Here is a 211,452-nt window from a genome sequence, read left to right as displayed (position 1 = left end):
GGGGAAAAACAGAAAAGAAAACCAAATTCATTATGACAAATATGCATAGTCAAGCAAAACAAATCCTGTCATTGATTACATAAAAATTATAGACAGACAGATAGATAAATATATGGGTGTAGGTATATATGTGTGTGTGTGTGTGTGTGTATATATATATATATATATATATATATATATATATATATATACACACACACACATATCTACATACACATATATACAGTACTATTATATATATATATATATATATATAAATGTATATTGCTCTGTATGTGTATATGAGAGCTATATAATAGCAATCCTGAATTTATATATAACTTACGTTGAAAATTAAGGTATATATATATACCTTATATAAATGTATATTTCTCTATGTGTGTGTATGAGAGAGAGCTATATAATAGCAATCCTGGAATTTATATATAACTTACGTTGAAAATTAAGGTATATATATACCTTATATAAATGTATATTGCTCTGTATGTGTGTGTGTGTATGAGAGAGAGCTATATAATAGCAATCCTGGAATTTATATATAACTTACATTGAAAATTAAGGTAAAATGAGAAATAACAGTCTGAGCATAACCAATTTAGTAGCTCAGTTAGCAATAACCAATAAATTGCATCTATGATCTCTCAATAAGCAAAAACCCCAAGGTAACACCAGCTTTCATATAATTCTGGAAAGTACAGAGTTGAGTAGATGGAAAAGACAATGCAAGTGGTTACAGGGCAGACAGTTACATGATTGGTTACATCAAGAAAAGTAGGTTAGTACCAATATGGGGTTAAGAATATATTACAGAATCAATATAGTAGAAATCAATATGTAGAAACTCAAGATACTATTAATTTTTATCTTTCTAAACTATTCTAGAATATACATATAATAGATATTCTATAATACATATATATTATAGAATTTTATACATATAAATTCTGTATCCTGAAATCTATTACTTCTTTCTCAGAACAAATGTTTGTTTTTACAATGTTGTTATATAAAACAATCCCCTGCCTATGCCCTTTTAATTCATCAGTTTATATAAAATCTTCAAATTTATTCATGTGTACAATTTATGTAGTATAATTGTTCTGTTTCTGCTTATTTTATTCTGTATCATATCATTTAAGTTTAAAGTCTATTTGAAATCATCTTATTTCCTCAGTTCTTTTAGCAGCATAGCATGCTGTTTATAGAGTATGATTTATGCAACTATTTCTCAATTGACAATCATTTCTTTAATTTTCAGTCTTTTGCCAACAACAATAACAAAAAAGATGCTCTAAGTATTTTTCTACATATAAGACCATTTCCTATTTTTAAAAATCTCCTTTGGCTAGAGGCTTAGTATTAGACTATTTTTTTCTTTTTTTTTTCAAATAATAACTTTCTCCCCCCAAGATATATGCAAAGACAGTATTCAACATTCACCTTTGCAAAACCTTGTGTTCCAAAATTTTCTCCATTCTTCCCCTTCCCCTCCCCTAAAAAGCAAGTAATCCAATAAATATTAATCATATACAATTTTTCTATACGTATTTCCACATTTATAAGCATTAGAATGTTTTAATAACTTTTTTTTCAAATTAGAATTATTCTACCTATTCACAACTCCACCAATAGTTGCCATTTTTTTATGTCATCTTTGTCCAACTAATAGATGTGAGGTGAAGTCCAAAAGGCTTTAATATGGACTTCTCTAATAAGTAATTTTTTGGAGAATTTTTTCATGTGGTTATAGGTAAGCTACTTTTCTTCACTGATTATTTCCTTAGATATAGATAATAGCTCATATTTTTATATATTTGAATCAGTTCCTTGTATATCTTGGAAAAGAGACCTTTATCAGAGAAAGTCGCTGCTACAATTTTCTTCCAGATAATTTTTTCCCTTTTAATATGGGATTTGTTTATGGAAAAAAAAACTTTAATTTTTTTGTAATCAAAATTATTCATTTTATCTTTTATGATTTTCTTTACAGCTTTGTTTGAAAGTCCTGTACTTTTCTACACTTTGTTGGTCTAATATGTAATTGTCCCATGTTTTTCTCACTTGTTTATAAGATTACCTTTTATATCTAGGTCACTTACGCATTTACAGTTTATCTTGGTATGTGATATCAGGCATTGATCTTAATCTAATTACTTCCATACCGATGTCTAATTTTCCCAGCAGTTTTCATAAAATAACTTGTTGAATCCTAGCACATTAGATATATTTACTTATCCATTTCTGTTTTTTTTTTTTTTTTTTGGTCTGGCACCAATTTGTTTTGAGAATCACTACTTTATTGTATAGTTTAAGAACTGGAACTGCTAGACTTTCTTGTTTCCATTTTTTTTTTCATTATTTCCTAAGAGATTTTTTACCTTTTTCCCTTCATATGAATTTGCCATTTTTTTGAGTTCTAAAAAGTTTGGTTGTTTTATTGGGATGACATTGAGTTAATTAAAGTCATATTACCATTTTATTATTTATATGGTCTATCCAAGAGCCATTAATATCCATTAATATTTTCCCAATTATTTAGTACTATTTTTATAAATCTAAGTAACAGAGATTTATAATTTTATTTATCTAGTTTTGTTTGTATATCAAGTATATCAAGATAGGTAAACTCTGGAGAATTTTATGCATTTTATAATTATTGTTTATGTGTATATATATATATATATATATATATATATATATAATGGAATTTCTCTTTATATCTCTCTTACTAAATTTTATTGATATTTTATAAAATGCTAATAATTTTGTGGATTTGTTTTATATCCCTAAAGTTTACTGAAATTATTGTTTTAATTTTTCATTGATTCTAGGGTTCTTTAAATATACCATATGTACAAAAAGTAATAGTTTTATTTGTTCTTAATCTATGCCTGTTCCCTCAATTTCTTTTTCTTGTCATTGCAGTAGCCTAAATTCTAATATTATGCAAATTAAAAGTGATAACATATTTGTTTTATTCCTGATTTTTTGGAAAGGATTTTAGTTTATCTTCATTACAAGATAGTAGCTTTTAATGAATGTTTGTACATGTGTGTATGTTACACACACACATGAAATAAACAACATATATAAATATTAAGTATACTTTTGTTATTTTAAGTAAAGATCAATCATTTCTAGTTTTTTAAAATATAAATAAATGTTCTATTTTGTCAAAAAGTCTTTTCTATATCCATAGATATAATCAGATTATTATTATTTCTATTTTGTTATTAATCTGGTTAAATTTATTAATTTTAAGTATTAAATCAACCTTGTATTCTTGCATAAATTTATTATGTTCCTAATATTTAATTTTTGTGATATGTTGTTTTTGCTTCTTTGTTAATATTTTTTTTTTATTTGTGGCCCCAGTTGGATAATATGAGATAAAATAACAAAACATCCTCCTTAATGAATACATCATGCTTTAAATATCTGTAAGGCAGCCTAAGGCGTTTCATATAAACATTCTACAGCAAAATGTTTAATGTTTTTTGCCAGGATATTCTAATTTTGTGGTTCTCAAAGTGCTCCAAATAGATTTCTCATTTTTTTAAGATAAATCTTAACACATTTCTACAGGATGATTAATGTTAGCAGGTCCCAACTCAACCACAGCTAACCCTCAGTGAGGGGCTGGAAGAATTTTAAAGTTTCCTGCTGTCTTACAAGTGCAAATATAGCTCAGACAAAGCATAATTAAAAGTCATATCTTTTTGGTATTTCAGCAACTTTATCATGAAATATTCATCTCAGTAACATTTTGTGCCAACATATCTGCGTACCACTGATATATAACAATATATTATTATCTCAGGAGAAGTAAATGATTATAAACCATGGTAATAAGGCCTCATTAGAGAAATTACAATAACAATAATCTATTTCTATAATTTATGGAAAATTATCCCCTAAAAGTCTCAAAACTTCAGGTTAATAAAAGTCAAGGGGTAAGCCAAAGATTTTCCTATATCGATTGTTTCACTGCTGCCTACAATGCCTGTGACACCCTTTATTTTTATAAGAAGTTCAGACACCATCTTTTGCATGATGACATTTTTGATTCCTCTAACTGCTAATGTCCACCCTCTCAAATAACATTTTTAACTATGTTTTATCTATTTGTATTTATTAACTTTATATTTATTGCTTTATGTATTGAAATAGATATAGATATTTGTTCTCTTTTCCATTAGAATGTAAATTCATTGAGAGTAAGGATCATTTCATTGTTTCATTCTTTGACTTTTATCCTCAGTTCCTAGCAGAGTGACAGGCATATATTAGGTAATTCAAAAACGATTAATTACAAACAAGTCTAACAGTATTTAGCAGTGTTCATTTAGTGAGACTGAAACTGCACCAAAGTAATCAGACTTTGCTGCTGATTTGAAAATAAAAATAAAAATATGTGGATGGAGAATAGTATTGACCTACTCAGATCATAATTTATTTTTTTAATCTTCTTTCTTAGTGATAGCTTTTATTTTCAAAATACATGCAAAGATAGCTTATGATAGTCATCCTTGCAAAACCTTGTGTTCCACATTTTTCTCCCTCTCTTCTCCCCTCTTCCCTCCCCTAGACAGCAAGTAATTCATTAACGGGTTAAACATGTGCAATTCTTCTATACATATTTCCACATTTATCATGCTGCACACACACACACACACACACACACACACACACACACAAAATCAGATTAAAAAAAAAAAAACCAAACAGCAAAAAAGGTGAAAATACTATCTTGTGATTCATATTCAGGACCCATAAACTTCTTTTTGGATGCAGATGGCTCTCTCCATCACAAGTCTATTAGAATTGGCCTGAATCACTTCGTTGTTGAAAAGAGCCACATCCATCACAATTGATCATCATATAATCTCATTATTTCTGTATACAATGTTCTCCTGCTTCTACTCATTTCACTTAGCATCAGTTCATGTAAGCATTTACAAGCCTTTCTGAAATCATCCTGATGATTGTTTCTTATAGAACAATAATATTCTGTATCATTCATATACCATAACTTATTCAGCCATTCCCCAACTGATGGGCATCCATTCAGTTTCCAGTTCCTTGCCACTACAAAAAGGGCTGCTACAAACGTTTTTGTACATGTAGGTACTTTTTCTGTGTCTTTGGAATATAGCCCCAATAGAGACATTGCTGGATCAAAAGATATGCACAGTTTGATAACCCTTTTGGGCATAGTTCCAAATTTCATCTCACAATTTATTCTGGTCCAAATTCATTCACAACTAAGCCTGAGAAGATTCTGGTAATGTTATCCTGGTTAAACCCTAAATCAAAGAATTATTTGTTAGAAAAGACTACTTTCTGCTTTCATATGAGTCAATAAGGAAAGACCTAAATTTACTTTGGGGAGTTCTGCCTGGCTTTTATTAGCTAGTTCTGGTGTTTACAACTAATGAATTTTTAGTCTACTCTTATCAGGGACAAAGCTTAATGGCTATCCCCTAGCAACCTGAAACTAAAATAGCTTACTTGACCCAGAAGAGACGATCTCAGAAAACAGGAGCAGTGAATATGTAATACAAAGCAGAATGCTTTTAAAACTGAATGAAATAGGGAGAGTTTATTAGATAAAGGTCCCATATCTAAAATATATAAAGAACTTTTTCAAATCTACCAGAATTCAAGTAATTTCCCCAAATGATAGTCAAAGGATAGGAACACACAGTTTTCCAATTAAGAAATCAAAACAATTTATAGTCACATAAAAATGCTCCAAATCATTATTGAGCTAAAGAAATTCAAATTAAAACAAACTTGAAATATCTCTTACACCTACCAAACTGGCTGAAATCATTGAAGGGGAAAGTTACAAATGTTGAAGAAGATGTGGAAAAACTGAGACACTAATTCATTGTTGGTAGAATTGTGAAATGATTTAATGATTTTGGAAAACAATTTGTAATTATACCTAAAGAGTTATAAAAACTACCTATACCCTTTGACATAACACTACCACTACTAGGTATATTTCCAAAGATGATTAGGGGAAAAGGAAAAGAAGCTATGTATTCTAAAACATTTATAGCTCTTCTCTTTGTGGTGGCAAAGAACTGGAAATTGCAAGGATGCCCATCATTTGGAGAATGGGTGAACAAGTTGTAGCATATGATTGTTTCCAGAATACCATAAGAAATGATGAACTCATTGATCTCAGAAAAAAATGGAAAGATTTTCATGAAATAATGAAAAGCAAAAGTGAGTAGAAGTAAGAGAACATTGTATATAGTAACATCATTATCCTTTTAAGAACAACTTTGAATAAATACCTAAATTACATATAAGGGACATATGAAAAAAAGATGCTATATGCATCCAGAGAAACAATTCACAAACAGAAATGTATATGAAATAACTTTATATTAATATACCTATTTTTGTCCAATGGCAGCCATCTCTAGGATAAGGGGTGGGGTAGGGAAGAAGAAAAAGAAAAGGAATTTACATGATTATTTTGTATATTTGAAAGGAATAGCAAGTTGTATGTAGTAGATTTGCAATTTAATGTGTAATCATCTTTTTCATTGTTATGATAATATTTTGTTATGGATAATATTTATTTTATACCATAAATTAAAAATAAAATAAATTATTTTATTAAAAGCACTGAATGAGATAAATGAAAAGTCCCTCACAAATTCCAAAGTATTATTAAAGTATAAGGTTCTAAAATATTTTTATACAACATTACCAAGTTGGGCAATTTCTGTTTTTTCAGAAAGCAAATGAGATTCACCCAAGAAGATATGTGAGAGTACATTGCCACCATTCTGAAATATTATAGAAGAGAGGCAGAAGAATATAGGACTAGAACTGAATTCCTCTGACTTCCAATAATCTAATAATCTCTGCAAGTTTATGGAGGAAGGGAGGAAAAGAGGGGTTTACCCAATTTGGAATGGTGATGATGATGATGATGACCACAATGATGATAACAGTTTATTCCCTTTCCTTCCCACTTCCTGATGCAAGATTTGATATTAGAATTAAGCTCAGCACAATCTGGAGGGAAACTCTGGACTAGGTTTATTGCTTTCTTAAGGTAGTGACTGTTTCATTATTTCAGAATTTCAGAGATAGACTGAGGACCTATAATCTTGCAGGATTCCCAAAGTGGTATCATTCAGTGCAAAGTCTAATTGTTGCATCCCTGGTCTAAGCAAAAGTAAAATACTGCTGAGAAAAAGAGTGTTGGTTCAAAATGAAAGAATTATAGGTTCAATCTTTGGCCTGGAATATTCAGACCTGAGGAATTCTCTGCAGGTTTTAGTCAAGGCTAGAAGTTGGAACTGAGACCCATCTCTACTTCTGGGGTCTGAACGTTATCATTACTACTTTCATCTGAACTTGGTTCTTTCTCAGTATACTGCCCTATGTTTTTAAGAATGAGGTCACTTTGAGCATGGGTCAACTTTTTATTCCTCCTAAGCTCTGTCTTGAGAGCAGATATCTTTGGTGAGCCTGCTTCTGAAAATGTCTCTATTTTTAGTAACTTTAATATACCCTTAAAGAATTGAAGCATTGTAGAGTTATAATTACAGAATACTTCTTAAAGAAATAAAGAATAATTAAGTAGTTGAAAAGATATTAAGTAGTCATATCTAGGTCATATCAATATAATATAAATGAAACTACTACCTAAATTAATTTATATTTTAGTGAAATACCAGATTATCAAGAGGACGTATTATAGGGCTTGAAAAAGTCATAACATAATTATGTGAAAGGACAAAAAATATATAGAATCTCAAGAAAAATAATCCCCAAAAAGTAGGAATAAAGAGGGAATAGCACTTCCAGACCTCAGTTTTTACTATCAAGTATTAATCATCAAAATTAGTTGTTATTTGTTTTTTTAAAAAGTGATCATTGCAACAAATAAGGATCCTAGAATTAGAAACAAAAATAGTCAATAAGCCATTATTTGAAAAAGAACTTAAAAGAGTAACACTTTTCAAAACAATTACTGCAAAAATTAGAAAGCAACTTGACAGAAATTAGATACCTCTTCTTTGCCACCTTAAAAAAAAATAAACAAATAAAAAATAACCTGCTATAAATATTTTTGTTTGTCTTTAATTAAAATCTGTTTTGCTTAGGACTGATCTCTCCCTTAGATCTAAACTCTGTATTCCCCTTCATCTGTTCTCCTTTTCTCTTCTTTAACCTGTTAAATGAAATACATTTCTATACCTGACTATATACATATATATGTTTTCTCCCTCCCTTTGACAAATTCAGATAAGAAAGATCAAATGTTACCTTCACACACACCTTCTTTCCTGCTCCTTTGTATATTCTGGTTAAACTTCACAAAGCGAGATAATTTGCCTCATCCTTCCTTTCCCTTCGTCTCTTATATTGTCTCTGTCTCTTTTTGTTGTTGGTTATTTGTTGAAAACAATCTCTCTAGAGTTCTCTGATTAATTTGACTTGCTACATGACTCCATGCCTTCTGGAATTTTGTGTTGGAATACTGTAATCATCTATTTCTTTTTAGAGATGACTGCTAAATCACCTCTTTGAAACAGATTGTAGTGCCTTATGCTTAATTCATTCTTGATGACTGCTCTCAGTGTTGTTTCTTTGACTCAAAATTTAGATTTTTCTTATAATATTCCTAGAAATATTCATTTTGGATTCCTTTCAGGAGGTGATCAGTGGAATCTTTGTATTTCCAATGTGGCTAATGATTCTAAGAAATTCCACAAAGTTTTCTTCTATGATTTCTTGAAATATGATGTATGTTTTGTTTTGTTTTGTTTTGTTGTGCGGGGGGGCGGGGGGGGGGTATTGTTTGTTTTCTATTTTGTTTTGATCCAGGTCCAGTAATGTTAGAATCCTTACAAAGTGTTAACTCACTAGGGTTGATGAAAGCAATGCTTGGGTGCTTGGGTTTGCACCTGTAAGAATTCATACATTAGCTCACATATTGGAGTTCACAAGTATGGGAGGCATTACACATAATTACATAAGCACATAGCAACATAACACAGGCTAGTAGTAATGTAACAAATAAAATGAATCAACATGAGAATTTATACATGTCCATAAGTTCTAGAAATAGTCCAGAAAGAATCCATTGTCCATTAGTTCATGTGCCAGGAATCCAATAATTCCTGTAAGCTTTGAAGTACTGCAATAGTCTCATTAACAATTTTTCATCTTAAGGAATCCAATGATTCCTGAAGATTTTAAAGTTCTTTTAACAGTCTCATTATCAGCCATGCTCTTTCAGTGTCAGATGTTTCTTTTATATATAGATAGATATAGATATAGATATAGAGCTTATTTATTTATTTTTTTTAATTTTTAAATAACTTTTTATTGACAGAACCCATGCCAGGGTAATTTTTTACAACATTATCCTTTGCACTCACTTCTGTTCCAATTTTCCCTCTCCCTCCCTCCACCCTCTCCCACAGATGGCAAGCAGTCCTATACATGTTAAATAGATTACACTAGATCTTGGATACAATATATGTGTGCAGAACCGAACAGTTTTCTTGTTGCTCAGGGAAAATTGGATTTAGAAGGTATAAATAACCTGGGAAGAAGAACCAAAAATGCAAGCAGTTTACATTCATTTCCTAGTGTTCTTTCTTTGGGTGTAGCTGCTTCTGTCCATCCTTGATCAATTGAAACTAAGTTAGATCTTGTCTTTGTTGAAGAAATCCACTTCCATCAGAATACATCCTCGTACAGTATCGTTGTTGAGGTATGTAATGATTTCCTGGTTCTGCTCATTTTGCTCAGCATCAGTTCATGTAAGTCTCGCCAATCCTCTCTGTATTCGTCCTGCTGTATTCGTCATTTCTTACAGAACAATAATATTCCATAACATTCATATACCACAATTGACTCATCAACCATTCTCCAATTGATGGGCATCCATTCATTTTCCAGCTTCTGGCCACTACAAACAGGGTTGCCTCAAACATTTTGGCACATACAGGTCCCTTTCCCTTTTTTAGTATCTCTTTGGAGTATAAGCCCAATAGAGACACTGCTGGATCAAAGGCTATGCACAGTTTGATAACTTTTAGGGCATAGTTCCAAATTGCTCTCCAGAATGGCTGGATGTGTTCACAATTCCACCAACAATGTATCAGTGTCCCTGTTTTCCCACATCCCCTCAACATTCTGCATTATCTTTCCCTGTCATTCTGGCCAATCTGACAGGTGTGTAGTAGTATCTCAGAGTTGTCTTAATTTGCATTTCTCTGATCAATAGTGATTTGGAACACTCTTTCATATGAGTAGTAATAGTTTAATTTCATCATCTAGAAAATTGTCTGTTCATATCCTTTGACCATTTATCAATTGGAGAATGAAAGATTTCTTATAAATTAGAGTCAATTCTCTATATATTTTGGAAATGAGTCCTTTATCAGAACCTTTGACTGTAAAAACCTTTTCCCAGTTTATTGTTTCCCTTATAATTTTGCCTGCATTAGTTTTGTTTGTACAAAAACTTTTCAATTTGATATAATCAAAATTTTCAATTTTGTAGTCAATAGTGATCTCTAGTTCTTCTTTGGTCATAAATTCCTTCCTCTTCCACAGGTCTGAGAGGTAAACTATCCTATGCTCTTCCAATTTATTTATGATCTCATTCTTTATGCCTAGATCATGAACCCATTTTGACCTTATCTTGGTGTACAGTGTTAAGTGTGGGTCAATGCCTAGTTTCTACATACTAATTTCCAATTTTCCCAGCAATTTTGTCAAATAATGCATTCTTATCCCAAAACTGGGGTTTTTGGGTTTGTCAAACACTAGAAAATTAAAGTTATTGGCTGTTTTGTCCTTTGAACCTAACCTATTCCATTGATCAAATAGTCTATTTCTTAGCCAATACCAGATAGTTTTAGTAACTGCTGCCTTATAATATAATTTTAGATCTGGTACAGCTAGGCCACCTTCATTTGATTTTTTTTTTCATTAATTCCCGACCTTTTGTTTTTCCATATGAACTTTGTTGTTATTTTTCTAGGTCATCAAAATAGTTTTTGGGAAGTCTGATTGGTATAGCACTAAATAAATAGATTAGTTTAGGTAGTATTGTCATCTTTATTATATTTGCTCGCCCAATCCAAGAGCATTTAATATTTTTCCAGTTAGTTAGATCAGACTTAATTTGTGTGGAAAGTGTTTTGTAGTTTTGGCTCATAAACTTTCTGATTTTCCCTTGGCAGATAGATTCCTAAATATTTTATACTATCAGTAGTTACTTTTAAATGGGATTTCTCTTTGTAACTCTGACTGTTGGATTTTGTTAGTGATATATAAGAATGCTGATGACTTATGTGGGTTTATTTTATAACCAGCAACTTTGCTAAAATTGTGGATTATTTCTAATAACTTTTTAGTAGAATCTCTGGGGTTCTCTAAGTATACCATCATATCATCAGCAAAGAGTGATAATTTGGTTTCCTCATTGCCTATTCTTATTCCTTTAATATCTTTCTCAGCTCTTATTGCCAAAGCTAGCATTTCTAATACAATATTAAATAGTAACGGTGATAGTGGGCAATCTTGTTTCACTCCTGATCTTATTGGGAATGGTTGCAGTTTGTCCCCATTACATATGATGCCAACTGCTGGTTTTAAATAGATGCTACTGATTATTTTAAGGAAAAGTCCATTTATTCCTATACTCTCAAGTGTTTTTATTAGGAATGGATGTTGGATTTTATCAAATGCTTTTTCTGCATCTATTGAGATGATCATATGGTTTTTGTTAGTTTTCTTATTGATATAGTCAATTATGCTAATAGTTTTCCTACTATTGAACCAGCCCTGTATTCCTGGTATAAATCCTACTTGATCATGGTGAATTATCCTGGGGATGATTTTCTGTAGTCTTTTTGCTAATATTTTATTTAAGATTTTAGCATCAATATCTTAGGGAGATTGGTCTATAGTTTTCTTTCTCTGTTTTCAACCTACGTGGTTTGGTATCAGTCCATATCTGGCATAAAGGAATTTGGTAGTACTCCTTCATTCCCTACTTTTCAAATAGTTTATAAAGCATTGGAACTAATTGTTCTTTGAATGTTTGGTAGGATTCACATGTAAATCCATCTGGTCCTGGGGATTTCTTTTTAGGGAGCTGATTAATAGCTTGTTCTATTTCTTTTTCTGAAATGGGACTATTTAACAATTTACTTCCTCCTCTGATAATCTGGGAAGCCTATATTTATGGAGGTAGTCATCCATTTTGTTTAGGTTATCAAATTTATTGGCATAAAGTTGGGCAAAGTAACCCCTCATTTTTTTAATTTCCTCTTCATTGGTGGAAAGTTCTCCCTTTTCATTTTTAAGACTACTAATTTGATTTTCCTCTCTCCTTTTTCTAATCAGATTTACCAAAGTTTTATCAATTTTATTGGTTTTTTCATAAAACCAGCTCTTGGTTTTTTTATTAGTTCAATAGTTTTTTTAGTTTCAATATTATTAATTTCTCCTTTTAATTTTAGAATTTCAAGTTTAGTAATTGATTGGGGTTTTAATTTGGTCTTTTTAGCTTTTTTAAGTTGCAATTAATTCATTGACCTTCTCTTTCTCTATTTTGTTCAAGTAAGCCTCTAAGGATATAAAGTTTCCCCTTATTCCGCTTTGGCTGCATCCCACAAATTTTGGTATGATGTCTCCGTTGTCATTATTTTAGTGAAGTTATTAATTGTGTCTATAATTTGCTGTTTCAACCAAACATTCTTTAAGATGAGATTATTTAGTTTCCAATTACTTTTGGATTTATTTACACCTAACTTTTTGTGGAATGTAGTTTTATTGCATTGTGATCTGAAAAAAAGCATTTACTATTTCTGCCTTCCTGCATTTAATTTTGAGGTCTTTGTGTCTAATATATGGTCAATTTTGTGTAGGTTCCATGAGCTGCTGAGAAAAGATACTCCTTTCTATCACCATTCATTTTTCTCCAGAGATCTATCATATCTAGTCTTTCTAATATTCTATTTATCTCTTTAATGTCTTTTTTTGTTTTGTGATTTGATTTATCTAAATCTGAGGTGAGATTGAGTCTCCCCTATTATAGTTTTGCTGTCTATTTCTTCTCGTAACTCTTAACTTCTCTTTAGGAAGTTAGACGTTATACCACTTGGTCATATATGTTTTAATACTGATATTGCTTCATTGTCTATAGTACCTTTTAGCAAGATAAGTTTCCTTCCTTATCTCTTAATTAGATCAATTTTTGCTTTTACTTGATCTGAGATAAGGATGATACCTCTTTTTACTTCACCTGAAGCATAATAAGATTCTGCTCCAGCCTTTTACCTTTACTGTGTGTAGTTCTCCCTGTTTTAAATGTGTTCTTGTAAACAACATATTGTGGGGTTCTGACTTTTGATCCAGTCTGCTATCCACCTCCTCTTGATGGGAGGTTCCCCATTCACATTTACGTTAAGATTACTAATTCTGTATTTCCTGCCATCCTAATATCCCCAGATTATGGTTTTCTTTTCTTGCCCTCCTTCCCCACTTCCTTAGTATTAAACTTATTGGTCCCACTTGCATCCCAGTTCTCCCTCTTTATATTCCTCCCTCCTCCCTTTGAATCCCTTCCCTTTCTTGTACCCTTCCCTTATTATTCTTTTCCTTTTCCCTTTCCTCCACTTTTTAATGAGGTGAAGAAGACTCTCTGTAAAACAAATGTGTCAATTATTTCCTCTTTTGAGCCAACTCTGATGAGAAGATTCCACAATGTTCCTCCCCTCTCTAGTTCCCTCAGATATGATAGGGTTCCTTTGCCTCATCGATGCATGAAGTTTCCCTCTTTACTCCCTTTTCCCTTTTCTGACACTATCCTTTCCATTTCTACTTCCCTTTTTATGCTATATCAGTAAAATCAAATTATACACGATTTTCATGTATATCCACAACGAAATACAGTTCTCAAGAGTTCCTTTTGCCTTTTCTACTTGTCTTGATCCTGTTGTTGGAGATCAAATTTTTGTTTAAGTCTGTTTTTCTTTGGAAACAGATGGAATTGCTCTTTTCCATTAAATGTCCATCTTCTTCCATGGAAAAAAATGTTCAAGTTAGCTGGGTAGTTTTCTTGCTGCATTCCAAGTTCTTTTGCCTTTCTGAATATCAAATTCCAGGCCCTTGATCCTTTAATGTTGAGGCAGCCAGATCTTGTGTGACCCTTATTGTGGCACCTTGGTATTTGAACTGTTTTTTCCTGGATGCTTGTAGAATTTTTTCTTTAATCTGAAAATTCTGAAGTTTGGCCACAATATTCCTCAGAGTCTTTATTTTAAGGTCTTTTTCCAAAGGTGTTCAATGGATTCTTTCCACGCCTATTTTACCTTCCGGTTCTATTACTTCTGGGCAGTTCTCTTTAATAATTTCCTGTAAAATAGTATCTAGGCTCTTTTTTTCGTCATAATTTTCGAGTAGTCCGATGATCCTTAGGTTTTCTCTCCTTGATCTATTTTCCAGGTCCATTGTTTTTTCAAGTAAATATTTGACATTTTTTTCCAATCTTTCATTTTTTTAGTTTTGCTTGACTGATTCTTCCTGTCTCAATGAGTCAGTCATTTCTATTTGTTCCATTCTGATTTTTAGCGTGTTATTTTCTTCATTAGCTTTTTTACTTCTTTTTGTATATGTCCGATTGAGTTTTTAAAAGTCATTTTGCTCTATGGAATTTTTTTCCATTTCACTAATTTTTTTTTTTTTTAAGTGAGTTATTTTCTTTCTCCAATTCACAAATTCTGTTTCCCTGCACTTCTTGGGAGGTCTTTACCTTTTCCAGTTCACATTTCAGAGAGTTGTTTTCTTTTTCCACTTTGTCAAATTTTTCTTTTAGTGAGTTATATGTCTTTTCTGTACTCTCTTGCATAGCTTCTCTTTCCTTTCCCCATTTTTCTTCTAGTTCTCTTTTAAGGTTTTTAATAGTCTCTTCTAGGAGAGCCTTTTGTATTGGGGACCAACAATTGTCTGGAGACTGTATGCTATTCAGCGTTGAAAAGCTGTTCTCTTTCTGAGTAGAAACTATCAATTGTCCCTTTGATTTTCTTACTCATTTTGTTAAAGCCTTTAGGGTCTGCATTCAGGGCCAGGAGGTTACCAGCTTCCTCTGCAGGGCAGTATGGATGGGTAGCTGTCCTGCTAGCCAGCTGCAAAAAGCAGTGAGGTACTGGGGTACTCTGGGAAAGAGTTCCCCACCTGGAAGTAACTCAGGCCTGCAGGGCAGAGCTGGGAAAGTGCCCTGCAAAGAACCCCAGCTGTGTGAGATAACGACTGCCCTGGGGCTAGACACTGAACAGTGAGAGTTTCACTATCCCAAGCCAAATCCTGCCCTGGAGCTGTGGGTTAATGCAGTTGAGCAGTGAATGGATTTGCAGGGACCAGAACTATCTCTGCTCCCAGAAGCACAGTCCTGTTGGGGAAGTTCTATTGCCCCAGGCCCAGCCCCGCACTGTGCTGATTAGAGGCTGCCCAGGCTGTACACCCCTGCCGCGTGGGTTTGTAACTGCCCCCGCAAAAGCCCTGAACTGCCGGATATAGCCGCAGGGCTGTGTTTCAGTCTCCTGAGTCACTTCCGGGTTTGAGTAGCTATAGCCAGTGTTAGGTTCTGGCGTTTTTTAGAGTACCCTCTGTTTTAGGCTTTAATTTCTCTGCCAGTTTACTGCTTTGTAATCAAGGCAGAGCAGTTAGCCTAAAGCACAGTGGTCTCTATAACTTCTCTAGCCACAGAGATCACCCCCTCCCCCCCCACCGCCCCTGGTCTGCTCAGGGCTAGCCTCTCCTGCCTGTTGCTAGTCTGTTCCTGGCCCCTCAGGACAAACCTTTCCTGGCGATCTTCCAGATTGACTTCAACAGGTAAGTTGTATGTTTCTGATCTTCATGAATTTAAGCAGTGAAGAGCTATTTCTGAGGCTGGATAAAATAGCTGGTTATGAGGAGAATGAGAGGAGCTTAGAAAATCGCATGTGCCTTCTCTGCCATCTTGGCTCCTCAGATGTTTCTTAACAGTAATTCTTAAATTATGTTTTTGCCATATGTTTTTCAGATTAGTGGAATAGTATATATACTATGATTATATATATATATATATATATATATATATATATATGTATATACCATAATAATATAGTATATAACCGATAAGATATATTATATTTTCTTTGTGGGGGGTTTTCTTTTAGCCTTTTGACTTTATTTTAATATTTCTTGTCTCATAGATTCAGTGTCTTGTTTGGTATATTCTATTTTTCAAGGATTTTATTACTTAGGTAAGGTTTTTGTATCTCTTGTGAGATGTTAATTCTCTTTTCAAATCATTCTATAGCTCTCCTTTCATTTCCAAGTTTCCTCTAGTGCTTATATTTCAATTATTAAATTTAAAAAAAAACTTTTTTTAAAAAAACTCTTGTATCATCTCTTACAGGAATTTTAGTTGGACTTGTGCCCAAACTATGTTTTTCTTTGAAGATTTGTTTGTACATGTCATTTTCTTCTTCTAGATTTGAATTTTGCCACCATTTCATAATGGAATTAATTTTTGTTTGCTTATTTCTCCAGCCTACTTTCTGACTTTGGACTATGTTTATGCAGGGCTCTTCACACTTCTATTGGAGATATGTAGGTTGAGTACTCTAAGGTCCATTTTGTTTAGGTTTCTGAGTGTTTTCATTATAGAACTTTAGGTACAAGTTTACCCCTGGAATTCTTATAAACTGTGGTTCAACTCAGCCACTAGCAGTTAACTGGAAGGAGGAAAATAAACATGTAGTAAGTGCTTACTATGTACCAGATACACAATAATAGTAAATATTACTCTCTTTCCTACAATTCAATTTCTATTGTTAGTTTTTTTATTATGCTTTTTTCCAAAAAGATTTATTTTCCTTCTCTCCATTATTTCTCTTTACTTTCTACCTAGAAAAATTCTGGATATTTATTCTTAGAGCTATTTATTCCTTCACTAATCTCTATATTCCTTATATATTTAATGTTTCTATTCTGAGTTCCCTCTTCCAAACAGTTTCTATGTATTGCTTTGTAGATAATTTTTCCTCTATACCACACACACACACACACACACACACAAATACATAAACACACCTTTTTTAATATTATACCTCAAAAATATCAACCCCTGCAAAAGTTAACAATTAAAGAATAAAATATTGCTCTAAGATAGATAATTTTTTTGTGTTATTGATTGTCCAGTTTATTACACTCTTCTGTTCTCACTATAATTTTTTTTCTGTTTGCTATGAAATTTCTCCCTTGAATCTATTCCTTTCCATCACTAGCTCTGATGCTGCATATGGAAGTTCAACATTCTCATATATAGTTTCTTTTTATACCAAATCCCTATAGCAATTTTATTTTAATTTTTAATTCTCATTTAATTCCCATTTTAAATTCTTTGTCTCCCATTTTAGAATATATTTTTCTCCTTATGGAAGTATGCTTCAATGGAAACCCTTCAAATCATTAAATCAAGATTTCCCCTTTTCACCCTATATTTCACTCATATATTATTTGTGTTTAGTGATTCATTGCTTTCTTCATTAAAATATGAATCCTCCAGGGAGAAACCATTCTTGCCTTGCTATCTCCAGAACTTAGTATAGACTTTGCATAGTCCTTAATAAATTCTTTTTGACCTGACTTGATTATTAGTATAGATTTACAATTATGATCAAATTTATTCTTGTCTGTTCATTTTGATTAACTTTTGTTCATATCCTCTAATAAGTTTACCAGAGGACATCCTTCCATTGAGCTGGGGGCCATCATTATATTCCCTTAAAATCTTGAACACATTAATAGAGTATCAAGATATGAATGGAGAGTATTCATCCAAATTAACAGTAGAGAGGTAGTAACATGACCTCAAATCCCTATATATAAAATATTTGTAGTAAAGATCATAATACATTATATATAATATAATTCATTAACTATTCACCTATTTCAATGCAGGATTACACTCATTTTGCTCATTAAATTACAAATCAAGCTCCTTTGCTTTTCAGAATATAGTGTTCCATATTTTTCAGCCTTTTAATGAAGGAGCTACTAAATCTTATGTAATACTGACTAAAGCTCCACAGTAAATTGTGCTTTTTTCCCTAGTTAGGAATTTCTCCTTCATATTTTCTCCTTCATAAATTTAAATAAATTTAAATATCCTAATATTTAAAACATGTTTATAATGTTCCTGTAAGTTTTCATCTTGGAATCTTTTTCAAGTAGTGATCAATGGATTTTTTTTTCCCATTTCTATGCTACATCCTCATTCTAAAACTTCAGGACAATTTCTAGATTATCTCTCCTCATTCTATTCTCTAGATGAGCTCATTTTCTGATTAGATGTTTCACATTCTCTTCTGCTTTTTCATTCTTTTTATTGTGCTTATTTCTTGGTTCATTGTAACAGTGTTAGTTTCCCCCATTTCCTTGTTTTCTTCTGTAAGTATTTTTATCTCTTTTTCCAATTGTTGGCTTTTTTAATAAATTTCTAGATTTTTTTTCCATTTTAGTTTTTTCCTAATTCTTCCTCAACTTGTCTTATTTTATTTTTAAAGTTCCTTTTTAAGTTCTTCCAAGAACTCTTTGGGTACTTATTCCAATTTGATATTTATTTTTGAAGTAGGATTAGATTTTTAAATTTAACTATCTTCTTATGAATTTGAACCAAGATCTTCTCTATTCTCACAGAAGCTATCTATGGTAAGGTTCTTTCTCTTTTGCTTACTAATTTTTAAGTGGCTTATTTCTTGGCTAGTCAGTTACTAGTCCCCAGATGTGGGGGATAATGTCTCAGAATTCAGGTTTTTTATGCTTTGTTTTCTGAGCTTTAACAAGGGATTTCATTTCAAGGACTCTTCTCTGCTCCATAGCCACTGTCATATAACCCCAGCCATATAGTCACTGAAATCCCTCTTGTTCTGTGTGGTCCCTCCCACAATTGCAAGCTTACTCTTATGCCCTGGAACCAAAACCATGAGCTCTGTTCTGTAAGTGACTACAGCTAGCTGGACTTCCTTCCCTATGCACCAGTGTGTGCTTGCCCGTACCCCATAGCAACACCTTGGTACCACATCTGATCAGTACACCTGGACCTAGCACCCTTCAATCTTTCTCTGATCTATCTTTCACTTTGACTGTGAGGAAAAGTTTTCTGAAACTGAGGTTACCATTCAATACAGCTGCCCTCAGGGCTAGTTGTTTGTTGATTCAGCACTATTTCAGGTTGGGCATTCCCTAAGATCCTCCTAAATTCCCTTAGGAGGACAACTGTTTTGCCACAACTTTTAATTATTTCTGTCATGTAAAGTTCACTTTGAGAAATTATTTAAATTATTTGTGGAGGAAGTTGTGAAAGCTAAGTACTTTCCTGCCTTATTGTGTATTCTTTCCAGAATTCTCTAATATTTGATAATTGAAAAAAAAAAATTAAGAGACAATACTCCCAGCCAAGTAGTAATTTTTTTTTTTTTTTTTTTTTGTGTGTGAAATGAAAAGAATAATCTATTTGATGTTAACTGAAATCAGAGACTTGGAAAAGTTAATAAAAAGATTCGAGTGAGTTTTAAAGAGAAATAACTGATTAATGGTATTAAAACAGAATATAGAAGCAATGGTGAAGAAGTAAAGCACATATCTAAACTGCCATTATTTCTCTATGAATCTTCCTTCCATTGTCTTTCTCTCAATTATGCCTAGAGGGGAGAATTCTTAATCAAAAAGGACAAAGGAGATGACAAAGGATGAAATACATAAAAATTAGAGCTTTTGAAGGACTTAAAGTCCCTTATTTTTATTAGACTTCATTTCCTTTTTCAATAGTTCCTAGAATGTTAGTATATTTCTTTTTAATTTATAGAATAAAAAAGATTTTTCATAACAGTACAATAAAAAGACGATTGTACATAAAAATGCACATTTGATATGCACAACTTGCTATTCCTTTCAAATATACAACAAAATTATGATATAAATCTGTTTTTTTTTTTCCTTCCCTACTCCCCAAACCTCGATAGCTCTCATTAGAAATGAAAAGGTATGTGTAAATGTGTGTGTGTGAAGTTATTCTAAATGTATTTCTATTTATCAGTTTTTTCTCTGAATGCAGATAGCATCTTTCATCTTCTGTCCTTTTTTACTTAATTTAGGAATTTATAATAGATTAACATTCACTCAAAATCATTCTTAAAATAATATTGCTGTTGTATATAATGATCTTTTGGTTCTACTCATTTCACTCTTCATTGTTTCAATTAAGTCTTTCCATTTTTTTTTCAAAAATTATTGATTTCATCATTTCTTAAAACACAATTGTATTCCATCACAGCTATATAAAGAACAGTTCAGCCATTCCCCAATCAATGGACATCCCTTCCATTTCTAGTTCTTTGCCTACAAAAAAAGAACTAAAATAAACATTCTAGAATGGATGAGTTCTTTTCCTTTTTCTCTAATCATCTTTGGAAATAGATCAAGCACTGCTTTTGCTGGGTTAAAGGCAATAAGAGTTCAATAACTCTCTAAGCACTATTCTGCCAATAATAAATTGGTGTCTTAATTTTTCCAAGTGCTCTCCAACATTTGTCACTTTCCCATTCATTCATTTTAACCAGTCTTATAGTTGTAAAATGATATCTCAATGTTTTAATCTTCTTTGTCTAATCAATGATTTAAAGAGTTTTATATGATTATAAATTGATTTAATTTGAAGCCTATTCATATCCCTAGACCATTTATCAACTGGAGAATGACTCATTCTTAAGATTTGACAAAGTTCTTTATATATTTGAGATAAATGAAATTAAAGAATTTTCTATATAAATTTTCTCCCTTTTTTGCTTTCCTTCTAATCTTGATTATATTTGGTTTATTTTTGGAAAAACATTTTAATTTTATGTAATCAAAATTATCTATTTCACACTTCACATAGCTCTCTATCTCTTGCTTATTCATTATCCATAAGTCTGCTAAGTAACATGGTCCCTGTTCTAGTTTCCTTGTAAAATCTCTCTTTATATCTAGGACATGTATATATTTTGACCTTATCTTGCTAAATGTTGTGAGATATTGGTCTATATGCGGTTTCTATCATACTACTTTCCAATTTTCCCCAACAATTTTTGCCAAATAAAGAATTCTTATTCCCCAACCTTGGACCTTACATTTGTCAAGTATAAGGTTATTATATATATTTTCTTCTTTAAATTGTACGTCTACTTTATTCCAGCATTTACCTTTCCATGTCTTAGCCAGTGGTAGATAGCTTTGAAAATTACTGCCTTATAACACAATTTAATGCTGGCATATTTATAATTCAGTAAAGCATATAAGAATACCCCATCCACATGAACAAGATGTAGTAATGTTGGCTAGATGTTCTTATGGTTGACAGAAATGTAGCTAGACAAAAGTTTTTGTGAAAAAGATTTAAGGAGTTATGGATCTACAAACTCAGAAAAAAACATTTGGCAGCCAAAAAACTATGCTAAGTGGGTAATAAAAGTACACTGTCCTGGTCATGCCTAAAGAATTGCTTAAATTTAGGATGCCAATATTTTAGGAAAGATAAAAAAGTAGACAATGTCCAAATGAGAAAAGAAAAAGAAAACCGAAAATCATGTCTTACAAGGATAACTGAAGGAATACAGGAAAATTATCCTGGAGGATAATTGGGATATTGGATATAATAATATTTAAAAGGTATTTTTTAAAGAGGTATTAACTATTTTCTTCTTGGCTCTAGAAGGTAGAATTAAGAACAGTGGAATGGGAGAAGAGTTGAGGGAACAGAGTGGGTGAAAGACAGAAACAAAATTTATCTTTCATATAAGGAAAAACTAAAAATCAGAATCTGCTTTGGGAGGTAGTTCAAGTGGAGACTAAATAACTATTTATTGGATTTTCTAATAAAAGATACCTCTTTAAGGGTGGGTTATACTAAATGTTGTCTGGTGTCCCTTATAATTTGGATGCTATGTTCTCTAATAATAGTTTGCACATGTATAGTACTTTTCAATTCATAAAGCACTTTTCCATAACAAACCTGTGAAGTAAATATTGTACATTATGCTTATTTTATGGATGTTAATTGATATCTGAAATGTTACTTTTAAGATACTGCTAGATTCTGAATCATTGAACAGGTTCATTTTTTAGAACAGAAAATTATACTTCAATTGCTTTAATTATTATATGTTACAGGTTTGGTTTGAAATTGATCATATTCACTAAACATGTTTTAGAGAGTACCCAATTTGAGGTGTCTTCTTTGTCCATTGAAATTATTATTTAGTGATATTTATCACTAGGTTAGTTAATTGACTTATTATAGAGTATTATTATTTATAGAATAATTTTTGAGCTTTTGAGCTGAAAACAAACTTGTTCCAGATTCTACTATAATTAAACACTATTCCTATTACTAGACTTTCAGAGACATAATTTCTGTCAAGACATTTCTAACAATATATAGGTGCTAAAGTCAGAACCACCTTTATTTTTAAAACTTTATTTGACTAGCAATATGACAAAAAAGGCTGGTTTTTTATTGTGGTTCAAGATCATCTTTTGTGTACTTTACTCCAATCTATAATAGTCACTGGTTCAGAATGAGTAATAGTGATATAGTGTAGATGTAGAACAGAATACTTAGACTCCTGCCCATGTTAAGTAATTAGCCTACCTATCATTCTTTCTACAGTTTACTAGGGAGTATTTTGTCCTACTTATCTATAGAAATTGTAAGCTCTATGTAATATAATGCATTTAATGATAGTCAAAAAATTTCATGGAGCAACATGTGCTATAGTGATTTGACTGGTTTTGTTGTAAATAGTTTGTTCAACTGGCATGAAGTAATATAGATGAGAAAATTTTTTCTTGTTTTTTATTAAGAAAAAAGCCAAATGCATATTTGCCTTTTTACTTTTTGTGGCCTTCAGTTATTTGAAAGGAAGCAGTGAAGTGTGGGAAGTAGCTAATCTCAAAATCAGTAAGATGTGACTTCAAGTATCATTTCTGACACATATTAATCATTTGAGTATGGGCAAGTTACTTAGGTTCTCAGTACTATGGAAAACTCTCTATAAGACTATAAATAGAAAAAATCCCATTTTGCAATGATAGAGAGTGAATTTCCTCATCAGAGAGTTAATTACCTAAGCCAATGAAATCTCCAGGTAAGTTTCTATCCTAATTCTACATACCTTAGAATTGATGGACTGGAATTACAGAAAAGAGATTTTTTTTTTTTTTGATATTGAGAAATTACTATCAATTAGATTTTTCTAAAATTTGAAAATTACCTTTTGAGATAGTTACCATTAATGTAAATGTTCAAACAGAAGCTGTTGCAATTATTTCATTGTGTACAGTATTGAATTAAACATCTGAGGTCATTTTAACTTGATTCTATATTTCCATACCATTTCAAATTACAAATAAAAATGGACAATATTGATTTTGTTATTGCTAATGAGTAAGTTAAGTCCTATGTGTTTTTAATACAGAGGCTATATTTATACAGTATTGATTACTCTGTAACTTTGAAGTAGGCCTGAGACAAAAAATTTAGAAAAACATGCATTTAAGTTTTTCCTTGATAAGAAAATAAAAAAAAAAAAATTCTCAATAATATTACTTCATGTTATGTATATAAACTATCTACAACAAAGCCAGTCAAATCATAAAGTTTCTTTTGGTCCAGGAAATTTTCAAAATATCCTTAGAAACCTTTTATTAGTGAGAGTTAATGATTTCCCATAGAAAAGTAATAAAAAAAAATAAAAAAAAAATTTCCCATAGGAAAGATGATGTATAAGTTAATTACCTCATGAATCTTACTTATCATGAATTTTTATAGTAAAAACTTATTGTTTGTTCCTAGATTACATGAAGGGACTACTACTTATTTTTGCCTCCCTATGTTCTTGGTATTCTAGATACCTACTTGCAGAGTCTATACTTGATGGATCTCTATCTAATGCTTTCCATACCATTCTGAATGTTAAAGATAAATCTGCCATCAAAAGTAGGTACTGAAACAATTCTTCTCCATATATTATGTCACTTTTTCCCCTCCCCTGAAGTATCTTTAGAAAGTTTAATGGGTTTGTATACTTTCTTTATCTTGATAAAAACATCAAAAACAAAATGCATTAAAATGCATTTTAGGTTACATAGATTAAAGAGAGGGAGGGAGAGATGTGCTTCCTAGAATTACATACTGAATCCAACTTACTATAGAAAGATCCACATTTTGTTAACCTTAATTTTGAATGTTTCTTCAAAATTTGTTTAAAAGTTTTCTTAATAGCCAAGGAAATTTCTTTTTTTCCCTTTTTCATGGGGATCTAAAGAAGTCAAATTCTTTGTATCATTGCTTCTATAATTCATGTCCAATCTTCACCCATATCTTTTAAGATGCTGACTCATGTCTGTTCCTCTTTATAAATAAAAAAGGTGATATCATACTCATCACACAATTCATTGTACTTACTGAACAACTCTTTTTTTTTTCATAACATAGTATTTTGTCAGCCCCTCAATTTTGGTTCGATCTCACAAGGATTCTACTTCTAATTATAAATGAAAAAAATGGAAATGAATTTCCTTTGTAGGAAAACTCTGGGAATGTTTCATATAAAACCTAATGACCAACATTTTAGTCTCCAACAATAGAAAAACAGTTTTGACTACTAAAATAAAATCTATAGTCCCCATTTCTTTTTTTAAAAAATAAAAGATAAGGCTGCCGATTTTATCTAATTTTTGCTGCAAAAAAAATTTCATTTCTGTTCAAGTGTTTGGTGTATAATTAAATAATTATCAAAAATGTTTTCTTCACATAATTAAGCAGATATTTTCTTTGAACATATTTTCTTTCATAAATACCAGGTCCCTTGTCATCCTTCTTTTTATTTCTTATAACACAATAGTATTCCATCACAATCATATACCGCAACTTGTTCAACCATTTCCCCAATTCTTTTTTCTTTCTTTCTTTTTTTTTTTTTTTTTTTTTTTTTTTTTTTTTTGAGGAGGTAATTGACTTACCCAGAGTCACACAAATTAGGAAGTGTTAAGTGTCTGAGGCTGGATTTGAACTTGGGTGCTCTTGATTTCAGGAGTAGTTCTCTATCCACTGCACTATCTAGCTGCCCTCTACCACATCATCTAGCTGTTTAACCATTACCAATTGAAAGATAACCCCTCCGTTACCAATTCCTTGCTATTACAAAAAGAGCTGATATCATTATTTTTGTACAAGTGGTAATTATCTTTTTTGTTTTTATAATCTCTTTGGGATATAGATCTAATAGTGGCATTATAAGCTCAAAAGATATACATTTTGTAGTTTTTTGGGCAGAGTTTCAAATTGCTCTCCAGAATGGTTGGAATAGTTAAAAATTCTAAATCCCTTCCAATATTTGCCATTTTTCTTTTCTACCATATTAGCCAACCCAATAGGTGCAAGGTGGTATCTCAGAATTGTTTGAATTTGAATTTCATTCATCAATAGTGATTTAAAGCATTTTTCATAGATCTATAAAAACCTTTGATTTTTTCATTTGAAAACTGCCTGTGCATATCCTTTGATCATTTATCAATTGGAAATGTATTACATTCTTACAAATTTGACTAAGTTCTCTATATATTTGAAAAACCAGGCCCTTATCAAAAAAATTTATTGCAAAAAACCCCAAAAAAACAAAAAATCTTTTCCAAGTTTTCTGTTTTTCTTCTCATTTTGGATGCATTGGTTTTGGTGGTACAATACTTTGTTAATTTAATGTAATCAAAAGCATCCATTTTATATCCCCTAATGCTCTCTATCTCTTGTCTGGTACATAGTCTTCACTTATCCTTAAATGTAATTGGCAAACTATTCCATGAGTCTGTAATTTGCTTTTACTATTCACATGTTGATTTTATGATATATTGTGAGATGGTTTCTGCCTCATTTCTGTCACAATGCTTTTAAGTTTTTCCTACAATTTTTGTTGAATGTTGAGTTCTTATCCCAAAACTTTAAATCTTTGCATTTGTCAAGATTAAAAAAAGTTTTCCTATATGTCTTATGTACCTAATCTATTTCACTGATCTACAAATTTGTCTCTTTGCTAGGATCAGATTGTGCTGCTGATTACTACTTTATAATGCAGTTTCAGTTCTATTTTGGCTACACCACCTTCCTTCACTTTTTCCCCCATTATTTCTCTTGACATTCTTTACTTTTTGTCCATTCAGATGAATTTTGTTATTACTTTTCCAGTTCTATAAAATAATTTTTGGTAGTTTGAGTGATATGATACTGAATGAGTATATTAACTTAGGTAGAATTATCATTTTTATTATGTTGGCTTTGTATACTCTTGAGAAATTAATATTTTACCAATTGTTCAAATCTAATTTTATTAATGTGAAAAACATTTTACATTTGTGTATTTTTATTTTTAATGTTCTTAATTCCTCATTTGATTTTTAAGATTTCTATTTTGTGCTTTAGAATTTTTAATGTTTTTTTCTAGGGTTTTTTTTTTTAAGTATTCTCAGTTCATTGATTTTTTTCTTTTTCCCTTTTACTGACATGTATTATTTTCCCAAGAACCATTTTATTCTTGGAACAATTCATTTTTTCATATTAGGTTATTTTTTTTCCAAATACTTTTTTTTAACTTGGCAAGTTTTCATTCATTTTTATTTAATATCTTATTTTCCCAAAATACATATAAAAATAATTTTAATATTCTTGTTTTCAAATTTTGAGTCCCAAATCATTCCTTCTCGTCCTTCTTCCCCTCAGTGAGAAGGTAAGAATTTGATGCAAGTTATCGTCATGCAAAATACATTTCCATGCTGTGAAACCTAACACAGAAAAAAAAATTAAATATGAAGTAAAGAAAATGTAACTTCAAATATTTGAATAAATACATATTTGTATACATATTTAAATGGATATTCACTAAATATGATTTTTCTTTCACCTGAAAGATTATATTCAGTACTAGATAAATAATTCTTGGTTATGATCCTAATTCTTTTGCCTCTTGAGATAGCATGTTCAAGTCCTCTGATTCTTTAATGTAAAAAATGCTAAATCTTGTATGATGCTGACTATGCCTCCACAATAGTTGAATTCCCTTTGACTGCTTAAATATTTTCTTCTTAGTCTGGGAGTTCTGAAATTTAGCTTTAATATTCCTGAGAGGTTTTCATGTTGGAATTTCTTCCAAGAGATAGTGAATTCTTTCCATTTCTATTTTATACTCTGTTTCTAGAACATCAGGTCAGCTTTCTTTGATAATTTTTTAAAGATAATATTTAAACTCTTTTTTTTGATCATGGCTTTCAGGTAGTTCAATAATTCTTGAAATATTTTTTGTAGAGCTGTTTTCAAGGTCATTTGTTTTTCTAATGAGATAGTTCACATTTTCTTCTATTTTTTCATTCTTTTGGTTTTGTTTTATTGTTTATTAATATCTCATAAAATCATGAGCTTCTAATTTCCAATTCTAATTTTTAAGGAATCATCTTATTCCGTAAGCTTTTTAACCTCTATTTCCAAGGTATCAATTCTATTTTAGGGGAGGGAAGAGGAGGAAGCAGTTGAGGTTAAGTGATCTGCTTAGAGTCACACAGTAAATAAATATTAAATGTCTGAGGCTAGATTTGCACTCAGATCCTCCTGACTCCTTAAAAAGTAAAATTGGTGGGCAACTAGATGGTGTAGTAGTCTACTTTTTTAGGAGTTATTTTCTTCAGTGAATTTTTTCATATCTTTTTCCATATGACCAATTCTGCTTTTCAAGACATTGTTCCTGGGAAAACATTTTTACAGTCAAAGGTTCTCATAATGGACTCATTTCCAAAATATATAGAGAATTGACTTTAATTTATCAGAAATCAAGCCATTCTCCAATTGATAAATGGTCAAAGGATATGAACAGACAATTCTCAGACGAAGAAATTGAAACTATTTCTAGCCATATGAAAATATGCTCCAAGTCATTATTAATCAGAGAAATGTAAATTAAGATAACTCTGAGATACCACTACACACCTGTCAGATTGGCTAGAATGACAGGGAAAGATAATGTAGAATGTTGGAGGGGGTGTGGGAAAACAGGGACACTGATACATTGTTGGTGGAATTGTGAACACATCTAGCCATTCTGGAGAGCAGTTTGGAACTATGCCCAAAAAATTATCAAACTGTGCATACCCTTTGATCCAGCAGTGTTTCTACTGGACTTATACCCCAAAGAGATACTAAAGAAGGGAAAGGGACCTGTATGTGCCAAAATGTTTGTGGCAGCCCTGTTTGTAGTGGCTAGAAACTGGAAAATGAATAGATGCCCATCAATTGGGGAATGGCTGATTAAATTGTGGTATATGAATGTTATGGAATATTATTGTTCTGTAAGAAATGACCAGCAGGATGAATACAGAGAGGATTGGCGAGACTTACATGAACTGATGCTAAGTGAAATGAGCAGAACCAGGAAATCATTATATACCTCCACAACGATACCGTATGAGGATGTATTCTGATGGAAGTGGATTTCTTTGACAAAGAGATCTAACTCAGTTTCAGTTGATCAAGGATGGACAGAAGCAGCTACACCCAAAGAAAGAATACTGGGAAATGAATGTAAACTGCTTGCATTTTTGTTTTTCTTCCTTATTTTTACCTTCTGAATCCAATTCTTCCTGTGCAACAAGAGAACTATTCAGTTCTGCACACATATATTGTATCTAGGATACACTGTGACATATTTAACTTGTATAGGATTGCTTGCCATCTGGGGGAGGGGGTGAAGAGAGGTAGGGGAAAAGTCGGAACAGAAGCGAGTGCAAGGGATAATGTTGTAAAAAAAATTATCCAAGCATGGGCTCTGTCAATAAAAAGTTATAATTAAAAAAAAAGTACCTAATCACCTCCACATCCAAAAAATAAAAAGACATTGTTCCATTTGCTAGATTTTTGTGCCTGTTTTGCCATTTGGCCTATTATGTTTTTTTAATTGTTTTCTTCAGATTTTTTTTTTGCCTCCTTCACCAAGCTGTTGTCTCTTTTTAAAATGATTTTTTCCCATCAATTTCATTTCTCTTTCCAATTTTTCTTCTACCTCTCTTAATTGATTTTTAAAATTTGTTTTGAGCACTTCTAGGGCCTAGGATCAATTCATGTTTTTCATTTGAGACTTTGAATATAAAAATTTAATTTTATTGTCTTTGAGTTTGTATTTTGATCTTCTCTATCACCATAATACCTTTCTGTAGTCACCTTCTTTGCTTATTTCCAAGCCAAATTTCTTTTTTTTAAATAGTATTTCATTTTTTTCAATTTTATGTAAAGACAATTTTAGCATTCATGTTAACAAGATTTTGAATTCCAAATTTTTCTCGTTCCCTCCTTCTCTTTTTTTCTTCCTATTATGGTAAGTAATGTGATATGTTATATATGTGCATTCATATTTTCAAATTAGCCACAATTATGAAAGAATAAACAATAACAACAACAAAAAAAAGAAAAAACAAAAAACAGAAGGTGAAGACGCCTCCATCTGCATTCAGAGTCTATTAGTTCTATCTCTGGATGTGGATAGCATTTTTCATGATGTGTCATTTATAATTTTTTTGGATTATTGTATTGCTAAGAAAAGCTGTCATTCATTGTTGATCATCACACAAAATATTGCAATTATTTTATACAATGTTTTCCTGGTTCTGCTAATTTCACTTTGCCTCAGTTCATACAAGTCTTTCCAAGTTTTATGGAATATGTATGCTTATCATTTTTATTACTTAGTTGTAACATTTCATTACATTCAAATGCTACAACTTTTTCAGTCATTCTCAATTAATGGGCATCCTCTCAAATGTCCAATTCTTTCCCACCACAAAAAGAGTTGCCACAAACATTTTTGCAAATGTAGGTTTTTCCTCCATTTTTTTTTTTTTTTGGCATATAGACCTAATAATAATAATAATATTAGCTAGCGAAGCATATGCATAATTTGGTTGCTCTTTGGACATAGTTTCAAATTGCTCTCAGAATGACTGGATCAGTGCACACCACCAGTACATTAATGTCCCAGTTTCTCCACATTATCTCCATTTACCATTTTCTGATTTTGTCTTATTAGTCAATCTGATAGTTCTGAGGTGGTACCTTAGAGTTGGTTCAATTTTCATTTCTCTAATCAAAAATAATTTAGAGCACTTCTTCCTATACTTATAGATAGTTTTGATTTCTTCATCTAACAACTGCCTATTTATAACCTTTGACAATTCATTAATTAAGGGATGGCAAGTATTATTATAAATTTAACTCAGTTCTCTATATAATTAAGAAATGAGGCTTTCATCAGAAACATGTAAAGATTGTTTCCTAGCCTCCTACTTTACTTATATATAATCTTGATTACATTTTTTTGTTCAAAATCTGTTTAAATCAATTTTATATTTCATGTGTTCTTTTTCTCTTGGGGTCATAAGTTCTTCCCACCTCCATATATCTGAAAAGTAGACTATTCCTTGCTCTCCTAATTTGCTTACGGTATCACTCTTTTTTTATTAAAGCATTTTAATTTTTAATACATATGCATAGAAATTTTTCAATATTCACTCTTACAAAATCTTGTGTTCCAAAATTTTTTCCCATCCTTCCCCCCACCAACCTCTCCCTTAGATAAGTAATCCAATATGTTAAACATGTACAGTTCTTCTATACATATTTCCACAATTATTATGCTGCACAATAAAAATCAGATCAAAAAGAGAAAAAATAAGAAAAAAATGCAAGCAAACAATAAAAATGTGAAAATACTGTGTTGTGATACACACTCAGTCCCCATAGTTCTCTCTCTGGGTGTGGATGGCTCTCTTCAATACAAGACCATTGAAACTTATATAGTATCACTCTTAATGTCTAAGTCACATACTCATTTTGATCCTATCTTCATATACAATGTTAAATGTTGATTTTTACCTAGTTTGTGTCACACTCATTTTTTCCCCAATTTTTTCTTCTGCCTGTCTTATTTGATTTTTAAACTCTTTTTTTGAGCTCTTCTATGAGTTCTTTCTGAGCTAGAGATCAATTCTCATTTTTCTTTGTGGCTTTGTCCATAGGAGTTTTGAGATCATTGTCCTGTTCTGAATTTGTGTCTTTATTGTCCCTGTCATCATAATAATTTTCTATGTTTGGATTCTTTTTTTGTTGTTGTTTATTGTTTTTTGCTCAGCTTTTTTCCTTTAAAATTGAGCTCTGCTCCTGGGATGGAAGGAGCATTGTCCTAAACTTCTTGTGCCAATAGCTATAGGGCCCTGGCTTTTTATCTGGTGCTGAACTGGTGTTGCCCTAAAACACATGAAGACCCTCATGTCTGGTACTGTGCTGAGAGGTTTGGATTGGGGGTGGTTGATTCTGCTGGAGATTATGTGGTTTTGGCAGCATACCTGGTACTGAGCCAAGACATATGAGAGGAAGTCGTACTGCTGGTGTATGCCCATGTGCTGAGACCCCTGAGGGAGTCTCAGGATTCATATCTACCCATGAGCTGAAGCTTGTGGAGGGTCCCATCATTGATGTCTTCCTGTTTATCCAGGATTATACTGAAATATATAAAGGGTTCTGGCACTGGTTCTTTCTGTTCACCTGACTATGCTATACTACATTGGTGGGAGGGAATAAAGAGATGAAGTGTTGTAGATGAAGTGTTGTGTCTGCCTGTTTGCTTAGACATGTGGAGGATCTAGGGGTGCTGAGGTGTGTATGGGAGTTCCATGCTAGTATCTGCCTGCTTGCCTAGTTCTATGCTGAAGTACTGGCAAGTCCCATCACTGGCATCTGTCCCTTCTCCTGTCTATAATAAAACATGTGGGGTGGTCCTGCTTTGCGTGCTTTGGTATTGTTTTGTCTGCTCAACTACACTGGGACTCAAGACTTATGGTTTGCTGAGCTGGTCTGGCTTACTGGGATACTTCCTATCCTTAAGTGTGCTCTTCTTTACCCATGTGATATTATACATATTCTATTTATCAGTTTTTCTCTGGAAGCAAATTGCATCTTCCTTCATAAGTCTTTTGTAGTTGAGTTGAGTATTTAAAACACCGAAAATGACTTAGTCACTTAACATTGTTCTTAAAATTGCTTTTACTATATACAGCTTTCTCTTGATTCTGTTCATTTTACTCTTCGTTATTTTATGTGTCTTTCATGTTTTTTCCCCAAAATCAGTGAGCTCATCATTTCTTATAGCACAGTTATAATCCATTACCATCATATACCACAACTTGTTCAATCATTCTCCAATTGATGGACATCCACCAACGGCAAATTGGGTTCCCCATATGTCTACATCTCCTCCAACATTATTCTCTTTCTCCTACTATCATTTTCAATCTGATATAGCTAATATCTCAAAGTTATTTTAATTTGCATTTCTCTAATAAATAATGATTTGGAGCATTTTTTTCAAATGAATATAAATTGTTTTATTTCTTTTTCAAAAACTGCCTGTTCATTTCTTTTAGCAAGGAAAGTATTTATAAAATAGTTTTTGAATTCACTCTAAAAGAATGCTAAATTATCCTCTCACATGTTTCATTAGGGTACAGAACTTAGGATGTCAGAGTACCCAATCCTAAACTTTCTTGTCCAGCTTCTAAAAGAGCTGGGTCTAACAATCTCAGATAGAAGTTCAAAACTTGGCCCATTGGCTGAAGACTCACCTTGAGGCATGTGCTTTCTCTGGAAAACTGTGCAACCAAGAGAAAAAAAGGAGATTAAAGATGGCAAGTTCCCTGTTTCCTTTTTTTCCCCCTAAAGGTCCTTCTGACATCATTGCTCCTGCTCCTCTTCTTCCATCTGCCCTCTCCTCTCTCCTTTATTTTATGGATTTTTTTCCCTGTGGCTATTATGTTATTTTAAAAAATTGTTTATTATCACAATTACTGTTTTGTTATAAAGAACTATATGCAGAAAAAAATTATTTTTAGCAATCTCTAGCAAAAGATTACAGTTGTAATTTTGAGGGGTAGGAACCTAACCCATTATTCCTTATACATCTAATGTATCAACATTTGTGATTTTTACTTTTGTGCTATTTTCTAGGAATGTTACCCCCACTAAAGTTCAGAAAAAGATAAGGACTAATTATATTCTTCTTTCTTTTAGCCAGTTCAAATGCAGGTAAGGTTCAAGTCCACCTCTCCACCACCACAATTTTTACTTCCACTATAAAATGTAATCTCTTACCTAGAGATTACTGGTTATCAGTCATGCCTAACTCTAGGCCTTCAGAAAATCCCTGGCCACTGTCTCATACAGTGGTTCTTTACCAATCTTACTCCAATCAGAGGTCTTCAGAGATCTCTGGTCACTGAATCTCCCAACGGTGGTTCTTACATCCAAAAGAGCACCAAAGACAGCAGTTTGAAAGCACAAGATCTTTATTCTATGTGTTCACATCCTCCCCCTGCCTTATTTCTTTGTCCCCACTCCTTATATTGGATCTATGAGGTCACACATACAGCTAATAAGAGAAGGAGATGTCTCCCATTGATGATGTTATCTCAGTGCAATCAGAGCTTCCACTCACCAGGCAGTCCACACTGTTCACAGAGGCCACATCCGGGTGTCTCAGACATTAAGGTCTCTTTACTTCCTGATTGCACTGTGAGAGTTTCCTCTCCAGACCCTTACAATAAAAGTTCTTTTTTATATATCTCTTTTATGTGACATAATTTTCCCATTCTTCTTCTCCTTTAAATTATACTAGTATATCCTTTTTTCTCATATTTTTTTTAGATTATTCCAATACCATCAGTTCATTCCCTTGTCCTTTGTTTGTGAAGAGACCTTCTAGATGCCCTAATTAAGATAAAGTTCTTAGAAATTATATATATAGATATATATATTCTCTTTCCATATAGGAATTTAAACAGTTTAATCTTACTTAATCCTTTTTCATGTTTCACTTCAGTCTTGTAAAGTTTGAAAGTTAAATTTTCTATTCAGCCCTGGTCTTTTCATCAGGAATGCTTGAAAGTTTCCTGTTTTGTTAATTGGCCTCTAAGATTAGACCCATTTTTGTTGAATGGGTTATTCTTGATTGTAATCTTAGCTCTTTTGCCCTTCAGAATATCATATTGCAAGTCCCACCACTCTTTATTAGTTGTAGCTGTAAAATATTTTGTAATGCTTCCATGGTATTTTAATTGTTTCTTTCTGGCTGCTTGAAGTATTTTCTCTTTGACATGGGAACTCTGGAATTTTGCTAGATTCTATTTTAGAATCTCTTTTATATGATGATAAGAGGATGCTTTCAATTTCTAATTTGCCCTTTGGTTCTAGAATATTGAGGAAATTTTCTTTTATAATTTCTTGAAATATGATGTCTAAACTTTCTGTCATCGTAACTTTCAGGAATGTTAGTTGGATTTCACATTTTCTAATATTTATATTTATTTTAGCTTTTTTGCTATTGTTTTTTGATGTCTCATGAAGTCATTAAATTCTGTTTGCCAAATTCTGATTTTTAAGGAATTAGTTTTTCAATTTTTTAAACATTTTTTCCATTTCAGCAATTCTGTTTTTTAAGGAGTTATTTTTGTTAGTGAAGTTTTGTGCTTCTTTTCCAATATGGTCAGTTCTGTTTTTAAGGTATTATTTTCTTGTGTTTGTATTTGTGCTTCTTTTCTCATGTTATTTATCTTTTCATGATTTTCTTTTGCTGCTTTTATTTTTTTAACCAATGTTTTCTCTACTACTCATATGATTTTAAAAATCATTTCAAGTTCTTCCAAGAATTCTTGGACTTCTGGCTAATTCACTCTTTTTTTCCTTTTGATGCTTTCTTTGTCTCTATCTTGGACATCACTGTCTTCTTTAAATCTTGGTCTTTTCTGCTGCTGTAGCCACTTTTTTATGGTCAGGTTCTTGTTTGCTCATTTTCCCAGGCTTTTTCTTAATTTTGAACTTTGTGTTAAAATCAGGCTCTAAGCTTGGTGTTGGGTGTGGAGGATTCTTCCAAGCTTTTGGCTATTTTGCACTGCTATTTTTAAAATTCTTTCTAGGAGTTTACAAGTTTAATAGTTCAAAGGTGCTCTGATTAGGGAGCAGTGTGGTCTATGTTCACTTGGTCTACATTTTAGAGCTAACCCAGGAAGGACCTCAGATCCCTTGTAGTCCCAAGGATATTGGTTTTCAAAGATCCTCCTCCCTTGGGACCAAAAGTGATATTCTTAATAGATCCTTGTTGATTTGACTTGATTTGAGTTGACTGATATGTCACAATAAATTAGCTTAAGTAGCATTGACATTTTTAATATGCTAGCTTACTCTATCCATGAGCAATTAATTTGTTATCCCAAAAAGAGCTGCTACAAATATTTTTGTACATAAAAGTCCTTTTCCTTTTTTGAAATCTCTTTGGGACATAGATCTATTAGTGGTATGCAGTCAAAAAGTATGCAATTCGATAGCCCTTTGGGCATAATTCCCAATTGTTCTCTAGAATGATTGGTTTATTTCACAACTCTACCAACTCCTCCATTAGTGTCCCAATTTTTCCATATTCTCTCCAACATTTGTCATTTTTCCTTTTCTGTCATATTTGCCAATCTTAAAGGGATGACATGGTACTTCAGAGTTGTTTTAATTTTCATTAATTTAATCAATTGTGATTTAGAGCACATTTTCATATGATGATAGCTTTGATTTCTTTGTCAGAAAACTGCCTGTTCCTATAGGTTGATCATTTGTTAACTAGGGAATGACTCTTTTTCCTATAAATTTGACGCATTCAAATATTTGACAAATAAGGCCTTTTTCATTGAAACATGCTATAAAAATTTTTACAAAAAGGAATAACAGAAAAAATTTTACATCACATTTCTATTATTCCTTTTTAAAATAAAGTTTCTCTGCACAGCTAAGCAGTATGTACTTTTTTCTATTTCCATTCAAGTAATTGTCAGAGATTTAAATTTAACTTTCCTAGAATCCTATTTTTGTTTATCTATTAATTATGTTTATCTAAGATTGAAAAGGTACAAAGAAGGCCCCAATTATTGTAGTTTTATTGATTTATTGAATGAATATTATTCATTCCCCTCCTAGCCTTTCTTTACTTCAAAAAAAAAAAATGGCTGTGCTATAATTACATGGACATTCTTATAGCTTCTGCATTCTCCCCACTCTAAAACTGAAACATCCAAAGATATATGTCACTTTTCCAAAATGAAATATCCTTCTGTAAGACTTACTCTGTCTTCCACTGGTGAATATTTCTTGATATCTCTTTTTATGGAGGGGCCAAAACCAGATTTCATTCCCTTCTCAGCTCTGCTTCTGACTTTTGGCTCTTAAACCTATATCTGTGAAGTGGGAATCTTCAGCACTTTGTACCTTTATATTTTTTTCTTCTTTCATTAAAATGAAATTTCCTTGAAGGCAGAGATTTTCTATATTTTTACTTGTATTTGTATCCCCAGCTCTTAGCATGGTATCTGAAAAAAAATTAGAATTTATTAAATGCTTCTTTCTTTCTTCATTGTAATACAATTAACATTGCTTTAAATCTTTGAATGCTCTACCCACATAATAGTACATTAAATATTGATATTGATGCTTATTCCATGTTTTCCACGGTGTTTTTAAATGTAATATAGTATGATCTTTTTATCCTTAATCTGTTTTTACTTTTGTGTTATCTGAAATCATTACTACTATACTTGATGTTTTTAGTATAATCAAATCATAATAATTTTTTCCCAGCTTCTTATTTTAACTGTGTGGATATTTCTGTTGCAACCTTATTTACTGGAAACAGTATACTGAGAGGATTCTGTGAAGATGGTAGAATAGCTCAGAAAATTCTAGGTTGCTTAGATTTCTTCCACAAGCAAGACAAAACTGTGCCTCAGGGCAAACAAAGCAACTAAAAACAAAGAGAAATTGGGGAAGAACTATGGTTCTCCTGTGTGGTGTTTTTCTTCTTTAAATATAATATGGTTCTCTCTGGGAGCAGGTTTCTTGGGGAGGTTTTCTGGAGGCAGCCTCAGTTACAAGTAAATAATCACCCAAATGCAGCCAGGTATTAAAAGTTCAGATCTTTTATTGTCTCCAATATAGTCCGGTTAGTTTTCTTAGAGGCCTCTCTCTCTCCTTGGTTCTAAGAGCTCTTGCAGCTTTGTCCCTTGCTTCTGCCTCTGCTTTCTTCAGCCTCCAGCCAGCACCAACGTGAATCTGTCTTGCCTCCAAAAGAGGGCTTCTGACTCTCAATCTCCCAGAGTGCTCTGTGTCTGTCCCAGAGTGCTCCTCTCCAACCCCTGGGAATGTTCTGAAGTAACTCCTTTGAAGCTCTAAGAGCTTCTTCTATATATATGATCTCTCAAAGGTTGACTCCTCCTGAGGGAGGGATTAAGGGAGGTGTGAATTTGGATATCTCATACTAAACCCTGAAATCTTCCAAATGTGTGAACTCCAATGAGTACTTAAATACTACTTGCTTATATGAGCTCTCTAAAGGTGTGAACACAAGCATTGTTTCTATCAGTTGTACTTAGCACCTTGTTTCAAGGTCTGGCCCATAACATCTCCTCATAGGATCAGATCAATCATACTGAACCTAAATTAGATAATTATTGTCTCTATCAACTCGAATGACTTAACAATTTGTAAAGATTCCGACGCTCCTGGAACAAATGAAGGGATCCAAGAAAGATATCAGAACAGAGGATTGATCCATGTGAAATATATGCACCTCTAAGCTCTTTCCATGAAACGACAAGTGATGAGCCTTGGGAATAGCTGGGTTGAGAGATAGCCTCAGCGCTAGCTCCAAAAACTTTTACCTCCTAGACAGTATCTAGCGTGTGAGTCAGGGAAGATTAAGGGAATCTTTGCTGACAAGGGACACCAAACCCGAAATGTACTGTTACCCTGGGTGAGAAGAAATCAGAACACATCCAGTGGGTATAAAATCAGAATAGCAGGGAAGCTGCTTTTGCAGGCACTAATACAAGTAGAGCTGTCAGTTTTGGGTTCCAAGTCAGAGGGGAGAACTGAAGAAGGACTTGATGCCAAAAGCATCTTCCCTACCACCACCATCACCAAAGTAAAAAGAGATTATTACACTAGCAAGTTCTTATTAAGAAAAAAAAAATAGGTACAAGAGAAAGAACCCAACAATGGAAAGGGATTATAGTAATTAGGAAGACGAGGAATGATCTTCAGAAGATGCTGAAGTAAGAAAAGCCTGTCCTATCCCAAAGAATAATGTTAAATGGTTATCTGCCCAAAAAGAATTCAAAGAATTCAAAAATATTTTAAAAATCAAATGAGATTGAGGAAAAATAGTTGGGGGCACAGCCAAGATAGTGGAGAGGAGACACATCTTTTTCTGAGCTCTCCACATGTCCCTCAAATTAACAGCAAATCAAGCTTCTAAACTGGTTTTAGAGTGACAGAACCCACAAATATTTGGATTGTAATAAACTTCCAGCAGAAGATAATTTGGAAGATCTTCAGAAAAGATCTTTTACAATCAGAGACAGAGGGAAGCAGGCCAGTCACAAGCAGCCAAGCTGAAGCAGTGCAGAGATGCAGAATGGTGTATCATCCTGACTACTGGAGAATCTTCCAGGAGGAATCTACAGCAGTATTGGCTATTCTGCCCTGGTTGCAAGCCAGTAGATCAGCAGATTGGCTGTAAAATACCCAACACAAATGCAAAAGACAAATATTAAGCCCCTAAACCACAGATTATCACTGGACCTAGCCACGCCCATCCAGCACCAGAAGTTACTCAGCACTGATCCAGTGCAGCTATTGCTACCTGTAGAGGAAGCTTGAACAAACAGATCTCAACTTTTAAAAAAATGAACAAAAAACCAAAAAGAACTCTGATCATAGGTAGTTTTTATGGAGAAAGAGAAAAACATTTCAAACCCTGAAGACAAAAAAAGCAGAATTTTCCAGATAAATCCCCAAACAGTTGTATGAATTGATCCCCATCTCACAAGGCTCTATTGGAAGAATTCAAAAGATTCTTAAAAGAGAGTTAGAAGAAAAAATGGGGGAAGGAAATGAGAACTTTTTCAAGGGGGTTTGGAGAAAGAAACAGAAATTATCTGAAGAAAATTCCTTACAAAATAGACTTAGTGAAATAGAAGAAATATATAACTCCTTACAAAATAGATTTGATAAAAATGGACAAAGAAAATAGCTCCTTGAAAAAACAGAATTTGTGAAATGGAAAAATATTCATAGAACAAAACAACTCGTGTAAAAATTCAATTGGCCAAATTCAAAAGGAACTAAAAAAAAAAAAGTAACTGAAGAAAATAATTTACTAAAAATTAGAACTGAACAAATGGAAATAATGACTCAAAGAGACATCTGTGGTTCAGTCAAACAAAACCAAAAAACATAAATAAATAAATAAAAGATGTAAAATACCTCATTGAAAAAAACTGACCTGGAAAATAAATCTAGGAGAGACAATCTAAGGATTATTTAACTTTATGAAAAGTATGATGAAAAACAGAGTCTAAAGATTATCTTTCAGAAAATCAAGGAAAACTGTCCTGAAGCCTTAGGATCAGAAGGAAAGATAGTCATTGAAAGAATTCAATAATCATCTCCTGAAAGAGACTCCAAAATGAAAACTCCAAGGAATATTGTAGCTGAATTTCAGAATTATCACCCCCCCCCAAAAAAAAAAAAATATTGCAAGCAGCCAGAAAGAAACAATTCAAATATTGAAGAGCCAAAATCAGGATTACCCAGGACCTAGCAGCATCCACCTTAAAGAATCAAAGGGCCTGAAATCTGATACTCTAAAAAGGAAAGAAACTTGGACTGCAGCCAAGAATCAACTACCCAGCTAAATTGAGCATTATCTTTCAGGGAAGAAAATGGACATTCAATGACACAGGTGAATTTCATTTATTTCTGATGAAAAGACCAGAGCTGAACAAAAAATTTGATCTCCAAATACAGAACTCAAGAGAAGCATAAAAAAGGTAAAAAGGAAAGAATTCTTGAGAACTATATCTCTGTTATGGGAATACTTAGAGAGTGCAGGTATAATTTGATTATACTGTGATAAAATAAAAAAGAAACTAGAGATGGGAAGAGGATTGTACTGGAAAAACAGGGAAATGGAGGTAAAATAAGGGAAATTACATCTCATGAAGAATCAAAGAAGATTTATTAAAATTTAGGGATAGAAGAGAAGGGGATGAACATTGTGTGAATCTTACTCTCATCATATTTGGCTTAAAGAGAGAATATTAAACATATTTTGTTTCACAGAGAAACTTGTCTCCCCTTCTAGGAAAATTGGAGGGAAAGGGGGAAAGAAAAGAGGGAGCCTAATAGAAGAGAAAACAGAAATTTTAGGAGAAAGGAGAGGAGCTGTAAAGGGGAAGGTCTATTTGATGGAGATGTTGGTCAGAAGCAAAATATTGGGGAACAAGGAAAAGGGAAAAGAAAAGAGAAAAGCATAACTTGGGGTAAATAAAATGGCAGGAAATACAGAATTAGTCATTTTTACTGTGGATGTGAATGGGATGAACTCTCCCATAAAACGAAAGTGGATAGCAGACTGGCTTAAAAGCCAGAATCCTACAATATGTTGTTTACAAGAAACTTCTAAAGCAGAGTGATATATTTAAAGGTAAAAGGCTGGAGCAAAATCTATTATACTTCAGGTGAAGTAACAAAAGCAGGAGTAGTGATTCCAATCTCAGATTAAACAAAAGCAAAAATAGATCTGATTAAAAGAGATAAAAAAGGAAACTATATTTTGCTAAAGGGAAAGGGTACCATAGATAATAAAGTAATAACAATATTAAACATATATACAACATATATGGCATTCAAATTCCTAGAGGAGAAATTAAGAGAGCTACAAGAAGAAATAGACAGAAAAATTGTTATAGTGGGATATCTCAAACTTGCTGTCTCAGAACTAGATAAACCAAACCACAAAATAAATAATAAAGAAGCTAAGGAGGCAAATAGAATTCTCTGTCTTATTTAATAGCCTTTTTGAGTCACCATGACATTAAGGTTTTAAAAAGACACTTTTCTCCTCCTGTTAAAATGTAAATAACTCCATGGACATATAATCCCCTCCCAATGATTAAATGTATTTACCTTTTAATGTTGTTCTGTATTCCTATAGTTATACTTCATTATTTCTATTTAGCATTTGTCTGGATATCAATAATACAAGTTTTAAAAATATCCAAATTTTAAATTAAATGTCCATACCCCGCATCCAAAAGATTGTATTTAGTTTTTTCATGTAAATTATTCTTGTTTTAAGCCTTTACCTTTGGCTTAATATATTCTAAACTTTCATTTCCTTTAGAATGATGGCTGTCAAGTTTTGTGTGATTCTGACTCCAATTCCTTGGTACATAAATTTTATATTGGATATGGATATATATCTACTCTGTGAGTGTATTTGTGTGTGTGTATATGTGTATACATATATAAAACCTCCACATATATAGTGGATAGAACATTGGTCCTGAAGTCAGGAATATATATATATATTATATACACCTATAAACATACATACATACACAGATATGTGTGTGCATATATATACATATACATCTATATTTATTTATATACACACACATGCATGTAGATATATTGATACATTACCAGTTAGCAATATTTTTTTTTTTTGCTCTGGATATTCTGGGTTTTGATTATGACCTTCCTGGAAGTTTTTGTTTTGCAAATATTATAAGAGATTCTTTCCATTTTTTCTGTCTTCTCATTCTAATTAGTCTGGACAGTTTTATGTAACAGGCTGAGGCTCGAGTTAATGCACTGAGGTCCCAAGCACATGAGGCTAAATAGTAATTGGACCATACTCTATTAATATATATGCTTGGAGAAAAAATGGCCCCCTCCCACTCTTTGTGCAAGTCCTGATGTGTTGTATAGGAAATGACGATTTTGGTGGGTGGAGGCAGAGGGGCAGGAAGACAGGTGGGGAGAGACTGCTGGCTGGCTTCTTGTCACAGCTGCTCACATTGCTATCGTGATCCCCCTTCACCTCCGATCCCCCTTCACCTCCACAGAGAATAAAGATTGAAAATTTTCCCTTAACCTGAATTCCTGACTCCGGCTAATTTTAAAATATGTGGTCATCACAGTTTTAATTTATGATTTCTTTTAAAATCCAGGGGTTTTGTTTTTGTCCTTCATTTCAGGTATGATTCTTGTATTTTACGTCCTTGACAAAAGCATCATTCTATATATCTCAAGTTATTACCTCTTCTGGCTTCCTATCATTGTAGAACCCTCAGGTTTTTTTTTTTATTTGTTTTGTTTTGTTTTTACTTTCTCCTCACTTCCTTCCTTTATCTCTATTGACTGACTAGTTACTAGGGATTATCATAGGGTCAATTATTTTGTGGAAGTATATGTGCTGGAATAAATCATCATTGGAAGGTGAAATGTGATGAGAGAACTTTGGGTAAAGACTAGACCTCTCTCTTTCTAGAGCACTCATTTCATTATTGGTATCACTTTTTAACTCTTCATTTATCATTGGAATTCTAATTGACCTTGCAATCATATTGTATTTTTGTTTGATGCTCTTTTTGTAAAAGTCATAGAGATATTCTTTCTCTGCCTTTATGTCTTAGGTGTGTCATTTTTATAGCATTCATTAATTGGGACTTTGTACTAAAGCCAGGTTTACTAAACTTCTAGAGAGAATTATGGAATGTTGTTTCATTATGATGTATATTATCTGAGACGCTTTTAGTGATTTCTCTGGATACTGAATCCTATGTTCTTTAAAGACTTCAGAGACAGCTTAGAACATTGAGCTGCATAATTTTGGCACCCTAAGTGGTCTACTTTAGTGCATGTAATGACTGCAAATTCTAAGTCTGAATGACATAGATTCATGCATGGTTGAAACATCAGAAGACATCTTGCTAACTCCAGACCCTATTAGCATGCTGAAATTCCCTGTGAGATCTGACCTTCTTAATGTTTGATATACAACTATAAGGTCGAGTCCTGGTCTAGACGCAGGGAAGCTTTTCTGTGAGCTTTCATGACTGGACCCCAGTCCTTAGTTTTTAAAGATTTCTGGTTATTGCCTGATGATCCTATGATGCAAATAGGTACCTATATTTGATACTATTTTTTGATCTTTGCTAGAGAAGTTGTGTGAAGAAGCTAGGCTATTCTTCTCCCTTCTACATATTTTCCCCCTATTTTCCCAACTTGACAGACTGTACCTCTTTTAAAATACTTTGTGTAGTATTTCCCTCTTTTGCTAAAATTATTTGTTCTGCATGATTTGGCATTTAAGTTCACAAGATTGTTTGATTGAGCTACACTTTTATTATATTTGATATTGATTTGATTAAAAATCCTTTTCAAATCTAGCATTTATTATAACCCATAGATTTTCAATGGGATTTTAAATTAGTCTGTTGAAACATGTTGAACGAGATGAGTTGAGATATCTCAAGACAGTTGTGAAAATTGAGTAAGGCTTCATCTACTTCAGAGTTGGAGTAGGCCTGAAGGTCTTTGAGCATTGACTCAAGGACATACTTAAGTCCCCTCCCTGCTATACTCTCATGACATCATTTTCTCCCTACTTCAATCAAATATGGGCAACTATGTACTTATTGGCCAAGTTCAATTTCTTGGGTAGTTCCCCCGTTTAGAAAGTAAAACTCTCAGTCAATGAGGATGATGGTCAATGGTGGGAGGGGTATTTGCAATAAGGACTATTTAAAGTGTCAAACCTGCCCTAAAAGGTGCTTCCTCCCTTAAGCAATAAGCTTATTCGACTAGAGGGATGCCCAATTCTCATGAGAACGTACAATAAACTTTTGCTTTGCTCCTAGAGATCTCTCCAGCTTTTTATTAAATGGTGACTCTTCACCATTCTGAGCCACACAATGTTTATCTTTATTCCTTGTATAAATTTCTTAAGTTTTTATTTTATGTAGTATAGTGCTAGGCCACACTGTGGTATTCCATATTCATTTGGGAATCTCTTTAATCCTGTAACTTTTCTTCCTTTTCATATATTGATATATTATTATCAATCCCTCAATGGAAAGCAGGACTTCCAGACATGCTAGAAAATTTTTAAATTCTCTAAAAAATTTTTGGTGAATGTTTCAAACTGATAAAAAATACTTAGACCTTATAAGTTCAATTAATCTTCCAACATATGTTTTTATATTACCTTGAATAAAAAGGTGCATTTCATCAATAAATATTACTTTTCCCCGCAAATTTCAGCACTCCACTCTATGCCTATGATAAGCATTTTTTTCATAACATTTGATAATAGTTCCTTTTTTGTTTTCTTTTGTTTTTATTGATCTTCTCACTGTCCTTCCAACTTCAAGAAGCCCTAGTGTCCCCTGCAGTTGAAAGTTTCTTCTAATTTATCAGTTTGGGAAATTTTAATTTTTGCTTCAGTTTAACTGATATTTTTTTATTATGGAGTTTAATGATCCTTGAAATACTTTTCTTTCTCACACCAACAGTCACTGCATTATTGAACAAGACTATCTCTATTATATCTTTCAAAAAATCTTTTATAAATTGGCAACTTGCATAGGAAGCTCTCTATTGAAAGATTGGCTTTTATGTGATATTGTGTTCTACTGAATTAAAAATTTTTAAATGATCAACAAATAGTAGTAGTATAGAGGAATCTTGCATTCTCTGTATTTTTTATTAAGTTACATGATGACTGATATTTTGTCAACTTTAAAATACCTTTTGTAAAAGCTTCCTTGTTTCTTTCTGTAATCAAAAGTATCATTAAGACTTAAAACTTTTTCCGTGCTTTTCCCCCCATCCTTCAAATACCTTTAAAACGGATTCCTCAGTTCCTTCACAGTTATAACACCTCTAGCATAGATCATGTCTTTGTATAATTGGTTTAGTTCTGTAATGCCAGAGAAACTGAGGTAAGATAGAGATTAGAAAAGTTTTTAATATTTTATTTGAAAGGGAGAGATTTACTGGGACCAAATGGATCCATAGTTTAGTCCTAGGGCTGAATGAGACTATGGTCTCTAAGAATCCAGCAAAAAATGTGAGTTCTCAATGACATATATACACATGACTCAGATACAGGGGGTAGACAGAGGCAAGGGTGGAGTCAGAGTGCTGAGAGCAGGAACAGGACTATCATCAATACAATTCTGACAGAGCTGGGGGGGGAAGCACAGGAGACATCTGATAAGTTGGGATTACAGAATGGGAAGAGGCACCCACCATTCTGATGATGTCTAAGATATAATGTCTTTCTCCTTATCTGGATCATCATGATTAAGAGGGAGGTGTGGTGTTACAGGATTTAGCAGAACAATTAGGAACTGAGGCAAAACAATTCAGGGAAACCAAGACAGGACAATTTAGGGAAACTGAGTCAGGACAATAAAAGAGAACTGTGGCACAACAGTTCAACTGCTTTATTTTTTTAAATGTTTTCTTTTTTATTATTATGAACTTGACAGGCATGGACATCTCATATAAAAACTATATGAAATGAGGATAGTATATTAATTCTTATGTGATTTTTTTCAGTATATAAGCTTAACATAGTTGTTCTGAGAATGTCCTACATGTCTTTATCTTTTTTCTGAACTTCCTCCTGCCAGTTGAAGTGTAATTTTTTGCTTTTTCTCTCTCCTTCTCTTTCTTTTTCTCCTTCATCAGCATCACAGTCACTCAAACACCTTTTTTTTCTAATGGAAAAAAAAAACCTGAAATTTAGATATCATTGAAATGGAATGTCATTTGTAACTGAAAGCCCTTTGTATTTTGTTAATCTTTGAAACAATTTTGAATTATGGCCAAATTTACTTAATGGACTTCCTTGTGGATAGAAAGGTTACTGAATGTACTCAGTGACGGAAGTTGAATAGGAAAGCTATATGCATTTTTCTTCAGATTCAAAGGTAAGTGACAAATGATTCATATTTGCCCGCATAGGTGTGGCTAAAGTGGCTGATATATGACCAATCAGTCTTTTTCTACAGTGTTAACACATAAAATTTGTTTTGAGTTTGTTCTAGTCTTTGGAGAATAATAAAAGTGAGAGCATCTTTTATCTTTATTATATTTGCTCACCCAATCCAAGAGCATTTAATATTTTTCCAGTTAATTAGATCAGACTTAATTTGTGTGGAAAGTGTTTTGTAGTTTTGCTCATAAAGTTTCTGATTTTCCCTTGGCAGATAGATTCCTAAATATTTTATACTATCAGTAGTTACTTTAAATGGGATTTCTCTTTGTAACTCTGACTGTTGGATTTTGTTAGTGATATATAAGAATGCTGATGACTTATGTGGGTTTATTTTATAACCAGCAACTTTGCTAAAATTGTGGATTATTTCTAATAACTTTTTAGTAGAATCTCTGGGGTTCTCTAAGTATACCATCATATCATCGGCAAAGAGTGATAATTTGTTTCTCATTGCCTATTCTTATTCCTTTAATATCTTTCTCAGCTCTTATTGCCATAGCTAGCATTTCTAATACAATATTAAATAGTAACGGTGATAGTGGGCAACCTTGTTTCACTCCTGATCTTATTGGGAATGGTTGCAGTTTGTCCCCATTACATATGATGCTTACTGCTGGTTTTAAATAGATGCTACTGATTATTTTAAGGAAAAGTCCATTTATTCCTATACTCTCAAGTGTTTTTAATAGGAATGGATGTTGGATTTTATCAAATGCTTTTTCTGCATCTATTGAGATGATCATATGGTTTTTGTTAATTTGGTTATTAATATGGCCAATTATGCTGATAGTTTTCCTAATATTGAACCAGCCCTGCATTCCTGGTATAAATCCTACTTGATCATGGTGAATTATCCTGGGGATGATTTTCTGTAGTCTTTTTGCTAATATTTTATTTAAGATTTTAGCATCAATATTCATTAGGGAGATTGGTCTATAATTTTCTTTCTCTGTTTTCAACCTACCTGGTTTAGGTATCAGTACCATGTCTGTGTCATAGAAGGAATTTGGTAGGACTCCTTCATTCCCTATTTTATCAAATAATTTATATAGCATTGGGGCCAATTGTTCTTTAAATGTTTGGTAGAATTCACATGTAAATCCATCTGGTCCTGGGGATTTTTTCTTAGGGAGTTGTTTAATTGCCTGTTCTATTTCTTTTTCTGAAATGGGACTATTCAAGCAATTTACTTCCTCCTCTGTTAGTCTGGGAAGTCTATATTTTTGGAGGTAGTCATCCATTTCACTTAGGTTATCAAATTTATTGGCATAAAGTTGAGCAAAATAACTCCTTATTATTTCTCTAATTTCCTCTTCATTGGTGGAAAGTTCTCCCTTTTCATTTTTAAGACTACTAATTTCATTTTCCTCCCTCCTTTTTCTAATCAGATTTACCAAAGGTTTATCAATTTTATTGGTTTTTTCATAAAACCAACTCTTAGTTTTATTTATTAGTTCAATAGTTTTTTTAGTTTCAATATTATTAATTTCTCCTTTTAATTTTAGAATTTCAAGTTTAGTAATTAATTGGGGGTTTTTAATTTGGTCTTTTTCTAGCTTTTTAAGTTGCAAGCCCAATTCATTGACTTTCTCTTTCTCTATTTTGTTCAAGTAAGTGAGAGCATCTTTTAAAGTAGAGTTCTCTAGAGAAGTTTCATATTTTGGAACTGGTATTAAATCTGAAAACCTAGAAAGTAGTCCACATGTTACCAGAATCAAGAAGGTTTTTTACAGTAATTTCTCTGAGTGGAGAATGTAGTCTCACCTAACTGCACTCAGGGACAGGGAATTCATTACTTCATAAAGCATCTGAGTATACTTTTGCACGAGTCTAATTGTTACATAGTTTTTCCTTTAATTCAATTGATATCTGCCTTTCTGAACTGTTCTTTCATTTTTCTACTCAGCCAAATTCCTAATCCATTTTAAACATCATGGTTCTTCAGATGTTTGAAAATGAGCATGCTATTTCCCCTTAAATCTTCATTAATACCTAAATTTCTCTTTTGGAAAAAAAAAACTATTTTTGTTGATGAGATTTTTTTTAATATCACATTTATTTCTGAATATATTTCCTCCTTATTCTGAGAGCCATACCTCATAATAAAGATTTAAAGAGAAGGGAAAAAAAAGTCATTTTACTCAAACCAACCAATTACGTCAACTACATCTGACATGTTAGATGATATGAACTTTTCTCCATGGCAAACCTTAATCATCATGACTATAGAATGCTCAGTTTCAATTTGTTGGAGTCATTGTGAATATTGAATTTCTTGTTCTTGTTTCTTTCTAGATAAGTTCATATATTTTCCCATAAAAACAACACTCATAAGTTCTACTCCCCAATATACCAGGTTAGTTTTTTCCCTAAAAGAATGGTTTTATATATTTAAATTTTGATTAGCTGAAAGAACTCAGACTTGTAATGATTGATTTGGCTTCCTGATGACTAAGTATAAAAAAGCCAGAACATAAGCTGTTATACCTGTTCTTCCTTCAGGCTTCTGGGTGACAGAGCAGAATGACTAAAACAGGGATAGGGAAGTTAATTTAATTGAATCAATATTGTATTCTAAATTAACATGATTGCAAAGTGTCACTATGCCTTCATTTTAAAAAATCATGTAGAGGCAGAGCCAAGAAGTCAGAGAATAGAGAGGACATTGCCTGACCTTTCCCTAGCTTCCCTCAGAATCAATGCTAGATCAGGCCTCTCAACAGATTTTAGAATTACAGAACCCACAGACATTTGGAGTGTAATAATTTTCCAGCTTAAGATAACATGGAAGGACTTCAGGAAAGCTCTGTCTTAATTGGAGAGGGGAAAACATGGTCCAGCTCAGACTCAGGGAGGTGCTGTACAGGAAATTTATTGGGATCCTTTTAGCCAAAATACAGCAGTCCTGGTTCAGAAGGCAGTGAAGCAGCCGAATCCCATCTGTGAGATCTCCAATGCAACTACAGAAGGCAAATTGTGAATCCCCAAACCAGCACAAAAGACGGGACTTGACCAGACTCACCTAGTACAGTGGGAAGTCCTGAAGCACAACCATCACTACCACAATCTATAGGATACTCTTGTTCCCCTATAAAAGAACCTTGGTACAATCTTCCCTATGGCCTAGAGCTTAACTTTTTAAAATGAGCAAAAAAGCAAAAGGAGTTCTGACTATAGAAAGCTAGTATGGAGAAAGGGAAGATCAGAATACTAATCCAGAAGAGGACAGCAAAACAAAAATGCCTTCAGATGAAACTTCAAAGAGATATGAACAGATCTTCAGTTCAAAACACTCTCCTGGAAGATCTTAAAAAGAATCTTTAAAAAAAAGATAGAAGAAAAATGAGGGGGAAAATGAGAGCTATATAAGAGAATTATGAAAGGAGGCTAGGGAAGAGCTAACAGCTTGGTAAAGGAAGCACAAAGATTGAAAAAAACAACTCCTTAAAAATAAATTTGGTGAAATAGGGAAAATATACTGAAGAAAACAACTTCTTAAAAAAATAAATATAGGAAAATGGAAAAAGAAAACAATTCCTTAAAAATAGAATTGGTGAAATGGAAAAAGGAAACAATTTAAAAAGCAGAAATGGCAAAATGGCAGGAAAAATCAACTGAAAAAACAGCTCTTTTTTAAAATTAAAGCTTTTTTATTTTCAAAGCATATATCTGGTTAATTTTTCAACATTGACACCTGCAAAACTGTTCCAAATTTTTCCCACCTTCCTCCGATCTTCTCCCCTAGATGGAAAGTAATCTAATATATGTTAAACATGTTAAAAATATATGTTAAATCCAATATATGTATTTATACAGTTATCTTGCTGCACAAGAAAAATCAGATCAAAAAGGAAAAAAATGAGAAAAAAACCAAAATGCAAGCAAATAACAACAAAAAGAGTGAAAAAGCTATGTTGTGATCCACACTCCATTCCCTCAGTCTTCTCTGGGTGTAGATGACTCTTTTCATCATAATTGATAATTCCATCTAAGAGAATAACAAAAATGAGAAAACATGCCAAATTTTATGGGATCTAATCAAAGCAATTTTAGGGAAAATTTTATATGTCTAGATGTTTACTTGAATAAAATAGAGAAAAAGAAGATCAATAAAAGTGAACAAATTTAAAATCCCCAATTAAATGCCAAATTTGAAGTTCTGAAAATAAAAGGGAACATTAATATAACTGAAAGTAAGAAAACTATTGAACTAATAAACAAAGCTGAGTTGATTTTATGAAAAAAAAATACAACAAAATAGGTAAAAATCTTTGGTTAATTTGATTAGAAAAGGGAAAGAAGAAAATCAAAACTAGTATCAAATGGGAAAAGCAAATAAAAAGCTAATATCAAAAATGAAAACCTAGGGGGCAGCTAGGTGGCACAGTGGATAGAGCACCAGCCCTGAAGTCAGGAAGACCTGAATTCAAATCTGGTCTCAGATACTTAATACTTCCTAGCTTTTTGACCCTGGGCAAATTGCCTCAGCAAAAAGAAAGAAAGAACACCTAGTATCAAAAATGAAAAATGAAAAAAAAAAATTAGAGCAATAATTAAATTATTTTGCTCAACTGTATACCAATAAATCTGATAATCTAAGTGAAATGGATGAATACTTACAAAAATATAGATTTCCCAGATTAACAAAGGAGGATGTAAATTACTTAAATATTCCCATTTTAGAAAAAGAAATTGAACACATTATCAAATCAAATCCCTAATAAAAAAAATCTCTAGGGTCAGGATTTACAAGTGAATTCAACCAAACATTTGAAGGACAATTATTTCCAATACTATGCAAACTGTTTAGAAAAATAGTCCTCCAAATTCCTTTTATAATATAAATATGGTGCTGATACCTAAATCAGGTAGGGTAAAAACAGAAAAACAAAATTATAGACCAATTTCCCTAATAAATATTGATGCAAAAATCTTAAATAAAATATTAACAAAGAGGTAGAACAAGTTATCACCAGACTAATACAGCATGACCAAGTAGGATTTATACCAGGAATGCAAGGCTGAGTCAATATTAGGAAAACTATTAACATAATTGACTATATCAATAACCAAACTAACAAAAACCATATGATTATCTCAATAGATGTAGAAAAAGCATTTGACAAAATCCAACACCCATTTCTATTAAAAACACTAAGTATAGAAATAAATGGAGCTTTCCTTAAAATGATCAGTAGCATCTATTTAAAACTGTCAGCAATCATTATATGTAATGGGGACAAACTAGAATCATTCCCAATAAGATCAGAGGCAAAACATGGTTGCATTTTTCTCTATTAATTCCCTTGAAATTCTTGATCTTTTTGTTCTTCCAGATGAATTTTATTATTATTTTTTCAAGCTCTGTAATTTCTTGGCAGTTTGATTGGTATGGCACTGAATAAGCAGATTAATTTATGTAGAATTGTTATTTTTATTATATTAGCTTGTCCTACCCATAAGCACTTGATATTCTCCCAATTGTTTAGATCTGATTTTATTTGTTTAGAAAGTGTTTGTGGAATATTATTGTTTTATTAGAAACAATCAGCAGGATGATTTCAGAAAGGCCTGGAATGATACATGAAATGATGCTAAGTGAGATGAGAAGGTCCAAGAGATCATTGTACAGGACAATAAGATTATACGATGATCAATTTTGATGGACATGGCATTTCCCAACAATGAGGCAAATCAGACTAGTTCCAATGACCTTGTGATGAAAAGAGCCATCTACACTCAGAGAGAAGACTGTGGGAACTGAGTGTGGATCACAATATGGCATTCTCACTCTTTTTGCTGTTTTATGCTTCCTCATTTTTCCTTAAAATTGTTTTCTTTGTCATTTTTTTTCCTTTTTGATTTGATTTAACTTGTGCAGTAAGATAATTATATAAATATGTATGCATATATTAGACTTAATGTATATTTTTACCATATTTAACATATATTGGATTACTTGCTATCTAAGGAGGAGGGTGGGGATAAAGAGGAGATTAGACAGAATTTTGTAACAGTTAATGTTGAAAAATTATCCATGCATATCTTTGAAAATTAAAAAACTTTAATTTAAAAAAAAAGTGTTTTGTAATTGTGTTCATGTAGTTCCTGATTTTGTTATCTCTTGCTGCTGGACTTTGTTGGTAACATATAGGAATGCCAATTATTTATGTGGATTTCTTTTTTATCCTACAACTTTGCTGAAGCTGTTAATTGTTTCTAGTAATTTTTTAGTTGATTTTGTAGGATTTCTAAGTATACCATTATATCATCTGCAAAGAATGATAATTTGGTTTCTTCGTTACCTACTCTAATTCCTTTAATTTCTTTTTCTTCTCTTATTGCTAAAACTAGCATTTCTAATACAATATTGAACAATAATGGTGATAATGGGCAACTTTGTTTCACCTCTATTCTTATTGGAAATCATTCCAATTTATCCCCATTACATATGATGCTTACTGATAGTTTTAGATAGATATTCCTGATCATTTTGAAAGGAAAACTCCATTTATTCCTATGCTCTTTAGTGTTTTTAATAGAAATGGGTGTTGGATTTTGTCAAATGCTTTTTTGGCATCTATTGAGACAATCATATGATTTCTATTAGTTTGGTTATTGATATAGTCAATTATGCTAATAGTTTTCCTAATATTGAACTAGTTCTACATTCCTGGTATAAATTCTACTTGGTCATGCTGAATTAGTCTGATGATAACTTGCTGCAATCTCTTTGCTAATATTTTATTTAAGATATTTATGTCGATATTCATTAAGGAAATTGGTCTATAATTTTGTTTTTCTGTTTTGACCCTATTTGATTTAAGTACTAGCACCATATTTATGTCTTAGGAATTTGGTAGGACTCCTTTTTTCCCCCGATTCTACTCTACTACCAGCTTCATCAGTTCATAACTGTATTACTTAAGAGACTGCTGGTGCATTTCTTCCTGTTCTCAAGTCACTTCCTATAATTATCTATCCTCCATTTTGCCATTATGGTGATTTTCCTAAAGTGCATATCCATATTACCCCTCTGCTCAATAAACTCTAATGGTTTCCTTTTGCTTCTAAGATCAAATACAAAATATTCCTTTGAGTTTTCAAAAACCATCATAACTTATTCCTTTTCTATCTTTCCAGTCTTCTTTCACCTTACTACTTGCTATGTACTCTTTGGCATATTTCTCAAACAAGATATTCTAACTCTCAGCTCTGGGCATTATCCCTGAAATGTTCTTCTTTCACTAATCTAATTAATGACTTCCATGACTCCCTCTAAATCCTACCTAAAATAACCATGTTCAAGAATCCTAACCCAAACTCTCTTAATTCTAGGGTTTTCCCTTTTTTACTTTTCTCAAACTTATCTTCTATATATCCTGCCTTGTATGTATTTGTTTGCATGTTGTCCTTCCTGTTAGATTGTGAGATGCTTGAGAACAGGCACTACCTTTTGAATTTTTTTTGTGTCCCCAATGCTTTATACAGTGCCTGATTGATTATAATTAGCTCTGAGTCTCTGATTATAATTCTATAAAATGGGAGTAATTTATAGCATTTATTTTAAATCTCTACTATGAGTATAAAATGAGAAAATATATGTGAAATGATTTGCACAGCTGAAAGAGCTGTGAAGAGGCCAGATTTTATTTTTGTTACCATAGCATTTTGGTAGAGATAAAATAATCCATTTGTTTAGTTATTGTAAATTTTATTTGGCATTTACTTGGAATTTATGATAATTCTTGCATAGTACTCATCCTTATTTTACAAATAGTTCAAAACAAGATATGTAACTCAGGAATTGTATGTTTGAGATTTGTTATATAATAGAAATCTAACTGATAATAGAAGGATAAAATACTGTATCTATAATTTCAGTGATTTCTGGAACTTTTGAATGAGAAACTCTATCAATACTTTTGTCAGATCATCCATCACCATCTCTGCAATTCAGTCTTTATTGCTTAAAATATGGAGAAGTAAAAAGACTTTTCTAGAGCCACTCAGCCAGTATGTGTCAAAAGATAAGAATCATGTCAGTGTCAAATGTAATCTCCATGAAGCTTTCCCTGATCTCTCTGGTTAGAAGTAGACTTCTTACCTGGACCTCATTCAGTACCTTATTATCCTCTCCTGTGATGCATGTGTTCATGTATTATTGCCTATTACAGTTATCTCTGTTTTCAATACCTCTGTTTGACTATAAACTCCATGGTTGTAGGAATTATGTCTTAAGGTATTACATCTTTCTGAATATGATCTGCATAAGTAATTACTTAATAAATGCTATTAAGTAAAATAAAAAAGAGATAGAGATATAATTTTTAGCAATAAAAAGATCACAATGCCACCATATTCTGCCTTTATCAAAACTTCATCTAGAGTTTTATTCTGTGCATCAAAGTTTAAGAAGGACATTAAATGAGGAGGAATTACAATTGTCTTGTTGAAAAGGGCAAACAATATAGTGAAAGACCTTGAGTCTATATCATATAAAGATCAGTTAAAGGAAAATGAGCATGTTTAGCCATGAAAGAAAAGACTCAGAGGGAATGATGAGGTTAGTGACAGGTTCGGGGTTCAGGGAACCAAATGAAGAAGTTTGGTGCAGGCTTCCCTTGATTACCCTAGGATTCGGCGCAGGGCAGGGACTTGTGGGAACCCCTTTTGGCAGGTCAGAAGTCCTTCGTAAAGGAATTTATGAACCCGAAAAGCTAGACTTTTCGGCAAAAAGAAGTTTATTATTGGCATTAGAAAGTCAGCCTTTGTTATGCATGAATAGAAAGACTGAATTCCTTGGTGGCAAGGTCCTGACAGAGAAGTAAAGTTTCTAGTGAAGAAATCCCCACAGAAAGGTATAAATAAACTCTTCTTAGGGAAATAGGTGAGAAAGAGATAAAGAGGGAGTAACACTGAAAAGAATTTCAGCGGGAAGAGGGTTGCAGCTTATGACAAGGAAAGAGAGGTTTCTTGGCACAGCGTGGCATGAAATGGCATGTTGAGTCCTTTTTATAATAGTTGGCTCTTTTTATAATAGAAGCCTAGGCTAGCAGCTCTTGATGGGGTCTGGGTGCAGTTTGAGCTAGAATCAGAATAAAGAATCTTGGAACTGAATGAGTGTCTCTGAGCTAATCTTCATCTCAATAGGGAGCTTAATCAGTAGTGAGTGTTATCAATAGGGGTGGTGCCCATCTCTCAGAAAAACAGAATGAAGCTATTTATCCTGTTTCCCTCTGGCAGGGTGTTTTATAGAGGATCATGATTCAAGGAGACTTTCTCCTTGAAGGAGTTTCAAAGAGAGAGTTTCGGGATCCCCCCTTTAGTTTCAGGCTCCCCTCAGGAATGCAATAAATTGTCTTCAAGTATTTGAAAGGCTGTTGTGTGGAAAAGGGATTTGAATCGTTTCATTTTGTTTCAAAGGTCAGCAACAAGAAAGAATGAAATTTAGGCCTGATATTAGGAAAGACTTCTTAGCAATTTGAGCTGTTCAGAAATTGAATGGGATGCCTTGAGAAGTGCTGGATATCCTCTCCTTGGAGGTATTTAAGCAGAAGTTGGATGAGCAGATAAGATATGTCATACTGTGACATATCCCATATCCCACCATATTTGCAGATATGGTGGACTAGATTACTCAGAGACTCCTTCATACTCTCGACTCTGCTTCTGTAATTTGTAGCAATACTTCATATGTTTAACCTCAGGAAATAGAAATTAGTAAATGAAGAGTAAGGAAAAAAACAATGTTATTGACCCACCCAAAAATGTAGTAGAGATAGAATCTGAACCTGGTCCAAAGCCCAAAATCAGAAAATAATTTCGAGAAGTAAATTAAAGAAGAAATTAGTATTTAAAAATTAATATAGACCTAAAAACCCTAAAAAAAATAGAGAGTAATTCTACAATAACTACAAGCAGACAAGCAAAGGAAAACTGGGTTTTCCACAAGAACTACATAAATGTCTAGAAAAAAATAAAGTAAGAGATGAAAATTAAGTAAAAGTTCTGGAAGAATGAATTTGAAGCAACTTAGAAGAGAAAATGGTAAACCTTATCTAAGAGGATTCCCTGAAAACTAGAAGATGCAAAAAAGTACTAAATGATTTCATGAGACATTAAGAAACATTAGAAGATCAAAGTATTAAAATGTAAGATATCTGATACTTTTAAGATATTCTTTAAAAACTGACCTGGAAAAAAAAGTCAAGTATGGATAATTTAAAACTTCTTAGATTCCATAAAAAATATCATTTTGAAAAATAGCCTAGGTACTGTATTTCAAGAAATTATAAATTAAAACTGGAGAGCAAAATGAAGTTAAGGAGAATCCACTGGTCACTTTATGAAAGAAATTTCAAAAGGAAAAGTCCTAGTGTAATGCTGGAGAAACTGAGCAAGACAGAGATTAGAGATCAATTCAATAGTTTATTAAATGGAGAGAGATGCTGGGACCAATGGATCCATGTTTAGTCTCAGGGCTGGACGAGATTATCATCTCAAAGAGTCCAGCAATTAAGTATCAGAGGGCAAGCTTTTTATAGGATAAGAAGAACAATGACATAATGAGGGGGGTACCTGGATGGGGGTAATCTAATGGGGGGAGGCACCTAGAATGACACAATGGAGGGAGATTACTGATATTCTAATGACATCTAAAATGGATAAATCTTTATCCTGTCAAACCTTAAGAAGGAATGTCTATAACCTAAAGTTATAAAACCTTTATCTCATCAACCATTTAAGAGGTAATGATTATAGCCTGGGATTTTGGGGCAGAGCAACTGAGGTAGACCTTTATCTCATCAAACATTAAGAGAGAAAGATTATAACCTGAGGCCTGAATCCCTTATTCTATTGGAATTGCCCTGGCAGACTCAGTTTTGGGGGTTATTTTATAGGGGAAATATAGCCTTGGGGTTTTTTTTTCTCAGGGAAACCATAGAAGTAAAGGCAAGAACTCAAGAGGGAGAAATTAGGAGCCAAATGGTGACCAGACCTTGCAGACCAGGTCCCAGACTTCCCTAAAGATAAACTAATCAATAACTCAAAAGATTGTTTGAAGATAGTCAATTCTGATGGACATGGCTCTCTTCAACGATGAGATGATTCAAACCAGTTCCAATTGTTCAGTGATGAAAAAAGCCATATACACTCAGAAAGAGACCTGTTGGAAGTGATTGTGGACTACAACATAGCCTTTTCACAATTTCTGTTGATGTTTGCTTGCATTTTGTTTTCCTTGTCAGGTTTTTCTTTCTTTCTAGATAACTATAAATATGTATACATATATTGGGTTTAAGATATGTTTTAACATATTCAGCATGTATTGGACTACCTGCCATCTAGGGGAGGGGGAAGGGAGAAAGGAGGAAAAAATTGGAAGAGAAAGTTTTGCAAGCGTCAAGGTTGAAAAATTACCCGTTCATATGTTTTGTAAATAAAAACCCTTAAAATATATATATATTTATACGAAAGGAAAGAAAAGAAAATTAAGAGGCAGCTAGATATAAACTTGTCTAAAAAGGCATGGATTTGTGGCTCAGTTGGGGAGAGATTACCATCCCTTCAAAGCTCAGAAAGTCATCCTTACATCTCAAGGCCAGCTGAGGGAAGAAACCTGAGGGGTAAAGGTTGTTTTTTTAGTATATCCATGGAGTTCTGGCTTCACAGTCAAAAAAAATGTCATAATGTCTGATAGGAAGCATTCAAAGTGGGAGGAAGCAAAGAGGATCTCTAAATCATCCATGTCTTAAAGGAATACTATTCTTATCTGTGTGACTTATGATTTCACACTTTAACTGTGATTTGTCTTTTTTGTGTTTATACATTTATAAAAGAGATAATTAGGTTATCCAACTCCTTGAGAACTGCACTACATTTTTTTTTTCATTCTTAGCACCAACTACAGTACTGTACATATAGTAAGCATTTGATGACTGCTTGCTGATAGTGTTACAATTTATTTAGAGTGAAGAAGAGAAAACTGTATACATATATACTACAGAAAAATAAGTAATGCAATTTTCATCCCTCTCTAGACTGCACCATTGACTCATCTCTACAGAATTTGGTCTACTATGCCACCTCTTGACCATGGAAGCTCACTCCACCCTGGATGACTTCTTCCCTTTCTGATTGGCTGGTTCTCCCAATAGCCTCTAGTTTAAGGAGAAGGCCCAGGCCAAAGATAACTTCTGCCTTCTTCAGGATGCATTGCTGACTCATCTTCATGAAATTTTTCTGTCTTGTACCTGAGTCAGGTACTTTCCTCTGCCTCTCTGCACTGGCTCATTTCAACTCCCTTCTATGTATTTCTTTACTCCATTGGAATATCAGGTCCGGGGAGGATTCTGAGAAGATGGCAGAGTAGGTTGGTAAATTTCAAACTCTCCAGATTTCCTCCACAGGTAGATCAGGTTTGTACCTTAGTGCAAACATGGACTAGTGAGGAATCAAAAAAAAAAAAAAAACAAAAAAAAAAACTGGGGTGGAGTGGGGTTCTTCCTCATGCAGCCTAAGAGGATCTGAAGAAAGACCCCAGGATGAGGATTAACCTATCTGAAGTGCAAACATCTCCAGGCTAGCTCCTCAGAAAGATCAAGTGGGGATTCTTCCTACTAGCTAAATGTGGCTGAAGCCTCAACAGGAATCACAGAGACTTTCACCTCTGAAACTGTTTGTCTATTTTGAGTTTGGGTCTAGGAGGATTGAGTGAGCCTCAGCTGATTAAGAACACTGGTCCATCTGAGCTGTGGAGCTACAGCACTGGGTGAGAAGGAATTAATGCAGAGGCAGTAGGGCGGGATGCTGCTGGCCGTGAGTATTTGCAGGAAGGTAGAGCTCTTGGTTTGGGGATTCTGGTCAGAGTGGAAAGCTGGGGGGAAGTTTGAGGCATTTATCTCTCCATCCCAAGATTAGAAGTACTTGCCCTAATGCCTCTTACTGAGGAAAGGATGAATTTGCAAGGAAGAGAGAATCCCACCATTGAAATCTTAAGATTATGGGAGATGGGAAGATCAGGGTTCAAGCTCAAGAAGGAACATTTTAGTGAAGGGGGCTTCTATCCCAAAGTGATGTGAGGTGGCTCCTTGCCCAGAGAGAATTTGTAGGGGTACTCAGAAAAGAATTTGGGAGTATGTGGAACAGTATGATCCCTGACCAAAAATGACTACTTAGAGATCTCTCAAAATGAAGATTAGAAGTTTTATTAGAATCTCGGGAGAAAAATTGATAAATAGTCAAAGGATGTGAACAGACAATTTTCAGATGAAGAAATTGAAACTATTTCTAGTCATATAAAAAGATGCTCCAAATCATTGTTGGTCAGAGAAATGGAAATTAAGACAACTCTGAGATACCACTACACACTTTTCAGATTGGCTAGGATGACAGGAAAAGATAATGACGAATGTTGGAGGGGATGTGGGAAAACTAGGGCACTGATGCATTGTTGGTGGAACTGTGAACAGATCCAATCATTCTGGAGAACAATATGGAACTATACTCAAAAAGTTATCAAACTGTGCATACCCTTTGTTCCAGCAGTGTTACTACTGGGCTTATATCCCAAAGAGATCTTAAAGAAGGAAAAGGGACCTGTATGTACAAAAATGTTTGTGGCAGCCCTTTTCATAGTGGCTAGAAACTGGAAATTGAAGGGATGCCCATCAATTGGAGAATGGCTGAATAAATTATGGTATATGAATGTTATGGAATATTATTGTTCTGTAAGCAATGACCAGCAGAATGAATACAGAGAGGCTTGGAGAGATATACATGAACTGATGCTAAGTGAAATGAGCAGAACTAGGAGATCATTATACACTTCAACAACAATACTACATGATGATCAATTCTGATGAACGTGGATCTCTTCAACAATGAGAGAATCCAAATCAGTTCCAATTGATCTGTAATGAACAGAACCAGCTATACCCAGAGAAAGAACACTGGGAAATGAGTATGGACCACAACAAAACATTTCCACTCTTTCTGTTATTGTTTGCTTGCATTTTTGTTTTTTTCTTCTCAGGTTATTTTTACCTTCTTTCTAAATCCGATCTTTCTTGTGCAACAAGATAACTGTATAAATATATATACATATATTGTATTTAACGTATACTTTAACATATTTAACATGTATGGGACTACCTGCTATCTAGGTGAGGGGGTGGAGGGCAAGAGGGGAAAAGTTGAAACAGAAGTTTTTGCAAGGATCAATGTTGAAAAATTACCCATGCATATGTTTTTTATATAAAAGGCTATAATTAAAAAAATAAATAGAGAATCTCTGGAGAAGTGGGCAGTCTGTTCCCTGAGAGCTCAGAGAAAGGAGGCCGATTTTCAGAGGCTAAGAGGTAGTTTAAATGGTTAAGAAAAGAAAAAAGATTACAGAAACTATTCACCCACCCATCTCCTGTTATCCTCCTAAAATCATTGGCAAACTCAACCTTTATTCCTTTATTTATCTTTGGAATATTGATGGGTTTTTGTGGTATTAGTGTCTTGGTTAAGCAAGAAATGTTTCAAAAGGGGTCTATTCTGCTTCAAAGGTTAATAATCAATTAATCCAGAAGGGTTAAATGTTTCTAAAATAACTAAGGAGACTTGGTTTACCTGAGGCTTTTCTCAATCAACAAATAGAGATGGTCAGTTTGGAGACTTCTGGAATATCTTCAGGCCATTAAATAATTAGTCAGGTTCTTCTCTAAGCAATTGAGTAAAGGTCAAGGGGGTTATCTCTTAAATGTTTTTTGCTGGAAGAATAAGTCTTTGCTCTTCTTCCCAGAGCCCAATGATTAAAAAGATCCTTGGTGCTGAGTCTTGAATTACCCAACATTATTATTCTGAGAATCCTCAGTTTACCATTTCACTCAGGGGTTAGGTGAGAGACATTGAGGAAAAACTAAAGTGACAAGTGGAAACCATCCAAGAAAAACAGATGTTTGAGGAGTAAGTTGGCCAATTGGAAGGGGAAGTACGGGATCTCAAGAATGAAGGTAATTTTTTTGGAAATTGGAATTGGTCAAGGAGAAGCCTGTGAGGCTGTGAGAGACCAGAAGATAACAAAACAGATTGTAAAGAATGAGAAAGTGGAATAGAGTTTGAAACATCTTATAGAAGGAATAGAGAATCTGGACAACAGATTAAGAGGAGAAAAAGTAGGAATAGTTGGACTGCCAGAGAGTTGTGACCAAGAGGAGAAACTTGACACAATAATACACAATCCAGAGGAATTGTCCTGGAGTGGTGGAACATGGGGGGAAAGTAGAAATAGAAAAAATCCACCAATCACCACTTGAAAGAGATCCTTTATGGAAAAACACAGGAATATTATTAAATATTGTATACTAAATATTATATTAAATATTGCATGTTAAATTTACTAATTTTTAAACCTCCAGTTCAAAGAGAAAATTTTGTAAGAAGCAAGGAAAAAATAATTCAATGTTGATGTTACAATTAGAATTGTATAAGACTTAGCAGCAGCTACAATAAAAAAAAAAAAAAATTGCAGGTCCTGGAATCATATCTACTGACAATCAAAAGAACTAGGCCTTGTTGTGCCACAGTTGTCTTTTATTGTCCTGACTCCATTTCCCTAATTGTCCTGACTCAATTTTCCTAAATTGTCCTGCCTTTGTTTTCCTGAATTGTTCTGCCTCAATTCCTAATTGTTCTGGTCAATACTGCAACACTACCCCTCCCTCCTAATCATGATGATCCAGATAAGAAGAAAGACCTTCTATCTTAGACATCATCAGAATGTTAAGTGCCTCTCCCCATTCTGTAATCCCAATTTATCAGACTGTCCCCCATGCCTCCCCCCATCCTGTCAGAACTAGAAGAGATTAGAGACCTTAGTTTCTCTACCTTGGGACTCTGGGTAGCTGGAGATCTGGGTCCTTGGCCTGGAGAGGTTGGCCCTCTGGATTTTTTTTCAGTCTCCAGAAAAGAGAGCAGTTTTCAGGCACAGCCATGCCCCAATGGTAGACACCTCCAATTCGCCAGGGGAGAGTAAGTCTGGATGTCTTAGGACATAATCTGATCTGTTTACCTGTTCTGTCTGTCTGATAGCATCTGGATTCTCAGAATAATAAAATGCTGCTGAGCATTAAATTCTGAAAAGGATATCATTCCAGGATGCTGGATGATCCCTCTGTTTTGGATGTCTTCTAAGACACATCTGATCTGATCTGACTCTGAGCCCCTTTTTTGGGCACTCTCTGGTTATATATGTTAAATGTTTTTTTTAATGTTGTAACCATGCAATCTATGTCTGTATGATTTGTGTTCTATATTCTGTGAGATTTGTCTGTTTTGTTGGTTAAAGAACTCTGCTAAAGGTTTAAGAACAATGATTAAGAATTGGTTATTTCAATGTTGCAACTGTGCTCAGCATAAAATTTGCTTGTGATTTTAAACTTTTTAATTTGTAAAGACTGGCAGAAGCAGTATTCAAAGCTGGCTAGGAGGATTTCTAAGGGAAAGAGCAATAAAACCTTACCGCATTCAAATTCAAGCCTGGCCTAGACTGGGCTGGACAGATGAGGCCTCTGGAGGACAAAGGAGTTTATGCTAATTGGAACTATGCTCAAAAAGTTATCAAACTGTACATACCCTTTGATCCAGCAGTGTTTCTACTGGGCTTATACCCCAAAGAGATACTAAAAAAGGGAAAGGGACCTGTATGTGCCAAAATGTTTGTGGCAGCCCTGTTTGTAGTGCTAGAAACTGGAAAATGAATGGATGCCATCAATTGGAGAATGGTTGAGTAAATTGTGGTATATGAATGTTATGGAATATTATTGTTCTGTAGAAATGACCAGCAGAATGAATACAGAGGCTTGGAGACTTCATGAACTGATGCTAAGTGAAATGAGCAGAACCAAGAGATTGTTATATACTCTCACAACGATACTGTATGAGGAGGTATTCTGATGGAAGTAGTTTTCTTTGACAAAGAAGATCTAACTCGTTTCAATTGATCAAGGATGGATAGAAGCAGCTACACCCAAAGAAAGAACATTAGGAAATGAATGTAAACTCTTGCATTTTGTTTCTCTTCCCGGTTATTTATACCTTCTGAATCAATTCTCCCTGAGCAACAAGAGAACTGTTTGTTCTACACATATATTGTATCTAAGATCTACGAACCTATTTAATATGTATAGGACTGCTTGCCATCTGGGGAGGGGAGAGAGGAAGGGAAAAATTGGAACAGAAGTGAGTGCAAGGGATAATGTTGTAAAAAAATTACCCTGGCATGGGTTCTGTCAATAAAAACTTATTAAAATAAAATAAAGAAACTTGGGGAAAGGTTTTTGGAGAACTAGTAAAAAACAAAAAACAAAAAAAAACATTCTTTTGGGCAGTTTTAAAATTGTGGGAAATAATTTTACTGTTGCCTATCAGGCTAGATTTGGTTATCTTTAAGTATAAGAACAAGAACAATGGCTTAGTTAGAGAAGTTCTTTCTTTTTTTTTTTTTTTTTTTTTGGAAAGTATAACTGTATTTTTATTTATTTATTTATTTATTTTATTTTATTTATTTATTTTATTATAGTAACTTTTTATTGACAGAATCCATGCCAGTGTAATTTTACAACATATCCCTTGACCCTCTGTTCATTCTCTCCATCACCCCTCCCTGAGTGCAAGCAATCTATATGTTGAATATGTCTAGTATATCCTGGATACAATGTGTGTTGCAGATCAAACGTTTTCTTCATTGCACGAAATGGATTCAGAAGGTTACGCGAAAACAAAATGCACATTACATTTATTCCAGTGTTTTCTTTGGGTGTCGCTACTTCCATCATTGATCATGGCGAAAGTTAGGTCTCTTTGTCAAGAATCCACTTCCATCGACCCATCTTCATACGTTGTTGACGGCTATCGATCTGTTCTGCTCATTCAGCCAGTTCATGTCTCCAGGCTTCTGTTCATTCTGCTGTCATTCGCGAACAATTTCCATCGCATATCCCAACCTGCTCAGATGGCATCACTGATTTTCTAGACTACGAACACTGCCTACCCAAACTGCTCTATCCTTCCTTCTTTAGTCTCCTTGGGTAAGCCCATGCACTGCTGAATCAAGAGTCTCTTTGATAACTTTTGCAAAATTCAGATGCTCTCAAATGGTTGGATTCGTTCACAGCTCTACCAACAATGTATCAGTATCCAGTTTTCCCATCCTCAACACTCATCATTATTTTTTCCTGTCATCTTAGTCAATCTGACAGGTGTGTAGTGGTATCTCAGAGTTGTCTTAATTTGCATTTCTCTAATTAATAATGATTTGGAACACTCTTTCATATGAGTGACAATGATTTCAATTTCATCATCTGAAAATTGTCTGTTCATATCTTTTGACCATTTATCAATTGGAGAATGGCTTGGTTTCTTATAAATTAGAGTCAGCTCTCTATATATTTTGGAAATGAGGCCTTTATCAGAACCTTTAACTGTGAAGATGTTTTCCCAGTTTGTTGCTTCCCTTCTAATCTTGTTGACATTAGTTTTGTTTATACAGAAGCTTTTTAATTTGATGTAATCAAAATTTTCTATTTTGTGATCAATAATGGTCTCTAGTTCATCTTTAGTCACAAATTTCTTCCTCTTCCACAAGTCTGAGAGATAAACTATCCTATGTTCCTCCAATTTGTTTATAATCTCGTTCTTTATGTCTAAATCATGGACCCATTTTGATCTTATCTTGGTATACGGTGTTAAGTGTGGGTCCATGTCTAAGTTCTGCCATACTAATTTTCAGTTATCCCAACAGTTTTTGTCAAATAATGAGTTCTTATCCCAAAAGTGAGGATCTTTGGGTTTGCCAAACACTAAATTGCTATAGTTGACTATATATATATATATATATATATATATATATATATATATATATATATATATATCTTGTGAACCTAACCTGTTTCAGTGATCAACTAATCTATTTCTTAGCCAATACCAAATGGTTTTGGTGACTGCTGCTTTATAATATAATTTTAGATCAGGTACAGCTAGGCCACCTTCATTTGATTTTTTTTTCATTAATTCTTTTGAGATTCTTGACCTTTTATTATTCCATATGAATTTTGTTGTTATTTTTCTAGATCATTAAAATATTTTCTTGGAAGTCTGATTGGTACAGCACTAAATAAATAGATTAGTTTAGGGAGTATTGTCATCTTTATTATATTCACTCAACCTATCCAGGAGCACTTGATATTTTTCCAATTGTTTAAGTCTGACTTTATTTGTGTGGAACGTTTTTTGTAATTTAGCTCATATAATTCCTGACTTTCCTTTGGTAGATAGATTCCCAAATATTTTATGCTGTCGACAGTTATTCTGAATGGAATTTCTCTTTGTATCTCTTGCTGTTGGATTTTGTTGGTGATGTATAGAAATGCTGCGGATTTATTTTATAACCTGCAACTTTGCTAAAGTTATGGATTATTTTTAATAGCTTTTTCGTAGAATCTCTAGGGTTCTCTAAGTATACCATCATATCATCTGCAAAGAGTGATAGTTTGGTTTCCTCACTGCCTGTTCTGATTCCTTTAATCTCTTTCTCGACTCTTATTGCCGAGGCTAGTGTTTCTAATACAATATTGAATAATAATGGTGACAGTGGGCAGCCTTGCTTCACTCCAGATCTTACTGGGAAAGATTCCAGTTTTTCCCCATTGCATATGATGCTTACTGATGGTTTAAATATATCTCTGACTATTTTAAGAAAAAGTCCATTTATTCCTATACTCTCAAGTGTTTTTATTAGGAATGGATGTTGGATTTTATCAAATGCTTTCTGCATCTATTGAGATGATCATATGGTTTTGTTAGTTTTCTTATTGATATAGTCAATTATGCTAATAGTTTTCTAATATTAGACAACCTGCATTCCTGGTATAAATCCTGCTTGGTCATAGTGTATTATCCTTGGAATGATTTTCTGTATCTTTTGCTAATATTTTATTTAAGATTTTAGCATCGATATTCATTAGAGAGATTGGTCTATAATTTTCTTTCTCTGTTTTCAGCCTACCTGGTTTAGGTATCAGTATCATGTCTGTGTCGTAAAAGGGTTTGGTAGGACTCCTTCAGTCCCTATTTTTTCAAATAGTTTATATAGCATTGGGGTTAATTGTTCTTTAACTGTCTGGTAGAATTCACATGTAAATCCATCTGGGCCTGGGGATTTTTTCTTAGGGAGTTGGTTAATAGCTTGTTCTATTTCTTTTTCTAAGATGGGACTGTTTGGGATATTTACTTCTTCCTCTGTTAATCTGAGCAAGCTATATTTTTGAAGGTATTCTTCCATTTCATTTAAGTTGTCGAATTTTGCCATAAAGTTGGGCAAAATAATTCCTAATTATTGCTCTAATTTCCTCTTCATTGTGGCAGAGTTCTCCTTTTCATTTTTAAAACTAACAATTTGATTTTCCTCTTTCTTTTTTAATCAGATTTACTAAGGGTTTTGTCTATTTTGTTGGTTTTCATAGAACCAACTCTTAGTTTATTAATTAATTCAATAGTTTTTTCCTTTTCAATTTTATTGATCTCTCCTTTTATTTTGATTTCAAGTTTAGTGTTTGGCTGGGGGTTTTAATTTGTTCCTTTTCTAGCATTTTAGTTGTAAGCCCAATTCATTGACCTTCTCTTTCTCTACTTTATGCAAGTAAGCCTCTAGAGATATGAAATTTCCCTTATTACCGCTTTGGCTGCATCCCACATTTGATATGATGTCTCATTATGTCATTTTTCTTGGGTGAAGTTATTAATTATGTCTATGATTTGCTGTTTCACCAATCATTCTTTAATGTAGGATTATTTAGTTTCCAATTCTTTTTGGTCTACTTTCCCTGGCTTTTTGTTGAGTGTAATTTTATTGCATCGTGGTCTGAAAAGGATGCATTTACTATTTCTGCCTTACTGCATTTGAGTTTGAGGTTTTATGTCTAATATATGGTCTATTTTTGTATAGGTTCATAACTGCTGAAAGAAAGTGTACTCCTTTCTGTCTCTATTTCATTTTCTCAGAGAGTCTATCATATCTAACTTTTCTAGTATTCTATTTACCTCTTTGACTTCTTTCTTATTTTGTGATTTGATTTATCTAATTCTGAGGTGCTAAGGTTGAGATCTCCCACTATTATAGTTTTGTATCTCTATCTTCTTGCAGTCTCTTAATTTCTCTTTTAAATTTAGATGCTACACCACTTGGTGCATATATGTTTAATATTGATATTGCTTCATTATTTATGCTACCCTTTGAGATATCGTCCCTTCCTTATCTCTTTTAATTAGATCAATTTTGCTTTTGCTTGATCTGAGATCAGGATAGCTACCTACTTTGACTTCACCTGAAGCTAGTAGATTTTGCTCCATCCTTTTACCTTTATTCTGCATGTATCTCCTGCTTCAGGTGTGTTTCCTGTAAACAACATATTGTCAGGATTCTGGCTTTTAATCCATTCTGCTAATCACTTACCTCTTTATGGGGAGTTACCCCATTCCATTTATGGTTAAAATTACCAATTCTGTATTACTTGCCATCTTGTTAACCCCTATTTATCTTTTCTCCTTCTTTCCCCTTAACCTTCCCAGTATTAAACTTGTGAGCACCACTTGCTTCTCCACAGCCCTCCCTTTTAGTATCCCTCCTCCCCACTATAGAGTTCCTCCCTATCTTACTCCTTTTTCCTCACAGTTTCTGTATTCCCTTCTGCTTAGCTTATTCCTTCCCTTTTCCTTTTCCCTTCTCACTTTTCAATGAGATGGGAAGTTTCACCATACATTGAATATGTCTAAAATTTTTTCTCTTAAACCATTCTTATGGCAGCAAAATACTCATATACCATCCCCTCATTCTTTCTCTCAGATATAATAGGTTTCCTTTGCCTCTTTGTGAGATATGGTATCTCCACTTTACCCTTTCTGATACAATGTCTTTTCCACCTCTAATTTCTAGAACAAAGGAAAACATGTATGTTTTATACATCTTTATAGCAAATATAGTTCCCAAGATTTCTTTTTACCTTTTAGGTTTTCTTGAGTTCTATATTTGCAGATCAAACTTCTTGTTAAGTTCTGTTTTCACCAAAAAATAGGTGAAATTCACTTATTTCGTTGAATGACCATCTTCTTCCCTGGAAAAAGATGCTCATTCTGGCTGGGTAAGTTATTTTTGGTTGCATACTGAGTAGTTAGAGAAGTTCTGTTAACTTGCCTGAAAGGGGTCACATGTCTCTAATTAGATAAAGCATATTACCTTCTGAAATACATTGGGGAATTTGTTAACGTTAGAAGTTATGTTTTAAATCCACCTCTGCTGGACATGTGGACTTTATGGAATCATTTAGCTATCCACTGTATTGTGAATCTTAATAGTTTTGAAGGCAATTTAGGAGAAACTAGAAGGAAAATGTGCATGTGGAGAAAAAAAAGGTTGGTTGGGTGGGATAGGAGAAATGGGATCTTTGTCTTCAAAGTGAGAGCTAAACTCACTCCCCCGCTCCCCACTGTCTGCTACTTTAAAAGTTGTAAGGTTGAGAATTGGGTTAAAGTATGTAGCAAGAGGGAAAGAGGAAGTTGAGTAGAGGGTCGGGAAGCATGGTGGAATTAGGAGAAATGCCACATAGAATAGGGGAAGGGCGGAAGAGAGGCCATGTGAAATCCCCTTCCCCTAATTAATCCTGATATGGAAGGGCAGTCACATAGAATCCTCTCCTTCCTCCCCCCCCTACTAAGTGTGTTCCAGCTTGGCTTTGACAAGAGATAGGCCCATTTTAAGTTAATTGACTAAATATTTGTTTCTTTTGATACATAATGATTTCCTTGGTTAAGGAATATGGTCATAAATGTGATCCATAATTTGGTAGGGTTATTTCTAAAAGCTTAGTATTTTTAAGAACTTCTTGGATTCTTTTATGTGGTATTGGAATATTCTGTATAGGATATTCTATCTAAGTTTTAATTGATTGTATTGGGTCCTCTTGAGGTCATTTATTTCTGAAAATAATAGTTTTTTTTTTTCTTTGTCCTTTTGAAAAGGTTTCAGTTATGGACAATATGCAATAGACAAATGTGGAATATTTGTCTATATGTTGGGTATTTTAAAAGCAAACTGAATTGTATGTATAATGTTCACTTATGAAACTATCCACTTAGATATGAAAGAAGTGAACTTACTGGGACAACTTCTTACTGTTATAAATATAAGGTTATGGTAAATACCTATTTGGGATTTATCTGAAACTTTGGTTAATGGGATTTGTTATTGGAGGTAAAATTTCTTGGGCTTATAGTTAATCCTATTTGGGAGTTTTAAAGCACCCTCTGACAGTTAGTGAGATAGTAAACTGGAATAAAACTGGGTTAAGGCTATTTTATCCTGTATGTGCTGAAGGTTAAGTTTTAACTGCTTATGTTATATTATGTCCCTGCACTTTTTCCTCCTGTAACTGATCAGAGACAATGGTCAATAAGAATTGTTAATGCAATTCAATTATGTTATGCCTTGCTATTTTCAGTCTGATTGTGTGTAATCATTATATCTTAAATACTTAGGCAAATGAATCATCTATCTGTTACTGAATATTTGTGTCTGTGCTTATTCAGGTTTTTAAAGGTTTCTAAGTAATGAGAGGACAATTAGCACAGTGAGACCTAATTGCTATTTATTTGGGACTATAGCTGACAGCCATTTGCCTGTCCTGTGAAGCAAACTCATCTTCTCACATAGGAATCTGCTGGCTCTTCACATTTTGCAACAGTCTTATGAACCAAGTTTTTCTTTCTCAGACTGTTCTAACCTTTATTTGTTAGATTTGTGGGGTTTTTGTTTGTTTTAGATTTTGGTCAAATTACAGATATTGACTTGCTTCTGGGACCTAGATCAGCCTTGATTGTCAGCACACCACACTATACCCATCCCTCTTCATGGACTGAGAATCTCTGCTTTCACTCAGTTTTGAATGAGGCTTCGTTCCTTACCTCTGATGGACTGATATGGGGGAGTGGGAAAGTGGTTGATGAATTATTGTTAAAATTTTAATTGTATTACTGTGTGTTTAAGATTTGAGATGGAAATTGTTAAAACTGTGTAACTATTGCTGTTATGTTTGAGGAATTTTTAGGAAAACCTACTGTACTAATCTGTTATATATAGACATTTTGATTCACTCTTGGGATTTATATATGTGGGATATTTATTTGATAATTCCTTTTTGTGAGAAAAAAACAGGGAGGAAGAGGTAGAAAATTGGGGAAACTGGTGTTTTTTTCTTCTGCCCCACCTCCTATCTCACTAGTTCAGAATGAATTGAAAGTCCTTAAATTTACTGGACTATGATTGCTGGTTATGTTTTAACTCTGAAATCCCTTATTCTGCTGGAATTGTCCTGGCAGACTCAGTTTGGGGGATTATTTTTTAAAAACAACCAGAAATCAGTCATTTGTCTTGGGACTGACAGTTTCTCTGATCTGTTTCTCCACTCCTGTAACCCCAGTTCCTTAATTAGTATTTCAGCATTCTCAAAGGACCTTACAGGCAGAGATTCCAAACATGCTAGCCATGTGAGGACCCTCTGTCCACTGGACCCTCTGTCCATTGCCCTCCTTATCTCTATCTTCACCTATCTCCTACTTCTAAACTCAATAATAAACCTCTTTTACCATCTAGCTCTCGAGCTAATAAATGCTTTTATTGGGGGGGGGGGGGAGGACCTTACAGTTTGGTATCAGGCCTCTAAAAGTTCAGGGTTCCCTTCCTTGGTTTAACTGTGCATAATCTGCTCAGAAATCTGATTCTTTTTGCAGCCCTATCTGTTCCTTTGAATGGGCCTTGCACCGTTGAGCCCTGCTGCTCTATAAGCAGAGGCTGAGTTAAATGCACAAATATCCACAGACCTAACTCACAGTGAACTGTCCATCTCAAACTGGATTCTCTGGCTGAGATGCTCTGGAACTGCAGAGGACTTGACATGCTAGCAACAGGGAGCCTTTGTATTACTGATTAACTCTGGGGTTATCAGGGAGAGACTTGTTCTTGCCATAAGTCCTTGCATTTTTCTAGTTTTTTGTTTGTTTGTTTGTTTTTTGTTGTTGTTTTTGGGTTTTTTTGGTTTATTTGCTTCACATAGGGTTGGTCAAAATTATAGTGCTAAGACCTTCCAGATATCTGGAGGAAGGTAATTCAATGACTTGAAATATTCAGAAGAGGGAATGTGGAATGTTGTACCACAGTTCTCTTTTATTGTCCTGACTCAATTTCCCCAATTGTCCTGACTCAGTTTCCCTCAATTCTCCTGCCTTGCTTTCCCCAAATTGTCCCACCTCCATTTCCCTGAATTGTTCTGCCTCAGTTCCCAATTGTTCTGCTCAATACTGTAACACTACCCCTCCCTCCCAATCATGATGATTCAGATAAGGAGAAAGATCTTTTATCTTAAACATCATCAGAAGGTTGGGTGCCTCTCCCCATTCCAACTTAGCAGAATGTTGGGTGCCTCTTCCCATTCTCTAATCCCAATTAATCAGAATGTCCCATGCCTGCCCCTATCCTGTCAGAACCGAATTGATAGACCCGTTCCTGCTCTCAGCGCTCTGACTCCACCCTTGCTTTGGTCGATCCCTGTAGCTGAGCCACCTGCATATATATGTCATTAAGAACTCACATTGTTGGCTGGATTCTTGGAGAAAATAGTCTCATTCAGCCCTGGGACCAAACCATGGATCCATTTGGTCCCAGTTAATCTCTCCCTTTCAAATAAAATATTATAACTCTCTAATCTCTATCTTGCTTCAGTTTCTCCAGCATTACAGCCTGCAGCCAAAAATATCTTACTCAGCAAAATTATTTATAATTTTGAATGAGAAAAAAATGAATATTCAATGAACTTGCAGATTTTCAGGACTTTCTATTAACCAAACCTAAACTTAACAAAACAATTAACATATAAGAGTCAATATAAAAGATCAGTTTTAAGGAACTTAAACATGGACAAATTGTTTATTTTTTTTTAACATGGAAAAAATGTATGCTTTTTTTAAAAGATTCACAAGAATATAATAGGTCAAAAGAAAAATTGGCAGAGTTAAGATAAAAATAGTAACCATGCTATACAAATGAGGCGCAAAGAAAGAATAGACACAGAACCATTAGAGGGAGGAGGAGGGCTAGTAGATCTGAAAACCTACTCACATTGATAATGGGTTCAACAGGCAACACTACATATATATCATGAAGGGCATAGCACCCTCCAAAATCTATAAAGAAATAATGTAAGAAGAAAGCAAAAGGTAAAGAAAGAAGACAAGGGAGGGATCTTGGAAGCAGGGAGGTTGAAAAATAGCAAGACAAGTTGTAGAGCAGAATTTCATTAGAGGCAGCACAAATAGGAAAGATAGGTTTGTGGAGGGTTGTGGGACTGTTAGTGTATGTATATATCTACATATGTATACATAAATATATCTTTTCTTAATTGTAGCTTGCTTGGGGTTAGTGGGGAGAATGAAAGGTGTAAAAAAGAATAAAGTAAATGAGGTACACAGGAGTGAACTAAAGAACAATTTACAAGGAAGTAATTAAAAGATGAATATTCATCAATAAAATTTCTTCGACTAATACATATACTTTTTTGATCTGGCAATTTGTTGTTAAATATTTTGAATCCTCTCTGATGTTCTGCTAGGCACATGAAAATATTCTCTTGTTTTGCTTTATTTTATTTTGTGTATCCTGTTTTTCTTTTTTTCTTACTCTTTTTTCAAATAAAATAAATTTTTAAAAAGCGAAACAAAATAAAATTGTTGCTTGTCTAGATCTTTGTGGATATTGATCATAGATTCATTAAAACACATAAATATTGAAGCATTAAAAAAAAAAAAAGAATATAAGCTCCTTGAAGACAGGGGCTTATCTTTCTGTTTATACTTACATTACAAAGTACTTGACACATAGTAAGAACTTAATAAATGCTTGTTGAAAAACTGCCAGTAGATTGAGTATTGGACCTAGAATTAGGAAACTGAATTCAATCTTGCATCAGATAATTTACTGTGTGACTCTGAAGATATGACTTTGCTCTGACTTTGTTTCCTCACCTATAAAATGAGGATAATGATATCGACTTCAATGTTGTTGTGAAGATAAAAAAAGAGATAATACTATATAAACATCAGCTATTATATGCTTATATGCCAAGTTCCATACTTATATGGATAGGGATTTACCCTGGAGGAGTCTGACCTAATGAGAGAAGGAATCTAGGTCTTTTTTATTGTCTCCTGTCACCACTCCAGAGCCTTAGGGAAAATCACTTAAAGTTTATGTTTGACTCTTTTCTAGAGTCTCCTCAAAGGATATTAATACAATCTCTTTTAAAAATATGCTTGGTATACATATTAGATCAAATATATGATAGCTATTTTCTCTTTATGAAAAAAAAATGCTTTCAAATGCAGCAGATGGGTTGAAAAGGAGGGTTGGAGAAGACCATCAGATTTGGTCATTGAGAGATCACTGTTAAGTTAGAAACACTAGTTTCATTTGAATGATACGGTGAAAACATTTTCTCTGATAAAGTGATGTATTTCCCAGAGTTACAGCTCATCCTAGGGGAAATGCAGTAATAATGGAAAATAGAAACAAAGGGAATGTAAACTGACCTTAGGCATGCTCAGTATTTCCTAGCAAGGGGGAGGGTATACCTTTGGTCCTCATAATTTAGGATAGAGTGACTCCTACCACAAGACACTGTTTCCATTTAGTATTATTTTATCATGAAAAAAAAAGATTCTGATCTTGGGGAATATTGGTGGGAAAAAGGAAAGAGGTGTCAGATGATAAGATGGAGAGACAATGTCATGGACACAACAAATAAGAAATTGAACATACTTTGAGAGATTGAAAAAGATAAAAGAACCTAAAATGCTATGATCACAAAGGCAGACACAAAAGAACCACTGAAAAACAAGATTATTATATGGGTAATTTGGAGCATGATCAAGAAATTATTGCTTATGAAGGGACCCCAAAACTCTAAAACTCCTTGAAGGAGAAAATCTTCAACTCTGCCTCAGTGAGGAACCCAGCCAGAGGGAAACAAAATAAACAGCTTCATTCTGTTATCTAGGTGGACCCCACCTGGGTTCAGTCCTGAGCAAAAGAATTCCAATCCTATTCAATTAAAGAAACTCATTCAATTCTACTCAAATTCCAGCTCAAACTGAAACCCAGTTTATAGATGAGCCAACTTGGGACTCCACCCACTAGCCCCCTTCAGCTTGTAGCCAAAGCTCCTATTATAAAAGAGCCAATCTAAAATCCTCTCTTTGCAGAGGTTCTAAATATGCCATGCTAGGCCATGCTAGTCTATGCCATGCTATGCCCAGGAAGCCTCTGCCCACTGGAATAATATTCCTTTCCAGTGTTATTCTCTCTTTATCCTCACCTATTTCCCTAACGAGACCTTATGCCTCTCTGTCAGGATTTCTAACTTTACTTCCCAATCCCTATAATAAATCTCTTTTATCAAACTAAGTTTTCAGGTTTGTAAATTCTTTTACAGAGAATCTCTGTGCTGCCAGAAGGGGGTTCCCCAAAACTTCCTACCCTTGTGCCAAATCCCAAGGGAGTGCAAGCAAGGGAGTCAAACCTCTCCATTTGGTTCCCTGAACTCCAAACTTGCCACTAGACCTTATCATTTAACTCCCTGACCACCAGAAATTCTAATCTCATTTTGGTTCCCTAAATCTAGACCTTTTTATTTGGTTCCCTACTAAAGGGAACCCCAAACCTAAACCTCATCATATTTTTGGTTCCCATACTGGGAGCCCCAAAAACTAGACTTTACCTCATCACTTATAGAGGAAGCTATGTAGCACAGTGGATAAAAGACTGCACCTGAGTTCAAATCTGACCTCAGATATTTATTAGTTGTATGACCTTGGGCAAGTAACTTAACCTTCATTTCCTCCCCAAAAACAAACAAAAAAAGAAATTATTGCTTATCAGAAATTCATTTTTGAGTGCCAATAATTGTTCTGCACAATATTCAATCTAAAAGAAGAAAATAAAATTTCTGTCATAATTTATTGTCTATTTAATATTATGGTCCATTTAATTTATTGTCTACTTAATATACAGATCATAGTATAATCAACTTTTTCCAGAGAGATCTATTATCTCTCCTAGGATTTTTTTTTTATTTTTCTCTATATTATCCATATTTTTCTATGTAGGGAGCTTTCAAAGTTGTATTTTTAAAAATAATATTGTTGTTATCTAAACTCTTAATCTGGACCTGCTCATTTCATTCTTCATATTTATTTATATGTCTTCAAAATTATTTAGGTGGTTTTTTTTTTAAACATTGCTATTACAAATTGTTCTTTTCATTCTGCTTACTTCATTCTGCTTTTATTTATACAAATCTTTCCATGTCTTGGAGGAAGTAAACATTCTTCCTTCTCATTTCCATTTTCTAGCTTTCCCAGTTTCCTTCAAGACACAGCTAAAGTTCTGCCTTCTGAAAGGCACTTTTCCTAGTCCTCCTTTTCATCTGAAATTATCTGAAATGTACTCTGAATGCATCCTATATACGTAGCTGTTTACATATTGTCTCCCCCATTAGATTAGGAAGTCTTTAAGAACAGGAACTTTTCTTTTACCCTTCTCTGTATTCCCAGTGATTTGCACAATGTTGGGCATACAGTAAGTATATAAATATTTATTGATCTATATTTCTTACCTCCCAATAGTATATAATATTTATATGCCAGAATTTGCTTAACCCTTCCCATTGACAGATATCCTTGCAGTTTCCAGTCTTCTCTGATATTTTATGGATATAGGACTAGTAGTATATCTGGGTCAATTTGTATAATAGTATAATTCATAAAATAGTAATTTTAAATTTATTTTCCAGAATGGTTATACCCATTTATGTTCTACCAACAGTGCATCAGTGTGCCCATTACCTACAGCCCCTCTAACATGTAATTTTATTACTTTGAAATCTTTGACAATCTGACAAGTATGAGATAGAATCTCAGAAATTTTAATTTTTTTCCATATAGGTTATTTTGAACATTTTAAAAAATATATCTGTAGATAGTCTTGCTTTTTTACCTTGAAATATTCCTATTCTTATCCTTAAATAACTCATTAATTGGAGAATGATTCTTGTTCCCAATAAATTTTAATTAGTCCCTTATGTATCTGGAAAATAAGATCTTTGTTGGAAAATTTTGCTATAAATATTGTTTCTAATTAAGATTGAAATTTTAAAGATTTTCTAAACTATTTAATTTTACATAATCAAAAATATCCATTTTAGCCTATCTGGTCTTCTATATCCCTGATTATAAACTTTTCTTCTATCCATAGATATGATAGTTAATTTCTCAATCTTACTTCTTTAATTTTTTAACGTGACCCATTTCTGTTACATATACATCAGAGTTTATTTTCATATATGTTGTGAGGTATTAGTCTAAATCTAATTTCTACTATTGTTCAATTTTCCCAGCAGTTTTTTAAAAATATATTATGAATTTTAACTCAGTAGCTGAGATCATTGCATATACTGAATGCTAAGCCACTAAATATTACTAGCTTTTGTATATTTGCACTGTATTTGATTTATTGATCAATCTCTATTTTGTAACCAATGCCAAAATTTTCTATTGTTTAACCATTACCAGATTATTTTGAGAATTACTACTTTAATATAGTTTAAAATCTGGTACTATGTCATGGTCATATTAATTTTCTATTAGTAAGCCTTGCTTCTCTCTTCTATATATTTATTTTTGTGTGTGAATTCTTGGCAAGTTTCTTCCATTTTTTCCCTTTACTCATTGAAGGTTTATCCATTTGTGTCTTCAGAATTTCCTACTTGCAATTATGGCACTTCATCATTTCCTCAGAGATTATTGACCGTTTTCCTTCCTTAGGAATTATTTTTTATAGCTCTATGAAATAAATCTTTAGGAAGTTTGATTAATATGACATTAATTAAATTAATTTAGGTAGTATCATCATTTCTATTATTTATTGATTCATCCTACTCACAATCAATAGTTCTCTAGTTATCTTAGTGTTTATTTCTGAAAACAGTATTTCTATATTTCTTTATTTCTACAAACATCTACACAAATACATCTATTTATATTGATTTTGTGTATATGTTGGTAGGCACACTCCCAAGTATTTTATGCCTTCTATAGTTATTTTAAATGAAATTTGTCTTTCTATGTCTTCCTGCTATTTTTTTGTACAGAAATGCTGATGATGTGTGTGGATTTATTATAGATCCTTGTGAAAATTATAAGCCTTATATTGTTTGATTATATAACTTTATTGATATTATGTTTGTAATGATAAGATTCCAATGAAAAGTCATTTAGGCTAAGTGTTCCTAATGCTCATAGAAGCAAAACAGTTTACTTTTTTTCACTATTAGCTCTGTATAAATTGATGAGGTTTGCAGTTTTCTGATTGGATGAACAACTGCAGAAGCCCTGAGTCATTCTCCTGCTGCTTAGATCTTTCAGCCAGGTTGTAATCCCAATTAGGATACCCCCTTCCCATCTGATATTCATTCAAGCCTGTTATCAATAAGTGACCCAAGGACTTTCCCAACACATCTGGGTCTGATTAAGAATGCTTTCTCCTACATTTGGCACCAATTACCTAAAGTCTTAACTAAACTCATTCTTAGGTTTGCCTCCTAATCTCAAACCTTGAGGTTATTCTCTTCCTGACACATCTCCCTCACTCTCACACTGGGTAAGTTTTTTACAGTCATGGGAACCAATATTTGTTTACATTGCCAAAAAGTGTGAATATGGTGTATGTGTATGTGTTTTATTTCCCTGCTTACTTTATTGAATAATAATACAGATTGTATTTTCCTGACAAATGTCATTTTCCTGAATATCAGTTTTCTAAAACTCGTGAATTCCAGGTTTAAGCCAAAATCTGAGACAAATAAAGTAATCCTATAAGTTTACTAAAGTTAATGTTTCAATTTTTAGTTGAGTCTTTAGTGTTCTATAAGTAAATCATCATTTCATCTACAAGAAGTAACGATTTATGTCATCTTTACTTATTCTCTCAATTTCTTTTTCTTGTCTTATTGTCATAGCCAATGTTTTTTAGCATTATGTCAAGTAGAAGTGATGACAATGGATACCACTTATTTCATCCTTGATTTTATTGGAAAACATTTTATTTTATCATCGCATATTATTGTAGTTATTGGTTTTTAGAAATATATTGTTTAGCCCTTTAAGGAAAAGTCTTTTTAGCCTTTTATTTCAAGTGTTTTAAATGTTTGTTGTAGTTTGTTAAAAGCACCTTCTATATCTATTGATATCATATTATTTTGTTGTTTTTGTTATTAGTGGTACTAAAATTATCCATATCATTAATGAGTTTTTCTAGAATTTTCTCAGGAATTTAAATGAAGATTTCTGGCATTTTTTTTTTTAATTAGAATACTCACTTTTCTCCAGTCTTGTTGTACCATATCTTTTACATATAACTACCAGCAGCTCAGCAATTACATTTGCCAATTCTCTCATTACTAAAGAATGTAGTTCACTTAAACCAGATGACTTAAATTATCAGGAAGAAATAATAGGTGTTCTTTTACTATCTTGGATATCACCTCTGATATTTATCTTTTTAATTGACCTTAGCTTTCCTCACTAGCCTAAGCTCAATTTTTTTCATTTCCACTGCTATTTTATAGCATTTATGTTCTTTTATTCACTTCCTATTACCTCCCCTTGTTTCTATCTCCTACGTATCTTTTTTTTTTTTAATAGCCTTTTATTTACAGGTTATATGTATGGGTAACTTTACAGCATTAACAATTGCCAAACCTCTTGTTCCAATTTTTCACCTCTTACCCCCCCACCCCCTCCCCTAGATGGCAGGATTAAATTAGATACACAATAAGTATACATGACCAAAACGTTATTTTGCTGTAGAAAAAGAATCAGACTTTGAAATATTGTACAATTAGCTTGTGAAGGAAATCAAAAATGCAGGTGGGCATAAATATGGGGATTGGGAATTCAATGTAATGGTTTTTAGTCATCTCCCAGAGTTCTTTCTCTGGGCATAGCTGGTTCAGTTCATTACTGCTCCATTGGAAATAATTTGGTTGATCTCGTTGCTGAGGATGGCCAGGTCCATCAGAACTGGTCATCATATAATATTGTTGTTGAAGTATATAATGATCTCCTGGTTCTGCTCATTTCACTCAACATCAGTTCGTGTAAGTCTCTCCAGGCCTTTCTGAAATCATCCTGTTGGTCATTTCTTACAGAACAATAATATTCCATAGTATTCATATACCACAATTTATTCAGCCATTCTCCAACTGATGGACATCCATTCAGTTTCCAATTTCTAGCCACTACAAAAAGGGCTGCCACAAACATTCGCGCACATACAGGTCCCTTTCCCTTCTTTATAATCTCTTTGGGATATAAGCCCAATAGTAACACTGCTGGATCAAAGGGTTCTACATATCTTTTTTTAAAAAATCTGGAAAGACATATATTAAATGATGCAAAGTGAAGTGAGTAGATAATAATATTGTACACACTAATATCAATATTATAAGACAAACGACTATGAACAAAATAACTATTCTCAGCATTATAATCATCCAAGACAGTTCCAAATAACTCATGATGAAAAAATATTATCCATTTTGAGAAAGAACTAATGGAATCTGACTATAGATCAAAGATTACTATTTTTCTCTTTCTTTTTTTTCATAGTTGGGATTTTTTTTTTTGGCCTCTTCTTTCACAACATGATTAATGTGGAAATATGTTGTATAGAATTGCACATGTATAACCTATATCAATTTGTTTCTTGCCTCAGAATGATGGAAAAGGAAGAAGAAAAAGAATTCATAACTCAAATTTAAAAAATGAATGTCCAATATTTGTCATTTCTGTATATTATGCCATAGTCCAGAAAACCTAGGCTCATTATCAGATAATTTTGTACAGAATGTTTAATTTTACACATTCTAAGCATTCTAAATGGAGGCATGGTATGTTGTCTCGGTCATTATCTTTAAAGGAATAATTTCTATTTTTTTTTTTTTTATCTCACCCATCCATTCTTTTGTGGTATGGGATAAAATGTTCATGGTAAAGGGTTGGTCTTGGCAAGATTACATTTTTGTCAGGTAGAAGAGAGAGGAAATGTGAGAGGATTGTGAGATGAAGAAACTATGAAAAGTAATGTTAAATCAAATCAAATGGCCTCGAATTGTAAAAGGGAAAATTCTTGCTTTTGGGACTGGAGACATTTATTAGGGGGAGTTATGGGAATTTTGAGGAATTTCTTTGAGAAAAGAAAGATGGAATCAGTTATGAAATAATAAAAGCACTGTCTTGCTGCAATGAGGGCTCAGCTGAGATTAGATAATAGGAATTTGTAATGTATCCAGTCAACATGGTTACAAGACTTCCTCTAGTTATGTTTAGCAATTCCTGAGTAGGTTCAAAGGAGGATTGACCCAGTACTAGAGTTTGGCAGGAAATAAAGGGCAATAAGACATATGTATAAGAGATTGAAGCAGGAAAAAACAAAATCAGAGAAAGTACTGAGGGATGTAGAAATTGGAGATCTTAATGAGAGTGAAGTATAGGTTTATGTGTTAGAAGTTAGTTATGCGTTAGAAGTAGGTAGTTGAATGATAAGTAATTATTTTTAGATAGGGAAATGTCAGAATAACAAATGTAAATAACATTTATATCCATATTAAAGTTTCCTAATATAAAGGCAAGAGGTGAGGATGAGAGAATGATGGTGAGCAATGTAAATTTCTTGAGAAAGAAGCAAGAATGATTTTAAGATTGATACAGGCAATAGTATAGTAGAGTACTGGGACTGGAGTCAGGAAGACTTATCTTTGCGAGTTAAAACTGACCTCAGATATTTACTGACTGTGAGATCCTAGGCAAGAACCTTAAACTTGTTTGCCTCAGTCTCCTCATCTGTAAAATGAATTAGAGAAGAAAATAGCAAATCATTACACTCTCTTTGTCAAGAAAACCCTGTATGTGGCCACAAGAATTGGATGTGACTGAAAACAACTACATATCAGCAATATAATGCGATATAATTTGGTCATGAAAAAATTTTTATTTATTAAGTTTCCAAAAAAAGTCTACTAAATGACTGAAGTAAAATTGGAATTTTGAAGCAACAATGGAGGGCAAAGAATATTCTGATTCTCCCTCCAAGATGAAAAAGAGAAAAGGGAAGAGACAGGGAGAGAGAGGAAGGGAGAAATGTAGAGATAGTGAAAGATGATGGTACAGCCAGGGCAAGAAAGGGTAGCTGGGAATGCAGACTCATTACAGGTGAGCTAAGTCTCAGTGAGATGGATAAAGCATGAGAAAAAGTAATTCAGGCTGAAAGGAAGTTTATTCATGAAATGGGAAATCCACAAGACAGTGAAAAGAGTGGGACAAGGTTGGAATGTGGGACATGTGTTGAATAGAATTGTAGGTGAAAGATTTGGAGGTGGGGGCAGGGATAATTTTCCTAAATGAAAAGTGATTTATTAGTACAGGAAAAGAAAAACAATGGAAGGCATTGGAGTAATTAATGTCTGATGAAATTCAGTCTTCAAAACTATTACAGATGGTTGTATGTAAGGTCTGAGGTTGTGTGCAATTCTGGCCTTAAGTACCATTCCTCTTTCTCTTCTTGGGGACAGCAGGGACAGACTTATAAGGGGATGGAGGGCAGAAAATGGTCCCTTTAGTAGGCAGAAGATATTGGTCAAAGGTCATAAGCCTGGGTGCAATTCTAGTATTTGGATAGTTACTTCTCCTACTTTCCTAAAATTTGGGATAATGAAAATTACTGAATAAGTTAGTAATTGTACTTTTAAAATTCTTTACTCAATATTTGATAAAGGTTATTAAAAAAAAAAAAAAAAAAACTTTTCCCATCATCACATTGGAGGTTTCTCCATGATAATTTTAACACAGTTGGGGGGAAAGTAACATTGGCCTAGACCCTAGATGAATGGTTGCATCTACACATCTCTTCTTTTCCTGATTTAATCACAGAATGTGCATTTAAGAAAGGTAGTAAATAAAAAAGCACATTAGTTACCACATAAAGACTACATAGATATTTAGGAGGGAAAAGTAGAATTTATTTGCAAGATCTTATGCAATCTAACTTTACAGCTGTTTAAAATAATATAAAATGCAACACAACTATCAGTGACATATAAATAAAAATAAGCCTCAGGAAAAAAATTTGTTACAGATATCTGTCCTTTAGAAATTGGGCTCAATTGGCTGATATCTTGTGTTACCAGATGCTGCTTGGAAATTCCCAAAGAGTGTTTGCTGAAAATAATTACAAAGACACAGTAAATTTTAACATGAAACAAACATAATATTCATGACTTGATTCCATGTTGTACAACAGACTCAAAATCATTCAGAAGTCTTAGAATCAGGGCATTCAGGAAGGAGATGAACAAAAAAAAGGTCAAATTTATATACAAGTATTTTAATTGTATACATTTGGTTTAAAACAATTAACTTTCCTCTTTCACAAATTCAGCACCATTTAAAATATAAATTTTGTTATTTTGAACTTGGCAAACACCAGGAAATGAGGATTCCATATACAAAGGGGAGGGGGCGGAGAGAAGTGGGCTATACATGAAACCATGAATCTCTGTTAAAACAATTTGTTTTTCATATATAAAATACATTCAGCATGTTAGTACCAAAGTTGTCCTGCTTACTTGTGTTTCTCTGAGAACTTCCACTTTTAAAAATACTTCATCAGTGTTCCCCATCTCAGGTTTTTTTTTTTTTTTTTTTTTTAATTTCCTTTTATCCAGTGACATGGTCAAGAAAAACACACATGATCATTTCTAAAAACATATGTCTAATCGTCACCATAGCTCATCAACTCTATGAAAGCAAGTTTCATCATCTATCTTCTGAGATCATGGCTGATCATTGCAATGACCAATCTTTCAAAGTAGTTTTTCTTCCTAATTTTTAGTTTTTGTATAAATCATTCTACTGATTCTCTCATCTCACTCTGCAACAGTTCATAAAAGTGAATCTCCCCCTTTTTTCTGAATCAGTTTCATAACTTATAATATTCTGATACATTATTTTTTAAATCATAGTTTATTTAGTCATTAATCATCTGATAGTTACCTATAGTTTTCAGCTCTTTCTTAAAACAAAAAGTGCTGTTATGAACTCCTTTGCACTATAGATTCCTTCCTTCTTTGGTGTATAAGCCTACCTAGTAGTGTTATTGCTGGAAAAACAAAATGCATACTTTAAAGGTTTGGGGATTTAATTCTAAATTACTTTCAAAAATACCTGTAAAGATTCACAACTCTATCAATATTGTTTTAGTATGACTCTTCTCCTCAATCCCTCCAATTATTTTTTTTGTCATCTTAAAAGCAGTACAATTTATTTGGAAAACCCCAGAAGATATTGATGTCACATATTCTACCAACATAAATCAATCAAATCTAGAGTATTTCAGATATATGGTCATCAAATTTCATCAACATAGTATTTCCAAATAGCCAAATATTGATGTAATAGTTTAAAGCTTCAAAAGTAAAATCATATTAACAGAGAGGTATACATGGAAAACAAAACAAAAACACTATAATTAAAATAAAATATCCCTGATTTTCCCCCAGGTGTCTCAATTAAGTTAATCATTCACTTCTAGCCACTGTACAATGCTACTAAAAAAAAAGAAAACTGCAAATTAACAAATACCTCTGAGAAAGTTATCAGGCTTTCATATGAATGTACTGCTGGGGTACTCTCACATTCTCACTGGAGAAGGCTTATCTGCTTCCCCTGAATCATGTTCAATTTCAAGTCAATTAGCAGCCAAGAAGTTCTAATCAATATCTTTAGTTAAACAGTCACTGTTGTTGTGTCATATAAAATCTTGATTATTAGAGAACATTACTGTGCAATCAGTGAGTTTATCAATTATGAACATAAGTCATAAGCTAATGAACCATTCTGGTTTGATTTACAAATCTCCACACTCTAAGAAATATTTGGCATTCATTTCAGACACATAAGTAACACTTAAAGTTCAGGTACATTATGTTTAGAGTGAGAAATCAGAAAAAAAAAAATGACTGTAGCCACCACAGAACTGTGAAGAATAAAAAGGACAACTGAATCAACTATTTAATAAAAAACAAAGAACCTGTGCATAACTCTAATGTACAGAAAATCCACTCCTTGGTTAACTTGTTGATCATTTTCAAAGATGGAAGACATACAGATCACCTGTTTGCCTATAAGAAACAGAAAAAGAGACAACATCAGTACAAAATTTAAAAAAAAAAAATCAATATATCTTCTGCTTGGCTTTGATAATTGAAACTTTTTGTCAGCTGGTGAAAGTGATCCAGAACTATGTTTTCAAGTGATTCAGTGACTTTCCAATGAAGAACCTCCTTCTGCCAATATAGAGCCATCAAATAAAATTAATAAGCATTTATTAAGCTAATATTACTTAAAGCATTGTGCTAAGTACTGAAGGTAGAAAGAAAAGCAAACAAAATCCTACCTCTCAAAGAACTCGAGTCTAATGGAAGAGATATAAACAAATATTTACAAAGCAGATATATACAAGTTAAATAGGCAATAACCAACTGAGAGGAGATGTTAGCATTAAGGTTAATTAGGGAAGCCTTCTTGGAGAAGACAGAATTGAAGTCAGGTCAAAAAGTAGGGATGAGAAGAAAGAGAATCCTAGGCATGAATGACAGGCATGTTCAGCATGGTTTATATGAAGAATAGGAAAAGAAACAGTGTCACTGAAGTATAGCCTGTATGAGTGGGGCTAAGGGGAAAATAAGGTGTAAGAGGACAGGTTATGAATTCCCTTAACCACCAAAAGACTTTACATTTGATTCTGGAAGCTATTGAAATTTATTGAATGGGATGAGAGAGGACAACCTATGTTTAGGAAAATAATTTGATAGCTAAATTGAGAATATACAAGAAGAAGAAAAGACTTTAAGGCAAAGAGAACAACTAAAAGCCAACTCCAGACATGGTGATTAGGGCTGATACCAGGATTTTATGAAAAGAGAATCAATAGGTTTTGGGGGAGTGGGAAATGAGAAAATATAGAGAATCAAGGATGATTTCACCTTGCTAAACTGATTGTGATTGACTTCTTAAAAGTTATAAAAAGAGAATTAGTTGGAAATGTCAGGAATTTTGTTTTAGACATGAGCTTAAAATATAAGCTGTTAAAAGTTCTGAGTCTGGCAGTTTTGAGAGAGGTTAGGGCTGGATAAATAGATCTGAGAAAAATCTTTGTCATTATTTTCACCATCATTATCCCTAATTGCTTACTATGTGCAAGATACTACATAAAGACTTTACAATTATCTTATTTGATTCTCAAAATAGCCCTGGAATGTAGTAGGTTCTTTGATTATTCCAATTTTTCAGATGAAGAACTGAATTAAATCGAAATTAAAGGAATTGTGCAGGGTCACACAGCTAGTAAAGGTCTGAAACCAGATTTGAACTCAGATTTTCTTGACTCTAGGAACAGCACTCTATCATATCACCTAGCTACCCAGAATCATCTTAGCAAAATTGATAATTGAGCCAATGAAATCATCAATTGAAACAGTTTAGAGGAAAATGAGAAAGAAAGTCAACCCAATTAATGGGTCAGAGATATAATCTGATCTTAAATTTTTATTACTTTTAGGATGACTCTTTACCACATAAAAACAATTAGAATGAAATATTGAAATCACTGAAAAAATCAATAGAACTTTAATTATAGTTTATTTTATTCTCCACACCAATCCAAGTCTGGCATCATTTCTTGGTTTTCTGTTAGATCAAAATATCCACAGTTGAAAATGGAAAAAGATAATCTTTTCATTAATAATCTTAAGGATCCTTTACTTATTGAAATGGACACTTGGATCCCAATAAATTTGAATCCAGCAATATGGCATAATTAACCACTGATAAGCAGTAATAACAAGCCCTTGACCAGAAACTTCTCCTATCCTTAGAACCAGAAAGTAGTCAAATATACTAAGATTCTGCCTCAAGTGAGTTGATATCAAATAGTCCTGAAGTTAAGGAAGGCAAAGTATTAAGTATACCAGATTATACCAAAACCCATAGAAGGATCCCAACTGGCACCAAGAACATAGTTAGCTGAATGTTATTGGCTTGTCTCATCCTACTAGATGGCACTTTGGCCAACCTCATTCACCATCACCATGATTTTCACCATATTCTACATCACTATCATCATCAAAACTATCATTTACCAGTCATATTTAGTGTTACTCTGGAATAAATGAAAGATAATGGCATAGACATATAAGCCTGCGTAATGACTATGGATTTTGACTTACAAACTTTCAATAATAGCCTAGCAATCAGGGCAGCTTTTACAAAAGAATTATCAAGTAGTTAATTTTATTGTTTTTTGTCACAAGTTATTTCATGAATTAATTTACCACAAGACTCACCTAAGTTATAGGCAGTGTTCAATTTCACTAGACATCTGATGAGTACCAGTTGAGCATTTCAGCTATGTCACATGAGTATCTTTTCATCTTAGTTGTCCTTATTTTGTAACTTTTACCAACACCTCTTTTCCTTTCTCAAATTTATTCAAAACTTTAAAAGTATATTTTCTAGAACTAGGAGGGATCTGAGACATAATCTAATCCAAATGATCCTCTCTTTACATTTCATTGTGTGTTACTAATCAGCTCACTTTTTAAAATAAATAAAATTTGAATAATAAAAAAATGCCATAAAGAAACTGATTTCAGGGCTGGTGCTCTATCCACTGCGCCACCTAGCTGCCCCACAACTATGTTTGAAATAGAAAAAAGAAGACGGGGAGGAGGAAGGGGAAGAAGAGAAGGGGGAGAAGGGGAGAAGAAGGAAAGGAGGAGTGGGGGGAGGATTTCTGTAGAAATCAGGAAAATGGTAGAGGTTGGAGGAGGCGAAGAAAATTTAATGGAGAAAGATAATGAGTTCTATTTTGGACAGATTGAGTTTAAGATATCTTCTGCATATCCAATTCTGGATAACTAGGCAGATTAAAATATGATTGGAGGTCTGCATAGAGGATAGGGCAGGAAAGGTCCACTTGAGCATCTTCTGCATAGAGATGGTAATTAAATTGATGGGAGTTGATGCAATCAAGTGAAATAAGATAGAAAGAGAAGAGGACCCAAGATGGAACTTTAGATGGCACCTTTAGTTTCAGGGCATAATCTAGAGGAAATTTTTTTTTTTTTTTTTTTGCTAGAGTAAAGAAAACAAAGGAATGATCAAATAAGGAGGAGGGAAACCTGGAGAGAATGGTGTCCTGAAAATCTAGAGCAAAGAGAATATCAAGGAGGAGACTGGGTCTAAGGGCAAAACACTTGAGATAAGTCAAAAACAAAATGAAACTTAATCCTTGAGGAACATCTATTCTGCTAAGGGAATATAACTCATATGCAGAAAATAAAATCAAAGTATATTAAAAAGTAATATAATTTAATATCAAGATGGACAAAACACTACCTAGAGTTGTTTCAAAAAAGGCTTCCAGGAGATGATAAAGGAATTGTATTTTGAAAGAAGCTAGGGGCAGGAATGAGAAAGTGCATACCAAATATAAGGAGGGGAAGAAGGGCCACCAATGTAAAGGTAGAAGATAAAAAAAGTTACAAATCAAGAAAAATCAGGAGAAATATTTGACTTGACCAAATAGTCAATGGAGGCAAATAACATAAAATAAGAAAAAGATATATAGAAGACATATTATAAAGGACTTTGCATTCCAGTATAAGGATTTTGTATGTATCCTAGAAGTAACAGGTAGCCACTAAACATTTCTAAATAGGGTAATCATATAGTAAAGTGTTTCATGAAAGTCAGTTTGACAAATTGACTAGAGAAAGGAGAAACAGCATAGATAAATTAGAAAACTATTATAATAGTTGAGAATGAGGATCAACAAACTACAGTTTTAAGGCCAAATCTAACCCAATGTCTAAATTTTTATGATTTGTGAACCAAGAAAATTTTTTTTTTAATTTTAAGTACAATTTATGTAAATACAATTCAAAAAAGACATTTCAAAATGCTATTTATTTTAAGCTACATTAAACCATTCCTGGTCCATGGGCTGTTTTTAAAAAAACAGGTGGCAGGCAGATTTGACACCCATAGCTTCCAGCCCCCAAGGGTTTTACAGGTCCCTGGCCTAGAGAAGAGATAAAGAGTTTAAAAAGGAAAGAGTCTGTGGTAGTGTATGAAGAAATAACAAAGATATCATGAAAGTATGATCAACAACTGATTAGATATCAGAGTTAAGGGAGATTTATGAGTGAAGGGTGGCTCTCAGATTATGAAATGTTAGGCTAGATTGTTAGAATAATAGTGTCCTCACCTATCAGATTAACTAATATGACCAAAAAAAAAGATGGATCTCAGAGGAGATATGGGAAAATTGAGACACTAATACACTGTGCTGTGAATTAACTTGACCATTCTGGAGAACAATGCCTAAAGGGCTTTAAAACTATACATACTCTTTGATTTAGCAATACCACTGGTAGGTCTATATCCCAAAGATAGCCAAAAAAAAAAAAAAAAAAAAAAAAAAAAGGGAGAAAGACCTATTTGTACAAAAATATTAATAACAGCTCTTTTTGTGAAGGCTAAGAATTGGAAAACAAAGGGGTGCTAAATGGGAGATGGCTAAACAAGCCGTGGTATATAATTGTGATGGAATAATATTTTGCTATGAGAAATGATAAACAGTATGATTTCAGAAAAATCTGGAAAGATTTATAAGAAGTGATGCATTGTAAAGGGAACAGAACCAAAAGAACATTGTATATATCAACAACATTACTCTATAATGAACTGTGAATGACTTAGCTATTTTAAGCAAGACAATGATGTAAAACAATCCCAGTGGAATAATGATAAAGCATACTAAACGCCTCCCGAGAAAGAACTGATACTGTTTGAATACAGACTGAAGTATGCTACTTTTCACTTTCTCTTTTGAATATTTTTGTACATATTGACTAACACTGAAATGTTTTACATGATTGCACATGTATAACATATCTTCTTATGGAGGGGACAAGTGCTAGAAGGTGGGAGGAAATAGGGGAAAGGAATAGAAGTTGGAACTCAAAACTTTCTAAAAAATGTTAAACATTTGTTTTTAACATGTTTTTAACATGTAATATATATTATATATATTATTATTACACACACACACACACACACACACACACACTTAAAAGAATAATAGTGTCCTTCACATCAGTCAAATAGTTTACAAAAGAGGCAGGTTTGGGGGAGATTTTGTTTTAACTATATTTAATTTTAAATGCTTAAGGAGGGCCATGCAATAAATTCCTAACTACTGAATCTCTGAAAAAAAAAAAATTTAAGTTTAATCTGTATTAACATTCTCTCCATTATTTTCTTAAGTGGAGATAATCAAAAATCCCTGATTTTGTGGTGTCTGCCAATTTTTAAGGAGTAAATGTTCATACTGAAAATGTAAAGTTGCCAATTAGAGCCATCGTTAGCACATTCCTGCTTATGGGACAGTCAGGGATGTCCATAAACTCCATCTATCATAGATCTTCATTTCATTCATATAGCATCTTCCCTTAGTTCAAATTTCTTTTTCTGTAATAGGCTGAAATAACATCCAAGCTGTTGAACTTTTGAAGACTAGGACATTATTGAATAACTCAACAACAAAAATAATTTTTTTCTGGAGATTAGATACTAACCAGAGAGCCTTCAGTAACCAAAAAGAGCGACAAAAAATAGCAAATTATTAAGTTGTGACTTGAATAAGAACTCACTACTTGACAAAAATTGCAGGGAAAATTGAAAACTGTCTGAAACTTGGCATAGACCTACATCTTACACCCCCTATCAAAATAAGATCAAAATGGATACATGATTTGAACATGAAGGGTAGATGTTCATAAGCAAATTAGGAGAGCAAGGAATAATTTACCTATCAGATCTTTGGAGAAAGGAGGAATTTATGATCAAATTACATTAAATCAGAAAGGTTTTGCACAAAAAAACCCAATAGAAACAAGATTAAAACAGAAGTACAAACAACCAGTGTTTCTGAATGGTCCAACCATTGTGGAGAGCAATTTGAACAATGCCCAAAGGACTATCAAACTGTGCATACTCTTTGATCCAACAGTGCCACTACAGAATCTGTATCCCAAAGAAATTATTAAGGAGGGGAAAAGATCCACATGTGCAAACATGGTTGTAAGTGTTCTTTTTGTGGCAGCAAAGAACTGGAAAAAGAGTACATACACATCAATTGGAGAATGGCTGAATAAGTTGTGGTATATGAAGGTAATGGAATATTATTATTCTATAAAAAGTGACGAAGAAGTTGATTTTAGAAAGTCCTGGAAAGATTTACATGAACTGGTGCTGAGCAAAACAAACAGAACCAGGAATCCATTGTGCACAATAACAACAAAAATGTGTGATGATCCATTATGAAAGACTTAGTTCTTGGTGATCCAAGGCAATCCCAACAGACTTTGTTTAGAAAATGTCATCTGCATCCAGAAAAAAGAATTGTGGAAAATGAATGTAAATCAACACATGCTATGTTCACTTCTTTTTTTGTCTTTTTCTTCTTTCCAAATATGATTTATAAAGTAATGTGTATTAAAACAAATAATTAAATTAAATTTAAATTTAAAATTACAAATACATTGTAATTTGAAGGAAAAAAGAAGAATCACATAATCAACTTTTTTCCTGCAAATTGTTTGGAAGAACTGCAACTGATTTAAAAAAGTTATATTAAGGAATCATCTTAGTATTTCTTCCTTTTTCTAACATAGCCTTCACAAGTGCAAAGAAACTTTTCTCTAGACTCCGAACAGTCTGATGTAGGTTTCATATAACCAGATCTTATCCTCTTCCTTCATCTGACTTTACCTGAAGAAGTAAAATGTGAACACTTTGGAAAAATGTAATATGAAAGCAATACTTTCCAGAAGAGTACTCTATTATCTCTACTAACAAATGAAAGATATAATCTTACACTAGAAAACTTTTGATGTCTTCAAGACCAGAGAGAACATATGCAAATAGATTTATTTCTTCTATGTACAAACAATTCAAATGACCAAAGAGATGTTCAAAGGAGAGTTATGGAAATAAAACCATACGTGTGGCCCTTTGCATTTATTAGTGGAAATACCTTAGGATAACCTACCCTAATAAGTAGGTTACTTATGAAAGACTACATTCTTATATGTAGAGGTCCAGGAGTTAAGAATCCATTCCAGGTCTTGAATCTTTCAGTAACTTGGCTCACCAACCTCCCTTTTCTTATTGAATAGCAAATAAATATTTATTAATGATTAGGAACCTAGAGACTGAAGCAAAATGCAAAAACTACTACACAATGGATCAAAGACTTACCTTTAATCTTAGGACAGGAAAAACAACCCACAATGAAGACTAAAGGCATTTGGGAGAAAGAAGACATTGGTATGGTAAATTTACTCTTATGTGCATCTCAACTATTTACATCTCTAAGTAACCAAGACCTGGGCTTATCATTTACATCTCAGTCGATTGTGTTTGTGAGATTTTGTATCAGGTCTGTGAGCATTAGGGGTGTGTGTATGTGTGTGTGTATGCAATAAAATTTGAAGAGTTCATATTGAACTTTTCTCTATCTGGTCTCTGCATTTCCCACCCTTAAATTCACTACTGGAGCTGGACTTCAATTCTTATATACTAAAACTTAAAGAGTTAAATAATATTCTTCTAGTTTAGAGATCACATTGCTTTATTACCATGATATATCTAAATCTAAAGTAGAACTTATATTAAGTTATGAGATCATAATTATATTTGCATCTTCAGTGAGAATCTGAATAAAACATAAAATAATGAGCCATGAAAAAATGTTCTAAATCAGTATTGATAAAAGGAATGCAAATTAAAAGAACTCTGAGATACCACTTAAAACTATCAAACTGGCTAATAAGACAAAAAAAAAGAAGAAAATGATAAATGTTGAAGAAAATGTGTGAAATCGGGAACACTAATGCTTTGCTGGAGTTGTGAACTGATCCAACCATTCTGGAGAGCAATTTGGAACTATACCCAAAGGGCTATAATACCCTAAGTATTACCATTACTAGGTCTGGATCACAAAGACATAATAAAATGGGCTTTCAAAAGGACCCACATGTACAAATATAATTATAGTGCTTCTATTTCTGGTGGAAAGAAGTGAAAATTGAGGGGATATTCATCAGCTGGGGAATGGCTGAAGAAATTGTGATATATGCTATAAGAAATGATGAGCAGGATGATTTCAGGGGTAACAAACTGCTAATACTGAATGAAGTGAGCAGAATCAGAAGAATGTTGTAAATAGTAACATCAACATTATGCAAAGAGCAACTATGATGTATTTAGCTCTTTTCAGCAATACAATGATCCAAGACAATTCCAAAAGACTTATCATGGGAAATGTTGTTTACATTCAGAGAAAGAACTGTGGAGTCTAAATGCAGATTGAAGCATACCGTTTTCACTAAATGGGTTTTTTTTTTCTCTCTTTTGGTTTTTCTCTTTTGTTGGTTCTCCTTTCACAACATCACTTATAAGGAAATATGTTTAGCATAATTTTACATGTATAATCTATAGCAAATTTATTGCTGTGTTGGGGAGGAGCAAAGTAGGAGGGATCAAAATTGCCTTTCAGGATAGTAGAGGAAATAACAGCGATGATTTTATTTGCTAAGCAAGAAGAATGATTTAAGATTTTCTCCTTACTCTGTGAGTAAAGAAAGTTAAATTTCCTTGTCTGGTTTAATACTATTCAATGTTTTTCTTCAGTCTTCTATCTTTTCTTGAATTATGTAAATAAGAATAAAACAAATAAATTGTTTCAGCTTTTCACTAAAATAAAATACTCCAAGTTGGTTTCCACTATTTTAGAACTGGTACTAAATTTTAATTTTAATAATACTAAAAGATCTAAGGTAAATTAAGCTCAAAACTTAGCCTAAAAGGTATAATGGTACTATATTTTTAAAATTCCAATATTTTACCCTTCCATCCTGATATTCTTCAGTAAAATTCCAGACAAACTTTAGGATGTATAAAAATAGGAGGGATGCTGAAAACTACTTTGATATAAATATTTCTTTAATGGAAAATTTTTTTTCATTTGGGAAAATAGCTGGGGAAAGCTTATTTTAATGTTTACTGCCTCATTTATTCAAATTCAAAGTGTGGAATCCTAACTAAATTGTAAATATGACTTAGAATTCAATCACTTGAATACCACCGCTAGATATTTGTCATGTTTATCCAAAAAGTAAACTCCTACTTTCAGTATTCTCTCATGAGGGATATGTCATCAATAATTTATCAACTGAGTTAGCTTTCACAATTATCAATAAATTTAAAATACAGTGACTTGAAAAATACTTGAAATAGGAGACCTGGGTTCTATTTAGAAGCTGTATGACCAAGAACAAATATGGCTTGGTTTCTACATCTGAAAAATGAAGATAATATCTGAAATACTTACCTCACAGGATTGTTTTGTGGGCTATAAACTTTAAAGTGTAAAAGAAATTACAGTTTCTATTACAAATATTTCCATTTTTATTATTTAAGTTATTTACTCCACGATTCCAAATTTCTCAGATTTAAAACTTTTTCTAAGTCACCATAAAATATATGCTCATTTAAATAATTTATTTTGATGAATATAGGGTCTTGCAACTGAGATGAGAAAATCTAACTCATTAGTACAAGACATGTGCAAGAAGAGCTAGACAAAAGAAATGTAACATAAAATATCTGAGGAAAAGAGGTCTGAAGAAAGGTCTAAAAGGTACCAAAATATACAGAAGCATTATTTGTAAAAGCAAAGAATGGGAATAGCTAAACAAGTTACAGTAAGAAAATGTAATGGAACTTCACTGTGTAACAGAAACTTTGTAACAGGAACTTTATAGCAGGAAAAATGGGATAATAATAATTGTGTGTGTGTGTGTGTATGTATATATATGTGTGTGTATATATATATATGTATATAAGAACTAATTTGGAATGAAGTAGAACAAAATGAATATTATACATATGTGAAGGCAAAAAGACAACAACCATCTATCTCTTTTGGCATGGGGGAGTATAATAATAATGAAGATAATGAAGATAAAAATTGATTGCTAGAATTTCTATAACAATTATTATGTGAGGGTCATTGTGCTAAGCACTTTAAATTGTCTCATTTGATAATTTGAAGCATGGGAGGTAGGTGCTGTGATTAATTCCATTTTACAGATGAGGAAACTAAATCAAATAAAGATTAAAAGTTTAACTTGCCCTGAATCAGGTAGTTAATAAGTGTCTGAGAGTTGAATTTGAATTTATATTGTCTTAATTCAAGACATAGTTCTATTGTGTGCCAAACAAAGATAATGTTCTATATCAAGCCTAAAATGCAGATAACTGCTAAATAAATTAATCTAGACAGAAATAAACTGCTTTTCTGCAGGTATAAGACCTCTTCAAGTTCTGTTCAAAGATATTTTCTTTCTTAAACAATCTACCTGTGACTATGTTTATTGATGTTTCTGTATTCTAAGAGGACAAGTTGTGTTCTGTGTCACAATACTTGATAAATAAAATAATGAAAATGGGAGAGAAAAATTAATAAAAGGAAACCAGATTTTGACTATCTGTAACTATAATCTTGGTCTTGAAGAACTGATAAAGAAGCATATCTCCCTTTTCTTGATAAAGAAGAGGGAATAATGTTATATCAGATGTGGCTACTATGTCAATTCTATTTCATGGACTGGTTTTTTGTTACAAAAGAAAGTACTCTGAGTACTGTACTGAATACAGAAATGACTTTTGTCAAATGAAATGTGTTTTTCTCAAAAAAAAAAAAAACTTTTTTTAAAAGTGCTCTTACAATTTTTAGTGAACTTCAAAATCAATAGGAGTCATTTGCATCCAAAAATACTCATGCAATCCCAGGTTGCACAGACAAAAACAGTGTGCAAAAAAGGAAATGCTAGTCATGCTGTATTTCACCCAGGTCAGAGCATATCTGTCTTCAAGTATTTGAAGGGTTTTCATATATAAATAGGATTAGACTTTTTCTGCTTGAGCTGAAATGACATAGCTAGGATCAAGCAGTACTAGAAAAAAACACTCAATCACTTGAGTTACCCAAAATAAATTGTTTCAAGAAGTAGTGATTGTTTTTTTCTCCCATGGGTCTTAGAGAAAAGGCTTTTCAAGTACATTAAAGATGACATAATCAATCTGATTTATCTCCCAATTTCCAAAACCTGTGCAGAGACTAGAAAAATGGATTCCAACTAATATCACTATTACTAGGGGAAAAAAATACCAAATACATTTCCTAATTGGCCATTTGGGTCTGTGTTAATGTAAATTATGTTTGTCCTTCATTTTGTAAGAGAACCAAAATGACAGCACTATGTTAGAGTCGAATTATAGTATTCCCAACTGTGGCTGATCAAACCAATATGATTTTGCAATGATCTGCCATAGGTCAGTTACAAATAGTTCATATGAACATTTGGGGTAGCTTTCCTAATTTTGCATATTTCACATTTCCTTTGGGCTAATTCAATTCTGCTTCAGATATAGAGCATAGCACCTTCTGTGATGAGAACACAGAATTCCAAATACATTTCCTAATTGGCCATTTGGGTCTGTTAATCTCCCAATTTCCAAACCTGGGCAGAGACTTGAGAAATGGATTCCAACCAACACACCATGCTTGGGTGGTCCTGTGCCAGTCCCATGTCATGCAATCAATTCTAATGTTCTTAAGAGAAACCTTGAGATTGTCTTTGTATCACTTTTTCTGACTACCTTGTAAACACTTGGCATTTGAACAGTGTGGCCAGTCCAATGGAATTGTGCTCTCTTCAGTAGAGTTAGAATGGTTGGCAGTTTATTTTGAGAAAGGACCTCAGTGTTCAAATACATTTCCTACTACTAATAATTTGCCATTTAGATTGTGTTGATGTATATTACATATGTATGAGCTTTAAAAATTAAGGAGGAAGGAATGATATATTTAATGAATGGAAGACAAAACAGAAATTTTACCTGCATTTGTTGGTAAATCCAGTCTGTAAATACTGTCAGGTTTCCGTAAACTCCAGGTCTGTTTGCCTTGGCACATCCAGATCCCCAGCTTGTATCACCAACCAACCACCACACTGAATTTTTCTCAGTGACTAAAGGACCCCCACTGTCACCCTAAAAACAACCAAAAAAGTTATAGAAAAGGACAAAATCCAAAGAAAAAATAATGATGAAATATAATGGGGGGGAGGGGGAAGGAAGGAGGATAGGTTTTAGAATAGGGAGGATAATGCAAGGCAAAGAATGTTAAATTGGGAGTAAAAAAACTCAAATTGAAATCCTTGCTTTAGAAGACTTTCTACTTACCTCTTTTTCTCCCTTCTTATAGCTCTCCTCTCTTTTACAGTTAAACTTCTGGGAAAAGTTGTATGTATTAATTTCCTTCATTTTTTTTTACCTGCCTTTCATCTCAAATTGATTAGCTAAAATTGCCTTCAGTGTCAGCAATGAACTCTCCTTCATCACTTTTATAGCATTTGATACTGCTCTCCACTTGCTCCCGGATTTTCCTTCCTCCTAGTATTTTCAATGACACTGTTCTGTTATGTCTTTCTCTGTTCCAGCAGAATGAATCATTTTTTATTTCTACTGCTGGATCATCATCCATGTCCTACCATGTGTGCATCCTCTAGGATTCTATAGTAATCCTTTTTCTACATAATTACTTGATAATGTTTGAATGATTTCATTTACTGTACAGGGCCAGAACTTTGGAGAAGTATACTTGAAACAAGGCATTAACTCAGTAGAAGTGATGAGATAATGGTTCTATAGTTCACATATATCTAGTTAATGATATAATCACTTTAGTTTGATATAATGATATAATCACTCTAGATTGGCTTATATTCAGTATACTGTAATGATATAATGGTAATAAGGTATTTAAGGACTGAGAGCACTGGGGACAAAATCAGACCTCTCAGTCTGAGACTGGTTGAGACTGGCAGATTGCTGGAGGAGACTAGGTCAGACTATGACAGAAAGCTAGCCCAAACATTACAATTGACTATTCTATACCGATGGTTCTGAAATCAGCAATAACTTTATTCCTAATCTCTCTCCAGAATTCTGCTTCTGCCTCTCCAGAGTGTTAGGGACAGTGAAGTATTCCTAAGGAAAACAAGAGAGGCTTCAAGGGAGAGGGAATGGAAGATTAGTTGATGGAAGTGGGAAAACATAACGCAACCTTGCTCTGCTTGGACTCAGAAGGAAGGGGTAGAAATTGCAAAGAGACAAATTTAGGATTAATATCAGGAAAAACTTTAATTAGATCATTCCAAAATGGAAATGGACATCCTTGAGAAATAATGGGTCTTCTATGCCCTTCACTGCAATACACACAGACACAGATGCAGACAAAGACACACACACGCACTCATGAAAGTCTTTAAGCAAAGACTGAATGAAAAATTATTCTGAATATGATTATGGAAGTTCTTTTTGGTTATGAGCTGAACTAAATCTTCACCTAGATGCTTCAAAGGACTCTTTTAAAACTCAACATTTCTAAAATAAAACTCACTAACTTTCTGCTTAAAATCATTACCCATTTTCTAATATCCCTACTTCTAACCATGCTAGTACCATCATCCATCTATTCAACTAGTTTTATAAATTAGGAATCATTACTCACTCTTCATTCTCATTCATCACCATCACCATTCCCATCCAGTCAGCTGCCAAGACTGAAGGATTCTACTACATTAACATCTCTGGTATCAGTCCCCTTCTTTTTATTTCACCTAAATAATCTGGACCAGACTCTCATTCCTCCTTAAATTATTGAAAAAACTCCTAATTAGTCTCCCTCTATCTAATCTCTTCCTCTAAATAGTTGCAAACTTGATATTCTTTCCATGTGTTCTACTGTAGTTTCATTTATTTTCTTAAAAATTTCTCAATTATATTTCAAACTTTTTATTCATTTTAACTTAAATACAAAAAGAAAAAAATTCCATATACATAGGAAAACATAAAGACAGGATTCAATATAAAACCATAAATTTCCACTTTAGACTGTTTATTTTAAAATATATAAATATATAAAATAAATACCAGATAGAATGAAGCACAGAAAAACAAGGCAATTTTAAAAACTAAGTTTTCTTTTGTTCTCAATAGCACACTATTTTTTTTTTCTTTCTTTCCCCACCCATTCCTAGAGAAGGTAACAATAACACAACACACACAATCTCTGGAGCTAGATAACGCCTTCTTTCAAAACTCCTTTGTAGTTGAGTTGAGTATTTATGACATTCAAGATGACTTAATCATTTATTTCTAAGACAATTTTTTTTTGTTGTTGTGTGCTACATTCTCTTGGTATTGCTCATTTCATTTTTCATTATTTCATGCAAGTGTATTTATGGTTTCTAAAATCAACCAGCTCATTGTAACTCATAGCACATCAATATTTCAGCATAATTATATACCACAACTCCTTCAATTATTTTCTAAAGAGTATGTGTCAATTTAGATAATCTCACTATATCAAATGGTATATCAAAATTTTTTCATTTATATTTCTCTAATAGATGATGATTTTAAGCTCTTTTTCATGACTCTATGTGGTTTTGATGTCTTCAATGAAAAGCTATCTGTTCTTATTTTTGACCATTGATCAATCGGGAATAATATATTTCTAATAAATTTGATGAAGTTCTTTACATGTTTGAGAAAAAGACTATTAGTTTTATTTGCATATTTTTTTATTTGATGTAATCAAATTATTTATTTTGAATCTTACAATGCTATCAATTTTTATTTATTCATAAATTGTTCCATCTATAATTCTGATAGGTAATATATTCCATGTTCTAATTTTCTTCTGATATCTTCCTTTATATTTAGATCATGTATCTATTTTGATCTTGATAAATATCATTTATCAGTATTAATCTATGCCCAATTTCTGCCAGACTGCTTTTCAGTTTTCCCAATAATTTTTAGCAAATAATAAATTCTTATCCCTAAAATTTAAATCTTCACATTTGTCAAACACAGGGCTACTCTAATCATTTGCAACAATGTATTGTATGTCTCATTCATTGATCTGTCTTTCTATTTTAGAGCTAGTGCTAGATAATTTTGGTAATTACTGGCTTATAGATTAAGATCTGATACTGCTAAACCTTGTGTTTACATTTTTATTAGTTTCTTAGAAGTTCTTGACTTTTTATTCTTCAAAATGAATTTCATTTTATTTAACTCAGTAATTTTTTTTTAATTCAGTTGGGATGGCATTGAATAAATTATATAAAATATAATGTCATTTTATAACATTCGTTTTACCCACCCACATACAACTATTATTTCTCCAATCATTTAAATCTCATTTATTTTTATAAACTATTTTATATTTATGTTCATGAAGTTCTTGGGTGAATTTTAGAAGATATATATTGTCTATAGTTATTTTAAGTGGAATATCTCTTATCTCTTCTTGAAGGGTTTTGTTAGTGACATAAAAATGCTGATGATTTATCTAAGTTTATTTTATATCCCACTATTTTACTAAAATTATTATTTCAACTAATGTTTTAATTGAATCTTTAGGATTTTCCAAATTTATAATATCATCTGAGGGGAAAAGTTTATTACCACATTTCACTTTCTTATTCTTTCAAATTATTTTTCCTCTTTTAAAGCCACTATCCCTAGCATTTCTAAAAACAATATTGAATCATACTGGTGAGAGGTCATGTAATTTCCCCTGATTGTTTATCTCTTTTAATTAAATCTATTTTTAGCTTTAACTCTGTCTGAAACCATGATTACTACCCTGTTTTTTGTTGTTGTTGTTGTTGTTTTACACTGCTGAAGCAAAATAAATTCCACTTTGGTCCTTTATTTTAATTCTTCTCCCTCCCTCTCCCTCTTTTTCTCTCCCTGTTCACTTAATGTTTGTTTGATGGAATGCTATGTTTTTTAATAGACCATTCCCCAGGTCTGGAATATAATTGCTCCACACTTCTACCTTTCTGATTTCCTCTTTTTGTTTGTTTGTTTTTCCACTTAAATATATTTTTTTCCAATTCCATATAAAGATAATTTTCAACATTCATTTTTATAAGATTTTTGAGTTCCAAGCTTTTTCTCCCTCTCTACTTTGCTCCCTAAAACAGTAAATAATCTGATATAGGTTATACATGTACAATCATATTAGATATTAATTATTTTGTGAAAGAAAAAGCAGAACAAGATGGAAAACCATAAGAAAGGAAAAAAAAAAAAAGAGATGAAAACAACGTTCTCAATCTGCATTTAGACTCCATAGTTCTTTTTCTGACTGTGGATAGTATTCTCCCTCATTAGTCTTTAGAGCTGTATATCAAAATTCATCATATCCACAATGTTGCTATTATGATTTACTAGATTCTCCTGGTTCTGCTCACCTCACTTAGTATCAGTTCATGTAAGTCTTATCAAGTTTTTTCTGAAATCTGCCTACTCATCATTTCTTAAAGAACAATATCATTTCATTACAATCATGTCACAATTTGTTGCACCATTCCCCAACCGAGGGGCATCTCCTCAATTTTTTTGCAACCACAAAAAGAACATCTATAAATATTTTGTACATATAGATCCTTTTCCATTTTTAATGATCTCTTTGACACACAGATCTAGTTATCTTTCACTTTTAATTGTTTCTTATAAACAACATTTTGTGGTATTCTGATTATTAATCAACTCTACTATCATTTTCCTTTTATAGGTGCAGGTCATCCCTTTCATATCTAGTTATACTTACCAGTTATGTATTTCCCTTCTTTCTGTTTTTCTTCACTCTTTACCCTTCTTGCCCTACTTATCTCATCCCTTGTCATGCATGGAATTTACTTCTAACCACTACTTTGCCTCCTATTCCTTAATCTATTCAGTCATCTAAAATCCCTCTATTCCTAACTTCAAAGAAAAATGTCAAATATGGTCATAATCCTAAAATGAATTCTTGCATAAGCTTAAAAAGGACTTTAGAAACCAAATAAAGGAGGTTGGGAAAAACTAGGGGGGAAGTGAACAATCCAAGAAAATTATGATAGGAAATTCAACCAACTTTAAAATGCAAAAAATGGACATATTAAATGCATTTTATTTAGATAAATATGCAATAGAAAATTTTAAAAGGAGCTATAGAAACAAAGAGTAAAAAATAACTGGGGACTAAATAACTTAATTTTAAAAAAATAAAGAACAAATCATAGAAACAATTTCATTAAAGAGAATGACAATACTGAACCAGCATATCTAAACCTGTAGATGCAGCAAAAATATTGATCAGAGGAAATTTATATCTAAATGCATACAGAAGAGAATTAAAAGAATTGGGTATCTGAGAGAAATGATTATATAACCAATAATTTGGGGAGATTCAGAACTCTCTCCCTCTTCAAAGTCCCAATTTTAAAAGTTCAGTATCTTAAGAGGACATTGATAATAATAAAGCTGGACTAACTTTCCTGTTCCAGAGCTAGCACAAGCTATTTTCTGTTCAGGCGTGGGTGGAATATACATTCTTTGAATTTAGATAGTCCAAAGCTGTGCATGGTCTGATATAGAAATAGCTTCTCTCCAAAGGTCATGTCACTTTCAGCTCTTTATTTTGATGTAGCTCACCTTCCATTTTGGGGTTTTGTTTTTTTTTTTTTTACTTTTTTTATTAAAGCTTTTTATTTACAAAACATATTCATGGGTAATTTTTTCAACATTTACCCTGGCAAAACCTTTTGCTCCAAATTTTCTACTCCTTGCCCCTACCTCCTCCCCTAGCTGGCAGAAAGTCTAATACATGTTAATTATGTTTAAATAGATGTTAAATTCAATATATGTATACATATTTATACAGTTATCTTGCTGCACAAGAAAAATCAGATCAAGAAGGAAGAAAAAGAAAAACTGAGAAAGAAAACAAAATGCAAGCAAATAACAGAGTGAGAATGCTATTTGTGGTCTACACTCTGTTCCCATGGTTCTTTCTTTGTCACCTTCCATTTTGTTATCCTAAAAAAAATTGCTTGCTACCCCTCAGGAACAACTGCTTTTTGAAGGACATATAAACTGTGAGCCCAGGGGCATCATTATCTTTGCTCTAACAGAGAGGACCAAATGACCATCATTTTATTAATAGAATACTGACCATATTATTAATAAAATGGTTAAATGATCCAGAATTATTTGAACCTTTTTTAATTACTAGAGGATACAATTTTTTAAAAAACTAGAAAAGGAACAAATTTTGAATCTCCAATTAAACACCAAATTGGAAATCTTAAAAATTAAAAGTGAGATTAATAATACTGGGTATAAAAATAATTCTCAAAACTATTTGGTACTGGGGCTTATATCCCAAAGAGATTTTAAAGAAGGGAAAGGGACCTGTATGTGCAAGAATATTTGTGGCAGCCCTTTTTGTAATGGCCAGAAACTGAGAATGGCTGAATAAATTGTAGTATATGAATATTATGGAATATTATTGTTCTGTAAGAAATGACCAGCAGGATGATTTCAGAAAGGCCTGGAGAGACTTACATGAACTGATGCTGAGTGAAATGAGCAGGACCAGGAGATAGTTTTATACTTCATCAACAATATTATATGATGATCAATTCTGATGGATGTGGCCCTCTTCAACAATGAGATGAACCAAATCAGTTCCAATAGAGCAATAATGAACTGAACCAGCTATACCCAGCGAAAGAACCCTGAGAGATGACTATGAACCACTACATAGAATTCCCAGTCCCTCTATTTTTGTCCGCCTACACCTTTGATTTCCTTCACAGGCTAATTGTATTTCAAAGTCTGATTCTTTTTGTACAACAAAATAACTGTATGGACATGTATACATATATTGTATTTAACTTATACTTCAGCATATTTAACATGTATTTGTCAACCTGCCATCTGGGGGAGAGAGTGGAGGGAAGGAGGGGAAAAGTTGGAACAAAAGGTCTTACAATTGTCAGTGCTGAAAATTTACCTATGCATATATCTTGTAAATAAAAAGCTTAATTAAAAAAAGAAAGAAAGAGCAAAAGGAACAGAACCAAGAGGACATTGTACATAGTAGTAACGATATTATTTTAAGAACAATTTTCAATGACCAAGTCATTTTGAATACTCAGCTCAACTACAAATAAAAAGAAATTATGAAAGAAATGCTATCTACATATAGAAAAAGAACTGATAAATAGAAATACATCGAGCAGTTTTATATACCTACCTACATACATACACATTTGTGTCTAATTGTAGCTTTGTCTAGGACTGAGTGAGGAGAAAAGAAGAAAAAATTAAAAGTGCACAGCAGAGAACAAAAGAAAACTTAGAAGGAAGTACAGAAAAGCAAGGTAGTTTTGGAAACAATATGTACTATTTATATCATAATGGGTTTTTTTTTTTTAAGTAAACAGTGTGATATGGAAATTCATTGATGTTTAAATATTTTTTGTATTGTGCTGTGTACATGGAAATATTTTCTTGTCCTCTTGTATTTAATTTCAAAATGAATAAAAATTAAATTTAAAAATATAATGATTAGGAAATTCATACAGTATCTAACATGGAAATATGTTTTACATAATTTCACATATATGATGGGTATCATTGCTTGCCTTCACAAGGAGTGATGAAAGAGCTAAAAGGCAGGAGAGAATTAGAACTCAAATTTTTTTAAAGAATGTTAAATTGAAAAAATGAAAATACACATAGCCAAAATAATGTTTCCCCCAATTAAACATAAAATAGAAATTACCTGACAGGAATCAATTTTCCCTTTGAGATAACCAGCACAAATCATGGCAGGGGTGATCATGTTATTGTAGACATATCGGCTATTACATCTCCAAGATTCTATTATGGGTACCATAACTGCATTCAAGATGTCTGAAGTTTTACCTAAGGATCAAAGTTTAAGACAAGGATGGATCAGTTCACCTGGGAAAGTTAATAGGTATTCTATTAAACTACTTTCAAAGCAATTATATTCGTATTTATTTCTTTTAAATTATCCCTTTCTATTCTTTCCTTATTCTTCATTGCAGAGTCAGTCTTCTAAGAAGCCTGAATCATCTTTCCAATAGAAACAGGCCTCACCTGATATGTGTTAAAAAGCTTCTGACAGTCAATAAGTGCTAAATAACAACAGGAGGCATTACGTCTTCTGTTAAAAATTATTCTGGATGAGTATTCCAGATTTACATAGCCAATTTTAATTAAAGCCAAGCAACTTACAGAAAGGATATTCAGAAAGAACCTAAAAAGGTTGGATCATGCTTTTTTCTTTCTCTTCCAAAAAAAAAAAAAATCATAAAGATCTTTATTTCCAGAGGGTAATAGATTCTTATTCAGTACAATTCAAGCATCATGAATGTTGCATGTGCAAATTCTTGGAATACTAAAATTCCTTTGAAAGTAATTTTCTGTCTTTCCACTTCTCTGACTGCCTTATCTGTTTAGACTCAACATAATCATGTAAGTTTTAATTTTTAGTTTCTAAATATAACAACTCTGGTCTTGCTTCACTTTCCCCTTTGGCCATGAAAATATTGTCAGCCATTTCAATAATGTCTTCTCTTCCACAATCCACTCTCTTGACCTTCTGCTGTTTTAACCCTACAAAAACCTCAGTCTTAGATAATTCACTCCCAGTTTACCAAATGCTGCTGAAGGAAACCACAAAATTATTTCATCTATTACAAATTTATGTTATTCAGCTTCAAGTGGGCCTTCACTTTTGCAAGGTAATTTTAAAAATCATCTCTTTATTGAATCACATTTCTAACAATGGTTATTCCAAATTTTCTTTCTTCCAAGCCAAATTTGACCTCACCTATTTTACAAAGTAGATGTCTTTACATCCTATGCAAACTCACTCAATCCCTAACTCTTCAATATCCACATATTTCTTTTCCTTTCCAACAATAACTTACAAATACCCATTTCCTTTTGCTAATGGTACCACTAACTTCAGTATCATTCTCCCCTTCCCATTCTTCTTTGGCTTTCATCCATTAACCCTCCTCTCTAAAGACAGACTTTTTCTACATTAAGTATTCCTATTTTTACCCTAAGTATCTTCAGTTTCTTCTTCTTTAATGTCTCTCTTCCTTCACCTTAAAAGTATGCATAACTATCTTTTATCACTTAAAAAAAGAAAAGGATTCTTTCAAAAGAACCTGCTACCTACTCAAATAATGATTCTTCGTTGAAAATTTCTAGAAAGAGCTGTCTATATTAGCTATATCTCTTTATTTTACTACATATTCAACCTTTTGCAATTTGGTTTACATCTTCACCATTCTATTAAAACAATTTGCTTCAAATTCACTAATTCCCTTACTTATGCCCTTTCCCTCTTTTGCCTTCTATAAATTACATTCTCATTCTCATTCTCTTTCTTTAACATATCTTCTAACTATTCCTCCTCTGTCTCATTGGCTGATTTTCACCATTCTCACCTACCCTTAAAAACAGATATTCCTCCAAATTGCCCTTTAGACATTCTTTTAAGCTCTAAAACTTTCAATTATAAACTTTATCAAATAACTCTTAAATCTATATCTCCAACCTATCTTCTTTTTGGTTTCACCTGTAAGCTGGATGGTCCTACCTAGATAGATCCTTAAACTCAATATATGTTCAAAATGAAACTTTCTATCTCTTTCCCCTAACATTATCTTTTTTTTTCCTTTTTTTTTTTTATTAAATAACTTTTTTATTGACAGAACCCATGCCAGGGTAATTTTTTACAACATTATCCTTTGCACTCACTTCTGTTCCAATTTTTCCCCTCCCTCCCTCCACCCTCTCCCCAAGATGGCAAGGAGTCCTATACATGTTAAATAGATTACAGTAGATCTTGGATACAATACATGTGTGCAGAACCAAACAGTTTTCTTTTGCTCAGGGAGAATTGGATTTAGAAGGTATAAATAACCTGGGAAGAAGAACCAAAAATGCAAGCAGTTTACATTCATTTCCTAGTGTTCTTTCTTTGGGTGTAGCTGCTTCTGTCCATCCTTGATCAATTAAAACTAAGTTAGATCTTGTCTTTGTTGAAGAAATCCACTTCCATCAGAATACATCCTCATACAGTATCATTGTTGAGGTATATAATGATTTCATGGTTCTGCTCATTTCGCTCAGCATCAGTTCATGTAAGTCTCGCCAATCCTCTCTGTATTCGTCCTGCTGTATTCGTCATTTCTTACAGAACAATAATATTCCATAACATTCATATACCACAATTGACTCAACCATTCTCCAATTGATGGGCATCCATTCATTTTCCAGCTTCTGGCCACTACAAATAGGGCTGCCACAAACATTTTGGCACATACAGGTCCCTTTCCCTTTTTTAGTATCTCTTTGAGGTATAATCCGAGTAGAGACACTGCTGGATCAAAGGGTATGCACAGTTTGATAACTTTTTGGGCATAGTTCCAAATTGCTCTCCAGAATGGCTGGATGTATCCACAATTCCACCAACAATGTATCAGTGTCCCTGTTTTCCCACATCCCCTCCAACATTCTGCATTATCTTTCCCTGTCATTCTGGCCAATCTGACAGGTGTATAGTGGTATCTCAGAGTTGTCTTAATTTGCATTTCTCTGATCAATAGTGATTTGGAATACTCTTTCATATGAGTAGTAATAGTTTTAGTTTCATCATCTGAAAATTGTCTGTTCATATCCTTTGACCATTTATCAATTGGAGAATGGCTTGATTTCTTATAAATTAGAGTCAATTCTCTATATATTTTGGAAATAAGTCCTTTATCAGAACCTTTGACTGTAAAAATGTTTTCCCCATTTATTGTTTCCCTTCTAATCTTGCCTGCATTAGTTTTGTTTGTACAAAAACTTGATTTTGATATAATCAAAATTTTCAATTTTGTAGTCAATAGTGATCTCTAGTTCTTCTTTGGTCATAAATTCCTTCTTCTTCCACAGGTCTGAGAGGTAAACTATCCTATGCTCTTCCAATTTATTTATGATCTCATTCTTTATGCCTAGATCCTGAACCCATTTTGACCTTATCTTGGTATCGATTGTTAAGTGTGGGTCAATGCCTAGTTTCTGCCATACTAATTTCCAATTTTCCCAGCAATTTTTGTCAAATAATGCATTCTTATCCCAAAAACTGGGGTTTTGGGTTTGTCAAACACTAGAAAATTAAAGTTATTGGCTGTTTTGTCCTTTGAACCTAACCTATTCCATTGATCAACTAGTCTATTTCTTAGCCAATACCAGATAGTTTTAGTAACTGCTGCCTTATAATATAATTTTAGATCCGGTACAGCTAGGCCACCTTCATTTGATTTTTTTTTTTTCATTAATTCCCGACCTTTTGTTTTTCCATATGAACTTTGTTGTTATTTTTTCTAGGTCATCAAAATAGTTTTTGGGAAGTCTGATTGGTATAGCACTAAATAGATAGATTAGTTTAGGTAGTATTGTCATCTTTATTATATTTGCTCGCCCAATCCAAGAGCATTTAATATTTTTCCAGTTAGATCAGATTTAATTTGTGTGGAAAGTGTTTTGTAGTTTTGCTCATAAAGTTTCTGATTTTCCCTTGGCAGATAGATTCCTAAATATTTTATACTATCAGTAGTTACTTTAAATGGGATTTCTCTTTGTAACTCTGACTGTTGGATTTTGTTAGTGATATATAAGAATGCTAATGACTTATGTGGGTTTATTTTATAACCAGCAACTTTGCTAAAATTGTGGATTATTTCTTATAACTTTTTAGTAGAATCTCTGGGGTTCTCTAAGTATACCATCATATCATCAGCAAAGAGTGATAATTTGGTTTCCTCATTGCCTATTCTTATTCCTTTAATATCTTTCTCAGCTCTTATTGCCATAGCTAGCATTTCTAATACAATATTAAATAGTAACGGTGATAGTGGGCAACCTTGTTTCACTCCAGATCTTATTGGGAATGGTTGCAGTTTGTCACCATTACATATGATGCTTACTGATGGTTTTAAATAGATGCTGCTGATTATTTTAAGGAAAAGTCCATTTATTCCTATACTCTCAAGTGTTTTTAATAGGAATGGATGTTGGATTTTATCAAATTCTTTTCTGCATCTATTGAGATGATCATATGGTTTTTGTTAGTTTGGTTATTAATATGGCCAATTATGCTGATAGTTTTCCTAATATTAGAACCAAGCCCTGCATTTCTGGTATAAATCCTACTTGATCATGGTGAATTATCCTGGGGATGATTTTCTGTAGTCTTTTTGCTAATATTTTATTTAAGATTTTAGCATCAATATTCATTAGGGAGATTGGTCTATAGTTTTCTTTTTTTTTTTTTTTTAATTTAATAGCCTTTTATTTACAGGATATATACATGGGTAACTTTACAGCATTAACAATTGCCAAACCTCTTGTTCCATTTTTCAGCTCTTACCCCCCACCCCTCCCTAGATGGCAGGATGACAGTAGATGTTAAATATATTAAAATATAAATTAGATACACAATAAGTATACCTGACCAAAACGTTATTTTGCTGTAGAAAAAGAATCAGACTCTGAAATATTGTACAATTAGCTTGTGGAGGAAATCAAAAATGCAGGTGTGCATAAATATAGGATTAGGAATTCAATGTAATGGTTTTAGTCATCTCCAGAGTTCTTTTCTGGGCATAGCTAGTTCAGTTCATTACTGCTCCATTAGAAATGATTTGGTTGATCTCGTTGCTGAGAAGGGCCTGATCCATCAGAACTGGTCATCATATAGTATTGTTGTTTAAGTATATAATGATCTCCTGGTCCTGCTCATTTCACTCAGCATCAGTTCATGTAAGTCTCTCCAGGCCTTTCTGAAATTATCCTGTTGGTCATTTCTTACAGAACAGTAATATTCCATAATTTTCATATACCACAATTTATTCAACCATTCTCCAACTGATGGACATCCATTCAGTTTCAGTTTTAGCCACTACAAAAGGGCTGCCACAAACATTCATGCACATACAGGTCCTTTCCTTCTTTATAATCTCTTTGGGATATAATCCCAGTAGTAACACTGCTGGATCAAAGGGTATGCACAGTTTGATAACTTTTTGAGCATAGTTCACAACTACTCTCCAAAATGGTTGGATTCGTTCACAACTCCACCAACAATGCATCAATGTCCCAGTTTTCCGCATCCCCTCAACAATCATCATTATTTTTCCTGTCATCTTAGCCAATCTGACAGGTGTGTAGTGAGTATCTTAGAGTTGTCTTAATTTGCATTTCTCTGATTAATAATGACTTGGAGCATCTTTTCATATGACTAGAAATAGGTTTCAATTTTTTCATCTGAGAATTGTCTGTTCATATCACTTTGACCATTTTTCAATTGGAGAATGGCTGATTTTTTATAAATTAGAGTTAATTCTCTATATATTTTGGAAATGAGGCCTTTATCAGAACCTTTGACTGTAAAATATTTTCCCAGTTTATTGCTTCCCTTCTAATCTTGTCTGCATTAGTTTGTTTGTACAAAAACTTTTCAGTTTGGTATAATTGAAATTTTCTATTTTGTGATCAGTAATGATCTCTAGTTCTGCTTTGGTCATAAAGACCTTCCCCTTCCACAGGTCTGAGAGGTAAACTATCCTATGTTCCTCTAATTTATTAATAATTTCATTCTTAATGCCTAGGTCATGAACCCATTTTGACCTTATCTTGGTGTCTGGCGTTAAGTATGGATCAATACCTAGTTTCTGCCATATTAGTTTCCAATTTTTCCCAGCAATTTTTATCAAACAGTAAGTTCTTATCCCAAAAGCTGGGATCTTTGGGTTTGTCAAAGACTAGGTTGCTATATTTGATGACTGTTTTATCCCTTGAACCTAATCTATTCCACTGATCAACTAATCTATTCCTTAGCCAATACCAAATAGTTTTGGTAACTGCTGCTCTATAATATAATTTTAGATCTGGTACAGCTAAGCCACCATCATTTGATTTTTTTCATTAATTCCCTTGAAATTCTTGACCTTTTTTTTCCACATGAACTTTGTTTGTTATTTTTCTAGGTCATCAAAATAGTTTTTGGGAGTCTGATTGGTATAGGCTAAATAAATAGATTAGTTTAGGTAATATTGTCATCTTTATTATATTTGCTCGCCTATCCAAGAGCATTTAATATTTTCAATTGGTTAGATCAGACTTAATTTGTGTGAAAAGTGGTCTGTAATTTTGCTCATAAAGTTTCTGATTTTCCCTTGGCAGATAGATTCTAAATATTTTATATTATCAGTAGTTACTTTAAATGGAATTTCTCTTTGTAACTCTGACTGTTGGATTTTGTTAGTGATATATAAGAATGCTGATGACTTATGTGGGTTTATTTTATAACCAGCAACTTTGCTAAAGTTGTGGATTATTTCTAATAACTTTTTAGCAGAATCTCTGGGGTTCTCTAAGTATACCATCATGTCATCGGCAAAGAGTGATAATTTGGCTTCCTCATTGCCTATTCTTATTCCTTTAATCTCTTTCTCAGCTCTTATTGCTATAGCTAGCGTTTCTAATACAATATTAAGTAGTAACGGTGATAGTGGGCAACCTTGTTTCACTCCAGATCTTATTGGGAATGGTTGCAGTTTGTCTCCATTACACATGATGCTTACTGATGGTTTTAAATAGATGCTGCTGATTATTTTAAGGAAAAGTCCATTTGTTCCTATACTCTCAAGTGTTTTTAATAGGAATGGATGTTGGATTTTATCAAATGCTTTTTCTGCATCTATTGAGATGATCATATGGTTTTTGTTAATTTGGTTATTAACATGGCCAATTATATTGATAGTTTTCCTAATATTGAACCAGCCCTGCATTCCTGGTATAAATCCTACTTGGTCATAGTGTATTATCTTGGAGATGATTTTCTGTAGTCTTTTTGCTAATATCTTATTTAAGATTTTAGCATCAATATTCATTAGGGAGATTGGTCTATAATTTTCTTTCTCTGTTTTCAGCCTACCTGGTTTAGGTATCAGTACCATGTCTGTGTCATAGAAGGAATTTGGTAGGACTCCTTCATTCCCTATTTTATCAAATAATTTATATCGCATTGGGGCCAATTGTTCTTTAAATGTTTGGTAGAATTCACATGTAAATCCATCTGCTCCTGGGGATTTTTTCTTAGGGAGTTGTTTAATTGCCTGTTTTATTTCTTTTTCTGAAATGGGACTATTCAAGCAATTTACTTCCTCCTCTGCCTAACATTATCTTCTATATTCATCCTTCCAAACAAGAAATTTCAACCTCTTCAAGCTATTCTTCTCACACCTCATATATTCAATTAATTGTTAAGTCCAGCTGATTTTACTTCAACAAAATCCTTACAGATAAATACTTCTCTTCATTCCTATTTCATCCTCCCTCCACCAGACCCTTGTGTTTCCTTGCATATACTACTATGGTATCCCACAATTGTTCTTTAAAGTCTTTATTCATATGCTCTCTAATTTATCCTTCACACCTGACTCAATACTTTTCCTTATCATACCTTTCATTATCACACTTCACTCTAGAAACCAAAGTAATTCCCTGTTACATTTTAGCTGGGAGGCAAACTTCCTCCATTATTTGGCTCCAATCTGTTTTTTCAGATTCTTCTATGATTAGTCATCTTCACATATATATTTCATCCCCACATTTTCTATTTTTGTCCTTTCCAACTTTGTTTTTCATATCCACTGGCAGGCTGGTAAGTGTTTAACAACAATTTTCCCCAGAGGGTAAAAAGATATATGCACAGCATAGTTACAATTCAATCTGCATTATTAATAATTTTCCCAATACTTTCTTTAAAAATAAATCAAACACTGATTTATAGCATTTGATGATTTCTAGGGAATGAATGCTTACACCAAAAATTTATCAATTCATTTATAAAAATTTGTCAGGCTAGTTTGAGCTAGCCACAGCATATAACTGCTTGTGCCTTTCCTCCCGTTATTTTCTGTTCCTTAAATGTATCCTTCTTCATTTTTGCATTTCAAAGTTCATCCTTTATTTCCAGGCCTATATAAGATATCACTTTGTTAAACTTTCCTCTGCAAATGAAAGTGATCTCTTCATTCTAAAATTTCCCATAACACTTTGTATCTTTCCTTTGTACTTTTTTGTGTTATTGCCTTATATTATGTTTGCTAAAATAAATGTCTTTCTCTCCACAGAATGTTTTAAATAATACTATAACTAATAACATTTTGTGTTTTTAAATAAAATTTTGTTTCTTCAATAAATGAAATTCTGCTCTCTTACTTTCTCCCTTCTCCCCACATCACTAAAAAAGAAAAACAAATACCCATTATAAACAAAAATGCTATGTGAATAAATATACACACGTATGCACACACAAATACCATATATATTCATGTTTGCATATATATATACACACATACACACATATGAAGGACTTTTCCAAGAAATACTTGTATGGACTAAATTTACTTGTATGAAGTGATGCATCATGAAATGAGCACAACCAAAACAATGAAAACAATAAAAACAACATTGTTAAGATAAATAGCTTTGAAATACTTAGGAACACTGATCAAAATATACTACCTGAATATCACGCCAGATGAGATTCAGAATACACTATACACTAAAGACGTTCTCTAGATATTTATTTCTGGGTCCCTATTCCACTTCCATGATTCCAATAATTTCTGTCAGACCATTATAAAAAGAAGAGTGAAATAGGAATGGAAAACAAGCTTAAGAAAAAAAGAAAACAAAACTGATGCAGAAGAGGTACATTTCATATAGAATAGGGAACACAGAGTTTGTTCCTAATAACAAAATGAATAATAGTTGCTTAACTACTTTGCATTTTCTCCAAAAGTTACAGTTAGATTCAGGTAAATTTGACTTTGCCACTTCCTCCCATGCTGTTCTACCCTAATGTCAGATATATAAGACATAAGGAGCCTGGCCTTAGAACATTAATTAACAGAAATACTGATAACATTTATTTGAACTGATTAGAAGTCATTCTTAATTGTTTATGTCAGAAACAACCAATCACAATCTCAACTCCCAATCTCAAATATCTTCCTAGCAAACTCTACTCTAACCTTCCCAATCATGATAAAGGCCAGTCCTTTGGAATCTTGACTTTAACTCTGTTTCACTTTCCTTACCATTGTGTCTTTTCTGGTAGATTCTTACCAGCTCTATAGGTTTGGCAACAGTCTACATTAACTGTATAATTATGAAAATTACTATAAAGCTAAAACATTTTGAGTGTTTTCCCTGCTAAACCATACGTTAAATGAAATGTGATCTGCAAATCATTACTTCTTGGAAACAGCCATCTCACCTTTTTCATAAGTTGCACCCCATCCTGATATCCAGCATAACTGAGTAGGTTCAAACATCATTCCTGGGTTAGGCAAACATACTGGTCTTATTTTTTCTGTTTTAGAATAAGAACATAAAATATAACAGTTCATTCTTGTACTTATGAAATAATCTGAAAATACCATTTCTTTCACTGTTTTTTCTATGAAATACAACTGGACACCCACAAGAGTTACCATACTCTAAAATGACCAGATTTTACTAGAATATAAAAGACTATAGGTTCCATAAGGAAAGGTACCATATCTTATCTAAACTTTTTATTTCTCCCAGTACCTAATATAAGCTCAAAACATAGTAAGCACTTACTATATCTGTTGAATGACTAATAAAACAAAATCCCAAGTTCATAAAAGCCTATTGTCACATCCTTACTTCCAGTGGGAAACAACTGCCACATAAATAGCAATTATGCAAAATATATGAGGATTGGGGATATTTTTCCCTAGTTACAAATGCTAATATATATTAGAACTAAAGGCATACAATAAAAAGTCCAAGTAGCCTCAAATTAGCTTCAAAATATCATTTCTTACACTCTAGCTTTATGATTTCAGTTGAAAGTATGGTTTATATGGAGTTAGAGAACCTGGTTTTAAATTCCCATTTTACCATTGCACCTGTGACTTAACCTTCTTGGACTTCAGTTTCTTCATCTAAAATGAAGGGGATTGAATTAGATGAACTGTCAGGTCCCTGCTCCAAATCTGTGATTCTGTGATCCTGCTGCCTGCTTTATATTTTTGTGAAAATACAGGAGTGTTATGGGACAGAACTCTGAACTTGAAATAAAGGATTCTTACAAGGTACTAAGTCAGTGGAACTGATAGAGACAATAGTTATCTAATTTAGCATGTTGCTTAACATTTCTCTAGTTCAGTACATGTACTTAGTACTTACTATAGTTCTACAAGATTCACACCTTTGATAAGACAGCATATATAAGCTAGGAGCCTCAGCCAGAATTCAGTTGGGGAGATTCAGAAGCCAGAGAAGGCAGGGAGGAGCTCAAGCTCTTGGAACCAAGGCCAGACTGAAAGGGTCTCCAGAAAGCTGCCCAGCTCCAGGAAGGAGATAATAAAGGATCTGGACTATAAGAAAGCTAGCCAGGCTCCAGGAAAGGAGACAAGACTTGGAAAGAGACAATAAAGGTTTTGGACTTTACCCCTGGCTACTCGTGTAGTGATTACTGAACCAAAAGGAAGGCTGCCTCCAGAGACCCCAAGAAAACCCCAATAAGAGAACATTACATTTTAGAGAGAATGTTACACATGAGTTAGATGAAATATAACATCCATGTCCCATGTGCCTGGAATATTCTTCTTTATAAACCATACCTTAATTTCTAGCTTCCATTAAGACAAGTTTACTCCTTTCTGGATCTCCCTACATGTGAGTTCTCCCCTAGGGTTATTTTCCATTTATTCTGCATGAACTGTATGTGTCCCAATTAATGGGTAGACTGTCTCCTCCATTAGATTATAAGCTCCTTAAGAACAGTGAATATTATTGTTTCTTTCTTTGTATCCTCAGCACTTAGCATAGGGCCTGGCACATAGTAATGAATTGAGCAAAAAACCTTATAACCATAGCAATTATTAAGGGCATTCTTTAAGGTGATGCCAGACAAACAACTGAAATTATCAACTGCAATATTTGGGGGAGTTTGGGGTGTGGTGGGTTGGATTATCCTTGCAAAATCCATCTTAAGTTTTTTCTATTAACATATTTTTTCACATTTTTTGAAGTTTGCTCAAAATATTCTTCCCATTAAATTATTATACACCATAAACTGGACACAAGTAAATACATACCGTTAAATATTAGTGGTGTTTGCAACTTCATAAGAGCAACATCATTGTTCTTGGTTTTAGAATCATAATTTGGATGAGAAATTATTTTTTGCACTTTATATCCACTTCCATAGAACATCACAGACTGCCTCAAAAGTCCTGCAAATGCTGTCCAATACCGGGGACTAGAAAGAGGTCTGGAAAAAAAAAAAATTCAGATAATCTCAAGAATAATGAATCTATAAACACTAATCTGAATCTTTTTTTTAAAGATCCATATATACAAGAACCAAATGAGTTCTAACTATAATGAACCATTATAGGTCACTGGAGACTACTATTACCTAGGCAACAATAGAAACAATGTATAGACAAGAAGAATGTACAAAATGTGCAATGAGGTCAAAAATTAAAAACAAAAACAAAAAACCTTGACTATTATAATTATAACTTACATCTTATTATAAACTTTCATAAATTTAGGGCAATTAAACCTATAATCTTACCAATAACCTACTTAGGCATTATTCTCCTCTCTTAGTTTTGTTGTATTAGGCATTTTTATTATTGTTTATTTCTGAGGGATTCTTGAGATCATCAAATCTTTGTATGAATCTTTGTATGAGATATCAGATATAAAACTTATTTTACTTGATGCCAGTTTTGCAGTTTACGCCTGCCCACAAGAAGCTCACATTCTAATGTGGGAGACAACTTGCAAAAAATGGCACAATTTATAAGATTAAGTGGTTTTACTAAAGTATTAAGCAAAACATTTTTAAAAGGCAGGTGGAGATTTTAGTAATTTTAGCAATAATTAGATTTGGTACTAAAAAGGAAAGAGTACATAGACCTCTTTTCAGGGTACTGTGGGTCTAGAAACAATCTAACTTTATTAGGGTAAGTAACACAATTAGAAAAGGAGATTTTAAAAATAATTCCATTAAAAATTATTGTTATGTTTTATACATGTTGTTATGTTTTATACATATATAAAACATTGGAGAGAATATAATCCAATATATAGACAAGATATATAATGCAGCTATAAACATATTTATAAAAATAAAGACAGGCCTAAATAATTACTAAAATATTAAGTACGAAAGGATAGGATAAGTTAATAAAAAGTAATATAATAAACAATATTGTGCCATACCAATCAACTGATAACAGCTACCAAAGGACTACTTTATAGAATTGGGAGGGTAGAATGATAAGATTCATATGGATGAAAAAAAAAAGGGTCAAGAAACTCAAAATAAATTAATATATAGAAATAAAGAGAACCTAACAGTGCCAGATCACAAATTATACTACACAGTCATTAAAACCATGTAGCCTGATTTAAAAAAAAAAAAAAAAAACAATCAATAAACATTTATTGTTTACTATGTACCCAGAATGGGGCAGGTAGGTGGTGTAGTACATAGACCGCTAGTTCTGGACTCAGAAGAACTAGAGTTCAAATCTGGCCTCAGACATTTAGTATGTTTGTGATCCTAAGCAAGTCACTTTGCTTCCCCTTTGATCCAGCAGTGTTACTACTGGGCTTATATCCCAAAGAGATCATAAAGAAGGGAAAGGGACCTGTATGTGCATGAATGTTTGTGGCAGCCCTCTTTGTAGTGGTTAGAAACTGGAAACTGAGTGGATGCCCATCAGTTGGAGAATGGCTGAATAAATTGTGGTATATGAATATTATGGAATATTATTGTTCTGTAAGAAATGACCAACAGGATGATTTCAGAAAGGCCTGGAGAAACTTACACGAACTGATGCTGAGTGAAATGAGCAGGACCAGGAGATCATTATATACTTCAACAACAATACTATATGATGACCAGTTCTGATGGACCTGGCCATCCTCAGCAATGAGATCAACCAAATCATTTCCAATGGGGCAGTAATGAACTGAACCAGCTATGCCCAGAGAAAGAACTCTGGGTGATGACTAAAAACCATTACATTGAATTCCCAGTCCCTATAGCTATGCCCACCTGCATTTTTGATTTCCTTCACAAACTAATTGTACAATATTTCAGAGTCTGATTCTTTTTGTACAGCAAAATAACGGTTTGGTCATGTATACTTATTGTGTATCTAATTTATATTTTAATATACTTAACATCTACTGGTCATCCTGCCATCTGAGGGAAGGGGTGGAGGGTAAGAGGTGAAAAATTGGAACAAGAGGTTTGGCAATTGTTAATGCTGTAAAGTTACCCATACATATAACCTGTAAATAAAAGGCTATTAAATTAAAAAAAAAAAAAAGCCTTATTTCCTCAACTAGAAAAAAAAAGAGCTGGAGGAAGAAATAGCAAATCATTCCAGTGTCTTTACCAAGAAAATCACAAATGGGGTCACTAAGAGTCAGATACAACTGAAATGATTCAACTATCACTACCACAACAACATGCCAAGCACTCTGCTAAATGCTGAGGATACAAAGAAATGGAAAATACTCTCCCTACTCTGAAGGAGTTGACAGTCTAACAAGAGATACAACATGCAAACAACTATGCACTAACTGTAAATAGAATAAATTGGACACAATCATTGGAAGGAAAGCACTAGAATTAAAGTAGGAACCTTTCTTAAGGAAATTTTTATATTTTTCTTTTTTATTTTAATTGCATAAAATTTAAAGGGTTTTATATAAACAAAACTAAAGGCAGATAAAATGAGAAAGGAAATGAACTGGAAAAAATTCATAGTAGCAAAGTTTTTTCTGATAGAAGTCTTGTTTTGATGATAAAAAAAAATTAACTCATATTTATAAGAAAAAAAGTCCATTCTTTAATTTAAAAAAAAAAAAAAGACTTTGAAAAGGCAGTTTTCAAAATAAATCAAGCTGCCAAGAGCCATCTACTTTAAAAAAAAAAAAAAAAAAAAAAAAGGAAATGTTCCAAATCACTAATAATTAGAGAAATATAAATTAAAACAACTCAAGTACTGTTTTCAATTCATATCCATAAAACTGGCAAAGTTGACAAGAAAGGAAAATGAGAAGTTTCAGATGTTTTGTGTATTTTCCCTCTTCAAATAACCTTATATTTATCCATCTGCTTATATGCTACATTTCCTTACCTTCAATAAAATGGTAAATTCTTTGGGGTCTAAATTATTTTTTCATGTTGCAGGCCTTACATACTCAATGAATGGTGACTGAATTGAATTTCTAAATCCTTATAACTCTATAATTCTATATCAATTACTCCACATGTAGGGAAATGGTGCAAGAGGTATAATAAGTAAAACAAATTCTTGAGGAAAAACAAAGAAAATAATTGATTCACAAGCTTTTTCTTCCAGATCAAGTACCAAAGAAAATTTCTCTTTTTTTAAAACCTTTAACAATAACTTTTACCCATCCAGACTTCCAGTTCAACTCCTCCTTTGACAACTTTGAGTGAATATGTAGTTGAAATAGGAACAGAAAATAATGGGAATAATAAGAGCTACTTTGAATGACTGGTAAAATACTTACTCTTCCACACAATGAGCTGCTGTTACAATCCATTCAGGAGTGATAATAGAACCACCACAGACATGGATACCTTGGACATGAAGGCTAACTTGCCATGGCCATTCCCCTGGAGCAGCAATTGTTCCACCTACAATCCTGTTTAATTGGTTCACCTTTATCACTGTGCCACATTCTAAAGGCAATAATCGAAATATAAACCCATCAGTACATTTATCAACCTTAAGCACGAACAAAAATAGTTCCACAGAACCAAGTGTGATTTTTCATAATAGAATTTTTATTTTGACAAAATGCTGGGTTTTGAGGAACAGATTTGTGCAACCTGTTTCCTTGTTTCAAACATCTGAAAAAAGGAGAGAGAGAATGTTTTACAAGCATCAATCTTTGTGAATGAGAAGGGAGAATTCATGATGAGATCCAAAACCAGCTCACAGTCCAATTTTCTAAAATGTACCAGACATGAAAAAAATTGTGTGAAATAAGGATACAAAATAGGTTGAAGTCAAATTGTGGGAAGGTCTTAATTTCTAGGTTGAGGAGCTTGTGTTTTATCCTATAAATAATACACAATCAGGGAAGCTTTTATGAAAAAGAAATTTTTTATTTTCTGTTTAAACTGACTTGCCTAGAATATGAACTGTATAGTTACTCTATCTTTGATCCTCCACTGACCTAAACTAATCTATTTCTTGGTCTGAAAAAAAGCTATTGTGCTTTCTATACATATTCAATGAAAATACGGGATCCCAGCTTCTGGGATGGCTTTGATGTACTTATTTACCTCAGAACATTATTGTTAAGTATAACATCTGGACATTTCAAAGCAGGTAGAAAGCCCAAACTTGTGTGCTCTATGTTCTGTTCATTGTTCTCTTACATTTAGCTGCTAGCTAAACAAATAGAACAAAAAAGAATAAACTCTCTACTTACTATCTTTTCTCAGTGATTCACTTCAGTTCCGATGTAAGTATTCCAAATTATTGCACTAAAATGTTTCCACTATGTCATAGTTGTACTTTGAAGTTGTACTATGTTCTGTCAAAGTTTTCCTTCTACTCTACATCAGTTCATAATTCAAGATCTGCCCCATCATTTTAGTGGCAACTTCTTTCTAAGTGTGCTGAAGAACAATATGAAAGCTATAAGGACCTTTATCAAAGTATCTCAATAGTCCCTTGTGAACCCTATATGAAAAATACTAATAATAATTCTCTAAGACACTATCAGGCAGGCATCCATACTGTGGTAGTCATTAACATAAAACCAGGGCTTCCTCATTTGCAAAATGAGAATATGTGACATGATTTTTGTCCTTGTTCAGTCATGTTTGATTCTTTGCAACCTTATTTGAGGTTTTGTTGACAAAAATACTAGAATGTTTTGCCATTTTCTTCTCCAGGATATTTTACAAATGAGGAAACTGAGGCAATAACTTGCCCAAGGTCATAGAGCTAGTATTTGTCTGAAGGCAAATTTGAGCTGAACTCTTCCTAATTCCAGGCTGACTCCAGGCCAGATTCTTTATTCACCGTGATATCTAGCTGGTCTAAAATATGATATCATTTATTATTTCAAATGAGGTAACTTGCTCTTAGTCGGGCAAGCTTTCTTGCATTTGCCTCCTAATTCCAGTATTCTTTGTATTATATTACAGTTCCTAAATAACCCATCTTAACTTTCCAATTTGGTTTAGGGCATAACCATCCTTCCAATCAACTGGACTTACAATTCAGAATCATCCTTCAATCTTCTCTCATCTTCAGCACCACCTCTATTCAATCAGTTGCTGATTCTTATCTATCTAACTTGACAACATCTCTTGTTTACATTATTTCCACTCATTAAAGATCACTTCACCATCTCTTGCGCCAATTATGAAAAACATTCTCCTAAGTGATATGTCTGTTTCTACCATCTTTACCTTCTTCAGTCTATTCTCCAGACAGTTACCAAAGTAATCTTCCTAAAGTAGAAGTCTGACCATCTCACTCATTAACTTGGGAAGCTACAGGGAGGCAAACTGTAGAAACCTGGGAAATTTTGGGTGTCCAAGGTGTCTGTTTCCCTTTGATTATCTTTAATGCATAGAATTGAATTCTAGGATGCAAGAGGGCTTCTTGAGTTGCTATTTGTGCCTTACATTCTAGGAGCTATGTTTTCAAATATGCTATTTTCAAATATATTATTTTGGTGAGAAAATTTCTAAGTAATATTAGATATAGTTAGAATGACATTCTATCCCATGAAAAAGAAAATTAAAATTAAAAGTACTAACCTATGCAGCGGAGAGATACCACTGTTTTTGAGAAACAAACATTACTAGGAAAAAAGAACAAAAATAATTATCACAAATTATGAACACCATTTCCAGAATATTTAGGAAAATCATCTTTTTAAATATTCTCTTTAACTCCCAAGAATTAACAAGATGAAACAGATAAAAATATATTTCTCATTCATAAAAAGTAAAAATTACTCAAATGGGTCTTCTTGTACTTCCTTAAGGAAGTGATTTATTTTCAAACAATCGTGTTCATAATATTGTTGCCATTCTTAAATATAAACAGTGAAACCAATCATCTTTCTGGGAGAAAAGTAAAATAAGTCAGAATTCTATATTCTATGTATAATTCTACACAGATGAGAAAATGACCAATTTCTCCACATAGTACAAGAACAGTTCTGTTTGAATAAAATAAGAAACCCTAAAATTAAAAAGAAATATTTTCAAAATAATGAGATTAGTTCAAAAGATATTGTTGTTAAAGTAACAGCAGATAGATTCCAGATATATCAATGAGGAATGAACACTGTGCATCAATGGACTTACATAAAAAGATCTCTCTCACTCCTTTCTCCCTTCCTCTTCCCCTTTCTACTTTCCTTACTAACTTGCTCCTTTCCTTCCTCCACTGATATTTTCTTACTTTCGGAACTGAAACTGTAACCAGAACAAACACTCAAAGCTTATGACTAGTCCATCAACTGTGTTTTGGTTGTTGATATATAACTTAATAAACCAGACTTTTATGAATGAAAACACTAGGACATGTGCATATTCTACTTTCCTCAAGGTTATAATAGTCTTACTTATTTTCTATGTAAAAAATGGAACTGGAAATCTGGTGAATTGACAGATTGAAATATAACTCCATTCTCAGGTTTTCCACTCATCATGAAGGAGAATTAGGATAGTTAATATCAAAAGTTAGCACCTGGCTAGCTAATATCAATAGCAACCTTTATAGAAATAAAATAAATTAGGGAATAAATAAGGTTCATAGAAAGCAGAAAAGGTTTTGTTTTGTTTTTTTTAAGCCATATTCAGAAAAGAATACCTTTTCTGTTTGGGGAGAAAAAAATCTTTTCTCCTTCTTAAGGACATGCAACTTATGGGCAATATAATATTACTTCTCCCAAGTAAGTAGGACAATATCTATTTCAAAGTATACTAATGCTTAAAGGGAATTTAATCCATCATCCTGGTTAAAAATTAGCCTACAACTGTAGGAAAAGAGATTTAAAGCTAAAAGAGACCTTCAGTTAACTAGTCCAATCCCCATACTTTACAAATAAGGAAAGTAAGACCCAAAGAGTTGCTGCCAATCTTGGAGATGAACTCAGATCCTTTCATTCTAAATTCAGCATCTCTCTAATCTAGAACCTTAGAGTTCTAAATTCGTTACCAATAACACTTAAATTCACAGCTTATTATGATATTGACAATTTTAGAGCACTGAACCTGGAGTTAGGAATACCTGAATCCAAATCTAGCCTCAGATATTTCTTAACTATGAGATCCTGGAGTTAGGAAGACTCAAGGTCCTAGCTTCCTAGCTGTGTGCTAGGGAAGTTGCTTAACAGATCTGCTTCAATTTCCTCTTCTATAAAATGAAAATAATAGCCTCTATTCAGTAGAGTTATTTTGAGGATCAGATGAGATAGTAATTATAAAACTCAACCCAGTGTCTGGCACATAGTAAGTGATATATAAATGTTAATTATTATTGCTGTTATTATTATTTCTAGTTATATGACCCTAGGCTAGTCACTTAATCTGTTTGGTTTCATTTCTTTTTTCTGTAAATTGATTATAATAGTATCGACCTTGCAGGATTGCTGTGAGGATAAAACCTGCTATTTCCAAAGACCTTAGCATAGTATCTGGTACATAGTTAGTGATATATAAATGTTATCTACTTTTAGCTATTTCAATGAGAATTTTTTTTTTTTTTTGGCCGAGGTAATTAGGGTTAAGTGACTTGCCTGGGTCACACAGCTAGGAAGTGTTAAGTGTCTGAGGTCATATTTAAACTCAGGTCCTCCTGACTTCAGGGCTGGTGCTCTATCCACTGCACCACCTAGCTGCCCCTGAGAATTTTTTCTGAAGTAAGGCAGAAGAAGAAAGAGCATTTGGTTCATTTGACCTAAGTTTAAGGTGTAAGTAAAGGCCACTTAATAGCAAAAGCCCTTTGGCAGGACACTGAACTTCATTTTCCTCATTTGTAAAATAATAAAACTGCTATTATGTACTGCCAACCTCATCAGGCTGTTGTAAAAACCAAATGAATGCTAGAAGGACTAAAGAATAGGGATTGTAGAGGAGGAGAAATTTGGAACACAAGGTTTTGCAAGGGTCAATGTTGAAAAATTATCCATGTATATGTTTTGAAAACAAAAAGTTTTAATAAAAATAGAATGGGGACTGTGAAGCCCTTTATAATGTGAATTATTTGGTCATTAGAGAATTTGAAGAAGAGGCAGAACAGGGAGTAAGTGTAAATGTAGGCTAGATTAAAAACATTTAAATGAATAGGGTTCTCAAAACAGACCTAGTTAAACTCCAATGTTCTCCTGATAATTGGGTCTATCTGTAAAGGAAAATGCATCATACAATTTCTCCATGTTATTCTTTCCATTTCCTAGATGTCCCCAATATGGCATTTTTCTTTTTTGTGAGGCAATTGGAATTAAGCGAGTTGCCCAAGGTCACACTGCTAGTAAGTATTAAATATCTGAGGCCATATTTGAATTCAGGTCTTCTAAAACCAGGGCACGTGCTCTATGCACTGTACCATCTAGCTGCTCTTATGATGCTTTTCAAGGAAGAAAAAAAATGCTGTTGTAGAGGATCTGTCTACCTGGTGTAGAGTTTTTCATATAAGTCTACATTTCCAGCACTCAGGTTCAACTTCATGTAGCTCGTGGCGCCACTATTGTCTGTTATTCCTTGACTAGAGTAAAAACTATTCCTGGGGAAAAAAAAAAAAAAGTCAAATTTAGCATCAATTTTCATAAGTAACCACATCTTATTTTGTCTCATAAGGCCTATTATATTGATACACTGAGTTAAAACAACAATCTCTTATCTAAAATCTCAATACCTAGCCATCTAGTCACTCTTCAGAAATGAAATCTTAATGGACTTGGCTCCTCTCAACACTGCAGCAATTCAAGATTCTAATAGACTTGGCATGGAAAGTGCTATCTGCATCCAGAGAAAAGACTATAGAGTTGGAATGTGCATCAAAGTATAGTATTTTTATTTTTTGTTTGTTTTCTTTCTCAAATTTTTCCTCTTTGGTCTGATTTTTCTTGTGCAACATGACAAATCTTGAAATATGTTTAAAAGAATTACATATATTTTACCTATATCAGATCATCTGCTCTCTTGAAGATGAGGTAAGGGGGGAGGGGAAGGAGGAAGTTAGAAGAGGGGAGATAAGAAAATTTTGGAACACAGAGACTTACAAAAACAAATGCTTAAAACTATATGTGTATTTGGAAAATAAAGTAATATTGAAAATAAAAAAGTGTGACATTTAAAAAATTAAATCATGGGGCAGCTAGGTGGCATAGTGGAAAGAACACCAGCTCTGAAGTGAGGAAGACCTGAGTTCAAATCTGGTCTTAGACATTTAATGCTTCCTAGCTGTGTGATCCTGGGCAAGTCACTTAATCCCTTTGCCTCACAAAAGAAAAAAAAAAAAGATAAAAAAAATTACTTAGCCCCAAATGGTAAATAAAATCTCTATAACTGGTGTTCTAATAAAAAATAAAAACAATTGATAATGAGTCAAAAAGACAGATACATTGGTAGATACAAACTGAATTGTATATGTAACAAAATATACTTTTCTGATCAAAATCCCATAGTATGATTGGTGCCTTTTGTTTTCTGAATATACTATGTTACACCATCACTGATTCAAAATAACATGAGATCATGCAAAAAGTAGGAAGGTTTTCATACATACTACCAAAAATTTCTACCCTGCCCCTGGGTTGCTTCATGTCTAGTCCCACATCTATACTTTTTTTTTCCTTCTTTGTAGCTAGAGAAACTAGAAATCCCATTCAATATTCTACTTCTTTCCTTCAAAGTGGCTGCACCTAGGAGTGCAGAAAGTAATCAGAGTTGAAGCAAAACAAACTGGACTAGATAATAAATAAAAAGATAATATTTTAAGTAAAATCACCATATTATAAGATACCAGTGTTGCCTGGAAATGAGGGGAATCTCAAATCAGATAGAGGATGGAAAGTGAATAAAGAGAACACTTTTTCTTCTTTGTGCTTCAGCTATGGAGACCATCCAGATTATTCCCTGATTCTACCTCCCACCAATGGTAAGAAAGAAGGCAAAGTGAGAAAAAAGAAGGGAGAGATTTTTGGATTGGGACTTTAACATGGCCCATGAGCTACTTCATTCTGACTGGAGAAAGACATTGTCTACCATCTTTCCTTTCAAGGAATCAGAAGTTAACTTTACCTAAACTTGCCTCCTATATCATTCTTCCATTTCTCTAACCAAACAACATTTATTGCTATCTAAACTTCCACAGAAGTTGCTTTGTCCACACCTGAATACTTCCATGTTTTTGCCCTTCTCCTTGCTTTTCCATCATACACAGATGCCCTATGACATCTCCAAACCAAGGCCAAAACCTACCTGAACTCATACCTCAAGGATTAATACACTGTCACTCCCACCTTGTCTCAATTATTCTAAACCACTCATTGCAATAGTTCAAATTCCATTTTCCATCCCTCCTTTATTCCAATCCCTTTCAACCCCAACCCTCAACATCCAACTCTAAAGCTACCTAATCTTTCCACTATGCTCTGTGTAATAACTGATCCACAGGAAATAAATTAGCTTTAATTTTATATCTTTTCAATAATGACGAATGTTGGAGGGGACATGGGAAAACTGGGACACTAATACATTGTTGGTGGAACTGTGAACGGATCCAGCCATTCTGGAGAGCAATTTCAAACTATGCTCAAAAAGTTATTAAACTGTGCATACTCTTTGATCTAGCAGTGTTTCTACTGGGCTTGTGTAAAGTCCAGGCTAGCTCCCTGGAAACAGCTGGAATCAGGTTAAGTAAAAGTCCTTGGGCTTTAGGGGGAGAAATGAAGGAGACAGACATATTGCCCCAAGCTCGCCACCAACCTCCCTTCTCCTCGTCCTGACACAAAATGAAGTTCTCTGGCCTCTCTCATCCTACCCCCTAATCCTTACCTACAATTCTCTTAACCCCAAACACTGATCCAGCATTAACTGTGAGAAGAGCAATTCTAAACATATGCTAATAGAGTAACTGTCTTATTTCAAATAGGTAGCTATCCTTAAGTGCTTGGTTGTCTGATTCAAGTGCACCTACTCAGAGTTTCAGTCCTTTATAGGCTTGTATCCCAAATAGATCTTAAAGGAGTAAAAGAGACCCATATATGTAAAAATGTTTGTGGCAGCCCTTTTTGTAAGAGCAAAAAACTGGAAACTGAATGGATGCCCATTAGTTGGAGAATGACTGAATAAGTTACGGTATATGAATATTATGGATTATTATTGTTCTATAAGAAATGATCAGGAGGATGATTTGAGAGAGGCCTGGAGAGACTTACATGAACTGATGGTAAATGAAATGAGCAGAACCAGGATATTATTGTACCTAGCAATATCAATATTATAAGACAATCAATTCTGATGAATGTGACTCTTTCTAGCAATAAGCTGATTGATGCCAGTTCCCTGTTATGGGAGCCACCTGCTAGTGGCTGCTGGGGATCCTTCTGACCAGCAGAATAGATCTCTTCATGTGAGAGGATGATATTGATAGAAGGAGACTGAGAGGCAGTTTCATTCTCTGACCTCTCTCCTCTTCTCTCTTGTCTCCAATTTATTTCATTCCCAACATCTGCTCAGAGAACTGATCCACCCCTTCAAACTTGGTCCTTAACAAGCTCCAATAAAGTTGTGATAAAGAGAGCCATCTACACCCAGAGAGAGGACTGTAGGAACTGAGTGTAGATCACAACATACCATTCTCACTCTTTTTGATGTTGTTTGCTTACATTTTGTTTTCTTACTCATTTTCTTCCTTTTTTGATCTGATTTTTCTTGTGCAACAAGAGAATTGCATAAATATGTTTACACATACTGGATTTAACATATTTTAAAACCTATAACATATATTGAATTGCTTGCTATCTAGGGGAAGGGGTGGAAGGAAGGAGGAGAAAATCTGAAACAGAAGGCAATATTGAAAAATTATCAGTGCATATGTTTTGAAAACAAAAAAGCTTTAAAAAAATTTTTATACCTTTTCCCTTTCTTGCTTCCCATCTTTTTGCGTTTATTGAGACTTTGATGATGCAGCTTCCCTGCTCACTGAAACGCCACATTGACCAGGCACAGTGAGGAAATTGGAATACTTCTTGCCCACCATTACTACTTCCAGACTTTCTCTATCATCATCCTCAGTCAAACTTCCTTCTTTGAGGTTTATTTCATCTATAATTACCCAATCAAGATTTTGGTAGCTATTACAGAACACTCTCCTTCCTTCCTCAATGAAATCAGTGTCTGGTCTATAGTCCTTATCTTCTCCTCAACTCCAACTATCATATGAGGGGACTTTAACATCACATTGTCACTCCTTCAAACAATCTAGCCCTCCCTATTCTTCAGTTAACTCATCTTCTATGACCCTGTCCTCAATTTACCTGTGCCATATACAAAGATGACAAGATTATAACTTTGATCTTGTCATCACCCAGGAATATTCCACAATCACATTTGGGAATTTCAAAACTCGTTTTATCTAATCATAATCTGTGTTCATTCCACCTTTCCCTTAGTCTTATAACTCCAAATCCTGTTCTTTGTTTTAACCACAACTTCTAAAGCTTCCTCTAAATCTTCTGTTCTTTTCTAGATCATCATCCCTGTACTGACTATTACTCTCATTTCTATCTTAGTGAACCCACTGAACTCTATCACTGTCCTTTTCTCAAGTACCTTGCCATTATCAAAACTCCTGACCTACCTAGTCCTAGCCCTACCCTTGGATTACTCTCCCCATCCAATAACTTTACTCTTTCTTTTGTGTTACTGAATAGAGTTAGAGAAAATCACATGCTATGATCATTGTGCTGACCAGGATGAGAAATAATTCATTTGTACTCCAACTCTGTTCCAACTGGTATTAATCAGTTTGATGTAATTCTATAGTAGTGGTGATTATAAGTTTTATATATTAAGCCCCAGAGCATTAAACTTAATCTTAGGGAGTTAACTGGAAGCCCTCCACCTTTGTTTTTTCCTTATTATGATGACAAAGCCTAGCATGGCAGAGGTGACTCAATGACATGGAAAGTCCCTAAACTTATTTTTACACCTCCAGACCACTTTTTCTTATCCAACAAGAGCAGGTAATCATCTTATGACCACTTAAGTAGTGGAAAAGCCCAATGTTTTACCCAATCCTATCAACTTACATACCTTTTCTAAGGAAGCATCTCAAATCATGAGGAAGATTTGAGGCCCATTTCACTAGAGAGGAATCATGGATCCTTTAATACAGTACCATTAGTTCAGAGCTCTGCCTCAGTGATGTTTTCTTCTAGGATGAGCAATTATAATCCCCACAAAGGTTCACTATGAATCTATGACCCAAAATCTCAACTAGGCCCTCACTACTGCCGAGCAATTTTTTTTATACATCCCTAATTGACTTATTATCTACTCATCATAGCAGGTCTTGCAAAAGCTTTCATCTCTCCACAAACTTCCCATGTCTGCACTTTGTAACCTCTTAGCTGAGAATCTTGCCTCATATTGCACTTAAAAAAAAAAAAAAACTGAGGCCAATAGCAGAATGGCAAAGGAAAATAGAATGGCTTTGGACAGGTTGTTAGCAGAAAAAGGAGGAACATGTATTACAATTGGAGGTAGTTGTTATACCTTCACCCTTAGGACAATGCTGTCAGAAGAATCAGCAGAGAATTCAGAGATTAATTATCCACTGACTGACTAAAGTCATGGTTTAGAAAATACAAAGACATAGTAATCTTCATCCTGACCTTCTTATCAGTAGTTGCTGGAATAATAATAATAGCAAAAGGTTATATAATAGCCTGTGTAAGGAGAGCTATGCAGAGGTTAATAAACTTTTATGAAGTGGGATATAAAAAGTATTAGTCAAATTTGAGGATTAGAAAAGGTTGTGGAAACAAAATAATGGAGAAAAAAGATAGGGGGAGATTGTGGGGATTGAATTTCCACAGTTATGAAAACTGGAGAAATGAAACTTAAATAAGAAAACTGAAATATGAGAAATAGAATGTAATCATGAGTGAGGGTTTTAAATTTGAAAAGGAACCCTCTGGACTTTGTCTCCTCCTTTTCTGGTTCCTTCAAATATTATATTTCCCCCCAAAGAATGTAAGCTTCTTGAGAGTAGGGACTGACCTACATAATCAAAGGTGGAGAATTAAAATAGGAGATACTTGTGAAATGTAATGAAGGATGGAGATTCATACTTAGTAACTTCTGTAATACCCAATTATTACAGAATCAGGAGAATCAGGGAAAGGACTTGTACTTCAGGAGAGAAAATAAAAGAAAGCCTTTGCAGTTTCAAAAATATAACCTACTGGCCCAGGCAAAAATGTAAAATAAAATCTTCCCAGCATAAAAAAAAAAAAAAAAAAAAAAAAAAAGGCCATTCACTAAGAGCTCTCTTTTTTCCCATTTCTCATCTAATATCATTAAAATATCTTCTGCCACTATTTCTTTCTATGCTCCTGTCTAATATGAAGAGGTGATCCTTCTTACTAAGGCAAATTCTCCTACCTGCACAAATGACCCCATTCCATCCCATTTTCGCCAGGAAACCTCTTTATCATTACCATTCTTTTACTTATCTTCAGTCCCTTCCTCCCTACTGGCCACGTTCCCACTGAATACAAACATACTTTGTCTAGCTCATTCTCAAAAAAAAAAACAAAAAAAAAACTCTCATTTGATCTCCTTCCATCCCTACAAGCTATCATTCCATATCACTCCTTTTCTGTGTGTCTAACATCCTCGAGAATGTTGTCTATAATTAGTGCTACCACTATTCTCTCACTTTCTTCTTAACCCCTTATATTTCTCTTTCTGACCTCATCAAACCATGGAAACTGCTTTCTCCAAAGTCTGCAATATTTTAACTGCCAAATCTAATAACTTTTTCTGAATCCTTATCCTCCATGACTTCTCCATAACCATTTATACTATCAGTCATCAATTTCTTGTTGATATACTACTCTTTCTTAGTTTTCTATCTACCTGTCTATTCTATTTTTGCTAGATCTTCATGCAGATTACATCTACTAACTATGAATGACCCTAAAGGCTCTGTCCTGGAGACTTTTTCTCTTTTCTCTCTATAATATGTTCCTTAATGATCTCATCCTCTCCCTTGAATTCACTTATTTATCCAAATGCAGATGACAATCAGAACTAATAGTCTGATCTCTCTCCTTATGTCTAATTTGAATCTTCACTGCCTCCTAAACTGAATCTCATGTAAACATTATTTAATATTCAATATGTTCAAAAATGAATTTGTTACCTTTACCACCAAATTCTCCTTCCTTCCTAATTCCTCTATTGTAGAGGGCTGAAACTCCAAAAAGATATGCTTGAATCAGACAACCAAGCACTTAATGCTAAATTACCTATTCGATGTAAGACAATGACTCTATTACATAAGTTTGGATAAATGGCTCTTCTCACCATTGGTGCTTGCTGAATGTTTGGTGTTAAGATAATGATAGGCAAGGATTGAAGGGCAGAGGGAGAGGGGCCAGAGAGGCACTGGGCAGCAGGACAAAGAGGAGAGAAGTTGGTGACTCCAGACTCCTGAATCCAGAATTCTGTTTGTCTTCCCTCTTTCACTTCTCCCCCTAAAGACCAAGGACTTTAATTTATCCTGACTCTGGTGAACTCCAAGCCTTCCAGGAAGATAGCCCATATCCTACAATTGGCACCCAACATGAACCAAGCACCCTAATTTCACTAAAGAAGTCCCTGTGACCAGGAAATAGAGTGAGTATTTTAATAGACAAACAGGGAACTTACTTTGTTAAGAGCTAAACTAGGAACTTTCATTTTCTAGCTGAAATGGGGCAGATATTAGGAAAAAATTCTCCCCTACCCCACCCTGAGGAAGCTCTATAGAAAGCATACTTAGACAAATAAAGAAGCAAGATTTGCTTGTAAGTTGGGAGCAGATTGATGGACTCTTGGATACATTAGAATGCACATCCACTTGGCTCTTCAAGGAAGAAGAAATAAAGGCAGATAATTGGAAACTAGTAGGAGATCAACTATGTGAATATTACAATGATAAAGGTCCTGATTCAATTTCTAAGGAAACATCCAATATGTACAATATAATATAATTGGCCACAAAGAATCCCACAAGTTCTAGAAAAAAGAAAAGTTTTAAGAACAGCCAGATGAGAAATTGTGAGGAGAAAGAGGAAGAGACTGGAGAGGGCAATGGAAATATCACTGGAGGGCATGGGGAGTTAAGTGAACTTAAAGAGTAATAAAGAAATATCCAGGAATATCCTGGACTGCAGCAGTTACAATTGACCAACCTATGCTCACTATCTATATAAATGACATACCATTAGAAGGATTGATAGACACTGATGCAGATTATACAGTCATTAGAGGTGCCAACTGGCCCAGTCACTGGCCAAAGATTAAGGCAGACCTCTATGTATCTGGCATAGAAGGATCAATAGCAGCTGGAGTTAGTACTACTCCTTTGAGATGGACTTTTGAAGGTGAAACAGGAGTTTTTACTCCTTTTATAGTAGAAAAAAGTCCCCATCAATCTGTGGGAAAGAGACATTTTACAACAGTTACGGTTAAAAATGAGTACTTTGTTTTTTTAGGCAGGGCTGCTGCTGAAGGCCTGCCAACACTTTCACTTGTTCCTATCTAATGGAAAACTGATACACTAGTGTGGATAGAACAGTGGCCCTTAGGTACCAATGAAATTCAGGCTTTATTAGATATAATACAGGAGCAACTTGACCAAGGACACTTATAACCTTTTCTAAGTCTTTGGAATTCCCCTGTATTTGTTGTAAGAAAAATCTGGAAAATGGAAGATGTTGACTGATTTAAGAAAAGTAAATGAACAGATGGAAACTATGGGAACTCTTCAGCCTGGACTTCCATCTCCTACTCAATTGCCTAGAGAATGGCCTCTTTGGGTTATAGACATTAAGGATTGTTTCTATTCTATCCATCTCTTTAAGAAGGATATGAAAAGATTTGCCTTTTCAGTGCCCAGAGTTAACTTAGCTGAGCCTTATAAAAGATATAAATGGACAGTTTTGCCACAGGGAATGAAAAACAGCCCTACTGTGTGTCAAACGTATGTTGCTGCTGCTCTTACTCCATTAAGAAAAGCATTTCCAAAAATAATGTTATTACATTATATGGATGATATATTGGGATATGCACCTGAGGAGCAAATGTTAGAATCATGTCTACAAAAGATAAAAGAAACACTAAGGAACTACAAATTGCATATAGCTCCAGAAAAAAATGCAAAGACATGTTCCTTTTCAATATTTAGGATATGAAGTATACCCTAAGGTTTATAGTCCAAAAACTTTCCTTAAGACCAGAAAAGTTGAATACCTTAAATGACTTTCAGAAATTGATAGATTTCCAATGGATGTGTCCAGTGTTAAGCTTGACTACCTATCAATTGCAACCATTATATGACATTTTAAGGGGAGACAGTGCTTTTAACTCACCACGCCAGCTTACAAAACAAGCTCAACAGTATTTAAGAGAAGTTGAACTGGCTTTATCAAATGTGGTTGAAAGAGTCACTCAAAAACCCATGGAAATATCAATTTTTGCTACAAAAAAGGTACCCACAGCAGTCCATCAAGGAGACAGTGTGATAGAGTGGGTGAACATCCCAGTACAACCATATCAAAGCCTTACTCCTTACCCAGTGATTGTGGCTAGAATTTTATTAAAGGTCATTAAGCAAGCAGTACAATTATCTGGAATAAGACCTGACAAGATATACACCTTTTATACCAATACACAAATTAATGTATGCTATGAAACCATCCCCAGAGTGGCAAATTTTATTGACTATGGCTTCAAATTTTACACACGGGTCTCCACTAAAGATAACCAGACTATTACATAATTGGCAATGGATTCTTGAATAAAAGGTGTCTAAAGTTCCTCTTAAAGGACCAACTTTCTTTACAGATGTATCCAAACATAATATTTGTGCTGTATACTCTCATGACTTAACTATAAAGAGAAAAGTCAGAACTCCTTTTCAGTCTACTCAGCAGAATGAATTGCATGCAATCATGCTAGCATTTACTTATTATCCAAGAAATATAAATATAATATCTGATTCAGCCTATTCAGTAGGTGTGGTACAAAGAATTGCCACAGCCCAAATAAAATTTGTAGCTCCCAATATATATCAGCTCTTTAAGGAACTTCAAGAGCAAGTGAGAAAGCATCCAGGTAAGATATATATCTTGCATAATGATACTTCCAGCCTATTTTTGATGGTAATTCAAAGGCAGATAGCCTTCTAACCATGTTGACCAATATTCCTTTATTTCAGGCAGCCCAAGAATCTCATTCTAAATATCATCAGACTGCTTAAGCTTTATGTTTACAATTTGGGATAACAAAAGAGGAAGCTAGGAGCATGTAAAAGCCTATACAGCTTGCCTTCCTTTCCACACTCCTGCGCTCTCTCCAGGGAAGAACCCTTGTGGATTGAGACCCTATGACATTTGGACATGGATATAACCCATTATAAATCTTTTGATTATCTGTCTTTTATCTATGTTGTGGTAGACACCTTTTCGGGATTCACTTTTGCAATACCAGCAGCAAAAGAGTCAGCCCGAGTGGTAACTGAATTCCTTATCCAAGCATTAGCAATTATGAGTGTACCACAAGCAATAAAAATAGATAATGGACCTGCATATACTTCTAAACATTTTGCACACTTTTGTGCACAGTATAAGATTTTACACATCACTGGCATACCCTTTAATCCTCAAGGACAGACAATAGTAGAGAGGAGAAACAGAGACATTAAGACACTCCTCTAAAAACAAAAGAAAGGGGGAGCCAGGTTTTATAACCAATCAGAAGGGCAGTGTCCAGTGCAAGCAGTTCCACTATCTTTAGATAATTACCAGGTGAGATGGAGAGATACAGAAAGTAGTGAATGGAAGGGACCAGATAGGTTAACTGCTTGGGGGAGAGGGTTTTGCTTACAGATGGAGAAGGAATCAGATGGGTGCCAATGAGCCGTATTCTCCTTGTCCATCAGAGAGAGATGGAGAAGATCCTTGAAACAAAGGAGAAGACCCAAGAAACATTGAGTGGTTCCATTGCTGATTGTGTCCACCACTGAAAGAGCATGGCAGTTATGGCAATTGACTCATGGACATCAAAAATTGTTAATGAAACTGATGCAGGACTTGAAAACCCTCAGGAATTATTGGATTCCCTGACATGTGAAGTAATGGACAATAGTATGGTTTTGGATTATCTCTTGGTTGCTGAAGGAGGCATATATGTATTTGTTATTTATATATTCTCCTTCTAGGACTTCTGGAAATCTTTTACAATACCATGTTGATTCATATTGTTTAATATATCACTACTTACATGTACAATTCATGTCTGTAACACTACATTGATCCTGCATCAGCTGTGGGGAGAGTCATCACTGCTAGCCTGTGCTTTATTGCTATGTGCTTGTGTATAACTATTTCTACTAATACCCTTCAGCCCAGAAACCTGCTAACACTATCTAGCTTGAATCCCTACTTCCCTTTGGCGTTTTTCACCTCCTTTCCTGAGAAGTCAGGAAGAGGTGATCACCTGTGTTCTAAAACAAAAGAAAGCGGGAGATGTAGAGGGCTGAAACTCCAAAAATGTATGCTTGAATCAAACAACCAAGCACTTAAGGCTAACTTACCTATTAGTTGTGAGACAATGACTTTATTAGCATATGTTTGAATAAATGGCTCTTCTCACCATTGGTGCTTGCTGAATGTTTGGTGTTAAGATAATGATAGGCAAGGATTGGAGAGCAGAGGGAGAGGAGCCAAAGAGGCACTGGGCAGAAGGACAAGGAGGAGAGAAGTTGGTGACTCCGGACCCCCAGAATCCAGAATCCAGGATTTTGCTTGCCTTCCTCTTTCACTTCTTCCCCTAAAGACTAAGGATTTTAATTTATCCTGACTCTGGCTGACTCGGAGGCCCTCCAGGGAAATAGCCCATACCCTATACCCTATTATTATCAAGCTACATCTACCCTCCCAATCTGGATCAAAATATAAATGCCTTTGTTTGACTTTTAAAGCCCTTCATAACTTGGTTCTTTTTCTACCCTTCAGTCTTTTTGTATCTTATTCCCTCTCCTGATTGAGCATTTTCATGGCTATCCCACATGCCTAGAACATTCCCTTTTCATGCTCATTTTTATAAATGTGTTTTATATCTATAATGTGTATAATGGCTTGTCCCCTGAGCAAAAATGAGGGTTAATTTGCTAGTTTAAAAATAAAAAATAAATCTGAGACAGTCGCTGAATGTTGATTTGTTATAAAGAGAGCTATTTCCACCATAGTTAAACAATCCTACTATTTTGTCCAGTCTATAGAGATCACAATAGGGACTATGGTATATATTTTGGCCACAACATGGCCAGCCACAGACCATAAGTCAAATATCTTGAAGGCTTTCCAAATATTGAATTCTGAATAATAGAAAAACAAATAAAGAAAAAAATTGAGATGGAGGGGAGCAGAATGATTGTTACTAAAATATTCTTAAACTTTTAATTACAAGAAATCTACTACCTCCAAAGGAAAGACATTCCATTTTTGGATAACTCCAACAATGAGAAATTTTTTTTTCTGTACATCTTCTTCACTGCAACTTTTAGACATCATTTCCTACACTACTATTTTAGACCAAGCAGAAATAATTTAATCCCTTTTCCACTGTTTAAAAGGGAGGCATAATGCAGGCTGGTTGTCTTCCCTGGCACCAATCTCTTTAAAGACCTTTAGGGACATCATTTTAGGTTAGTAATTATTTACAGCCCATTCATACCCAAACTTGTCAAAATATCTCTTCATTCTTGACCAAGTAGGACATCAAAGACATATATGCAATCTTTTCCCCTCCCTATTAAACTTGTCATACTCACATGTTATATCCCATATCTTTACATGCTATTTTTCCATAGAAATCATTCCAGTCATCATGGCATACAGGATACCAGGATTTGTTGTGAGATGAGTAAACCTGAAGAATAAATTTTGGTCCATAGAGGCGAACTGCATTAAAAAATACAGATTTGATTCAATGAGTTTTATAAACTCTAGGGCTCAAATTCTCTCACTTAGATATGTATAAATAACTTTAAATCCTTATTTTATACAGATCTGTAGGATCCTAGAATTAGAAAATCTCTTAGACACCAATGTGGCCAAATCTATCATGTTACATAAGAAACTAAGAACTAGAGAGCAGAATTGTCTTATACAAGTCAGAACATTGTCTGACATTGTAGCTAGAGTTACTAAACTTAGGACAGACTCCTATCTGCCATGTCATTGTGTTTATTTCATGTAACTTCTATGGTTCTTACTTTCCTTACTTTCCTCATATATAAAATCAGAAGAAAAGAAACAATTATGATTAAGCTTTGTGCCGGGCCCTGTGGTAAGTGCTTTACAAATATTATTTCATTCGATCCTCACAACAAATCTGAGAGATGGGTTTTATTACTTTCCCTCAGGATATCGTTCACTTTTCGGAATGTGTCTCACAAAAGGCAGAGCTGGAAGTCAATCCTCTGGAAGAAGTCATTTAATTCTTACAAACATAGCTAGTAATTATAATCTTGCTAAGATATTTGCTGTGGGTAATTAAACTAAGTCGAGGAAAATAGACAAATGTCAACAAAGAATAAGAAAATCTAGGAGTCAGAGGATTAAGACCTCAAGAAGAGTGAGGGAGGGAAATCAGGGTCTGAGCAAGATCTTATTACTAGCCAGAGAATGTTCATTCTCATCTAAGAAGTATCTAAGAAGGATCCATTCATTAGTCTGAGGCAAAGGAGCATTGCATTCTTAGAGTAGGGGACCAAAAACTCAGAGAAGACTCACACTTGTGTGCATCTGTACAAGTACCTGAACAAAAATTAAGTATAAGCAAATGAAAAGGGAAATAGATTCTAGAATATTTAAGATACCTACAAAGATTGCCAGAGGAAATCTACATCAATTCCTAGAATTTATTCTAACATTCAACCAAGCTGGCTGACCCTCAACAAGATCAAATACTAAAGAAAAGAGGTGATGAGATAAAAAGACTCCCCCCCAAAAAAGAACCAAGAAAGGACAAAATCTTACACCTCCATTAATAGGAACATGATTGACAAATAAGATTTTTATAACATACAGCTTGACAGGATTGTAAAAGAGTGTAACATATAAATCTCACTCTTAACTGTAGAGTTACTGAAACAATTTTAAAATTGTTTCATTAAAAAAATTTATATAAAATTTTAGTTTAAAAAATTTCTAAGTTAAATAAAAATGATTGTAAAAGTTATTATGTTATTAAATGTTATTCAACTGCCATAAAAATAACTTTATTGAATTCACCAATTTGCAGAAAATATTTTAAAAGCACTAAATGATTATAAACATTCTTATTATATAGTATTTGTTATATTCTTAATCAACAACAATTATTAATAAGCAATATCCCTTGCTCTTATTCTGATTATTTTTCTATAATATACAATTTTATATTATCTTGAAAAACAAATGTCCAAAATAAACTTAAAGACACTTACTTTTGAAGAGAATTCTTTCAGCTCTATAATTTGCTTTCAATTGTCCATGTTACATTGACTAAAGTTGACTTTGACTGAAGTTCAAAGTTTTTTTTAAAAACTACTTATGATTAGAATACTCTCCTAACTTTTCCCTCCTTACAGCTAATAAAATCCCAGGTCTTTAAAATACTGTGGGACTTCTCTCTACCAATACAAATCATGGGTCTACCACATATTAGTAGACCATTTCTATGAATTTGTCATTAAAAAAAAATCATAAAATAAATTAATAAAAATCAAGGGGCAGCCAGATGGTGGAATGGATAGAGTACTTGTCCTAAAATCAGGAGGATCTGAGTTCAAATGCAACCTCAGAGACTTACTAGCTGCGTGACCTGAGCAAGTCATTTAACCTCAATTGCTTCATGACTCAAGCACATCCCCCAAAATTCCCTATTGAATAGGAAAATTGCTACGGATAAGAAAGACTATACAGGGTAGCATCTTCATATTACTAATTTCTATATATACCTACCACAATGGTTCTCATCTTCCCCACTTGGACAATGTGATATTCCATCACACCAATTAGCTGGATTGATACAAGTTCCTGAAGTTCCACATTCTATTCCAGAATTTGGGCAGGTAGTTTTCACTTGAGGGAAAAAAAGCAAATGAAATGTACACATTTCACTAAGAAGGAAAAGAGTAATAACTCGCAAATTCTACTGTTTTTAGCTCCTCTATCTCAATGCTATATGTAATTTTAGCAAATTTAGAACAAATACAGCCTCTATTAAGAGATAATAAGACTGTCAAAAGAGGGAAAACATATTAATCACTTTCAAGTCACCAGATAAACCATCACCCTCAAAAATCTGAAAGAATATTTTTTTGTGGGGCAGCTAATTGGCATAGTGGATAGAACACTGGCCCTTAAATCAGGAGGACCTGAGTTCAAATCTTACCTCAAATACTTAGCTATGTGACCCTGGACAAGGCACTTAACTCCAATTGTCTCACACACAAAAAGAAAAAGAATATTTTTTTGTTATTGGCTAAGTGTTCACATTTACTATTAAATTTTATTCACACTAACTAATAAAAATCCTATATTGCTTTGTATAAGTATCATGTGTATTTTAAAAGCTGGGAGAGAGGGAAGTATTGGTTTAAAGATTTGCAAATCTAATCAAATGGAAAAGGAAGAAGAAGGCAGCAAACAGTCACAAATAATTTATCAAGCAACACTTTACAAGATAGATAAAATGTAACAAGAACAATAGTAGAAATGCACAGAAATTTACAAAAAATGATCCAATAATAGAAATTAATGACCACAGTTTCCTATACACAAATATACAAGTAGGTAAAGGATAGATCTCAATGCAGTACAATGCAGTACTTAATGCAAGCCAAAAAGGAGTATAAATACCAAGGATCCCCCAAAAAGAATCCATACAAATTAACAATGGCAATTAGAAAGGACAAGACAATTTAGAATGCAATACTCCAAAAGTCAAGACTAAAGACTTACCAAAAAAATAATAATAATAACCCATTAAAAAAATAAAGTATAATACTCTAAGGATGTAAGGCAATGGGCTTTTAGTAGGAAGAACAGATTTCCAAATGTTTCTAATGATAAGGTTACAACAAAATAATTAGACAGTAAAATTATAATGTTTGGGAAATTACTGTGTACTCCTTTCAGAACTTGACAAATACTAATCAAAAGTTAAACAATAAACAAGTTAAGAACTTGACTAGAACTTGAAAACAATTAGAAATAATATTTTGTTTCTTAATGAATGAAAATAGAAATAAATTTAAATATTTCTTAACTTTTCAACAGCACCTTTACAAAAATTGATGATGTTTTAGGTATAGTGACTTGCTGACAAAATGAAGAAAAGCAGAAATATAAAACACATCATTTATTTCAAACAGACTATGAGGCCTAATCAGTTAGGCTATAGAATGAATTCTTAGTTTGGATGCAGGATAAATTACAATGGTGTTGTATATCAATTTTAAATCAGATTTTATAAGATTATTTCAAAGGCCCAGAAATGAAGGAAAGTCTTGGCAAAGGCCAAAATTCATGCCTAATTATCAAATTTTGAGAATGGTAGTGTACTTTACCTAGTGACCCCAAAAATATTCAACTAAAAATTATAGACACTCAATACATGAGGCCAGAACCTGAACCCAATCTGTTGTTAAATTCTATCAATATTACCCTTCTGATATTTCTTATGTACTTCCTCCTATTCTCAGATATTACCATAACTAATGCAAGGCCATATCACCTCACATAAGAGACCATCCAAAAGTACAAGAGCAGAGTCTAATCAAAGCACAAGATCTCTACTCAGACATTGAGGGTGATGATGTGAACAAACCAAAGAAAAGTCAGGTAATATGATGAAATACCTTGGACTGAGTGTTGACCAAGGGATAAACCTGGAAGCAAAGAATAACCTCACAAGTCCAAATAAAGCCTCATTATAAAATATCCTTGCCATAAGGATTGTAAGAGTACCTGGAAGAAATAAAACAAAATGTAAGGGATAAAAAGGAGAAAATGACAAAGGGAATGATACCTTATAAGAGATGGTGGGAAATCTCATACAAATAGTGATTACCCCCAAAATCAGAATGGGCTAAATGGAAAATGACCTAGTGAGACAAGAAATATTTTTAAAAAAATTAAATTAAAAAATGTAACATATTATTAAAAATATTAAAAGAACAGATAATATAAAAATATTTGAAGTACTTGAAAATCACAACAACAAAAAATGGCTGAATAATGGCATCCAAAAAAAATCATAAATGAACAAGAGGACAAAGTAAAAACAAAAGGAATCCAAGGTAAGTTCAGAAAGAAAGCTCAAAATGGAAAATTCTCAAATTATCATAATCAAAATCAGGAGTATACAGGTCAAAGAGTAACTAGCAAAAACAAAGAGATCAAGTGTTAAGGAATCATAATCGCAATCACACAAGAATTGAGAGCCTCTATAAAAGCTCAGCTTAAAAAATGAAATTCCAAAAATCAAAAAATAAAGACTTTCAATAAAGAATATTTCATCTGAAAAAAAAAAACTAAATATAATTCTATAATGGAAGGGGAATATAATTTTATGACAAAGAATTGCTAAACATTTCTATTGTATTCTATTCTATTTGTACTTTTAAAAGGGATAGATTATATATCTATATATGTACATATATAGATATATGAAGAAATACAAAGAATCTATTACAATGGAAGGAAAGATGGGAGAGTGGGTAATGGGCATCACTTGACTCTTATTCTCATCAGAATTGGCTCAAAGAGGAAATATAATATAGCCAATGAGTTGAATATAAAAATCTACCTTACACAACAGAAAAATAAGAAAGGACAGTAACTAAGGAGGATGAGGGGATTGACATAAGAAAAGGCAAACCAAAAGAGGCAGAAGAGAGAGAAGCAAAACACTTCAAGAGGGAAAAGGTGAAAGGAGAGAGAGGACAAACAGAAGGGAAAAATAGAATGGAAGGAAGGACACAGTAACTAATAATAATTGCAAGTGTGAATGGAATGAACTCTCCCATAAAACAGAAGAGGACAACAGAGTGGATAAAAAACCAGAAGTTACAATATATTCTTTATAAGAAACATACTTGAAGCAGAGAAACAAAATATAGAGTAAAGGGAAGTGACTAGAAAAGAATCTATTATGCTTCAGCTGAAGTTTTCAAAAGCAGAGATAGAAATCCTGAGCTCAAAGGAAAAGCTAAAATAGATCCAATTAAAAGAGATAAGGAAGAAAACAACATGTTGCTAAAAGGTACAATAAAAATGAAGCAATATCAATACTAAACATATATATACCAAGTGATATATCATCCAAGTTCATTTTTTAAATAATAGCTTTTTTTATTTTCAAAAGACATGCACAGATAATTTTCAACATTCACTCTTATAAAATCTTGTGTTCCAGATTTTTCTCCCTTCCTTCCCCTCATCTTCCTCCCCTACACAGCAAGTAATCCAGTATAGGTAAAATATATGCAGTTCTTCTAAACATTTTCATCATAGCTCTTTTCAACAATGAAGTGATTCAGGCAAATTCCAAAAGACTTGTGATGGAGACAACTATCTGCATCCAAAAAAAAGATTGTGGGAACTGAATATGGATCACAACATAGTATTTTCACCTTTTTTGTTGTTGTTTGCTTGCTTTTTTTCCTTTTTGATATGATTTTCTTGTGCAACATGATAAATGTGGAAATATAAATAAAATAATTGCACAAGTTTAACATATATTGGCTTACTTGCTGTCTAGGGGAGAAGATGGGAGGAAGGGAGGGATAAAAATTTGGAACACAAGGTTTTGCAAGAGTGAATGCTGAAAACTATCTTTGCATACATTTGAAAATAAAAAGCTATTTAAAAAAGCAAAAAAACTGCAATATTAAAAATAAACATATTTCCATATTTATTATGCTACACAAGAAATATCATATCAAAAAAGGAAAAAAAAATGAGAAAAAGCAAGCAACAACAAAAAAGGTGAAAATATTATGTTGTAATCCACATTCAGTTCTGAGAGTCTTTCTGATTATTTCATATAGAATAATATTCCATTGCATTTATTTACTATAATTTATTCAGCCATTCCCTAACTGATGGAAATCTACTTAGTTTTCAGTTTCTTGCCAGTACAAAAAGGGCTGCTACAAATATTTTTGCACATATAGGTCCTTTTCCTTTTTTTATGATCTCCCAGTAGAGACTGCTAGATCAAAAAGTATACACAATTTGATAGCCCTTAAAAATGCAAATATATGTGTGAGTGTGTATGTGTATGTGTGTGTGGAGAGAGAGATCATTTTTATTACATTAAACTAAAAACCTTTTGCACAAATAAAACCAATACAATCAAGATTAGAAGGAAAGCAAAAAGCTGAAAAACAATCTTTATAGCAAATGTCTCTGATAAAGGCCTCATTAATCAAATATATAGAAAACTGAGTCAGATTTATAAGAATGCTAGTTATTCTCCAATTGATAAATGGTGAAAGGATATGAACAGACACTTTTCAGATAAAGAAATGAAATTTATCTATGCAAGGAAAGAACTCAAATCATTTTGATTGAAAAATGCAAATTAAAACAATTCTGAGATAACATATCACACCTATAAGAGTGGTTAATATGACAAAAAAAATGATAAATATCAGAGAGAATGTGGGAAAATTGGGATACTAAAATGCAGTTGGTGGAGTTGTGAACTAATCCAACCATTCTGGAGAGCAATTTGAAACTATGTCCAAAGGGCAACAAATTGATGCAGCAACACTACTACCAGATCAATATTCCATAGAGATCATTGAAGAAAAAAGGAATATGCCAAAATATTTATAATAGCTCTTTTCATGGTGGGAAAATATTAGAAACTGAGGGGATACCCACCAATTAGAGAATGTCTAAACAAATTGTAGTATATAAATGGAATGGAAACTGACAAAGATCCCTATACTGTTTTGCTCAGATTCCATATTATTGTGTAATATGAAGTGATGAACAGGCAGATAAAACCTGGAAAGACTTGTATAAATTGATGCAAAGTGAAATAAGGAGAACAAGGAGAATATTGTATACAGTATCAGCAACACTGTGTGATGATCAGTTGTGAATGACTGGGCACTTCTCAGCAACACAATGATACAAAACTAGTACAAAGGACTCGGGAAGGAAAATGCTATCCATATCCAGATAAAGAACTAATTCAGGACTTTGCAGATCAAAGCATACTTTTTTCACTTACTTTATTCTTTTTTGTGCTTTTTTTTTTCTTTAGATCTTTTTCTTCTTTTATAACTGTGACTAATAAGGAAATAACTTTACAAGATACACACTCTTATCATTACCTACCATTTTTATATTTTGGGGAGTTGGAGGGGAGGGAGGATAGAAGAAAAATTTGGAATTTAAAATCTTACAAAAATGGATGCTTAAAATTTTTCTTGACATGTAATTGGGGGAAAAAAAACACTATTTTAGTAAAAAATAATAAAATACTTGCAGAAAATATATAAAAACTTTCCTTCTATGGGAATCATATCACACAAATGATACAAAAATCTTAGCTCTCTTAAAGGCCTCTGCAGATGAACTGGCTCCTGATTCTATAGGCTAAAATAATCACTCCTTTATACACAACTAGAGACACAGAATTATCACCAAGTCAAGTAGAGAATCTCTTTTATTCCCAAGGCAATGAACATTCACAATACTTACATAGTGACAGTTTCATGTTACCACATGCTATCAAGAAAGCACCTTCCAACAATACTACTTGGTCCCCCAACCCCTTTCTGGGAAGACATTTTAAAAAATAATCACAAAGAAAAGGAATCCTGTCAAAGAGGGTGACTATAACTTGTTCTCCAGAGTATACAGAGCCCTCTGAAGGAGGCAAGAACCTTAAGACCAAGACAACTATGAAAATGGAATAAAGGTTAGAGAGGCTCAGCAGAAACAACCATGTCCAAAAGTCAATCCATTTTTATCAAGTAAGTCTTCTTAGAGACTGGATCCCAGAACTCCAGTCTCAGGACCACTGAACTAGAACATTCCCCCTCTTTCTAGGATGCTGTTGATTAGTCATAAATTTGACTTCAGAAATGTCGGACACCTGATTTGAAGGATCAGACAAATAATTATGTAGTTGTTGATTAATAGGAACAAATCTTTTCCCCTAATATTTGCATTTCATTTTGCCATTGAAGAAGGTTGAGCTTCACTTTGGTTAGGTGGGTGTTCTAACTAAATCAGTTTGAGAAATGATTCATTTTGACTCCTACTTTATTCCTCAGGGTTGATCAGTTATATATTCATATATATTGATAATTAGACAAGATAGGTTTTTATAGTAGGTCTTTATATTAGGTCTCAAACTTTAATAGTGACTACTTTGTTTACCAGTTACAAAACTAGCTTGTACAAACCACAAGAAAACTGACAAAGATCCCTATACTGTTTTGCTCAGATTCCATGTACAAACCCAGCATGAAATGGGATGCCTTGATTCTTTGAGAATTTCCCAAATTATTTTTGTAACTCTGAACCATTATGTCTTGCTGAACATGAGTAGGTGACTATCTTGTGACCACTTAGTCAGCAGGGATGTCCCATTGTTTACCCAACCTGTGACTCCCCTGTCATTTTTAGACCTCAAGAGCAAAGAGCAATGAGATTCTATATTCTACCTATTTTGTATTTTTGAATATCAAACTCTATAAAAAAACAAGGGCCTGTGTATCAGAAGCATCTCATATCATGAGAAGATGAGGTCCACTTCATTAGAGAGGACCATGAACTCTTTAATAAAGTGCTATTTGTTTGGAGCTCTGCCTCAGTGGCTTTTTTCTCCCACAAGTTAACAGATTTTTAATACTAATCTTTTTATCCAAGTCAAAAGAAAAAGTTGCATACTTTATCAACAGGAAATAAAATGAATTTACACTTACAGGCACTTTGGTCTATGATAATTCTCTTTTTGGCTCCCTAAAATATTTCAATAGAAACAAACACACTAAACACTTATTCATACAGAGTAAAAAATACATTTTAAAAAATGCAGGCTCTTCAGTGCTCAATAAACAACACAATTATTTCTCATTGAATTTACTCACTCATATATATTTTCATTCAAACACTCACTTATCGTAGAAAATACTTTGAATGAATGGATAATATTTGTCTAAGAAAGGTCAGCCAAAAGGCTCTTATAATTGCAATTCAAATACCTATGTGTCTCACAACACAAAGACTCATTCCTCCAGAAAACTTTCTCATTTAGGGGGAAAAAAATTCTTATATTGGGAAATCATTTAATGATATAGCTCAGCCTCAAATCTACCAATCACTATACACATTTAACTTCCATTTATATTCTTGCAAAGTAAAAATGTATTAGTAATTCACTTTTTCACCACCATTTTATGAGTACTAAATTAAAACCTCATAAACACCATGTTAAAATTGCACATTTTAATAAATTAAACCAACCATTTTAAAAGGCTAAATGGACACTTAGGTAACAAAATTAAGTCATTCACATCCCTCCCACTCTTAACCAAAATATTCCCAAACTATTTTAACTTCCACTTAACTAGAGAAGTACTTGTGTTGCTTGGATGGTCAAACTTAAAATCTCCCAATCCATTTAAGATCCCCAATGAGTAATGAGGTATTGCTTTAACACATACTAGATTAACACATTTATTTTCAAAGACAGTCCTACTGATTTCTTTGTTCTTAAAATTCATGTTTAAAATAAAACAACAGATCAGGGTTTTCCCTGAAATGAATCAATAACAGTCCCTGGGAATGTGAAAGAGTTACATATAAATTAACATTAAAATGTTGGCAATTAAAAATCCATCAGGACAATTTCTTAATTTTATCATTTCACTGGAAAGAGAAGTATGGAAGTCCAAAAATGGCTATAGTTAACCACCAGATCTTACAAATAGCAAATGTGAAGGAATCTTAATCTTTCCTACAAAGATGACTGTTTCATAAAGATTTTAGAGAATATACACACATGAAGTGAAAATGCTTATAGTATTCTAAGCTTAAAACATGACCAAGCAAACCAACACATACACAGTACTGTTCGTCCCAAAATGGGGAATGATGGGTATGATTGGGCTATAAGAGCAAATGTGCATGTGTGTGAGAGAGAGAGAGAGAGAGAGAGAGGGAGGGAGGGAGGAACAGAGGGAGGAAGGAAGTGGGGAGAGAAGGAAGGAGTGAGGAGAAAGGGAGGGAGAGACAAGGGATGCCTGTTGTTTATTCTGTCTACTTCTGGGTGCCTGAAAAGTTTCATTGAGCATAATCTTTTTGAACATTGACCTCCAGAAACATGAGCCTTGCAGGATCATGAGGGACAATGGGAAAGACATCAACACAACCAGTTTCAAATACTCTAGAGCTGAATCCTGTTCTGGGTCCCACTTGAAAGAGACAGATTTATAAGTAATTTAGTAAATGGGGACTATCAGGATACTAAAATGGAGAATGTGGGTTCTCTAAACTTTAAATCAGTCAACAAAAAGTCTTCCTTCTTAGATTGTCAAGAAGGAATGTCAGCAAGTAGGTGGCACAGTGTGTACAGCAATAGACCTGGAATCAGGAGAACTCAAGTTCAAATTTGGCTTCACACACTTGCTAGCTGTGTGATCCTGAGCAAGTCATTTTGTTTTCTGGATTATTTCCAGAATCTTCTGGCCTTTCCCTAACCAAAATGGATTGGATTAGATCCTAGATTTTCTTAGGGTTGATTTCTTCCTTCATATGAAAAATCATGTGATTTAATGCATCTGTCACCATGGCCTTATCTGGCCTTGTCAGCAATATGTCATTGATGTAAAAATGTATAGCAACGCCTTTAGGAAGGAAGAAATCAGGGACAATGTAAGGGAAATTTCAGATGGCCCTGGAAAAGGACTATATAATAGATTGCTTCCCAAGTGAAAACAAACTGCTCCTGACTAATCTCAGTTATAGGAGTAGAGTGAGGTGGAGGGGAAGCATTAGTGAGGTCAATAACTGCAAATCACTTCCCTTGGGCCTATTTGTTCTATAACATTTACAAGGTCAAGGACAACAGTAATGATGGGCTTTATTCAGCTCCGTTTTCTCACTGTAAGCTGTCAATTGTCATTTGCTTTCCTAATAGGTAATAGAGGATTGTGGTAAGGGATAATAAATAATATATTTGACATGTGTAATATTATAAATATAATAATATTATAATAATTATATACACAAATACAATAATAATAAATAAAATAAATAAATAAACCTAAGAAGAATAAAATTATTATCACTTCCATCATTTCCATCACTGGAGGGAAAAAAACCTGTCACCAACCAGACCTAATAATGTTTGATGTGGACTACATAAAATGGTTCTGGTAACACCAAGTATTTCCACTTGGCCTTACCTGCATAAATGATGCTTATAAGGCCCACTCTAATTCATCTCTTAAATTATTTAGATCTCTATTTCTGTAAGGCAAGTTTTATATTCTTCTGTGTATATATTCTTTAGTCATTTTGAATGGAATTTCAGTTTTTATTGTGTTTTATTAGGTAATGTTCATAAAAGCTGGTAATTTCTGGGTTTACTTATCCTGCTACTTCATCAAAGTTATGTATATTTTGAAAAACTTAATTTTATTATTTTTTTATTAAAAAATATTTTTCTTCCTTTTACACTACCCCTTCAAAATTAAGATTAGATCAACATCTTATACTATATCCTATAAGATCCAAATGAATATATAATCTAGATGTAAAAAGCAATATCATAAATAAAAAGAGAATAATATATACCATTCATAACAATGGAGAAAAGAGTTCTTAACCAAGAGAGATCACAGAAGATAAAATAATTTTGTAAAAAAACTTCAGTTTTACAGAACCACACTAAAGAAATTTTAATTAGAAGGAAAACAGTCAACTACCAAAAATCTTTTCAGTAGGTTTCTTTGATAAAGGTCTCAGATGCAAAATATATAAAAAAACTATCTAAATTACTCTGAGAAACTGCTTCATGCCTCTCAGATTGGCTAAGATGACAAGAAAAGATAATGATAAATGTTAGAGAGTATGTGGGAAAACTGGGACATTAATGCATTGTTGGTAGAGTTGTGAAATGATCCAACCATTCAAGAGAACAATTTAGAACTATGCCCAAAGGGCTATCAAACTATGTTCCAAATTGCTCTCCAGAATGGTTAGATTAGTGATCTTTTAGGTCTGTATCCCAAGGAGATCATAAAAGAAGGGAAAGGACCCATATGTACAAAAAGGACCACTACCACTCTTAGTGGTAAGGAACTAGAAATTGAAATGAGCCCATTCTTTGGGGAATGGCTGAATAAGTAATGATATGTGAATGTAATAAAATATTGCTCTATAAGAAATAACAGCTGACTTCTGAAAAGACTTATATGAATTGATGCTAAGTGAAATGAGCAGAACCAAGAGAATATTATACACAATAAAAAAACAAAATTATGTGATGATTAATTGCTATGGACTTGGTTCTTTACAATAATGACGTGATTTAGGACAATTCCAATAGACTGGGATGAAAAGTGCTATCCACATTCATTCAGAGAAAGAACTATAAAGACTGAATGTGGATCAAAGCATGTTTTTCAACTTTTTTGTTATTTGTTTAGTTAGTTTTTTTTTCCTTTCTCATGTTTTTTTTTCCTTTTGATTTCATTTTTCTTGTGCAATATTGTGAATATAGAAATATGTTTAAAAGAATTTTTCCTATTTAACTTGTATCAAATTTCTTGCTGTCATGGCCTAGGGTGAGAGGGAGGGAAAGGGAAAGAAAATTGGAATACAAGATTTTGTAAAAACTATCTTTGTATATATTTTGAAAAATAAAATACTATTTTTAAAAAAGAACTATTGAAATTTATAAGAATAAGAGCTGTAACAACAAGAATATGTGATGATCAACTGTAATGAATGTGGCTTTTTTCAACAATGATGTGATTCAGGCCAATTCCAATAGACTTGTGATGAAGAGACCATTTGCATCCAAAAACAGGAGTATGGGAACTGAATATGAATCATATCATAGTATTTGTACCTTTTTTGTTATTGTTGCTATTTCTTTTTTTTCTTTCTCGTTTTTCCCCTTTGATCTGTTTTTTTCTTGTCCAGTATGATAAATATGGAAATATGTTTAGAAGAATTAGAAGAATGTTTAACCTATTTTGGATTACTAGCTCTCTAGGGGATGATAGAGGTGGGGAGGGAGAAAAATTTGAATCACAAAGAATGAATGTTGAAAACTATCTTTCCATGTATTTGAAGAAAAATTTTTTTAAAATTGTAATTGTTCTTGAAAAAATAACAAAAGCTGTTCCTCAAAAAATAAATGTCTAGAAGTTATGAAAATGCAATTCTCAGCAGAAAAAGTACAAAATATCAACTGTCATGTGAAAAAACATAATTCTAAATCACAACAGAAAATACAGTATAAATCTGCGTGCACATAAATATAAATATAGAATATATAGTAAAAACAATTCTGGGATAACATAATAACAATATAATCGACTTCCGGCCAAGATGGCGGCGAGGAGACACACAGCTATGTAAGCTCCGCATTTTCTCTCAGAATCCATCTCATTACAAGTCTCTGAATTAATGCCTGACTGAAAAAAAAAAAAAAAAAAAACCACAATCAGTTACCAAGAGAAGACATCCTTGAGATCCGCCAGGAAAGGTCTGTTTTTGCTCCAAGGCGGACGGTTTTAGATCGGGCACAGGCTGAGGGCAGCAGCAGTGAAGCTCAACAAGCAGCTCACAGCCAAGCAGACCGGAGGGGTTGGGGAATCTCAGCCCCTTGTGGGAGAGCTTCACCCAGGATTGGATACTTTGGCCCCAGCACAATAGTAGCCCGGCAAAGAAGCAAAACACTGGGGTGAAGAATACAAAGCCAAACAGCTGGAGTTCCCTTTTGGGGCCACCCCTCCCCCACAGCAATCTCAGCACGCCTCACAGTCTTCAGAGTGCAGGCCAACAGAGTCCTGCTAGTGCCTCGCTGCTGCCCCCTCAGTCTATAAGAGGAAGCTGGAACGCCACCCAGCCCCCTCCCCAAAAAAAGCAGATTCCATTTGGGTATTTTTTCCTTTTTTCTTTGCTAGTTTGTCTTCTGATTCTTTCCTCTGACAAAAATGAGCAAAAAGTTAAAAAAGGACTTTAACGATTGACAGCTTTTTTATACAGACAGAGAACAGACCTAAAACCCTTGAGGGATAAAACAGAATCTTCAGGTGAATCCCCACAGGAGATCATCTGTTCCTCGCATAGATGAATTCATAGAAAATTAAAAGGCTCTCACAAGAGAGCTAGAAGAAAATGGAAAAAGGAGAAGGAGGCTTGGCAAGAGAGTCTGAGAAGTCATCCCACTCATTTAGAGACAGAGGGATAAAGAAAACAAATCCTTGAAAAATAGGGATTAGTGAACTGGAAAAGAAAATAGCTCTTGAAGAATAAAATTTGGGAAATGGAAAAATTCCATAGAACAAATTGGACAATTAGAAAAAGATATTTTAAAAAGGAGGAAGAAAAACACTTCATTGAAAATAAGAATAGAACAAATGGAAATTGAAACCTTGAGGAGACAAGAAGAATCCAGTCAAGCAAAGACCAAAACCAAACAATGGAGAAAAATTGAAATACCTTCTGGGAAAAACAACAGACCTGAAAAACAGGTCTAGGAGAGGCAATCTGAGAATCATTGGACCCCAGAAAAAAATGAAAAAGAGCCTACCACTATTTTCCAGGAAATTATCAAAGAGAACTGCCCAGAAGTCATAGAAACAGGGAAAATAGACATTGAAAGGATTCATCGATCCCCAATTGAAAGGGATCCCAAATCAAAACACCAAGAAATATAGGCGGCCAAATGCCAGAACTCCAAACAAAGGAAAAAAATACTCCAAGGGCCACAAAACCCAATTCAAATACAAAGGAGCCACAAATAAGGATCACCCAAGATTTAGCAGCATCCACAATTAAAAAGATCAAGGGCCTGGAATATGTTATTCAAAGGCTAAGGAACCGGTATGCAATCAAAAAATAACTTATCCAGCCAGAAATGGACCTTTTCCAGGGAAGAAGATGGTCATTCAACGAAATAAGTGAATTTCACCTATTTTGGTGAAAAACAGAACTTTAACCAAGAAGTTTGATCTGCAAATTAGAACCTCAAGAAAAAACCCAAAAAGGTAAAAAGAAAATCTTGGGAACTATATTTTCTGCTGTAAAGATGTATAAAAAATATATGTTACCTTTGTTCTAGAAATTAGAGGTGGAAAGGACATTGATCAGAAAAAGGGTAAAGTGGAGGTACCTTAATTCCACAAAGAGGCAAAGGAAACCCATTATATCTGAGAGAAAGAATGGAGGGGATGAATAAGGGATTTTAACCAAAGGAATTGGGTTTAAGAAAAAAATTTTAGACATATTCAATATAAAACTTTCCCCATCCTTACTGAAAAGTGAGAAGGAAAAGTGAAAAGGGAAGGAATAAGCTAAGCAGAAGGGAAATACAGAAACTGAGAGGGAAAGGAGTAAGATAGGGGAGGAACCTAAGGTGGGGGGAGGGATACTAAAAAGGGAGGGCTGGAGAACCAAGGGGCTCACAAAGTTTAAACTGGAAGGGTTGGGTAAGGGGGAAAGAAGGGAAAAAGAAAATAGGGGTTAACAAGATGGCAAGAATACAGAATTTAATTTTAACCATAAATGTGAATGGGGTAAACTCCCATAAAGAGGGAAGGATTAGCAGAAATGGATTAAAAGCCAGAATCCTGGCTAACATGTTGTTTACAGGAAACACCTTAAGCAGGGAGATACGCAGAATAAAAGGTAAAAGGACGGAGCAAAAATTCACCGGGCCGGGTGAAGTCAAAAGCAGGGTAGCCATCCTGGATCTCAGATCAACAAAAACAAAAATTAACCTAAATTAAAAGAGATAAAGAAGGCTCTATTCCCTAAAGGGTAGCATAAATAATGAAGCAATATAAAAAAACATATATGCACCAAAGTGGTGTAAGCATCTAAATTCTTAAAAGAGAAATTAAGAGAGCTGCAAGAAAAATAGATAGCAAAACTATAATCGTGGGGAGATTCAACCTTTGCACTCCTCAGAATTAGAAAATCAAATCACAAAATAAATAAGGCCAAAGAGGTAAATAGAATACTAGAAAAGTTAGATATGATAGACCTCTGGAGAAAAAGAAATGGAGACAGTAAGGAGTATACTTTCTTTTCAGCAGTTCATGGAACCTATACAAAAATAGAACCATATATTAGGACATAAAACCCCAAACTCAAAATGCAGTAAGGAAGAAATAGTGAATGCATCCTTTTAGACCACGATGCAATAAAAATTAATCAACAAAAAAGCCAGGGAAAGTAGACCAAAAAAGAATTGAAACCAAATAACTTACTTAAAGAATGATTGGGTGAAGAGCAAATCATAGAATAATTAATAACTTTACCCCCAAGAAAATGAAATAATGAGACATCATATCAAAATGTGTGGGAACAGCCAAAAGCAGTAATTAAGGGGAAATTTCATTCCCTAGAGGCTTACTTTGCATAAAAAAGAGAAAGAGAAGGTCAACGAATTGGGGCAATCCAAAAATGCTAGAAAAGGAAACAAATTAAAAACCCCCAGTCAAACACTAAACTTGGAAATTTAAAAATAAAAAGGAGAGATCAATAAAATTGAAAGTAAAAAACCATTGAATTAATTAAAAAACTAAGAGTTGTTCTTGAAAACCAACAAAATAGACAAAAACCCTTAGTAAATCTGATTAAAAAAAGGAAAGAGGAAAAATCAAATTGTTAGTCTTAAAAATGAAAAGGGAGAACTGCCACTAATGAAGAGGAAATTAAGCAATAATTAGGAAATTACTTTGCCCAACTTTATGGCAAAAATTCGACAACTTAAATGAATGGAAGAATACCTTCAAAAAATATAGCTTGCCCAGATTAACAGAGGAAGAAGTAAATATCCTAAACAGTCCTCTTAGAAAAAAGAAATAGAACAAGCTATTAACCAAACTCCCTAAGAAAAAATCCCCCAGGCCCAGATGGATTTAATGTGAATTCTCCACCTTAAAGGCCAAATTAACCCCTTAATGCTATATAAACTATTTGAAAAAATAGGGATTGAAGGAGTCCACCAAACCCTTTTACGAACACAGACATGGTACTGATATTTAAAACCCAGGTAGGTTGAAAAACAGAGAAAGAAAATTATAGACCAATCTCTCCAAGAATATCGATGCTAAAATCTTAAATAAAAATATTGGGCAAAAGATTACAGAAAAATCATCCCCAGGATAATTACACTATGATCAAGTAGGATTTATACCAGGAAATGAGGGTTGGTTCAAATTAGGAAAACTATTAGCATAATTACTAATAAAAAAACTAACAAAACCATATGATCATCCTTAATAGATGCAGAAAAGCATTGATAAAAATCCAACATCCATTCCTAATAAAAACACTTGAGAGTATAGGGAATAAATGGACATTTTCTTAAAACAGTCAGGAGCATATATTTAAAACTATCAGTAAGCATCATATGCAATGGCGAAAAACCAGAATCTTTCCCCAGTAAAATCTGAGTGGAAGGTTGCCCACCGTCACCATTATTATTCAATACAATTAGAAAACACTAGCCCGGCAATAAAGAGTCGAGAAAGAGATTAAAGGAATCAGAACAGGGTGAGGAAACCAAACTATCACTTTGCAGATGATATGATGGTAACGAGAACCCAGGGAGATTCTAATGGAAAAAGCTATTAGAAATAATCCATAACTTTTAGCAAAGTTGCAGGTTATAAAAATAAACCTCAAAATCCCTCAGCATTTCTATACATCACCAACAAAAATCCAACAGCAAGAGATACAAAGGAGAAATTCCATTCAGAATAACTGTCAAGGCATAAAATATTTGGGGAATCCATCTACCAAAAAGTCAGGAAATTATATGAGTTAAATTCAAAAAACGTTCCACACAAAAAAGTCAGATTAAATTTGGAAAAATATATGCCCTGATAGGTTGGAGGAATATAATAAAGATGACAATCTCCCTAAATTAACTATTTATTTAGTACTGTACCAATCGGACTTCCAAGAAAATATTTTAATGATCTAGAAAAAATAAAAAAAAAAATTCAATGGAATAATAAAAGGTCAAGAATTCTCAAAAAAAGAATTAATGAAAAAAAAAAAGGTCCTAGCTGTACCTTGGATCTTAAAATTATATTATAAAAGGCAGCAGTCACCAAAACCATTTTGGTATTGGCTAAGAAATAGATTGTTGATCACTGGAAACAGGTTAGGTTCAATAAGAATATATATATATATATATATATATATCAATTATAGAATTTTAGTGGTTTGACAAAACCCAAAGATCCTCACTTTGGGATAAGAACCTTATTATTTGACAAAAACTGTTGGGATAACTGAAAAATTAGTATGGAGAACTTGACATGGACCCACACTTAACAACCGTATTACCAAGATAAGATCAAAATGGGTCCATGATTTGGACATAAAGAACGAGATTATAAACAAATTTGGAGGAACATAGGATAGTTTATTCTCAGACTTGTGGAAGAGGGAAGAAATTTTGGACCAAAGATGAACTAGGAGACCATTATTGATCACAAAATAGAAAAATTTTGATTACATCAAAAAAAAGCTTCTTATAAACAAAACTAATGTCAACAAGATTTGGAAGGGAAGCAACAAACTGGGAAAACATCTTCACAGTTAAAGGTTTTCCTGATAAAGGCCTCATTTCCAAAATATATAGAGATGACTCCTAATTTATGAAACCAAGCCATTCTCCAATTGATAAATGGTCAAAAGATATGAACAGACAATTTTCAGATGATGAAATTGAAAATCATTGTCACCATATGAAAGATGTTCCAAATCAATTAATTAGGAGAAATGCAAAATTAAACAACCTGAGATACCACCACACCCGTCGATTGACTAAGATGACAGGAAAAAAAAATAAATAAGGGATGTGGGAAAAACTGGGAACTGATAATTGTTTAGAGCTGTGAACAATCCAACCATTCTGGAGAGAATCTGAAAGCCCAAAAAGTTATCAAGGCATACCCTTTGATCCCAGTGTTTCTACTGGGCTTTATACCCCAAGGAGATACTTAAAGAAGGGAAAGGGACTAGTATGTGCCAAAATGTTTGTGGCAGCCCTGTTTGTAGTGGCTAGAAGTTGAAACTGGGGATGCCCATCAATTGGAGAATGGTTGGGTAAATTGTGGTATATGAATGTTATGGAATATTATTGTTCTGTAAGAAATGACCAGCAAGATGAATACAGAGAAGCTTGAGAGAATTACATTAAAACCGATGCTAATGGAAATGAGCAGAACCAAGAGATCATTTTTATAAGTCAACAATGATACTGTATGAAGATGTAATTTGGATGGAAGTGGATTTCTTTGGACAAAGAGACCCGATTCAGTTTCAATTGATCAATGATGGACAGAAGAAGCACACCCCAAAGAAAAAACACTGGGAAATGAATGTAAACTGTTTGCATTTTTGTTTTTCTTCCTGGGTTTTTCTACCTTCTGAATCCAATTTCCCTTTGAACAAGAAAACTGTTTGGATTGCACACATACATTGTATGAGGAATACTAGGAATATTAAATTATAGGACTGTTTCAAGGGGGTGGGGGGGAAAAATCGGAAAGAAGTGAGTAAGGAAATCAAAAAAATTACCCTGGCATGGATCCTGTCAATAAAAAGTTACTATAATAAAATTAAAAAAACAAAACAATATAATCACATTGCAAAGATGACAAAAGAAATGACAAAATGTTGCAAGGGCTGTTGGAAAACAGGTGTATTAGCAAGTATATTGTTGATGAGACTGTGAATTGGTCCAACTATCCTGGAAAGAAATTTTGAATTATAAGAAAAAAAACTACATCATTCATCCTTTGTGCTACCTATCTCATCACCACAAGTATGCACACACATAAACATAAATACACACACACACACACACACACACACACACATTGAGGAGGGAGAGCATGAGTGGGGAGAGAGAGAAAAGAACTTATATGTACAAATATATTTATATCAGCACTTTTTATTGAAAAAAAAAAGGACTACAATTAGTGATTATATTATAAATAGCTGCTTTTAATACTTTTAATACTATCACTACTTTCCCACTTTCTCCCCAAACTCTTCACCTCTTTACAAAAGCCCTTACTTGTACCAGGAATATCTTAAGCATAACAAACTTGTGTTGTAATGGCCATTTCTTGAAATTTACATATATATATATATATATATATATATATATATATACACATATATACATATATACATACACACACACACACACACACATATATATATATCATTAGTTTTTTTGAGTTAGGGTTTGATATTTATTGTATTGATCAGTGCTCTATTAAATCCTTAAAGTTGTTTAAATTTACAGTGTTGTTGCTATTGTATAAATACTTCTCCCAGTTAGACTCATCCTACTTGACATAATTTTATATAACTTTTCCTATATTTCTTTGATTCCATCCCTTTGGTCATTTCTTATTGTACAATAGTGTTCCATATGTTCAGCTGTTCCTCCATATTATATCACTATATATAATTTGGTATAAATTTAAAGGAATAAACTATTTGTAGTAGACTTGCAGTTTCATGAAGAATCTGCCTTTTATAGCCTTTTTACATGGAAATTTGCATGTTTATTGATGATTTTCTACTTTATGGTAAGGGGAAAAAAGTCTGGATTTGTTATAGCCAATTGTTTTTCTAATAATATAAAAGGGAGAAGGAAAAATAATTTTATTTACCTAATTTTTTCCTTACTTGATAAATTTTGTTTTCATACAAATCATGTCCCCCAAAATGTTGCAATAAATTAACTAAAATGTGTAATCAATCAACAAACATTTATGTGCCTACCATGTGCCAAGTACTATTTTAAGTGTTAGGAAGACAAACACCTAAGTGAGACAGTTCTCTGGCTAAAGAATCTTATATTCTGCCAGGTTAAATCATGTTCACAGAAAAGTAATTATATATTTAAATAAAAACCAATACATAAACATTCATGAAAAAGAGGTGAGTAAAGTCAAATAAAAGTGATTTTTACTGATTCAATTTTATATTTTTTAAGTTGACTATTGTTAAAGAAAAAGTATATGCAATTAATTTACTTAATAATTATACAAGTATATTTAAAATATCCTATTACTACCTCCTGAATATTGTTTTTTAAATCTTATTTTATTATTTCCAGTGTTAAAGTTTAATCAAGTTACTGAAGGTACAAGTAAAAAGAACTATTTCTACTTATTGCTATATTTCTTAATTTTTATCTTAAAAGTAGATAATTCCAAATTAAATAGAAATTATTTTCATTTCATTTCTTTCTCTTACATTTAGTATCAATGTTGTTTATTGTGTATGACATGAATTTTGTTGCTGTTTGATATTTATTACAGTACTAAGTTGCATACCTATTGTAATTCTTTGGGTGTTATTTTCTTTATTCTATACCACTTCACACAATTTTTATATTTCTACAACATTCCACATTTTTATTGAAAATTTTTACAACAACTTTTGGGAGAGTCCAGACTTATGATTATATCAATATAGGAATCATAAATGTGAACTTCCTCTACTAATGTAAATCTCCATTTGTTTTTACAACCTTTAGTCTTAGCAAGCTGTCTCAGGCAACTCAGCAGTATTTATTCATATATTATTACTAAAGAAACAATAATAGTCAAATACCTTTATTTACTACAATTTGTTCAGCCATTTCCTATTAAATGCTAATATAATACTTTAGAAATACTAATTTTCATTGTAAAAATTAGAGAAAATACACTTACCAAACTTCCAAAGAAAGATAGTTGCAATCACAGCACCAATAAGTATTATTCCAATGCTAATGGCAACACATATTATTTTCTTGGCCTCTAGAATAAGGTGGGGAAAGGAAAGTGTAAAACAAAATCAGACTACCACATACTCAGCTCCCTACATATTGTAACTTATTTAATAAATTATTTAAAATATACTGACCTATAAAAACTTAATTTCTTATTTTTATTAAAATCTGTCTTAAGAATTCAAACAAGTTGGGGACAGCTAGATGGCACAGTGGATAGAGCACCAGCACTGAAGTCAAAAGGACTTGAGTCCAAATTCAGTCTCACTTACCACATTCTAGCTGTGTGACCCTGGATAAGTCACTTAACCCCAATTGCCTCAAAAAAAAAAAAAAAAGAATTCAAAAAAGTTTTTTCCATGGATTCACACTTTCACATGTGCCCATACATATCATCAGTATAGTTCATGCTTTATTTGTATGAAGAGCAAGAAACAAAGAGTTTACCACTTCACAGATCCGGGATTTCATCATTATGGTTATAATATATCTAGTTACAGATCTCAATCCATCCAGACCCTCTCATTATATAAATTTCACCCACAGATATGATATACTTAAGCTAAAAATTTTGTTCAGCGTTACCAAAACTAAATTCTTAGAAATAACTATATATGTTACATTAACGAGACCCCCTAAAAACTAAAATGGATGAAATTATAAATACTCTAAGGAAAAAATATTACTATACTAGAGTGATAACTATTATTAAGCAAGAAGAAACTGCACATATTTTTAGAAAATTTGAGTACTAAATGAATACAACAAAGACCAAACAAAGATAACAAACTCAAAACAGAAAGAAGCAAATCAATTCACCAATATTTACTCGGGAAACGACTGACAGAAGCAACAGTTCAGAAAGAACATTGAACCAGAAATTTTGACTTAGGTTCTAAATACTATAATAATAAAAAGCTTACAATATATAGCAATTTAAGATTTCAAGTAATATTCTCAACCCTGAGTATTGTGTTGATATCATTTTTATTTTAAACGAATGTCATCTCTCTGCATATCAGTTTCATATTCAACAAAAATAAAGGAATTGCACTATATAATTTCTCTTCTAGTTCTAATATTCCATATTGCTGTAACTCTTATTTCAGAGTTTGGTCTAAGAATCAAGAGTAGAAAGGAAAGGGAAAGAAAGATAAAGCAGTAAAGAGAAAAGGGGAAGAGACACAGAGAGAGAGAGAACATAGGCAGAGAGGTGGGTCAGTGGATAGAGCTTCTAGCCTGAAGTCAGGAAGACTTGAGTTCAAATGTGGCCTCAGATACTTGATAACTACATGTACCTGGTCTGGTCACTTAACCCAGATTGCCTCAAAATGATTTTTTTAAAAGGGGGCTGATTTCAGATTCTGAAGATTTGGTTTGCATTCTGGGATCCATTTCCTATTATTTATGACATTCTGGCCAAAATCATTTAATTTCTCTGAATAACATTTCCTAATATGAAAAAGGATAATAATAATTACAGTATTAATCTCATTGAGTTGTTATAATAAAAAATGTGAGCTATCATGTTTCTTCATCTTGGAAAATCAATAAATACCCCACTTGTATTGTAATAACCATGATTCACTCTTAAGAGTATCTTAAATATACAAGGCACTATATTTACAATAATTCTGTAAATCAGATAGACAAATATTGTCTCTGTTTTAATGATAAAATATAGCCTTCAGAGAGTTATAATACTTCAGAAGCAGCTCTGGAACTAAAGGAAGAACATTATTTTTACCCAAAACTAAAAGAAAAGTAGAAATACAAACCAAGAGATAACCAGAAGTAGTACAATTCAAGCTCAAAGGGACTGCACAAAAAACTTCTGATTTTATAATGAGGAAATTTAAGATGAGATTTTTTAAGTGAAATGATTCATCCAAGATCACATTTACCCAAGCAGTAGTATGAAAAAAAAAAATCTAGCCTGAAGATCAAGAGATATTGTAGCTCAAATTCTACCTTTAACACTCACTAATTATGTGTCCATAGGCAATCCATTTAGTTTCTCAGTCAGCTTTCCTAATCTGTAAAGTAGGAATAATGCCTATATAGTATTTACCTGATAGGATTTGATGATATTAAGACCTGATGACATAAAGCACTTTGTAAAGTTTAAAATGTTATCTTTGTCAACTATTATTGTAGGTAAAAAAATATAACCAAAAATCAACCCAATATTTTTTGTACCTTCATTTACTTGGAGGAATAAAAACCTTTTTTATTCTTATTATCCAAAATAATACAAAAGAGGAAGTGGTTAGGTTGGGGATGAAATATAAGAGAAGAGTCTATCAGTCCTTTTCTAAATCATCTCTCACCCTCTCTTGATAAAAGTTAACTTTAGGCAAAATTAATCCTCTAGGTTACATTTCTGGCAAAAGGGCTTTCAAGAACACACACCTAGATGATGATGTTGACAATCAACACAGAAGTGTTACTATAATTTTCAGCACTCAAAAAAGTCATGCTTTATTTGTAGAAAAGACAAAAGACAAGGAAATGTAGTTTAAAGAAAAAACACATTCACAATTACGTGGATTTGAAACTGGTTGGATCTCTAAAACCAGTTGTTAGATGTTTGGTCTCCAGGAAGGTGTTTCCTGGGATATATGCCCTGTATTGCTTAACATTTTTTATAAATGATTTGAATAAAGGCATTTATGATATATTTATCAAATTTGTACATAACACAAAACCACTAGCAATAACCAGATGGTAAAAGACTAGAATGTTGAGCTGGATCAAATATGATACAATTTAGTATAAATAAATATAAAGTGAATTTCAAAATTCAACTGAAACTACAAGATGAGGGAGTATGGCTAGATATTGGTTTATCAGAAAAAATGCTAGTGATTTTAAAGTGGGCAGAAGGTTGAATTTGTGTCAGCATTCTTAGATGGCAACTTCAAAAGTTACTGAAATCCTGGACTATTTTAGGAAAGGCAGAATTTCCACAAATAAAGAATAAATAGTTGTCTCTGCCCTGACAATTGTCTGTCAGACAATATTTGGAGAGTTTATTCAATTCTGGTCACCACATTTTAAGGGCAATGATAAACTAGAAAGCATCTAGAGGAAAGTAACCAGAATGATGAAGGATCTCAAATTGACACTGTAATAAGAGATTGAAAGAATGAGGAATATTTTGTCAAGAATATTTAAGGAACATGTAAAAGGTCCATTTTAGTATTTAAAGGACTATCACATAGGAAAAGGATTCTATTTGTTCTCTTTGGCCCTAGAGAGTAGAATTAGGAGTGATGATGGCAGATTTATGAAGACAAATTTAGGCTTCATTATTCTTCAGGTTTCAATTGAACTAGGTGGTCAAAGGTCCTTTCTTATGTGGTTCTGAATCAGTCTTCCAATGATTTTTGTCTTCTAATGATTTTGTGCTCTACACTCCAGCTTCTTAAAATAAGGTTCACAACCCCATGTGTCTTCCTGTAATTGAATGTGGGGATCATGAAATAATGATTTATTATCAAGAAATATTTGATTGGTATGCCTATTTAATAAACCTATATAATGAGTCATTATGAGTGGATATAGGTTTTTTTAAAAAGCTCTTCCCTACACAGTACATACTTGGTATTGTTTTTCTTTGTAGATTGCCCAGGGTTAGGTAGAGATATTGCTATCTAAGTGGAGAGATGGACTTGAACTCAGATAACTTCGGTATGTATCCTGATTCAGCCACTTAGTAGCCACATGAAATAAGACAAACCCGTTCAGTTTTTTGAATCTTTGACTCTTTATCTATAAAAATGAATTGGTGTGATTGAGGAGGTACCTTCCTCTTATAACATATAGCAATTCAATGAATGGAAAAAACTAACTGTAGGAAAACTGTAGGAAAACAAACGTATGTTCCTATTATATCTATGTTCTTGCCAAATTAACTAATTCACCTTGGTAAAAAAGATAACCATAGCAAAGTCTGGATTCTTTTCAAGGATGTAGAATCAATTACCCTACCAGACCAACAGAGAAAATTCAAAGAGCACTATTAGAGTAAGAGGTAGCAGAATAGATGTGAGGAATATATAAGAATTAAGGTGGAAGGCAGAAACAAGGGAACTTGAAGTTCAGGGAGAATTTTGTAGGAAACAGAAAAAAATAAGAAGGAAGAAAAAGAGAATAAAATTAAAGTACAAATAAGAGAAAATGAATGAAAAAAATTAGTCTAGAAATCACATTTTCTTAAAAACCCATCCCATCTACCACAGAGAAAGTTTGATATGCTGACTCCAAGGAAACTCTTTCAGTATCAATTAGTCTTCACAAGGAAATTGAATTCATCAATGTCATATTCATAGAGCTAATATACACATAACACTGTGTTAGAGGGGAAAAAAGGAAAATATCAAGTAAAAGTAAGAGATAGCCCTTGCTTTCTAGGCTAACAATGCTATGAGAGATAAGACATACATATCTGAGAAAATATAAGTAGGAATGAAATAATATTTGATAGTATTAGAAAATAAATGCTATGAAGTTTAGCTTTGAGGGAAGTCACTGTGAGAGAGGTTAAGGAGGAGGGGAATCAGATTTAATCTGGGTCTTGCAGAGTAGGTAGGTTTTGAAAACTCAATAGAAATGGCATGAACAAAAATTTGAAGCAAGAAAAACCATGTGAGTTATATAAAAGATTTATTTTGGGGGGAAATAGTAAGAGAAGGTTTAATGAATAGAATAAGACTATGGCACATATATTTAAGGTAAAAAAAAAAAAATGTAAAATGTATCATACTTGAAGTAAACACTATCCCAGATGAAGATTTTGGTTGTAAATGGACAGCTGGTGGTGTTGAAGTATCAGTAATAACTCTTGGAATGTATTGTGGCACTGCTGAAGCACAATATGGAACTGGGTAAGGTACATAAGCATTAGTATTCACAAGATGTCTTGGAGGATAGTTTTCCAGTTGATAACCATGGTTTTCATAGTATGGTCCAAATGCTGGTGGCCCCTAAATAATTGAGAAGGGAGAAAAAAATGCAAATTCCTTAATTGTCCTACACAATTAAAAAAACCACATTCAATTCTAACAGAACAACAACAACAACTAAAAAACAAAATACATTTTATATAGTAAAACTGAATTAACCAGAATCTTTAATGTTAATTAGGGTAATAAATCAATGTAATCAAAGTTAAGAAGAAATAGGAAAATGAGCAGATAATGATTTGATTTCCCCAAACTTACAAGAAGGCATTAAGCCATTTATCTCCCATGTTTAAGAAGTGATATTCATTCTAACATTTGTTAAGTACCTACTAAGTGGTAAATAAGAAAGACCACTTGGCATACTGGATACAGTTGGAATGAACATAGGAAAGTCTATCTGCATGTCCCTTTTTTGATTTATACTAATGGTTTGATTCTGGATAAATAATTTTTCCATGTCCCAACTAATTCTTAAAAGAATATGAATTATACCACATACCAATCTATACTAGGAGAAATAAGAGGAAGAAAGGGAGGACAAAGAGGAAGAAGGACAAGAACCAAGTGATAAAATGATTTAAAATGACAGTTCTGAATTTGCTTAATTATCGGTATACAAGATGTATATAGGAAAAAGCATAAAACAAAGTTACAGAGTCAAAAGAGATTCAAATAAATACTTTAGACAAATAGGGAGATAACATTCAGGGCAGGGGAAGGGAGGAGGAATTAAGAAAATCTTTACAGATGATGAGGTGGAATCTATCTAAACCAATTCTTGAAAAAAGCTATGGAGACAGAGATGAGATAGGATTGTACTGCTAGATTTGTAAAGATGTTGAGCTAGGAAATAAATTGTCAAGATAATAATCTATTGGCTGAAATAATGAAATGAGGGGGGAAAGGAACCAGTAGATATCTTTTTAACAAGATTGTGAAGGTCCTTGATAATTAGGTTAAAGAAATTCTTAAACAGAGGGGAGCAATAAAGTATCTGCCTTAAAAATACTATTTTGGTCATAGTGTGAAGAAGGGATTAGAAAAGGGAAAGAAGGAAGACAGAATTAAATAACCATTAATAGTTTAAGAAATAATTATCATTGATAGAATTCTCTACTACCTCAGACTACCTTATTTACTTGTCTGCATTCATGCTGTATACCCCAGGGAAGGGTAAGCTTCTTTTTAAGACTATTTATTTGCCTTTTCTTTTTATCCCCAGCACCTAAAAACAAAACCAAAAAACCAATTTTCCAAGAATCTTCCTCATTTCATATCTCCCTGAAATTTGCTCTTGTTCTGTCATCTATTCATATCTGATTCAGTGATCCTATGAACCATGTAAGTCCATGGGATTTTCTTGGTAAAGATATTGAAGTGGTTTGGCTTTCCTCCTCCAGTGGATCCTTTTGTCAGGAAGAGGTTAAATGACTTGCTCAGGGTCACAGCTAGGGAGTATCTAATGCTGAATTTGAATTCAGGTTTTTCTGAATCCAGGCCCAGGATTAAGCCACCACATGTCTGTCCCGTAATTTTATCCTCCCTATTATCTCAGAAGACAAAAACAAACAAGTACCAATACTTTCTCTTCTAAAGGTATCTTCCATCTTGCTTTGAATTTGTCTTGTATGTACTTATGTATATAAATGAGAGATTTTCACATATAATGAAAGATGTCTCATTAAAATGTAAGTTTCTGTGAGGAGGGACTACTTTTTTGCTTTTTGTTTTTGTTTTCCAGTATCCCCAGAACTTGAAACAATGCTTCATAGTTAGTCAATCAATAAGCATAAATGCTTAATCAGTTTGTTAATATCTAATTGGGCTTTTGTCTTTTTTCTATTTTTTTAAAAGGAGTATTAATTATATAACCCATCAGAGCAATTATACAATTGACTCTCATCATCTGAACTCTCCTTTGCCAACATGCCAATAAATAGAATCCTAGCTTTTTCCGTAACTTGCCCAAGAATAATTAGATAGTAAGAAAAGCCAAGAATGAAACTCAGTTCTTTCACTTCAAATCCAGCATTCTTTTTAATGCACCATGAAATTTCCTTCTTTCAAGGGAAAGGGACCTGTATGTGCACGAATGTTTGTGGCAGCCCTTTTTGTAGTGGCTAAAAACTGGAAACTGAATGGATGTCCATCAGTTGGAGAATGGCTGAATAAATTGTGGTATATGATTATTATGGAGTATTACTGTTCTGTAAGAAATGACCAACAGGATGATTTCAGAAAGGTCTGGAGAAACTTACACGAACTGATGCTGAGTGAAATGAGCAGGACCAGGAGATCATTATATACTTCAACAACAATACTAGATGATGACCAGTTCTGATGGATCAGGCCATCCTCAGCAACGAGATCAACCGAATCATTTCCAATGGAGCAGTAATGAACTGAACCAGCTATGCCCAGAAAAAGAACTCTGGGAGATGACTAAAAACCATTACATTGAATTCCCAATCCCTATATTTATGCACACCTGCATTTTTGATTTCCTTCACAAGCTAATTGTACAATACTTCAGAGTCTGATTCTTGTTGTACAGCAAAATAACGTTTTGGTCATGTATACTTATTGTGTATCTAATTTATATTTTAATATATTTAACATCTACTGGTCATCCTGCCATCTAGGGGAGGGTGGGGGGGTAAGAGGTAAAAAATTGGAACAAGAGGTTTGGCAATTGTTAATGCTGTAAAGTTACCCATGCATATATCCTGTAAATAAAAGGCTATTAAATTAAAAGAAAAAAAAAGAAAAGAAAAATAAAATGCTGTCATTATTTGAAAAAAAAAAAAAGAAATTTCCTTCTTTCTTCTATCCCATTTTGCCTGTCATCCTCTAAGACATAAGATTTACAAACATAAACATTTCCCAGAAGTATTAGATCTTATTTAATTAATACTCTCATGTTATGATAATTTACAATATCAGTTAAAATTCAACTCAATAAACATTTATTAAGAATACTGGCAATACTGTGCCAGGCACTGTGCTAAGCACTGGGGAAACAAATAGAAGCAAAAGACAATTACTGCCTTCAATGAGTTTATAATCTAACTATAATGATTATAAATCATTATTTTCTAAATATAATTATATATAAATATAAATACAATCAACATGAAACAAATATTTACAAAACAATCAATATACAGAATGGGAAATGATTTTAAAAGGGAAAATGCTAGAATTAAGAAGGGTTAAAAAAGTCTTCTTATAGAGGGTATAATTTTAGTCAAAACTTAAAGGAAGCCAGGGAGCTCAGTAGTCAGGGAGGAGGTGAACATTCCAAGCATAGAGGACAGCTAGAGAAAATGCCTGGAGCAGAGAGATGGAGTATCTTTGTGAAACATATAGACCAGTTTCATTTGACCAAAGAATAAGAGTTGGGGAGTAAAGTGTAAGAAGTTTGGAAAGATAGGAAGGGGCTGGGAAATGAAAGATTTTAAATGCCAAACAGCATTTTGTATCTTCTTCTGGAGTTAATAAGAAGCATTGGAGTTTATTGAAAGGAAAAGGTGTTAGAGGCCAGGGTTGCCGTAATCAGAATGTGTTTTAGGAAAATCACTAGTGGCTGAATAGAGAATAAATTGGGGATGAGGACAGACTTAAGGTAGCCAGATTTTAATGCAGCAATCGGTGGGTGCTTTTGGTCATATGAGGGAAATTTAAGCAATTCTAATCATATTATAAACTTATACACCTTTAATTCTTTAGGAAAACTGAAGTTTTCTGAGTAGAAAGTTTTATAGTCATAAACCATCAATCATGCCTTTATTTTCCTTGAAAAATCCACCATAATCCTAATTAATTACCTCATAAGTAATTTCTGTCTTCAGGCTCTAGGTGTACATTCTTCCTTGACTACTAATTATATAACAAGTGGAATAAAATTATGTGTCAAGGAACCAAGAAATAATCTATTTGTTTTCTGTTGTTTATATGAGGAATTCTTTAATAATTTCTTGAGGTATACTGTTCAGATTGCTTTTTGCTTAATTTCCTAGATTAGTAATCCTGAGATTGATACATGATAATCTATCATTGAAGACTATCACATGATTCTGTTTTCTATTTCTTTGAATATTTCAATGATTTTTTTATCTTATATTTCTAATAAATCTATTTCCTACACTTAGGAATAAGTATTTTATTAATGGATTTTAATGAATTTTTTAAAGTTTTTTAAATTACAAAACCCTGAGCAAGTTTCTTCATTATTTCTTCTTGATTTGAGGGGGGAAATATTTTAATTCTTTTCATTCTTATTTAATTCCCTCCCAGAAATATTACTTCCTATGTAAACTTTTTTTCATTTGTTTTAACTTTTCTTTCTTCTTTCAGGGTGTTAGAGGAAAAGCCTCTGCATTTGTGATTCCATTGGTCAAGGTAACTTCCAATGTCGACATGCTTTCCCCATCAATGCAGATTACCAAATTGTCTATAATTTAATGTTTTTTTCTCAAAATTGTGAATTTAAGCACAAAATAAAGTTAGCATTTCTGTATACAGTTTAATTTTAAAAAAACAACAATAGTGAAACTGCAGATATTTATTATATATATCTTGATACTTTAAAAATAAATAATAATTTCAAAATGTAATTTACAAAGTTGCTCTACTTACCTATGATTTATTTTTCTGAATTTCCTGTTCTTATTTTCTGGGCAATTAAAAAAAATTGCTTCAATGAAGTGATAGCTTCATTAAAGATACTCTCAATTTGTGTAGAGATTCTGGTCCTCATAATTTTTTGTTATTATAGCTGGGGCAGTAGTCATAGAGGTTGTTATTTTCTCAGTCACCTTTTTTTGTATCAATAATGTCTCGGATTTTCCTCCATATCTTTAGTATCTTCCCCTACTTTCAAATTATTTACTCAATCTTCTTCCTAATTTATATTCAGTCAATGCACAATAATATCAGCTACAGCAGAGATGACCTCTATACATATTTGATTCAATTCTGCTACTATTCCATTCTTTATTCTCTTTTGTGCTATTTCTACTCTGTAGAAGTAAACAATTCAAGGATTATGATGTGTAGGTTTCAAATAAGTATATGTGTATGTTGGGTTTCTTTTTGAATTGTGTTGTTTAACATAATTTTTGCAGATGCTTTTCATTTTTCTTCTTTTTGTAATCCTTAATCTGTTTTTATCCTTGAAAACCCTTGGGATAATTTCCTTAAATATCTTGACTAGCTTTTTTGAGGGGAGGAGCTACAGGAGGAAGAAAGAGAAACTGGTTTTACCCTCCAATGCTTCTCTCTGGTTTAAGTCAGATAATCTTTTTTTTTTTTTTTTTTTTTTTGGTAAGACTTTACATACAAGTATACACTCTAACCTGTTGTTGCTTTTACATGGTTTCTATTTGGCAACTGAGTCAAATAATTCCTAAGGCATTTGCAACTTACTGTAGCAATTATTTTGCATTGGTTTAACATCTCAATGAAATTATTGTCAGTGGTGCTATTTCTTCTGTTGCCTGATTCCAATTTTTCCATTTTTCAAGCACATTTTCATAGTTCTGTAATAAATACTGATTTTGCACCATTTCTTTTTTCTCATTATGATGCTTTCATGTTTATTATAAATTCCATGTTCTGTTCCAGTGAGGAAATGCTATAACTGTTCAAACAGTTGACCCAGGGACAATTCCACTTCCATATTTTTTTTCCTATTTAAAGATGGTCAATTTTACTGTGATGTCCTAACAATATTTTTAAATTAAGAGCTTCATGATATTATGGAGCTTCTTTCTGAGTGATATAGAACCTTCAAGTTCTCTTGTTTCTTTCTCTTGAATCATCCTTTTTCATATATTTCCCAGTATCCTTACCTTTTCTCACCTTTTCATTGAATGCACACAGCATCAGAGAATAAATTAACTTAATTTGAAAATCTTATTCTTTCTTATACCAATGTTAATTCATCCTTAATTTTTAAAACAAAAATACATCATTTAAAACATTATCTTAGAGGAAAATTTGTTTCTTTTTTTTTTCTCATCTGCATTATCACTACTACTTTATTTTAGGTGTTCTTGTTTTCTTGTTTCTATTTTCTTTTTAAAAGACATTTTCTCACATTTTACTATTCATATTAGTGTTTGTGGTAGGGAATGAGAAAAGTCTAACTTCTATTAGAGAGAAATATCTCTCAATGAACAATCAAGACTAAAAAGCTGTACACATACACACATAGAGAAAACTGGACAAAAACAAAATACATAAAAATTATTTAATATACCAGGATGAAAATGCTTTACACATAGTATATTTTCAAATGTTTACAAAAATATATGTCATAAAAATAAGTTATGAATTTTTATTACATACCTTCTATATTTTTGTTAATGCCTATCATTTTAAAATTCAAATATTCACAAGCTATGATCATTTCATTAGTAAAATTAAATTGCATGCAACTTTTATAAACTTTCAACAAATATCACATATAATATCATGATATTATATACAAAATGGGGGTATTATATACAAAACATTGTAGTACCCTAAGAGTACCCATTTCACACAATTGTTATGAAGATCAAATGAGATGAGTAAAATGTTTTGCATTTTAAAATTGTATATAAATTTTAACTGTCATGATTATGCATTTTTTTATCATGCACTCTAAAAAGAAGGTCATGCCCACATGCCATGGCAGCTTAATAATTAAAACAGTATTTACACTGTTACCTCCAAAGGAACATTCCTATTAAATGAATAAGCAAATATTGTCTGACTAGTATTAACTACTTTGCCACTTCCTCATCAATATATCTCTCTATAGTCTCTACAATCCAAAGAGTATAATGGTTTAAAAAAAAAAAAAAAAAAAGGGAACCCTATATATAATTCTTAATCTTAATGTTGTCATGGTAGGCCCAAAAAAGAACAAAGACAATTTTTTTTTAAAAGCTTGTAAACATTTTTTAAACCTACATTGAAACCATTTGAGAAATCAAATCATTAAAAAAGAAATTCAATCATATTAAAAAGAAATCAAACTGACACAGCTATAGGGATATCAAAAATAAGATGATTTAAAATTTAAAATATACTGGGGGAAAAAAATGGAAAGAGGTCACATCCTATTAAACAGCAAGATATATTTCTAGATTTAAAAGAGAAAAACATCTATAAAGACTATTGTTCCCAGGTATGTAAAGAGAAGAGACTGGAGAGTTGGGATCAGTAATTCTATATCTAGAAGAGGAAATTTTGGAAATAAAAGCCAGTATCTCCCAGTTCAATAAGGAAGAAATCGAATGGCTAGGGAACAGCTTCTTAGTTTTCTTTTTTCTTTTATACATAAATGAAGTGAAATCTCACACACACACACAAACACACCCTTTCCTATTTCTCATGTCCATTCTTTTTTTCGCCATCCTGCTTTCTACTTTTTCTTCTTTTCCCCTCATCTTCCTTCTCTAATCTCTGCATGGCAAAAAAAGAGAGAGAGAGAGAGAGAGAGAGAGAGAGAGAGAAAGAGAGAGAGAGAGAGAGAGAGAGAGAGAGAGAGAGAGAGAGAGAAAATGGTAATATGATGGAAATGTATACAATGGATACCAGGATATTGTATCATAGATCATTCCTTTAGGTATCATCACTTCATAAGTCTAAGAAAATAGGTCACTCTGAAGCTGGTCCTTAGACTCACCTCTAAAATGGAAAATTACTGGGAAAATTAGAAAACTTATATATCTTTGTTCATTGTTCAAATAATAGATTTTAAAACCATGGACCGTGTTACCAATGAAATTGACAGAAGCAGTTAAAGAACAAATAGTTTAAAAGATAATAATTAACTTACTGAATTTAAAGCCATTTTGGTTTTAACAGCAACAGCATCAGGTAATCTAAAGTATTTGAAGAATTCCTAATGACCTAGAAAAATAAATAAAAGGAATGTATTATTTTGTAACAGTTGTTCTTCTAAAGTTATCTGATTATTTCTAATATTATCTGCAAAGGTAATTGTAATCATTTCATTAACTTACTTAAATTGGGAAGAAGAAAAAAATGCCAATTGCAGCTGATATTAATCCTCTTCATTTTCCTGCCCCCCCCCCCCTTATCCCCAATAACAGAAGTTCATCTCCTCCCATAGAATTTTGGAGCCAGAAAAGATCTTAAATGTCCAATATCATCAACTATCACATAAAGAAATTGAACTCCAAAGCATCTTGCTTATGGTCATACACCGAGTTGACTGCGTAGTTTGTGACTACAACCAAATTCTCCCCATTCCAAGATCAGGCTTCTTTCCACACCTGTCTTGTTTATCCATTTCTGGAGATTCAAACAATCCTATACAACTAAAAACAGTTTTTTTTTTTTAAGATAACTAATCACTCTCCAAACATTAAAATAATTCCTCAAGTAAAATGTTGAAGAGGTAATAAAAAGTTGAAGTAAGATATTTTTTTAGCCTAAGAAAACTTAAAAGGTCAGTAGAAGTCTCTATCACCACAGTGGAGGCCTGTCTGTACTCCATACCTACAGAAGCAATAGCTTCAGGAACTCTCAGACCAGAGACGGATCTAAGAGAGTCAGAAAATAGGCCAGAAAGAGATTACAGGAGACCCTTTGCTGTCACGGGTATAACTGGCATTGATTGGCAACTCTATTGTACACAGTTCTGAATCACAATTCCAGGGTAGAAAGGAGAGCTACTGGTGAGTCAAAAGGATGCAGGGCCCCTGATCACAGTTTCAAAGTAAACAGGAATGCTACCACTGTGGCTGCAGTGGACAAGGGCTCTTCCTGGGTAAAGACGACAATTAGGACCACATTTTTCCTAGGATCATACCACTTGGAAGATAAACTTGAAGAATCCCTTAAGTACTACAAAAACAGCAGCATGGAAATGCCTGAAGCTTAAAAGACAGTGACTCTCCATCCACAGGAGAGCAAAGTTCAATTTGAATATAAAGTGTGAAGTCAAATACTTTGGGAAAAGAAGAAGAAAATAATTTAAATTGTTTTGGAAAAAGCTTCTGTGGTGTCAGGGAAAATCAAGACATAAATTCAGAAGAAGACAACAATCAAAAAAAAAAAAAAAACCTGTCAAAAGACTCAAAGAAAAATGCTAATTGAACATAAATTTGACAAAAAGTCCTGGAATAGGAAAAGAAAGAGATGAGAAGTAGAGGATAAATTAAAAATGTTAATGGGATGAGGCCACCCTAAACTGGAAACAGCAGATTAAAAAACCAGAATCCACCACCATGTTGTTTACAACACACATTTGAAACCAAACCAAACACACAAACACACACACACACACACACACAACCTATACAGAGTTAACACAAAGGTCTGATGCAGAATTTATTAGGCTTTGGCTGTAGTTAGAAAAAAATCAAGGGTATGATCTCAGACAAAAGTAAAAAGAAGCCTAATTAAAGGAGATAATCAGAGAAAATTCATTATGCTAAAATATAGAAAATTCTGTAGTATCAAAAAATTTTACAGCAAGTTTCTCTGATGGTTTCATTTCTCAAATATTTACTAAATATAAAGCTGAGTCAATTTTTTTAAAAAATATGAGCAATTCTCTAGTTGATGAGTAGTAAGATATAAATGTGCAATTTTCAGAAGAAATTAAAACTATATATAATATTATATTAAATATATATTTAAATAATGAATAAATATTATATTATATATTACATATATATATATAATGTTCTAGGGGCAGGGAGGTGGTACCAGTGGACAGGACACTAATCCTGGAGTCAGAAGGACCCAAGTTCAAATATACTCTCAGACATTTATTAGTTATGTGACCAAGTCACTTAACCCCATTTGCCTCAAGAAAAAGAAAATGCTCTGAATAACTATTGATTTGAGAACTACTAATTAAAATAATTCTGAGTAATCACCTTGCATCTATCAGAAATGACAAAGTCCAAGTCATTATTAATCAGAGAAATGCAAATTAAGACAACTCTAAGATACCACTACACACCTGTCAGATTGGCTAAGATGACAGGAAAAATAATGATGATTGTTGAGGGGATGTGGGAAAACTGGGACATTGATGCATTGTTGGTGGAGTTGTGAACGAATCCAACCATTTTGGAGAGTAGTTTGGAACTATGCTCAAAAAGTTATCAAACTGTGCATACCCTTTGATCCAGCAGTGTTACTACTGGGATTATATCCCAAAGAGATTATAAAGAAGAGAAAGGGACCTGTATGTGCACGAATTTTGTGGCAGCCCTTTTGTAGTGGCTAGAAACTGAAACTGAATGGATGTCCATCAGTTGGAGAATGGCTGAATAAATTGTGGTATATGAAAATTATGGAATATTACTGTTCTGTAAGAAATGACCAACAGGATAATTTCAGAAAGGCCTGGAGAGACTTACATGAACTGATGCTGAGTGAAATGAGCAGGACCAGGAGATCATTATATACTTCAACAACAATACTAGATGATGACCAGTTCTGATGGATCAGGCCATCCTCAGCAACGAGATCAACCAAATCATTTCTAATGGAGCAGTAATGAACTGAACTAGCTATACCCAGAAAAAGAACTCTGGGAGATGACTAAAACCATTACATTGAATTCTCAATCCCTATATTTATGCACACCTGCATCTTTGATTTCCTTCACAAGCTAATTGTACAATAATTCAGAGTCTGATTCTTTTTGTACAGCAACATAATGTTTTGGTCCTGTATACTTATTGTGTATCTAAGTTATATTTTAATATATTTAACATCTACTGGTCATCCTGCCATTTAGGGAGGTGGGGGGAAGAGGTGAAAATTGGAACAAGAGGTTTGGCAATTGTTAATGCTGTAAAGTTACCCATGTATATATCCTGTAAATAAAAAGGCTATTAAATAAAAAAAAAGAAAAAAGAAAGGAAAAAGGAAAAATAAATAAATAAAAATAAAATAAAAAAATTAAAAAAAAAAAAGAAATGACAAAGGCTAGAGAAAATGGGGCCTGGGAGAACAAGTTAACTGCAGGTAAAGTGGTGAATTGATCCAACCATTATGAAAAACAATTTGGAACCATGTTCAAAGAGCTATATAAAATGTACACGTCCTTTGTGCAATACCAATACTAGGTCTCTCCCCCAAAGAGTTGAAAGAAAAAAGGACAAAGACATATGTACAAAAATATTTAAAACAGCTTCTTTTGTTATGGCAAAGATCTGGAAATTAAAGGGAATCTCATCAACTGCAAAAGGGCTGAACAAGCTTATGATTGTGATGGAGTACTACTGTGTCATAACAAATTATGTGGCAGGGGACAGGTTTCAAAAAACATTGCAAGAGCTATATGAACTAATACAAAGTCAAATGAGAACTGAGTGATCATTGTACAAAGTAACAGTAATGCAATGATGATCAACTCTGAAAATACAATAACCTAAGATATAAGACAATTCCAAAGTACTCATAATGAAAAAAAAAAAAATTGCTATTCATCTCCAGAAAGAGAACTAATAAATTCTGAGTGAAAAATTAGAGTATACTTTTTTAAAATTTGTTTTTCTTACTTTTTTTCCCCCAATAAAGCTAATATGGAAATATATCTTGTATGATTTCATTTATATAATTGATATATTGCTGTAGAAAGGGGTAAGATAGAGGTAGAGAGTTTGGAATTCAAAATTTTAAAAGATAAGGATGAAAAAAGATAATAAAATAAAATGTTAAAAAATTAATAGATACATAACTGAGAAAATATGAATAAATAGAAAGCTTTTCTTTTTTAAGACAAAAAGTCTAAAGGATATTTATATATCCAAATGAAGAAGCCAGATACTTTTGGAAGGTAGGGATCAGGGAAATAATGAAGAGCTAATCTTCCTCCTTTGAGGCTCAATGCAAAATGCAGGTATCTGGGCATGATCAGGATGGCTTATTTCTGTAAAAGCAAAGGGTCCTTTTTCAAGTCCTTTAGGATTGAGAATAGTTTGTCCCAAGGATTTGAGAGAGAAGTCTGGTACATAGATGGAGAATTATATTCAGGCAGCAAGGGGTTGAGGGGAAGTTAAAGGAAAAATATAGTTCGCTGTAACTTATGGAGCTAAGAAAAGGCAGCTATATGTGAAGGAGCAGGTCACCTAAATTAGCCCAGCTTGAGTTTCTTTCTCTATAAAATGGGGGTAATATTTGTAGTATTTACCATACAGGGTTATTATAAGACTTTAATGAGATAATATATACAAAATATGCTACACAACTCCAATCAATGTAAATTGTTATCATTTTAATTAATATGTAGCATTCACTATGATAAAAATTCCTATACAAAACCAATCAATCCAGCTTTAAAGCCATAATAAGCAATTAAGCATATAGGCACCAGCCATTTTATTTACTACAAATTTATCTATGATAAAGGCATTCTTTAAATTATCAAATAGTTTTTTTAATTCTTTTTATATTATCTTGAAAAGCATGAAAAAATCTGGAAAATTCTATATATATAAAGAACTGAGACTGGTATATGAAACTGTCTCTCATGTGCAGCTTTTTAAAAACTACATATTAAATTGTATGTCAATTGATTATCAATAGGGTCCTGCTTCATCCTCTTCTGAAATTCTTTAGCTTTTTTTTTAGCATTTTTGTTTAATATTTTATTAATGTTTTTCATTGTTTACTTCTTTTCCTTCCATCAGTATCTCTACAGTCAGTGCCTGCTCTCCCTCAAAACAAAAAAAAAAAAAAAACTTTGCTTTTCAAGAAAATAAAAGTCATCCTTTGAAACAAATAAACAGTTTAGACCTGACCTATTATCTCACTGATATAGACACCTCCTGGCAATATAATTATTGTTGTTCAGTCATTCAGTTCACCTTTAACTCTTTATCACTTAGTAGATCATAGCATGAAAATACTGTCCAGATTTTCTTGGCAAAGATACTGGAGTGATTTCTTTCTCCAATCAATTAAGGCAAAGAGAGGGTGTCTGCTCAGGGACACACAGCTGTGTGTGTCACAGTAGTAAGGCTATGTTTCAACTGAGGTCCTTCTGACTCCAGGCCCAGTATTCTATATGTTGAGCCACCTGGCTGCCTCAGTGAGATCATTATCTTAACTAAAAGCAGACCATCACTTGCTCTGAAAATGATCATCTTGGAAAATTGTCTGAGACATTAAAATTACAGAATCCCAATAGTCTATAACCAGGGTCACAGAACCTATGTGTGACAAGTTTTCTTAATTCTGACTTCACTTCTCTAGCTCCAGTAGATAACACCATGGCTCCCTTGGATAAATATAATAAAGAGAAACAGTACACACAGTGGTTTCAGAATATATGTCTTTTTTCTATACATAGTCCACCAACTACCCTTTTTTTTTCTTTTTGAGGTAATTAGGGTCACACCATCAACTCTCTACCAAGAGCATGCTTCATTGTTAATCTTCTCGATTTATGACAGATCCTCCTGACTCCAATGTTGGTGCTCTATCCCCTGGGCCATCTAGCTGTCCTGATCCATCAATTCTCTACCAAAAGCATGCTTCATTGTTAGTCTTCTGGATTTATGAGTGGTCACTATATAAATCAGAATTGTCTTTGAAAGTAGTTTTCCTTTACAATAGTGTAATCATTACATAAATTGTTCTCCTAGTTCTACACATTTCATCTTATATCAGTTAATACAATTTTCCAATGTTTCTCTGATTCTACCTACTTTATCTTTTTTTATAAAACAGTAATATTCCATTACACCCATAAAACTTAATTCTGCCATTCCCCAATTAATTGACACTCATTTTGTTTCCAGCTCATTTTTACACCAAAAAGAGTTGTCCTTGTTTTAGTATATATAGGTTCTGTAATTCTTTTATCTCCAAGATATATAACTATATAATATATAACTATTGCTGAGATAAAGAACATGCAATTTTATTGACATGTTCCAAAACATTTTCTCATTCCATTTCAATATCATACCTAAAATAAAGAGATTACTGGCCTGAGTCAGATCCACTCATATATGGCATAGTAAATTAATGGGAAGAGTCTGCATTTTAGCTTACATCATGGCTGCAGTGGAGGAAGAATGATATAAATATAGAGGATGGGGATGAGAGAATGGTCAAATATGAGATCATGGTATCCTATGTCAAAGCTTTTTTCCTATATAGGTAGATAGTCTTTTTAATGGGAAAAAGAGAAGGTTATCACTGACACAGAGTATCTTAATGAGTGCTGAAGAAGATGAACAAAGGACTAGGTTCAGCATTCCCTCACTGTTGTTGGCTATCCTAAAGAAGTTGGATGAATTCACATTGTAGCTAGAAGCACAGTGGGAAATTGCAATGAAAGAAGTAATTTCTAAAGAAAATAAGCTTAGGGGCAACTAGTTGGTGTAGTGGATAGAGCACCAACGTTGAAGTCAGAGGACCTGAGTTCAAATCTGACCTCAGACACTTAACACTTCCTGGCTGTGTGATCCTGGGCAAGTTGCTTAACCCCATAGCCTCAGAAAAAGAAAAAGAAAGAAAATGAGCTTGGTAAGACTAGAACATGCAAACCTTCCCTATCCCATGCTTCCCTATGCCATGGGGGATACCCCAAGATTGTCAAACACTGCCTTGAGATAAATTACATTTTGCATTCTGGGTATAATCTCACCGGTATGGCTTTAGGATTTGGTTATGTCACTCCTGGCAACTGTATTAACTAATGAAATTTAACTGCTATCAAGAATCAGGTGACATGAAAAAGTACTACTATCTGTGAGAATAGATGCATTAGAGATAAAAGGGTGTTTTATTGGCATGCAGTTAGTTCAGGTTCAATACTAAGATAAAATGAAGCACAGATAATGTTGTTGAACAGTTAAACAGAAAAGAAGTTTACTTAGATCTAATATAGAAAGGATACATTAAATAAAGATAAAGCAGCATTTACCCACAGAGAAGGTCATTAGACTCTTGCCACTAAGAATTGGTATGTAATAAAATAGCGATTTCCTGACTTAGTTCCCCTTACCCTGACAGCTTCCTCCCCACATCCCCAGTTACCCTGATGGCTGCTCTGCTAAAGCTGTCTCCCCCAGGAACCCTGACAAAGCTTCCCTGCCTAGGGCCAATAAAAAGCGCAAGGCATTTGGGCTCTGTGCCTCTCAGATTTGGTGGATAAATCACTTTACCTTGATGACTGTATGATAAACAGACTGATCAAACATGTTTCCAAATAGAGAAGGGCTGTGTGTATAGAAACTAAGTGCCACTGTACTCTTGTAGTATATTTTTGCTATGTTAAAGAAAAGTAAAATTCCTTTGTTAAATATTCAGTGACTCATGGGCAATGTCAAATCTGAAACCTGACCTTGATAGCTTTAAAGCCAGGCCTACAAGGCCAAAGAAGCAAGCAACTAGTTCTCATTAATCTAATATCTCTTGTCAGGATCCAAGACTACCTCTTTCTTTTTAGACATCCTGTTTTCAGGATGCTAAGTGCTAAGCTCCAGCAAGGAAACTATGCTATTAGCTTGGCCTAACAACAATCCTTTGCGCTTTGGTGGTCTCCAAGCTCAGGCAAGCAGCAACAGACATGAATCCCTGCTACTTTGTCTCCCTAGACAATCTTGCTTCACTGTTGCTTTTGCCTTATTGTTAGAGTTTCACTACACTGTTTGATTCATTATATAGCAACAAAGATATAAATCAAGGTTCAGCCCCACTTTTCATGTCTCCCACTAGAGAAGGCCCTGACATGTGACATTTCTTTTCCCCCAGTGAATAAAGACAGTTGTTTGCTTTTAATCTGGGTAAGCTCTGGTATTTTTGGAGTTAATACTAGTTGCAAAACCTCTGCAACTCTTTAATCATTTGTTACTAGAATTGACCCGCCCTATTCAGTGAAAATGTACTTCCTGTAGCTCTAAGGTTTCTCACCGGGTCTCTGGGTGAAATTTCAGGAAATAAAAATTTGATCTCATTGGCAGTTTTCCAGGTTTAGTGGACTCTTAAAAGGTATGATGAAATAATATTCAAAGTCTCCTCTTGCTATTTAGTCAAGCTTCTTAATAGAAAAACGTAACTAAAAAAAGTGAAGCCTACTACTGGGAAAGGAAGGTCTGAGGATGTTTGTTCAAATTCCACAACTGAGCCTCAGTTTCTTAGTCCATAACATAAGTGAAATTATATGGCCTCTGAGGTCCCTTCCATTTCTAAATTTATGAGGAAAAAAAAAAAAAAAACAGAAAGGTAACTAATACTACAAACTATCAAAAGAGGAGAAAACAAATTTCAAAATACAATTTTCAGTATATTGAACTTTTATCTAGCACAGTGTCTGTCACAGAGAAGGTATTTAACAAACACTTATTCAAGTGAATTTGAATGAAGGACTTTAGGTAGAGTATCTGAAGAACCCAATACCTTTCCAAATACCAGAGACCATAGAATATTCCCACATATATGAATATAAGAGTATATAATCCCAAATAATTTTTAAAATTCCTTAGGATAACCATATCTTTTTTTCCCCATCTTAGGCTTAGTGCTATATATACATATATATGTATGTATGTATGTATGTATGTATGCATAGTAGGCCTACAATCAGTGTTTGCTAAATTCTGTTAAATCCAAATGCAATATAAAACCCTCTAATCAGCTCACATTTGAAAGAGAGAGAAAGGGATGGGGGAAGGAAGGAAAGAAGGAAGGAAGGAAGGAAGGAAGGAAGGGATGGAGGAAGGAAGGGAGGGAGGAAAGAAAGAAGAAAGAAAGGGAAGGAGAAGGGAGGGAGGGAGGGAGGAGGGAGGTGGGAGGAAGGAGAGAGGGAAGAGGGAAGAGGGAAGGGGGAAGAGGGGAGGAAGGAAAGGAAAAAGAGAGGAAAGAAAGGAGGGAGAGAGAAGGGAGGAAATAAAAGAAGGAAGGAAGGGACAGCAAGAGGAAGGAAAAGAGGGAAGAAAGAATGAAAGGAAGGAAGGAGAGAAGAGAAATATGAAATTTGGTTTACCAGCATTTCATGTGAAAAGAACCTAGAGATATGATAGTCACATTAACAACCATATCTGGAGCATTCTTTTCAATAGTGAGCACATTTTTTGAAAAACAACAACATAAGCTTAAGAGTGAAATGAGGAAGAGGATCATCTACTTTATAGATAGACTTGAAGGAGAAAGGAAGAAAGGATATGGAATGAAATGTGATAGGTGATATTTGAAACATGGTCCTTTGTGAAGGTTTAAGATTTACCCTTCTTGGTTCCAGAAGATAGGCCCAAAACACAATACAACCTTCTACAGCAAGACTTTCCCAGCCCCTCTTAATTCTAGTAGTTCTTTTTCTCTGATTATTTCCTATTTTACATATTATTGAGTAGGTAGGTGGTACAGTAGATAAAGCACTTCATTTGGAGTTAGGAAGACTCATTCTGAGTTCAAATCCAGCCTCTAACACTTACTATGTGATCCTAGACAAGTCACTTAACCCTCTTTGCCTCAGTTTCCTCATCTCTAAAATGAGATGAAGAAAATAGTAAATCACTCTAGTATCTTTGCCAAGAAAACACCAAAAGGAGTCATAAAGAGTAGGACACAACTGAAAACAACTGAAACAAAAACAATAAAAATTTGTATGTTTTCCCCATTAGATTGTGAGCTCCTTGAGGGTACAAACTATCTTTTGTCTTTCCTTCTATTTCCATTGCCTAGTACATAGTAGGCACTTAATAGTTCCATGATTCAAACCCATAACACTGCTAGAAGAAGTTTAAACAAGAGAGAGAGAAAAAGAGAGAAAGCGTTCTTTATATGACCAGAAAATTGCACAAATTGCTTTTTTAATCCCACATCCTCAAAAAGAAAAAATTATGCAACATATGTAATTATAACTGAATCCACAAAATGATAAAATGAATTCTCTCATAACTACAACATAACAAAAAATATTAAGAATTAAACCTGTAAATTTGAATACTTTCACCTCTCATTCATTATCTCTATGACCAACTGACTTTCTGTGCCCAGCTTCAATCCCATTCACAAACTCATAATTTACAATCCAGCTGAAGGGATTCTATAAAACAGTGTTTATGCCTGAAGTTGATCAATATTGAAAGAAATAACTAACACCAATTCTTCCCAGCTACTCAAAGGAAAGAATAGGAGAAATGAACAAAGATCTTGGAGAAGGGTAGATGTGTCCAGTGTGGCTCTCAGAGGTATAAGTTATAATGGAACAGAGACTTAGTTCTGAAGAAAAGGAAACCAAGCAAGAGAGCAATCTTCTTGTAACGCTAACTCTACATAAACTGACCTGTCAAATCCTATATCTTTGATATCTCCCCAAACAAGTAAGGTTTTCCTAATAGTCCAGTCATATAAGGAGAATGAGAAAGGAGAGTGGAAAGGATTTCTAAAAGCAAAAAAAAAGTACTTTCAGGGGGTTAAAAAGGACACAGGGGGATAAAAATATACATGGAACTAAAAAAATTTTTTTAATATATAGGAAACTTAAAAATAATCAGAAGGGAAAGTAGAACAACACAGTGAAAAAGAGGAAGTTGAAGCAGATGTAATCACCTAGTTCTCACCTTCTTAAAAGTGTAGGGGCTTAAAAAAAAAGTAACTCAAAGATATTTATGATCAATCATATATTAGTACGTTATGGAGAGCAATTTGAAACTATGTCCAAAGGGCTTTGATACTGTGTATACTCTTTGATCCAGAAATACCATTAATCTAAGTCTGTATCCCAAAGAGATCATAAAAAAGGATAAGAACCCACATATAGAAAAATATTTATAACAGCTCTTTTTGTGGTAGCAAAGAATAGGAAATTGAGATGCCCATCAATTGGGGAATGGCTGAACAAGTTGTGGTATATGAATGTAATAGAATACTATTGTGCTATAAGAAATGATGAGCAGGTAGATTTCAGAAAAATCTGGATAGACTTGGATGACACTGAATGAAGTGAGCAGAACCTATACACTATACATGGAAACAGTAGCATTGTGTTATGATCAATTATGATAGATTTAGCTTTTCTCAACAATACAATGATCCAAAACAATCCCAAAACACTTGTGATAGAAAATGCTATCCATATCCAGAGAAAGAATTATGAAGTCTAAATGCAAATTGAAGCATATTATTTTCACTTTTTTGTAGTTTTTTGTTGTTGTTTTTCTCAGTTTTTCCCTGTTCTGATTCTTCTTTCACAAAATAACTGATAGAGAAATATATGTGAGCAAATATAATAAAGATGACAATACTACCTAAATTAATCTATTTATTTAGTGCTATATTAATCAGACCCCCAAGAAACTATTTTAATGACCTAGAAAAAAATAGCAACAAAATTCATCTGGAAGAACAAATGATCAAGAATTTCAAGGGAACTAATGAGAAATATAGGTTACATGATTGTACATGTATAGCCTATATCAGATTGCTTGCTGTCTTAGGGAAGGGGAAGGAGATGGAAGGAGAGAGGAAAATTTAGAACTCAAAATCTTACAAAAATGAAAGGAAATTATTTTTTTTTTATTTTAATTCTGTTTAGCATTTTATTTTTCCTCAGTTATATGAAAAACAATTTTTAACATTCATTTTTTTTTTATTTATACAGCTTATGCATGGGTAATTTTTTTCAGCATTGACAATTGCCAAACCTTTTGTTTCAATTTTTCCCCTCCTCTCCACCCCCTCCCCCAAGTGGGAGGTAAACCAATATATGTTAAATATAACATTCATTTTTAAAACTGAGTTCCAGATTCTCTTTTCCTTGTCTTAGATCACTGTATTCTGAGAAAAGTTATGTCATTAACTGTCCAGGTTTCACAGTCATAAAACACTGAGGTCAACACAATGGTTCTGTAGATCTTCAGTTTGGTAGTCATCTAACATTAACTTCTCTTCTCCTACACTTTCCTTTGGAGCCTTCTAAACATTGACCTAGCTCTGGCAATAGGTGCATCAATCTCATTATCAATGTGGACATCCCTGGAAAGCATACTGTCAAAGTGAACTTATCTACAACATTCAAAGCTTCACCATTTATTGTAACTGATGGTTCCACATATAGATGGTGTAGAGCAGGCTGATGGAGGATGAGTATTTTCTTGATATTAATTGTTAGGCCAAAATTAGCAGAAGCTGCAAAGAATTGAACTTTGTTACATCTCCACTTTATAGACTGTATTGAGTGTACAATAATCTGCAAACAAAAAAATTATGCACCAACACTCCCTCTACTTTAGTTTTGGCTTGTAGCCTTTTCAAGTTGAACAATTTACCATCACTGCAATTAGTGACTGATTCTATGCTTGTCCTCACTGAAGGTATTTGACAACATAACTGAAAACATTATACTAAAAAGCATGGGATCAAGCACATTTGAATTGTCTTAAGAAGATTCTGAAGATCACCTGGCAGGCTAAGATACCAGACACTAAGGTTTTGGGGTTTTTTTGAACTACACTACCAAGCATTTCAATTCTATGGCAGAAAGCACAACTCAGTTGGGCTGGCCACATCGTTTGAATGCCAAATGTATGCTTGCCCAAAAAATTATTTTATGAAGAACTCACACAGGGCAAGCAGTGGTCAGAAAAAGCAATATAAGGACACTCTCAAAGTAGCTCTCAAGAACTTTAGAATTGATTGCATAATTTCAACAACAATACTATAAGATGATCAATTCTGATGGACATGGCCCTCTTCCACAATGAGATGACCCAAATCAGTTCCAATAGAGCAGTAATGAACTGAACCAGCTACACCCAGGGAAAGAACTCTTAGAGATGACTATGAACTACTACATAGAATTCCCAATCCCTCTATTTTTGTCTGCTTGCATTTTTTATTTCCTTCCCAGGCTAATTATTGTACACTATTTCAAAGTCCGACTCTTTTTATGCAGCAAAATAACTGTTTGGACATGTATACATATATTGTATTTAACTTATACTTTAACATATTTAACATGTATTGGTAAACCTGCCATCTCGGGGAAGGGGTAAGGGGAAGGAGGGAAAAAGTTGGAACAAAAGGATTTGCAACTGTCAATGCTGAAAATTTACCTATGTATATATCTTGTAAATAAAAAGCTATAATAATAAAAAAGGGGGGAAAAAAATAATTGATTGCATGACAAGGAAGACACTGACACAGAACTGCCCAGCATGGTGTGCCTTCAGAGAAGGTGCTGTCTTCTATGAACAAAGCAAAATTGAATTACTCCAAAGGAAACTGGGCAAAACTGGAGAAGCTACTTTAAATGTTCATATGGACTATTTTTGTCCAATCTGTGAGAAAGCATTCCAAGCTCCTATTTAGTCTGATCAGCCACAGTCTGACATGTTGTAATTCAACTCTAACAAAGTGATGTCATCTTGGTCCTTTTCAAAAATGAAGGACAACTATCAATCAATATGTCATTCACAATTGATAATCTTACAATACTGCCACTACTTTGTACATAGCACATTTCGCTTCACATAAGTTTATGAAAATATTCCCATGTCTCAGAAAATATTCTGAGAGCATCTTGCTGATCATTTCTTATAGCACAATAATATTCCATTATAATCACATACCACAATTTATTCAGCCAGTCCTCCAATGATGGGTATCCCCTCAATTTCCAATTCTTTGCTCCCAAAAAAGAACTGATATAAATATTTTTGTACATGTAAGTAAGTCCTTTTCTATTTTATTTTTTATCTCTTTAGGGACACAGACCTGGTAGTAGTATTTCTGAGACAAATGGTATAAATGATTTCAAAGCTATTTGGGCATAGTTCTAATTTACTCTACAAAATAGTTAGATCAGTTCACAACTCTACTAACAATGCATTAATGTCTCATTTCCCCTACATCCCTCTGACACATGTCATTTTGTGGTTGTACTTCAGAATAGTTTTGATTTACATTTCTCCAATTAATAGCGAGTTAGAACATGTGAAAAGGAAATATTCTTTTTTCCCTTGTTTGCAGAAGTGAAGAACCATGGGCATGAAATTTTTCATATATCCTCAAACTCAGTTACTCTACATATTTAAAATGTTGAGCTTTCTTTTCTTCTTTTTTTATTTTTTTTATTTTTGCTTTCAAGGCATAGCTCTTTGACCAGCAAAGAATAGAAGTCAAAACAAATTTGATCTAAATAAAAGATATTAATTTTTTAAAATTTTAATGAGACTCATTCAGAGAGAAACACAAGTCATTTAAAATTTCATAATTAGTTTTCTCTACCATTGTTCAAATCTTAATTTATACTTTAACATATTTAACATGTATTGATCAACCTGCCATCTGGGGGAGGAGGTAGGCGGAATGAGGGGAAAAATTGAAACAAAAGTTTTGGCAATTGTCAATGCTGTAAAATTACCCATGCATATAACTTGTAAATAAAAAGCTATTAAAAAAAAAAAAAACCTATTGTTCAAATCTGGGCATAACTCATCCTTCACTGTTCATTCAAGAGAAATATCCTAATCTTTATGAAATGATAATAAAATAGTATATGAGAGTTTAAATAAGATATCTTTATTTACTTGTTTGTTTTCTTATATGAATTCTTTTAGGAGATAATAGCTCTTATTCAGGAAACTTAAGTACTTAATAAAATCAGCACTGAATGTTAGAGAATATTACTGCTCTAACAGAAATGAATAGCAGGACAATTTCAGAAAGACCTGGAAAGACTTACATAAATTTATGCTAAATGAAGTGAGTAAAACCAAGAGAACATGGTACACAGCAACAAGATTATGTGATAACCAACTCTGACGGATATAACTCTTTTAAACAGTGAGGTAATTCATGCCAAATCCAATAGACTTGTGAGGGAGAGAGCCATTTGCATCCAGAAAGAAGACTAAGAAGCCTGAATATGGATCACAATATAGTATTTTCACCTTTTTTGCTGTTTTTTGCTTTTTTCTCTCTTATTTTTTTTTCCTTTTTGACCTGATTTTTCTTGTGCAGCATGATAAATGTTCAAATATGTTTAGAAGAACTGCATGTGATTAACATATATTAGATTGCTTACAGTTCAGGGGAGAAGGCTGGAGGGAAAAGAAGGGAAAAAAAATTTTTTTTTGGTTTTGCAAGAGTGAATGTTGAAACCTATCTTTGTATTTTAAAAAGAAAAATCTATTGTTAAAAAAAGAAAAAGAAATAAAAAGCAATATGAAAAAGAAAAGAAAATCAGCATAGAGAGAGCCAAGATAGCAGAGAAAAAAGCTAGGTTTGGACTTTCCTCAGTTTCCCTCAAAACAACTTTAAATAAAACTTCTAAATGAATTCTGGAGCATTAGAACCCAAAAGAAGATGAAGTATAACAATTTTCTAGCACAAGATAACTTAGGACTGCAGGAAATGTGTATCTTACTTGGGTAAAGGGCCAATATAATACAGCACAGGTGAAATCCAGGTACACTAGTAGGAGGCTTTTAATCACAGCACAGATCAGCAGCCTAGGCTCTGATCCCAGATCAGAAGACCAGCAACACAGCAAACCATCTGTTAGGCCTCCAGCTCTAGGACAGTAGGCAAAGTGCCAGCTCCAATCCATTCCCTCCATCTCTTACATCCAACAGACACAACTAGGTGGGGCCACTTTGGCACAGTGGGCAAGCTACCAGCCATGAATACCCAGATTTGGAAAGCCAATGACCAGGCCTCTGGACTCCAGTGAAAGAAGATTGGAACAGTACCTTCGGTTCCTCAGGAAGAGAGTTCAACTTTAAAATTCACAAAATAAACTGGAAAATGAGAGAAAAAACCCAACCTTATAAAAAAAATATTATGGCAACAGGGAAAATCAAAGCACAAATTCAGAAGAGGACAACAAGGTCAAAACATGTATATGTGAAGCCTCACTGAGGAATGGCAAGTGATCTGAGGTCAAAAAATCCTCTTGAAAGACCTCAGAAAGGATTTTTAAAATCAAATAAGAGAAGGAGAAAAAAATGGGAAAAGAAATGAGAGTGATGCAAGAGAATCTTCAAAAAAAGAGTCAACAGCTTAGTAAAGGACACAAAAAATGTAAAAAGATGTGTTGGAATCTTTACAAAGTGTTAAGCCATTGGAGTTGATTTAATCTTATTTTGGGACAGAACTTGAACTAAGTACTAAATACAACTGATGGAAACAATGCTAGTGTTCACACCTTTAGAGAGCTCATAAGTGTCTAAGAATTCAATGGAGTTCACATGTTTGGGAGATTTCAGAGAGCATGCTGGGAGATATCCCACAATCCCACTCTCAGAGAAGTAGCATAAATTCAGTTCCTATGAGTCACTTGAAAGAGTTCTGGGAAACTTCGACTGGGGTTGGAGACAGAGCACTCTGGGAGATACACAAGGGTACTTGCCTCAGCTGGAGATTGAGAAGCCATGAGTCGGAGCTGGCTGGAGGCTGAAGAAAGCAGAGGCAGAAGCCAAGGACAAAGCTGCAAGATCTCTTGGAGCCAGGTAGAGAGATAGGCCTCAACTAACCGGGCTATTTTGGAAGGAGAAATAAACATTTGCATTTTTACCACCTGGCTGCGATTTTGGAGTAATTATTTATTTCAACTGAGACTAAGGCTGCCTCCAGGAAAACCTTCACATTTTGGCCCCCAACGTGGGGCTGACAGGACCCTAAGTTGATTTCAGTGGAAAAGCTCCGATCCTGATTTCAGTAGAAAAGCCTGATCGAGTGGAAAAGTCTTCTCAACTCAGAAATCAGAGTGAGTACAACAAAGAAATTTTGTTAAAAGAATTAAAGTAGAATTTTGGCTAAAATGGGACAAATGCTAGCTAAAGACTCTCCATCCCCACCCACGAGTGGTGCTATAGAAAGCATGCTTAAGCTGATAGAAGGACAAGGGCTACTTATAACTTGGGGACAGGTAGCTAGACTTCTGGGTACATTAAACCGCATCTCCCCTTGGTTAGTAGAGCAGGAACAGATCTCTCAAGATAACTGGTCCCTGGTTGGACAACATGTGTCCGCATATTACAATGAAAACGGTCCTCATTCAATTTCCATAGAGGCATTCCATTTATACAATATAATTCAGTTAGCACTAAGAAACCCTATCCCTAGAAGAAAGAAAAAAGTTGCTTCTCAGAGTAGCCAAATAGGGAAGCCTGATATTAAGGAGGAAGACAATGAAGAGATTAATGACCATATCCCCACAGGGCATGGAGACTTAAGTGAGCAAGGGTGTGGTGACTTTCCACCTCAGGAGTCAGCTTTAGCCCCACCCCAGGAGCAAGTGATTGACTCTCCTCCATCAACTCCACCCTCAGGGATGGAGGGAGGAGGGGCAGTGGGGGGGAAGGGGCAGTGACAGCACCAGCACCTCCTCCTCAGCATCCAACCATTCCTATGAGTAGATTGCAAAAAGGCTTAATGAAGGCCAAAGAAAAGGGTGTAGATGTGAGGGAACTACAGCCCCATATTTTTCCTGTAATTTCCCAGTTTAATTCCTCTGGTCAAGAAAGTCAAAGATATGCTCCTTTTAACATGGAGATCCTCAAAGACCTGAAAAAGGCTTGCACTCTTTATGGGGTTACATCATCTTATGTGAAGATGTTGCTAGATAATTTGTCTTATGAAATCTTAACCCCAAATGATTGGAAATCCATAGCAAAAACATGCTTAGAACCTGGACAAAATTTGTTGTGGCTTTCAGAGTATCATCAATTATGTAGGATTCAAGCCCAACGCAATAGGCAAACAGGAACTATTGGACAAATCACTTTTGACCACCTAGCTGGTGAAGGTCAGTATGCAGAGAATTCAGAACAGATTTATTATCCCATAACAGCATATGAGCAGATTTCTAAGGCTGCAATAAAAGCTTGGAATTCTCTCCCTGGACAAAAAGATGGAAATAAAGCTTTCACAAAAATAGAGCAAGGTCCCAATGAACCTTCTGCAGATTTTGTGGGACATTTGCAAACAGCTGTAATCAGAACCATTGGAAATAATGCTGCTACAGAAATAATGACAAGACATCTGGCTAAGGAAAATGCCAATGAGATTTGCAAAAGAATTATATGGGGACTAAACAAAGATGCTCCTATAGAGGAGATCATAAGACGCTGTGCCACAGTGGGCACAAATGCTTATTATACCCAAACTATGATGAATATGGCAAGACAGGGTCCCTCTTGGCAACAGAATTCTAGAGAAACTCGTTGATATTTTCAGTGTGGAAAAGTTGGACATTTGAGAGCTCAATGCAGATATGGAGATAGAATGAGAAGACAGGGTGAGAGAAAACCCAAAACACCATGTTCAAAATGCAATCAAGGCTTTCATTGGGCCTCTGAATGTATATTGACTCAGAGAAGTGAAAGGCAAGGCCCAGCTCCTAAGTATCAATCAAAGGACAGGTGGGGCATGATAGCAGCTGAGGTTACACCCAGAGAGTCTTTAGAAATTCAGGACTCTGATGTCATCAACCAACAGAAAAGCAATCAGGATTACAGTTGGAGAGAATACAGATTTTTAAAATCTGCCAATGGAGCAGTATCCAGTGCAAATAGCTCCAATATAATTACCAGATGATAAAGAGAAAGACCTTAAAACGAAGGAGAAGATTTAAGAAACACTTGACACTGAAGGAGCATGACTGATGAGACTGTTAAAATAATTTTAAAATCTTCATAAATCATTGGATTTCTAACACAAGAAGAGACTGTTTCAAGTTCTTCAAAACAAAGAAGATTCAAGAAACATCTGATACTGAAAGAGCATGGCTGATAATGAGACTGTTAAAATAACTTTAAAATCTATTATTGGATTCTTGGCACATTAATGGACAATGGATTTCTTCGGGACTATTTTTAGGACTTATGGAGATGTATAATTCTGTGTGTTGATTCATGTTATGAAAAATTGTTTATTTCAAAGCTTACAGGAATCATTGAATTCCTGGCACATGAACTAATGGACAATGTGTAAATGTGTAAATTCTCATGTTAATTCATGTTATTTGTTAACATTGCTACTAGACTGTGTTATATTGATGGATTTGTGTACACCTTGTTTCAAGTGAGCCCCTCGAGAAGCCCCCTAATCTGATATGATTTTCTTTTTCCTTTGTATTTTCATCTCCCTTCCTGAGATGTCAGGGAAGGCATGATCACCTTTTTGGAGTTCTCACCTCCTTAAGAAGTCAAGGAGGTCATGATCGCCTATGGTCTAAATCAAAAGAAAAGGGGAGATGTTGGAATCTTTACAAAGTGTTAAGCCATTGGAGTTGATTTAATCTTAGAAAGAGTTATTTTGGGACAGAACTTGAACTAAGTACTAAGTACAACTGATGGAAACAATGCTAGTGTTCACACCTTTAGAGAGCTCATAAGTATCTAAGAACTCAATGGAGTTCACATGTTTGGGAGATTTCAGAGAGCATGCTGGGAGATATCCCACAATCCCACTCTCAGAGAAGTAGCATAAATTCAGTTCCTATGAGTCACTTGAAAGAGTTCTGGGAAACTTCGACTGGGGTTGGAGACAGAGCACTCTGGGAGATACACAAGGGTACTTGCCTCAGTTGGAGATTGAGAAGCCACGAGTCGGAGTTGAGCTGGAGGCTGAAGAAAGCAGAGGCAGAAGCCAAGGACAAAGCTGCAAGATCTCTTGGAGCCAGGTAGAGAGATAGGCCTCAACTAACCGGGCTATTTTGGAAGGAGAAATAAACATTTGCATTTTTACCACCTGGCTGCGATTTTGGAGTAATTATTTATTTCAACTGAGACTAAGTCTGCCTTCCAGGAAAACCACCGCAAAGATGTACACAAATTCACTGAAGAAAACTTCTTAAAAGTAAATTGGTCAGAAAGAAAAGATATAAAAGCTCACTGAAAAAAAATTCCTTAAAAATTAGAATTGGGCAAGTGCACATTAATAACTTTATGAGACATCAAGAATCTATCCAACAAAATCAAAAGAATGAAAAATAAAAGAAAATGTAAAATCTCCGTGGGAAAAAAAACTGACCTGAAAAATAGATCCAGGAGACATCATTTAAGAATCACTGAACTACCTAAAAGAGCTGGACTGCCTTTTTCAAGGAATTAAGGAAAACTGCTTCAATATCTGAAAACCTGAGGATAAAATCATAATTGAAAGAATCCACCCATCATCTCCTGAAAAAGCTATCAAAATGAAAAACTCCAAGAACAGTATAATAAAATTTCAGAATTCCCAGGTCAAGATAAAAACATTACAAACAGTCAGAAATAATTAACTCATGAAAGAGCCATAGCAGAACCATATAGGACTTAGCAGTTTATATATTCGAGGATCAGAGGGTTTGGGGGATTATGATCAAGAATCAATGACCCAGAAAATTTGAGCATAATCTTTGGCCAGGGGTGGAGGTAGATGGAATTTTAATTTAATGAAATAGAAAACTTTCACACTTTCCTGATGAAAACACCAAAGGTGAACAGAAAATTCAGTCTTCCATGTATACATATATTGTAATTAACTTATATTTTAACATATTTAACATGTCAACCTGCCATCTGGGGGAAGGGGTGAGGGGAAGGAGAGGAAAAGTTGGAACAAAAGGTTTTGCAATTGTCAATGCTGAAAAATTACCCATGCATATATCTTGTAAATAAAAAGCTATAATAAAAAAAAAATTCAGTCTTCAAATACAATACTGAAGGGAAGCATAAAAAGCTAAGTCAATCTGTTAGCATCCCTACTTAGGAAGATTATTTGCCAACTTTTAAGAATTTTAGCTCTTTATTAGTACATTAAGAAGGAATATACATAGGCAGAAAGTATGGATATAAGTTGACTTTGATGTGAACATATTAAAAAAAAAATTAAGGGATTAAAAAAAGGGATTGTACTGGGAGAAAAGAGGGAGGCAGAATGAAATAAATTTTATTTCAGGAAGAGGTATATAAGACAGTACAGAAGAGGGAAATAAGGAAAGGTGAATATTGTTCAGACTTTACTTTCATCAGATTTGGCTTAAAGAAGAAATAATTTACACAGTCAGTTGGTTATAGGAATCTTACCCTATAGGAAGAGAAAAAAGGAAAAAATAAGGGTGGAGGGATTAATAGAAAGGAAAGCAGTTTGAGAGAATTTGTGGCACAGAAACAGAAGTTGGTTGTGAGGAGGGACAGGGTAAAAGGAGAGGGAGAAGGGGAGAGAGAGACAGAGACAGAGAGAAGTATTAACAGAAGAGAAAATAGGATAGCGAGAAATACACAGTAATGACAACTATAAATATGAATGAGATGAATCATCCCATAGCATCCCAACAGAAATCCATAGCAGAATAGATCAAAAATTAGAATCTTACAATATGTTCTTTACCGAAAACCCCACACATTTGAAGCAGAGAGACAGACATAGAATAAAAGCTGAAGAAGAATACATTATGCTTTGGGTAAAGTTTAAAAAAAGGGGGGGGGGGGGCTAGCAATCTTTATCTCAGACAAAGCAAAAGCAAAAATAGATCTAATTAAAAGATACAAGGAAAGAAAATACATCTTCCTAAAAGACACCATCGATAAAGAAATAATATCATACTAAACAAATATGCATCAAAGACATAATATCCAAATTTCTAAAAAAAAAAAAAAAATGTAAATGAATTACAAGAAAAAATAGACAGTAAAAATATATTAGAAGGGATTTAATTCTCAGAAACAGATATACTTAAACACAAAATAAACAAGAAAAAAGTTAAGCAAGTGAACAGAATTAAAATTAAATATAAGAGATGGGGGGGGGGGGATTGAATGGGGATAGAAAGAAATATGCCTTTTTCTCGGCAGTACATGTCACCAACAGAAAAACTAACCACATATTGGGATATAATAACTTCACAATCAAATGCAGAAAGGCAGAAATATTAATTGCATCCTTTTCAGATCTAAATGAAATAAAAATTGCATTTAATAAAGGGCTATGGAAAGATAGCTTAAAAATTAATTGGAAACTAAATAATCTAAGCCTAAAATATCATCATATTAACTTAAATTAAATCATCAGCATTTCTATATATTACTAACAAAGCCCAGCAACTAGAGAAAGAAAGAGAAATTCCATTTAAAGTAACTGTAAACAACATAAAATACTTGGAAGTTTACCTGCCAAAATAAACCCAAGAACTACATGAATACAATTACAAATCACTTTTCATACCAAATAAAGTCATCAATTGTTCATGAGTAATATTGGAGCTAATATGATAAAATTGATGATGCTGCCTAAATGAATTTACTTTTTCAATACTGTTCCAATCAAACTACAATATATATAATAGTTAGAATAGGAACAAAATTCATCTGGAAGAATAAAAGGTCAAGAATAGCCAGGGATTTAATGAGGAGCTAGGAAAAGGGGATGAAAGAGAAGGTATACCAGGATCTAAAATTATACTCTAAAGAGGCAATTATCAAAACTGTCTGGTACTGGCTAAGAAATAGTGGTGAATGAAATAGATTGGTGAATCAAAGAAATAAACTATGTAAATAAACACAATAGTAAATGATTATAGTAATCACTATTGGATAGATAAATTCCAAGATTCCAACCTCTGGGGCAAGAACTCACTATTTGACAAAAACTTCTTAGAAAACTAGAAAATAGTTTGGCAGAAACTAGTTATAGACCAACATCTTACACCATTTACAAAGATGTGGTCAAAATGGATATATGATTTAAACATAAAGGGTAATATCACAAACAAATTAGAAAAGTAAGGAATAGTTTACCTGTCAGATCTATGGAGGAGAAAAGAATTTATGATCAAACAAGAGATAAAGAACATTGCAAATGCAAAATGGATATTTTTATTATATTACATTTTTTAAAGTTTTACACAAACAAAACCAATGCAACCAAAATTAGAAGGAAAGCAGAAAGCTGAGAAACAATCTTTTCAGTAAGTGTTTCTAATAAAAATCTCACTTCCAAAATATGTAGAGAACTAAGTCAAATTTCTAAGACTACAAGTCATTCCTCAATTGATAAATGTCAAAGGATATGAACAGGCAGTTTTCAGATGAAGAAATCAAAGCTATCTATAGTCATATAATGAAAAAATTCTTTACATCACTTTTGGTTTAGAGAAATGCAAATTAAAGCAACTCTGAGGTAACAACCTACACCTATCAGATTGGCCAATATGATGGGGGTGGGGGTGGGGGAATGATAAATGTTGGAAGAAATGTAAAAAAAATGGGGGGGGGGCGCAGCTAGGTGGCGCAGTGGATAGAGCACCAGCCCTGAAGTCAGGAGGACTTGAAGTCAAATATGACCTCAGACACTTAACTTTTCCTAGCTGTGTGACCCTGGGCAAGTCACTTAACCCCAATTGAGCCACTAATGCATTGTTGATGGAATTGTGAACTAGATCAACCATTCAGGAAAGTAATTTGAAACTATACCCAAGTGGCAATCAAAATGTTTATATCCTTTGATCCAGCAATAGCACTTCTAGGTTGGTCTGTATCCCAAAGGGATCATAAAAGAGAGAAAAGGACCTACAAAAACATTTTTAACTTCTTTTTGTGGTGGCAAAGAATTGGAAATTCATGGAATACTCAATCAATTAGGGAACAGCTGAACAAATTGTGATATGTGAATGTAATGAAATGCTATTATACTATAGAAATGATAAGCAGAAAGATTTCAGAAAAATCTGGAAAGATTTACATGAACTGATGCATGGATGTTGTATACAGTAAAGCAACCTTATACAAGAATCAATTATAGATACCTTAACTATTCCTAGCAATACAATGATTCATGACAATTCCATTATGGGCTAGAACTCTGAACTTGAAACAAAGGATTCTTACAAGTACTAAGTCAATGGAATTGATAGAGACAATAGTTATCTAATTTAGCATGGTTCAGTATGACTGATTTAATCCTACAAGGAGATGTTATGGGCCAGAACTTCAAACAGGGTCCTAAGCGGAATTGAGGAGACAATGGTTAAATCTAGTTTAGCATTGATTTAATCCTACAATAATGGTTTCCTAATTATATTGTAATGCCAAAGAAACTGAGCAAGACAGAGATTAGAGACCAATTCAATAGTTTATTAAATGGAGAGAGATACTGGGACCAATGGATCCATGGTTGATCCCAGGGATAGAAGAGACTATCATCTCAAAGAGTCTAGCCACAAAGTACTCAGAGGGCAAGCCTTTTATGGGATAACAAGAATAATGACACAATGGGGGAGGTACCTGAGTGGGGATAACCTAATGGGGGAGGCCCCTAGGATGACACAATGGAGGGAGGTTATTGTTATTCTAATGACATGTAAAATGGATAAACCTTTATCCAGTCAAACATTAAGAAGGAATGTCTATAACCTAAAGATATAAAACCTTTATCTCATCAACCACTTAAAAGGGAATGATTATAGCCTGAGGTTTTGGGGCAGAGCAACTGAGGTAGACCTTTATCTCATCAAACATTAAAAGGGAAAGATTATAACCTGAGGCAGAATAACTAAATAGGACAATTGGAGAAACTGGGTCATGGCATTAAAAGGGAACTTTGGTACAATAATATAATGATTGGTTTGTATTCAGTGTACAGCATATAAGCAAGAAGCTCTCAAGACAAGCACGCTAGAAGCTCTTGGAGGCCAAGACAGACTCATTCTATTGTCTACCTTTGTGATGGCTGCAGGCTGAACACAAACTTCTGGATTCGGAGAGATTCAGAGGGCAGAGAAGGAGGCAGGAGCTCAAACTCTCAGAACCAAGGAGAGAGAGAGGCCTCTAAGAAAACTAGCAGAGCCCCAAGTGAAGGAGATAGGATTTGCTATTCACATTCAGAGAAAGAACTGATATAATCTGAATGCAGATCATAGTATACTATTTTCACCTCATTTTTTCAGGGTTTTTTTTTTTCTTTTGATCTCTTTCATCATTCACAACATAACTAACATGAAAATACATTTTACATGATTGCATATAAATAACCTATATTAAAATGCTTACTCTCTTAGTGAAGAAATAGGCTGGGGAGGGTGATAGAAAATCTATTTAATTCCTGTTTCACATGATGAAGTGACCTTATTCATTGCTAAGGCTAATCTATTTATGAGTTCAAATAATCCCATTTCCTCAAACAAACTGACCCCTCAGTCGTCTCCACCTTTCACTTATTTTCAGTATAATATGCTCATGTCTCCTCTCTTAAACTCCTATCTCCACCTGCCTTGTCAGACATCTGAAACTGGATGTCCAGTAGATACATCAAACTCAGTATGTCCAAAATTGAACTTATTATCTTTCCCCAAAAACTCTCCCCATTCCCATTATGTACAGGGCAAACCTTTGCTCTAAACTTAGAAGTCATCATTATTTCTCATCCCCCATATCCAATCTGTTGCCCCGGCCTATTCATTTGCAACATCTATTGAATATTCCCCTTTCTCTCATCTAACACTGTCTTCATCACCTCACACCTTGATTGTTGTAATAGTTTGCTGGTTAGGTCTGCCCAACTCTAGTCTCTCCCAACTTCAATCCACTCTCCATTCAACCAGTGATTTTCCTAAAATTCAAATCCAATCATGTCACCCTCTACTAAATAAACTTTGGAGCTTCCTATTGCCTTCAGGAGAAAATATAAAATGTTCTATTTGGCATTCGTAATCCTTCACAATCTTTCCCCTTCCAGTCTTTACACTCTTCTTATACCTTGCTCAACTCCTGCTCTTTGATCTAGTGATACTGACCTCCATATTCTTCAACAAATACATTCCAACTCTTAGCTTCCAGCATTCTCTCTGACTATCCCCAATTCCTGGAAGGCTCTCCCTCCTTTGGTCTGACTACTGACCTTTCTAGTACCCTTCAAATTCCAACTAAAATTCTAAATTCTACAGGAAGCCTTCTCTAACTCTAGTATTTCCCCTCTCTTAATTCCTATATACTGTATATAGCTTCCTTGGTATATATTTGTTCAAGTGTTGTCTCCCCCATTCAGTTATAGGCTCCATAAGATTAGGGACTATCTTTTGCCTTTTTTTTTTTAAGAGAAGGGAACTTATAAGACAGATACCATGAAGCTAAAAATGACAAGATTTGAGAACAGATAGACTATTGGGGCAAAAATGGGGAGATCAAAGATGACACCAGTTTGGGATTCCATTATTGGCTGCTTCTCCCTAGTAGTTTGGGATCAAACATGACTAAAATTGATTCAAAGTGACTTAAAACAGCAAACCTCTCCACTAAGCCATCCATCATTTTCTGAAGCTATTAGCTTTTCATGTTCAAAGAACATGGATGGAAAAGACTGCCCATTCTGTTTAATATGGGCACCTTATTTGGGCTCATATACTTAATCTGGTATCAGAAGACCTAGGCCCCAGTCTTCACTACCTTCCCTTCCTCCTCTCAACAATCTATATGGCCTTGGGCAACTTAATTTATTAACTTCTCAGAACCTGTTTCCTACCAACTCACCAAGTTGTTATGAAGGGCAAATAAAAGCCATAAAAATAAAAATTGTTTTAGAGAGATACAAGATCCTGTCACTTCCTCTTTCCCACAAATTTAGTTTCTAGTAGAAACAATCTAATTTTTGTATAGTTGTTAGGTGTCAGATGAAAAGGGAATGAAACAAGTACAAAGTCCAAGAACTTGGGGGGAGGAGGGGAAGGAATACATTTTTATTTTCATGAACCAATAAATTTTTCCATTTCCTTCAATTATGAATGTAGGCAACAAACATTAAGAAAAGGTCCATAAAGCTTCACTAGAAGACATGCAAAAAGATTAAGAACCTCTCACATAATGAAAACCTTTTCTTTGGCTTATTTCTATTACATGTGTATCTAATCATCAAGAGTAACTTTAAATAAATGTTATTAAAAAACAAGTCAAGACTATTATTCTTTCCACTTAAGTAACCTCCTACATTCTATATTCCTAGTCACTTAAACCCTATTTTAATCTTACCAAGTTTTAGCATTTTGTATATAATAATATTAGAACTAGAAGGAATCTCAAAAGCATCTAGAACAACTTCATGTTCTGAGTTGTTCTTTGATGTTATACATATCTTAATGACATTTCTTCACTTCTTTGGTTGAGGCAACTGATGTGCCCAACATGTAAGGAATACAAAAGTGCCTAGTCAGTTTTGTGTGTGTGTGTGTGTGGCAAAGAATTAGAAATCTCTCCGTCAATTGGGGAATGGCTGAATAAGCATTGAGATATGATTGTAATGGAATGCTATTGTTCTATGAAAGATGGCTAGCAGGATGCTCTCAGGAAAAACCTGGAAAAATTTTTGTGAATTGATGCAAAGGGAAGTCAACAGAACCAGGAGGATGTAGTAACAGAAATATTTTATGACAATGAACTATAAATGACTTATCTATTTGCAGTACAGTGACCCAAAACAGTTCCAAAGAATTCATGATAGAAAAATGCTATCTAAAAATCCAGAGAAGGAGGTGATAGATTTTGAATGCAGATTGAAGCATATTTTTTTTTCACTTTATTGGGGTTTTTTTGGTTTGTCCTCTTTCACAACATGATTAATATGGAAATATTTTATATGATTTGTATAAGCTATATCAAATTGCTTGCAGTCTCATGAAGGGGAGAAAAGAAGGCATCTAGCAAGAGAATTTGAAAGTCATTTTTTTCAAATGAATATTAAAAATTGTCTTTACATAAAATTGGTGGAAATATTATTTAAAGTATCTGTTAAGTCCTTGCTGATTATCATTACTAATAAACTTGGAGGCTGAGATTAAGAAAATAATTTTACTATCAAATGGACAAGGTGCAGAGCCCCTGGAATCAGGAAGACCTGAGTTCAAACCTCAGACACTTAACATTTACTAGCTATGTGACCCAGGGAAAATCACTTGCCTCTCCAAAAAAAAAAAAAAAAAAAAAAAATACATAAGCTGCCCCAAAAACTCTGGACATACCATAGAAGGTAGTGTTTACTAACTTCTCAAACTGAATTCAGCAAGGATGGGGGAACTGAAGAAAAAGAAGACTAAGAAAAAGACACAGCTTTGGTACTTTCAACCAATCAGTACTTCCCATATTTTTTTCAGCTAAATTGGGATTTCCTTCATTTAAAACACTCTAAAGTACTTTTAGCTGGTTAGCTAAATGGTTCAATATATAAAATGAAGAATCTAGAATCAGAAAGATGTAACTGAGTTCAAATCCAACTCTAGACATTAGCTATATAATGCTGGGCAAGTCACTGAACCTGATTTGCCTCCATTTCCTCATCTGTAAAATGAGCTAGAGAAGTAAATGAAAACCACTTCAGTTTCTTTGCCAAGAAATCCTAATTAGAGTCATGAAGAGTTACATATGACTGAACAACAACAAATAATTTAATGCGCAAATTGATAAGAAATAGACATAGAGCCATTAATCAAATAAAGCATGATGTACCTGACTATACAATAAATGTCTATGCACAATGATAAAGCAATATAAGATGAAAATTGAATATGCCAAAAACAGGAAAGTTGATGGAGACTGACATGGTGAAAAGGATCCAAGGACCACATTTGACTAGAAATTATTTTAATTATATTTAAATTTATTTATTTATCATCCTACAAACGCCCACTTTGCATCTTTTTTTCTTAGCAGAAGAAGCTCCCTAGAAGCAGGGAATCAAAGAAAACTCTTAAATCCATAAACCATAAATGAAAACACTACTTTAACTCAAACATTCAAAATGTTATGAAGTTGAAGGATCTAGATTCTAATAGGCTTACTCTGATGTTTACTATCCTTGTGATCTTAGGCAATTCAATCTCCTTAGCCTCAGTTCCCCTACATATTAAAGAGGGAGATTGGAACAGATAGATCCTGTGGTCTCTTCCAATTCTACAGCCTTAATCTTCTATAGATAGTAGTTACTTACTAAGCATAGAGTGCCTTTAAACATCTGTTAGAAGCTCCCAACCTTTTGCCAATCCCATACACACACAGGTTAGTACTTAATATTCCTCCTTTCAAGGCTGCCTTAATTATTTATTTTAAATTGATTTTACTTATTTAAAAAGCAAACCTCATAAAGTGCAATAGGAATAGTGTCTTTGGAAAGAAAATACTGAAGGAAAATTCAAGATCATTCCAATACCACAACCTTCAAGAAAGAGATGGTAAAGCATTCCAGGTGTTAATTCAGGCCAATTTTTAAAAGGAAAGAAGAAAAAAATCAGGAAAATTTGTTCTGTCTCTCATATAGGGATCTTATTTCTCAAATTTATAGAGAACTTTGTCAAATTCATCAACTGATGAATGGTCGAAGAATATGCATAGGCAATTTTTTGATGAAGCAATCGAGACTATCAATAATTATATGAAAAAAAATGCTTTAATTCATTATTGAGAGGCAACTAGGTGGATAGAGCACCAGCCCAGAAGTTAGGAGGACCTAAGTTCAAGTCTGATCTCAGACACTTGACACTTCCTAGCTGTGTGACCCTGGGCAAGTCACTTAACCTCAATTGCCTCAGCAAAATTTTTTTTAAAATTAAGAACAACAATTCCTATTAAAAACACTTGAGAGTATAGGAATAAATGGACTTTTCCTTAAAATAATCAGCAGCATCTATTTAAAACCATCAGTAAGCATCATATGTAATGGAGACAAACTGCAACCATTCCCAATAAGATCTGGAGTGAAACAAGGTTGCCCACTATCACCGTTACTATTTAATATTGTATTAGAAACGCTAGCTATAGCAATAAGAGCTGAGAAAGAGATTAAAGGAATAAGAATAGACAATGAGGAAGCCAAATTATCACCTTTGCCGATGACATGATGGTATACTTAGAGAACCCCAGAGATTCTGCTAAAAAGTTATTAGAAATAATCCACAACTTTAGCAAAGTTGCTGGTTATAAAATAAACCCACATAAGTCATCAGCATTCTTATATATCACTAACAAAATCCAACAGTCAGAGTTACAAAGAGAAATTCCATTTAAAGTAACTACTGATAATATAAAATATTTAGGAATCTATCTGCCAAGGGAAAATCAGAAACTTTATGAGCAAAATTACAGACCACTTTTCACACAAATTAAGTCTGATCTAACCAATTGAAAAATATTAAATGCTCTTGGATAGGGCGAGCAAATATAATAAAGATGACAATATTACCTAAACTAATCTATTTATTTAGCTATACCAATCAGACTCCCAAAAACTATTTTAATGACCTAGAAAAAATAACAACAAAGTTCATATGGAAAACAAAAGGTCAAGAATTTCAAGGGAATTAATAAAAAATCAAATGATGGTGGCTTAGCTGTACCAGATCTAAAACTATACTATAGAGCAGCAGTTACCAAAACTATTTGGTATTGGCTAAGGAATAGATTAGTTGATCAGTGGAATAGATTAGGTTCAAGGGATAAAACAGTCAACAAATATAGCAACCTAGTCTTTGAAAACCCAAAGATCCCAGCTTTTGGGATAAGAACTTACTGTTTGATAAAAATTGCTGGGAAAATTGAAACTAATATGGCAGAAACTAGGCATTGATCCATACTTAACGCCAGACACCAAGATAAGGTCAAAATGGGTTCATGACCTAGGCATAAAGAATGAAATTATTAATAAATTAGAGGAACATAGGATAGTTTACCTCTCAGACCTGTGGAAGGGGAAGGTTTTATGACCAAAGCAGAACTAGAGATCATTACTGATCACAAAATAGAAAATTTCGATTATACCAAACTGAAAAGTTTTGTACAAACAAAACTAATGCAGACAAGATTAGAAGGAAGCAATAAACTGGGAAAATATTTTTACAGTCAAAGGTTCTGATAAAGGCCTCATTTCCAAAATATATAGAGAATTAACTCTAATTTATAAAAATCAAGCCATTCTCCAATTGAAAAATGGTCAAAGGATATGAACAGACAATTCTCAGATGAAGAAATTGAAACTATTTCTAGTCATATGAAAAGATGCTCCAAGTCATTATTAATCAGAGAAATGCAAATTAAGACAACTCTAAGATACCACTCACACCTGTCAGATTGGCTAAGATGACAGGAAAAAATAATGATGATTGTTGGAGGGGATGTGGGAAAACTGGGACACTGATTCATTGTTGGTGGAGTTGTGAACGAATCCAACCATTTTGGAGAGGAGTTTGGAACTATGCTCAAAAAGTTATCAAACTGTGCATACCCTTTGATCCAGCAGTGTTACTACTGGGATTATATCCCAAAGAGATTATAAAGAAGGGAAAGGGACCTGTATGTGCACGAATGTTTGTGGCAGCCCTTTGTAGTGGCTAGAAACTGGAAACTGAATGGATGTCCATCAGTTGGAGAATGGCTGAATAAATTGTGGTATATGAAAATTATGGAATATTACTGTTCTGTAAGAAATGACCAACAGGATGATTTCAGAAAGGCCTGGAGAGACTTACACGAACTGATGCTAAGTGAAATGAGCAGGACCAGGAGATCATTATATACTTCAACAACAATACTAGATGATGACCAGTCCTGATGGATCAGGCCATCCTCAGCAACGAGATCAACCAAATCATTTCTAATGGAGCAGTAATGAACTGAACTAGCTATACCCAGAAAAGAACTCTGGGAGATGACTAAAAACCATTACATTGAATTCCCAGTCCCTATATTTATGCACACCTGCATCTTTGATTTCCTTCACAAGCTAATTGTACAATAATTCAGAGTCTGATTCTTTTGTACAGCAAAATAATGTTTTGGTCATGTATACTTATTGTGTATCTAAGTTATATTTTAATATATTTAACATCTACTGGTCATCCTGCCATTTAGGGAGGGGTGGGGGTAAGAGGTGAAAATTGGAACAAGAGGTTTGGCAATTGTTAATGCTGTAAAGTTACCCATGTATATATCCTGTAAATTAAAGGCTATTAAATAAAAAAAATAAATAAATAAAATGTGATTTGAAATGGAAAAAAAAAAATAATAATAATAAAATAAAATAAAATTAAGAACAACAAACAATTCGTGACAATAAGGGTTCAAATTCTTGATAAAACATAACTACCTGGTAGCCATAGGCAACTCTTTAAGATTACAGGTTAAAGAAATTACAGCTCTGCACAGAGGAAAATTCCTTACTTACAGGTCTTATCATTGAAATTACAGGTCCACAGGAGACCATTATATTCTTCCACAACAATACTATATGATGATCAATTCTGATGGATGTAGCCATCTTCAACAATGAGATGAACCAAACAGTTCCAATAGAGAGTAATGAACTGAACCAGCTACACCCAGCGAAAGTACTCTGGAAGATGACTATGAACCACTACATAGAATTCCCAATCCCTGTATTTTTGCCCACCTGCATTTTTTATTTCCTTCACAGGCTAATTGTACACTATTTCAAAATCCGATTCTTTTTGTACAGCAAAATAACTGTTTGGACATGTATACTAATATTGTATTTAATTTATACTTTAACATATTTAACATGTATTGGTCAACCTGCCATCTGGGGGAGGGGATGGGGGGAAGGAGGGGAAAAGTTGGAACAAAAGAATTTGCAGTTGTCAATGCTGAAAAAATACCTATGCATATAACTTGTAAATAAAAAGCTATTAAAAAAAGAAAGAAAAGAAATCGCAGGTCCATATTAAATAAATGTATAAAAATGAGCCATTTCATAATTTTTGTTCAAAACAATTCGCTTAGATCCTGTTAAACCTAAAAGCAGCCTATGAAACTAAGTAGAAAGATCTGAATTCAAATTTAACCTTAGAGATTTACTAATTGTAATCTGAACAAGTCACAACTTCTGTCTCCCTCAAGCTCTTCAACTGTAAAATGGGAAGCATAATGCTGAACTCCCTGGGTTGTTAAGGATGAAATGATGTAGTAGCATTTGTATATTCCTTAGCACAATATCTAGCATATAGTAAATGATTAAATACTTGTTTCCTTAAGTCCTTCCATTTCTCTACTACCGATACTATGAAACCATTGTAGAAACTTGGTTTTCTAGATTCCCAGAGGTCTAGAAGATCAAGAAATAGTTCCAGGCAAAGTTACAAAGTGGGGGAGGGGGGTCCTTTGTTTTGAATAGAGTCAAAAGGAACAAAATGAATATATACATGCATACACATACCCTGGCCTCCCAAAAGCTTTGTCTATATCCCAGTATAAAAGTTAATTACTGTTCTCCATGGAAACAAACACTCCCAGAAGCACTTTACCAATAGAATTTGCAAAGTCCCTGACAGGTTTATATAATTTCAAAACTTTGAAACTTAAAAAAATAATCTTTGAAAGTAGTTTTTGAGTAAGGTGTCCTTATCGTGTGTTCAATGATAGATCCAGTATTTCTACATTTTTCTTGTGGAAAATCAAATTTAAGGGTCTGCAGTTCCTCTTCAAAGGAGGGAGGTTTACAATTTACAAATTCTGCAATACCAACAGCATTTCCCCCCTTTAGAGACAACCTGACCCTTTTTTAGAGACTAAATTTCAAAAGTTAAAAAAAAAATTCAGACAAAACACATATTGAAATAAACAGCATTCCTCTAAGCAGAGATTAGGTTATTGGCAGTCTATCCTTTTCTCTGATTTGATCAAGTAACTAAAAACCTCTAAAAGGTTCTCTCAGAATTTAAAATGAACCAAGAGGCTCAAACTGTTCTGTTAAACCAAGAGCATATTCTTTGAGTTATTTCCACCACCACCCCCAATAATCTTCATACCTAATCCCAAAAGATATCCCACAAAGGACAATAGCACAGAATTAGAGAGCCCGAAGTGGTCCATTCAAACCCTGAAGATCCCTTCCCCCCCCCCCATTCACAAACCCATAGCTCCGATAGCATCAAACAAGTTGCTAAATGCCCTATAAACTTTGTATCAACTAAAAAGCAGAAGTTACTCACGTAATATCCACGGCATCTTTGCGTACTGAGATTTTTCCACAAAGAAACAACCAGCTCAGCCAGAAAATCTAGTTCTCACTCTCGATGCTAATCCAGGGGTAGCTAGGGGGAAAAAAAGAGTAAATGAACCCACCAGAATCCACAACCACCAGGAAGTCTCTTTCTCTTGTAAATTGACTAAGTAGCAAAAGCCAAAGTCTTTCTCGAGTCAAAAGGCATCTCCCGAAGAGAAAGATTTTTATTGGGACTTCCTCCACCTACTAATTTAACATTTAAAAAGGCAAGTTTCCTTCATCCCCACCTCCGAAGAAGAATTGTAGGTATAGAAAAGTTTCCCTTAAGGCGCGTAAAACCCGAAGGGCCAGAATCTAAGGAGTTGGTACTAATTGGATAAATTTAATTAGTAATTGCCGCGTTTGATCAGAAGCGATTCACCCTCTCCTTCTCTTTCTCACCCATTTGTCCAAAATCCATAATTATTTCGGGTCTTTAAGTAATTCCTATTCTCTTTCTCTTTATAGACAGAGATATGGGCTTGAGAAAGAAATTGGATTTGTTATTCGGGAAACAGAACCCTCAGATTCAGTTCCACTTGCCTCAAAGTAATAGCCTCCAACACAACCCCACAAGACATTCAAATAAACTGACAAACCAGCTCTCAGATTGTGCCCTCGATCCCCATTGCCAAGACCGATAGGTTTCTCTTTATTTTTCATTTCTCCCCCAGGTATCACTTACCTGCTGTGTAGACAGAACTCTATGCCCGACTCCTCCCCAGCAAAGCACAGGTGAACTCACTCAGCTACCGCAGCTCCCAGAGCCCTCAGGCTACTTCCTCCTCCGCCTCCTCCCCAGCCTTTCTTCCTCCTTCCTAGGCTCCCAGCCCACTGGTTCTTTTACCTGGTAGGTGGCGCCCAGGCTGTATGAGCCTTCACACACCCAGGAATGACCTGAGAAGATCCCTGGATTCGGGCACTAGACCCCGGGGCAGCTGTTTCACTACTCTTGGGACAGGCCCAAGGTAAATTGCAAAGGAGGATAGAAAGAAGGGAGGTAGCAGAGCCCTTTCCCGAATGAAAGTCTAGTGAATTTATTGGGTTTCCCAACCTGAGGGTAGACATTGCTCCTGTGATAGATTTCCTTACCTGAGGACTTAGGTCTCATAGGTGGACAAACAACAATACCTGAGGGTAGACACAACTCCTCTCTCTGTAGTCAAAGAAAACCACTCACCACCTACTTCAGTTCCCCTAGCTGCATTTTTGGAAGTCTTGATGAGCAGCCTATTAATTTTGCCTTAATGATTTGAACGAAAATTGCTTGCTATATAGCCATTTTAGGCCTAGTACCTTTAAGTTGGCTTAGATTCCAGACTTGTAAAACTTGAGTTAATCAAACCTCCTTATGTTAGAAAAAAGAAAACAGGTACTGTAAATTTAACTAAAGTCATATAAGGTTTTCTTGTATAACTGAAAGAAGGCAGGAGCAGAGATGCCCTTCCTGGTGGATAATTACATTTACAATTAAAGATAGCATGCATGTTTTAGGGAAGAGGATATCCAAGGATTCTTTTCTCTGGTCATATGTAAGCTCTGAAAGATTCTGATGATGGGGATAAAGAAGCAACCTCCTTATTGGCAGCTTATTCCAAGAAAAGTCCTGATTCAATACAGATTTGAAAGGAGAGGGAGTGAACTGCTTTAAATTATCTCTTATTTTCCAGAAGCAGATACTGTCAGTTCTGTGATGTTCTATCTCTGTTGATCACTTCAGTCTGTCCCAACAATGTGCCTATGGCTTCCATGTAGTAGCAAGAGCAAGAGATTCAACTAAGTTGGATGAGCCTAAGCTTCTGGCCACTTCTATTGCTCTGTGTTTCTTTATCAAATCATTGGTGCTCAAATAGAAATCCTGAAATGGATGTGTCTAGTCTTGGAGGCAAATTGCTGATTTCCAAAGGTTAGGAATCTAAAGTCCGAGAGTTAGAACTGACTGGTACTAGAGAATGTTTCTGAATCGGGAAAAATTTACAAAATGATTAATCCAAGCCATGACCTGGATTGCCAGAAAACATTTACTTTAAGAGAGACAGTGCAGAGTTGAATGAATATACCTATTCATCAGTTCCATAACTACATGTCCTCATGTTTAACTTTCAGCTTCCTGGGAGAATAGAGCAATAGTTATGAATTAGTGATTATTTAAGTTTATCAATTTTCCTTGTACAAGCTTTTGTAGAGGAAAGAAATAGGTGTGCCAAACTAGATTTATTTTGTCCATTGAGTGCTTTTTTACTCTGTGTTTTGGGGAGACCCCAGACAGCATGAGTCTAGATCCCTTAGAGGAAAGGAAAAGACATAACACTTTCTTAGGCCTCAACATCATGGCATCTATTTCCCTTAAAGAAAAAACACTCTTTTAGATGGTTTCCCAATATCTTAGAACAGCCATGAGTCAATGAGTTGGATTTTGTGGATTGTTCCTCAAATACCCTTCACACCCCCCCCCCCCCCTTTTCAAACTGTGTATTCTTTTTGAACTTATGTCTTAACCAATCTTTCTGTTCTTCTGGTACATAGAAGTAACTGAATTTGAAAAATCTGACTTGATGTGTTCCACTTCTCAATTCTTTTATTATTTGCCTGATACTAGAAGACCTTAGCTTCTGGGGCTAAGGCTAAATTTTTAATATTTGTGAAGACCGTGTATTTTTAAATCAGCAGGAGGCAGGAATTCAGGTTAGGGGAAAATCGTCAGTCTTTATTCTCAGTGAAGAAGGATCGGAGGTGGAAGAGAATCGGCGATAGCAATGTGTGCAGCTGAGTCAAGAAGCTAGCTGGATCAGCAGCCACATGACCAGCAGCCAGGAGAATGGAACCAAGGTCAATCTCCCCCAGCTTCTCTTCCTGTCTCTCTGTCTCCACCCACCAAAATCGTCATTTCCTTTACAACACATCAGGACTTGCATAGAGAGTGGGCAGGGACCATTCTTTATCCAATCATGTATATTAATAGAGTATAGCCCAATTCTATTTAGCCTCATGTACTTGGGACCTCAGTGCATCAACTCAAACCTCAGCCCATTACATCTCCCGCTTTCTTTTATTTTAGAACACAGGTGGTCATGCCATCCCTGACTCCTCAGGGAGGTCAGAGCCCCCAAGGGGAGGGTGATCACAGCCTCCCTGACTTCTCAGGACAGGCGTGAAAGCACAAAAGGAGATGATCATGCCTCCTGACATCTCAGGAAGGGAATGAAAAGCACCAAAGGGAAGTGGGGGTTGCTAGCGGTTTCTGGGCTGAAGGGTCTTATTATGCACAAACCCATCAGCATGGGAGGTATTACTCTAATAGCAATAACGCAGAGGCTATTAGGGATGACTCTCCCACAGTCAGTACAGGCTCGATGTGGAACAAACATGAATTGTACACGCAAGTAGCAGAATAGCAAACAATATAAATCAACATGGTGTTGGAAAAGATCACCAGAAGTCCTAGAAGGAAGGTATGTAAACAACAGTCACACATACACCTTCGTCAGCAGCCAAGAGATAGTCCAAAACCAATCTGTTGTCCATTGCTTCACATGTCAGGGAATCCAATGATCCCCCTGAGTTTTTGAAGTCCCGCAAGGTCTTTTATGTTAGGGAATCCATGATTCCAGCAGATTTTGAAGTCCTGTAACACTCTTATCATTTCTCAGAGAATCCAATGATTCCTGAGGGTTTTCAAGTCCTATGTCTCAGAGAATCCAATGATTCCTGAGGGTTTTCAAGTTCTACAACAATCTTATCATGTCTCAGAGAATCCAATGATTCCTGAAGGTTTTGAAGTCCAACAATCTTTGATGTCCATGAGTCAAACGCCATAACTGCCACACTCTTTCAATGGTAAGCACAATCAGCAACAGAACACCCGATATTTCTTGGGTCGTCTCCTTTGTTTCAAGGGTCTGCGATGGACAATGCGAATGTGGCTCGTTGGCACCCATCTGATTCCTTCTCCACCTGCAGAGATACAAGCAAATCCTCTCCCCAAAGCGGTTAGCCTATCTGGTCCTTTCCATTCACCACTTTCTGGCCCTCCACATCACCTGGCAAATTATCTAAAGATAGTGGAGCTGCTCACCTGGACACTGCCCTCCGGTGGGTTATAAAACCCATTGCCGGAGCCAGTGCATCTTTGTCAAAAATCAAGAAGTTAATAGTATAAAGAGCTAGATTTAGAAGTTCTCCTTTCTTTTGTTTTTGGAGGAGCGTCTTAATATCTCTGTTTCTCCTCTCTACAATTGCCTGTCCTTGAGGATTAAAAGGTATGCCCATGGTGTGTAAAATCTTATACTGTGCACAAAAGTGTGCAAAATGTTTTGAAGTATAAGCAGGACCATTGTCTGTTTTTATTGCTTGTGGCACACCCACAATGGCAAATGCTTGTATGAGGAATTCAGTGACCACTCAAGCTGTCTCTTTTGCTGCTGGTATTGCAAAAGTGAATCCCGAAAAGGTGTCTACCACAACGTGGATGGAAGACAGACAACCAAAAGATTTATAATGGGTCACATCCATTTGCCAGATTTCATTGGGTCTCAAACCACGAGGGTTCTTCCCTGGAGGCAGTGTAGGAGCGTGGAAAGGAAGGCAAGCCGTACAGGCTTTTACTATGCTCCTGGCTTCCTCTCTTGTTATTCCAAATTGTAAACGTAAAGCTTGAGCAGCCTGATGATATTTAGAATGAGATGCCTGGGCTTCCTGGAATAAAGGGGTATTGACCAACATAGTTAGAAGGCTATCTGCCTTTGAATTGCCATCAAATATGGGACCTGGAAGTCCACTATGAGAATGGACATGTAATATATAGATCTTACCTGGATGCTTTCTCACTTGCTCTTGAAGTTTCTTAAAGAGCTGATATATTAGAGGCTGCAAATTTTATTTGGGCTGTGGCAATTCTTTGTACCACACCTACTGAATAAGCCGAATCAGATATTATATTTATGTCTCCTGGATAATAAGTAAGAGCTAGAATGATCGCGTACAATTCATTCTGCTGGGGTTTTTTTTGTTTGTTTGTTTGGTTTTTTTTGTTTTTTTTTTAGGGGAAAATCGTCAGTCTTTATTCTCAGTGAAGAAGGATCGGAGGTGGAAGAGAATCGGCCATAGCAATGTGTGCAGCTGAGTCAAGAAGCTAGCTAGATCAGCAGCCACATGATCAGCAGCCACATGACCAGCAGCCAGGAGAATGGAACCAAGGTCAATCTCCCCCAGCTTCTCTTCCTGTCTCTCTGTCTCAACCCACCAAAATCGTCATTTCCTATACAACACATCAGGACTTGCACAGAGAGTGGGCAGGGACCATTCTTTATCCAATCATGTATATTAATAGAGTATAGCCCAATTACTATTTAGCCTCATGTACTTGGGACCTCAGTGCATCAACTCAAACCTCAGCCCATTACAAATATTAATACATCCAACATGTATATAGCCATCTAATATATAATTTTAGTAGAAGCTGGAGCTCTTTCTCTGATAGTGTCCAAATGTGAACCTATATAAGGACTCTGTAACTTCCATTCCCTTAGTCTCTTACCTTTCTAAGAAATATAATAAATAA

At 33.7% G+C, this 211,452-nt stretch overlaps 1 protein-coding gene across 1 annotated transcript; it reads right to left on the bottom strand.

Annotated features, from left to right (window-relative positions):
• Window positions 1–82,991: 82,991 nt before the first annotated feature.
• TMPRSS2 (transmembrane serine protease 2) lies at window positions 82,992–206,675 on the bottom strand. The gene is made up of 15 exons (XM_003766371.4): window positions 206,578–206,675; window positions 205,840–205,941; window positions 171,766–171,839; window positions 163,736–163,955; window positions 158,909–158,995; window positions 138,897–139,016; window positions 136,721–136,850; window positions 124,280–124,390; window positions 121,414–121,457; window positions 119,139–119,310; window positions 115,667–115,842; window positions 113,812–113,907; window positions 104,215–104,357; window positions 96,417–96,569; window positions 82,992–84,505 (listed from the first exon to the last, which is right to left on the bottom strand). The coding sequence occupies exons 3-15, from the start codon at window positions 171,778–171,780 to the stop codon at window positions 84,494–84,496; spliced, it is 1,479 nt and encodes a 492-aa protein (XP_003766419.2). The 5' UTR covers window positions 171,781–171,839; window positions 205,840–205,941; window positions 206,578–206,675; the 3' UTR covers window positions 82,992–84,493.
• Between the last annotated feature and the right edge of the window lie 4,777 nt (window positions 206,676–211,452).

This window comes from Sarcophilus harrisii, chromosome 3 (genome assembly GCF_902635505.1).
Source record: "Sarcophilus harrisii chromosome 3, mSarHar1.11, whole genome shotgun sequence".
NCBI classification, from domain to species: Eukaryota; Metazoa; Chordata; class Mammalia; order Dasyuromorphia; family Dasyuridae; genus Sarcophilus; species Sarcophilus harrisii.
This window is presented reverse-complemented; position numbering and strand designations above follow the sequence as displayed.

Coding starts and splice junctions, on each gene's coding strand:
- TMPRSS2 (XM_003766371.4), bottom strand. Junction 136,851..138,896: donor GGAAGATGAGAACCATTGTG/GTAGGTATATAT, acceptor TTTTTAATGCAG/TTCGCCTCTATGGACCAAAA. Junction 104,358..113,811: donor GGGTGCAACTTATGAAAAAG/GTGAGATGGCTG, acceptor TTTGATCCTTAG/GTAAAACTTCAGACATCTTG.